The sequence below is a fragment of the Lepidochelys olivacea genome (assembly GCF_965140295.1).
Source record: "Lepidochelys olivacea isolate rLepOli2 genome assembly, chromosome: 2".
NCBI lineage: Eukaryota > Metazoa > Chordata > Testudines > Cheloniidae > Lepidochelys > Lepidochelys olivacea.
In genome coordinates, this window is record NC_140412.1 from 258796607 (window position 1) to 259059674 (window position 263068).

The 263068-nt window shown below is 45.2% G+C and overlaps 4 protein-coding genes across 6 annotated transcripts; 3 read left to right on the forward strand and 1 right to left on the reverse strand.

The window, feature by feature from the left end:
* Positions 1–902: 902 nt before the first annotated feature.
* LOC311517250 (mitogen-activated protein kinase kinase kinase 3-like) lies at positions 903–122933 on the forward strand. 3 transcript variants are annotated; one of them, XM_084621955.1, is made up of 17 exons: positions 903–1159; positions 27781–27860; positions 54400–54509; positions 77314–77357; positions 78627–78726; positions 85107–85220; positions 87153–87264; positions 96918–97051; positions 99811–99884; positions 103923–103990; positions 106422–106514; positions 107699–107893; positions 108615–108763; positions 109571–109702; positions 112639–112768; positions 113644–113821; positions 116903–122933. In XM_084621955.1, the coding sequence occupies exons 2-17, from the start codon at positions 27857–27859 to the stop codon at positions 117129–117131; spliced, it is 1866 nt and encodes a 621-aa protein (XP_084478081.1). In that variant the 5' UTR covers positions 903–1159; positions 27781–27856; the 3' UTR covers positions 117132–122933. The 3 variants fall into 3 exon arrangements, with proteins under 3 accessions (XP_084478081.1, XP_084478082.1, XP_084478083.1); XM_084621956.1 differs by having other exon boundaries at positions 77317–77357; XM_084621957.1 differs by lacking the exons at positions 77314–77357; positions 78627–78726.
* A 7158-nt stretch (positions 122934–130091) lies between these two features.
* ACAA1 (acetyl-CoA acyltransferase 1) lies at positions 130092–171162 on the forward strand. The gene is made up of 12 exons (XM_084620178.1): positions 130092–130329; positions 146543–146636; positions 146987–147044; positions 151730–151809; positions 152197–152239; positions 155001–155099; positions 155776–155856; positions 159054–159244; positions 159402–159581; positions 160477–160532; positions 168622–168767; positions 169539–171162. Exons 1-12 carry the CDS (start codon positions 130147–130149, stop codon positions 169612–169614), a joined length of 1287 nt encoding a protein of 428 aa, XP_084476304.1. The 5' UTR covers positions 130092–130146; the 3' UTR covers positions 169615–171162.
* On the forward strand, positions 135109–137499 carry LOC311515660 (uncharacterized protein; the record flags this gene model as incomplete). The annotated part of the gene is made up of 2 exons (XM_084618891.1): positions 135109–136390; positions 136979–137499. Exons 1-2 carry the CDS (start codon positions 135829–135831, stop codon positions 137497–137499), a joined length of 1083 nt encoding a protein of 360 aa, XP_084475017.1. The 5' UTR covers positions 135109–135828.
* Positions 171163–172542: 1380 nt separating the features above from the next.
* Positions 172543–226047, reverse strand: DLEC1 (DLEC1 cilia and flagella associated protein). The gene is made up of 38 exons (XM_084620177.1): positions 225784–226047; positions 223094–223234; positions 219815–219971; positions 219098–219208; positions 215639–215835; positions 215139–215359; positions 214798–214879; positions 214332–214419; positions 213283–213456; positions 212354–212490; positions 211882–211974; positions 209721–209811; positions 205831–205993; positions 203527–203719; positions 202121–202179; positions 200664–200835; positions 200118–200211; positions 199740–199870; positions 195354–195512; positions 193406–193545; positions 193014–193167; positions 189062–189172; positions 187812–187942; positions 186907–187095; positions 186296–186363; positions 183470–183621; positions 182480–182595; positions 181634–181704; positions 181126–181343; positions 179691–179843; positions 179412–179534; positions 178593–178687; positions 178405–178489; positions 177602–177796; positions 176489–176650; positions 174941–175094; positions 174252–174372; positions 172543–172795 (listed from the first exon to the last, which is right to left on the reverse strand). The coding sequence occupies exons 1-38, from the start codon at positions 225856–225858 to the stop codon at positions 172672–172674; spliced, it is 5100 nt and encodes a 1699-aa protein (XP_084476303.1). The 5' UTR covers positions 225859–226047; the 3' UTR covers positions 172543–172671.
* Between the last annotated feature and the right edge of the window lie 37021 nt (positions 226048–263068).

Genomic DNA, 263068 nt, shown 5'->3' on the forward strand with positions numbered 1-263068 from the left:
ATTTACAGGTTGAGAAAAGAGTGTCTGTACATCTGGTGCTTAGATTATCCACAAATACAAAGTTTGTTTTTAAAGTTATAAGATACCAATAGTGCATAATCAGCAGTAACCCAAATTTAGGTGAGTAAATTTAAGAATACTGTTTAGATATTAGCATCCAAGTAGTCAGGTACGTCGCTCATGAAACGGTATAAAGAGAGTTGGTTGTGGAAAGCACATATATCAATGAGTGGAGGGTGGGTAAATGAGTATATAATAAATAATCTCAGTAATAATATAATAAATATAAATAATATAATAAATAATCTCAGTAATTGAGAATGAGGGTGGGTTGTCCATTTGGAAACATTCTGCACTGCATTGTAAGCCCAGGGATGCAGGGTTAGAGACGCCCTGTTTCCAAGCCTGTGTTGAGCAACCAGGTTGCATTGCAAACCCCGGTTCACAATTGCTGGAGCCGGGCCTCCTAGCCGTGCTAACGTGTCCATCCTGCAGGGCCCAGACCTTCTGACTCAGGCCAGTGGCTGGAGCTGAATCCACACTGGTCTGGACCAGGGCCACAGGGCGACTTGGGCTCTGACCCCCAGCAGGCTCCTAGGACCCGGGTCCTGAGCGCTTGCTGACCCGAGTGGGCCTGATTTGTGTGCGGAGGGGGCTTGGGTTCAAACCTAAGCTCGGGTCAGGCTTGGCCTGCAGCGTGGCCACCCCAGGGCCCACAGGGCGGCGCTCGGCTGCCGCGGCCCCCGCCCCCTGACTGCAAGGGGGGGCAGCCCTCAGGCGGGACCGAACTCCCGGAGGCGGAGCCCGCCGGGCTCCCCGCCTCCGCCCCATTGGCCAGGGCCGCCCGGCGTCACCGCTTCCGGCCCCGCCCCCGCGGGCAGCTGTGCCACACCTGGCTGCAAAGTTTCCTCGCCCGCCGCGACTCGTCCCGTCCCGTGCGTGCGAGCGGAGCCCGCGGGCGCGACTCCTCCTGCGGCGGCCTCCGCCCCTTGCCCCCGGGGATTACAGCAGGAGCGGCCCCGGGGCCGTCTGTGGCGTGGGCGCTGGCCCGGGGGAGGCATGGTCTGATCCGGAGCCCGGGCGCCGCTTTGGGTCCGTTGCAGCCGCAGCAGGCGGTGCCCGCGATGGCGCGCCAGGTGTGAGGGAGGCGCGAGAAGAGGTATGGCCCCCTCCCCGCCCCCCCCAGGTCCTTGCATGGGTCCGCTCCTGTGTCTCTTTCTCCCCCCCGCCCCCCTACATTCCGCCCCAGCCATGGGTTTTCCGTTCATGTGTCATTATTCAAAGTTGTGGTGTTATTCCCCCCCCCTCCCCACGCACGCACCTAAACACACACCTACGCACACTTGGATTGCCGGCCTGCGGCGTGGCTGTGTCCCCTGGGAGGGAACTGGCTGCACGAATAATGAAAAGCAGCGGCTGCTGGAAGGCCTGGGGCGCATTCGGGAGCACTCGGGGCGCTTGTTCGGTCCCGAGCCGCGGTGACCCTGACGATGAGAAGTGCATCTCCGCGTGTTCTGCGGGGCAGGGCTGTTAAACTTCTGGAGCTCTGCGGAGCCTTTCAGGTGGGCGCCTCTGATGGAGGCAGGGCGCAGTTCTCCATCCACCGAAGTTTCCCACCCCTCCTTTCTTCCAAGAGCGGCATAGGGTTTGGTGATGAGATGTTGCTTTAATTTTTCCAGTCTTGCTAGTGAGATCACTGTATATTTTCCCCTATAAGTAACTTAATTTTTTTTTTAATCTGTTCGATCTATCTGAAAAGTTGTGTGGAATCTGCAAAGCGCTGCTAAGACTGTCAGAGGTCTGGGGGGAGTGGAGAAAGGCACAGAAATGCCCATGTAAAATTGCGTTCTCTTTCTGTATACAAGCCTGGCTGGTCTGATCTCTTTGTTGCAGGGACCCTATCTTTGTTTTGTGTTTTGTACAGCGCCTAGCACTATGGGATCCTGATCCATAACTGATCTTTCCCTGTTTGGAGATGTCGAAAATAGGATTCTAGGTCACCACAGAACTGTATCATGTTCGTGGGGGTGGAGGGGCAGAAGGAGAGGCCCCGAGATAGAACAGCTGCTTCTGCTGGGCTGAGAGTATAGTTGGATAGGTTAACAATATTGCTAGGTGATCTGATGAAGTGAGCTGTAGCTCACGAAAGCTTATGCTCTAATAAATTGGTTAGTCTCTAAGGTGCCACAAGTACACCTTTTCTTGATCCATAACTGGGGCTTCTAGGCTCTACTGAAATAGGAATAATAATTCATGAGCCATAGGCCAAATTAATCTATTTTAGGCAACAACAGGATTGTTAGAGGAATGTATGCAATCATTGGGCCAAATGCAACCCCAGTGTAACTCTATTACCCTTTGCAGTCATTTGGTCCCTGATGATTTATCATAATAAGTGTACAAGTCCCTTTGTAAAGCATGCGAGCAGGCAGGGCTCCCTGCTCCAAACACCTGTTAATGTAAAGGTCTGATTCCTCAAGTCCAATGTGTGTGTGTAAAGTCCATTGACATCAGAGAGCATTCCCCATGCAGAGGGCTTGCAGAGTCTGACAAGTTCAGTGCAGCTACAGTTCAGCCACAGAAGAAGCTCTGAGGTATAGTCAATGAGAGGGGTCAGTGGAGGAGGATTTGCGGCAGGCGTGGGTTTGAAGGAGGGATTTGTAGGAAGACAGGCTATTTGGCACAAGGGAAACTGTTCCAAGTGTGGGGGTGTGGCTTGAGCGAAAGTCATTGCAAGCGAGTAGAGCTGGGAAATATGACATGGGTTTCCCTCTCCACCCAGTTATATTTGAGCAGATTACAGCACAGAATCACTGTAGAATCATGAGTTGTGCCATGTTACAACATACAGGTTGATGTTGCAGGAGAGTTTATTTTGCTAGCACCAAACTTGAGACAGACTGGGCTGGACTGAGAGACGATGTGTGAGGGGCTAGAAGTTCATGCCAATACGTAGGTGTGAGTCTGAGGAAATATAAATTGGTGTATTATGTAAATAGAATAAGGTGTATATCTCACCAGCTAGATAAACCTCTGAATTTGTCCCACCTTCACTGAGTTTTCTGATGAGGTCCTCTTCCTCCTTATGTTTTAAAAGGGATCATTATCTGGTGTTATTTTGCACATAGACCTGACCCTAGTTCATTGCAAGTCAGAGATTGCCTGCAGGAGGAGTTTTGCCTGAGTAAGGACAGAAAGCCAAATGCTCCCTTCCCCTTTTGCAAGTGCAGAGCAGAGGATGTGGCTGAGGATTGCGGAGCTGTGCAGTCCTAGAAGGAAGCAGGGTCCTGGAAGTATTGTAGAGGAACAAGACTTGGCCTCCGGCAGAGTTCCTAGGGTCTGTGAAGATTTTGGGTGATCCAAGGTTTTTTTCCTGGGTTAACCCACCTGCCTGGTCCATGGAGGACAAGGAGTAGCATCCTGGCTGAATGGGTGGTAACTTGCTGAGTTTCCAGTCCCCTATACACAGCTTGCCACAGCTCTAGGCGGGAGCTTAGTTTAGGCAAAGAGAAGCGTAGAACTGATGCCTAAGAGTTTCTGCATTCTCAAGTTCTGCAGGAGTTGAACTCCTCTGCAGCTTTGCAGATGCTTAGCTGTATTCATAAGGAATTTAGGGCTGAGGCGCTGTGTTATCCAGACCCCTGGATTTTATACTGGTTTCAGGTCTGCCCTGAGCCATTTGCAGAACTGGAGTTCATCTGTACAGTACTGCACAGTCTATTGCATTTACAGAGGCTTGATCACTTCTGAAAGAACCTCTGTTGGTGCTAGAATGCATGGTTGGGTTGGCCAGTCTGTTAGGTTGTGGATTTAAAGGCTCTTTTATATGTTTCATCTCTAAAATGGTTTCAGTGCCTTTAGGTTTTTCCATGCGACTTAGTTTCCCATTCGAAACCCACAGCCACACTGTGTAAACATCCTAATAGGAGGGCTTGGGTTTTTTCTTTCCCTTTAAGGCAGTGAGAGGAGGTGCATCCTCCCATACAGACACAGCCTGGAACCTGGACTCGGGGGACTGCCAGCCGGGCAAGTGGGTCTACTTTGCTAGTAGCCAGTAGATTAGGGTAAAGCCTAAGGAATGTGCTGCCTCCTCTATCCCGTCCAAAGTGCTCATGTTGTCTGCTGCTGACGGGCATTATTGTGTTGTTTGACAGGCTTGAAATAAGTCCTGAATCTGCACTCAAAGCTTGCCCCCCACCCCAAGGCAATGAGGTATGAAGGGTTATTCTACCTATCTGGGCCTCCCCAGGACTCTGCGTGCTGACTCTGGGGACACAGAGAAGAGACAGACTCACCCCTCCTTCCTACTCCTGTGCGGGTTAGCAGGACGCAGGGACCAGGCAGGAAGGGGTTAAGGGCTTTGAGTTCCAGTTGACTTGCCCCTCCACCCACGACACACCCTAGGTTCTTAACTCTTTACTGACCAGTGCTTGAAACCTGCTGCAAACCCCAGAAGGGGTGGGGTTTTAAAGCCACTCTTCTCCAGTGACTTCAGCAGCCTCTTGCCACCTCTGGGTGGGGGGGTTTCAAAGTGGGACCAGGATTTGGGTGTAATGTTGTCAAGCCTCGGTGTGAGTATACTCGGTCCAAGTATCTCAGTGTCTTTTTTCCCCCCACCTACCTCCCAGATACCTATTAAATTACAAACTTAGAACAAAAAAAAATGTACAGAATGTCTGCTGTGTACCACACAGATGGAAAAATCATTTATGTAAGGATGAAGAGTGGAAAATATGGAATTCAGCTTGGATACTTTTTATTTCTCTCTGAGACCTCAAACGCTATTCAGGCTTCCCAGAAAACTATACATGACCTACTTATCCTGAGTCTAGCGGTGTATGGATTTACTGTGAACCTCTGCTTTTTTTTTGTTTAAAGCAACACAAGATGAAATGACTAATCCTGCTGTCTTTGTGAATCCCTTAAGGAAAGCATCAAAGGAATAATATGGCTTGCAGCTGTAAGGCCTGAGTTACACGTTGTGGCCGAGCAGTTAGTTGGCTACAGGACTTCACACCTGCTGCTCAGCAGTGCTTGCCAGCCAAGCTTGTGTTTCTTTTGTTGCAATCATCTGTATTGAACAAGTGTCGGTTTTCAGAGCTCTCCACATGGCTTAAGTGCTGCCATAAAAAATAAGATGGCGGAAAGCTCTGTGTTCCTGCCGCCCACCCCCACACGACTTGACAGATATTTGAGCCTGCACCTAGTATTACATACTGTAAAGAGATCGGGATGGTGAGCCAATGGGATTGTCAGACTGGCTGACCTTTACTAAGGGGCTGTATAAGGAGTGGGAGTGGGGACGCCTGGATTCTCGTCTTGAGTGTGCCATTTAGTGACAGCTCTTCTGTGGCTTAGTTTCCCTCTCTTTAAAATGGTAATGGTGATACTTAGCACAGGGTGCTGCGAGGCTCAGCTAGAGAAAGTTGCAAAACGCTCTGAGATCCTTGGATGAAAGTCCCCATAGGAGTGCAAAATATTCTCTGTCCTGTAGAGTAAAATCTCTTCTATTTGTGGTCTGAGACAGTGCCCATGAGTGTGGAATCAGTGTGGCTTCTAGTGATGCCTAAAGCATTCTGACTGACTAAGTTGTATATAGAAAAGGAGTACTTGTGGCACCTTAGAGACTAACCAATTTATTAGAGCATAAGCTTTCGTGAGCTACAGCTCACTTCATCAGATGCATATCGTGGAAACTGCAGCAGACTTTGCTGCAGTTTCCACGATATGCATCTGATGAAGTGAGCTGTAGCTCACGAAAGCTTATGCTCTAATAAATTGGTTAGTCTCTAAGGTGCCACAAGTACTCCTTTTCTTTTTGCGAATACAGACTAACACGGCTGTTACTCTGAAATTTGTAAGTTGTATATGTGGTTCAGTCTCCATTCCTTTCCCTAGAAGGGAAAAGAAGATTCCTCTTCTGTTTGGGAGGGCAGTTGTCTGTGTTTGTTTGGGTGGTTTTTTTTTAATCTCTGCCTGCTCCTGTGGCTCTCTTAGAGTCTAACATTGCGATTGGACAACAGTGTGATGTTAATAATGCTCAACCACCAAATCACTGTGACCCCACTCTGACCTTTAGTAGTAATACAAGGACTTTAACTGGTTAAGACCTTTTAAATCGGTACCCAGGGCTGCTTCTGTTGGAGTCGGTGACAAAGTGCTGATTGCAGAAGTGCAGTCACCCTAGAGACTGGAGGGGCAGGGAGGCTGGCAGGAGTGCAAATGCTTGAACTTTGTAAGAACAATACGAGACATCAGTTGGATAGTGAGCAGTTGGTGGGGGACGTATGCTCCCCACTCCCCATTAGCTGCATCTATGGCTCACTGATTTCAGTGGGAGTAGGATTGGACCCTAGGAATGCAGCATGCAAATTGTCACATTTTATTATAAGGTTGGCCGAGCTGTGCCTGATGTCGCTCAGTGAGTTCCTTTCCTGGGGGAATACAGACAATCCTCATTGATACACACGGCTTGTTACTCGCAGGGCCAGCTGGGTGAACAGCTCCTTGTGCAAGGAGTCCCACTGAAGTCAACGGCAGTACTGGTGTGAGGAATTGCCCTGCTGTTGAGGGAAGGGCTTCACCATCTGGCCTTAAAACTTCCCACTGGCTCATCTTCCCCAGCAGCCGCGGTGGCAGGATCACAGATGCAGACAAGATGCTGGTGGCGGCTGGCATTTTAAGCACCATCTCACCTCGACCTGCTCTAAAAATGCTGGACGACGTGGTGTCGGGAGCCCGGTGTACAGTAGCACTACTGCTGTGGTACCACTAAAACAGAGACTGCAGCAGTAGGAAAACTTGGGGCAAAAAACAGTCTGACCTCCTTGTCCAGTTCTTACTCAGCAAATCGCCCTGGAGCAGTCCGGACGGAGCAAGGATTCCACACTGGGGCTGTCGTAGTTAGAATGAGGAGAAGTTTGTCAGTTGAATTTAAGCCCTCCCATTCTACATGCTGTGGACTGGGGAGATAGAGGTAGCCCAAGGAGGAGAAGCAGTGGCAGTGAGGAAGGAGGGTGGAGCTGAGCTGGGAGTTTGGCTCAGTGCCCCACGCAGCTGCCCAGGCTAGGTTCAACTGGTAGCGTGTGCAGAGGGTAGTGAAGAAGGACCTGATTCTGGAAAGGGTGGGGCCACATATGGTATTAAGCAGGCATGACACCCAGTAATAAGTGTATGCAGGATCAGGCCCTACGAAGGGATGGACAAATCTGCCCAGCCCCGGGAGGGGATTGGAGGCCAAATGATTCTGTCCAGGGACAGGCAGCCTGGAGTGTTTTATAGCCATTGGGGCATGGAAGTTGCACCTTTAAAATAAGGAAAGAGGGGAGGTGTCCATGGACTAGGCAATGTAGCTAGTAGTGTGAGATTTTCTAGTTGTTAGGAAAGGGGCATCTTATGATCCTGGACCTACCTGCTCTGGGAAAGGGGTCAGTGCTTTGACAAGTCCTCTTACAAACCTCACAGAACCCAGCACTGATGAAATGTGCTAGCCTGACGGTGGCAGAGAGGGAAGCCTCTGGAGTATCCAGAGACCAATAGGTCTAGGATGGGTAGCAGCTGTGCAAGCTTTCCCCACGGTGACCCTTACCCCTGCCCTGGAGGGACTGTTGTGTGAAGGTGAGTTGAGGTGCCACATCCCAGCCTTTGTACTTGGACCCTTGCTAGCACTCTTAGCTACTAGTTAGTCCCAGTTGGGGTAGGTCTGTTGGGGCCACTTGTTCACTGGGAGATTTGTTGAGACCTACCAGACTCATCATAGTACATGTAAGCTACTGAATAGTGAGTTGTTTTGATATTGCTGTGTGTGTTGGTTACACAGTGCAAGAGTAGTGCATGGCACTTGGCACACCATGGGTCAGCTACTCAGATGGTGTAAATCATTATAGCTCCTTTGATTTACACCACGACTTACACTGAGGATCTGAATCCAGACAGATTCCCTGCCCTAAGCAGCTTACAATGGAAGTTAGGACTAGAACAACCATGGGAGATGATAATGCAGAGATGTGACTGTCCTGGCTTTCAGAGGTGCTACCTCTCCTCTTACCCCCCACTTGGTCTCTGAGTACACTACAGGGGGCTAGTTTTTGATCTGTTAAAGTCCAATGAATTGAGGCCTGGTTACCTCCAAGATCATCTCTTGTGATCAGCAGAGGTGCTTGAGCTAACAGCCTTCTTTAAAAGAGAAAAGGTTGCTTGCTAGAAGAGAGTTCTTGATTCTGGAACTTGCCCTGATAACCTTTAGGGCATGCTACAAAGTCTTATTTTTCACCACTGCCCCCCGCACAGCCTCTCTGCAGGGGATGAGCTGGATGATACAGGTTGGCCAAATTGGAGATAGTGCCAATAAGCCTCCAAATCTGGGAACGTGCCACTCTGAGTGGTTTTTGCGGGCTGCTTAGATTGAACACAAACCATAGATGAGACACAGAGTCCTTAGGGAAAGGCCCATTGAATAAATCAATGCACAGATAGATAGTTGCCATTGTGCATGACCCAGATTCTGTCTTTGCATTTGCATGGTTCCCATGGACTTGCTGAATGTGCCCAGCCCTTTCTGTTTTATATTGTACGGGTTCCTATACCATGCTCATCAGTGTATATCTGAGTGCCTTCCAGCCGTGTAATGAGCCACGTGAGTAACATCTGTCCCGTGTTTGGTCTCTCCCCTACTGCCCAGGGGGAGAAGTACGTGCAGAGGTGTGTCTTGTTTTTCAGTTTTTAAATCTGTTTGCCAGGACGGAATGGAGTCTCCTAGCCAACCAGAGATGGTAGGGAGCGTTGCCTACACTTTTGTGGGAGCCCACGCCCCAACACACATGCCTCCAAAGGCAGCGTCTGTGGCAAATTTCCAGAGAGCTCAGCAGTGGGGACTGGCAGAAGCCCGCCCTTCTAAGCTGTGTCACTGAACATCCCCTCAACTTCCCCTCCCCTCTTTGGCCAGATTCAGGTGTGTCGTTGGTAGGCTATGAAGGAGTCCTCTTCTGCAGCCCCTCTCATTCAGAGATGGGAAGAGGGAAGACTTCATGCAAAGACGGACTGACCCCTGAGGGGCACAGGCAAAACGTCTGCGTATCTCTGCTGTTTATCTCTAGTTTGAGTCTGGGAAGCATCAGTAGATGGAATCTAGTTCTTTCTAAGCCCACGGTGTGGGAAGCTTATGGCCATTTGCCGCAACATTGCGGGGCTTGACAAATTTATGAGATCTTTGCTAGTCAGAAGAATAAATCTGCTAGCCAGGGACTGATTAAACAATAGTGTGTGAGTCGGGGGGCCACCGGTGAGGTTCATAGGTCGTGCCCTGTTGAGAGGCCCGTTTCACCAACAGCATCTGATGGGAAGGTGCTGAGATTCCTACAAGGCTGATGCCTCTGGTCTCTGCTTTTGAATCAGGTTCAGGCTAGCAGGAGTCTGGTAACGTGGAGCCATACTCCGGCTTGTGGAATAGGATATGGTATTGTCTCTTTCCTTCTCCTCCTCCCCATCCTTAGCCTCCCCTCTGTTGCTACTCTGCCTCTCCCCCTCGGCTGCTACGGAAGGTGATGTTTGGGTCTGGACTGGGTATGGACTTGGGTTTTGTGCTCAGCTTTGAGGGTAAATCGAGGCTAACGTTCAGGTCTGGCTATCCGGGTGAGGCTTGAACCAGCACCAGGAAATGACACTGCTCCCTGTTTAGGATCTATCCTGGAGCCAGAACTGATGGGGCAGGAATGGATCTGGGATGCTAGGGTATTTGGGCCAAAATTCTGTTTTTGTTTCTAAACAGATGGTCCAATTTGCTTTTTTAAAAATAAAATGTAGAGAATCCGTGTGTGTGTGTGTGTGTGTGTGTGTGTGTGAGAAAAGTCAGTTGCTTACCTGGCATTACCAAAGCAAGGAGATGTTGCTTCCCCTGACTCATGAAATGCACTTTGGCTCTTCTAAGAATGGGTGAGCTCATTATTTTGGCTTGGACTTGGCATCTGGTTTCCTTGGCAATCTTGGTGGGCGGGGAGAGGGGAGACTTCTAGGGAGGATGGGGCTGCAGGAATGGATTTCCAAAGTTGTTTCTTTGCATGAGTGTTGTGAAATCTTGGACTTGGCTAGGGTAAAACACAGAAGGTTTTGTGCATCACTAACTTTATGGAAAGGCTTGTAGATTTCAGATCTCTAGATTTCTTAGGGTTTGTCTACATTTAAAATACTACAACAGCACCCCTGTAGTGTTTCAGTGTAGACACTACCTATGCCGATGAGGAGAGAGTCTCTCTTGTTGACATAGGTAATCCACCTCCCCGCGAGGTGGTAGTTAAGTTGAGAGAAGAACTCTTCCATTGACCTTGTGCTGCCTACACAGAGAGTTAGGTGAAAAATCCACACCCCAAAGAGATATAGCTCTACCAATGTAAATTCCTAGTGTAGACCAGTGTGTCTTATTTATTGACGCTGTGTCTTACTCGGCAGGGGGCTAATACTAGATAACATGATGGAACTGGATCCCGTATGTTCCAAACAGTTGTTGTGATTTAGGCAATTAATTGAAGAAAGGTAGAGAAGCAATTTCTATTTCTTTATTTAGAAAATCTACCAATCGCAGATCATGCGGAAACAGCAAATAAAATCCCAGCAGTATGGATTCAAATAAAATGTTTGCTGAAATATGAGATGGCTGGTTTTAGCAGATTGTAAGAAGAAGCTGTATCAACACACAGTATGGGAGACTAGCAAAAGGATTTAGTTTATTTTCTGCAGTGTTGGGTTAGTACATTGCTCAGTTCCTTCTCTGTGAGTATATAAGGCCTGATTTTCTTTAGTGTAAATCAAAAGTGACACCACTGCAGTCAGGCAAGTTAAACTGGAGTAAGACTAGCATGAGAGGAGAATCAAGGCTATAATATTTGCATGATATTCTGGACTGTGAAGAGTCCCAAAATTCTTTATGAACCTTACAAACCGGATTCTCTTCAGCAGCCAGCGGACTGCAGCTACCTCTGGAGTGGAAGATCAGCTGGTTAACAGAGCCTAGCAACACATCTTAGGGCTGGAAGTGAGGCTAAAATAGGGAAAGAAGAAGTTAAAAATTACTTAGACAAGTTAGAGGTCTTTGTCATCAGGGCCTGATGAAATACATCCTACTCGAGGAACTGATTGAGGAGGTATCTGAGCCATTAGTGATCCTCTTTGAAAAGTTGTGGAAGATGGGAGAGATTCCAGAGGACTGGAAAAGGGCAAATGTAGTGCCCAGCTATAAAAAGGGAAATAAGGACAACCCAGGGAATTACAGACCAGTCATCTTAACTTTCTTAATCTGGAAAGATAATGGAGCGAATAATTAAGCAATCTATTTGTAAACATCTAGAAAATAAGTCAGCATGGATTTCTCAAGAACAAATCATGTCAAACCAACCTAGTAGCTTTCTTTGACAGGTAACAAGCCTTATGGGTTGGGGAGGGGGGAGGAGGAGGAAGTGGCAGATGTGGTACATCTTGACTTTAATAAGTCTTCTGATACTGTCTCGCATGACCTTCTCATAAACAAACTAGGGAAATGCAACCTAGATGGAGCTACTATAAGGTGCATGCATAGGTGGTTGGAAAACTGTTCCCAGAGGGTAGTTATCCGTGGTTCACAGTCAAGCTGGAAGGGCATATTGAGCAGGGTCCTGCAGAGATCAGTTCCGGGTCCGGTTCTGTTCAATATCTTCATCAATGATTTAGATAATGGCATAGAGAGTAAGCTGATAAAATTTGCGGATGATACCAAGCCGGGAGGGGTTGCAAATGCTTTGGAAGATAGGATTAAAGCTCAAAATGATCTGGACAAACTGGAGAAGTGGTCTGAAGAAAACAAGATGAAATTCAATAAGGACAAATGCAAAGTACTCCGCTTAGGAAGGAACAATCAGTTAAGACAAAATGGGAAATGGCTGTCTAGGAAGGAGTGCTGTAGAAGGGGATGGGGGGGGGGGGGCATAGTGAATCGCAAACTAAATATGAGTCAAGTGTAAAACCATTGTTTTAAAAAAAAAAAAAAAAAAAGCAAACCTAATTCTTGGATGTATTAGCAGGAGTGTTGTATGCATAGGCGCCAACTCCTGAGCACCCACGGGGAAAAAAATGGTGTGTGCTAAGCACCCACCAGCAGCCCCCCTATCAGTGCCTCCTACCCGCTGGTGGCCCCACCGATCAGCGTCTTCACCCTCTCTCCCAGCGCCTCTCCTGGCTGCAGATCAGCTGAGCCACAGTGTGCAGTAGGTGCTGGGGGAGGGGAGAGGATGAGAAGAGGCTGGGCAGAGTGGGGATGGGAAGAGGTGGGGTGGGAGCTTGGAGGAAGGGGTGGGAGCAGGGCAGGGCCTGAGGTGGAGCCAGAGGGGGAGCACTCCCTGGCACATTAGAAAGTCGGCACCTATGGTTGTAAGCAAGACACGAGAAATAATTCTTCCACTCTGCTCTGTGCTGATTAGGTCTCAGCTGGAGTATTGTGTCCAGTTCTGGGCGCCACATTTCAGGAAAGATGTGGACAAATTGGAGAAAGTCCAGAGAAGAGCAACAAAAATGATTGAAGGTCTAGAAAACATGATTGAAAAAATTGTTTGTTTAGTTTGGAAAAGAGAAGACTGAGCAGGGACATATCAGTTTTCAAGTACATAAAAGGTTGTTATGAGGAGGGAGAGAAATTATTCTCCTTAACCTCAGAGGATAGGGTAAGAAGCAATGGGCTTAACTTGCAGCAAGGGTGGTTTAGGTTGGACATTAGGAAAAACTTCCTGTCAGGGTGGTTAAGCACTGGAATAAATTGCCTAGGGAGGTTGTGGAATCTCCATCACTGGAGATTTTTAAGAGCAGTTTAGATAAATGCCTGTCCGGGATGTTCAAGGCTAGGTAATATTTAGTCGTGCCGGGGAGCGGACTAGATGACCTCTCAAGGTCCCTTCCAGTCCTATGATTATGAAGATGTCTTCCCAGGGGCAATTCTAGGTAGATAGAGTGCAACTGGGATATATCCAGACCATTGGGTTTAGCGCTCCTGTCTCTTGCTGGAGATTGAAAAATGGTGGCAGCATTTAAACCATGCTTGAGGTAGGGCTTGTAAAGATCCATGTATGTTAGTGTTTGATGCCAGGTAGTGTTGCTAATCAGCATTGATGGAAATCTTCTTCTGTGCATGTATTCTGCTAGCCCTTTGTCTGTGGCTAAACATCCCAGGTATGACTGGTAGAAACATGCCCAATGTGTTGGTGAAACTCTGGCTCTCTACTGAGTACAGGAGATCCTTTGTGGAACAGCAGAAACACAGCAAGGTAACTGGCCAACCAGCAGGCAAGGAGTTAACAGTGAACAATGTTACTGAACAGGTTTATATTTACTTCCTTGTGATCCTAAAGATGAGAGAATTTCAAAATCTGACTGCATTTGCCATCAAAGAATGAGGCTTCCTTTTCATGCTTAAGTGAATATCATGCAAGACAGGAACAGCTGACTTGTTATCTCAGCCTGGGCAGTGAGTGGAAAGCAAAATTTTTGTGCCTTAAAAACTGGCACGGCCAGATTCTCAGCTGGTATAAATTGGTGTAGCTCATTGAAGAGACTGGTACTATATTCACTTACATCAACTGGATCTGGGTCTGAAGATGTTGCCTTAAAATACACTGCTCAAGAAGAACACTTAAGAACATAAAGCTATCTTTTTAAATCCCCCAAATTGCTTTTTAAGCTGAGGTTTTTCATGGCTGCCCCCAAATATATAGTTTTTGAAAAATATGAGGATCTCGGTGATTTACAAATCTTGTTGAATTAAGCCTCGCAATAACCTAGTGAAGGAAAGAAGTAAAATCTTGTTTGGCAGCTGCTGTTCATTTGTATTGTGGTAGCACCTACCAGCCACCGCCACGAGCAAGGCCTCATTGTGCTCGGTGCAGCACAAACCCAGTACAGAAAGAGGGTCCCTGCCCCAAGGAATTTACAATCCAAGCTGTTCCTGTGTTCTTCCAATCCTGGGAATATTTTCACCAGTTAAAAGCATTTTAAGTGCTTTATTTGTGCTCGGAGCACCCAAGCTGGCTGGCTTCTTGAAAGCTGTGGAGTCCGGTGTCACATACACTGGTGTAAATATAGAGTAACCCCAATGAAGTCAGAGTTACAAGCGCATGATGCGTTGCAGCCCTCTTGTATCACCTATGTGACTAACCCTGTTGGGCTAGACCCTGAGCTGTGGCCGAGGAGAAGGAGGTGGATAGGGTTGCAAAAGTGGTTTCGAGCCACCTGTGTGCTCCCCCAATCCAATGTAGCACAGCCCCGGGGCCCAGATCCCTTCTATTCTGTTCTGGCACTTACTAGGTTATGAAGAGCATATATCTGAGTGCTTCATGCCAGCAGCCTCTGGCCCCAGTGGACCATCCTGGCAGCCCGAGATCACTAAGACGCAGGGATATCCAAGCCACACTCCCTTACCCTCCCTGCAGTCAGCATGGCCAGGGCATCAGTGTAAAAGTTACTGTGCCAGCTCTCTGCCACCCAAAATTCTGATCTAGAGCCCTGAAGCGGAACCCGGAACCTGTGAGTTCCACAGGACCCACTGCCATAATAGCAGGAGCAGGTAACATGTACTTTGCAGGCAGGAATAGATGGGGGGAAAAAACCCAGACTGCAGTAATTTGTGGAAAACACTAAATCTCTCGTCAGTTTGTCCTAAATAGAATTTCAGCAATGGAAAGCAAGTCCCCGTCCCTCCCACTTTTTTTTTATAAAGGTTTTAATACTTGAGTGAGGATAGAAAGAGATTTGATGTCTTATTAACAGGCATTCAAGTATTTTTCAAGCAAGATTTGTTTTATTGGTAAAAATTCTGTGGGTTTTTTAAAAATAATATAAATATATATATGCCAATGGTGGGTGGGTGTGTTTTCTTTTTATAGTAGCATAGGGGAATCTGTGTCTCTTGCGGGATCTAAGGCTTTTGCGGGTGGGAGCGAGATAAAAATGCAAGAAATAATGTGGGAGTGGGATTAAAAAAAAAAAATAGTCAAGCGCAGAGCTCTCGTCTAACCCTGAGATGGCCAGGTAAGCCAGTGCTTTGCACTGGTAGCGCAGTACAGGGCTGTTCTAATCCAGCCCATTGGGTTTCATTCAATTTCACCTCCATTGAAATCAATGTGCCTGATTTCTCCACTGCCCAGAATCTTGCATAGTTATTTACACCTGGACAAAGTAGGTGCAGACCACTTACCTAATCAGAAGGGTAATGTTTTTACACCCACTGTACCTAGATATAAATGACCTACTCAAAGGGCAGGGGAAATGGAGGATCAAGGCTGTAGAATTTCAGAACAGCCAGGAAGTAAATACAACCTCCCATGCTAATGACACTCACAGGTTTGAGGCAAAGTTCTCCTTTTTTAGAGCCTTAAACCTACTGGGAAGTACATAATAATTAAAACAGAAAATCCCAACTCCTGCAAACCTTACTCAGATGAGTAGTTTTTACAAGGGTGGCTAGTTGTATGACCGAAGTTTAAAGGATCAGGGCCTACCTTGAGATTTTTAAGCATAAAAAAATACACAAAGCAATGGCCAGTCCCATTCTAGGTGCTCATTGTACTGAATTGAACAGGCTGGGTGTCGGTGTGCCATTACTGGACCGATTCAGAAATATTCAACTGTGTGCTGCAGGTGATCTGTGGCTAGCAACTAAAGCAGATTCTTAAGGGATTAAGTCCTATGCTTTTTGCTGCTGCTCTTTTGCTGCTGCTGTGAAGTTGTGAGTGGCCGTGGCCTGCAGCATAGTTACAATAGTGAAGACCACCGATATTTTGTCATATAAATGGATTAAACTGAATATGTCTCATACAGGCTGAGAAGTACACATAGGGTCTCCTGCTTGCAAATCGGAGAGGACCATATCTCTCACTAACTCCAGTTCTGCTCAGCAATCCTACTCCTGTTTCCAGCAATGTCTCTCCCTAGTGTACCGTCCCCGATCCTGTATTCCTTACACGCTCAGAACTCCCACCGACTTCAGCGGGAATGAAGTTTGTGCACACTTTAGCATGTGGCTTCTTGAACATTCTAGGAATAAACTAATTTTGATGAAGTAGGTGGCTTTAAAAAATAGAAAGCCTTTCAATAGTGAAGGGTCAGCTAAAGCTAACTAGCCATGTGCCTGGCTGGCCCAGATTCCATTTGGTGTGATCTATGATGATGGTATATGAAGGCTCTCGAAGGACACGGTGGAAAGGTGCTAGTGGAAAAGCTGTTGCTATGACAAATGGCTCAGTGCTGGAATTCGAACTGTCAACTTTGAAACTATCAACACTACCTCATTTATTCCCTTGCTTAGAATGCTGAACGGCCGTAGGGCCTCTTGTTTTAATTTTTCCTCCTTACTGACGTGACCAAAAAAAAAATTGTAATTCCACAGTCTGAGCTGGCTCCAGCGAGGTGCCAAAAACCCTCACTTCCCACTGATGTCAGTGGTGGTGGAGTGTAGGACTGAACCATGCAGGACTGAACTCACTAGCATTTGTACAGAAGGGGGCTGATACAGGAAAGAACTTGGGCATATGCCTAACTCCCACAATAGGATTTATGTGCATGCCTAAACTTAAGCACTTGCTTATGAGCATTCTTGCATCAGGATTTTCCATTGGGTTTTTGCAGTAGTGTAGCTCAATTGGCTTCATTGGAGACCCACCTAGTTTACACCCGTGTAAATGAGATTAAATTTGAGTTTAAAAGCCTTGCCTGCAATATAGATAGTAATCAGTGGCATAAACAAGCGATAGTTTTATACTGATTGTTCAACCACTAACCGTGTGTGCCCTCACGGGTGATGCTCAACCAACTGAAGGGCCCATTTTGCATTGCATGGACTTCGACGCACAGTTTAATCTTGTCTGTCTGTTATATAACTACTTGGAACCTGGAAAATAATCCTTAGAACTGTACTTGTCAAAGCACAGTACAAAGAGTAACTGACCAATTCTCACCTCTCTCTAAGTGGCCTAGTTTTTCAGAGGTGCTAAGTACCTGCTGCTCCCATTGACTTCACTGATAGGACTTATGGGTGCTATTCAGAGCCTCTGAAAATCAAGGACTCTCTCCATCTATTACATTGGGCTTTGGATCAAGCTTTTACTGAGGTATTTGAACATGTCTAACACTAGGCAGCCTGACAACATGTAGCCTTAGTATCTCTTAAGAGTAGAATGATGGCACTTCTAGGGCATTTTTAAACACAAAACTCCATGTCTTTTGTCCTGGGAAAAGGTCTATAAAGGGTTTATGATGGGGTTCCCTTCCTCCCTGCCCACCCAATTTCTGAGCTCAGTTCAGCTATGTTGGCATTCGCGTCCTAGAGAAGCATTCAACATGTAGCCAGCACATTGCACGGCTTCCTGTGTTTGTATGGGCAGCCTGCCAGAAAGCAAGGGCACTCTCTCCTGGCGCTGTCACTGGCGTTGCAGAAGAAAATGGAAACCTTGGTGAAATTCATCCTTTGGGTTAGTGAGACACTTTCCGGAGTATCTTGATTATTTAAGACCCTTTGTTTGCTGCCAGAGCTTTAAATCGAGCCCAGGAAGGAAACCCTCGGAGTGCAGTTTCCCCACCATATACCCTTGGGGTCTCAGTGCAAGACGTCAGTCCCCGGAAGGGAGCAGAAGTGATCTCCTTGGGTCCTTTTTGTCTGCTGAAGGAAACGGCCCTCCTTCCTCCCCGAATCACATGGTCTCCAAGTACTTAGCCAACAAATAGGGAGAGGGAGCATTCTGAGTGGTTAAAGTACAGGACTGGGAGTCAGGTGATCGCTAGAGGACGGTTGAATTTGTAGTTAAGGCCCTGGTTTGGGACATCTAGGTGTGGGACATACTACAGTCACAGGAGCCATGTAGCTGAGTACCTCCCACCCTTTTTAATATATTGATCCTCACCCTTGTCAGGCAGGGCGGTGCTGTTATCACCATTATATGGAAGGGGACCCAAGGCCCAGATTGGTTAAGTGACTTGCCTAGATCACACAGGAAGTCTGTAGCAGAACAGGGAGTTGAACCTAAGTCTTCTGAGTCTGCTAACCACAGGACCATCCTTTCTTTCCAGGAGATCTAGGTTCTGTTCCTCACCTCTAGTGCAGTGTCCTCGAGCAAACCGTTTTTAATCTATCTTGTTCTTAAATTGCCTGGCCGTAGCATGGAGAGAATAATACTCCTTCCATCACAGGGCTTTTGTGAGAATAAATTCATTGAGGCTGATGTGGTGCTTAGGTACTACCTCAGTAGATCTGGTACCCCAGAGAAATGTGGTCAGTAGATGAGGCCCTAGACTGGGGCTCAGATGCTATGGATTCACTGTCTGACTTCGGGCAAGTCCCTTCAGTGTCCCCCATCACTAAAGTGGGGATAACAATCCTTACGCCCTTTTATCAGAACACACATATCTGGATGAAATGTGCTATGTATTATCTGCATTCTGTTCCTGGCATTGCCATGGATTGTCTAGATGGCCTTGTGCGAGTCACAGGCCGTCGCTTTTAAAAGCAGCTCCTGATTTTGGGTGCCTGGTATTTTGACCAGAGGAGCCTCAAGCAGAGCATGTGAAAAATTCCAACGCCCACAACTCTTGCTGAGGTTAGTGTGGGAGTTGTGGTGCTGAGAGCCTCTGACAAGCAGTCCCTAGGGGTTCTCCAATTGGGTACTCAAAAATGGAGGCATCCCAAAATGCCTACTCACTTCTCGGCCTCTCTCTGCTTGTTTACCCATCTGTAAAATGGAGAGCACATTCCCCATAGGCATGTTGGGAGGCTTCTTTCATTCATATTTGTAAAGCAAAGCATCTTGGGATGGATGGCAATGGACAGTGTGACGATTGCTAGACTAGGTTACCTGCCCTCCCTAGAGTTTCAAAACATCTCATTAGGTAAAGCTATCCTGGAGCACTGATAGTTCCAAATAGCGTCTGCAGTGGTTGGGTGCTTGGTATAGCCACTTCTGTGACATGTGTTGCCTCCTTAGCCTGTAACCTTCCATTCTGACGGACCATTGAGGTATGTGCGGTACTGGGTCAAAGTGTGTTCTTTTCTTTTCGTAACTTGTAGACCATGCTGAGTTAACGTACTGTATGTGTCTACTGGGTCGTGCTCGCGTGTCCCACGGTTCCACCCAGGCTTGGTGTTTAATCATATATGGCATATTCTTGTTATGTTTCTTCATATGCCAAAAGCAAACTGATACTTTGAGACTGAAGGGTCAAGAGGACCTATTTTAGGTCAAGAGGAGAACAAAAATTAGTCTTGATGAAAGAGCAGAATCTGTGTGTCTTCTATAGTAATCTGTGATGGGATGAGCATGCAGCCTAGCTGTCCATCTCAGCAGACAGCAGAATACTCCGTAGCATTGCCAGGTGTCCGGTTTAACATCTGGTCAAAAAGGGACCCTGGTAGCTCTGGTCAGCACCGTTGACTGGGCTGTTAAAAGTCTGGTTGGTGAGGGGCCGGCAGGCTCCCTACTGGGCTCCCTTGGGCTCACCGGAAACGGCAACATGTCCCTAGGCACAGGGGCCGCCACGTAGGCTCTGTGCGCTGCCTCCTCCCCAAGCTCCGGCTCCGCAGCTCCCCTTGGCTGGGAACCGCAGCCCGAGGGACATGTTGCCACTTCCGAGGAGCTGCCCGAGGTTAGCGCTGCCAGGTGCCTGCATCCCGAACCTCCTCCCATGCCCCAGCTTGGAATCCCCTCCCACGTGGACCCCTTGGCCCCAGCCTGGAGCCCCCTTCTGGACTGCATCGCCCCCCCCCTCCCCCAGCCCAGAGCCCATACCCCCTCCCATGAGTGAGCGAGTGAGGGTGGAGGAGAGCGAGTGCCAGAGGGAGGGGGGATGGAATGAGCAGGGGGTGGGGCCTTGGGGAAGGGGTGGGGCAAGAGCGTTCGGTCTTGTGCAGTTAGAAAGTTAGCAATCCTAATACTTAGAGATTTAAAGATGCAGCATGCAAGAGCAGAGTCCTACGAGCAAAATACACCACATTTTTGCCATCGGCATTTAACAAATGATTTTTCTCTCATTTACTTTCATGTAAATCTGGCTTAACTCCGCTACAGTTGATATTGCAAACATGAGAAGAATCGCTCCTGTTCTTTGGTAATTAACTGTTGATCAGCATGTGTGCCATGAAGTGTTTTTCCTTGTTTTGCAAGAAAGAATTAAAAACAAAACAACAAAAACCCCATCTGACTCATGCCAGTGTCTTTTTCAAGTGTGCTGAGCAAGATGCAGCCGCCAACAGTCTGACCTGTCTGACCTTTCCAGTCAATTGGAAAGGAACATGGTGATCAACCCAATCTGAACAGACTAGAGAATTGAAACTGTAGCTCACTAAAACGGATGCTGTTGTAAGATACAAAATGGGATGCCACCAAGAGGGACTATTGATTTAGGGGGAGGAGGGTGTTAATGAAGGATGACTGTGTTAAAAAAGGAAGATGGCTGGCGTGAGAAATCGTTTGCAGTATTTGAGCTTTTCCTCCAAGTCCTGTCAGCAAGATATTGAAGAAGGGAAGAGAAAGTGGGTCAGTTAACAAACGCACTGATCTTGTGAGATAACATCAGATACTGAAAGTTGTTTGCTAACTGAGAGCAACTACCGCTGAGGCCATGTTCTTTCTTTCAATTGCTAAGAGCCTATTGTCTTAAATGAGGATTGTTTCAGAGTAGCAGCCTGTTAGTCTGTATTCGCAAAAAGGAAAGGAGGACTTGTGGTGCCTTAGAGACTGACAAATTTATTTGAGCATAAGCTTTCCTGAGCTATTGTGACTGCCAGCTCTCCACCCCCAGCCTCACACGTTCTTGTCAACTGCTGGAAATAGCCCACCTTGATTATCACTACAAAAGGTTTTTTTTTCCTCTCCTGATGGTAATAGCTCACCTTACCTGATCACTCTCGTTACAGTCTGTATGGTAACACCCATTGTTTCATGTTCTGTGTGTATATAAAATCTCCCCACTGTATTTTCCACTGAATGCATCCGATGAAGTGAGCTGTAGCTCACGAAAGCTTATGCTCAAATAAATTGGTTAGTCTCTAAGGTGCCACAAGTACTCTTTTTTTTTTTTTTTTAGGTTTCAGGGAGTCACCATCACCCCTCTTTTCCTTATGGCTAGATGGGGCGGGGTGGGGCGGGGCAGGTCTTGAACTTTTTAGACGATGAGTCTCAAAACCCTTCTGTTGTAACATAAGGTCGCTGTATGGAAATGGCTGAGACCCACTGACCTAAGTTATAAGCTCTTCAGGGCAGAGATAGTGTTTGTAGAGCATCTAGTACAATGGAGCCCTGATCCGCGAATGTGGGATTGCTAGGAGCGATTGAAGAAATAATAAGACCCTTCTGGAATTTCAGCAAGTGCAAACTGCAGCTGTCCACATTCATAGTAGAGACCATTGCCGCACAGCCACGTTACACCCATGTACTGGGTATTCATCGAGCTACTGAGCCTGATCCCATTCAGATCGATGGGAGTCTTTCCACTGATTTCAGCGGGTACTAAATGAGGCTCATAAAGCCCCATATTGCTTGGATCGTAGCGTTCTTAGAGACCAGGCTGAGATGGTCAAAACTGGGTAGGGGATATGGATGCCTACTTCCCATTAATTTCATTGGGAGTTGGGCATCAAAATCCCTTTGATAAGCTCAGCTCACAGGCCTGATTCTGCATTCTGTTACATCAGTTTGGTGCTGTTTTGGAGGCAATGGAATTACATCAGCATAGAATTGGTGCCCTAAAGTAGAGATGCAGGCTCTAACTCTCTCTCTGGGACCATTTCTGGCCCCCATGAGAAGTGAAAGTTGGGAGGTGCTCTCACTGAAATGTCATTGTCAGTGTCTGATCAAAAAAGACTTTTGGAAGGATACAAAAAGCTTTGTGGGGACACTTTTTTGTATCTTGAACAAATTTAATTCAGAATGGGAATTTTAGTGTGTGGGTTGCTGTATGTATTTTTTTTTAAGTGCCCATCTCCCCTTTTCCTGTGGAGAACAAGAGTTAGAGGGGGGGGGGAATTCCTGAAAGACACCTGCCCCTCCCTCCAAAATAAAATTTCAAATTGAAATGAATAAACCTTTTTTGATTTAAAAAAAAAAAAACCCTAAAAAGTGTTTTTGGTTTTGTTTGTTTTTATGGGGAGAGGGAGATGACCATTTTATTTATTATTTTTTTTGCAGACTATCTTTTTTTTTTTTTTTTTTTTTCAGTGAGCCTTAGTTGGGAGTGCCTCCATTCCAGTCAGTGGGGATATTCTCAATTTCCCCTGATGTAGCTCACATCTGCACTGTACCCCTTCTGTGACATCTACACAAATATTCATCTGAGGGCACAATCTGGCCCTATGTGAAAGCGAAAAAAAAACAACAACAAAGCAGCATTCTTCATCGGCATTAGGCTTTCTTCCTGAGAAGTTCTCTTTCTGAGCCAATTACAAATCTTCCAGATCCTCAGCTGGTGTAAATGGATTGAACTCGATTGATGTCAAAGGAGCTGTGCCAGGTTACACCTGCTGAGGATCTGGTTCATGTGTACGTAGTCGCTTTAGCATTTAAAGTGTGCGTAACTGAGCTGCTTCTTAGAAGCAGCCTTTTTATGAGTCCCACTTAAGTGTATAATTAGCGTTTGTAAATTAGTTCAGTTTGGTTGGCCATTCAGGGTAACCATTTCCGTGTAACAAATGAAAGAACTCTGAGAACTAAATTGTACATTATGAAAGGTATAATGCAAGCGAAAAGCCCAGCATGTGTCAGACCTGTGGCCTGAAACATCACTTGCCTTAGTTTATTTGTTCCTTTTTGTTTTTCATCAGCCTTGACCTGAGAGGTCCTTGGAATTTTTCATTCCTGTTGAATCTAGAGACCGGGTCTGCCTTTTGTTATCTATGGCTCTGATTTCCAGAAATTACTGATCTCTGTGGAACCACAAGAGCTGTCTCATACACCAATGTGAGTTAGTTATTACTCTTAAGTTACTAAAGTTATTATTACTAACCATTCAACCAAAGTTAATGGAGTTACACTAGCGTAAGAGGAAATTCAGGCTGAACATAATTTATTGGAACAGTTTCTACTACTTCTCTTATAAATATGCACGCAGAGGGGGGAAGTTCAATGGTTTGGAAAAGGCCATGACTTGACAGTGATATAATGTCCTTTGTCTACTGTTGCCTGTTAAAGCTCTCACTTTATGCCCACAGTGTGAAGTAGTCAGCAGGGTGGTTTATGTACTGGGTTTCTCTATCTGAGTCACTGAAGCCATAGCTTTGATTTCTGGTAGAGTTGCGTCATTCTCTGGAGGAGGTAGATGGAGTCCCATGCAGTTGCAATGTGTGTGTCATTTGAAACATGTCATTTTAAAAACAAAGCATCAGTCCATCTGAAGTAGCACATTTGAAATTTTTGTCATGTGTACTTCCAGGTAGCTAAGAGCTTGAATGGTTAAATACAAGCAAGCAGGCTGCCCTGGTGCAAGCAGGCTGCTAAGGGTATGTCTACACTACGAAATTAGGTTGATTTTATAGAAGTCGTTGTTTTAGAAATCTGTTTTATATATTCGGGTGTGTGTGTCCCCACAGAAAATGCTCTAAGCGCATTAAGTGCGTTAACTTGGCGGAGTGCTTCCACAGTACCGAGGCAAGCGTCGACTTCCAGAGTGTTGCACTGTGGGTAGCTATCCCACAGTTCCCGCAGTCTCCGGAAGTGAGATTCAAAAGTTCGCAGTTCTTTTCCTGTCTACCTGGCCAGTGAATCTGAGTTGAGAGCGCTGTCCAGAGCGATCACAATGGAGCACTCTGGGATAGCTCCCGGAGGCCAATACCGTCGAATTGTGTCCACAGCACCCCAAATTCGACCTGGCAAGGCCGATTTAAGCGCTAATCCACTTGTCAGGGGTGGAGTGAGGAAATCAATTTTAAGAGCCCTTTAAGTCGAAAAAAAGGGCTTCATCATGTGGACGGGTGCACATCATGTGGACGGGTGCAGGTTTACATCGATTTAACGCTGCTAAATTCGACCTAAAGTCCTAGTGTAGACCAGGGCTAAGCTATACACATGCAACCTGATCTGTGAGCCCAACTGAAATGCTTTATCTTGTAACCCTGTGTCATGCAAATAATTCTTTCTTGTGTGAGTAATCCCACAGAGGTCAGTGGGTTTGCTCATATGAGTCAGGCTTGCAAGACTGGGCTCAGTTTGCATGCAGACGTTCAGTGCTGAAGAAAACATAGACCTACAACCCCCAAAAGCCCATAACTCCATGCTCAAAAATACAGGTGCATCATTTTGGGCTCACCCATCTGGAAGCAGCTTTGGAAAACATGAGCAGCATGTTCCATGAGAGAACGAATTTGCACCAGTGAGCTTTGCCAAAATGTACTCCCTTCCCTGAGTGTAGCACAACCTGCTGTGCGCCAGGCTGCTGCCCTCCACCCCAGAGGTGGCTGCATTTCCATGAGGCTGTGTGCACTGTAGTTTGTAGAACAAAACTAGATTGTTATAGGTATTAGGCTGGAAAGAAGATATACATTATTAACAGGGAGGGTAATTAACCACTAGAACAATTTACAAGGGTTGTGGTGGATTCACAATCCCAGGCAATTTTAAAATTAAGATTGGATGCTTTTCTAAAAGATCTGCTCTAGGAAACTTTCAGGGAAGTTCTCTGGCCTGTGTTACACAGGAGGTCAGATTAGATGAGCGCACTGGTCCCTTTGGGCCTTGGAGTTGTGAAACCTGCAGAATTGTTATACTTTTCATTGTTTGACTTTCTCTCAAGCCACTCCTGCAGGTTGTATAAATATACGTTCATGTTGTTGGATGTTAAAGTTAGCACCATTTCTCCATTCATCGCTGCTGTTTTGAACACTGCCCCAGCCCTGGCCCCCAAAGCTTATGAAAATAACATTTACAATAATATTTTTAACAGTTCCGTAGTATACAAAACTCCAGCATCCTGGCAGGCTGCCCGGAAACTTTTGGAAAGTTAATGTTGTTGACTCTTTAAAAGGAGAGATGATTTTTCCGCTTGACTCCTTTTGCTTGTTAAGCTCTCCAGGCCCAACGTGTTGCTCCCTGCTGCTTGAAAAACAAGGAAAGTCCAAATTTTAGCAAAGTTAGTTAGGGTGGTTTTCTAACTTGGCCACATTTCGGGGGGGACCAGTGATTTGTATGTGGATTAATTACACCGTTTCAGCGTATATATGGGCTAAGTTCAACATGGAAAAAGAGGGTGAAGCTCCTCTTGGAGATCTGTGGCCGGCATGCAGTGGTGCAGTAAATAATTATTTGTATTGCAAGTAGTGCCTAGAATCTCCAACTGAGTTTGAGGCCTTGGTGTACTTGGTGCATGCCCACCCCGGAAGAAGAGATGGTCCCAGCCCTGAAGAGCTGATGATCTAAATAAACGAGACAAAGGGTGAGTGGGAAAGTGTTGCTAAGAGAGAGATGCAAGTGACACACTATTGCAACACGCACTAGTTTGATGTTCACTCGGGGCCTGATCCTGCACTTTCTCCTATTGGCCTCCGTGGAAATTGGTGGTGCTTGTCCCCTTGCAGGAAACATCCAGCCCCTTGTGAAGTCAAGCCCTGGGTGTGCAAAATGGTCACGATTCTGATGTCCGCTACAGTGCAAATCCAGAGTTGTTGCATCTAAGCCAGGGCTCACCATTGTGAAGTTACTTCTGGTTCACACTGAGCTGAATCAGACCCTCACATATTGCACCAGGGGCTGAAGGATGGTGGTTTACGACCACAGTGTTGCTGAAAAGCTGACCCTTCCCTGAGCTGAAGGAGGGAAGAGTTCACGCTGCTGTTGCTTTTACTGCTTGGCAGGAGGCTTTTCTCCAAGGCTGGGTTATAGGCCAGTAGTTTGTGAAGTGTGCTGCAAGAGATTTACAGTGCAGGCAGCATTCACTGGTCGTCGGAACGGTGCAGTGGGAGTCAGGAGACCTGGGGTCTATTCCAAATGCTAGCTGACTTTGTAAAAAAAAAAAACAAGGAGTACTTGTGGCACCTCAGAGACTAAAATTTGTTTGGGCATAAGCTTTCATGGGCTAAAACCCACTTCATCGGATGCATGCAGTGGAAAATACAGTAGGAAGATATATACACGGAGAACATGAAAAAAAGGCTGTTGCCATACCAACTGGAACGAACACCTTCTTGTCAACTGTTTGAAATGGGCCATCCTGATTATCACTACAAAAGTTTTGTTTTGCTCCTGCTGATAATAGCCCACCTTAATTAATTGGTCTCGTTACAGTTGATATGGCAACACCCATTTTTTCATGTTCTCTGTGTATATATATCTTCCTACTGTATTTTCCATTGCATGCGTCCGATGAAGTGGGTTTTAGCCCACAAAAGCTTATGCCCAAATCAACGTTAGTCTCTAAGATGCCACAAGTACGCCTCGTTTGTTTGTTTTGTGCTGTTACAGACTAATACGGCTACCCCTCTGAAAGCTGACATTGTGTAACCTACCAGCACTTGAAAGCTCTAAGGAGGGACTCTGGTGAGAGGTCTGGGGAAATACATTGGAATAGGAGAGATGTGTAAAAGGCCACTGTAAAATAGTAATATTGTGCTAAAAGACAGGGATTGGGTGCTCCTCAACTGGGACAGCTAGAATGTATTGCTGGGAATCTGGCCAAAAAAAAAACAGAATTTGCAATCCAATTCTAAGGGCATCCATTTTCATAGTTAAAAAAATGTTAAAGTAGAAAACATGAAACCCATATATGTTTGCATTGCTATTTACTCCATTGCACATGGATGCTGGCTTGTTATTGTAGGGTTGCTTGTGAAAACTAAACTGTGGGAGCTTGATGGTTTGTATTCGAGGAAAGACTATATAAAACATACATGTAATTTCTCAAAGGGAAAGGTCACAGGATCACATTTTCAGGCATACATCTGAATGAGTTACTTGCATGCGCAGGTGTTGTACAAATTGCGTATTTGCATGGGCAGATGTCCAGTTGTGTGTCTAGCTGACCATTCAGACAGATGACAATGCTTTACATGCAATTGTGGTACTTGTGTGCACAAACTAGGCACACAACTTCATTTCTGAAAGTGTGACATGGAATTTGAAAACAGAAGCAAAAAGGAAGTACCCGTACATACTTGATCATAAGCCGGTTTGTTTGTAAGCCGAACCCCCCCAAGGTGGATAAGTGTAAATGGTAAAAACTGTATGACCCTTTCATAAGCAGACCCTATATTTCAGGGATTGGCCAACTTTGGCTCTCACCCCGTCAGGGTAAGCCGCTGGCGGATCAGGACATTTTGTTTACCTGGAGCATTCGCAGGCATGGAGCCCCTCAGCTCCCAGTGGCTGCGATTTGCCATTCCCGGCCAATGGGAGCTGTGGGAAGTGGCTCACAGGGATGTTGTGAGCTACATTCAGTATGGTGAGGTGCTCTTATGCTACAGTGAGTACAATAGATAGGTAGTCTGCACTCGGTGGAAGAGGGTTGCTTTGAGGCCTGTGGGTGAGAAGTATGTTACAAAGTGGGTAGGTGGTATGTCCATTTTACAGGTGAGGAAATGGAGACACAAGGTGAGTAGCTAAAGTTTGTGTACAAAGTTGAGACTATACCTCTGGGGAGGGCAGAGGAGTCTAGACTGCTTGTCCGATTGCTATCAAAATAAATTGCCTGCATAAACAGGGCAAAAATGGAAACCTGTTTGATAAAGAGCAATCAGATCAAATAATCTGCACCGATAGCTGTGTTGGAGTTCACCTGTAAATTCTGTTTGTATTATTGTTGCAGGGTGGACACTTGTGAGTGGAGGACGAGGTGTGAGTGTCCATGACTGCTGGAGTGGAGGCCTGATGTAAATGCAAACATGGGTAAGGAGTGCATCCCACTGGAGCAATTGAGCCTCTCTCTAATAGGTTATTGTGTCTTGTACCTGACAAAACAGCCCACAGCAGGAAAATCTGCAGAAATAGCTTTGCTCAACATTAAATTTGTTTGTTCTCTTGCCTTCCAGTCAAGAAAAGAGTCCCAAGTGAAACACCACTTTTGGTGTCTTTGTGGTATCGTGGACAAGTCACTTCAGCTTTCTGTGCCACAGTTTATAATGCAAGCTCTTGGGGCAGGGAACTTTCTTGCTGTATACCTGTATGACACCTAGCACAATGGAGTCCTGATGTCAGATGGGGCCTCTCAGCCCTATTGTAGTACTAAAAAAAAAAAAAGAAAAAAACATGAATTGGCTAGTGAATATGTGCCTCACTGCCCTCTACTGGATGGAATCTGCTCAGTTGTGTGCCCTAAGCCCTATATTGCTAATGGCGATCTGCCTTTGCTCAGATAGTAGGAGTCTATAATTTTGGAGGCGGAGGATGATTCCAGTTTTATATATGTTGTAGCCATGAAGTTCCAAGTGGCCTGGACTTGTGGCACAGTGAAATTCAAGGCAGCCAGGATTTTGTTACTCTGATACATTGCGTACTGACCACGTGCTTGGTGCTGTATGGATGACATTTTAAAAATGCTTAAGGGAGTTGGGCACCTGGTTCCCACTCACTTTCGGGGGCATTAATCTAACTCCCTTAGTCTCCTTGGAAATCTCTACCGTCCATTTAGAGAAAAATCACAGCATCTCCACTGAGGAGCTTGCAATCTAAAATCATTGCAGGGAACTGAGACAGAGCTAGAACACTCAATATTCTTGTGGCACCAATGTGTGTATCTGTCTGTCTGGGCAGTCAACCACTCAACGGCTTCCCAAATCAAAACAGTTCAATGCAGATCAAGCACCTAAACCAGGTTCTGTCTTCTGCGAGTCACATTTTTCTAATTGACCTTTGGCTGTCCTTAATATTTCCCGAGTGGACTGGTTCTGAGTCATATGCTCCCATCATGTGACCTCTGGAATCATTCCCTTCACCTAGGGAGGTGGGTTATACTTGGCTCAGGTGAGGCTGAGCTCCACCTCCTAAAGGGCTAGCTCACCCAATGACAAAATGATCTAACTAATGTGGGGGAGTAGAGGTCCTAGGAGGTTATGACTGGCCTTTCATTTGTAAATCTTCACTGTCTATCTAATCCAGCCCAGGACAGAATTGGGAGTGATAGAAAATCATCAGGGCTGGTTGAAATTTGAAAAATATTTCATTTGTCTCCTTTCTCTCTTCCCACCGCCTCCTTCATGTGGGGTGGGGGGAGAAAGCAAAAAATTCAAACAAAAATGAAAATGTTCATTCTTTGCTATATTTAAAAAAAAAAAAAGTAGACAAAAAATGTTGACCGACTGTAGTTCTTACTTTCTGATATTTTTTATGCAGTGAGTTAGCGCCTTCAATCCAAGTCTTAATTGGCCAGCTATTTGACTGCTTCCCCTTTTACTGGAATTTTGGGGCGGGAAAGGTGTGGGCTAACCCTGGGATTAGATCCCTCTTCAGTGTGCGAATGTGGCTGGGTTACATTTCACAGTGCCCTTCAGCACTCCGCTGGGTGTTCTGTGCCTATGACTGCTTTGATCTCTCTGCCTGGGTCTGTGCACAACTCTCACGCGTCTGAACTTTATTGTAACATAGGTGCACACAAAGGCAGCTAGAACTGCCAGGCTGCAGTGGACAAGAACACAATGTGAGCATAACTCTGGTCTAAGTGGCCCAGTTATTTGGGCTAGATGGGTACAGGATGTACAGTATATATTACTGCCTCGCTGAGATGCTACTTTCACTGCCCCATTTACTTCCCTCTGAGAGTCGCTAGACTAAAGGAGCTTACGTGAGGATGCACTGAAACTGCAGAGAGGTGAAGGGAAGATTCGTGTTTAATCTACAATGGTGGGTTTGGTTTTTTGGTGGGGGGGTTGTTTTTTTTTTTTTCTCAAGTCTTTTTGGTCTACAGCAGGTGGGGTTTTAATGAATAACTGTAAAAAACACTGCTTATTACCCAGGGTATGAGCATTGTGATCAGACCCCAGTGGTGCTGTTTAACACAGCCACATCTCCAAAATCGTGACTTGGATTTGTTCTCAATTTAAAAGAAACAACCACCCCAGATCCCTTACAAGGACAAATGAGGTATTCACAATGTGATCAGTAACTCAGATTTCACCATAACCCCATTTTCCTTGGGGAGGTGCTTCAAAGAAGCAGCATGGCCCTGTAAATAGAGCAGAGGGCGCGAAGTCGGAAGATCTGGTTTCTCTTTTGGCTTTGCCATGTTTGTATTGTGTGACCTTGGGTATGTTACTTAATGTTTGTGCCCCATTTAGCGCCATGCTAACGATATTTGTGAAGAATGGATAGTTGCATAGATGGCAGAATAAAAATATGATGTATCATTAGTTATTAACCTTTCAGCGGCATTTCAAAGACAATGTGGCCTAGCAGTTAAAGCAGGACTCGGGGGACTGGCACTGGAAATGCACTTGTTCAACTCAGGCCAGAAATGTTTATTTCCAGTTCTTACTCTGGACAGGTCACTCAGGTCCTGATTCGTCATTGCCCTATGACCCCTCCGCACCAGGTAGCGTAACCCACAGACTTTTACTGCAGCATTTTATTTTGTTTGTTTTTATTTTCAAAGCCAAAGAGCTGGAGAGAAGCAGTGGGAAGGGCACATGAACATAAAAACTGCGTCAGATGGGTCAGACCATAGGTCCATGTAGCCCAGTATCCTGTCTTCCAACAGTGGCAAATGCCAGGTGCTTCAGAGGGAATGAATAGAACAGGTGATCATCAAGTGATCCATCCCCTGTCACCCATCCCAGCTTCTGGTAAACAGAGTGCCAGCAGTCTGGTTCCACTTTGGTTTAGGTGGCGCCCGTCCTTCTTGAATAGGCTCCCCCTTTCCCAAAAGTTTCCCCAGTTCCTAATAAATCTAAACTCCTCCTCCCTACACCATTGTCTCATCCACACAATGAGACCCTGCAATTCTGCCTGTCTAACTGGCCCTGTGCGTGGAACCGGAAGCATTTCAGAGAATGCTACCATGGAGGTCCTGGACTTCAATCTCTTACCTGGCAGCCTAAATTGGCCTCCAGGACCTCTCTCCTATCCTTCCCTATGTCACTGGTACTTACATGTACCACGACCACCAGCTCCTCCCCAGCCCTACGCATATGTCTATCTAGATGTCTTGAGATCTGCAACCTTCACACTAGGCAGGCAAGTCACCATGTGGTTCTCCTGGTCATCTCCTACCCAGCTATCTGGGGTTTCTAATGATCAAATCCTCCATAACTATTACCTGTCTCTTCCTAATACCTGGAGTTCCCTCCCCCGGAGAGGCATCCTCAGTGCCAGAGGATACCATGACACTATCTGGAAGGAGGGTCCCAACTATGGGATCGTTTCCCTCTGCTCCAGTTGGATGCTCTTCTTCCCTGAGACTTTCATCCTCCTCAACAGCACAGCGGCTGTCAGACGGGGAATGGGAACTTTCTACTTTGTCCTGGAAAGTCTCATCTATGTACCTCTGTCTCCTGTAATTCCTCCAGTTCAGCCAGTCTGGTCTCCAAAGCCCGTACAAGGTCTTGGAGAGCCAGGTAATTTATACATACTGCATTGAGTGCAATAAACTGGATAACCCCCACTCTGTTGCTGGACTTCTGCCTGCATTCTCTTATTACTCCTGCAGCTTGTTCCTTTGTTGATGTTTTGTTTTTATCAGGGGGTGTTTTTTGTCTTAAGTTTAAGGAATGTTAAGTGTATCTAGCCCCCCTCACAAAACTCCTCTGTTAGCTGCTCCTGTTCGCTAGCTCTTCTGGTCACTTAGGAGCTGGCTTTTTAAAGCCCTGGTCTTCCTGAGTAGCCCTGCCCCCCTGGTTAAGGATTGATGGGTGCTAAAGGGCTTAGGGATCAAAGCCTCCTTAAGAAGCTCTCAGCCTTGCCTAGCAGGCCGCTAGGCTCAGCACATGGTTCCCCAAACAGACAGACCACATGGTATATTTCAGTCAAGCAGCAGGCATACCAGGAACACACAAAGTAATTACACAAAGTAAAACTATTTCCCCTTGTTTTTCCCCTCCTACTGTTCTTGTAAAGTGCTGGAAATGGCCCACCTTGATTATCCCTACAAAAGGTCCCCCCCCCGCCCCCTCCCTCCTGCTGGTAATAGTTCACCTTTCCTGATCACTCTTGTTACAGTCTGTATGGTAACACCCATTGTTTCATGTTCTCTGTGTATATAAAATCTCCCCACTGTATTTTCCACTGTATGCATCCAATGAAGTGAGCTGTAGCTCACGAAAACTTATGCTCTAATAAATTTGTTAGTCTCTAAGGTGCCACAAGTACTCCTTTTCTTTTCACAAACACATACATGCTTACAGACAACAAATTTACCCCAAGGATCACGTAATCGCTCCTCCTTCACCTGGAGAACTCCCTCTCTAAACTCCCCACATTAGCTGCTCCTGTTCGCTTGCTCCATGGATTTTTGACAGCTCTGTGTCACTGCACATGTGCAGGACAGGGTAACCGAGTTAAATGGTCCCAGTGACATCACAAGGAGTGGGAGTGATAGTTACTGGACATGCTTCATAGCTGTTTCTGAAGTGGTGAGGATGGGTTTCTGTGGAGGATAAGCACTATAGCAGGTTCCACACATTCACCACCTCACAGCTGAGCAGTCTGAGAGGGGGAGGCTACAGATATAGGTGTTCAGCAGGGCTGGTCTTAGGGGTGGGCCATTCTGGTGACCACCCAGGCTGCTGTGGTCAGTGGGGGGAGGGTTAAGCAGCGCAGAGCTGGCGGGGTAACGCTGCAAACTTGTAGAGGCAACACGGGTGGGGTGCCCAGATTTCTTCCTGGTTCCTTCCAACAGAGGCAGGGCAAGAGGGGCGACACACAGCGTTCTTCCGCACCCCCGTAAGGGGTTGTGAGGTGGGGGGAAGCAAGGAGTCTCACAAAGTGCTTCATGCATCCAGGTCACTGTCCCCACCTGAGCTGTGCTGTGAGGCGAACCTCCGGAGCTGCTGCTCTCCTGCCTTTCCCTTACACGGCCCAGGTGGGGGAGCCATCCTCGTCCTCTAGGGGGGCACGGAGGAGCTGTGTGCGAGGAGGGGAATGAGCAGCAGTACCAGCTGCTCCATGCATCCTGGTCAGTTTCCGCAGGTGGGTGCAGAAGGGGGTACAGGGGTTAGGGGTGAAGCAAGTAAGGGTGGCATGGTATATGGTGTATTGCCACCCTTACTTCTCTGGTGCTGCTGGTGGCAGAGCTGCCTTCAGAGCTAGGAGTCCAGCCAGCAGCTGTCACTCTTCTGCTGCCCAGCCAGTGCTTAATTTGTGGGGGGGCTTGCTGGGGCTGAACCCTGGCAACTCTTTCAATACAAATTAAGCACTGCGGGGGTGGGGGGGGGACAGCCTGTGGGGGTCAGGAGCAATGGGGGGGAGTACCGTACCTATAAGGGCCAGGGGCACCAAAATAGAAGTTTGTCCAGGGTGCCATTTTCCCTCAGCATAAAACCAAAAGGTGTCTGCTGCAAGGGCTGCGTCTCCATACCTTTTCCGACTTGTCTACCGGCAGCCGTTTCCTAATGCCCACTGGAATCCACGGAGAGAGTTGGCTGTTGGCTCAGGGCCTGTAACTGCTGCTGGTCAGGAGATCAGACTGTGGAGATTCTGAGGTGTTTGCAGGGTACTGAAGGGCTGCCATTCTCCTTGGTTTCAGGAGAATGGAGGACACACACACCCCTTTTTGAAGGCATGTGGTAGGACTGAGACCTCATCTGTGTGAGAAGATCAGAGAGGAGTGGGTCTGTTCGTGCATCCTAAAGTATAGAAGTGTGTGTTCTCTGTTGGAACCTTGCACTGAAGTGCACGTAATAGCATCAAATGGGGAAGTCCATAGAAAGAACACCAACCAACTTACTGCTTCATAGCTTTTGGTTAACAGTTATTCATAAGTTTCCAAATACACACAAACCCCACTGTAAATAGTATGTAGGTACTTAATTTTGTTTACTAAGAAACTGTATCTCTTTGAAGCTGACTGGGAACTGTCCACCCCCTCCAGTCAGGGTTTTGCATATCATAGCTCAGAGGTTGAACTCTGTGTAGGTCTGCCTTCCTGAAAAGGCCGAACTCTGGCCTTGTGCTTCAGCAGAGAGATGAGCTGAGGCGCAGAAAAAGGGAGCGGAACAGTTATTAATCATATTACCCAAATAGCCCCTTGCCACTTACAGGAAGGTGGCACAGAATGGGTGTGGTCAGGTAGAAGTCTCTCCCTCTGCTACTGCTAGGGGATGTCCTTGGTACAGGAGAGACCCTCTGAGTTGACTCTGTCAGCTCCATGCCAGTTTTGGGTGCAGGGGGTTTTCCATGGTGGGCTGGCAGATGGTGAGTAGGTAGGGGTGGGACTGAGAGCAGCAGCTGGTTGATTTCGTCCCCTTACAAAGCTCTTTAGGGTCTGTTGAAGCAGGATGGAATCTGAGGGTTGAATCCTGTGGCAATGAATAAAGCAGGCACAAAATACCTGCCCTTGTCCCTGTATCAGAGCCCACAGCAGTGCAGGCATGAATCTATCCCTTCATTTTTCTGAGCTTCATTTTCTCCATTTTTAAAATCAAGGCCATACCTGTTTTTTGAAAAGGGCTTATTGATCCTCCTGTGGCTGGAGCTGTAAAAGTGCAGGGGGGTTGTGGTATTGTTCCACATGTCCCGTAAGTTTTCTTGCCCTGTTTGCAAATTACAATATTTATTTGTGTTTAGACAAGCACTTCCCCCCCCCCTCCCAGATCCTGCACTCCTGAGTCATCCCCCATGTCTCGTTCACGCCAGACTCCCCTGACTTCAACTAGGAGTCCGGGGTACCCAAGCAATGCAAGATCAGCCCAATAATGCTGTATCTGGGACATCACAGCCATTGCCCTGGCAACAGACTATGAACTCACAGACCCAGGACTGTGGCTTCGCTGTAGCATTGAGCATTAGGGGAAGGAGGTCTGTGAGGGAGAAAGAACCCTTTATGAGAGCACAGAAACCTTCAATGGTATCAGAGAGAGGCAGGAAAATAACCAGCCAGCTATATTTCTATGTAAACATTTTATTCTTTCAGGTTTACTCCAGTGTCACATTCTTTCCTTAAGCGCCTGATCCTACCTTCATCCCCCACTCAGAGCTCCCACAGAAGCCTGAAGGGTCTAACTTGAACCTACAAAAGATAAAGACTATTGCAAACTTGTCCATTAGGCCCTGATCCAGCAGGTTACTTGAGTAAGGGTGTAAATCCTATAGGGTCCCTTAACTTTTATAGAGTAGTCCTTAGCTTTTATAGAGTAGTCCTGAGTGCCATTTGAAGTCTTTTCCTGTGTTTCTAGCAGGGCTGTTGATTAATCACAGTTGACTGATGCAGTTAACTCAAAAAAAAAAAATCACGATTAATTGCAGTTTTAATCGCTCTGTTAAACAATAGAATCCCAGTAGAAATTTATTAAATATTTTTCTTTTTCTACCTTTTCAAATATAATTGACTTCAATTACAACACAGAATACCAAGTGTATAGTGCTCAAGTTATATTATTTTTGATTACAAATCATAGAATCATAGAATATCAGGGTTGGAAGGGACCCCTGAAGGTCATCTAGTCCAACCCCCTGCTCGAAGCAGGACCAATTCCCAGTTAAATCATCCCAGCCAGGGCTTTGTCAAGCCTGACCTTAAAAACCTCTAAGGAAGGAGATTCTACCACCTCCCTAGGTAACGCATTCCAGTGTTTCACCACCCTCTTAGTGAAAAAGTTTTTCCTAATATCCAATCTAAACCTCCCCCACTGCAACTTGAGACCATTACTCCTCGTTCTGTCATCTGCTACCATTGAGAACAGTCTAGAGCCATCCTCTTTGGAACCCCCTTTCAGGTAGTTGAAAGCAGCTATCAAATCCCCCCTCATTCTTCTCTTCTGCAGGCTAAACAATCCCAGCTCCCTCAGCCTCTCCTCATAACTCATGTGTTCCAGTCCCCTAATCATTTTTGTTGCCCTTCGCTGGACTCTCTCCAATTTATCCACATCCTTCTTGAAGTGTGGGGCCCAAAACTGGACACAGTACTCCAGATGAGGCCTCACCAATGTCGAATAGAGGGGAACGATCACGTCCCTCGATCTGCTCGCTATGCCCCTACTTATACATCCCAAAATGCCATTGGCCTTCTTGGCAACAAGGGCACACTGCTGACTCATATCCAGCTTCTCGTCCACTGTCACCCCTAGGTCCTTTTCTGCAGAACTGCTGCCTAGCCATTCGGTCCCTAGTCTGTAGCTGTGCATTGGGTTCTTCCGTCCTAAGTGCAGGACCCTGCACTTATCCTTATTGAACCTCATCAGATTCCTTTTGGCCCAATCTTCCAATTGGTCTAGGTCCTTCTGTATCCTATCCCTCCCCTCCAGCGTATCTACCACTCCTCCCAGTTTAGTATCATCCGCAAATTTGCTGAGAGTGCAATCCACACCATCCTCCAGATCATTTATGAAGATATTGAATAAAACCGACCCCAGGACCGACCCTTGGGGCACTCCACTTGATACCGGCTGCCAACTAGACATGGAGCCATTGATCACTATGAAGTAGCATTTTTCAATTCACCTCATACAAGTACTGAAGTGCGATTTCTTTATTGTGAAAGTGAAATTTACAAATGTAGATTTTTTTTGTTATATAACTGCACTCGAATACAAAACAGTGTAAAACTTTAGAGCCTACAAGTCCACTCAGTCCTATTTCCTGTTCAGCCAACCACTAAGACAAACAAGTTTGTTTCCATTTACGGGAGATCATGCTGCCTGCTTCTTATTTACAATATCACCTGAAAGTGAGAACAAGCATTCGCATGGCACTTTGTGTCCAGCATTGCAAGGTATTTTCATGCCAGATATGCTAAACATTCATATGCCCCTTCATGCTTCGGCCACCATTCCCGAGCACATGCTTCCCTGCTGATGATGCTCGTTTAAAAAAAAAGTGTTAATTAAATTTGTGACTGAACTCCTTGGGGGAGAATTGTATGCCTCTTCTCTATTTTATCCGCATTCTGCCATATATTTTATGTTATAGCAGCCACAGATGATGACCCCAGCACATGTTGTTCATTTTGAGAACATTTTGCTGCAGATTTGACAAAACACAAAGAAGGTACCAATGTGAGATTTCTAAGGAGAGATACATCACTCGACCCAAGGTTTAAGAATCTGAAGTGCCTTCCAAAATCTAAGAGGGACGAGGTGTGGAGCATGCTTTCTGAAGTCTTTAAAGAGCAACACTCCGATGCAGAAACTACAGAACCTGAACCACCCAAAAAGAAAATCAGCCTTCTCTTGGTGGCATCTGACTTGGTTGATGAAAATGAACATGAGTGGGTCCACACTGTTTTGAATAGTTATCGAGCAGAACCCCTTATCAGCATGGAACCATGTCCTCTGAAATGGTGGTTGAAGCATAAAGGGACATATGACTCTTTAGCGCATCTGGCATGTAAATATTTTGTGACACCGGCTACGACAGTGCCATGAGAACGCCTGTTCTCACTTTCAGGTGACATTGTAAACAAGAAGCAGGCAGCATTATCTCCTGAAAATGTAAACAAACTTGTTTGTCTGAGCGATTGGCTGAACAAGAAGTAGAACTGAGTGGACTTGTAGGCTCTAAAGTTTTACCTTTTTAATGCAGGTTTCTTTGTACATAATTCTACATTTGAAAGTTTAACTTTAGAATCATAGAATATCAGAGTTGGAAGGGACCTCAGGAGATCATCCACCGAGCTATCCCTCCCACTTTCATGATAGAGATTGCACTACAGTACTTGTAATGGGAGAAGCGAAAAATACTATTTATTTGTTTACAATGCAAATATTTGTAATAAAAAATAAATATAAAGTAAGCACTGTACGTTTTGTATTCTGTGTTGTAATTGAAATTGATATATTTGAAAATGTAGAAAACATCCACGATATTTAAATAAATCGTATTCTGTTATTGTTTAACAGTGTGATTAATCACAATTAATTTTTTTACTTGCTTGACAGCCCTAGTTTCTAGATATGCCTCCAATCCTCATGGTCTGGTCCTCTCTGTATGCTAGCTTTGTGTACCTCCACGTGGGCAGGCATTCACTCTGTGTTGTTAATGTTTAACTGAGTTGGAGAGATGAACGCTGGGTTATCTGTCATTTCAGTTCCTTGAAACTTTCGCTCTGTGCAGAGGGATTCCAAATAGGGTTGCCCTGCGGTATAACTACTGCTTTTTCATATAGAGATTTGGTAATCTGATTGTCTCTAGGTCATTTTACAGATTTTTGAGGTGGGGGTGGGTGTACTGAAGTAGTGAATAGGTATTTTTATTTAGAGAAATGAAGCTCTCTCTTTATCTGTACATTTCAAAGTGCTTTACAAAGGAAGTCAAGTATCACTAATCCCCATTTTACAGATGGGGAAACTGAGGCACAGGTTGGTGATGTGACTTGCCCAAGGTCACCCAGCAGGCCAGTGGCAGAGCTGAGAATAGAACCTGATCTCTTGAGTCCCCGTCTAGGGCCCCTAGGCCATCCCCCATAATTAATAGTTACTAATTAATACTACTATTAATAAACTAGAGAACAATAACTGAAGTAGCATCCATGTAAGTTAGAGCGAATGACCTTCTAATGGGACTAGTACCTCAGCAGCTGAAGGCAGAATTGAGCCTTATGTATGTAATTGTTGTTTTGAAATATTCAACAGTAAATTGAGCAGAAAGAGGCATCTTTAGCGAGTAGACGTAGCTGTGCAATGATATGCTGCAATGTGTGGATTATTTCACAACCCTGTATTGAATCAGATAGCGTAATGAATGTGACCTAATAATATACATAGCAAAGTTGTTGCCAGCTAAGCCCCTGGTGCTGGAGGATTTAGACTTGACGAGTGGAGCTACAATCATCTAAACCTGCAGTAACAAGGTGCTGAATGGGTCCTTTGGGCCACAGTGGATTATTACAGTTTTTACTTCCTGTACCTGGGTCCAAGTTTATGTGCCCTGGTGTTCACCTCCTGGTTTGTTTGCGCAGAAGTGTCTGCTACATTTGTATTGATGTTGTCTCCCTGCTGAGATCAGTACAGTAGAGATTTTATTATTTTTCCCCCTGAATGTTTTCAAATCAAGTGTCTGTATTTATGAGCATGATTTTGTGCCCACAGTAAATTGCTCCCGCAGATTTGTGCCACCTATTGTATTCCTGGCTCTTTCCTGGCAATTCAGTGATGGGGGGAGGGTAGGGGGTTTAATTTATGGGAGGCAAAACTGCACCTTCGAAAATGGGGGCATCTCCAGCTCCAACAGTGCCAATGGGAGGGATGAATATCTAATCCTACAACCTTAGAAAAAGGATCTTTTACTGTCTAGAAGGAGGCACCTTTGTTCTTTTTACCCTGCTCTATGTTTGCTGTGTAAGGGTTTTCTTAATGTGAGGGTCAGGAAAGAGAAATGGGGGGGGGGGTTGTGACTAGTTTTGTAAGCTGTACGGTGCCGTCAGTGGGTGTGCAAGGAAGAGTCGGGCTTCTGTGTTCAGGAAATGCGTCCTTTAAGGACAAAGGGCCAAGTTTTATGCTGCGCCTCTCGGGAGGCAGAGCACAAAAGGCTCAACCCAGAAAAGGTGGGGAGCCAATTTTATTTATTATTTTATTTTGTTTTCCCTGTAGTGGAAAAATGGTATGTGCAGTTGGTTGCTTGTCAGATTGGTGTTCCTAAAATTGGGGCTCTACCATATTAAGATCCTCATCAAGCAAATGCTTAAGTGTTTGCATAACTTTATGCACTAATTCCCTTGAAGTCAATGACACTATTCATGGGCATAAGTGTTTGGATTGTTGCCTTGCTCTTCCACACAGTTAGGTGATCGGAATATCTTATGTGCTACACTACCGTTATTTACTTAAGATAAAAATCCACTTTAAGTGGAAAGAAGCTTTCTGACTGAAGAAACGACTTTTAACCTTCAACACCTCCCTGGAGATGGGGCCTTAAATGTTCTCCGGATTGGTCATATTCCTGGGTTATAGTGAATATGCAGTCAAGAGCCTGTAGTACCTTAGAAAGAGAAGGAGGACTAGTGGCATCTTAGAGACTAACCAGTTTATTTGAGCGTGAGCTTTCGTGAGCTACAGCTCACTTCATCGGCTGCATTCAGTGGAAAATACAGTGAGGAGATTTATACACACACAGAACATGAAACAATGGGTGTTATCATACACACTGTAAGGAGAGTGGTCACTTAAGATGAGCGATTACCAGCAGGAGAGCGGTGGGGGGGGAGAAAACCTTTTGTGGTGATAATCAAGGTGGGCCATTTCCAGCAGTTAAGAGGAACATCCGAGGAGCGGTGAGGCGGGGGGGGAAATAAACATGGGGAAAATATTCTTGAATAGAGACTGGGAGTGGATGTGTCATTACACAAGGTAAAACTAAGTTAATTGTATCCAGTTTGCAAATTAATTCCAATTCAGCAATCTTTCGTTGGAGTCTGTTTTTGAAATCTTTTTGTGGAAGAATTGTCACTTTTAGGTCTCTAATCGAGTGACCAGGGAGATTGAAGTGTTCTCCAACTGGTTTATGAATGTTATAATTCTTGACATCTGATTTGTGCCCATTTACTCTTTTACGTAGAGACTGTCCAGTTTGACCAATGTACATGGCAGAGGGACATTGCTGGCACATGATGGCATATATCACATTGGTAGATATGCAGGTGAATGAGCCTCTGATAGTGTGGCTGATGTGATTAGGCCCTATGATGGTGTCCCCTGAATAGATACGTGGACACAGTTGGCAACGGGCTTTGTTGCAAGTATAGGTTCCTGGATTAGTGGTTCTGTTGTGTGGTGTGTGGTTGCTGGTGAGTATTTGCTTCAGGTTGGGGGGCTGTCTGTAGGCAAGGACTGGCCTGTCTCCCAAGATCTGTGAGAGTGGTGGGTCGTCCTTCAGGATAGGTTGTAGATCCTTGATGATGCGTTGGAGAGGTTTTAGTTGGGGGCTGAAGGTGATGGCTAGTGGCGTTCTGTTATTATCTTTGTTGGGCCTGTCCTGTAGCAGGTGACTTCTGGGTCCTCTTCTGGCTCTGTCAATCTGTTTCTTCACTTCAGCAGGTGGGTATTGTAGTTGTAAGAATGCTTGATAGAGATCTTGTAGGTGTTTGTTTCTGTCTGAGGGGTTGGAGCAAATGCAGTTGTATCGCAGAGCTTGGCTATAGATGATGGATCGTGTGGTGTGGTCAGGGTGAAAGCTGGAGGCACGTAGGTAGGAATAGCAGTCAATAGGTTTCTGGTGTAGGGTGGTGTTTATGTCACCATCGCTTATTAGCACCATAGTGTCCAGGAAGTGGATCTCTTGTGTAGACTGGTCCAGGCTACATTTGGGGGCCATTTGGGTCAAAAATTGGGGATTGGTCCTGCTTTGAGCAGGGGGTTGGACTAGATGACCTTCTGAGGTCCCTTCCAACCCTGATATTCTAGGATTCTAGGCTGAGGTTGATGTTGGCATGGAAATTGTTGAAATCATGGTGGAATTCCTCAAGGGCTTCTTTTCCATGGGTCCAGATGTTGGTTAGTCTCTAAGGTGCCACTAGTACTCCTTTTCTTTTTGCGAATACAGACTAACACGGCTGCTACTCTGAAACCTGTAGTACCTTAGTTTTTTCCTGTACAGCAATTCCCGAGTTGCTTAGACCATCAATGAACAAATTTTCAAAGAGGCTTCAGAAACCCTGTATCACAATAGGGTCTCTCATTACCTGATCGCATACCGGTGGTCCTTGTGACATTCCGAGCTACATTCTTCCCACAGTTACATCATTGTAACCTCATTGACCCCTCTTATGGGGTTGAATGAAGGTGAATGACAGCAGAATGTGGCTCGTGAGTCATAAGCAATGACACTAAAGAAGTGTGCTTTGATGGTAACCAGTTTCAGCACAGTATGCAGCAGTCTGCATGACTGGGTTTTTTAAGCTGAAATGTAATACTGCTCCTCCAGTGTGACTGGGTAAATGAGATTAATTGTGCACTGCTGGCTTACATTTAGATGGAAGGTTCTCTATTTATCGAATACTAGATGGACATTTATAACATTCTCTATTGCTGCAGACAAGAGAACTTGCTGCTAGAAAGAATAGGAGGAAGGCCGGAGAATTGCACCAACACCAGGAAGAGGCAGGTCTACTCCCTACTAAGAAGAATGGACAGGCCTGTCACCAGAGCTGATCCAGAGAACAGAAGGATGTGCTCTTTGCTGGGAGTTAAGATCTGGGATGTGGACCCGAGGCTGAAGAGGATTCTAGTGGGAGTGGGAAACAATCTACCGATTGTTCTTCACGTAGGAACAAATGATGCTGTCAGATTGTTGCTGGAATGCATCAAGGGAGACTATGCTAGACTGGGAAAGATGCTTAAAGAAATGGAGGCTCAGGTGATCTTCAGGGGAATTTTACTTGTCCCTAGAGGAGGAGAGCGAAGGCGAGACGAGATTATAATGATCAACAGATGGCTCAGGCAGTGGTGCTATGGGAGGGCTTTGGGATGTTTAACCATGGGAAGGCATTCACAGACAGAAGACTGTTCTCATGGGATGGACTCCAGTTTGGGATGGAGGTTGGCACAGCTGATTAAAAGAGTTCTAAACTAGGAATTTGGGGGAGACCTTTCGGAGATGCTCATGTAATCTCCATGCCTGATTCTAATATGGAGTGGGAGGAAAATCAAGTAAGGGAGGATACAGCAGTGGAGAAAGGAACAACAGAGGGTAGGAGAATGAACTTCAAGAGGAAATTCCCAATACCAATGATGCTAATAGTCAGGTAGGCAACACTGGCAATTGAATGACTGTGCCTATTGGGCGAGGAATCTGTGTGAAGCCAAGCAGAAGCAGCAAAGATGTCTGTACACCAATGCAACAGCCTGGGTAACAAAATGGAGGAAGTAGAACTACTGGTGCAGGAAGTGAAACCAGACATTATAGGGGTAACAGAAACATGGTGGAGTCCTGACTGGAGTATGGGTATTGAAGGGTATAACCTGTGCTGTTCAGGAAGGATGGAAGTAAATGTGATAGAATAGCATTGTATATTGATGAGAGAGACTGCAAAGAAATCAGAAGTGATGGAGTGGATAAAATGGAATCTGTTCGGGTCAAAATCACTTTGGGGAAGAAAGCTAACAGAGGCTCTACTGGGATAGTGCTTGGAGTGTGCTACAGACCCTGAGGGTCCAATCTGGATATGGATAGAGACCTGCTATTGGAGTTCCTCAGGGATTGATCTTGGGACCAATTTTATTTAACATTTTCATTAATGACGTTGGCACAAAAAGTGGGAGTGTGCTAATAATATTTGCAGATGACACAAAGTTGGGAGTTGTCAGTATGGAAGAGAATCAGAATGTCATACAATAAGATCTGGACAATCTTGAAAACTGGAGTAATAGAAATGGAGTGAAATTTAATAGTGCAAAGTGAAAGGTCATGCACTTAGGGACTGACTAACAAGAATGTTTGCTATAAGATGGGGAAGTATTAGTTGGAAGTGACCGTGGAGGAGAAAGACCTGGGGTCTGGTTGATCACATTATGACTATGAGCCGCCAAAGTGATGTCTGAAAAAGGCTAATGTAATCCTAGTATGCATCAGGTGAGGTATTTCCAGCAGAGAGAGGGAAATATTAGTACCTCTACACAAGGCACTGGTGAGACCTCATCTGGAATACTGTGTGCAATTCTGGTGTTTCATGTTTTAGAAAGATTAATTCAAACTGGAACAGGTGTAGAGAAGGGATGCTTGGATGATCTGAGGACTGGAGAACCTACCTTACAAGAGGAGACTTAAGGAACTTAGCTGGTTTAGCTTAACCAAACAAGGGCTGAGGGGAGACATGGCTGCGCTCTCCTATTTATCCCTCTGTTATATTTAGAGAGAGGGAGAGGAGTTATTTAAGTCAAGCGCCTAGGTTGACACAAGATCAAATGACCATCAACAAGTTTAGGCTTGAAATTAACCATTGTAACCATGAGATGAGTGACATTCTGGAACAGCCTTCCAAGAGGAGCAGTGGGGGCAAAACACCTAGGTGGCTTCAAGACTGAGCTTGTTAAATTTATGGAGGGGATGGTATGATGAGGTTGCCTACGATGGCATTTGGCCCAGCAGCGACTGCTAGTAGCAAGTATCCCCAACAGCCAGTGATGGGACACTAGATGGGGAGGGATACTACAGAGAATTCTTTCCCAGGTGTCTGGCTGGTGGGTCTTGCCAACATGCTCAGAGTCTTACTGATCACCATATTTGGGGTCGAGAAGGAATTTCCCCCAGGTTAGATTGGCAGAGACCCTGGAGGGGTTTTGCCTTCCTTTGCAGCATGAGGCCTAGCTCACTTGCAGGTTTAAACTAGTGTAAATGGTGGATTCTCTATAACCTGAGTTCTTTAAATCATGATTTGAGGACTTCAGTAGTTCAGCCAGAGGTTAGGAGTCTATTACAGGAGTGCGTGGGAGAGGTTCTATGGCCTGTGATGTACAGGAGGTCCGACTAGATGGTCACAGTGATCCCTTTAGACATTAAAGTCTGTGAGGTACCATTAACACTTATATAGTGCTTGATATTTTTCAGAGGGGACAGATCCCAGAGGAATGCTTGTATAGCCTACTGCTGAGTGTGTATTGCAGGACCCCCAATCCCCATGCCTGATCCACAACAGATAGGAGTCTGTCACAGCCCTAGCTGGAAAGTCTGGGCTCTTTGGCTCGAGCTGCAGCAGTTTCCAGCTCTGATAATCTCCAGTTCATCCCCCCCTCCACCCCCCCAGTGTGTTGGCCAAGATAGCAGCCATTGTATTTGTTACCCGTGCACTCCCCTCTGCTGTCTACTCTTAGCCTTACTAGGGATTTTGCTGATATAAAAAGTCGCACCCCTAAGTGACATTGCTATACTGGCAAAGGTTTCTAGTATAGACCTGGTCTATGTCTCGGTTCCCCATCTGTAAAACGGGGATAATTCATTTCTCCCACCCTTTGTCTGTTTAGATGGTAGGCCCTTGAGGGTAGGGAGCATCTTTCTCACCATGTGTTCGTGTAATGCTGAGGACAGTGGGTCCCTGACCCCAGCTGGGACTTCTAGGCGGAACCATCAGGCAAATGATAAATAGTGAACGAGCTGCAAAATGAATTGAACCCCTTGATCAGAAATACCACATCTTACAAAGTAGGTCTGTCAAGGTTCCTTCCCCACTCTGAACTCTAGGGTACAGATGTGGGGACCTGCATGAAAACCCCCCAAGCTTACTTTTACCAGCTTAGGTTAAAACTTCCCCAAGGTACAAACTATTTTACCCTTTGCCCTTGGACTTCCACTACCAAACATTTATCTGGGTTTATTGGGAAAACGTTGTTTGGAAACGTCTTCCCCCCCAAAATCCTCCCAACCCTTGCACCCCACTTCCTGGGGAAGGTTTGGTAAAAATCCTCACCAATTTGCATAGGTGACCACAGACCCAAACCCTTGGATCTTAGAACAATGAAAAAAGTATTCAGTTCTTGAAAAGAAACATTTTAATAGAAGATACAGTAAAAAGAATCACCTCTGTAAAATCAGGATGTTAAATACCTTACAGGGTAATTAGATTCAAAACATAGAGAATCCCTCTAGGCAAAACCTTAAGGATACAAAAAGGACACAGACAGGAATATTCATTCTATTCAGCACAACTTAATTTCTCAGCCATTTAAAGAAATCATAATCTAATGCATATCTAGCTAGATTACTTACTAAGTTATAAGACTCCATTCCTGTTCTGTCCCTGGCAAAAGTATCTCACAGACAGACACAGACCCTTTGTTTTTCTCCCTCCTCCCAGCTTTTGAAAGTATCTTGTCTCCTCATTGGTCATTTTGGTTAGGTGCCAGTGAGGTTATCCTAGCTTCTTAACCCTTTACAAGTGAAAGGATTTTTCCTCTGGCCAGGAGGGATTTTAAAAGTGTTTACCCTTCCCTTTATATTTATGACAAGGTCTGACAGGAGCAAGGAGGGAAAGATGAAGGCTGAATTCACTCTAGGAGCAGAGCTAAGGTCGTTCGGGTCTTGTAGCTGTCCATCGGCCTGTTTCCATATATTTGGATTTCTTTTACCTATAACCTTAACTACTCAGCCTGGGTTTCAAATGGCAGGTTTTGATAACTGAAGTGTGTTTGGTCAGGTTTCTTTTCTGTTTTTAATACTCCTCTGTTACTGATCTGCACCATCAGCCTACATGTAACTCTCTTCTTTGTCGGGGAGCGTACACAGGAGTTACGTCCCTGCCTACGTGCCCTGGGGTGGAGTGTAGCCAATGAGAGGGCGTGTGGAATTTACATGGGCTGGGCTAACAGCACTAGTCTTGCAGAAAGCACTGTGGGATATTTGATGACTGCAAATGGTCAGGAGTGTGGTTTTGCATTTTATCCATTAGAGAGCCCGTTAGCAGCATGCTGAGGTGTTGGTTGTCAGGCTGGAGGGAGGTTACTAGTGGAGTTCCTCAGGGGTTGCCATAGTTGGGGTTGAGAAAAAAATTTCCCCTAGGTTAAATTGGCAGACCCTGGGGGTTTTTTTTGCCTTCCTCTGCAGCGTGGGACACGGGTCACTGGCAGGTTTAAACTAGTGTAAATGGTGGATTCTCTGTAACTTGAAGTTTTTGAATCATGATCTGAGGATTTCAGTAACTCAGCCAAAGGTTATGGGCCTATTACAGACAGGGGTGGGTGAGGTTCTGTGGCCTGCAATGTGCAGGGGGGTCAGACTAGATGAACATGATGGTCCCTTCTAGTGTTAAAGTATGAGTCTGTGGTTCAGTAATGACTCAGCAGCTGATATTCTTCTCTTCTGCAGCACCCTGGGTTTTTCCTAGATCTTTGTCCCATCCTGTTTAGCTAGTGAGAGCTGATGAGATCATAGTCTGCATTGCATATAACTCTTCACAAGATCCTATTTTACTTTTGCTTCCTTTCTGTCCTTACTAAATGCAGCTGTTCAAGCCACATCAATGCTTGCATGTTGATGGAAGCAGATCCACGGATCTACCATTAGCTGTGCTTCGTAATGACCTATTAGTGAAGCCAACAATAACAGAACTGTCTAGACTCTAGCCCATCTGAACCCTACTAAGTTATTCCTTTGTCTTGTCTTCATTTTCTGTGTCTCTTCACAGCTGGATCATTTTGGGTGGTCTGTTGTGACCTTCAAACTCTCAATTTCTGCTGTCATTTTTCTCATGCAGAAGCTTACTTATCACATCAGGATTGAAATTTAAAATCTCCTAGTCCCTCTATCTGTTGCACTAGCTGTAGAACTAAAGTGGTATAGCAGGCCTTTGAAGTGTGAACCTGATGCAGGGAGAGAGACATCAAATTGCAGCAATGGCTTTAAATGGATTTCACTTTCTACCTGGTCCTGCAGCGTGCTGAGTATCCTAAACTCCCAGTGGTAATCAGCAGAGGCTGTGGGTGCCCAGCACCTCGCAGGATTCATTTGAGATCTTGCTGATATGGATAGGGAGGTTTGCTTTCTTTAAGAATACAAAACTGCCCCCTTACCCACCCACCCACCCACCCAACAATTCTTGTAGGAAAAAAGACAATAGATTTGGTAGAAAAAGGTATGTAGAAAGATGCCTGATAGTCAGAGATACTGTGCATCTGTAGCACATAGTGAGTCTGATGCAAAGTCCACTGAAGTTAGTGGGTGTCCTTTCCTTTTTCCTCATTGCCTTTAATAGGAGTTTGGATCAGGCCCAGTGAGTTCATTTAGTGTTGCAGGCTCTGAGCGCTTTTGAAAATCAGGCCCATTTCCTTTGAAATTATATCAGACCGTGGCAATTTCAAATGGGAAACCCCCCCCCCCGTCCCTGATGTGTTTTTAAAAGTCTCCAATGTGTGTTAGCGATTCAGTAATAAAAAGGAACAGGGCACGGGGACAGTCAACTAAATTCAGCAGAAATGCTTAAAAGGAGTTGATGATGAATGTGATATGAAAGGGGCAGGGTGGTGTGGGAAGGAGGAACTGGAGACAAAGGCAACAGATAATACAAAACAAAACATACTTAGGCACAGATCCACAAGGGTATTTAGGCTTCTGAAGTCCATTGAAATAAGTGGAAGTTAGGAGCCTAAATACCTTTTTTTTTCTTTTCCTGTGTTGTTGTTGCTGTCATAACCACCTTCTCTGGTCCCTGATCCTGTGTGAGCAGGGAAGCCTATGTTACACATGTTCTGTGGATAAGTAGTGGACTCAGCTCCTCCGGGAATTCATCCTAGTACATTTCACCAATGCTGAATTAACTGGTGCAGAGAACAAAAGGAGTGGAGGTGTAAGGGGATTTAGGGGACTGATTCCTTTCACCAGCTGTGAAGGGAAAGCCAGCTTTGAGAGCATCTGGGTACCTCCTAGTACTTCCTTTGCAGTGTGTAACTTGCAGTTGTTTTGCTCTGGATCTGTGATGGAACAGGGAGGTATGTTTGCCATGAAGTCTTTGCTGCTTGTTCGTAAGCCTGCAGCGTACGAGCAAAGAACTTGATCTTGCAAGTCCCCTGCGTGCATGGGCTTTCCGTTGCTTCCATTGGGTTTTCTGCCCATGGAGGGCTCACCAGCGTACACCCCAAAATTTTTGTTTTTAACGCAGCCAAGTAAAGAACAGCAAAGGATGACTCATCTTTAGCAGAAGACTCTTGGGAGTAGCATTTGGTTTTGATTATCCAATAGGTTCCACTCCTTGTTTGACTCTTGATCGAACTAGCTGAGCTGGCTGCTCATTTCCATGAAACAAAGTTCCCCGCCCTTCAGTCTGCTCAGAGATCCCAGGAGCTGCAATTAGGACAGGCCTGAGAGTTAGTCTGGGCAATGTCAACCCTACGCAAGAACTTTGTAAACAGGTCTGTGAAAGGACAGTTTTGCAACCGGTGATGTAAATGCTGCATCTGTGCTGGTTGCAGCTGAAATCCTGATGCTTGGAGTGTTTGCTATTAAGCTGGGTGATCGAGAGTCGACGTCTATCTATGTTTTAACCTCTGAAGCTACTCTTGATGCTGAGAAATGCACAGGCTTTTCGAGGAAGTAATTTACGTCTATTTTCATCTGCAGAGTTTAGAAAGGGGTTCCTGAAATGCAAATGTTTCAGGTTTGAGTGGAGGAAGAGGGCTTTTCACACTCATAACAAAAAGAAAGTCATCTTTATAGGGCTTCGCTGGCTCATCTTGTAGCAATAGTGAGATTTGTATCATGCTTTTGTATCGTGCTTAATGCAGCTGCTAATACTTTGCAATTGTTTATGGCTTTTCATTTAAGAATCTCAAAGTGCTTTCCAAGATGGGTATTATTTACCTCTTCAATAGATGGAGACATCAAGTTATAGAGAGTTTAAGGCCTAAATGTTTCAAGTGTCTACTAATTTTGGTGTCTCCTTTTCCAGGAGCCCAACTTGAGACCACTAGGCCCGGACTTGTTAGATTGCTTAACGCCTGCTTTGCATGTTGATGTCAGTCAGAACTTCGGGGGGCCGGGCACTTCTGAAAATCAGCTGATTCAAGTTGGACACCCAAAACTATCAGAGGCTTTTAGCATAAGTGACTTGACCAACATCACAAAGCAAGGCATTGGCAGAGTCAGCAGCAGAACCAGGATCTCCTGATTCCTGCTCTAACCACTGGACAATGCTGCTGGAGGAACGTTCCATTTGAGGAATGCTCTGTTGCTGTGAGCCATGTGGGGCTCGGTCTGGTAGACTAATGATTAGCTCTCTGTGTGGTTGTGCTGTAGAGTCTAGGGCTGCTGGAACTTCTGCTGTCCCTTTTCTGGGGTTGCAGAAAGATACGGTTCCATGCAGAGCCTGTCAGGAGATGGGGAGACTTGTGCAGAATTGCCTCTGGAGCTGTGTAGGGCTGGACTGTGAAACAGTAGGCAGTCACCACTCACCCCTGTGGTCACGGTGGGTCAGGACAGCGCAGTGACACTTCAAGCAGGAACAGCAGCAGAAGTGACCTGCCCTCGTGCTGCTCTGGATTTTTTTTAGGTTTAATGTAAAAGGAAGTATTTGGAGTATGTGACCATATTGCTGCTCATTTTGGGAGCGGGGTCTGATCCAAGTGTAATCAAACCACTGACGTGATCCAATCTGGCTTGCAAATCAGCCATCAGTTTAGTGGAAAGGCAGCATAGTGAAGCCATTTTTTATGTATTAATGGGAGGGGGCTCAAGATATGAGTTATCCATGACTCCATTACCCCGAGCAAAATCGCGACATGTGCCAAGGAAACCCTCACTTCCCCCAAGCTTTGCTGTTGTCACTAGGATTTTAGCCAATAAAGTGGAGAACTTCAGGGATTTCATCTCTCCTCTTCATTATGGGTAGCCGTCTTCCTTCTATGACCTCATCTCATCTTTCGTGCACCACAACTGTATCATCCTAAATGTCGTGTTGATGGCTCTAATTGGCTTGGTATTGTCCATTACCCTCCAGCCAGCAGAGTTCTGTTTTGTTGTTAGTTTGTTTAACTTGTGTCTGGATTTGCTGGCATTCCAAATTAAATTCCATGGCTTGTGTCCAGAAACCTATTTGGGGTCAGGGGAAACCAGTGCAAGTGTCCAGGTTGCCAGTGAACGCTACAGATGTTCAGTTGTTTCTCAGCCTCTTTGCATTTTGCATGGTTGGTCAGCTCCAGCTTCCTTCCAGTTAGTTGCCTTGCAAGCTTTTTTTGGTTTACCGTCCCTGAAGACCACTGGGGTCAGTGCTTACAGTGTGCACGGAGGGAGGGGGTTTCAAATTTAAAATTAGAACTCGAGGCAGGTAGTTGAGGGGTGCACTTTCAGCACTGCCTTACCAATGATGCTGACCCAGATTATACTATAACCCCTCATTTTTTTTTCAAACCACTTTAATGGTGGATTCTCTGTAACTTGAAGTCTTTAAACCATGATTTGAGGACTTCAGTAACTCTGCCAGAGGTTAGGGGTCTGTTACAGGAGTGGGTGAGAGAGGTACTGTAGCCGGCACTGTGCAGGAGGTCAGACTAGATGATCAGGATGGTCCTTTTTGACCTTAAAGTCTGAGAGTCTAAACCCTGACTGGGATTGTGGTAACTACTCATTTGGGAACAAAACTGAAGCCCTGATCCTGATCAGGCTAATGGGGGCTGCGGGAAGCGGCGGTCAACACATCCCTCAGCCCACGCCGCCATTGGCCTGGGACGGCAAACCGCGGCCAGTGGGAGCTGCTATCGGCCGAATCTGCAGACTCTGCAGGTAAACAAACCGTCCCGGCCCATCAGTGGATTTCCCTGATGGGCCGCGTGCCAAAGGTTGCCGATCCCTGTCCTAGGCTAACACCTTAAGCACTGGACTGGCCTTTCTCTGATTGGTTTTACACTGGTGTTATTCCATGAACTTCATTGGAGTTCTGGGTTTACCCTGGTGTAACTGAAAACAGAAACTAGCCTTTTGTGTAGTGCATTAATTCCAGGCTTACTCTGATTTAGGAAACTGCAATTGGTTTGCGGTGGGAGAGGGAAGAAAATAATCACTCTTGGCAGAAAAACAACCACAAAGTCTCTCTCAATTCCCTGCTAGTTCCATTTGTGCACAGTCACATACAGAAAGTGGTCTGCCCAAGGAGTAAAGGGTTAGATAAATTGCTGCTGTGGTTATAGACGGAGAGGTGGATCCACGCAGGTGCCTGCACCCAGGTTTTTCTAAAGACTTGGTGCCTTTTGGGTGGCGAATTTTCAGATTTTAATTAGTGCTAAATATGGCCCTCATCCTCAGCACTTAAGCAGGTGTGGGTCCTATGGGGGCAGATCCTCAGCTGCTGTAAAATTATTGTCGTTCCATTGAAGTCAAAGGTAGCGTTAAGCACGTGCTTAAATGCTTTGCTGGATTGGCCCCTGAGTGTCTGGAGTAGGCACTTCCTTCTTAGAGGAACTACACCAGCCTGATCCAAAACCCATTGAGTTCGATGAGAGTCTTTCAGATGATTGTGGCCCAGACTCCTTGCAGACTGTTGAAGTGTACTCGCTCTGAGTAAACCCCACAGTCGATGGTGCACTTGGTCTGCTCCTCATCAGCTCACCACACTACTTCGCTCTTCACCTCTGTGTTGCAAGAAGCATTCTAGATTTTTGTTCCAAAATCCACTTGTTCCTCACAGGAGGAAGAGCAATAAGGAAATGGCTTGCACGTGGGAGCAGCACAGCGTTGCTTTTTGACTTGCTGGCTGCTGTATGAGTCATTTCAGAACTTCTTAAATGTTAGGCTGTTCCTGTTTGTTGGTGTATTTTGCGCTGTGGCAAGCTTCCCTAAAACAGCCTTGCCAACGTGCGTCAATCCTGATCTGCAGCAACGTCTTACAGGCCTCTTCGGAGCAGACGCGGTTGATAGTGCTGACACTTGCATGGTTCTGTGATATGAACAAATGTCCTTTGGAGCTTAGGAAGAGACAGGTCTTCTCTTGGAACTGCAGATGCATTTACAGCGCTGTCTCCACTGGTGGAAGGTTCGTAGTGCATTTTGTGTTCTCCTAGGGTAACTCGCTGGGGAGGGTGTATTACATGGTTCAACTCTGTGCTCCATTCACAGAGAATATGTGTCCGTTACAGCCCTCAGCTAGAGAGCCGTGGCTCTTTAGTTCGTGTTTCTAGGTCTGGAGGACTCTGGTTCAGTCCCTGATGTGTCAGCCAAGAGGGCAGCCACCATCACACTAGCAAAAATTGGACTCCACCATTCCACATTTAAGCCCTGTTTGTCTGTGGTGGTGGTTGTTATTATTGCCCACAGTGCACATTAGCAGGTTTGTAGTAGGGCTGGTTGAAATATGTTGAATGAAACTTCTTGTTTTTGTTGGGGGAAAAGGTGATTTTTTGTTTGCTTGTTTTTAAGAAATCGGAGGGTTTTTGTGAAAAATACCTGGTATTTTTTTTTCAAAATTTTCTGTTTATTTTTTTAATGAATCTGGAAAACTAGTCATCCTTTTTTGTTGTAAAAAATAAAAATCATGAAAAGTCCTTTTCATTCTAAAGGTTTAGAAAAGAACAATTTTTCAGTGACTTGAAATTTTATTTTGAAAATTTCAGTTTTCACTCGTGCCCCCCCCCCAGTAATTTCTCCAACCACCCCACTTCCCTTTTTCAATGGCAACACAGAAGAAGGGTGTGTAGGGGGTTAAAAATGAATTTTTAATATAATCTGAATAGGTATTTCTTTTCTAAACCTACAGAATGAAAATCATGGAATTTTTCCTTCCCATTTTTGACTGCTCTGTTGAGGAGGCATGGCCGCCGCAGAGGTTAGGACATACTGCATGTTTAGAAGAATCCCTCCAGACCCTTCCTGTTGCAGGATTGCTCATCATAAAATCCAGCCCCACACAGTGTTCGGGAGAGGAGCCGGTGCTGGTTTTGAGCTTAGTCCCCAAATCCCACTGGATTCAATGAAAAGATTCCCAGGGTCTTAGTAGTGTTTGGACCAGCAACTACATGATTTCACGCTGTTTTCTGTGTGCCCATTTCTTGCCTCTTTCTTCTCAGCACTGCAGATAATGTCTCAGTATTTTCTCATAGCGTTAGGGTGCTGCGTGCTGGACCTTTCACACCTTCACAGTTGAGTGGGTTTCTTAGTACGATTTCTTTCTTGCTTGCAGTGTTTGACTCTTGTTGGGGGAGTTTGGAGGTTTGTTGGAGGCACTTGCTTATTCTAAAGAGCTTTCCAAGAACCTACCTTCATCCAGTCTCTCTGGTTTTAATAGCTGGAATTTTGCCAGTGGAGGAACCTGTGGCCGGATTCGGGGGATATGATAATAGGTTTAAGCACTTAAAAAAGGATAAGGGTGGTTTCAGACTAAACAGGGCTTGGAGCCACCAAAATCCCCTCCCCTCCATCTGCCCCAGACAAGCCGTTTATTTCCCCCGTCCTCAGTGGATTCCGTGGACTTTCGCTTCCAGGCTACCTGGATAGAACTCTGGTTGCCCAGTGACTCTAGCTCCCCTCCAGCCACCAGTCGTGGACCCTAAAGAATCCTGCCTTAAAACATCTCTGAAAAGAAATTAGGACACATGCATGTGTGTGTGATGGGGAGTAAGAGTCTGGTCCAAACCACTGATGCCGACAGAGACTCCCACTGAACTCAGTGAGCTTTGGATCAGGCTCGAAAGGCTAATATTTTGAGGCAGTTTGCCCTCTGCACAGAGTTAAGTGGGAACACCCTATGAAAAACAGGGAGAAGGGAATCCTCCTCCATGCTGGGGAGCTAAGGGGAGAAGCCTGTGCTGTACAATACTCAGCTTGAAAAAGAGCATCAGTGCTGTGAATGCTTTGCATTTCTATCCTCCGCTCCACCGTGTACACAACGGTGCTTCAGGGTAGAAGTTCCTCCTCATGCTACACTCATCCTCTTCTTTTGCAGATGAAGAGGAAGCGCTTAACTCTATTATGAAGGATCTGGCCGCATTGGGCAAATGCGGGGGACTGCTGGACAGCAACAGGAACAAAACCAGCATTCACTCCAACAAACAGGTGAGCTACCTCCGGAATCCCATCTGCATGGCTGGCTCAGTCAGAGTTCTGGAGTTCCACATAGAAATCTGGGCCTTGCTTCAGTCACTGCATGGAGAAATGTGATATTCATTCAGGTGCCATAGGAAGGCATAGCTCTCTATGGACAGTTAAAGAGAAAACAGGCTCCCTGCTTCAGAATTTGTGCCGTCTAATGCAATAACTGGCAACTCCCACCAGAACAGGAAGGTAAGAGCTGTGGGCCTGATTCTCAGAGGTGCTGAGTACCTGCACATACAGTTAATGGTAGTAGTGGGTGCTCAGCACCTCTGAAAATCAAATCACTTTACCTAGGTGCCAACAATCAACGAATGCATTAGATGTTAAACCAGTGATCTAAGTACCTGGTACATCATAAAACTGTGTGCTGTTTAAAACAATAACTCTTCACTGAGAAGTTGAGCGCAGCTGAATTCAGTCTGCAGCTCTTAGGTGATAGGATACTCTGTCTTGTTAAAATTGGGCAGGGTTATTGCAATTCTGTTTCAAAAAGAAGGTAAATATGAGGCCTAATTCTAAAGCTCCCGTGGACTTTCAGGGCAGGCATATATTGATTAATTTTACTTATTAATAATATTTGTATTACTGTAGAGCTTAGGAGCCCAAGTCATGGACCAGGACCCTATTGTGCTAGGCACTGTACAAATAAAGAGCCAAGAGATGGTCCCTGCCCCACAAGATTCTCTTATTTGTGATATGAGAGTGTGGAGTGAGCCAGTGCTATACAGACACATGGTAGGAGTCATTGCCTGCCCCAAGGAGCTCTCAGAGTAAACAGGCAGGACCGACTAAGAGTAGGAGAAAGGAATGTTAGCCCCATTTTACAGAAGTGGAAACTAAGGCACAGAGATTAAGTAATCTTTTTCTCCCAAGGTCTCGCTCACATACTGTGGCATAGCTAGAAATTGGGCCTAGATCACATGCGTCCTAGCCAAACGCATTAACCACAAGACCAATCTTCCATCCCTTTGTTAATATTGTGTTGAATAAAACGGTTGCTTACCAGGTTACGATGCTGTAATTCTGAAAAGATGAACCAGTCAAGTAAGTTGAGTTTAGGATATCAGCTAGCTGTGCCATGTGTCATAGACATGTTCTACCTCAGATATTTTTTTAAGGGCTGAAATAAAAGCACGGGAGTGACAGATATTCAGCACCCTTTTAGAAGAAAAGGCCATTTTTATATGGGTGCTTGAAGATGGATGTAGGTATCTAAGTTTAGGCTCCTAATTCTAAGGTCGATCTAATGCTATTTGTTCTGTATGCAGAATATACAGCAGAGATTTCTCAAACTGCAGTATGGACAAGAGAGGAAATTTTTTTGCACTCAATTTATACAATTGTCAAAAGAAATGGACAGCCATGGAAGAAATACTTCAGAAAATCCACACGGTTGTCCATTTCTTCTAGTGCTGTGACCAGGCAGTAGGTTGGCATGTAATTAATTTCATGCTGATTGAGTGGCGATCAAGTAAGGAGAGAAAAAATCATCATTTACAATTTTCATGCGTGTTTTCATGACGTTGGTACCTATACAAATGTTTGTGAATTCATTAGAGAAAAATCCTTTCCAGTAGTCCCTCTAGAGTTTGAAACAGACATACACATGTGCATCTGCGTATATCTATAAAGTGCAGCCTGGGTGTAACAGCTGTCCAAGTGAATCACTGAAGTTGTTCAGCTTGTATTGAAGAGTCCAAGATGTTTACAAAAGTGACCGGGAAACTCAGAGTTGGGTCCCTACAGCTGCAATAGAATCAAATGATCCAGCACAGGTCAGGATGGCTTGGAGTTGAACATTTTACGCACGATGATGGGTGGAGAGCATAGCAAACCATGCTGGGACGTGAGCCTAGATTCAGAGGATTTTTCTTAAGTAACGTATTTCTTCTACAAAGGCAGAAAATTCTCAGCTGTCTTTGAGGCTGTGGACATACACAGTGTATACAAGTGTATAGTAAAAAGAAAAGGAGTACTTGTGGCACCTTAGAGACTAACCAATTTATTTGAGCATGAGCTTTCGTGAGCTACAGCTCACTTCATCAGATGCATACCGTGGAAACTGCAGCAGACATTATATACACACAGAGATCATGAAACAATACCTCCTCCCACCCCACTGTCCTGCTGGTAATAGCTTATCTAAAGTGATCATCAAGTTGGGCCATTTCCAGCACAAATCCAGGTTTTCTCACCCTCCACCCCACCACACACAAACTCACTCTCCTGCTGGTAATAGCCCATCCAAAGTGACAACTCTCTTCACAATGTGCATGATAATCAAGGTGGGCCATTTCCTGCACAAATCCAGGTTCTCTCATCCCCCTCCAAAAACCACACACACAAACTCACTCTCCTGCTGGTAATAGCTCATCCAAAGTGACCACTCTCCCTACAGTGTGCATGATAATCAAGGTGGGCCATGTCCAGCACAAATCCAGGCTCTCTCACCCCCCCCCCTTTTTTTTTTCCTCCCGGGGACACACACACACACACACACAAACTCACTCTCCTGCTGGCAGTAGCTCATCCAAACTGACCACTCTCCAAGTTTAAATCCAAGTTTAACCAGAACGTCTGAGGGTGGGGGGGTAGGAAAAAACAAGGGGAAATAGGTTACCTTGCATAATGACTTCACAGACAAGAAGGTCGCTATCTTAAAACAAAAAAACTTCAAATCCAGACTCCAGCGAGAAACTGCTGAATTGGAATTCATTTGCAAATTGGATACTATTAATTTAGGCTTAAATAGAGACTGGGAGTGGCTAAGTCATTATGCAAGGTAGCCTATTTCCCCTTGTTTTTTCCTACCCCCCACCCCCAAGACGTTCTGGTTAAACTTGGATTTAAACTTGGAGAGTGGTCAGTTTGGATGAGCTGTTGCCAGCAGGAGAGTGAGTTTGTGTGTGTATGGGGATGGGGGGGTGAGAAAACCTGGATTTGTGCTGGAAATGGCCCAACTTGATGATCACTTTAGATAAGCTATTACCAGCAGGACAGTGGGGGGGAGGAGGTATTGTTCCATGATCTCTGTGTGTATATAATGTCTGCTGCAGTTTCCACAGTATGCATCCGATGAAGTGAACTATAGCTCACGAAAGCTCATGCTCAAATAAATTGGTTAGTCTCTAAGGTGCCACAAATACTCCTTTTCTTTTTGCGAATACAAACTAACATGGCTGTTACTCTGAAAAGTGTATAGTAGTATTCGCCCAGTTGAAAGCAAGGAGAATACCAGTAGTCGGTGGGTGAATACTGAAAAACAGAAGTTATACAACAGAGCGAGAATCTTTCACGTGTGCTTGTATATATGCACACACACACCCTACCTTAATTTATAACGCAGTCTGCTTATATCAGGTGTGGGCAAAATTTTTGGCCCAAGGGCCACATCTGGGTATGGAAATTGTATGGTGGGCCATGAATGCTCATGAAATTGGGAGTTGGGGTGCGGGAGGGATTAGGGCTCTGGGGCTGGGCCAGAAATTAGGAGTTCAGGGTGTGGGAAGGGGCAGGAGGGTTGGGGTGCGTGGGGGGGGGTGAGGACTCTGGGATGGGGCTGAGGATGAGGGTTTGGGGTTGCAGGAGGGTGCTCTGGATTGGGACCAAGGGGCTCAGAGGGCAGGAGGGGGATCAGGGCTAGGGCAGGGGGTTGGGGCAAAGGAGGGGGTCAGGGGCGCAGACTCCAGGCAGCGCTTACCTCAAGCATCTCCCGGAAGCAGCGGCATGTCTCATCTCCGGCTCCTACGCATAGGAGCAGCCAGGGGGCTCTGCACGCTGCCCCGTCTACAGGCACCAGCCCTGCAGTTCCTATTGACTGCAGTTTCTAGCTAATGGGAGCTGAGTGGGTGGTGCTTGGGGCAGGGGCAGCTTGCTGAGCCCCCTGGCTGCCCCTATGCCTAGGAGCCAGAGTGGGACATGCCGCTGCTTCCAGGAGCCACGTGGAGCTGGGCAAACCCCAGCCCCCGCTCTCCAGCGGGAGCTTGAGGGCTAGATTAAAACATCCAAAGGGCCAGATGTTGCCCCCGGGCCGTAGTTTGCCCACCCCTGGTTTATACTGTATCATTCTCTGATATCTGCCCTCTTTCCTGAAACCTTATTATGGCAGGATCCGTGTTTTCTTTCTTTGAGTATTGCACTAATTCTTGGAAAAGCTTCCTGGAATCATTTGGACCAGCCCACCAATTGTGTCCCATGTGATTTTTAGCTGTCATGATGACAAACCAGAGACATGTGCTAAGTGGTATGGCCACTTAGAACCTTGTGCTTCTGAGTGGTCAGATGGTCAGCACTCCCTTCTCTTCACACTCCTCTGGCTGAGAACTTCACACCAACTGAGCCCAGCCCCACAAGATGAAGGGCATTGGAGCCCTGAATTATTGCTTCAGTTACTGGACTAGTTGGAACACGTCAGGTTTCTGTACCGGCAAAACTTAGTTTGTGAAGCACAGAATGGCAAGCCATGTGGATAAATTCTGATGGGCAGGGGGCAAAAATTTGAAAACAAACATTTTGGCCGAAAACCAAAATATTTCGATTTGGGTGTGCTGCTGCAGGGCCTTATGGGCATTGTAGTTCTGGTGCCTCAGGTCTCTGTTTTCCTCTATGAGCGAGGCTTACTGGCCAGATTTCAGAGTGGCAGCCGTGTCAGTCTGTATTCGCAAAAAGAAAAGGAGGACTTGTGGCACCTTAGAGACTAACCAATTTATTTGAGCATAAGCTTTCGTGAGCTACAGCTCACTTCATCGGATGCATACTGTGGAAAGTGTAGAAGATCTTTTTATATACACACAAAGCATGAAAAAATACCTCCTCCCACCCCACTCTCCTGCTGGTAATAGCTTATCTAAAGTGATCACTCTCCTTACAATGTGTATGATAATCAAGGTGGGCCATTTCCAGCACAAATCCAGGGTTTAACAAGAACGTCTGGGGGTGGAGGGTAGGAAAAAACAAAGGGAAATAGGTTACCTTGCATAATGACTTAGCCACTCCCAGTCTCTATTCAAGCCTAAATTAATTGTATCCAATTTGCAAATGAATTCCAATTCAACAGTTTCTCTCTGGAGTCTGGATTTGAAGTTTTTTTGTTGTAATATAGCAACTTTCATGTCTGTAATCGCGTGACCAGAGAGATTGAAATGTTCTCCGACTGGTTTATGAATGTTATAATTCTTGACATCTGATTTGTGTCCATTTATTTTATGTAGAGACTGTCCAGTTTGACCAATGTACATGGTAGAGGGGCATTGCTGGCACATGATGGCATATATCACATTGGTGGATGTGCAGGTGAACGAGCCTCTGATAGTGTGGCTGATGTTATTAGGCCCTGTGATGGTGTCCCCTGAATAGATATGTGGGCACAGTTGGCAACGGGCTTTGTTGCAAGGATAAGTTCCTGGGTTAGTGGTTCTGTTGTGTGGTGTGTGGTTGCTGGTGAGTATTTGCTTCAGGATGGGGGGCTGTCTGTAGGCAAGGACTGGCCTGTCTCCCAAGATTTGTGAGAGTTGGGTCATCCTTCAGGATAGGTTGTAGATCCTTAATAATGCGTTGGAGGGGTTTTAGTTGGGGGCTGAAGGTGACGGCTAGTGGCGTTCTGTTATTATCTTTGTTAGGCCTGTCCTGTAGTAGGTGACTTCTGGGAACTCTTCTGGCTCTATCAATCTGTTTCTTCACTTCCGCAGGTGGGTATTGTAGTTGTAAGAATGCTTGACAGAGATCTTGTAGGTGTTTGTCTCTGTCTGAGGGGTTGGAGCAAATGCTGTTGTATCGCAGAGCTTGGCTATAGATGATGGATCGTGTGGTGTGGTCAGGGTGAAAGCTGGAGGCATGTAGGTAGGAATAGCGGTCAGTAGGTTTCCAGTATAGGGTGTTGTTTATGTGACCGTCATTTATTAGCACTGTAGTGTCCAGGAAGTGGATCTCTTGTGTGGACTGGACCAGGCTGAGGTTGACGGTGGGATGGAAATTGTTGAAATCATGGTGGAATTCCTCAAGGGCTTCTTTTCCATGGGTCCAGATGATAAGGATGTCATCAATATAGCGCAAGTAGAGTAGGGGCGTTAGGGGACGAGAGCTGAGGAAGCGTTGTTCTAAGTCAGCCATAAAAATGTTGGCATACTGTGGGGCCATGCGGGTACCCATAGCAGTGCCGCTGATCTGAAGGTATACATTGTCCCCAAATGCCATCATGTGCCAGCAATGCCCCTCTGCCATGTACATTAGTCAAACTGGACAGTCTCTACGTAAAAGAATAAATGGACACAAATCAGATGTCAAGAATTATAACATTCATAAACCAGTTGGAGAACACTTCAATCTCTCTGGTCACGCGATTACAGACATGAAAGTTGCTATATTACAACAAAAAAACTTCAAATCCAGACTCCAGAGAGAAACTGTTGAATTGGAATTCATTTGCAAATTGGATACAATTAACTTAGGCTTGAATAGAGACTGGGAGTGGCTAAATCATTATGCAAGGTAACCTATTTCCCCTTGTTTTTTCCTACCCCTCCACCCCCAGACGTTCTTGTTAAACCCTGGATTTGTGCTGGAAATGGCCCACCTTGATTATCATGCATATTGTAAGGAGAGGTTTCAGAGTAGCAGCCGTGTTAGTCTGTATTCGCAAAAAGAAAAGGAGGACTTGTGGCACCTTAGAGACTAACCAATTTATTAGAGCATAAGCTTTCGTGAGCTACAGCTCACGAAAGCTTATACTCTAATAAATTGGTTAGTCTCTAAGGTGCCACAAGTACTCCTTTTCTTATTGTAAGGAGAGTGATCACTTTAGATAAGCTATTACCAGCAGGAGAGTGGGGTGGGAGGAGGTATTTTTTCATGCTTTGTGTGTATATATAAAGTCTGCTGCAGTTTCCACGGCATGCATCCGATGAAGTGAGCTGTAGCTCACGAAAGCTTATGCTCAAATAAATTGGTTAGTCTCTAAGGTGCCACAAGTACTCCTTTTCTTTTTACTGGCCAGACTACATCTCCCATAATGCACTGGCTTCTCTCACCAAAAGGGAGACTGTGGTGCATCGTGAGAAACAGTCCACGGTCGTCATCTAGCAAGGGAACCTGACCTAGAGCGGAGAATGGGGACATCCGGCAACTGAACTGCACAAGGCGCTCTATAGCAGCACATCCAGATATAAATGTTTCCATTTCGAGTGTGTTTGTTGTTTTTTAAGTCAGATTTTCCATGGAAAGTAAACATTTTTTAACTAATTTTATTTAGTCAGCAACACATTGTTCCATTTAAAACCAACAGTTTGAGTGAAAAACTTTCACCTTTTTCTGTGTCTTTCGCAAGGCAGGAGTGCTTTGTTTGTGGAAGAAACATGACAGGAAAGGATGCTATAACGTTTGTACACCCCTCCCCCCACACACACCCATTCCACAGGGCTCTCTTGACACCTTTCATCCCAGTTCCTCTGACATTAGCTAAACTCATTCCATAGCTGACATTAGCTTAATTCCAGAACCTGCCTGATATAATGACTATTAAGATTGTGCAAAAATGGAAAGTCATGTGTGCCAGTAAGTGCATGTGCATTTTCATGTGCGCAACACAAAATTTCATCTTTAAAATACTCAGATTTTTGTTCCAGAGCCTTTCACAGGGAGAAATTTTCTGGAGACCAAATGTTCATAGATTGCTGGTTTTCCCATCAAACCACGTGAAATGTGCTGGCTTTTTTACATGTTTCTATGTGAATATGTATCTTGGTGCAGCACTAAATTTTGAATTTCAAATGCTGTGCTGATGGGATGATAAGCTATAAATAGCTCTTATCCTTTCCAGCTATAGAGCTCATTATCCCTATTTTTCAGATGAGGAAACTGAGGCATGTGAATGGGAAGTGGCTTGCCCAAGGTCATCCACAAGCAGCAGAGCTGGGAATTGAACCCAGGTCTCTTGAGACCTAATTCAGTGCTTTTATCCACTAGGTTGCACTACCGCATTGGTTTATAGGAGAAGTAAGGTAAAGACATTTTGAGAGAAGAAGAAACATAAGGAGGCAAGGGATAGGGAACATAAAATTAAAAAAGATATTTTGGAAAGGATACAGACCAGGGGTGGGCAAACTTTTTGGGCCGAGGGCCACATCTGGGTGGGGAATTTGTATGCAGGGCCAGGGCAGAGGGTTCGGGTGTAGGAGGGAGTGCGGTGTAGGGCGGGTGTGGTGTGCAGGAATGGGCTCAGGGCAAGGGATTGGGGCAGAGGAAGGCTGCGGGTTGAATGAGGGGGCTCAGGGAAGGGGGTTGGGGGTGCAGGAGGGGTGTGGGGTGCAGCAGGGGGCTCAGGGCAGGGAGTTGGGGTGCAGCAGGGGGTTGGAGGATGTGGGGTGGGGCAAGGGACTGGGGGTGTATGGGGATGTGGGGTGCAGCAGGGGGTTGGGGTGCAGGAGGGGTGTGGGGTGCAGGCAGGGAGTTGGGGCGCAGGATGCAGGAGGGGTTCGGGCTCCGACCCGGCGCCACTTACCTAAAGCGGCTCCGGGGTGGCAGAGGCATGCACCAGGGCCAGGGCAGGCTGCCTGCCCTGGGCCCATGCCGCGCTGCTCCGGGAAGTGGCCGGAACCACATCCCTGCGCAGCCCCTGGGGGTGGGCAGGCACAGGGCTCCACGCGCTGCTCTTGCCACACCTCCAGGTGCCTCCCCTGAAGCTCCCATGTGGGGCGGTGCCTGGAGGCAAGGGCAATCAATGCACGGAGCCCTCTGCCCCCCACACCGGGGCCCCAGGGACGTGGTGCTGGCCTCTTCTGAGAGCGGCGCGAGGCCTGCGGCACCACGGAGGGTAATCCCGTGGGTCAGATCTAAAGCCCTGATGGGCTGGATCTGGCCCGCGGGCCGTAGTTTGCACACCCCTGATACAGACCTTTCTTGCTTCTGGGTTTAACCCCCAACCTCTAACAAATTGGGGATTTAGAAGAAACTTTCCCTGGGGACAGGTTTCCCTTTTAACTACTGCTAAATGGTTTCATCCTCTGAAGCAGCTAATATTGGCTACTGCCAGGCGTGATGCTGGACCACTGGTCTGATCCAGTCTGGTGACTCCTGTGTTCGTGTAACATAGGGAAGGAGAGTGAGAGAAGGAAAAGAGGAAAGAGTAATAGAAAATAATGTGGAGAAAGATGCACGGTGATCTGTTATAGGGGAAAAAAATGGGGTAAAGCCAGAAGGGGAAGGAAGGTTAAAACAAAGCAAGGGGGAGAGAGAATGAGTTTTATATGATTTTAAAAAGCGATTATTTGTGGATTGCCATTGTTATAATTCAGTACAACAGATGATACACACTTATAATAACAATAACCTCTGCAGTAGAACCTCAGAGTTACAAACTGAGCAGTAACCCCATACCCTATTTGGAACCGGAAGTACAGAGTCAGGCAGTAGCAGAGCTCTCCCCCCCTCAAAAAAAGCAAATACAGTACAGTACTGTGTTAAACTTAAACTACTGAAAAAATAAAGGGAAAGTGATTTAATACAGCTTTGAAACTAAATGCTAGTGTTCAGCTGCAAACTTTTGAAAGAACAACCATAATGTTTTGTTCAGAGTTACGAACAACCTCCATTCCCTAGGTGTTCGTAACTCTGAGGTTCTACTGTACTTCTTACATAGTGCTTTTCAACAATAGATCTCAAAGCATGTTACAAAGGAGGTTGGTCTGTTATCCCTATTTTACAGATGGGGAAAGTGAGGCACGTGACAATGAAGTGACTTGCCCAAGTTCACCTCAGAATCCAGTGGCAAAGGTGGGAATAGAACCCAGGCCTCCTTGGTCCCAGTCTGGTGCTCTAGTCACTAGCTGTCACTGGCCCATACACGTCAGATTGTGCCTTCCTTTAAACTGCAAAGCTTTGGGAGAGGTATGGATACATGACAGTCTTGCACCCTGACCTAGTGGGTGTAGTCTATGGGGTTGGAGGTGTTGGGAACAATTTTCCAAGCCCAGATCTTAGTGCTTTGTGCTGCATAATTCTAAAATACCAGGATAGTACAGAGAGGCTAACCCACTATCTGCCTTTCTCCAAGCAGGACACTTCCAGTAGACATCGTCTTACCATGGGCTTCTGAGCTAACCACACATTGTGCCTTCCCATGTGGAGGGAAAGGGATGAGATGAACAGGGAGAGATGAAAAAAACTAAATTGTTGAAGAGCCTGGCAACTAGACATGCTGGGGATCCATGCAGATAATTTCTAATGCCAAGGATTAGTCATGTCCTATTGTGGTTTAGGGACATGGTCCAGATGTCTGGATTATAACATTTTGTTGCTAAAAACAGGGGTAAGGGTAGAACAAATCCAAGCAAAGTGTAAGTGAATGAAGTAGTTGAGGAGCCCCCTTGTCTGTGTTGGAAGACCGAGGTCAGTTTGTTTGGGGTTAGAGGTTTAGAAGTGAACCCATCACGTCTCGGATTTACAAAGTGTAACTAGAACTGTATCAGTCGAATGCAGCAGTGCCCAGTGAATTCCTGAACTAGTGAATGGAAAGAGAGGAGAACAATATGCCCTGCTCCCTATCCTATAGTACATGAAGGAGCCACCCACCAACTAATAGGGAAACTACCACAAGGGAAAAGGCACAGAAATCAGACTGGAACTTTGGGCAGAGCAATAACAGAGCTTTTACAGAGAGTTTTTCGTCTGGACATTTCAAGTGCTTTCCAAACATGGGTCAGTGTCATTATCACCATTTGATAGAATGGGAAACTGAGGCAGAGTAACCTGTCCTAGGTCCCACAGCAGGGCAGTGGCACAGCTGGGAATAGAATGCTGGTCTCCCAGGCCAGCACAACAGTGTACAGTAAGGGGAAGAGAATTCCAGAGTTCTGGGGCTTTAACGGTGATGGTCCTGCCTCTTGTCTGTCTGAAATTTTAACACCAAAGAGTCAGCAGTACCATACCCATTAATCTTGTTTGCCACAATGGGGTGTGAAGCAAGAGGCACTCCCTACTGTGGCCTAAATTATTGAAGGTTTTAGGCCAAGATTGTCAAAAGACTCATGATTTTGGGTGCCCAACTTCTGATGCCTTTAAAGGGTCCAGATGTTCAGATGCTGGGACTCTCTGTAAAATGCAATCCAGATCACTGGTCACTTTTATGAATAGTGGCTTTAAAAAATAGCAGTACATATAGGATCAGACGAAACACCCTACTTCCGAACAATGCCAAACTTTGTGGTGGTGGTGGTGGTGGCTGGCTTGAAATCTGAACCGAAGGGTGGTTCAGAATTTTGCACATGGCACTGTTAGAACGGGTTGGTCCAACACCTTTGAATATGCCTAAATTTGTGGGGGAGGGAGCAATTGGAAAATTTGCAAAATGGGGAGCCCCTGTTGGCTGAACCAAACCCTCACTTCTGAACGTTCTTAAACTTCAGGGTGTTTGAAACTCAACCCAGATCTACCTTAAGTCCATTTAAAGCTTATTACTGTAGTATCTGAGCACCTCACAATCTTTAATGGGTTTATCCCCCAATATCCTGGGAGACAGGGAAGTGCTATTATTCCTATTTTACAGATGGAGAATTGAATTACAGACAGGGTAATGATGAGATTCACTTAGGCACCTTACTCCCATTGAAATCAAGGGGACTTAGGTGCCTAAATACCTTTGTGAATCTCACCCTCAGTGATTTGCCGCAGGTCTCATCGGAAGTCCAGTGCTAGAGCGTGGAACTGAATCTAGGTCTGACTCCTGGGCCAGTACACTAACACTGGACCATTCTTCCTTCGAGCTTTGATCTTGGACCCATCTCTGACTTAGAGTAAGACTAAATCGTGCTCACTGCGCTATTTGCTTCATGCTTCTTAGTACAGTTATCTGTATTTCTGTACCTGTCCATAGTAAACTGCACTCAGCTGCTGTAGAGGAACGCATTAGTCTATGGTCTAATGCAACGACCAGACCTTTCCACTCTTCATTAGACATTGCACCTCCCAGCTTCCGCTCCACTTTGGACATGCGCCCCAGCCCGATTTGTCTCCCAGCTCTGAGTGAGACCTCTCTAAATGGGAGCTGAGAGTGCTCAGTGTAGCCCGCCAGGATCTGCATGATCTATTCTTTCTAAGCTGTTTCCATTTCAGGCTTAACTGCGTGGTGTGGTGAGAATATGTGTTTTTATTACGAAAGCAGTCTGCTCTTTAGGGAACTCTGCATAAGATCATGATTCACCTCCTTTGGAAGCACTTTTTCCATTTCCCAACATTTCTTCTAATCTAAAACAGTGAGCGTGGCTGCTTTTCCCAATTTCACAGTGAAAAGCAGGGGGAAAGGGAAGCAAAGCAGAGTTTGGCTAACCTCACAGGGTGTGTGTGTGTTCTTTAGCTGGACAAGTTCTAGTTAGAAGCAGTTAGAAGCAGTTGATCCATTTACCCCTCACTGGTCCGAAGGAGCTGGAGTGGAGGAGACTTCACAGTCCTTGCTGATCATTTCCTTTCCGACCTGCTATGGGCTGCGGCTAGATTTGCTTTGGTTTCAGAGTAGCAGCCATGTTAGTCTGTATTCGCAAAAAGAAAAGGAGTACTTGTGGCACCTTAGAGACTAACCAATTTATTTGAGCATAAACTTTCGTGAGCTACAGCTCACTTCCTCGGATGCATTTGCTTCAACAGGAGGTTTCAGCCCTCTCTTTAATTAGCATTTTTAAGGAAGAGGCCAACAAAAAAATGAAAAGTTGGTGACGTGCTTGTGGTTGCCACGGTGGCTTGATTTTATTTTTCCTTTTAAGGCATTCCGAAGGTAGCAATTGAAATATCAGAAGGCATTTGTTATCTAGGCTCTGGGGAAACACCAATAGCAATCCCTGGGAGGAGAGGGGTCAGAAATTAAGAGAATTTGGTGGTATTTCCTGTCACTTTTATTTACATGTTTATTATTATTGTTAATAATAATAATTATTGTATATTAAAATAGAGCCTAGAGGCTCCATCCAAGTTCAGGGCCCCATTCTGTTAGGTGCTGTACAAACACTTAGAGCTTGTCTGTACCAGGGTAAAAGGTGTCTTTTAAAACTCTAATGTAGACGTGGCAGATTAGATTTTATGTCTAAGGTGACCAGTGACACACCAGATGAAGGAGGGTTGAGTGACTAGGGTGCTTAGGACATGGGACACCTAGTTTCCAGTCTTTGCTCTGCCACAGATTTTCCTGTGTGACTTCAGGCAACTTATGCCTACACTGCCATCAGGGATGTGATTGCAGCTCCCATTGACATACCTGAGCTGGCTTTGATCTAGCTAACATGGGTGCCAGTAGTTGTAACAGCAGCAGCAAAGGCTAGTCTCATGAATACAGCCCTGTCCGGTCTCATGAATACCGCCCTGCCCAGGACTCTTAAACAGCTGCCACAGCTATGCTGTTTGTTACCTGAGCTAGCTTTGATCTAGTTACACACCCCCTGACTGCAGCATGGACTTGACCAATGTCTCTTTGTGCCTCAGTCCTCTGTCTGTAAAATGGGGATAATAGCACTGCCCTACCTCACAGACTAAGTACACTGTGAAGTGCTCAGACGCTGCAATATAAATACTTTATATAGATGGGGCTATAGGAATATAACTGGAGCTGTACTTTTTTTTATACCTATTTATAATATTGATCATTATTATAAACAGCTAAAGTAAGTGTTAGCTGTCCTCTCTACCTTCACTGACTGACTGAATTCTTAGGTGCCAGAAGCCAGATCTTGAGGAAGGGGGAAAGCCTTGTGATGCAGAGGACAGCTTGTCACTTACCGGATTAGCGGGGTGAACTGGTGTTGTCAGTTGCTTTTGTGTGTGTATGTGTCCTTTCCGTGTGCTTTCCCAGCTCTGTGCAAATAGCTGGTTCCGCAGACCTTGATAGTACTACCCAGTGTGGTTAAGTGCTGGAGGCTGGAATGTCATTGTCTCCATAGCGCTGTTTAGGCCGCTCGGTGCTTTTGTTCTTGGAACTTCCCTGGTATTAGTAGATAATGCAGAAGACCTCAGTGTTACTCATAGAGAAAGACGACAGGTACGGCTCAGTGACACAGTCATCTGGCCAGGCTTATTGCCACCTAGACATAGTCGCTCCCTGGCTCCGTAGTTACAGGTACACTGGCACGAGTTTCTAGTAGCAAGGAATGGCTCAGTTGGCAGCAGGACTTTCTGCCATCTCTTAGGCCATGCAGAGAATTAAGGTAAAGAAGACTGACATTTATAGGCTAAGAAAAACAGCTAAAATACCCAACCAATACACCGCCTTATGATGTATTTTGTGACTTCTGTTCATTACTTCCCCGTGTTCCTAATATCTTGGACAAAACATCCCGATTCATTATGTTGTCAAGCCATCTTATCTTGTACTCGAATGGGATGTAGCTGTACTTGCTGGAATATATTTACATAAATATCTAGTGCCTAGCACACTAGCAACAACTTTGCCAAGATCATGTACAGGACAGTGAACTTGTAAGCATTTGCTTTAATACCTGGCGTGACTGGTTCACAGCCTCTGGTTCAGGCCTTGGATCTTACACCAAATACAGAGAGCTTGGTGTATGTGTGTGGTGGGGGTGTCTGAAAACGTTTGTGCTACAGGAATACATGGGACATATGAGAATGATTTTAATCTTAGCCCTGTAAAGATCAACTGCCTGCTACAGCGATAGGCAGCTTAGAGTGTGAGAGAAAAGATAGGACTGTGGACTGGGAGTCAAAAGACCTGCATTCTGTGCCACTGACCTGCTGTATGACCTAAGGCCAGTCATTTTGTCATCTGTGTCTCAATTTCCCGATCTTTAAAATTGAGATAATAATACTTAATAGTATTAATAACCAGAGTATTTTTGTAAATGATTGAGCGGTATTTTGGTCAAAATCAATTTTTTGATTGAAAAAAAAATCAGAAATTTTGTCCTGCTCTAATTCCTGCCCACGTTGTAAAGTGATTTGAACTCTATGGGTGAAGCACTCAAGAGCTAAATAATATTAGTTAGCATGTCCCAGCATGGCCACCTCGTGTTTCACTAAATGTATCACTTGCTTTTCTGCCACCTCTCTACCTTTTCTCCTGCACTGCCCAATACCTCCCATTGAAAGGAAGAAAGTAAATTAAGATGGAATACCTGGCACATGTGTAGCCCAATTCATCAGGAAATCTCAAAGTGCTTTCCAAAGGAGGCTGTCGTTACCCTCTCTGGGCCTCAGTTGTAAAAGGGGGTTAAGTGGCCAGGATTATGTAGCATCCCATGGCACAGGTGCTTGCTGTTGTGTAGCTTCATAAGAGAGTGGTAGGCTTCTTGCATGGCCCCTCAGCTACATGCAAGAGTCTCTTATGATCTGCCCCTTAATATTTGCAGAGTGCTTTGAGATCCTTGTATGAATGGTGCTGTAATTGCTCATGTCTTGGTCTTGTGGTTGGGGCCCTGAACTAGGATTTGTGAGATTTGGGTTCAGTGCTTGGCTGTGCCACAGCCTTCTCTGTGATGTTGGGTAAATCACCCAGGATCAGATTTCCAAGTTTGCAACTTGGGCTTGATTTTCAGAGGTGCTCAGCACCCAGCATTGTCTTGGGGAATCTGTGCCCAAATTTTCAAGAGCTGATCATGCAGTATGCTGAGCAGTTGTGAAAATCTGGCCGTTAGTCTCTTTGTACCTCCACTTCTACCTGCACAATGAGGATGATAATAATAGCACTTCCTTTGTCCCTTTTGTCTAATTAGACTAAAAGCTCTTTAAGGCAGGGACTGTCTTTTGCTGTGTGTCGATACAGCACCTCACTTGGGGCTTTGATCTTCATTGGGACCTCTAAGCAGTACCAAAATTCGAAAGGTTAATAATAATAATAATGTACTGACAAAGTAGAAAGCATTGTGAATTAAATATTATTAGCTACAGATTTAATAACTTTATGTAAAGTGAGGGAAGGATTCAAAACAAGAATGTAACCACCTGATTAGCTTCCAGTTTGTTTTCTCCCTCCCAAATAAGGGTTTTAAAACCCCTATTTTATGTTTTAGTGTTTTTTTTATATATATATTTACATTCAAAGTGTTTTTCTCCAATGTACCCTGCTTGTTTATGTTTCTCTCCTCACAAGTGGAGCGCAATTATGTGGGGCAGCTGGTGTATTTTTGTTGGCCGCTGTCTGCGGAAGATCTGCCTTGTTGTTGTTAATGTAGAAGAAAAGGATGCAGCAGGGTTCTTTTTTTTCTTTTCCCCCTCTGGAGTTTTTACAAGTGTGTTTGACATTTTCCAGCAACGAGCTGTTTTTAACTTATTTGTCTGAGAAACTGTTTTGCTCAGCATAAATCTGCAATGCGTTTAAGCTTGTATTTGCTAAGATGGGGCAAACGTTGCATGTGGGCTTTCCATGGTACGCCCGCATCTTGAAGGCTGCGTACAGATGTGGTCTCCTCATCTCAAAAAAGATATACTGGCATTAGAAAAGGTTCAGAAAAGGGCAACTAAAATGATTAGGAGTTTGGAACGGGTCACAATATGAGGAGAGATTAAAGAGGCTAGGACTTTTCAGCTTGGAACAGAGACTAAGGGGGGGATATGATCGAGGTATATATAATCATGAGTGGTGTGGAGAAGGTGAATAAGGAAAAGTTATTTACTTGTTCCCATAATATAAGAACTAGGGGCCAGCAAATGAAATTAATGGGTAGCAGGTTTCAAACAAATAAAAGGAAGTTCGTCTTCACTCAGCGCACAGTCAAGCTGTGGAACTCCTTGCCTGAAGAGGTTGTGAAGGCTAGGACTATAACGGGGTGTAAAAGAGAACTGGATAAGTTCATGGAGGTTGAGTCCATTAATGGCTATTAGCCAGGATGGGTGAGGAATGGTGTCCCTAGGCTCTGTTTGTCAGAGAGTGGAGATGGATGGCAGGCAGTGGCGTATTAACACCTAGGCCGACAAAACTGCAGGGGCGGCGAATTTATAATAGCAGCCAGAGGCTGCTTCCCCCGGTGCCAGTTTGCGTACTCTGCCCTTTCCCTGCCCCCTCTCTGCCTCTATTGGTCCCCTTCCCCAAATCCCTGGCCCCGCCTCCTCTCCTGTGCACCCCGCGTTCCTCCCCCCCTTCCCCCTCCTTCGTGAAGCTGTTTCACCCACAAGCACTGGCAGGGAGCGGGGAGAAGCAGGACCTGGCAGCACGCTCAGGGGAGGAGGCGGAGCGGAGGTGAGCTGGGGTGGGCTAGGGCAGGGAGCTGCTGTGAGGGTGGGGCGCGGCAATTATTTCAGGGCCTAGGGCGGCAAAATCATTAATCCGCCACTGATGGCAGGAGAGAGATCACTAGATCATTACCTGTTAGGTTCACTCCCTCTGGAGCACCTGGCATCGGCCACTGTCAGTAGACAGGATACTGGGCTGGATGGACCTTTGGTCTGACCCAGTATGGCCATTCTTATGTTCACTCACAGCGTAATGATCAGGAGCTGTTCACAGTGCATAGCAACATAGGTAAGGAAATAAACCAAACTGGACTCAGTACTATTTTGGAACTGAGCTTGTAACATCCACCCAACTTTCGCTGATGGTGTTAGCTTTTATTAATTACGGTATAACCTACAGAATCCAATCAAAACCGCAATCCCATTGCACTGGGCACTGTACATACACATACAGAAGTGACCTTGGCTTCCACCTAGAGGGCCCAGCTGAGATCAAGGACCCGTTAGACTAGGAGTCAGAGACAGTCCCCACCCTAAAACAGCTCACAAACAAGGCATACAAAGGGTGGAGGAAAGGGAGTATTCGCCTCACTCCACAGCTGGGGAAGCAAGGCAAACTGTCCTAACCATGTAGTTCTTGAAAGTGGGTCTGCAGATTTCCTAGTCAACAGTTGCTGCCCTGCTCCTACCCTGTGGCCCATTACTAGCCAACTGAGTAGGAGAAACCATGAAACCTGAAGTTACATCAAGCCATGCTTCCCTGGCCCTGGTGGGAGGAGCATGTGAACTCGAATTGGTCGAGGCTTCCTACTGAAACCTAAAGAGGGGCACAGGAAGTTGTCTGCACATATGGGCTCTACCTGGCTGCTATGTTGGGCCCTGCCTTCTTGCTTGGCTCCTGCACTATGCCTACACTGGCAATTAAACGACAAAACTTTTGTCTTTCAGAGGTGTTTAAACCTGCCCCTGAAAGACAAAAATTTTGCTGAGACAAGTGCCAGTGTGAACAGCATGTTGTCAGCAGGAGCACTTTCCTGCAGACAAAGCTAACCCTGCTCATTGGGGTGGAAGTTTTTTGTTGGCAGGAGAGCCAACAAACAGCGGCTGCGTTGCACGACTTTTAGCGGCATGGCTGTAGTGACACACTAAAAGTTGTGTAGTATAGACCAAGCCCTGGATGCTGCTTTCATGACCTGTTCCTGATCCTTGCCTATGGTCTCTGAATCTGGTTCCAACCCTTGACACGACTCTCTGACTTCAGCTCTAACCCCAACCCTCGACCTGACTCTCTGTCTCCAGCTCTGACCCTTGGCCCGACTTCCAACTCCGACTCCTGCTCTAATCACCAGACCCAGTCACCTCCGTCTCGGCCCCAGCACACAGAGAGAGTAAGTGACTTGGCCAAGGCTGCACAGGGAGTCTATTGCAGAGCAGGCAACTCACCCTGGCCATAGCCCCATCACTTTTTACCAGCCATAAGGCCGAGCGACAGGAGGGAAGGGGCGGGGAGGAGCAAGCAGGGGTGGGGCTCAGCGGAAAAAGGGGCATGATGGTAGGAGTTTAGGGGGAAGGGGCAGTGCAAGGAGGTGGGGCCACGGTTTGGGTGCTGGTGGCCCCCGCACTTTTAGGGACCTTCCACTGCCCCAAATCTCCGCAGTTTTGGTACAGAGCGCGAAGCATACTGTCATCCTGCTCCCCTCCCCCTCTCTCACCCTGTTGCACTTGAACCACTTGGGTTCAAAGGGGGAACCAATTAACGAGGGGAGTTTTAGTCCTATCCTCCCCTCCCCCTATACACACTAAACTAGTTATTTTCTTTCCATTAGCAACAAACGTATTCCCCCACCTCCCTTCCAGCACAGGCTGTGAGTGGGCGGAGCACTGATGAAGAATCAGTCGCATACTCCCTGCATCTGAAAAGGATAACTCCTGAATGGGTGGGTGACAACACTTCCTGAGCGTGTTTCTTATCTCTAACCCTGCATTTCCAGAGCATGAAGGCACAGTTTCCATACTCTCACCCTTCAGAAGGAAGGCAGGGCTAAAATGGCTGTGTCTTGGATGGGGGACCAGGAGCTAGCTACTCATTAGGATAATTTTTAAAAGGCCAGATCCTGAGAGGTTCTGAGTAATGCAACACACACTGAAGTCCAGGGATATTGCAGAGCTGAGGATTGGCCCCTAAAAGCCATGCCTGAAGAGCGAACATACAGCATAGGGAGAGGTGAGCCAGTTTAGAATAATAAAGACCACCAGCCACCAATTTTTGGTGCTTCAGGAAAAGAGGGTATTTTTCTAGTTTTGAACCTTAAGTGCTAAAATATCCCAAGAAGGCCTCTTCTCCTAGTAAGTGCACTGGCTCCAGCCAGCACTGGAAGGAAAAGCATCAGAAATGCATGAGGAAGTGTGTTCCCACAAGAATTCCAGGTCTGTGCTATTCAGGTGCTTACATCAGAGTGCAGCCCGTTTGGAAAGCTTTGGATCAGCATCCACATTAGAGACAGGTCTAAGTGGTGAAGTATTGAACCGGATTTCAAACATCCCAAAATTCAGAGGGAGGAAGGGAGACTGTTTCGGGTCCAAGGGTTCTGGTTCAGAACCTTTCTAGAGGTAGCAGCCAGCTGCAAAATATGGATATGGATCTGGGCTTGGATTATGCAGTCCTCTGCTGCTTGGGGGGCATTTGGCCGAGGAGAAATGGGGTGGGTCAGGGCCATTCCCAGTCAAAACTTTTGGATGCTCATTTGACGTGAACCCAAATCGCTGAGTCACTTCTCACAGACACCAGGATTCACTCCCTCAAAATCAGTGGATATTTACACTGTATAAATGAGAGGCAAATCAGGGCCAGAAATTTTTGAGATTCACCTCACTGGTGAAGCAGGAAACGCAGGAAGAACATAAGAACGGCCATACTGGGTCAGACCAAAGGTCCATCCAGCCCAGTATCCTGTCTACTAGCAGTAACCAATGCCAGGTGCCCCAGAGGGAGTGAACCTAACAGGTAATGATCAAGTGATCTCTCTCCTGCCATCCATCTCCACCCTCTGACAGACAGACAGCCTAGGGACACCATTCCTTACCCATCCTGGCTAATAGCCATTAATGGACTCAACCTCCATGAACTTATCGAGTTCTCTTTTAAATCCTATTATAGTCCTAGCCTTCACAACTTCCTCAGGCAAGGAGTTCCACAGGTTGACTGTGTGCTGAGTGAAGAAGAACTTCCTTTTATTTGTTTTAAACCTGCTACCCATTAATTTCATTTGCTGGCCCCTAGTTCTTATATTATGGGAACAAGTAAATATCTTTTCCTTATTCACTTTCTCCACACCACTCATGATTTTATATACCTCTATCATATCCCTCCCTTAGTCTCCTCTGTTCCAAGCTGAAAAGTCCTAGCCTCTTTAATCTCTCCTCATATTGTGACCCGTTCCAAACCCCTAATCATTTTAGTTGCCCTTTTCTGAACCTTTTCTAATGCCAGTATATCTTTTCTGAGATGAGGGGACCACGTCTGTATGCAGTATTCAAGTTGTGGGCATACCATGGATTTATATAAGGGCAATAAGATATTCTCCATCTTATTCTCTATCCCTTTTTTAATGATTCCTGACATCCCATTTGCTTTTTTGATTGTCGCTGCACACTGCGTGGACGTCTTCAGAGAACTATCCACAATGACTCCAACATCTTTCTCCTGATTAGTTGTAGCTAAATTAGCCCCCATCATATTTGTATTTATAGTGGGGGTTATTTTTTTCCAATGTGCATTACTTTACATTTACCCACATTAAATTTCATTTGCCATTTTGTTGCCCAATCTCTTAGTTTTGTAAGATCTTTTTGAAGTTCTCCGCAGTCTTCTTTGGTCTTAACTATCTTGAGCACTTTAGTATCATCTGCAAACTTTGCCACCTTGCTGTTTACCCTTTTCTCCAGATCATTTATGAATAGGTTGAATAGGATTAGTCCTAGGTCTGACCCTTTGGGAACACCAGTAGTTAGCCCTCTCCGTTTATTCCTACCCTTTGTTCCCTGTCTTTTAACCAGTTCTCAGTCCATGAAAGGATCTTCCCTCTTACCCCATGATAACTTAATTTACGTAAGAACCTTTGCTGAGGGACCTTGTCAAAGGCTTTCTGGAAATCTAAGTATATTATGTCCACTGGTTCCCCCTTGTCCACATGTTTGTTGACTCCCTCAAAGAACTGTAACAGATTAGTAAGACATGACCTCCCTTTACAGAAACCACGTCGACTTTTGCCCAACAATTCATATTCTTCTATGTGTCTGACAATTTTATTCTTTAGTATTGTTTCAACTAATTTCCCCGGTACTGATGTTAGACTTACCGGTCTGTAATTGCCAGGATCACCTCTAGAGCCTTTCTTAAATATTGGCATTACATTAGCTATCTTCCAGTCACTGGGTACAATAGCTGATTTAAAGGACAGGTTACAAACCATAGTTAATAGTTCCGCAATTTCACATTTGAGTGCTTTCAGAACTTTTGGGTGAATGCCATCTGGTCCCGGTGACTTGTTACTGTTAAGTTTCCCAATTAATTCCAAAACCTCCTCACTTCAATCTCAATTCCTCAGATTTGTCACCTACAAAAGATGGCTCAGGTTTGGGAATCTCCCTAACACCCTCAGCTGTGAAGACTGAAGCAGAGAATTCATTTAGTTTCTCTGTGATGACTTAATCGTCTTTAAGTGCTCCTTTTGTATCTCGATCATCCAGGGGCCCCACTGGTTGTTGTAGCAGGCTTAAAAAACATTTTGTTATTAGCTTTTGAGTTTTTGGCTAGTTGTTCTTCAAACTCCTTTTTGGCTTCTCTTATTGCATTTTTACATTTAATTTGGCAGTGTTCATGCTCCTTTCTGTTTACCTCACTAGGATTTGACTTCTACTTTTTAAAAGATGCCTTTTTATCTCTCACTGCTTCTTTTACATGGTGGTTAAGCCACGGTGGCTCTTCTTTAGTTCTTTTACTGTGTTTTTTAATTTGGGATATACATTTAAGCTGAGCCTCTATTATGGTGTATTTGAAAAGAGTCCATGCAGCTTGCAGGGCTTTATTTCAGTTGATGAAGGGCTCTGAGAACTTCTGCTGAGAGAGACACTATGCGTAAAACTTTCCAAAGCACTTGAATGACTTAGGAGCTGAAGTCCCATTTACTTTCAATCAGACTTAAGTCATTTTTGAAAATGAGATTTCGTTGCCAAAGTCATTTAAGTGCTTTTGCAAGTTTCACCCTGCATAAATGTAACTTGTTGTTAAACTATGTTTATCAATGATGTAGCTTTAGAGGGTGAGTAGTTAACAGTTAGTGGAGGTGCCATTTATTTATGCAGAAGTTTATTTTTATCACAATATGGACCAAGTACAGTTTTCAAGTAGGTGAGCACAGAGCTCCCATTGATACACTTGGCTTCTATTGAGTTTACAATCAGAAGGCAATGTGGCCCTAAATGGACCTGATCTGAAGACCACTGAAGTTAGTGGGAGCCTTTCCAATGACTGCAGTGGGATTTGGATCAGATCCATTTCAATTAGACTCTCAGGATCTTGGGAGCTAACTGATTTTCTCTCTTTCAGCAGCGGAATGCCAGGATCAAGTTTGAATATGATGGAGAGAAAAGGTGCGTTCCTGACCCGTTCCTGCATTTCCCTTGGCGCAGGGGGGAAAGGGCCCTTGCTTTCCCTCACCTGCAAATGTAACTCCCATTGTAAGCAATGAGAGCTTGGCATGGGAGAGGCCTGTGAATTCAGCCATAAGTATTTCCTGGGACTAGTGCACAGGCAAATTGGTTCTAACTGTGATTCATTAAATGCCACTCACCAGTAGCTCTATTCTCAAACCGGTGAACTTAGCTGGACTTCAGGCCTCCCACATGAGTTTGTTCTTTGATTAGTAGCCTGTGACATTTATTTGAGATAACCAGGTTCTGGGCATGGGTCCCATAATAACAGAGCTGTGATTTGAAGGCAGCCTGCCCTCCCTGCTTGACATTGATGTGGAAGGCTCTCAGCTTGTTGGAGGGTCCAGTGACCGTGGCAGAGCAGGACACTTCGGAGAGTCAGGATCTCTCAGGCTGAGATGCATGATAACTAGTGCACTATGAGTAGGGCTCTGTGTCTGTCACGGAGGTCGTGGAAGTCACAGATTCCATGACTTTCTGCAACTTCAGTGACTTCTGCAGTGGCCAGTGTGGCTGACCCCAGGGCCGCCCAAGCAGATAACCCCGGGGACAGCCACACCAGCCACCGCTCGGGCAGTGTGGCTGGCTCTGGGGACTGCCCGAGCAGCAGTCCCTGTGGCAGCCAGAGCAGCTGCTGCTCCAGTGGTCCCCAGCAATGGCCCCCTGGGGCGACCCCCACAACAGCATTCCCCCCCCCACAGGTACCCCCTCAGCAGCACGCCCTCTGCCCCCAGATTTAGTCAGGGGTGTTCAAAGAAACACCACTAGAACACAAAGAAAACTGGACAATGCCCCGTGGGTGGCACCTTTGCTAAATCTAGGTGATGTGCTGCTGGGCTAGATCCTGCCGGTTTTAGCACCCGTACACCATGGAGAGGGCAGAGGGTCTAGGCTGCTGCTGGAAGCCTCCGAAGGATCTTGGTGGGGTCAGCCAGAATTCTTTCTGGGCAGCACAGACAGCTTGCACCACATTAGCAAAGAGCAGGGTCTGTGCTCCCCAGCCACCTGTAGCTGTTCTGTGGGAGGGAAGGGAAGCTACTTGTGGGTTCACTGCCATGAACTACTCCATGCTTATTGATCACTGTTATTTATTAACATGGCACTTATGGCATAAGAATACAGGTCCTTGCTCCAAAACGTTGGCCAATACCATGGCACCCATATACCCACATGACACCTGTGCTGTTCATTTTCTGTATGTACGTACAGGATTCTCCAGTTTCCAAGACCAGTCAAATTCAAAGAAGTGCTACAGAAAGTCATGGATGCTTTTGGACAGATGATGGATTTGCACTATGCAAACAATGAGGTACTAAGCTGTTTGTGTTTACAGCCTGGCAGTGTCCCAGTTTCAGACTTAAACAGTGGTTTATTCCTAATCCTCTAATTTGGGGACAGAACATATGGATGGGGAAGAGGACAATCCTTCCTGATGTTTTCTGTCCTACTTAGCGTGCAATAGGTCTTTGTTACGACCCTGACTGAACTGTGTCTAGACACCGAAACAGGGAGCAGTTGCTAACTTGGCTCTCTCAGAGCGACTTTAGTACAGGTATGGGATGGTGGGTGAAGCCCCAGAACAAACGGTCCACCCCCTCAGATGCGGGAGGGTCCACAAAACCCAGAACTTGACTGACTGACAGCTTTGGAGAATTAAGCCCTCTGCTTATCTACAGGACGGGTACAGCACAATTGGCAGCAGTACAGCCTTCTCTGCCAACGCGCTTGGTCCGATAGGGGCAGCTGTAGGAGTGGTTGGTTCACTGAATCCCAGGGGCCACTGCTGCGGCTGCCAACAAACATTATTTGTATGTAACGTATTAACCAAGGCTGCCAGTTCATACCCGCTTTTTTCGAGGCTGCAATGTGGGGTTCTCACTAGGAACTGGGCTGAAGCCACTATACTAGTTTCATATGCTCCGCTGAAGGGGGCCTCAGATGGGATTGATGTGAGGTCATTGCTGATCTGGGCTGACTTGAACCCACGCCCTGACAGCTAAAGTGTTAGGGAAGCTTGTACTTTCACCCCTTGTGCTGCCCTCGTTCAGTGGCTAAGTGTACCCTAATGCCCTCCAGTGCCAGCACGGAATTCATTTTAATGTAGCATCCCAGTTCCAAGCCATGTTAGCTTAGCATTCGAACTGAACGCTCCCCCCGTATGTTTCTGTGGCAGACGCAGTGGCCCCATGCAAGCTTCAGCACGCTCATCCTCAGCCATCAGTGTGTGGAGTCATGGATTTCTAAGGACTGAAGGAACGGACCCTGTGCTTAATTTGTTACTAAAGCGATGCCGGGGCTCAAACAATTTTTTTTTTTTTTACTTTCATAACTGATGCGGCAAGCCCCAGAGGTGCCAGGGCTACGAACCGCCAAGCCTAGAGGTGCAGGGGCTCAGCCTTTGAAAGCATTGGCACAAATTAAGCCTTGCGTGTACCAGGATGAGGCTCTGTGTTTGTCACTGAGGTCGCGGACGTCACAGATTAGGTGACTTTCCATGACCGCCGTGACTTTGGCGGCGGCCAATGTGGCTGACCCCAGGGCTGCCCAAGCGGCTGGCTCCGGGTCCAGCTGCTCAGATGGCCCTGGGGACAGCCACACCGGCCACTTCTGGAGTGGCCCCGCAGCTGGAGCAGGCCCAGAGCCAGTTGCACTGGCCGCTGCTCAGGTGGTCCCAGGCAGCTGGCCCCGGGGACCATCCGAGAAGTGACCTGTGCAGCTGGCTCTGGGGACTGCCTGAGCAGCGGTCCTGGGGGCGGTCGGAGCTACTGGACCAAGCCCACTCCCCAGCAGCGGCCCTCAGGGTGCCCCCAGTAGTGTTTCTCTCCCCACAAGATTTAGGAATGGGTATTTTTAGTAGAAGTCACGGACAGGTCACAGGGTGTGATTTTTTTTGTTTATTGCACGTGACCTGTCCATGACTTCTACTAAAAATACCTGTGACTAAATCATAGGCTTAACCATGGTCATCTTGTCATCTACAATCCTGCGAACCAGGGCATTATTTACATACCACTGCATACCGTGATTTGTGGGGTCCTACCAAGAGCTCAGAAGGGGCAGGCTATGAGTTGTCTTCCTATCTGGTCCCTCTGTTGAAGGCAGAATCAGACCGTGGGGTTGATCATACAGCCTCAGACACTGGTGGTTTGTGCTTATGGCAAAGTCTGCCCTGCTTCTATAGTGGAGCTGGTCAGAGTTTTTGTTCAAAACTTAATTTTGATGAAAAATTGCCTTTTAGTTAATAAAAAATCTGTGGGAAATGACCAATTTCAATGAAAGTTTTCAGGATTCTGTTGGAAAAACTTTCGCCGTTTCCAGTTTTTTGACAAAACCCCAAAAACTTGTGAAGAAAAAGTTGACCTAAAAGCTTTTTGTTTTCATGGAAACTTTCTGCAAGACTATCAAAAACAACCAGCTCTACTAGACAGTCTGGTTCATATCCCATTGGCTTGAAATGGAAAGCAAAAGAAACCCACGGCCTGCTTGCTCATGTATAAAACAATCATTAGGGGCCTTAATTAAAGTACAAATGAAAAACACATTTCCTCCTTTTTTTTGCAGAGTGGGGTTGGACCAACAAATAGAAACCCCCCATCATTTAGAGCCATGTCTTTGAAGGGATTTCTGCCAGGATTCCATTTGCATAGGCACAGTTTTACATACATAAATGACTTGCATATGTGTTTTCTGTGGTCAGATAACAGAACAGACTTGTGCAGAACCCATTTGAACTTGCCATGCCACTTGGGTTTTGCAAGTGCAAATCCTGCAAGCGATGCTGCTGCTATTGCTCATCATAAATGTCTAACACTACGGCAGAATTGGCCCTCTAGGCTGTAGCTTTGACTGTAGCCAGAAATGTTACACATTTTCTAATCTTGGGTATTCTCTGATAGTCCCTGCTGGAAAAACCCTGCATGGAATTCTCTGGGAGTGAGTCACTTCATTCCAGGTTTCTTTCCAGTGAAAGATTCTTCCAACAAGAACAAATCGAAGTTTATGTAATATACTGTACCCTCTGCTAGGGAATGCCTGCCTGTGCATTTGCAGAGCACCTAGCACGATCCTGAGTAGGCCACAGGGTGCTGCTGTTTTAGAACCAATAAATAATTATAAGCATAAGAATGGGCTTAAATTTTTTTTCTTTCCGTAAATAGTCTCTGTGTCTGAGAATCTGCACCTATTGATATACAGGGCATTAGGCATCCGAGAACATTATCATGGAAATAGTACAAACCAATGAAACAGAACTTACAGAAAGGCAACTTGCGTGTCCATGGCATACTGTATTTGGGCTAATAGTTTATTCTGGACCAAATTCTGTTCTCGATTACACCAGTGTAAATCTAGAGTAACTCCGCTCCATTGAGAGCAGCCTTTGGCCTTTTCTTCATACGCAGACAGAACCTTGCCTTTATTATATGTTGTTAGTATTTAATGTTTGTATTGTGGTAGCATCTAAAGGCCAAAAACAGGTTGGCCTTTTATGGTGCTAAGCACTGTACAAACACATAGTAAATGACAAGACATAATAGACACATGAGACAAGCAGGCTGCTTTGGAGATATGTATCCCTTTGAAAGGCCTGTGGACACAGGAACAATGAAATCAATTGAATTGCGCTGGGAGTGCTGCAGATGCATCAGAGGGGTTGGCCCAATGCATGCAGAGTGGTGTGGGGATCTAACGTCATGTCGGGGCTGATCCCAATGTAGTGCTACGGGGTGTTGTGTTACTAGAAATGCCATCGGTCAGATGAGATGCAGAAGCCACATCTGTGGCCATTGACTGGCACTTTTTGCCAGGGTAGGGACGTTATCCTGGTTGAACTCTGACATGGATGAGACCATTCTGTCTGAATTCCTCCTGTGGTTTCAGCTGGATGCAGTAGTCTGTCCTCATCTGAGCTGTGACATATCTGAGCATTGTTAAACAGCTGCTTCAGTCCTCACTGGAGGTGGCCGCATTTCACCTGGGTTCTGTTCCTGGCTCTGCCACTGTCCTGTTGTGTGACCTTGGGCAAATTGCTTCACCTCGCTGTGCCACTGTTTCCACTTTGATCCCCTTTTGTATGTCTCCTCAATTTAAATCGGGGCAAGGACTGTCTGTCCCCATGTGTGTGCACTGCACTTTGCACAACAGGGTCCCACGGTTCTACTGTAGTATAAATAATACGTGAATAGTCTCACCCTTTTTCATTTATTTTTTTAGATCTGTGTAAGCTGCAGTGGATTGGCCAGTAGCTCCCACAGTAGAAAATGAGGCATGCCATCCACAAGTGTAGAAGGGAGGACTTGCAAGCTCGCAAACGTCACTCAGCGACGTTTCCCTCTCTTTCCTACCTGTCATCGTAATTACTCAGTTTATAGATAGAAGAAGCAAAGCTGTCGCTCAGTTGTGGAGTGTGCAACCTGCCAATTAGTGCCTAGGCTGTGTGCGTGTGTGTGTGTGGCTATATTTAGTGTCTAGTAGAACCCTGTTCCCAGAATCTATGTATACAGCAGCCTGGATGCCAGATGGAGCAAAATCCACTTGCCAGACGTGGGTGATCGGTAAAGCCAAACTAAATACTGCATTCCCTCTGTTCCAGAGGAGGGCAATTTCAGCTTGATGCTTTTGGCGTCCCCAGGCTGGTCTGTGAATGGATTAATGATGTGGTAGTGGAAGGAGACACGGTGACCTACAGAACATTTTGTTCAAAGCAGCGGCCGAGGGAATGCAGTTTGGAAAATATGTGAGGAGCTGGGTGAAGCGGGGGTTGTGGAATTACCCAATGGTTTCAGGGCCAAATTCCGCTTCTGGAGGAAACCAGGGGGAGTGTAAGGACGGAAGGTTGCCCTGTGCATTTTGCAATGAGGTAGCCTCAAGTGTCATAAAGCAGAAGTTAAACGTGAGGCAGATTCTGCTCCTAGCTACACAGCTGCACTGAAGTCCGCAAACCTGCATGCACCCACAACTGAGAGCAGGATTTGGCTTTATTATAATCAGTGTTTTGGGATTACAAGAGACTATAGATATCTTTTCCACTGGACACACATGCAGAATTCCCATTGACTTCAGTGAGGTTAAGCAATGTATTGGATCGATCTAGCCATCCCAGCTAGAATCTGTAAGGAATGATGGTCCAGGGGTTAGGTCACAAGCCTGGAATGTGGAAGATCTGGGCTCGGTTCCTTGCTCTAAAGTCTATCACAAACTTCCTGTGTGACCTTGGGCAAGTCATTTAGGCCTAGATTTTGAATGGGAATTAGATGCCTAAATACCTCTAAAAATCTGGCTCTTAGCGTCTCTCTGATTCACGTCCCCATCTGTACTATGGTAACGAGGGCCATATAAGTACCTAAGATAGATAATTACATAGCAAAGCTGTGGTTCTTGGCCTCTTGCTGCAACTCTAGCAGTTTCTCATACTGAGATCTTAGCTGTATTGGCCAGTGCCTACAGCTTCCCATTCCCCAGTGTGTGCCCTAGCACCTTTATCTCGGACTGCACACACTCAGGCACACAATCCGTAATGTATTTACCTGTGGGCCAGACCCCAAGGCAACAGGACATAAGGCTGGGGGAAGCAGATGTTTAGCTTTGGTCCAGGGTAACAGAAAGGGGCACTAACCAGGCACCTTTGAAATGCAGCTACTTTAGGGGTTGGAGTGTAGCAGCTGACCTGCACAGCATGACACGCCACATAGCAATGTGAGAGAGCAGAAATATTGGTTAAAGACACCAGGGTAAAATCAGGCTCCTACCAAAAAAAAACCAAATGAACATGGGACTTTTACCTGTGTCACACAGACAGGGCTTTGTCTTTCCCACAGCAAACTCAGTGGGTTTGCTTCAGCTGAAAGGCTAAATGGAGCCCACTGGGAGTTGAACCCGTGGCTCTGGTGGGGAGAGGTATTTTAGTAATTCAAATGTAGAAGCTAGGCCTTGTCTACACGTGGGATTTGCCCTGATCCCATTTGTGCCCAGCTGCAAGGCTAGCTGCACCAGTGCAAACTCTTAGTGTGCACAGGCTAGGATGATATAAACTCAGTTTGTATCTGTGCAGTTTATACCTGCTTGAGACCAGAGTAAACTGTGTTGATGCAAATCGCAGCTTATATTGGCTGTGCCTGTATACATGTGGGGTTTGTACTGATGCAGCTACTTTGGCATCACTGATGAAAAATTGCCCAGTGTAGATAAGGCCTTAGGTCACTAAGACTGAGCAGCATCCACCCATAGCTTTGTCCCCATGAGCAGCCCAAGCTCTGTAGCTGGTTAGCATATGCACAGTTGACTTGAAGATGAGTATCAGAAGCATGTGGGGGTCCAATGACTCATAGAGAAGGAGAGTTAGGAAGATCACCCCCAACAGCCAGGGGTCTCTGTAATGCTAGCAGTTTGGAGCCACTGATGACTGGTAAGCTTTTTTCTTAGCTCTCTGGTCTTCTCACTGGCTGGATCATTGATGCCGCTTTCAGGCGTTCTTTGTGGGCATTGTTGTAATTTTATCCTGTTCCTCCATGGATGATATCTTGGAAGAAGAGGTTAAAGCCCCTGAATGCTCAGGGGTGCTTGAGTTTTGTTTTCCGTCCATACTCTCCATTCCCTCCCAAGCCTTCTGTGAGCGGTGTGAAGTTTCTGCTTTCTTTGTTTACCCACTTTGTGACTCTGCCGTGCTGTGGGTGTTTGTTCAATCCCTTCCAGCTCCTGATCCCACTGAAATCCCAGGAAGACTTGGACCGAGCGGTGGAGCACTTGGACCTTAGCCCTTCTCTGAAGAGCCTGAGGGTGTTTGTGAAGGCTCCAAGGAAAGCAAATGTGAGCCCTTTAGCTTTGTTCTTTTGTCTGCAGAGTGAGTCGCGCTGTTATTGTATAGGGGGGAATGGAAAGGAGAAACGCTGTCCTAGGGGTGTCTGCTCGTAGCTGTCTGAGTTGGCACTAGACCATCTTCCGCTTGTACACCTCTGCTCTGAAATCCGCCCTGTTGGCAGCTCGGTGTAAATGCTGTTGCTGGCACAGCTGTTGAATTTAATTTAGTGCTTTCTGCGAGGCAGGATTGGCCACTATGGCAATAGGTGCCTTATAGATTCCTGAGAGAGATGGCAAGTGTATATCCTGTGAGAGGACATCCACACCGTGCATCTTCCAGGGGACTCCTGTGTGGCCCAGAGGGATGTGTTTGTGGCAGGCCATTTATCCTGCGAGCGGACCCTGGGATAGCAGTGTCGCTCTATGGTCATACAGGGCCAGATTGTCATGGCCGTTGCATGGGTTTTCAGAGAGAGCAAAATAAATTCTCTCCCAACCTTACGTACCCTGCACATCAGCCAGGGAAATTGCAGCCTCTGCACTTGGGACAGAAATGGGACTGTTCCCTCTGTGTGATCCAGGATGGCACCCCGAAGGCAGGGTGAGGAGCAGGTGCTCCATCCTACTGGATACTGCCGACTGCACAGTCCCCCTGCACACCAGGCTGCTCAGGTGTGCACCAGCCCTCCCTGGGGCAGGGTGGCTCTATACTTCTCCCTACACTGAACCTACGCACTCTGGGTGTACTTCCGAGGAGAACGGTCTGGCTCTCTAGGTGTGTGCAGGTGCATCCTGCCAAAGCATGTGCTGTGCTGCCCTAAGCATGTTCTCTGTGCATTATGTCCAGGGGCAGCTATGCAGTCATAGGACACGCTGCATTTCATAAAGGGCCTGATCCTGTGGCAGGTGCTGATTGCTCTCAGCTCCCATTGACTTGGAGGGCACCTGAGTGCTCTGTAGCTTTTGCAAGTACTCAAACCTTGCTGGATAGAAACCATAAAAAGGGAATTCAGCGGAGATTTGAACTGGGTCTGTGAAGTCCTAAGCTAAGCACCCTAGCCATTGGACCTTCCTTCCTCATATCATTCCTGGGCACCTCCTGCTGGCCAGCCCAGAGACGCGCATGACTGCAGGAGCATTGCAGCTTCAGAAGTCGCTGCTGCTAGGCCAGGGCAGCTGAGTCAGAGAGGGAGACAGGTGCACTCCAATGTGGAACAGAGTTGGCCAATGGCTTGTACTCCAGCACCTTCTGGGAGTACTGAGAAGAAAACATAATATATAATTGTACATACTCGGATCTAACTGCATGTCAGGGCCATGGATTTCTGGAGCAGTCTACGTATTTTACCAAAAAGCCTCACCAGCACGGTGGTGTTAAAGCACCATATTGCCCAGATGTGGCAGTTACCACCTTACTCACTGGGTATACTGTTCCCCTTTCCATTACCCCTTTGTCTGTCTGTCAGTTTTCCTTTCACGGCCCAGTCCTGCAACTGGATCGAGATGGATGGGCCCTTACACTGCACAGAGTTTCATTAAAATCCATGGTGTTTGCAGGGGTCTGGATCTGACTGAAGGATTGGGGCCTGAGACAAGGGCGCTTGGAGCCTTCCCAAAAGTGGGGAGGTCGGGAGTCCCTTCTCCCCAAAGCCCCTCCTCTTCCCCTGGAGGCCTCACCCCGGCCAAGCCAGAGCAGGGCTGGGGAGCCCCACACACACACTGCCTGAGGTGAGGGTGGGCCGAAAGCAGCCCCCTGCCTATGTCCCTGCCCCCAGAGTCTTGTGTCGTCCCCCCCGAGGGCAGGTGGAGAGTGACCCCCCCCCCGGCCATCATTTGGTAACGAGAAAACATAATGATAGTCACCAAATGCCATTTTCATGGGAATGTCTGGAAAGGTACAAACCCCTGCCCTAGAGTGTAACAGCTTCCTTTGCTTCGCAGTTCCTCCAGCCCAACAACAGTAAGCAGCATGAGATGAGAATATCCAAGTCCATGGGTGACATCATGGGGTCCCTGTATAAAGACGCTGAGAGGACGCGGAAGTATTCAACAGGTGAGTGAAATGTGATGCGCTCAGGTTCACTGCACACCAGTGCTGGTTCTTTGCAGGCTGGCCATACCCGACCCCATCCCTGTGGTTCATTCTTGTCTCCTGACACCTTTACATCTGGCCAGCGCACTGAAGGCTCAGTGTGGCTAGTGTCTGGGTCTTGGCCCAGAGGAAAGGTTGTTCCCGCTGAGCTCACATGCTCGTTGCTGGCTTGCCTGGATCCAAGAGAAGCGCTGTCAGTTATCTTCCTTAAGAGCCAGGGTTAAGTGCAGAGGTTCCTGGTCTCAGACTTGAAGGGAAAACGTGTCTAGTTGTAGAGGATTCAAATGAATTCAGTGCTGCTGAGTTTGGTCAAGGCTTGGGACAGTGCAGAACCCGAGGAAGCCAGATCCTCTCAAACCTTTGCATAAATTGTTCTCTCCCATTTTCTTTACTTTTGCCTTCTGCTCCACTCTCTTCTGTCAGCAAGAAGGAAATAACATGGCTGAGTGAACTGGGATTCGGCAGCTCCTGTGTTCTAATCCCAGCTCTGCCCCGGGAGGAAACCAATAATTCTTTTCTCACATCTTCTGGCTTCAGTGCAGTCGCTCTAGATTTTCACCAGTGTGAGAGGAGAATCTGTGTCCTTTTGTTACTCTGGATGTGCCTCTGAACCTCTCTTGTTCCACGTGGTAAAAGAGGATTCCTGGTACGGTACTTACCCCCATGGAGTGTTGTGAGAATGAATGTGTGTGAAGTGCTACTCAAATGAAACAGAACATCCTTTACACTCCAAAGTGCTAGTCTTCAGCCAGTGCTGAGGTCCTACTCCCTCTGAACACTAGGCCCTGATGCTTCTGGCCCTCAGTCCACATGTGCAGTGCCTACTGGGCCTAGTTTCTGTTCCTGGCTCTGCCACAGACTTGTGTAGCCTTGGGCAAGTCTCTTCATCTCTTTCTACCTTGGTTTCTGTCTGTGAAATGACTCCTCTTTTTAAGTACTTTGAGATCGTTGGTGAAAAGTGGCATTGTTAGACTCCTCTTGATGGTTAATAAGAAAATGTATGGAAAATCTGGTAGGATTTAATAGAGGATGGTATACTTTGTATAGATCTATTAAACCACCACAGAGAATTTTATACCAGGAATATAATTCTCTATTACATTCTATAGGCTGTCTTAAAATTCTGTGCAGAGAAGAGCATTCTCCACTACATTCTATGGGTTACTTTATAATATAATTTCTAGAGAGCCATATTGGTTTCATCCAAATGATTATTTAATATGTATAGAAGTAGTGCCAGAATCCCAGTCTGGATCAGGGCCCCACTGTGCTAGGACCCCACCCCCCTGCTCCAGAGAACTTGCAATATTATGAGCTAAAGGATTTTACCATTGCAACAAAGGGATTTCTTTTCCTGTGGATTTACCATTTCTCACTCACGTGGTATGTGCTGTCAGACAATATAGGCTGCAGCTTGTTGAAATATTGCACAGTGATTTATTTGAGCTGTTCTCCTATATTGGGTCAAATTCCACCCCGGGACAGCCATGCACAATGCCTGTGGAAGTCAAGGGAGCCGTGTGTGCATATACAAGATCTGTATTTGGCTGTGTTATGTTTATTTGCCAAGGTTCTTTTAGCTCACGCTGCTCTTGAGTGTTTGCCCAAAGCTTGGCAGAGTCTCTGGATGAATCTGAATGAAACACATGTGTTAATACATGTTATTGCACAAAGCCTCAGTAGGAACTTTTTGTACTTAAACAGAATAACATCTCTGCTTCTTTTCTTGGGGCATGTTAAACTGTTAACACATGCCCATAAACTCCAGTGATGGCATTGGGATTCAATGTGTGCGTGCAGATGGCAGAATTGATCCCAGATGTAGCTGCACTAATGGGAGGATTCTAGTTATGTGGGGTACTCACTCAGATTTGAGGCCATACCACCTTGAGCTTTTATTATTATTATTTGTATTGCACTAGCATCTACAGGCCATAACCAAGATGGGGTTCCACTGTGCATACATATAATAAGAGACCACACCAGTCTTTGCCCTGAAAAGCTTAATCTAAATAGACAAGACAGGCAAAGGTCTGCAGGAATAAAGGCACGGAGAGAGTCCGTGTATAGCCTATAGCAGCGGTTCTCAACCCAGCTGACTGCCCAGTGCCACAGGGTCCAAGCTGCCTGGCTGGGTAGGGGGTAGCACGGCGGGGTTGGGGACACTGGCTGGCCCCACTTGGCGGGCTCTGGGGCTGCCAGCCCCGCAAAGGGTCTGGCGGGCTCTGGGGCTGCTGATCTGGCCGGCCCCACAGAGAGTCCGGGGTTGGTGTTGGGGCTGCTAGCTGGCCCTGGGGTCGGGGTCCAGGCTGCTGCCCCAGCCCTGTGTTGGGGCTGCTGCCTGGCCCCGCACAACAGGGCCCAGGGTCCCTGCCACCAGGCTCCCCCGCCCAAGGCTCCACTCCTGCCCCCACTTTGTAGAGGGGTCTCTGGGTGGGAGGCGCTGGGCATAGGGCATGTGGGGGGTGTCTGAGGGCAGCGTGCTGTGGTTCTCAATCTATGGCCCAGGTAACACGTTGTAGGCTGCATATGCGACCCACAATGATAAATTGGTCAAGAACCACTGGCTTATAGTCTGTTGCAGAACCGGCATTGGAACCCAGTTCCTCTGAGAACCAGGCCTCTGCTTTACCAGAAGGTCATCCTAACTCTGTTTGAAACTTTCAGTTTCTGGGTCAATACAGGTGTAAAGGGACCTCTTGCTGCAGCACCTGGGTCTTCCCTGGAGGTGTTAGCAATATAGCAATACAGCAGGTTGCTCTTTTCCTTCTGAGTCAGTATGCGCCAATGGGGGTAGGAGTCCCTGAGCGGATGGAGGGGCTGTTTTTTCCGATGAGGTGTAACCCTGGCATTCTGATCATCCCGGGTCATTAACAACTCCATGGTATTTTCCATGAGTAGGAATATTACTGAGCCTGGTGCCCTGGCCAAATCCCAGCTTAGATAATTGGCATTTCACTTGGCTACGTTGTCCTTCACTTCCAGCTGCAAAACGTTGCCTTGTGTTTGCTTCAGCGTTGACTGAAGTGAGTGAGGTTAAGGGGAAATCTCACCTCAGCCTTAATTGCGGAGCTGCAAGTTGCAGAGCCAGGTATATTTTCAAGGGAGGTTCTGTTCTGCAAAGCAACTCTGTGAAAATGGCAACTTAGGGGCGGGGGGTGTTCTGAATGATTCTGTCTCCAAAAATTGCTCAATGTACTGGTTTTGCGGGGGGGGGAGATGGGAAGGTGTTTTCTGTCCGCTTTGCAGAGTCAGCCTGACCTCTGTGAGTCAAGTCTGAGCATATCCCTCTTTGCAGGTCATTGTCAGTGACAAAGGAGCCAGAGGTCCAGTCCTGGCCTGGCTTCCATCTGTGCAACCCCACGGCTGTTAACAGGGAGATGTGGTTGATTGGAGCTTAGTAAACGATTCTGTTGATACACAAGCGCCCTCTCCTATCGCTGTGCTGGCTCTGCTATATTAACGGGAGTAAGCAGAAGGGAGTCTGAATCCACCCAGAGGGAGCAGATCTGCTGAGGAAAAGGGACTAGTTCCTCCACAGCTGGACAGAAAATACTCTCTTGCTCCTGAAAATTTCAGTGAAAACAGATTTTGTTGTTTTCATTGCAATTTTCTGTGGAAAACTTTGACCTGACCCCCCCACCCCCCGAAATAGCAAATGTTAAAAATGGACCACCTCTGAGGAGAGCAGATGCCTTTTGGAAAAACCATTGTCCAAAATCCAATTGTTTGTCCTAAAAAAAAAAAAAAAAAAAGGTGAACGGAAAAGTTTCCAACCAGTTCTGATTTTTCACATAGTCCTTTTCCAGAGATAAAGAGCATTTTTAAGCCACAGATACCTTAGAGGAGCTGCAGAGCTTCACCACGCCAGCAGCAGGCATTCTACATGCCAAAAGCTGACCCAGGCAGGCTGCCTCCTGAGGTGCTGGAAGGACGGCCCAGCACAGTTCTTTCCAGGTGCAGCTTGAACTCTCCATGCTGTCCGCCTTGGATTGTCAGGCTGCCTGACTTTCTTGCAGATGGTAGGGGCCTGGCCATCTCCCAGCCCCCCTTTGGAGTATGTAACATCCCAGCCAGCATGCCAATCATCTTACGATCCAGAAAGCAGACTGCAGGTTCCATGCAGGTGTCGGACAGCTACTATCTTTGCTGACGCACTGGGGATTTCAGAGCTGGAAGCGTAAGGCTCTGTAGCTTGAACTGAAGAGCCAAGACACTCTAGTTGGGGCTGCGACAGACTCAGTCCTCTGTGGATTGGCACTGAGAGGGATACGTCGGGCATGCTACATGATCCATCTAGCCCAGTATCCTGTCTTCTGACAGTGGCCAATGCCAGGTACTTCAGAGGGAACGAACGGAACAGGTAATCATCAAGTGATCCATTCCCCGTTGCCCATTCCCAGCTTCTGGCAAACAAATGCTAGGGAAACCATCCCTGTCCATCCTGGCTAATAGCCATTGATGGGCCTGTTCTCCATGAACTTACCTAGTTATTTTTTGAACCCTGTTAGTGTCTTGGCCTTCACCACATCCTCTGGCAGAGAGTTCCACGGGTTGACTGTGCATTGTATGAAGAAATACTGCCTTATGTTTGTTTTAAATCTGCTGCCTGTTAATTTTATTTGATGATCCCCTTATTCCTGGGTTACGAGAAGGGGTAAATAACACTTCCTTATTTACTTTGTCCACACCAGTCATGATTTCATAGACCTCTATCGTATCCCCCCTCAGTTGTCTCTTTTCCAAGCTGAAAAGTCCAGTCTTATTAATTTCAGCATATCCTCATTCTCCTTAAACCCTGGACTCCTTTGCTGCTGCATCCCAAGCCCCTGAGTCACAGCCAGGACTCTAATGAACATCAGATCTTTGCATAACGTCCCTTGTTTTGCGGTGACATCGGGCCAGGGCTGGGCCCTCAGCTTCTGGAGCTTGCAGCTGTGAGCGTAGGCAGCGCTTGATGACCCCTTCGCAATCACGACCCATGTTTTTATAAACGAATAGGAACACACTTTTCTGGATCTCTGCTTAGCCAGGGGAGGGTGCGTTGTCAGATAAGCAGTTGGTAAAGATTTGGGACCTGCTTAAGCAGAGGGAGAATTAAACCAGAGAACATTTAGGCAGAGGGGAGCCAAGCCTGGCACTGGGGGATCTAGCTGTACGTGCAACACCACAAACTTTCTGCACATGCTGTATGAAAACTTCTTAAAAAAAAAAAATGAATGGAAAGGAACATGGAAGATCCCTGCAAATGCCAGGAGTGGCTGTCAGAATCTCCCTGCTGGCTTGGCTGGCCCTGCTCAGGACACGATGTACTCTAGCCCCGAGGTAATGGTCTTGTGTTGTGTTGTGTGTAAAACAGAGGGAGATCCTAGCTCACTCTCCTCTCTGCTTAGCTCAACTGAGCTGAATATTCAGGGCCAAATCCTCAGCGGGTGCAACTTGACGGTTGACTTGAGTGGTGCTGCACTGATTTACACCCACTGAGGATCGGGCCCCAGGAGTTCAGCTTTCGTTATCAGCTAATGTTTCTGAGAGCCGGCTCCTTCCCGCTGTATCTGAGCGGGGCAGAGACGGAATTAGTGCTTCAAGTTCAAGAGGTAGAGGAAAAGCCTGGTAGGGTGGTTTCTAATCTCTGTCCCTGGCACTGCTGTGTTTCTTCAGCACCCGAAATCCAGTGCAAAGAGTATTGGTACTGCACCCTCCACCTTGCCCTTTACAGGTGTATGGTTTATTGAGCAACCTGTACAGGTGGACAGGGCCAGCCCGAGGCCAGAGTTATCTATCCATCTATCTGCCCCTCCCTCTCGGTCTCTCTGGATGAAGGTTAGGTTACCTAATCTGGCTCAGACGCCTGTCGCTGTACTATCTGAATCCTATAAAGACATTTAGGCAACATCATTTCTGTTGTTAGTGGATCACAACCCAGCTGCCTCCATTTCCATCCTCGTCCCATGCTGAATGAAGTGCGGTGATGCTGAGCGGCACTCTAGCTTCGTTAACGGGGGAAGTGCTGGGGGGCTGCACTGTGCTCTGAAGGTGGCTGGATCAGGCTCCACCTGATCCTTGGGAGTAGTGAGTTTGACACTGCAGGACCCTCCCTCTGCCCAGAATGTCCTACTCCCAAGCCTTGATCCACTTCTCCAATTCAGCCAAAGAAGGAGGTGTAGGGACACCAGAGCAAGGGCTGCCTTGGAATACATACCACCACTGTAGGTGTCAGACTATGAGCCGTTCCTGTCAGCTCCTCTGAACTTTATCCACTGGGCCAGTCTTGCCATAAAGGGTCCCTAGCCCAATCGGTACCAAGCTCCTCTTCACTGAGAGGCCCTTCCTTCCGAATTACTGCCTATCCTGGAAGAGAGTGTCAGGATTCTTATCCCCCTTGAATCTGATGGCAGAAGGCATAACCCTGGACGGTCAAACAAAGCTGACCTATGTCAATAGGAGTGTAGCAGGTTTCACTCAGAGGCCAGCATGCCTATTGGGCAGGCCATGGCTTGACAGTCCTTCCACCCTGTAGTGAGTTGCACTCAGGTCTGCAGGCTGTGGCTTGTCAATTTCCCAGTGCTCAGGAGTTCTCCCAGACAGATGTAGGGAGAGTGAGAAGTAGGGGAACCCAGGCCACCTCCCCACCAGGGCCAATGGGGGAGAGACCTGGAATGTCTTGATCACCTCTTCCTGGTGCACCTGACCAGCCTCTCTGAGGTGCTCTCTCTTGCTTTCTCAGCAGTCTCAGCCTGCTTTCCTCAAGCCAGGAGTCCCCAATCAGTCCCAGCAGCTCAGTCAGTTAACTGAGCGTTCATGAGCCCTCCAGAGGGAGGGATAGCATAGTGGTTTGAGCATTGACCTGCTAAAAACCCACGGTTGTGAGTTCAATCCTTGAGGGGGCCATTTAGGGATGTGTGGCAAAAATTGGGGATTGGTCCTGCTTTGAGGAGGGGGTTGGACTAGATGATCTCCTGAGGTCCCTTCCAGCCCTGATATTTTATGATTCTCTTAGTGTCCAGTTATTCTCCCTCAGTGGGGAGGGGAAAGGGTCCTGCCTGGTTGAGTTTTATCCCCCAGTCCAGACCCTCTCTTGTGGATCGCTTTGTCCCCAGAAGATGCAAACTGCATACCTCCTGTTAGCCCGCTTCTCCTTCACTTTCCCTCCCTGCTTGACTGGAGTCCCCTTCTGTGCAGATCCTCTACTTGGAGCATAATCTGCTGCTTCCGAGGGGCGGGGCCCTTTTGGCCCGGCACTGCTCGATCACTCCCTTAGTCTCCGTGTGGGGTCTGTAAACGCCATCGCAAGGAATAGTTATACAGACTAGAGCCATGATCCTACAAAGACTTGTATGCAATCATGCAAAGACTTTATACTTGCAAGCAGTCCTGTTTAGCTCAATGGGGGCTACTCCTATGTTTAAAGTTAAACTCAGGGTATGTAAATCTTTGCAGGATCAGGTCCTTAGACTCTTTTTGAAAGAACCATGTAGGAGAGAGAGAGATGGTAGCAACAGCACAAAGCCCTATCTCGCAATAGGCGTAATAAAAGAAATTCCCAACATAATTGAGACACAACAATCACTGTGTGTGAAATCTATACACTTTTCAGGGCAGGGACTGCCTTTATTTCTCTGTTTGCTACAGCAGTGCTAAACAAATAATTGACTAATACTGTGAACCTGGTTTATTCAAGGAAACTGAGATCTTAAATGGTTACATTCTTGTTTTTAAAGAGAAAAAAGACTGCGTTGTACTTCCCATTTGGTTTTGTTATTAGGGCTGGTTTGAAGCCAGTTCAATAGGAGATCTGTAATAATTGGAGGTGTTTTTCTCTCCTGGGTCTTGGCATTAGTTCTTTCTTGGTTGGTTTGGGGTTTTTTCCACTGTGTACTTCTCCTGTAGGAAATCTGTGAGGGGAAAAGAAGGGGTGAAAAAGAAATGTCTCAAAACCATATGACTCTTTTTCAAATCCTAGTAAGGGATCTGGACTGGCTCCCCAAGCCCCCACCCTCTCCGGTGCTGCTTTTACTATGGAACAAATGTATCCCAGATGTAAATGCAATGAACCTGATCTGGTGATCTCTAGCACTTCAGGGGAGTGACTCCTGATTTACATCCGTTTAAAACAAAGGAGGAGGACATCCAAAGACTGAGAGTTCCTGAAGTCAGTGGGGTTACAGCAGAGATGAAGGTGGCCCATTATGAAACACCAGTGGATTATTACAGATTTTATATGAAATCTGCTTCGAATTAGCCCTGATAACAAAGACCAGTGCAGTTTTGGGATGCATTGGCATCACATCTGGGGACAGGGATGGGATAGATCCTCCTCTGATGCATTACGCTTGGAATATTCATTCAGCCCTGGGCGTCTCGTTACCAGAAAGATATTGATGGTCTGGAGGGAGTTCTGTGGAATGCGACGAAGATAGGAAAGGAGCTGGAAGGAGTGAGGACAGATTTAAAGAGCTACATCTGTGCAGCTTGGCCAAGTGATGGCTAAGCCAGGGTACATAAGAATAGTCTGCAGATATTGGAATGATGTGAGCGAGCACTAAGCTGTGGAGGGACTGCTTACCATGACTCAGGAAACAATGAGACAAAATGGAAAACTGACAGCGAGATCTGTGAAGCTTTGGAGTTTGTCTCCCAGGGGGAAAGGGAAAAGGTCCATCACCTGGGACATTTAAAATTAGATTGGCCCAAACACTGCAGCCCTGATCCTGCAATGAGATGCATGCAGGTGGATTCTGTGCTAGTGAGGAGCCCCACTGGTTTCAGTGTGGGACCATGTGGCTGCAGAGATTTGAGAGTGCAGAGTCAATCATGGTATTGGGATCTAATAAGTAGACAGAAGGGGGAAGCCCTGCATCAAGTAGGAGATGGACTAGGTACCTATTCATAGAGCCACAGATCCATAGCCAGAAGGGGCCACTCTGATCATCTATCTGGGTCTTTTCCATCTCAAAGTTCTTTTGGTTCTAGGATCTCTGAGCTCAGGGAAACATCAGGAGGGAGAGGTCAGCAGGAGAGGGGCTGGGTATTTTTTTAGCTGTTTTTTAACGTACATCTCATTGGTGAATTGGGCTGTCCAGTGTTGCACAGCAAACACATACAAAGCAGAGAGTGGGTCGATTTTTCCAAGAGCATCAGACTTTTCCTATTGTAGAAGATCTGGGCCTTAGCCACCATAACTCAATCCAGGGATGAACTGCCCCAAAGTTCAGGGGACCTCTGTGGGTCAGAGGTTTGGGTTTGTGCTCATCTCTGGGTATTACAGCCAAGCTTTAGAAAACTATTCCTTTAGTATTATGTTAGTAGTATTGTTTGTACTGCATGTGAGGGTGCCAGCAAGGGAATGGGGCCCCATACCAGTAGGCATTGTTCAACCCCACACAGCTAAAAAGACAGTGCCCGCTCAGAAAGCCTTTGACCCCATGATCTGAATGGCAGCATGGATTCTCCCGGCCCTGCCTCCCTTCCTCCCCAGAGATCAGTCAACTCTGGAGTCCTGGCTCAGGCTTGGTCTAGCAAAAAGCACCCATGCTATGGAACAGCCTCCTTTCCGGGGACAGGCAGTGGTGGTTCCTTCTCTTCTTTACAAGCGATTCTGTCTGTGTTTGTAGGTTCGCTGCACACGGGCCGGAGTTCTCCACCCCCGGGGAGTGTTCCTGAAGAACAGCAGCAGATTGCTCGGCAGGGCTCCTACACCAGTATTAACAGTGAAGGGGAGTTCATCCCTGAGACTATGGACCAGAATGTAAGTGGAGCTGAGTATCGCCAGCATTAGGCAAATCAGATCGTTACAACCCCCAGGGCAAGCTCCATTACTCCAGAGCTGGAGCAGTGGAGAGTTACTAGGTGTTGACCTGTGACCCAGGACCTGATCCAGTAGGGGCAAGCAGAGTTTATATTTTATGTGCAAGGTTGCTTTTAGTGATGTAAGACGCTGAAACGCAAGTCAGAGGACATTTCAACTTGGCAACAGGCTGAGGTCTAAGCAAGGCCTAGTAGAAAGTTTAGCTTAGGACAACTGCTTGACCTGAGGTTATAAGATTTTTTGCAATACGTAGCATGTGATAAGCAAGTACCTCACAGAAGCTTATAGGCCACTGGGGGCATATGTAACCATGGAGAAACCACACTTACATATCCAAACCATTAGGAAATATATGGTGCAAATAGCTTTTGCTAGCAATCAGAACCTTAATTATGGGCCCCCAGAATGACACACATGGGCCAGGGGCTGAGACAATGTGAGAGCATCCCAGTCCGTTCCCTGTGATTGCAGAGCGGGTAGAAGTGCTGAGCTGTCCTCCCTGCTTCCCACATCCGGGTTAGCTCCAGCTATGGTTCCTGGCCCCACTATTTTCAACTGTAGTGAAACTGGAGGGGAAAGCAACTTATGCCCCACTCCTTCCCTCTCCATTTGCTCTACCCCAATCCTGCAAGTTTCCCCATGCAGATGGATCCTGGGGCCCAAGTGAAGTCAATGGGACGGTCTGTGGGTGCTCGCATGGAGCACCTCACAGGGTCAGGGCCTTAGAGCCCTGCAAACTGAAAACGCAGCCCTGGTGAGCACTGGACACGTGGGAGGGATGCGGTGCTGCCCTTTCTTATCACGCGTTCTGGACAACGTTCACAATGTCAAGAAGGGGATAAAAGCCTTAAAAAATAGGCTGCTCTTACTCTGCCACCAAAGAGGATGTAGGGGAAGAAGTGTGTCTGCTGCGTTATCGTGGCCCTTGCTAGCAACACAGACGGGAAGGCTGGGCCAGGGTTTCCATGACAAAGTTATGTTTTCAGAGGTTTGTTATATGGCCATTAATAAACTGAACACTCCCTCTGGAGGAGCCTTGGCAGCAGCTGAGCGCAGATGTCTTGTGCACCTAGCAGCCAAATGCTGGGCTTGGACTATTTGTAAATGGTTTCTGAGCTGCATTCATTAGGGTTAGATAAAGCGAAGGGAGGCGCTAGATCCTCAGCACATGCAAGTCGGCATGTGGCCATTGACTTTAATTTATGCCTGATTTATGCCAGCTGAGGATCTGGCCCCATGCTTTCACTGCTTAGCTGAGGACTTCTAGGTTCTAGTCTTGGCTCTCACTAGCAGTGTACAGTGGACTGGCCACTGCCCCTCTCCCACCTCCCTGACCCCCAAGAGGTGGCTGCACTCTAGTGACTTGGCTACCTGTAGCTGTTCCCCCCAGGGCCAGCCCAGGAGACATGGGGGTTGTAACTCCGGGGGAAGCTGGCCTACTAGTGGTGGGAGTTTGGGGATCCAGGGAATGACAGACCGCACACTCAGCTGCTGCTGGGGTCTTTCCCGTTGCTCTCCACTGACCTTCTGTGGCCATCACGTGGGGTGGCAACTATGGGCCCCAAGGGATGGAGATCTCCTCGTTGGCTGGATTGCTGCAATGCATCAGTCTTTGGGGTAGAAGTGTGAAGAGGGAGAAGTTACGGTTTCCACTGGGACTCTCCTACCCAAACAAATGAGTGTTGCTATGGCAGCCAGTTAAATAGCTGTAACCATAGAAACATCACAGAGACAGAGAAGCACACTCTAGTACCCTGAGCATAGCACAGGGAGTGAGGATCTCCTTGGCTTCTAATCCCGGCTCCAAGCCTGCTATACTCCATGGCTCTGGCCAAGTTCCTCCTCGGAAAGCTGGGCTTAGCACCGACCCCACAGGGGTGCTGTGGGGTGTCAGTTAATTGTTAGTTGTGAAGTGTCTTGTAGATGAAAAGGGCTAAGTGGGATTGTTGTTATAACACCGTTGGGTGGCATGGGGAAAACGCCATGGTAGTGGAAGTGTGGGTAGCCTTGTGGTTCCCTATGCCACCTAGGAGAACAACTCTGTTGTTTCAGAGTAACAGCTGTGTTAGTCTGTATTCGCAAAAAGAAAAAACTCTGTTAACAATCAGATATAATTAACACAGTCTAGTAAAATGTGTCATCCAGGAGCCCACACAATTACAGCATTTATTGACTTGCTGAGCTGGGGAGAGCAGAGTAAATTCCTTGATCTAACCTCCTTGTTAGCCCTTTACCAACAGAGGTGAAGAGCGGGCTTGTGGTTAAAGGTAGCGACCAGGCAGTCAGGAGGCCAGAGTTCTATTCCTGGGTGTGCCCCAGGTTAACAGGTGGCCTTGGGCAAGTCTCGTATGCCCTGGCTTTCAAAAGCACTGAAAATGTGGAGCTGACTCTGTGCACATTCAGAACTCAGGACATTAGCCTCCGTGCCTCGATTTCCCTATAGGTAAATAATAATTGAGAAGAAAAAGAGTCCATCCCTACTGTGTCAGAGGATATAAAGAATTTGTTTGCAAAATGCTTTGAGATCCCCTATTGAACGGGGTAACAGATGTACAGGGCCTGACCCTCCACTGCTGGAAGTCACTGATTTACACCTGCTGAGGATCTGGAGGATTGTCGAAGCCAGACTATTAGGATTTTCCGATTCAGGGTTTACAGCACGTTGTGTCAATGTTTTCCCTTTTCCTTGCTGTCCAAAGATGCTTGAACCTTTCATCAGCCCTGATGAGTCACTCTCTGGGAGCTGCCAGTCCCTGGACAGATCTATAGACAGGTAAGTCAGATACATCACCGTGGGCTTGCCTGCATAAATAAAACCACCACCCCTTCCTATGCAAGTGTCTGAAGGAGGGAAAGGAACTGTTTAAGATGTCCTGCGGGGGTTATGACTAGGAGGAATGGGCCGCACCTAAGCAAAGTGAAATTTAGACTGAATACCAAGAAATAAATCTTAACAGGAGAGAGCCGTTAGCCTGCGGAATAGTCTACCTCTGGAAGTTATGGAAGCACCATGCATTGAGTCATGTAATACTGGACTGGGCAAAGGATGGATGGGAACAGTCCTGCACTAGCAAGGGATTAGATAACCTATCTGACCTTTTCCCTGTCCAGTTTCTCTGATTCTTGGAGGATCTTTTTCCCCTTTCATCCCTCTGGATTTCTATATCACTGGATCGATAATGCCTTAGCTGCTCCCTATTTCCGCTCTACCCATAGTGTATGTTCTCAATTGAGCCTGGTAAATTGAGCAGACAGACATCCACACCTCCACAGGTGCTAAGGATACCAGAGGAAAAACAACTAAGCTCCTCTGCAAGAAGCAACTAAGACACATTGTGCTAAGTGACTACAGGTCAATCTTTAGTGCTGCCAGTTAAATCCAGACCTGCCAGTGCATTTGTGACAGCAAACTTTCCCCAGTGCAGGTTAGTGTCTCAGATACAATGTCTTTTTCTTTTGGGAAGCCATTTATTTTCCTTATCACTGATTTTCTTTCTTCCCCCATTGCTGTTTTGACTATATTATACTAGCATCGCATTAGAGCAGGTTCGATTTGTATAGATCCGATCCTTACGTGCACTCCAACTTTGCACATTTCATCTCTCTCAGTCCAACACTCCATTGCCTTTTTGTGCCTTGTAATAATTTCCACTCACACAATCACTCTTCATCAAATGTACATGAAACGTGGGCTCCCTTCCTCCCAGCCCATCCGCTCCTCCTTGATTTTGCAGTGAAGTCTAAATAGCGTTCACCTGGAATAACAGCACAGTGAACACAGCCCAGTTGCTCCTCCGAACCCTTAGAGTGACCTAGGGCCTGATCCAAAGTCCAGTGGAGACTCCCATCAACTTCAGTGGGCTTTGGGTCAGGCCATACTCAGTTAAACTCCACACCACCCTTACTCAGTTCACTGAGTCTAAGGGCGTCTGAGCTGGTGCAGCTTGCATGGTGCAGGGACAGAAGGGAGCAGCACTTCAAGGAATGCAGCTAACAGGAGGGTGTAGGAAGGTGTCTGTTAAAGCAGATCATCTGGCTCCTTTATACTCGCATATTGGCAAGCTGGTGCAAATAAGACGTAAGGTGCTTGGCTCCTTTAGGATCTCCTTTAATTTGGCCCAGGGACTTCTGTGAGGAACGGCTGCAGAACTGGACCCTTCACTAGGTGCTGCAGATGTTATTTCCAATTGTCTGGTATTGGCCGAGAGGACAGCCTGCACGTGTGGGCAAAAAGAGTAGAAAATTGAAACGTGGGGGCTCTTTCTGTGGGTTACCCAATTCTGTGCCAGCATGTTCTGTACATTAACACCTGACCAGCTCCAGCTGTGCCGGCCCACCTGTCTTTGAGTTAGGAGAGAGCAAAGGCCGGTGTAAAGACTCTTCTCCAAACAGCCGAACCTGTCCTTGTTAGAGCCCCATAACTCAAAGCCATCTTGTCTCAGTTCCTTCCAGGTAACTTCACCTCAGAGGGATTTTTTCTGAGGACCTTATGAGGCTGTCCAAAATAAGGTTTAGAATGAAAACTCAGTCTGAACTCAGCAGTCACCACTGATCAAAGTCCCAATACGCTGTCATTCTGCATCGCCTTTTTTACATCAACTGTACCTCAAACTGCTTCATGGAGCTGTAATCTGTTCCCCCCCGCTAGCCATATCAGCTGCTCCGTTATCTCGCCTGGGATCAATATCCGGCTGAGAGAGTAAACATTTTTACAGTTATAGAGCAAATACTTTAAAGGAGGGTAATGTGCATAATGCAAATCAACACTACACAACATTGTGAGTAAAAATTAGAATGATATAAAATTAACATGTCACATGTTAAATGGATTCAGAAGTGTCTAAAGAATCGTCATCAAGTGAGTCTGTTTCCAGTGGGCTCCTGCAGGGATTTGTTCTGGGCCATAAGCTACTTAACATTTTTATCAATTATCTGGAAGGAAACATAAAACCATCACTGATAAAGTTTGCAGATGACACACAAATTGGGGGAGCGCTAAATAATGACGAGCACAGGTCACTGACTCCGAGTGAGCTAGATCACTTGGTGCAAGCAAACAATGTACATTTTAATATGGCTAAGTGTATACATCTGGGAACAAAGAATGCAAGCCATACTTACAGGATGGGGGACTCTATCCTGGGAAGCAGTGACTCTGAAAAAGATTTGGGGGTTGTGGTGTGTAATCTGCTGAACATGAGCTCCCAATGTGGTGCTGTGGCCAAAAGAGTGGAATGAGATCCTACAGCACATAAGCACACGAACCTCAAGTAGGAGCAGAAAGGTTATTTTACCTCTCTTTTGGGCACTGGTGTGACTGCTGCTAGAATATTGTGTTCAGTTCTGGTGCCCATAAGTCAAGAAGGATGTTGGTAAATTGGAGAGGGTTCCGAGAAGAGGCATGAGAATGATTAAAGGATTAGAAAACCTGCCTTAGACATGGTAGACTCAAGGAGCTCAATATATTGAGCTCCTTAACAAAGACAAGGTTAGGGGCTGACTTCATCACCCTCTAGAAGTACCTACCTGGGGAACAAATGTTTAATAATGGGCTCGTCAGTCTAGCAGAGAATGGTCTAACACAATCCAATGGCTGGAAGTTGGAGCTAGACAAAGTCAGACTAGAAATAAGGTGTACATTTTTAACAGTGAGAGTAATTAAGCATTGGAACAATTTACCAATGCCCATGGTGGATCCAGCATCATTGACCATTTTAAAATCAAGATTGGATGTTTTTCTGAAAGATCTTCTCTGGGAATTATTGTGGGGAAGTTCTGCAGCCTGTGTTACACAGGAGGTCAGACTAGATGAGCACAACTTCAGTTCTGGCTTTGGAATCTGAGACAATGTTTGTTTTTATTCCGGAGGTGGTAAGGCAGGCTAACCGATGTGGGGAAGAGAGGAAAGCTTATCATGGGCTGTTATGAAAATTGCCATTTTTCTCCATAGCAAAAACGTTGTTAATACCTAGTATTATGTAGTGCTTTTCATCATTAGATCTCAAAGTGCTTTATGAAGCAGGTCTCTATCATTATCCCCATTTTACAAATGGGGAAATTGAGGCAGAGAGAGGGGATGCGACTCGGCCAAGGCCAATGGCAGAGCCAGGACTAGAACCCAGGAAGCCTGAATCCCTGTCCAGTGATCTGTTCTCTGGGCTTAGCTTAAAGGCCTGATTCTGTAACATACTGAGCTCCCTCCACTCTCCAGTAGACTCAGTGGAGTTGTCGGTGCTCAGCACCTCATGGGATTCTCCATAATGCAGGGAGCAAGTAGCTTATTCCCAGCTTTACAGCAAAAGGGAGCCCCTACAGGTTCATATGTACAAAGTGTGGCTGATGGGGGTGTCAGTGTGTGATTCCATGCCAATCAAGTGATGTTAAAAGACCAGGAAAGTTGCAAAGTTGAGCACTCACTTGTCAAGAAATGAGGACTTCAGTTCTGCTCCCTCGTGCATATACGTCACTGTGGTACAGTCTATAATTACAGGATCCTGTGCTTGTCTTTCCACAGGGTCCCTGCCTCATTCAGTGCACAGAGAGTTCTCCAGCAAAGCACATGCTTAACTTTAAGCACATGAGTGTTCCCGCTGAGTGCCCCTGGTTAAAGTTAAGCACCTGCTTAAGTATTATGCTGGATCTGGGCCTGAATGAAAGAAGCTTGCATAGTAAATTTGTCTGGAGTTCAGTGCATTCTGCCTCGTTCTGTGTAAAAGTAGAATGTAATATTATCGATGTATAATGAATGCAGACGCGATTCTGGTCACTGGATCTGTTTGAAACAATAAGGTGTTTCTGTCTCTTCCCACAGCCCGCCCTTTACCCAAACCCCTGTTCCCAGAAGGAAGAGCCAACCCAAAGACAGTCTTGATTGCCTGGGTAAGGATACTTGGGGTTTAGTGTCAAAGTAACAGCACAGCCATGCAGCAGTAATGTGGGCTTTCAAAATAGTGCTGTGTGAATCAGACATAATAACAGAATGCTACTGGGTTAAATCATTCAAAACAAACAAACCAGCTTCACTGCTTGTGTTATAAGTAGCCACTGCAATTCTTAAACCTAGAAAGAAAAGGAGTACTTGTGGCACCTTAGAGACTAACCAATTTATCTGAGCATAAGCTTTTGTGAGCTACAGCTCACTTCATTGGATGCATACTGTGGAAAATACAGAAGAAGAATTCTTAAACCTAGAGACATTTTAAAATCTCAGGTCCCAGTGCTGCAAACAGATACTGCCAAGCTTAATGATCACTGTAACCCTTTTGAAGTGAACAGGACAAATGAGGATCCAAAATGCTATGGGGCCTGATTCCACTCCTCTTTGGCTGATTCTGAAATCAGTTTCCTCCTTCTCCCACCCCCAGTCTAAATCAGGAGTAACTCCACTGAAGTTAATGGAGATACACCAATGTAAGCTGATCTGAGATCAGAATCAGGCCCTTTGCCTAGTAGTAAGCGCTTGCAGGATTGGGCCCTCCTGCTTATTCTGTTTACTTCTTGCCTTTCTCTCATTTGGGAAGAAGAAAATAAGCTACTCAGTTTCACCTTTGTTTATAGTCAGATTCTACTCAGTCTCACTTCCAGATTCTTGTGTCCTGTGTTGCTATTGGATTGCAAAATACTGCAAAGGGGAAAAAATTCTCAATTTGCATTAATAAGAAATACAATCAATACCATTGGAAACGCCATTACGGAAAGTGTATTGGTAACTTGCAAGGATCTTAGCTTAATGCTCAGCTGAGCATAAATGTCCAACTGGTTAAGTCATGGAAACTTCATAGTATTGTGATGGCTTTTGCCACTAAAAGAGGGACACATGGCTGTCTGCCGATAGCTGATAACACACTTTTGGCTTGTGGCAGCACTTAGAGATCGAAACCACAGAACTTGAGCTTTAAGTCAATACTTGCAGTGAAGTTTTAATAAGTCCCCGGTGACGGTGAATTCATTTCACTTGAAAACACGACTCCGCATCGCTGCTCACGGATGGCTTGTCGTTAACCTCGTGACCTGGCCTTGTTGCTTTTCTTGCTGCCCAAGCCATTGTGTGCTCTGCCCAAGCACTAGAGTAATGCTAAAATCATGCTGAAGTCAGGCGGATGCCAGGAACAGCCTCCAAGGAGCAGCTCCTGGCTTGGGGCTAAGACAAACAATCCTTCAGAATAAGCTGTTTAGTCAGGATTTGATCAGGGAAAAACAGGAGGTGAAAGATGTGGGGGAGGGAATTGAAGATATTTTAATCTAATGTTGTTCTGTGCTACCAGTGATGGCATCCTGTATGTCTCATTATAAATGTTTCTATCCCTGTCCATCCATCCATCCCTTTCTCTCTCATGTAATCTCATTTTAACTCAAATTTTAGCTCTTTTACCCAATGTAATCTCTTGTATCTAACCTAATTTTCTCTCTCTAGTGTTGTTCTGATTATATAAAACCTCATGCTCCAGGAATTAAACTAATCAAACATTTGTGGCTCAGCATGACCCCTTAATGAGGGGCAGATTATTTTACATCTGCCTGCTCTGGGGTTCTTGCACTTTCCTCTGAAGCATCTGGCACTGGCCACTGTCAGTGATGGGATACTGGACTAGATACACCTTGGGTCTGATCCAGTATGGAAGTTCATTAGTTTCCTAACAGAGAGATTTATAACCCTGAATAGAACCAGGCATAGTTCCGTGTAAATTCCCTAACTAATGAGGTGGAGAAACTAGCTGTGGTGTGGGTTAGGACCATGGCAAAGGGGTTAGGAAAGACTGGGAAAATGTGTGGGGTCGAGCAGAGAGAAAAGGGAATGGAGGCAACCAGAAACAATGGGAGGAGGAGGAAAGTAGAGAGATGAAAAGAGAAAACAAGAGAGAGAGATGTAAGAAAATGTACCCCATTGCAGAACAATGGCTCTTCTCAGTCACGTACAAGAAGTTATGGCTCCAAGAAAGCCAGGTCTAGCTTAGAAAGAGGCAGGAGCAATTGTGATGGGGCCAAACCATCTGAAGAAATAAATATGAACTGGGTTGCTGAGCCTTTCTTTAAATATTGTGGCCCATAGCCTGCTCCTATTGAAGTCCCTGGCAAAGCTTGCGTTGGCTTCTTGGGGCCAAGATCAGTCCCCTTTGACCCCAGCCTTCTATCCGCGATGGGCAGATTTCAGAAATGAGCCATAGAGAATGTTCCATCTTGGGAATGAACAATCTTCTGCCTGGTCTCTCCATTGCATTTCATGTAAAGAACAGAACTTCCAACAAGAAATGCTCCAGGAGTTCCTCACGGAGCTGATCTAACCGAGACTTTTCTCATTCTCTCCTGTCAGATTTCGATATTCCGTTTTGTGAGCGATTCGGGAAAGGTGGAACCTTCCCCAGGCAATATCACCTTTCCCAGAGCCGCAAGGACTATAGTGACGGTGAGACAATGACCAGTGCATGCAGGCTTGGGGGAAAGGCTCGCTGATGGCCTAAGCCAAGGAATAGGGCATTGGCCCGGACAGGAGCAACTTGACTTCAGTTCTTGGCTCTGCCGCAGACTTCCTGTGTAACCGTGGGCAAGTCATTTGAACTGCTCTGGGCCCATGTGGGAACTGCTGGCACACATTGTAAGTTCCCTAGTGCGTGTTAATGTAGTTACTCTTTGAAATGGGACTGTTAACACAAACTAGGGAACTTTTAGTGCACACCAGTAGGGTCCACATGGGCCAATTAGTGCGCAACACGCTACTGTGCGCTAGAATTTGCACCCTTCTGGCGTGGACTAAAGCACTGCGCAGACACCCCCTAACTCCCGTTCTCTCAGATGACCCTTTCCATGGGCGCTGACTTACACTCTACCTGGGGGGGTGCTCGACGCCCCCACTCCACCCGTGCCCCCAAACCCCTGCCCCGCCTCTTCCTCACCTCTTTCCACCCCCTCCCCGCTCCTCCCTCTCCCTCCTGGAGCCGACCTGCATGCTGTGAAACAGCTGTTCGCGGAGTGGGGGGAGTGATCAGCAGGAGGAGGTGCTGGAGGGGAGGAAGGAGGAAGCCTTGGCTGCTGGTGGGTGCTACGCACGCGCTAATTTTTCTCCGTGGGTGCTCCAGCTCTGCCTCAAAGAACTTTGAGTGAATACTGGGAATTAGACTCCAAGTTGCACTGTGATTTCTTTTTTTTTAATTTTTTTTTTTTTTTTGTAAATATGTATAGCTGGTGGAAACTAGTGTGTGGCCACTCTTACTTTGATTTAAACCTGGCTTTTGTTGATTTACTTTAAATTGATTCCTTGACGAGTTAACCTAAGGTTTTAATCAACTTAAAAATGCCTTCGCAGGGTTTTGCATCAGTTTAACCAAGGGCTTGTCTACACTGTGGTGCAGTATGGACTAAGGGGGTATGAATTGCAGAGTGCACCGGACACTTAGGCTCTCACTGCCCTGTGTGAACACTACAGCAGCGTCTCAATGGGACAGTTAGAGCACAATGCTTTGGTGCGCTCTGCAATTTACACCTCCATAGCAAAGCAATTGAAACAGGTTCACTTTGAATTCAGACAGGGTCTGAGTGTATGACAAGACGTTGCATGTCCTTGTCAGTAATTCTCCTGCTTTCCTCACAAAGGCCGAAGGACTTTCCCAAGGAGTTACGCCCCTCAGGAGAATCGGTTTCAGCTCGTCCCTTCCAGCAGGACAAAGAGCTTCAATGGGGACAGCAAGCTCCTCACCTTACAGTACGAGGAACACAGGACCAAATGGTGGATTGACTGTGACAAGGGACTGCAGGTTTTCAGCACGTCCCCCAGCAAGTCCAGGAACTGTGAGTGAATTTCAACAGGTTGCTGTTTAGAATCTCAGGCTGTGATCTTGTCTTCTAAGTATGGTCAGGCGGCGCTGGTGTAGGTGAAGTGTCCAAGGAGAACTCAGGGGCTGGGGTGGTTAAGCAGATGGCACTTCCCTCTCAGTCCTGAGTCAGTACTGAACCAGTGCCGCAGCATGGTGTTCCGAGGCGCTGTGCTCCCGGGATACGGCTCGAAGAGAAAGCCCCGACGTCTCATGGTCATTGAAGATCTCCTGGCACTTTCCATAAAGATAGGGGTGTTCTGGGCAAATTCAATCCTGGGCAATTACATTCCACCTGCAGCTACAGTGGGATAAACGATTCTCCACTTTCTGCTCTGAACTGCCGAATAGCAGTGCGGTGTCCTGTTAACCAGTGTTCGTGTTCCACTCCAGCAGTGGCTGCACGTCAGTGAGGGGCGCAGACGGGACTCCCACCATTACACAGCAAAGCATTCTCAGCCCTTGCAGGAGAGAAGGCGCTGTATCAATGTATATCCTTGGGCCTGATCCCGCTCTCACTTACACTGGTGTAAATCAGGGGTAAGCCAGTGGGGTGAATGGGATGGGAATCAGGCTCTAAGCGTTGCTCTTTGTGGTAGGTGCCCCCACCCATTGCATAGCAGATTAGATCTGCATTGCAAAGGGTCTGGTGAAGCATATGCTGTGTCTTGACTGTGCCATCCATGTCCTTCCTGCAGCCCTGCAGGCGCCAGTGAACTGGAGGTTGGGGAAGCTCCTTGGCAGAGGGGCCTTCGGAGAGGTTTATCTCTGCTATGATGCAGACACTGGCAGGGAGCTGTCGGTGAAGCAGGTGCCCTTTGACCCAGACAGTCAAGAGACAAGCAAGGTGAGTGTGAGGGCTGGACTGAGCCTTCCTGAAGAGCTTATGGAGTTGTTCGAACAGCGGGTCACAATTGGGGGCGAGGGAGTCGCCACCAGGTGGTCTTTTGGTGCCGGGGGTTCGGGGACACAATTATCCTGCCCTTCCCATATTGCTGAGTGGGATGGAGGTCCTGAGATGGGGTCTACTGGCATCTGTTGTCACCCATGTCACCACTAGGTGATGGATGAATGCCGTGCGTACTTCCTGTATGTGCTGTGCTGGCCATCCTGGCTCAGAGCTGTTCATAACTTGCCACAGAGCCATGGGCAGCTGCCATGGCCTAAGCCATCCAGTGACCACTCTTCCTCCACTCCAGGACCTGCATGATGCTAGCCCAGCCTACGTTGCCAGTCTCCTTTCTGCTCTTCTGTGATGCCAGCCCCAGGGCTCCATTCACCACCCTCCACTCCCATCTCTGGATAGTCCATTTGCCCAGCCTCTGCTTTTCCCTCATGCCCACCCCTCCTGAAAGCTTGGTGCTGCCCATATGAAACAAGGGAATAAGTACATCTCTGCCTGCCTGCATCTCTCTCTAACAATCCCAAGCAGAGTCCCTGCTCTGCCTTTCCCAGTGCATCCTGTCTGTCTTTTAGGCTGTAACCTCCTTGGGAGAGCAGCCATCTTTCTTCTTGGGTCTTGTACAGTGCTAGGGATATAGTCAGTGCTTCAGAAATCCTCTAGGAGAGGAAGCTTGAATGTGGCTGTATTTCTGTGGCGATAAGACGTTTGTAGGTCTTTCTTTTCATCGTGTAACGTTCTGTATCGTCGCAGGAGGTAAATGCCTTAGAATGTGAGATCCAGCTGTTGAAGACCCTCCGCCATGACAGGATAGTCCAGTATTACGGTTGCTTGCGGGACCCAGAGGAGAGGAAGTTGTCTATCTTTGTGGAATACATGCCAGGGGTAAGTGTGACTGCAGCCAACCCATGTGGTTATTTATAGAGATGGACCTGAACCAGAGAGCTGAATCCAAACACCTCCCAGCTCGGATGAAGTTTGGATCTGAAAGTCAAATTTCGCAACTTGGCCCTTGTCTAAAATGGGCCAAATCAAAATCCTGATTCCAAACGCCCCTGAAATTTGGGGCAGTCAGATCCTGATTTGAACATTGCAGAAGGGCCCTATCTGTGTGACACAGCCTGGAATGTGAACACTGCCGAATTTGGGATTGGATCCAGATCTGGATCCAATCTCTGCGGCTTGGGCCCATCCCTTGTTATTTATTACAAAGCACTCTGGGAAAGGTTAATTGTAGTACGATCTGCACACAGCTATCATGGGTTATTTATTTATTCTGATACGTGCACTTTGAAAACACAACATTGCTAATTATCTGGTCCTTGGAGACCAAGTCATCTCGTGGTGATGCTGTTTTATCATGTCAGGACGTCACCAGGTCACGACTCTGTTTGTGCAGAGTGAAATATTTCCAGGGGCCATATAAAATCAAGATGTTTTGATGTTCTGCTAAGTGGCGCAGGGGATGTAACTTATATCTTTTCTTACTACTTTAGCACGTAAGTTAAACCAGCGTAAAGTCCCTGGAGTAGAGCTTCACCTAATGTAAACAGAGCAGTGCTGATTTACACTGGGTGAGGATCTGGCTCCCTCAGCCCCACCTACCCATGTGGTACTTACACCTTCTTACACATCATCTCTGGATTTGTCCTCTAGGCTGTGAGGGAGCAAACCTGTGTTTATTCATAGATCTTTAAGGCCGGAAGGGACCATTCGATTATATAGTCACAAATAGCTTTGGTATTTGGCAAACATGGTAGAAAATGCCCCATCAGAACGACATGAATGACCATTTGAACTCGCCCCCTAGCACAATCCCCTCTTTCTAACCACAGCCCCGTGAGCCCATTTTGTTTCTGGAGGCTATCTTTCTGATCCCCGACATAAACCCCCATGCACGGGACCAAAAGGAAAAGCCCAGTGCAGTGTAATCAGTCCCCTCGCTGTTTGTTCTACAACACGTTCATGTCTGTTGCTTGCCAGGAAGCCAGCATTTGTGCCGGGGTTGTTTCCTGTTCCTGGATCGGAATGTTTGTTTTCCTTCCGATAAACTAGCGCTCTGGCCAATTAAAGATTGACTTTCACTTTACGGCAACAGCTTATTTCACAACATCAGTCCAGGGCTCTGCTTTTTCTGTACTGTTGGTGGAAGAGGACCAACTCCCAAGCTGTACAGAGCAGCAGTTCTGAAGTGCTACATCTGGCTGAGATTCTGATTTAATGCAGCTGGCTAGGCAAGAGCTGTGTGGGGTCTGCGTGGGGCCTTCTGCACCATGCCTGGCTCTAGTAGGCATCGACAGCCTGTCCGTTTGTAATTCACCCATTTAAACAATTGTTGGAGTGTCTTCCGCATACACACAACCCGCATCCTCCTTTAAATTATCTGAGGGTGAAAGGGGCTGGTCTATTTGATTCTAGTACAAGATGAGATCCTTAAAAGGGCCCTGCCTCAGTGCAACCTTCATGTCCAGTGCCCACCCCACCGACTGAGATCCACAGAAGGTCGAAAAGTGGAGGGCTCAAATGCCTAAGCAAAGATTTTCCATCAGAGGACATTTACAGAACCCCAGATGATATCCAGCTGTAGGGGGGAGGGCCCCTGATAGGTTCCTCCCACTGGAAGGCCATTGACCACTCCCTTTAAAGTGGGAAGGAGCAAAATAGGAACCCAGGGCTAAGCAAGAGCTCAGGCTGCAGGGTGGTGAGGTCAGGGACAATAAGAATGTCAGTGAGAGACTCTGAGCGAGAACCCAGACAACCGCTGCTGCTCCCTGGTGGGTAAAAGGTGCCAGACTGACAGCTCTGGAGACTGTTTATCCATAAAACAGGGGCCAGGACAAGCTTCCCTCAGACAGGATGGAATCCTTCCCCAGCATTTGGAGTCCTGTAGCTGGGTAGCTCCTTCAGTGTAAATCTTCTCTGTGGAACAACCACTCTCGCTGGCTTGCCTGGAGATTGAGCCAGGGAGCTGTAGACCTAAAAGCCTGAGCACCTGTTGCTTGAGCTAAAGAATCCATTTCATTACCTTCAGCAGTAAAAACTCATGCTTTGAGATCCAACCTTCCTAGGATCAATCCTGGCAGCGGATCCAACCGGGGATGTTGTCACATCTGGTTGCCCATATAGGCCTGTGGATATCGGTAGCTCCAGCTGAGCTTCCCCAGCCTGGGGACATGTGATGCTAAGAGAAGGTGTCTCTTTGTCCTGCTTCAGTGTCTAGGCAATGTGTAGAAGTCTCTGAGTCCGCTCCAAACTAATGGATGTGTTCCTTTCGCTCAAGCAGTGGAGAGGATCATGGTTATACAGACAAATTTCCCATAAACACACTGACCAATGACATGATCCAGCCACTAGAGGGGGATAGAGAACTGTGCTGAGATAGCAAGGGTTATGTGTACAGTACTGACCCTTTCTCATCTGTCCCGTGGGGATATTGTAGTCCAGGCGTGATCCTTGCTCCGTTATGTTTATCAGTGTCTCTGATTTCGTATATTCCTTTTTTATAGCTCAATGTTAGATTCAGTAAAGCTTTTATAAACCAGCAAATAAACCAGAAAACCTTGAAATGTGTTAACTATTTACGCTAAACGATCTGTTCCACCTTGTTTTTAGCTGACATTCTGAGTACATTTCCTAGACCTGAAGAAGAGCGGTGTGTAGCTCAAAAGTGTGTCTCTCGGACCAACTTCTGTTGGTGAAATACAAGATATTACCTCAACCAGCTTGTCTCTCAGAAAATGGTCACAGAAATATAAAAGCCTACGTGACACAATACGCATCATTCACTCCTTTGGTTTGTGTATGTGTTTTGTTTCCAATAGGGTTCCATAAAGGACCAATTAAAAGCATATGGTGCGCTGACCGAGAACGTCACCCGGAAGTACACCAGGCAGATTCTGCAGGGAGTCTTCTACTTACACAGCAACATGATTGTTCACCGGGATATTAAAGGTAAAGTGGATTGCACTGCGAGATCACCACCTTGCTCTCATCTAGTAGCATCGTAAGTAGGATTCTGTGCCTTATGGTCAGAGCACAGCTCTAGAGGCTAAGACATGTGGTTTCTAGCCCTGGCTCTGCCTAAGACCTGCTGTGTGGTTTTGAACAAGTTCCTTAGGTCAGAATTTTCAAAAGTGACCTCTGACTTGGGAGGGGTGTGTATGCCCCAAATATTGAGTGTCCAGTTGGAAATACTCATTTTGAGAGCCCCCATTGGCTCCTGTTTCAATTGTATGAGCTCAGCACCAGGCCTGAGGTAATGGACATTCAAGTTGAGTTGCCATAAATCAGAAAAAAGAAAAGGAGTACTTGTGGCACCTTCGAGACGAACAAATTTATTAGAGCATAAGCTTTCGTGAGCTACAGCACGCTTCATCGGATGCAGCTTATGCTCTAATAAATTTGTTCGTCTCGAAGGTGCCACAAGTACTCCTTTTCTTTTTACAGATACAGACTAACAGGGCTGCTACTCTGAAACCTGTCATAAATCAGAAGCCACTTTTGGAAGATATTGGCCGTACCTTTTCTGTGACTTAGCTTAACTTCCTGTTAATTATTTACTATCTCCCAGGGGTGCTGTGGAGTTTACTAATGTCTGTAAAGTGCTTTGAGTGGGATTTTCAGGGAACTAAGAGAGAGGCCTCTTTGCAAATTCCAGTAAAAAAAAAAAAAGGGGGGGGGGGTCCCTAGCACAGTGCCTTCATGTAGCTAAATGTCATCTTTTCCAACTCTGAAAATGCTGGCCAGTTGCCTGAGCCTTCCCATGCTGGAGCTGCTTTGACCCAGGTTGCAATTCTATCTCTTGGGTTTTTGTGCTTGACCCTTAGGTGCCAACATTTTGCGAGATTCTGTTGGGAATGTGAAACTAGGCGATTTTGGAGCCAGCAAACGCATCCAGACCATCTGCATGTCTGGAACTGGAATTAAATCTGTCACCGGAACACCGTACTGGATGAGCCCAGAGGTGATCAGTGGAGAAGGCTATGGAAGGAAAGCTGATGTGTGGTAAGAAACAAAGTAATCCCAGGGCAGAATTTCCACCGCAGTGGGTCAGCACTGCAATTTTCTAATGTCGCCTGTATCTGTTCATCCCTTCGAGAATTACAGTGGTTGATTTTCCAAAGCCAACCAGTATGACTAGCATTTGCAAGACACTATGGGTTAGTGGCTGGAATAGTGTGCTTATAGTTAGAACTGACTACCAAGATTTTCAGTAGCGATTAGTGATTTTTTTTTTTTTTTTAGATGCTTAACTTGAGACCCCTTAAAAAGGGTCTGATTTCCAGAGGGTGGGTGCTGACCACCTACTGAAATTCAGGCTCCTTTTAGGTGTTTCAGACTGAACACCCAAAAATGGAAGCACCCCAAATCCCTACTCACTTTTGGAAATTTCCAACCTGGATGCTGATTTTGGGTGCCCCAATTGTTTTGGATGTCCAGCTGGAGATTCCTTGAACCTGCCTTGAAGTAACAGAGCCACCCTCCCTTCCCTGGGAACTGCAGGAGCTCTGAAAAACTGGCTGTCAAGGTTTGCAGGTGGGATCTCAAAACTGGAGGCATCCAATATTGCTGGCGACTCTTGACATTTTGGATACTTGAGCTTTGCAGGATTGGGCCCTGAGTCTGAACAGCTGGAATAACAGTAATCATCCTAATGAACTACAGAAATACTGTATGCACAGCACATATTCCCTTGACTCTTCCAACAACCAGGCTCAGTGGAAACCAGCCATTGTAACTGCTTTGCACTGGGAAGCCTGGGGAGAATGCCTGAGAAGTTGTTGGCAGACAGCCTTACTGCCACCTGTTGATAGGTGGGAAGTGCAGCTACGTTTTATTCATTGTGATTACAAGCCAAGGTTGCCAAGCTGGTGTAAATGAGGCCTGAGGAAATGCCGCGCTGCTAGGATTCCACCCCAAGGGCTGGGCAGCCGTCCTGCTTTTTTCTGCCTCTGCCCTTTTTTATTATTCAGGCTGCTTTTTCTGGACTCCTCCTTCCCAGATGCAAATGAGAGATGAAGCGAGACAGGGAGCAAAGCCTTGTTTGGCTGCAGATGTCTTTGGTAGTAAACATAATGTGCAAGGTAGATAGGCGGTTGCCAATGAATATGGGTACAAAATGTCCCCGAGCTGGCCTCCCTCTTTGGGGATGTTTACACTGCAATTAAAAACCTGCAGCTGGCCTGTGCCAATGGGCTTGGGTTAAGGGGCTGTTCAATTGCAGTGTAAATGTCCAGGCTCGGGTTGCAGCCTGAGCTCTGCTACAGTGCAGGGTCCTAGAGCTCAGGCTGTGAGGTGGGAGGGTCCCAGAGCTTGGGCTGCAGCCTGAGCCCAAACATGTACACCGCAAATGAACAGCCCCTTAGCCCGAGCCCTATGAGCCCAAGTCAGCTGGCACAGTCCAGCCGTCAGTGTCTAATTGCAGTGTAGACGTACCCTTTAAGGCCTGTATACTTCGCTTTGTTAAGGGGGGAAATTCACCCCTTTGAAGAGGACCAGCACAAATCTGTGAATCAGTTAAGCAAGGCCCTGGGGAACTCCATGGCAAGTGGGACCTTAATTCTGCAGCAAGGCCCCTGGAAGAAAGGATGGCCCAATGGTTAGGGTTCTAACCTGGGATTGGAGATGGCTGGGTTCAAGTCAGACTCTTTGACCTTGGGCAAGACCCGTAACGCCTGATTTTCAAAGGTATTTAGGTATCTAAAGCTGCAGGTAGGTGCTTAGCATGGCTTTCAAAGGTGCCTTACTCATTTTACCCATTTAGACGCTTTTGAAAATCCCACTAGGCACGTCTCTGCACGTCCAGACATTAATAAAATCTGACTCTTAGTCTGTCTGGCTCTGACTTTGAAAGGTATTCAGGCATTGCTCCCTCTGTGTTGACTTTCAGTGAGGCTCAGGCTCCTAAGTCATTTTTGAAAATGGGACTTAGGCTCTGTCTACACTAGGGAGTTTACAGCAGCACAACTGTACCAATGCAGCTGCGCTACTGTAAGATCGCTCGTGTAGCCACTCTGTGCCAACAGAAGAGAGCTCTCCTGTCGGCATAATAAAACCGCCTCCATGAGCGGCCGTAGTTATGTCGGTGGGAGAAGCTCTCCCACCGACATAGCGCTGTGCACACCGGCGCTTCTGTCAGTGCGACTTATGTCGCTCAGAGGGGTGTTTTTTCACACTCCTGTGCGACTTAAGTTATATTGGCAAAAGTGGTATTGTAGAGATGGCCTTAGCCATCTAAGTCATTTAGGCCTTGCAGTGCTGAGCAGAGCAACACTGCTGGACCTCAGTGCGCCAGCTGTAAAATGGGTATAATAGCACTGCCTTACCTCATGTGGGAGATGAGGATAAATGCATTAAAGATCATGATGTACTCCGATAATGGGGACCATATAGAGATGCTGCAGCATTCTGGTGGGAAGCCTGCATCTGTTTTAAAAGTGGAGGGTTGACTGAATTTACTGTGAGGTTGTATAATGCAATCACTACAATTGCTCTGGTTTTATTTTTTACGGTTAAATTGAATTTATTTTGTTTTGTCCCAGTTCTAGATTTCAGTGTACCACAGATTGGAGTTAACAATCCGTTAAAGTGCCTGAAACAAGTCACACCTTTCAGATCTGTTGTTTGTCTCTCTGCAATACAAGCAGACGTCACTGGGTCTCTTAACCTTGACAACATGCTTCGCATCTATCTGCACAACAGGGCTAGAAACATGGTTTCAAAATGAGAGCTGAAAGTGTGGAGCAAATTCTGCAGCAAGGGGCAAATCCTACAGCAGAATCTGCTGAATCGCAGAATATACACTGGGCCCTGTTCTTACGTCCCTCTTGAACTTAGGCCTTCACTGGGACTTAAGTACCTGCACGTGTGCTGGCCCTCTGCAATTTCTACGAATTTCACGTAAATAGAGGACTTCCATTTCCAAAGTGATATGTCTGTGGTATCTTTATAGCCCTAAATTTAGGGAATTTCACATCTAGGGGATAGTTTTGGGTGAAAGGTTTAGGGGCAGGGAGTGAGCCAGGACAATGGCTGGATGAAAGTCTTGCTCTTTCCTTTTTTCTAATCCTCTGTTCTCCATTGCAGGAGCGTGGGCTGCACCGTGGTGGAGATGTTAACAGAAAAGCCACCCTGGGCGGAATTTGAAGCCATGGCGGCCATTTTCAAAATTGCCACCCAGCCGACCAAGCCCCAGCTCCCAGACGGCGTCTCGGACTCCTGTCGCAACTTCCTCAAGCAGATCTTTGTGGAGGAGAAGCGGAGGCCCACAGCAGAGGACCTGCTGAGACATCCATTCATGAACTGCAGCCTCTAGTCCCTTGCGGCGGGTTAGGGGAAATGCAGGTGGAAAATAAAAGGATATGGGGGGGCGGGGTGTTTAAAAAACAGACCCACAGAGCTTTGCACTCTGAAATGCAGACCTCAGTCTGGGTTGGGATCCTTCACTCCTCATTGTTAGCTAGGGGGCCAGTGTGGGCTTTCCTTTCTAAGCTGCACTTATGACCATCTGACTGTGGAGATAGGTGGCTGTCACCACGCTTGGGGCTGGAGGGAGTTCGAAATTGGGGGTCACCCTTGGAACACATCGGCATCGATGATCGTGGCAAACTCACCCACCCTGTTATTGATTGGATGCCTGGTAGTGGAAGAGCTTGGGGTAGTAACTCACTTGCCTCAGAGGAATGATGTGAGCGAACTCTGGCGCCCGCTGCTGGCCCTGAAAGCAGCACTGTCAACATCCCACAAGGAAGCCGTCTCCTCAGCACAAGAGAAAGATGCTGTGTAGCCGTGGAAGCCATTTACAGCTTGACAGACACCAAGAGGGATTCAGGCGTGAAGCAAAGGGAAACAAACCCAGGACCAAAGAACAATCGGCATAGGTGTCTCGTTCATGTCAAAGGGGGAAAGCAATCCTGTTGTGGGGGTGGAGATGGGAGGCAAAGTCCATAGCAACATCTCCAGCTCTTCAGAGGGGTGGATTGTTTTGTGCCTTAGATGGTTACAGTCAAGGAGTGAAAGCCTGATTCAGCACAAGGTATCCAGTCAAGGACGTGACTACAATGCAGCCATGCTGGGTTGGCGTTCTTGTACCTGTAAAATAGTGTAAGTGCAAGGCATTCTTCTTCTCTGGATACAGTAAGGTCCCTGCAGAGCATCAAGGGTAGAAAAGCCATGCGTGAGGTGGAATTCACCCCAGCGCACAAGACTAGCACGAGGGCTGTGCACCTCTCAAGGCCTCAAAAGGGGTCATTGTGGGACTTCATTGATACAGAGACTCTGTGCAGGTGCTGTATGCAGGGGCGAAGTTCATCCTGAGCTCGTCCAGGGCTAGACTACAGACCGATATTATTATAACTACGTCGCACAGGGGTGTGAGAAATCCATACCCCTGAGAGATGTAGTTATACTGACCTAACCCCCTCATGTGGACGGTGGTAGGTCTAGGGGAGAGCTTCTCCCACCAGCATAGCCATGAGGTGGATTAACTACGCCAACGGGACAAGCTCTCCTGTCGGCACAGTAGCATCTGCACTAAAGTGCTGCAGGGGTGCAGCTGCTTTGGGTTTTATAGAAATGTAATGGGGATCCGTACAAAGGACTCTGAATGCTCCTAGAGCCCGATTCTTACCAGGAACAAAGTCCAGAGAAGTCAATGAAGTTACACCAGAGTGACACCGGTGGGAGTGCAGAATCCTGCCCATAGAATTGAACAGAGAATATCAGGGGGGAGGAATAGCTTAGTGGTTTGAGCATTGGCCTGCTAAACCGAGGGTTGTGAGTTTAATCCTTGAGGGGGCCATTTGGGATCTGGGGCAAAAATTGAGGCTTGCTCCTGCTTTGAGCAGGGGTTGGACTAGATGACCTCCTGAGGTCCCTTCCAACCCTGATATTCTATGATTCTGGAGGCTTCTGCAGGAGGAATTTAGGCCCTGATTCTGCACCACAGAAATCAGGGAGAGTTGTGCTGTTTACTTTAATGGGCATGGGATCAAGCCCATAGTTCTCTGTTAAATTCTGTCAGATGGCTCAAAAAACCTTTTTTATTATTATTATTATTATTTATTTATTTGTATTCCCATAGACCTCAGGAGCTCCACTCATGAGTCAGGGTCCCGTTGTGCTAGGTGTTTTTATCACTCTGTTATAGTCAGTAGGACTTTCCATGAAGAAAGAGTTCTAAGGGTTATTAGGAAAATGTAAAAATGTTTTAAATTATTTTGAATCTGACAACTTCCCCATTCACTGGCCTGATTTTAAAAACAAACTGTCCTCAATCACTTTTTTAATTAATTAAGAACAAAATCTGACTCCCAGCCAATCCATCTGGATTTGATTCTCAGTCTCTGAGGGCCAGTGGGGTAATGTTGACCGTAGGCGCTGAACAATGAGCAACATGAGGCCGTGCATGGGTAGGGCTGAAATGTGACCTACTTTTCAAGATCTGTTGGCAAGGTTCATGGAACTCCTTCTAGAGGCTGTTTCTAAACAAATTCCTCCATGTTCCAAGTCCATTCCAGGGCCCAGTGCTTTGACTGGTACTTTGCAGCCTGCCCTAAGTGGCAGCACATGGCTGAGTTGCTCCGGAAGCAGTCACAAGTTGGTCCCACCTTAAGGTGACCGTATTTCTCAAAGGGAAAATGGGACATTGCATGGGGCTAGACCCGAGACCTCCCCCCCGACCCCTCCCCAAGTGAGGCTAGGGCTGGCGTTGGTGCTCACCCAAGCCCTGCCTCCCCCCCCAGCTGATCAAGTTGACGAGCAAATGGGACAAATGCCCCTTTTTGTCAAAAAAAAAAAAAAAAAAAAAAAAAGGCAGGATGGCTGGGACAGGGCTTAAACAGGGGTCTGTCCCGGCCAAAACAGGACATATGGTCACCCTATCCCTCTTTGGCCCATAAGGGAAGTGAGCCGTGCCAGCCCTTTTCCTGGCACAGTTGCCTTCCCCCTCCACGTTGGCTCAGTAGTGTTTCAGGGAGTGGAGTCAAGTCTCTGCCCACCTGTGTGGGAGGGGGAGGAGCAGCCCCTCAGCAGCTCCTCTGCAGGGATGTAAGGAGGCATCTGGCACACACATATTTACCTGCATGGGTGCATGGATCAGCTCGCCTGAGCCCTATGAGAACAAACCTGGGCGTACATCCAAGAAGGGGATGACAGACCCCTCGTTCCACTGCAGGCTGCTGAGAGGCTTATTATAAATAGTGAGGGGGAAGGGAGAGCTTTTGAAACATTAAGAAGAACTACCCTGACAGTAGCCAAATTGTGCAGGTTCGCCCTGCTTCTGCTGAGATAGATCCCTAGGCTTGGAGGGCAGTTTTCTCTCCCGCTCTCCTTAAATGATTTTGCATGGTGCCACTGTGATGCCATAGGGAAACCTGGTCTTGCCTCTTTGTTTGATTTTTGCAGTCACGAGGCTGTGTCATCCTGGGGCTGGCAGGGTTTCAGGTGCAGGAATGCCAGTGGGCTCGATCCTACAGGCCTTGTGCAAACAGAAACTGCCAGTAACTTCCCTAGGAGCGATGTATGCAAGGGCCTGATCCTGGATCTCTTATGCAGTGCTGCCCTTAGGTTTAGTTCTGCAAGTGGAGAAGCTATCTAACTCTAAATGCAGCTATGTCATGTAAGGCAACAGCCCCAAGGGGCGAACTCCGCCCCCTGGACTGAGGGAGAGCCCAGAAGCGTTCTCACCACCTCACTCCATGAAGGGTTTATGTGGTGCGTGGCCCTGCACAGGAGTGAATTTCACCAGAGTGCCCTTCCTGAAGCATGCACAGCCCTGGTCATTGGGACCTTCCTCTACCTTCCCTTCCGAGGGTGTGGGTGAAATCACTCCTCAGGTGCCTTTGCCTGCAGTGTTTTGCTGTATAAAATAGAATGAGGGAAAGAATGTAATACGATTCCATGAATATTTTTTTTACCTGTAGGGTATTGGAAAGTACATTCATCTAATGTATAGTAGAAGCACTTTGCTTACATCAAATCTTGCTGCTGCTTTTTTTTGTAATATTATCAATCCTGTATCCTGTAGATGTAATTTTTTCCCTTATTTAGGGAAGAGGCTCAAGTGTGATATTGTGTATCATCAGACTTCATATTGTAGCCTATAAATCTCTGTATAATTCCTTCACACCAGGCCAAATATCATTAGCCAGCAAATTGTACATAAGAGAACAGAGTTTGGGATCTAGAAAGCTGACTCCTGGAGGGTAAGATTGAGGCCCTAATTGGAACCAGAGGCCTTGTATGATTCAGCCTGCAGGGACAGCTATATTTTTTTTATTCTTGAAAAAAATAACTTTATGAGAGACTGTTTAAGCCAATGATTACTGGCTTTTGCTAGAAATAATGTATTTGTTAAGGTCTGAGACTTGAAATGTATATGCATCATTCTGTCCAGTGCTTGGCCGTTCCTGCAGTATGGTGTGTCCTACCTTGCCCTATATGTACTAGTCCAGTTAGGGTTATTGGATGGGCAGGTCATGATCAAACCAGAGCTGGGAGACTAGGCTTTACTGGAAAGCATCATGCAGGGTGGAGTTTGGGAACAGGGGATTGTACTGTCCATACAAGGACCAGAACTGAGACACTGTAACTACACCTGTGTTTAAATGCGTTGGGAGCAAATCCTGTTCTCCATTATGCTGCTGTGAATCCAGTCAGATGCTTTGTAACTGAGAACTGCATGTGGTCCATTTACTCTAGCCTCTTTGTTCCATATCTGCCTGCTCCAGTGGATGTATTTTCCAAACCAGCCCCTCTTCAAGGGCTACAAACTGATTTTAGAAACAGCCCTGAGCAAAGGCTGGTCCCTAAACTGCATGCCCCCAGCAGTAGCTCCAGGAGGCAAGGTGACTCAGAGACATGATGCTGAGTCACAGTTCCTCCCCTGCTTGCTCCCAGTTGGCAGTGATTTCTGTGGGCCACACCTACAATAAAGGACTGCACACAACCCTCTACCCATGCTGGTGTGGCTTCTCTAGCCAGAGTAAGGGAAGAAGGGGAGGCAAGACTCAGCCCTTTCCCTGCCCACCTGCTCCAGGAAGGGAGAAAGCAGGTGAATCAGGCCCCTCAATCTTACTGCTGGCAACTCCGATGAAACAGCGATGTTTTATTCACTGGAAACGACACAGCGTGGGTTTTTATAATCCCAGTCAATGCAACAGCGTTCTTCTTCCTTATGCAGTGGGCTAGGCCCTGATTCTGTAAATATAATGACCCCTCCACATGGGCCATCGTTCACTGGTAAATGCGTGAGTTGCTGCTGCCTGAGTTGAAGTACTAACTCTATTAGCAGTCAGCTGTAGTAGACGTTCATCTTCTTTTGTGCACCAGCTGCTAGGGCAGTGGTTCTCAAACTTTTGTACTGGTGACCCCTTTCACATAGCAAGCCTCTGAGTGCGACCCCCTCTAATAAATTAAAAACACTTCTATATATATTTAACACCATTATAAATGCAGGAGGCAAAGCGGGGTTTGGGGTGGAGGCTGACAGCTTGTGACCACCCCCATGTAATAACCTCGCAACCCCCAAGGGGTCCCAACCCCCCAGTATGAGAACCCCTGCACTAGAGGGAGACAAAGACCCACACTCTCCAAGTGTGGGGTACTCACTCCTGCTACACAGTTCCCAAATCAGCAAAACAGAAACTAATCATGTGCTTTATGTTAAGTACATGCTTACATGCTTTGTTGAATTGGCTCCATGAGTAACTTTACACATGTAAGTAATCCTATTAAATAAGACCACTCGTGCCTAAAGTTACTCACATATTTAAGTGTTTGCAGGATTGGGGCCAGTGTTAGAAAGCAAATGCTTCAGGAGGCCAAGTGGTGTAATGAAACACATTTGCAACTTCCTGCCTTTTCACTAGTCTGATCAAAGCTGCTATCACTGGTATAGCACTCTTGGCCGGAAACATCGATACTCACTATAGTATCAGTGCATCAAGTGTCTTAAAATCATTTCTACTTCGGAAGAATTAGCCCATATGAAACAGAAGATAATACTGCAGGTTTGGAAAGCAGGACACCTTATCGAATGTACTTTGTAAAATGCTGTAAATGCTTTTTCCCCCCACGCATGAAATTAAATATTTTTTAACTTTGTGGTATTGTGAAACCAATTTTCCTGTTTTCTTGGTTGGGGGGGGTGGGAATAAGAGAAGTATGTTCATTATGAGGTGAAATGTTTCATCTTAAAGTGCAGCATTATAGTATGCACGCACGCACACACACACACGTGCGCTATTAATAGAGATGCATGCTCTGTCATATATAGTATTTTATCTATTCTGTTCCAGCCACTTTGTGCTACTCAGAAATCTGGCCCTAACTGGTTGGATGAGAATTGCCCTAGTGCAGAGGAGCTTAACTGCTAGAAACCAGTGTAACCAGGTCCTACGGCAATTGACACCCTTCCCTCCCATACGCGCGTACACAAACACCGAGGTTGGCCTAGGGATGGTGTCAGGAGCAAGACACAGCACACTTGCGCTCAGCCAATGCTCAACAAGTATACAGAGCTGTAGCGAGCCAGCGTAAGTTAAAGCAGCCCCTAGCTGACTGACCCGTCTCTCCATTTCGTGTGGAGATTCCTGCTCAGGAGACAATCTGAGGCTGAGTCCTCAACTGAATGGAAGGGCAGACTCTCAAGAGTGGCTGTGGCCCCAATCCTGAACCTGGATTATGTAGGCAAGTAACACACTCATGTGAGTGGCCACGTTGACTTCAATTGGACTGCTCACGTCAGTCTTTTAGGACTGAGGCCTAAATCACCCTTAGGTTGCTGCAGCCTTCAGAGTATAAGGGAAATGCTACCACAGCTAACAGAGATTATATTTCAGATGGGAGTGGGGGAGGGGGAAACTGTGTTTGGGGTTTTTTGACCAGAAAACGTTCAGTTCTGTTTCCAATGCCATGCGTGCAGTTAACTGGCCATTATGGTGTCTGTTTGCAAGCACAAATCTTTTGTGCCAGGAAGCATAAAGCAACCCAACCACTAATAGAATCATGATTATTCTGAAACTTGAAAAATACTCATATGATCGGGGAATGCAAGTGCATAAGATGAGTATTTATAAGGGGGCTCTCCCTGACATCCAGTTTGCTCTCACTGCTAGTGACTGAGCTCTAACATTCCCCTGCACAACTCTCCATTCCTTTTCTAGGTGGCATGAAAGATGCGTTCAAACTGGGCTTCAGAAGCAGCAGGCTTGTGGTGATAGTTTTTGCTACCTGAGTTCGCTCCTTGGCACTAAGAAGGTGAGCAGAGCCATGCCTTCTGTGTCTAACTCTAATCTATTGCCCACAGCCCCAACCATGTGGCAGCTGCTATGGGAGAGCTGCTAGCAGCCCAGAGCACAGTTGAGTTGATTATACAGCCAGCTCCATGTGTAAAATGCTTTTGTTCTTCAGCATGGAGTTGCCTTGTGACTGTTACTGGACTGGAAGATGGTGTGATGTGTTGTTTGACTGCTAGTCCCTATTGTTGTTCACAGTGGCATGCACATGTGCCCAAGACTGGAACCTCTTCAATAGCCATGAGTGCTCATATGAACAGTCTAGTTGAAGTCAACACCTGCATCCTCCATCTCCTCATGCTCTGAACCAAGGGCATAAGCTGTGGTGCACACCAACTGCCTGGCCTGTTCCTTTCTACCGCTCATGGTCTGGGACAGAACCCTTCAGTGTACGTAGCCTCTCTACCATTCTGCTCAGACTTCAGTTCTGAATAATTTGTAATAGTTTTATCTTAGTTTGAGAATTGGGGGTCATTCCCCCACATTGCTCCTGAACTGTTTGGGGGCACCTCCCCAGATTCCAGTCTTCCCAAGATTCCAGGTTTCACTGGTCCTGAACACCTGCCATGTTCTGGATGCTCTGACATTATCAGGGAGCTATTCACCGGTTCCTGTTTCAGTCCTGCTGCCACAAGACAGACTGTACCCTCAGACAACTCCTGTGCCTTGGACAAACAGGAGGTGGCACTGATGGTTTCCCTGTTGTTCCAGACATGAAACATCAGCCAGTACAGGGCTTCCAGATCCTCCTGGAGGCCTCTATGTCCCCGTGAACTGTGCTATTGGGGGATCAATTATACACACACACAGCCCAGGGCCTGTGTCTGTACCCTTATGATCTCACCCACTGCCCATACTGAGACTCCTGAGAGTCATATTTTTGGGCCCCAGACTAGAAGGACTTTGGGCACTGTTTTCAGCAGAGATAATCTTCTAGACAGGAATCTCAGTTGTCCCCCATGCCACCACCCCAGGCGTACTTTATTGAGCAGGAACAACTGGTCTCACCAGATCATAGAATATCAGGGTTGGAAGGAGTTCGCCAATAAACTACACAGGAATGTAGGACCTTAGACCTGGACAAAGGGAAATGGGTTGCCAGATCGTCCGTTCAGGCATCACTTGATGCAGCAGGTTTCCAGTCCCGTGGTGACCTCGGTACTTATGAGTGGGGCCTCTTGGTTGCAGTCATCAAGATTTCCCAAGGAGGTCCAGGCAACAGCAGAAATCTCCCCTTCAAGGATAATGTAGCCCAGAGTAATGGGTCTGGGGAAAAGGGGAGCCAAGCTTGTTGCCGGACTGATAACAGATGGGGAAGACAGCAGTGGGCTCACCTCGCCAATAGAAGGGGGCAGAGGAGTGTTGAGCCTTGTGAGTGGGCAAACCGTGTGGGATGGACAGTTGACTAAGCCAATCGGAGGCAAGATGAGAAGAGGCTAACCCTGCCTGAGGAAGTGCAGGCGATCCCCTGACTATCTTCCCCCATCGGAGGGAGTGCAAGCAATCCTCGTAGACTCATAGACTCTGAGGCCAGAAGGGACCATCATGATCATCTAGTCTGATCTCCTGCACACTGCAGGCCACAGCTCCTCGCCCACTCACTCCTGTAATAGACCCCTAGCCTCTGGCTGAGTTACTGAAGTCCTCAAATCATGATTTAAAGACTTCAGATTACAGAGAATCCACCATTTACACTAGCTAAAACCTGCAAGTAAGCCTGGCCCCATGCTGCAGAAGAAGGCAGGAAGACCCCAGTGTCTCTGCCAATCTGACCTGGGGAAAAATTGCTTCCTGATCCCACATATGGCCACCAGTTGGACCAGGAGCATGTCAGCAAGACCCAAGAGCCGGACACCTACAAAAAAAATCCTGTGTAGTAACTCAGAGCCTTCCCCATCTAGTGTCCCATCACCGGCCGTTAGGGATATTTGCTACTAGCAGTCTCTGATCAGCTACATGCCATTGTAGCCAGTTTCATCATACCATCCCCTTCATAAATTTATCGAGCTCAGTCTTGAAGCCAATTAGGTTTTTTGCTCCTACTTCTCCCCTTGGAAGGCTGTTCCAGAATTTCACTGTAACAATGATTGCCCAGGTTGTAATCTGGGCTGCTGAACAGCTGTGTCCCCTCATACTCCAGTCTGCAATGCCTTTTATCAGGGGTGCCATTTCAGATTTTGGTAGGGTGGGGTTATTTTAGCTGTGATTCCAGGGGTTACTTAGGTACCTGAAAACTCTAGTTTTTCTGGCCAATAACTTAAAGCAATTAGCTGACAGGACAGAAGCCCTATATCTAATTCTTATATACAAGAAATTTAAATAAATATTAGACCGTCTCAGCTCTAATGCTAACACGCTCTGACATCTTGTGGCAAGTCACTCAAGGAATACTGGTTAGGTTTAAAATGTTAATTTATATTCTTACGTTGTTACTAACTCTGCGGAGAGAGAGAGAGACCCTGTTAGGACACTTGGGTTCTATCTCCGCTCTGGAAGGGGAGGGGAGGGGAGTCTAGTGGGTTACAGTGGGGGAAGAAGATACATCTGGATTTTATATATAAGAACATCAGAATGGCCATACGGGGTAAGACCAATGGTCCATCTAGCCCAGTATCCTGTCTTCCAACAGTGGCCAGTACCAAGTGCTCCAGAGGGAATGAACAGAATAGGCAATCAAGTGATGCGTCCCCTATTGCCCACTCCCAGCTTCTGGCAAACAGAGATTAGGGACACGCAGAACATAGTGTTGCATCCCTGCCCATCCTGGCTAATAGCCATCGATGGACCTATCCTCCATGAACTTATCTAGCTCTTTTTTTAACCTTGTTATAGTTTTGGCCTTCACAACATCCCCTGGCAAAGAGTACCACAGGTTGACTGTGAAAAAATACTTTCTTTTGTTTGTTTTAAATCTGCTGCCTATTAATTTAATTGCGTGACCCCTAGTTTTTGTGTTATGTGAAGGAGTAACTAACATTTCCTTATTCAATTTTTCCTGCCATTCATGATTTTATAGACCACTATCATATCCCTCCTTAGTCATCTCTTTTCCAAGATGAAAAGTCAGTCTTTTTAATCTCTCCTCATACAGAAGCTGTTCCATACCCTTAATCATTTTTGTTGCCCTTCTCTGTACCGTTTCCAAATCCAGTATATCTTTTTTGAGATCAATATGTGGGCATACCATGGATTTATATAGAGGCAGTATGATATTTTCTGTCTTATTATCCATCCCTTTCCTAATGATTCCCAACATTCTATTATCTTTTTTGACTGATGCTGCCCATTGAGTGGATGTTTTCAGAGGACTATCCACAGAGACTCCACGATCGCTTTTGTGAGTGGTAACAGCTAATTTAGACCCCATCATTTGAGAGAGAGAGAGAGAGAGTTAGGATTATGTTTATTATCCCTTTCTTAATGATTCCCAATACTCTGTTAGCTTTTTTGATTGTCACTGCACATTGAGAAGCTGTTTTCAGAGAACTATCCATAATAACTCCAAGATCTCTTTTGTGACGGTTAACAACTAATTTAGACCCCATCATTTTGTATGTATAGTTGGGATTATATTTTGCCATGTCCATTACGTTGCATTTATCAACATTTTCATCAGCCATTTTGTTGTCCAGTCAACCAGTTTTGTGAGATCCCGTTGTAACTCTTTGCAGTCAGGTTTGGACTTACCTGTCTTATATCATCTGCAATTTTGCCACCCCACCATTTACTCCTTTTTCCAGATCATTTATGAATAAACTGAACAGCACTTGTCCCAGTACAGACCCCTGGGAGACACCACTATTTACCTCTCTCCATTCTGAAAACTGACCATTTAGTCCTACCCTTTGTTTCCTATCTTTTAACTAGAGTGCCTGGCAGTGCTTTCAGTATCATCTAATGACCCTTAATTTAATTTAATGACAAGCCTTTTGTTATCTTAATCACCTTGCCTCAGTTTATAAACAAACTCCTTGCCCTCAGGGCGGAAGCTTGGAGCAGCACAGAATTCATAGGTTTCAGAGTAACAGCCGTGTTAGTCTGTATTCGCAAAAAGAAAAGGAGTACTTGTGGCACCTTAGATACTAACCAATTTATTTGAGCATGAGCTTTCGTGAGCTACAGCTCACTTCATCGGATGCATACTGTGGAAACTGCAGAAGACATTATATACACAGAGGTGAGAAAACCTGGATTTGTGCTGGAAATGGCCCAACTTGATTATCACTTTAGATAAGCTATTACCAGCTGCAGAGTGGGGTGGGAGGAGGTATTGTTTCATGGTCTCTGTGTATATGTCTTCTGCAGTTTCTACAGTATGCATCTGATGAAGTGAGCTGTAGCTCACGAAAGCTTATGCTCAAATAAATTGGTTAGTCTCTAAGGTGCCACAAGTACTCCTTTTCTTTTTACAGAATTCATAACATATCATACTCAAGCTGTGTTGGAGTTAAGAGCTCCATCTGGGGCTAGGGCATGAGCTGTAAGCAGACCTCGGGTACAAAATTGGGGGGAGGGAGAAGTCCCCTGTTCCCCCTAAATGGCACCCCTGCCTTTTACACTGCTTTGCTATGAGAGCAACCACTCCTGGTCCTGCTCACATACTGGGCGACACCAGCAACTTTCCAGTCTCAAAAAGAAAAGGAGTACTTGTGGCACCTTAGAGACTAACCAATTTATTTGAGCATGAGCTTTCGTGAGCACGAAAGCTCATGCTCAAATAAATTGGTTAGTCTCTAAGGTGCCACAAGTACTCCTTTTCTTTTTGCGAATACAGACTAACATGGCTGTTACTCTGAAACCTGTTTCCAGTCTCAGGCATTCTCCCAGAAATGTGCCCCTTGTACTGAACAGTGCCTTCAGTCAAGGAATATCACAACTGAACCATCAGAGAATAACAGAGAAAATAATAATAAATAGTATTAATAAGAATAATAATACCTTCTTAGTGGGCACCACCGATGGGGCAGTAGCAATAATGGTTCATTTGTGACATTGCTTGGCTGGAGGCACCGTTCAATTCTTCTCCAGCAAAAAGGTCCAAGATCCTTATTACTATTCTTTGTGATCCAACAGAGTGTTTCCCTGAGATGCAGGTTGAGATTTCTTCTGAGCAACAGTGTTACAAGGAAATATCTAGGGAGGAGTGTGGACATATATACAATCCGGTTATTTTCTCAGTTTGTGAAAAATCCTTATAGGATTTAATAGAAAATGAAAATATTTATATTTTTATAACTATCATATAGACTTTAAATAAGAATTGAGCCCCCCCCCCGACACTATTATAGGATGTTCGTTCAAACAAAACAAACTCACTCAAAAAAACCACAACCAAACTAAACTAAAAAGTGTAGAGGCAGGCTCTTATTCTCTGTTAGAGTCATTTCTACAGAACCCTTTCAAATTTCCATAGGGCTCTACTTGTCTCATCCCTGTTAAATTCTATCAGACATTTCCATAACGGGACAATAGATGCTTTTCCTTGACAGCCTGCTCTAGCAAACCTGGGCGCTGTGACATTCGTGTGGAAGGATGGGTTTGACAGTAGTGGGGTTGTGTCTGACTCTAGGTCAAGCTGGGAGGAAGAAGGAATAGGCCCAAAATTGACCTAGGAGGGGACCCTATCTAAGTGGGCTTAGGTTATGCCTCCACACTAGGCAGTAGCTACACTGTCTCATGCACAAGGCCGGCAGGACAGTGTCAGCAGTAGGTCAGGGTCCATTGCGAGGGTAACTGAACCGGTTGGACACAGCACTCAACTGGGAGGATGGAAGACTACAGGCCCCAGCAGGCAAAGCGCCAAAAGTCTGTCCACTCGCGGTGGCGCGTTGCATCCTGGGGCCTGTAGTCTCCCAGGAGCCCAGCCCTTCAAAGTAGGGAATTGTCACCGGGAGCCATGTTATGCAAATCAGGGGGCGGCCCCTCACTCGCTCGCCCTTGGCCCCGCCCGCAGGGCCGGGGCGGGGCGGGCCGGCTCTGTCCCAGAGTCCCGCGCGGCTGCAGGCTCCGGGAGGCCGCCGGCCGGGGCGCGCGATGCAGCGGGTGACGGTGGTGCTGGGGCACCTGGCGGCTAGGCCTGCCGGGGGGCCGGCGCTGCGGGCGGCTCAGTGCGGGGGGGTAGCGACGGCGCCCGGCCACGACGGGGAGCAGGACGACGTGGTGGTGGTGCACGGGCGGCGGACCCCCATCGCCAAAGCCAAGCGGGGCGGCTTCAAGGTAACCCCGGTTGGGGGAATCCCAAGGGGGCCCCGGGGGTGCGGGCTGGGGGGCCAGCCCCTAGAGCCGCAGTGGTTGGCTGGGGCGGGGGAGCCCTGAGGGGAGGAGGGGTTTTGGGGTAGGGGGCTGGGGGGGGAGCCCTGAGGGGTTTTGGGGGGAGGCCTGAGGGGGTGGAATTTGGGATTGGGGGGTTGGGAAATTCAGGGGAGTAGGGGTTGGGGCCGGAGCCCCCACGGTAAAGGGTTTTCCCTCTCTGCTCTTACCATGTGTGCCCTCATCTCCCCTGCTTTAAAGGGGGCTCTGCACTTCTTTCTCTGCACCTCTGTGTCCCCTTCCCCTGTGTTCTCGGGCTCTCCCCTCTCTGCACCAGGGTGGCTAGATGAGGGCAAATCCCCAGTGTAGACCTGCTGCACGGGTATTAGAAGCGTGCAAGTGACTTTATTGGTGCGAGTCGCTTTCTGCACTAGTGCAGTGTCTGAGGGCACAGACGCTGCTGCTGCAGTGCAGCTGCGCCACTGAAGCGTGCCTGGTGAAGACACTCTATGCCGACGGGAGAGCTCTCCTGTCAGCATAATAAAACATCCTCTGCAAATGGCAGAAGCTATGTCAGCGGGAGAATGGGCAGTGGTAAGAGCCACCCAGGGAGCCCAGGCTGCTTTGGGGAACCCTGGACCCTCCACCTGCCCTGGGCAGGGGCTAGGGTGCCTGAGAGCGGCCCCCAGACCATGTCCCCGCCTCCAAGGGCACACCGCTGCCCATGGGCCCTGGTGACAAGCTGCACCTGCTGCCAACTGTGCTTTGTGCCTGTCAAAGTCAGATTCAGGACTCGCATAATTTGTCAGACCACTCTGTTTATTGGCAAAGCACTTTGCCAATGCACCCAGATATGTGAGCCCCTCTCTGAGGCTCAAGCTAACTTATTTATACAGATAAGCCAAAGCCAATTTAACATAAGAGATAAAAGGAAGCAGAAACTGACAAATATACATACATATCTTATTTGCATACTAATGTTTACCAATCTTCTAGCTCAGTAGGAGCTCTAAGTTAATTAGTTTGAGGACCCATTGTCTCACACTCCTTAATGTTTCTCTTCCTGACAACTATATTTCAACAAACCCTTCAAGTAGCATTTCTTTAATGAATTATAATTTCAATATAATTCATTCTACTTTCACATGCCGAAGGCAGCCATTACGTGCAGCAGTGCGCCTCCTGTTGCCTCTGGCCTTCCCAAATTGCAAGCCTCGGACAACGCCCCCCCTCCATTTCCCAAACTATGCCCATGCCACTGCTGCTCCATGCCTGCCTGAGGCTACTATGCTGATGTTAAAAAATGGGCGGGCATGACCCTCCACCTTTTGAAAGCGTTGGGGCCCTGGCTTCCCTGGTTCTGGGCTTGCAGGATGTGGGGGGCCCAAATGTTCTTTTTGCCCAGGCCCCCAATAAATCTTAATTCACCTCTGATTCATAACTCTGAGAGACACAAGTTATGCCAACATAAACTGTAGTGTAGACATAGTCTAAGGCATGGAACCAGTGGATCTAAACTGATAAATCCCCAATGTGTTGTGCGCAAACTTCTGCCCTGAAGCCCCGGCCTGGCTATCCCTGTCTGCAGGAGGTCTCTTGCCTACTGTAGATTTGTGACCTGAAAAGCTGCTCTGTTTCCTCTTAAACAGTGTATGGAAAGAAGATTGATGTAGTCATTAAATAAAACTAGTTGGCTAGGTTGCAAAGGCCTTGCACTCAACTTGCAGCTGTTTGCCTGAATAATGTGAAGAAGAGCTCTGTGTAAGCTGGGAAGCTTGTCTTTCTCACCAACAGACATTGGTGTAATAAAAGACATTGTCTCATCCACCTTGTCTCTCTAACATCCTAGGACTGACACAGCTACAACAACACTGCTTACATTAGTAATGTGATAACATTTGAACACTGCATCTGATCAATTCCAAAATTTTAGAGAATATTCTGGGCATCAGTGGTCAAAACCCTACTGATTTTGAGGAAAACTGGGGAACTGAAAAGGGGGGAAATTGAAGACACACGAAGCCTCTGCCTGCTCTTTTGCAGAGGGTCTCAAGACTGTGTTATCTATAGATAGGGCTTCTTATTTTAAGCTTTAACTGATAAACACCCTGTAGTGAGGCGGAATAGCCTCCCTCCAGACTTGAGAGCGAAGGACCACTACGCTCCCCCTGGTGGGCAAAGCCGAATCTGCCCCGCCACTCTTCCTGGAAGTACCAGAGCGGGACAGGAAGTATAAAGGGAGGACTCTGCATCTCAGTTGAGCAGAAGCCAAGGAAGGAGATGGATGCCTCCACTCTGCTGTGGCACCCTGGAACGGAACATGCACTCTGCAGCACCTGCCCTCAGAGAAGACTGACCCTGAAGAGGAGTTGCCGGGACTGCTGTCCACTGCGTACCCAGAGGAGCCCGAGGACCTGTGGACTACAGAGGTACCAAACTCTGGGGAGATAGGAAGTAGCCCAGGGATAGCCGACTACTGTCTGGCTATGTTGCTGGCTGACTCAATGTGTTGCTGCTGGATCCCCGCTGACCCAGTGGCGGACCACTCCGCCATTGTTAGGGCCCTGGGCTGGAACGCCATGGAGTCAGGCGGGCCCGCATTCCCCTGCCACCCTAACCTTGGGCCAGGAGGCCTATGTAAGTCTACTGTCTGCCAAGCTAGGATTGTAAGCTTGGCTGGCTCTCCCCCCAATGGAAGCCCCTAGACTGTTGGGACGCTCACCCCTGCCAGAGCCTGGACTGTGGGCTAGTCTACACTGGCAACATTAAAGTGCTGCTGCAGCAGTGCTTTAACGTAGCTTGTGTAGTCGTGGCAAAGCACTGGGAGAGAGCTCTCCCGGTGTTCTAAAAAAACCACCTCCACAAGGGGCGTAGCTCCCAGCACTGGCAGCATGGCTCCCAGTGCTGGTGCACTGTCTATACCGGCACTTTACAGCACAGAAACTTGCTGCACTCAGGGAATGAAATGAGCGCTTATCCAATAAACACTGGAAAAACAACAGAAATGGCTACTTGTTTCTAAGGGCTTGTCTATGTGGAGCAGTAATGTGCACTATGGGACGGGGGCGGTGATTTCTAAAGCTCGCTAATATGTTGCAAATGAATTAATCCTTGTAGACCCTCTTGGTGGGCACTAAAGGTTCCCTAGTGCACTTTAATGTACTACTGTTTGAAACGGTACCATATTAAAGCACCCCAGGGAACATTACAAAGACTAGTCATTACAGTATATGCTATTGTAAAGGTACATACAAAAAGCCCTGAAAACCCCTGCGTTTTGGACATTTACATAAAACACAAATGCTGCTCTCCCCTCCTACCCTCTGACAAATATAATTTATAAACCCTCAAAACCAGAAGTCCTATCTATAGAGTAAATAACTGGTTGATCGCACCCATTATGCCTTTTAGCCTAACAGTTACCCTATCTCATTTCTGTTCATCTTCCCAAAGGAGTTTAATAGATTGACATTCAGAATGTCAGTCTCCTAGACAAATAATAATGTGGGTTGGGGGGAAAGGAATGATGGTACATGTATTGCTCCTGGTATGGGGGAGTAGGATGGGGGGACTGTGATATGTAGGAAGGGGGACCCACAGAACCTCTGGCAGGGGGGAAGGTGGAAATGGGGGGGGGGACATACACCCAATGGCATAGGAGGAATGGGGAGGTGTATACACAGTGGCATGGGGAGAAGGGGAGGCCCTGGTATAGGAGGAATGGGGGCACACAGAATCTCTGGCAGGAGAGAGAATGGGTGGAGTTGGGAGTTCCTGAAAGAGAGAGGGATGGAAGAGTGGCACACAGGGAACTTGGGGGAAGGGGAGGGGTGCAAGAAGCCCCAGGTGTGGTGCAAGTAAGGCTATGAAGTGTGAGACCTCATAGCTAAATGAGGATTTTAACTGTATGTTGCGATTTGGAAATTGAGAGGAATTGAAGCAGTAGACAGAGGTTAATAGGAATTAATCTCTATACTGAACTGGATATTAAATAAAAAGAATTATAATGGAATGGCAGCTTCGTTATAAAAGACTACTATTGTAAGCATTCTAAAATATACATGGTGACTCAGATTGTCTTGAAATTTGCTGTGCCTCGCAATTTGGGGATAGGTTAGAGGTCCAAAATTGGGTCATATGAGCTAGATATTCCCAAGATAAAGCCCCTTAATTCATGAGTTTACAAAATCGTTTAGTTCTTATCATGTTTTTGTGCACATCCAAGGCTCAGACTAAGGTTCTGAGCCTCTCCAAACTGATATTGTTCTGGATTAATCTCAGATAGTGCATGGCATGTTTTTTCACACCCCTGACAGACAAAAATTTTACCGACAAAAGTGCTTTTGTAGACAAAGCCTCAGTTTGTGGAACTCCAGCTCAGCTTGAACCAAACTGATGCTTCAAAGGAACTGAAGCGTATGTGTGCAAAGATAGAGCTCCTGTTGCAAGCTGGCAGGTTTGCTGGCAGCCAGTTGTCACAGTAATTGAGTTGCTCAACATGAACATGCTGTTGCCGTTGGCACTGCCACTGAGCTACACCTATGTATTGAGTTGGAGCGCTATTCTTGGCCTCTTTCAGAGAATGTGTCGTGTGCATGTTCCTGGCTCTGCCTGCATTCTGCAGGAGCTACTTTTGGAAGCTTTATCCTGAGACCAAAATTTCTGGTTTAACAGTGATATTAAGTGTTCTAAAATCCACGTACAGATTCTGATTTTCAAGGAAATTAATGCTAATTAGAGGGAAGATGGAAGACTCTAGTAAGCAGTTAGGGTAATGTAATCCTGCCTCATTCTCCTCAACCTTATCTATCCACACTGAGGATGCCCCAACATGCTATAATACACATACTAGTGCAGTGGATTAGGAAGTACTGAATTGGGTGTGATGGGTTGGACCCCCGCCCATCCGGGATGCCACATGATGTACTGGAGTTTCTCTGAGCCCTCCTGCTCCACCAGCCTGGATTCCCTCTCCCTGTTTTGCTTAATTAGGCTCTCTGGCCTCTTGCAGCGCACACACACACAGGTAGAACCACACCCATCTGCAGACACAGACTGAAGTCAGCTCTGTGTGAGTGGACTTATCCAGCATTCATGTGCACACCCCTCAGCCCTGGTCTACACTAGGACGTTAGGTCGAATTTAGCAGCGTTAAATCGATGTAAACCTGCACCCGTCCACACAATGAAGTCCTTTATTTCTACTTAAAGGGCTCTTAAAATCGATTTCCTTACTCCACCCCTGACAAGTGGATTAGCGCTTAAATAGACGTTGCCGGGTCGAATTCGGGGTACTGTGGACACAATTCGATGGTATTGGCCTCCGGGAGCTATCCCAGAGTGCTCCATTCTGACCGCTCTGGACAGCACTCTCAACTCAGATGCACTGGCCAGGTAGACAGGAAAAGAACCGCGAACTTTTGAATCTCATTTCCTGTTTGGCCAGCGTGGCAAGCTGCAGGTGACCATGCAGAGCTCATCAGCACAGGTGACCATGATGGAGTCCCAGAATCGCAAAAGAGCTCCAGCATGGACCGAACGGGAGGTACGGGATCTGATCGCTGTTTGGGGAGAGGAATCCGTGCTATCAGAACTCTGTTCCAGTTTTCGAAATGCCAAAACCTTTGTGAAAATCTCCCAGGGCATGAAGGACAGAGGCCATAACAGGGACCCGAAGCAGTGCCGCGTGAAACTGAAGGAGCTGAGGCAAGCCTACCAGAAAACCAGAGAGGCGAACAGCCGTTCTGGGTCAGAGCCCCAAACATGTCGCTTCTATGATGAGCTGCATGCCATTTTAGGGGGTTCAGCCACAACTACCCCAGCCGTGTTGTTTGACTCCTTCAATGGAGATGGAGGCAATACGGAAGCAGGTTTTGGGGACGAAGAAGATGATAGCTCACAGCAAGCAAGCGGAGAAACCGGTTTTCCCGACAGCCAGGAACTGTTTCTCACCCTAGACCTGGAGCCAGTACCCCCCGAACCCACCCAAGGCTGCCTCCTGGACCCAGCAGGCGGAGAAGGGACCTCTGGTGAGTGTACCTTTTAAAATACTATACATGGTTTAAAAGCAAGCATGTGAAAGGATTACTTTGCCCTGGCATTTGCGGTTCTCCTAGATGTAGTCCTAAAGCCTTTGCAAAAGGTTTCTGGGGAGGGCAGCCTTATTGCGTCCTTCATGGTAGGACACTTTACCACTCCAGGCCAGTAACACGTACTCGGGAATCATTGTAGAACAAAGCATTGCAGTGTATGTTTGCTGGCATTCAAACAACATCCGTTCTTTATCTCTCTGTGTTATCCTCAGGAGAGTGAGATATAATTCATGGTCACCTGGTTGAAATAGAGTGCTTTTCTTCAGGGGACACTCAGAGGTGCCCATTCCTGCTGGGCTGTTTGCCTGTGGCTAAACAGAAATGTTCCCCGCTGTTAGCCACAGGGAGGGGGGAAGGTTGAGGGGGTAGTCACGCGGTGGGAGGAGGCAAAATGCGACCTTGTAATGAAAGCACATGTGCTATGTATGTAATGTTAAAGGCAAGGTTTACCCTGAAAGAGTGTAGCCACTGTTTTATAAAATGTGTCTTTTTAAATACCACTGTCCCTTTTTTTTTCTCCACCAGCTGCATGTGTTTCAATGATCACAGGATCTTCTCCTTCCCAGAGGCTAGTGAAGCTTAGAAAGAAAAAAAAACGCACTCGCGATGAAATGTTCTCCGAGCTCATGCTGTCCTCCCACACTGACAGAGCACAGACGAATGCGTGGAGGCAAATAATGTCAGAGTGCAGGAAAGCACAAAATGACCGGGAGGAGAGGTGGCGGGCTGAAGAGAGTAAGTGGCGGGCTGAAGACAGGGCTGAAGCTCAAATGTGGCGGCAGCGTGATGAGAGGAGGCAGAATTCAATGCTGAGGCTGCTGCAGGACCAAATCAGTATGCTCCAGTGTATGGTTGAGCTGCAGCAAAGGCAGCTGGAGCACAGACTGCCACTGCTGCCCCTCTGTAACCAACCGCCCTCCTCCCCAAGTTCCATAGCCTCCACACCCAGACGCCCAAGAACGCGATGGGGGGGCCTCCGGCCAACCAGCCACTCCACTACAGAGGATTGCCCAAAAAAAAGAAGGCTGTCATTCAATAAATTTTAAAGTTGTAAACTTTTAAAGTGCTGTGTGGCATTTTCCTTCCCTCCTCCACCACCCCTCCTGGGCTACCTTGGTAGTCATCCCCCTATTTGTGTGATGAATGAATAAAGAATGCATGAATGTGAAGCAACAATGACTTTATTGCCTCTGCAAGCGGTGATTGAAGGGAGGAGGGGCGGGTGGTTAGCTTACAGGGAAGTAGAGTGAACCAAGGGGCGGGGGGTTTCATCAAGGAGAAACAAACAGAACTTTCACACCGTAGCCTGGCCAGTCATGAAACTGGTTTTCAAAGCTTCTCTGATGCGTACCGCGCCCTCCTGTGCTCTTCTAACCGCCCTGGTGTCTGGCTGCGCGTAACCAGCAGCCAGGCAATTTGCCTCAACCTCCCACCCCGCCATAAACGTCTCCCCCTTACTCTCACAGATATTGTGGAGCACACAGCAAGCAGTAATAACAGTGGGAATATTGGTTTCGCTGAGGTCTAAGCGAGTCAGTAAACTGCGCCAGCGCGCCTTTAAACGTCCAAATGCACATTCTACCACCATTCTGCACTTGCTCAGCCTGTAGTTGAACAGCTCCTGCCTACTGTCCAGGCTGCCTGTGTACGGCTTCATGAGCCATGGCATTAAGGGGTAGGCTGGGTCCCCAAGGATACATATAGGCATTTCAACATCCCCAACAGTTATTTTCTGGTCTGGGAATAAAGTCCCTTCCTGCAGCTTTTGAAACAGACCAGAGTTCCTGAAGATGCGAGCATCATGCACCTTTCCCGGCCATCCCACGTTGATGTTGGTGAAACGTCCCTTGTGATCCACCAGAGCTTGCAGCACTATTGAAAAGTACCCCTTGCGGTTTATGTACTCGGCGGCTTGGTGCTCCGGTGCCAAGATAGGGATATGGGTTCCGTCTATAGCCCCACCACAGTTAGGGAATCCCATTGCAGCAAAGCCATCCACTATGACCTGCACATTTCCCAGGGTCACTACCCTTGATATCAGCAGATCTTTGATTGCGTGGGCTACTTGCATCACAGCAGCCTCCACAGTAGATTTGCCCACTCCAAATTGATTCCCAACTGACCGGTAGCTGTCTGGCGTTGCAAGCTTCCACAGGGCTATCGCCACTCGCTTCTCAACTGTGAGGGCTGCTCTCATCTTGGTATTCATGCGCCTCAGGGCAGGGGAAAGCAAGTCACAAAGTTCCATGGAAGTGCCCTTACGCATGCGAAAGTTTCGCAGCCACTGGGAATCGTCCCAGACCTGCAACACTATGCGGTCCCACCAGTCTGTGCTTGTTTCCCGAGCCCAGAATCGGCGTTCCACAGCATGAACCTGCCCCATTAGCACCATGATGCATGCATTGGGCAGGGCCCATGCTTTCAGAGAAATCTGTGTCCATGTCCTGATCACTCACGTGACCGCGCTGACGTCGCCTCCTCGCCCGGTATCGCTTTGCCAGGTTCTGGTGCTGCATATACTGCTGTATAATGCGTGTGGTGTTTAATGGGCTCCTAATTGCCAAAGTGAGCTGAGCGGCCTCCATGCTTGCCTTGGTATGGCGTCCGCACAGAAAAAAGGCGCGGAACGATTGTCTGCCGTTGCTCTGACAGAGGGAGGGGCGACTGATGACACGGCTTACAGGGTTGGCTTCAGGGAGCTAAAATCAACAAAGTGGGTGTCTTTACATCAAGGAGTATTTCAGGCAGGATTTCACGGAGGGTTCCAATAAGAAATGGTGCACCTAAGTTATCGTTCTTATTGGAACAAGGAGGTTAGCCTGGCCTCTGATTGATACATGGCTAGATTTACCTCGCTGCACCTTCTCTGTGAGTGACTGCAGTGTGACCTAGAGGAATGAGTCCCCTAGACAGGGGAGGAGGCAAATGAGTACAAAACAAATCTGGTCTATTTCTTGTTTTGACCCACTCCATCTATCTTTTACATCTTTGGCTGGCAGCAGACGGTGCAGAAGGACTGCATGCCATCCACATCTCATGGCTGCTCGGCAGAAGATGGTACAGTACGACTGCTAGCCATCCTCATCTCTTGCCTGCCTGGCAGAAGATGGTACAGTACGACTACTAGCAATCCTCATCTCTTGCCTGCCTGGCAAAAGATGGTACAGTACAACTGCTAGCAGTCCGTATCGCCTGCCCGCTCACCATAAGACGGTTCAATAGGACTGACTGCAGGACTAAAGAGAATGACCTGGTCAAGTCACTCCAAATTTAGTCCCTGCGCCCATGTCTGCCCAGGCGCTCCCAGCCGACGTGGCCAGGAGCACCTCGGACACGACGAGGACGACTACCAATCGTATTGCACTGTCTGCTGCCAGAAGGCAATGGGTTGCTGCTACTGTGCAGCAAAGCCGTACCGCGTCTGCCAGCACCCAGGAGACATAGGGTGACGGTTACCTGAGCGGGCTCCATGCTTGCCGTGGTATGGCGTCTGCACAGGTAACTCAGGAAAAAAGGTGCGAAATGATTGTCTGCCCTTGCTTTCACGGAGGGAGGGAGGGAACGGGGGCCTGACGATACGTACCCAGAACCACCCGCGACAATGTTTTAGCCCCATCAGGCATTGGAATCTCAACCCAGAATTCCAATGGGCAGCGGAGACTGCGGGAACTGTGGGATAGCTACCCACAGTGCAACGCTCCGGAAGTCGACTCTAGCCTCGGTACTGTGGAAGCGCTCCGCCGAGTTAATGCACTTAGAGCAGTTAATGCACTTAGAGCATTTTCTGTGGGGACACGCACACTCGAATATATAAAACCGATTTCTAAAAAACCGACTTCTATAAATTCGACCTTATTCCGTAGTGTAGACATACCCTCAGTGTGAAGAGAGATATGCACATCTTCTTGCCCCTTCAGTTAGAAAGTTTACAAACTGGGTTTAATAATAAACAAAACAAATTTATTAACTATAAAAGGCAGATTTTAAGTAGTTAAAGGAATAGCAAAAAGAACAAAGCAGGTCTACTAAGCAAATAAAACAAAACACGCAAACGAAGCTTGATTCACTAAAGAAATTAGCTACAAATAGTAATTTCTCACCATAAATATTGTCACAGGCAGATTACAGAGAGTTTTGAAAGTCGGCAATAATTCCAAAAGTTCCATCACCAGCATCCAGCAAGAAGTCCACAGCCTGGATTCAAAGTCACACAGGTTCTGGGATGGGTTCTCATGGCGGACACGCCTTCGTCCTCTGTTGTTCACTACTGAATCCATAGGATTGTCTCAAACTCCCCTATTTATAACCATTCATACCCAGCTCTGACTGGCTTAGTCATGTATGCCACCAGACTGCAGGCAGTCCCTGTGACAACAAAACCCCTGTGCACTGTTACTAACATGTACAGAACTCAGTACTGAAATGATGGGTACTTGATCCCTCAAAGTACATCTGCACTTCTTATATCAACTCTTCCAGTCTGCTCCAACTGATCCCTCTACAATTCAGTACAGCTACACTAAACACAGCTGGAGTGCATGCAAATAAATACTACAAGAATACAAGACACACAATGGCACATTTTCTTAGTTGTCCTGTACATCTACATATTATGGCACTACCCTTACTGAACCATTCCCAGTGGCTATTACCAGCTTAATGGGATAGGTCAAGATTGCATTGTGGGGTGGCGTTTTTCTTAACTCTACATTTCCTGGTTGTCAGACTTTTGAGTGTAGTTGAATTCGAGGTTCTGGAAGGGCACAAGGCACCACCAGGCAGGGCTGAATTACCCAACAGGCAGACTAAACATGTGCTTAGGGCACCAGCAGAGTAGGGGGCACCAAAACAATGAGTGTTTTTTTTTTAAGTTTGATATTTGATATTTCAAAAAAAGCATCGAAGTAGACATCATGGGGAAAAATCAGAACTTTGTTAGACTTTCTTACATGCCACTACACACTCTTCTCCCATTTTTCTGTTCTCTTTTTATTACTTATCCCCACCTACCATGTGCTGCGCACTCTCTCAATCTTGTTGGCCGCAGTGCTGTTGGTTGTTGTCCGGTGGCAGTACGTTTTTTCTCAACAGTCCAGTTACTTTATACATTTTTCTCTGCCCCAACACTCCAGTGGGCAGTTCTTAAACCATATTTGGGCAATGATTGTGTGTTGAAATCTCTTTCTAATACTCGCTGGGAGGCACATGCAGTGGCAACAAGTACAATTCTGGAGTCCTACTCAAAGATTGTGGATGCATTAGAAAGTATAGCTGAAGACCAATCACAAAAGGGAGAAATTATACGAGAGGCAGAAAACATTGCAAGCAAGATGCAAGAACTAGAGTTTGTATTCATGTTGACCATGTGGAATGAAATTTTACAACACTTTTACCACACAAATCAAGCTCTCCAAGAAAGAGAATTGGATTTGAAAACGTGTGCAGACCTCTGTCAGTCATTAGCAAACCACTTACACACTTTGAGGAATGACTTCGAAAGATTTGAAGACATATCAAAAGATCTCTTGCCTGGTACTACCTACAAAGAAGCCCAGTCCCGCAAGCGAATCGGGGAAAAAACAAGCAAATGATAGCTGTGCAACAGAAACAGCATTGAATCTTAGAGACAAATTTCACGTATCTACCTACTACACTATAATTGATACACTTGAAGCTCATATGAAGAGGAGAGGTGAAGTGTACAAAGAAGTATCAAGTAGATTTTCTTTTCTAAACAGTATGGACTTATCTGACCAACAATATTCGCAAGTTTTCCAAAAGCTAGTTGACTCATACCCTGTTGGCTTGAACATGAATCTCTGTGGAGAATTGCGGCAGTTCCACTGTGATATGCGCGCAAAGTTTAATGAAACAGGAAAAATGAAATTCAGTCACATTGATCTTCATGACACAATACTGAAAGACGGAATACAGTGTGTATTTCCAAATGCAGAGATTGCACTACGTATTTGTCTAACATTGATGATTACTAACTGCTCTGCAGAACGCTCTTTCTCAGCTGAAAAGAATAAAAAACTCTCAGAACAACAATGTGTCAGCACAGACTTGATTCACTTTCTCTATTGTGTATTGAAGCAGACATGTTTTCGTCGAGTCAGCTTCAATGAACTTATCCAGAATTTTGCAATCAGAAAATCTAGAAAGAAGCTATTTTAATTTCAGCATACATGTAAATTTTGTGTCATTTCGAAAAATAAAATTTTATTTTACGGTATGGTATTGTTTTTATTTTGAATTACATATGGGGGGCACCATAATCTTTTCAGTGCTTAGGGCCTCTAAAGGTCTTAATCCAGCCCTGCCACCAGGCAACCTTATTTCTGCATTAGTGAAGCTTTTGGACTAAGGTTTAAACAACAAAGGCTCTTTCTGGGTCGATTTAGTATAGCATCAATCCTGTGAAGCACCAAGCTCCTTCAACTCAAGTATATCAGCTTGTGGGATCTGGCCATATATCTTCCCAGTGACCTCTTTCTTTTGCCAAAGTAAACCCAGGAACCACAGAATCTAGTTTGAAATGCTGGGCTGTTGTGCACTGTTATGGCTAACAAACTGGAGCTGCTTTTGAATTGGAAAGATTTACAACAGCACTATTTCTTGTACTTACCAAAGCAGAATGGAAGGCAGTGTGTTGTCACAGGGCTTGAAAAATCCACAATGTAACATGGACAATATACAAATGTTGCTCTAAATTGCAGAACATGTGGTTAGTTACTGGTATATTGGCTGGTAGGATTAGTAGATCTGCAAATTTTTCAAGCCCTGTATTAACATAAATCAGTTGGCCATTAAAATAGTATGGGGGCAAGTCAGTGGGAGGGCATTGTTTCTAATTTCCCCTTAAAGCAACATTCACTCTCTTAAATGCTCTTCATAGCATGTTTTATTGGACTGAGTTCTGTTGGTGAGAGATCCAAGCTTACACAGAGTTCTTCAGGAATCAGGTCTGGGAAAGGTACTCGGAATGTCACAGATGAATACAAGGTGGAAGAGATTGTTTAGCATAAGTAAAAAGAAAAGGAGTACTTGTGGCACCTTAGAGACTAACCAATTTATTAGAGCATAAGCTTTCGTGAGCTACAGCTCACTTCATCAGATGCATATCGTGGAAACTGCAGCAGACTTTATATATACACAGAGAATATGAACCAATACCTCCTCCCACCCCACTGTCCTGCTGGTAATAGCTTATCTAAAGTGATCATCAGGTGGGCCATTTCCAGCACAAATCCAGGTTTTCTCACCCTCCACCCCCCCACACAAATTCACTCTCCTGCTGGTGATAGCCCATCCAAAGTGACAACTCTTTACACAATGTGCATGACAATCAAGTTGGGCTATTTCCTGCACAAATCCAGGTTTTCTCACATCCCCCCCACCCCCATACACACACAAACTCACTCTCCTGCTGGTAATAGCTCATCCAAACTGACCACTCTTCAAGTTTAAATCCAAGTTAAACCAGAACATCTGGGGGGGTGGGGGGTAGGAAAAAACAAGAGGAAACAGGCTACCTTGCATAATGACTTAGCCACTCCAAGTCTCTAGTTAAGCCTAAATTAATAGTATCCAATTTGCAAATGAATTCCAATTCAGCAGTTTCTCGCTGGAGTCTGGATTTGAAGTTTTTTTGTTTTAAGATAGCGACCTTCATGTCTGTGATTGCGTGACCAGAGAGATTGAAGTGTTCTCCGACTGGTTTATGAATGTTATAATTCTTGACATCTGATTTGTGTCCATTTATTCTTTTACGTAGAGACTGTCCAGTTTGACCAATGTACATGGCAGAGGGGCATTGCTGGCACATGATGGCATATATCACATTGGTGGATGTGCAGGTGAACGAGCCTCTGATAGTGTGGCTGATGTTATTAGGCCCTGTGATGGTGTCCCCTGAATAGATATGTGGGCACAATTGGCAACGGGCTTTGTTGCAAGGATAAGTTCCTGGGTTAGTGGTTCTGTTGTGTGGTATGTGGTTGTTGGTGAGTATTTGCTTCAGGTTGCGGGGCTGTCTGTAGGCAAGGACTGGCCTGTCTCCCAAGATTTGTGAGAGTGTTGGGTCATCCTTCAGGATAGGTTGTAGATCCTTAATAATGCGTTGGAGGGGTTTTAGTTGGGGGCTGAAGGTGACGGCTAGTGGCGTTCTGTTATTTTCTTTGTTAGGCCTGTCCTGTAGTAGGTAACTTGTGGGAACTCTTCTGGCTCTATCAATCTGTTTCTTTACTTCTGCAGGTGGGTATTGTAGTTGTAAGAAAGCTTGACAGAGATCTTGTAGGTGTTTGTCTCTGTCTGAGGGGTTGGAGCAAATGTGGTTGTATCGCAGAGCTTGGCTGTAGACGATGGATCGTGTGGTGTGGTCAGGGTGAAAGCTGGAGGCATGCAGGTAGGAATAGCGGTCAGTAGGTTTCCGGTATAGGGTGGTGTTTATGCGGTTCATATTCTCTGTGTATATATAAAGTCTGCTGCAGTTTCCACGATATGCATCTGATGAAGTGAGCTGTAGCTCACGAAAGCTTATGCTCTAATAAATTGGTTAGTCTCTAAGGTGCCACAAGTCCTCCTTTTCTTTTTGCGAATACAGACTAACACGGCTGTTACTCTGAAACCTGTCTTTAGCATAAGTAGTTAACATGTATTTCAAGGGACCATTCAAGGTGAAGTGGCCTGTTAACAGCCCTCTAGTCATAGGGAGGAAAGAAATGGGTGTCGGGGGGCGGGGGAGACGATGACGACACAAAGGCAGCTGGGCGGGGTTGTTAGTGAGTTATAGATTGGATTTATGGCTTATTACCACAATGTCTATATTCAGTCCATGGTTTTTAGTGTCTAGCAAAGTTACTAATTTAAGCTCGCAGGCTGTCTTTTGAAAGTGTTGTGCAGATTTCCTTTGAGGATGAGAACTGAAAGGTCAGATATAGAGTGATTGCTTTGTGAAAAGTGTTCAGCCACAGGGGATGTGGTGTTTTTCTCTTTTATCATTTTCCTGTGAGTTCATCTGAGAGCATAGTGATTGTCTGGTTTTACCCACATAGTTGTTGTTGGGGCTTTTATTGCATGGGATGAGATACACAACATGTGATAGGCATGTGTATGACCCATAGATCTTGAAAGGTGTTTTGTGGGGGGTGTTGATCATTGTAGTAGTGGAGATATGTCTGCAGGTTTTGCATCTGTTGTTCTGGAAGGATCTGGTGCCACTTTGAGTTGGTGTATCCCTAGTCCCTGGAGAGCTTGCTTCTGATGATGAGCTTTGGAGAGGTTTGGTGGGTTGTTTGAAGGCCAGAAGATGGGGTTTAGGAAAGATTTCTTGGAAGATGGAGTCGCCATTGAGTACGGGTTGTAGTTGCTTGATGATGCCCTCTATGGATTCCAGTGTGGGGTGGTAGGTGAAAATTAGGGGTGTGTAGTTGGAGAGGGTTTTAATTCTGTACTGAACAGGTTCTCTGTGGATATTTGGGTGCCCTTTCCATGATGCTTCTACTTCTCTGGTAATGTCCTTTTTTGTTGAAGGTGGTTTTGAGTGTGTTACGGTGTATATCACAGACTTTCTCCTCAGAACATATTTTGTGGTATCTGAGTGCCTGGCTGTAGATAACAGATTTCCTGGTGTGTTTGGAGCGGTTACTGGATTTATTAAGTTAGGTGTAAAAAGAAAAGGAGTACTTGTGGCACCTTAGAGACTAACCAGTTTATTTGAGCATGAGCTTTCGTGAGCAACCGCTCACTTCATCGGATGCGATCATCGATGGCTTTTTTGTATATAGTTGTCTGTCAGGTTCCAGTGCTGAAGCTGATTGTGGTGTTCAGGAAGTTGATGCTAGTCTGGGAATGTTCCGGAGAGAGTTTAATGGATGGGTGATGGCTGCTGAAGTACATGCCTCAATACAGAAATAACCTACACTTTGGCTGCACACCTCTTTGCTTGAAAGTTTCTCTTTCTCTCACTAACAGAAGTTCATCCAATAAAAGATATTACCTCACTCACCATGCCTCCCTAATATCCTGGGACCCACACAGCTACAACAACACTGCATACTTCACAGGATGTGCCGTTTTTCCTTTCAGGATACTACTCCTGATGAGCTGCTATCTGCTGTTATGACAGCTGTCCTTACAGATGTCAGTCTGAGTCCTGAGAAAGTGGGAGATATCTGTGTTGGTAAGTGAGCCCTCTTCATTCTGAACTTAAACTTCCAGTCTTGGGCCTCTCTCTGAAAACAAGAGTGCCCTTTGTGGCCAATGGATGCCATCTAGGCAGAGCTCTGAAATCAGCAGGGTGTTAACACTACACTAGAATAGTATTAGCTTAATCTCCAGTGTGTCCTCTGCCGGGGGGCTGTTTCCTCTTCTGTCAGGGGTATGGGCTCTGATTTAAGAGTTCTTCTAAAACGCTGACTGTCGTGATCTTAATATTAAGATCTTAATACGCTCAAGCGTCTACAGAGTGTTAAATAGCCAGGGTAAAGAAAATGCAGCTAATCAATTGGAATTACATGTCTTTGCATGCAGGGAATGTGCTGCAACCTGGAGCTGGGGCTTTCACTGCAAGAATTTCCCAATTTCTAAGGTAAATTTTCTTTCTCCTTGAGTGAGACTCCTTTCATTGTGTTCTCTGGCACTGAGTTCTCCTGGGTACTGAGAGAAAAGTGGAGATGTGACTCTTGAACTCTTCCAAAGCCAATGTCCCCTAATCTTTAAACTAGAAGTTAAACCTTGACTCACAGTTCAAAGTCCCTGCTTATTTTATATTGTCTCACACATTTCAGACTGGGAGGAGCAAGCTCTATTGCATAATATATTGTTAGCTTTTAATATATTCTCTTACATGTAGTTACCAATTTCTAGCAAAACTAGCAAAAATGAGGTAGAAAAATAATTTTGGAAGTCAGGAAGGAAATTGGTAATGGTATGAACAGCTTTTCACCCGTAGAGGTAAAGTCAGGTTGGGTTGGTAGTAACTAAGTCACTACTGCACAAATGATTAGTGGCTCTTGTGAAATGATTTGTTGGCTCTTCCCAATACCTCGTGAATCATTGTCTCAGTTTCTTGCACCAGCACAACTGGCAATGATAACAGAGAGGTTAAGGACTGAATTCTCTTCTCACTGTTAGTTGGGTTCACTGGATGCCAGGGCTGTGACATGGGTGCTGTGTGACTAAACGCTTTCTCCAGGGACTTACTGTACCTGCTGCTGTTTGTACCACAATACAGATCACTGAGTAGTCTAAAGGTCTTTTCTACACTACACAGTCAGGTTTCGTCGACAAAACAGCGGAGGTGTACACGCTGCAGTGTGCCTTCCACCGATTTAACTCTCCTGCTACACCAACATAATTAAACCATCTCAATGAGTGGCATAGAGCTTTCGGTGACCAAGTGAGAGCGACACACTGTAAGTGTAGACACTGATCTCCAGGAGGTATCCCACAATGCCCATCGTGACCACTCTGGTCAGTAATTTGAACTCCACTGCCGTGCAGCCAGTAACACAGGCATGCGCCCCTCCCCCTTTAAAGCCCCAGGAATTTTTGAAATTCTACTTTCTGTTTGCTTGATGTGGACATTTCACATAACATATTTCCAGCTGGCCATGCTGACTTTTCACAGCAAACACGCTCCAATCTGGAGTACACTGGAGTTGTTGGGTCTATGAGGAGAGGAGGCTGTGCAGTCGCAGCTCCGATGCAGCCGTAGGAACGTTGACATCTACGAGCAGATTGCTCATGGCATGGAGGAGAAGGGGTACGAAGGGGACATGCAGCAGTGCCATGCTAAGATCAAGGAGCTGAGGCAGGCATACCAGAAGGCAAGGGAGGCCATCGGTTGCTTTGGTGTGGCACCAAAAGCATGCCACTTCTACAAGGAGCTGCACGCCATCCTCGGCAGTGACCTTACCTCCCCCACCCAGAGCCTGTGGATGCTTCAGGGGGACTGGAGGCAGCAGCCAGCGGAGTCCACCCCGAGGGTGAAGTGGTGGACGAGGAGGTAGAGTTGGAGGAGGATGTGGGACAGGCAACAGGGGCATCCGGTGGTGTGGCAAGCCAGGACCTCTTTTTGACTCTGGAGCGGTCTAGCCAGTCCCAGTGCTTTGGCCTCCCTGAAGCAGAAGGGGGAGCACTGGTAAGTACTTGTTTTGATACTACACGGTTACATGAGGTAGAGATGTCCTTAATTTTGTTATACGCTGCACGTGGGAGAAGGGATAGAAACTAACAACACTAGCTACCGTTTTCATCTGCTTCTCATTCCCCTATGCAGCTGTACAATGTGGGCCCTGCAAAAAAAAGTTTAATGCACACCGGGATCACCTGGGAATCCTCCATAGAGATCTCTAGGAAACTTTCCTGAAGTTACTGTGCAATCCTCTGCCAAATGTTCCTTGGCAGAGCTGTTTTGTTTCTTCCCTCCATTGTAGGAAACTTTGCCATGACAGTCAGCAATTACTTCTGCAGGAACCAAAGCAGCACACTGGCAAGTAGCATGCGGACTCAGTCTGAAGTCACACACGTGCAGGAGATGCACCCTTGCATCCTCGATTACCCTCAGTAGTGAGATATCCACTTCAATCACCCACATCTGTGGAAAACGGTGCCAGTATTCAGAATAGTGTCCTAGTGTTTCTAGGCACTTGTACTGATCCTCTTCTGAAACCACCCAGACCCTTTGTATCATCCTGCACTCCCTAGGCCAAACTCATCATATTTAGTGTTCTGGCCATGCTGTGTGCTTGCCAAGGGAAAGTGAGAAAGACATGTATGTAACTTTTATGATTCAAGATTGCGAGTGCACACACAATACTGACTCTGTGTATTGTTTCTTTTGTTTCTGCAGAGGTGCCCTTTAGGACCAGCTCCTACACACCAGTGTAGCGCCTCCATCAAACAAGCAGGCAAATGAGGAGTAAGGAGGACATGTTTCGAGAAGTGGTGCAATTGTCAGATCATACAGATAGCGAACACAGACCGTAGAGAGAGACAATAAATGAGAAACTAGAAATGGATACCCAGGAGAGGAGACAGGGGCAGGAGCGGATAATAGAGAGTCAAAGGAGCAGACGGTAAAGCTCACAGAGAAGCAAACAGATGCTCAGGTCCCTGATTGTGCTGCAGTTGAAACATATTCATGCTAGAGTTCCCTGGCAGCCCATACAGAACTGCGTTCCATGCCCTCCAAAAAGTCTCTTCCCCCCTCCCCCGCATTCCTCTCATGGCCCTGGCACTCACCCCCTAGGGACATGTTCCATAATGACAGCTGGACTTACACACAGCTGTGGAATCTCATTTCAGAGAGTGCTGCTCAGTGTCATGTTTCCTGTAAGAAATGTAAATCTGTGTATTGCTGTCTTGTAAAACTGAGTTTTTATTAAACAGTGGTTCTTTATTTGTGTCCTACACGCAGTGGTTGCAGCAGAAATTCATACCCAGTGGCAACTGGCACATTTGCAGACTACAGTTGACATTCAGGTAGCAATCATTACAAGGGTCGTTCAAGGTGGCAAGTAAACAATGACTGGCTGAATGCTTTACAGAAAGATACATTACTGGAGCTCTCTATCAAAATGCAGCTTCAAAGCCTCCCTGATTTGAATAGCCTCCCTGTTGAGTCCCTCTAATAGCCATGGTGTCTGGCTGCTCAAAATGAACTGCCAGGTGATCCACCTCAATGCTCCACTTGTGGGGAAACTTTCTCCTTTGGCTTCACAAATATTATGCGAAGCAGAGCAGGCTGCTATGACCATGAGAATATTTTCCTCATTGAGGTCTAAATAGCCAAAAGGACAGTGCTGCGACCCTTTCATCTGCCAAACACACATTCTGCCATCATTCTGCACCTGCTGAGCCTGTTGTTGAAGCAAACCTTGCTGCTGGGAAGATTTCCAGTGTAAGGCTTCATGAGCCACGGGAGTCAGGGATAGGCTCGGTCTCCCAGGATCACAATGGGCATTTAAACATCCTCTATTGGAATCTTCTGGTCTGGAAAGAAAGTCCCTGCATGCAGCTTTCTGTATAGACCAGTGTTCCTGAAGATGTGTGCGTCATGCACCTTCCCTGACCACCCTACATTGATGTCAGTGAAATGCCCATGGTGATCCACAAGCGCCTGGAATACCATAGAGAAGTAGCCCTTTCTGTTGATGTACTCCCTCACAAGATGGTCTGGGGCCAAAATTGGGATATGCATGCCATCTATTGCCCCACCTCAGCCATCCACCATTTCCTGCACGTTGCCCAGAGTTACAGTCCTTTATAGCAGAAGGTGATTAATGGTCCTGCATACTTGTATCACTGCAACCCCCACAGTGGACTTCCTAACCCCAAACTGATTCACGACTGACAGGTAGCAATCTGGAATTGCCAGCTTCCACACAATGATTGCCACATGCTTTTCCAGCTTGAGGGCAACTCTCATTTTAGTGTCTGTGCACCACAGGGCAGGGGCAAGCTCTGTACACAGTTCAAGGAAGGTGGCTTTGCACAGCCACTGCTTGCCATCCCATACTTGCATCACAATCCAGTCCCACCAGTGGGTGCTTGTTTCCTGAGCCCAGTACCAATGGTTCACTGTATACAGCTGCTCCGTGAATGCCAATATCAATCTTGAATTGCTTCTTTCCGTGGTACATAGCAGGGCAGGTACCACGAATTCCTGTTCAGATTTGCAGCTCATGAAATACTGCAGGATCAGTTGCGTTGTGTTCGTAACACTCATCACAAGACTGGAGAGCAGTGCAGGATCCATGCTTTCAGGCAGAGATGGCAGGTGCAAAATTTACAGGGGCATTTGAAAAACAGTGCAATACATATTTGGAGTCCCATGGGATGATGGGATTTAGAAAACTGCATCATGGGGCTGTGAGCCCACCCCATGATGCACTACAATCCATTCCCAGAAATCCAAACGGCAGAAGGTGGCGATTTGCACAGTAGGATAGTTACCCACAATGCACTGCTCTCCCTGTCATGCTACTGCACCAACTGCGAACAGGCTTCGCCAAAAGAAGGAGCGTTTTGTGAACATGCACAAGTGATGTAATTACAGTGGTTTATGATCGTTGATGTAATTTAAGTCGACTTAACTCTGTAGTGTAGACATGGCCTTAGAGGAGTCTGACAACAGGTATGTCTGTTATTGTGTTAGAATTGACTGAGTTAAAGATAATTTAAGAGATTAGTTTCCTCTTTAAATTTGTTGTTGTTTTGGTATGTGGTGTCTTTCACTCTGTGCCTTTTCTGTTGTGTCTTCTGTTCTAGTGGCATTCCAGAGACTGTACCCATATCATGTGTTAACAGACAATGTTCCTCTGGGTTGCAAGCTGTGATCAATATAGCTGGTAAGCATGTAATGAGCCTTATGGGCAGTCAGAGAATCAGAATTTTCCTTTATTGATGGTGATTTAGACTGCTGGAGCCAGACTCTGAAATAATGATTTGATCCCTAATTCTCTCTCCCCTATGAATTTCTTATACTTTTGTGTGACTGAATATAGCCTTTACGTCTGAAAGAAACTTTCTGTGAAGATCCCATAATTCTACTCTGTAGAAATGGTAGCTAAAGGAACTCAATATACTCCTAACAGTCCTCTCTGAAAATTATCACTGTCCTTGAAAGAGTGGGCTACCTTATTCCAGGAAAATATGATCCTCTGAGTAACAAGATGCTGAACAAATATTTACTGCTAAGTGGTGGTAAAAATGTTTACACAGTACTTTTGTTGCAGGTGGCATCAGAAATGGGTCTTATGACATTGGTTTGGCCTGTGGGTAAGAAAATTTCTATATACACATTTACTCCTGTAGACTTCTAGATAGTACTTTGCCTTCTATAACATCTCTCATATGAGAATCTCAAAGTGCTCTCCAAACAAACTTCAGAACTCCCTTGAGGTAGGCATTATCCCTGTATTACAGATGGGTGAACAGAGTCTCTGAGATTAAGGTCTGGACTTTTTAAAAGTGACTAGTGATTTTTGGGTGCCTCATAGGAGACGTTTTAAAGTGGCCTGACTCTTTCAGAAAGTTTGAGAACCCACACCCTGAAAACCAGGCTCTTTTAAGGTGTGTCAAGCAGGGCACTCAGTGTACCTAGTTTCTCTTGGAAAATGTAGGCCACAGTTACTTGTCCACAGGGTCACAACAAGGCAGTGAGTAATCTGAGAATGGAACCCAAGAACAGAGTGCTAGTTAGTCATCCATCCCTTATAAGCCTTTTTTTAAAGAATTGGTTTGTTAGGCCCCTCTGATGCCCTGCCATCATGTGCACTTTTTGTGTGTGGAGATCTAAGGACCTGAAAAAATGCCATCTGTGATTGGCTTTTTATAAGCCTCTGGTCAGTTTGTGTTGATCTCAGATCCCAGTTGTCTCATATTTGGAAATGAACATCTCATCTGTTCTAGTCACTGATGTTCCAGAGCAGTGTAACAGATATTTCTTTGTGCACTGTTATAAATGCAGTTGAATTAATACATGGTGCTTCTCTTAGTGCTGGTGACTTTACTGGAACAGTGAGTGGGATGAAATGTACTAATGCTGTACAGGGTAATGAAATCATGAGCTGGGATGTAACACACTTCAGAAGAATCTGAAATATACAGAAGCAAAATCTTTTAGATTAAAGTGGTGAGTGTGTGTTTACCTCTGAAGTTTCCAATCTGGCTTGGGTTACTAACTTAAATCAGTAAGGAGATCAATTTGTAACCTTCAGTGACAATCTGTTACCCTAATCATTGCTCTTATAATTCAGCATCATTGAAAATCTCATCTTATGAGAAGATTTATAAGAGTTAGGGTATGTCTGCAGAGTAGCTGGGTGGCGTAATTCTCCAGTCACATAGACATACATGTACTAGCTTTGCTCGAGCTAGTGCGCTAAAAATAGCTCTGTGGCAATGGCAACTCGGGCTAGCTGCCCAACAAATACAGTCCCACTGGAGCCCCTAGGTATGACTCCCTAGGTATAGCCTAAGCTCCTGCCTGTGCTGCCATGACCACACCGCTAGTTTTTAGGCACTAATTTGAGCCAGACTAGGGTGTGGATGTCTACTCGAGCTGGGAATTGCACCCCTTGACTGCTGTGTAGCTGTACCCTCAGACAAGAGAACTAGTCACTACCCTTCTTAGGACTGCTGTGAAGTAACTAGCATAGCAAGGTAACAAGTCTGTCTCATGGCTGGATGCATAGCAATTGGCATGTATCTGGAACAGCCTTGTGCTGGCCGAACACTTGGTACTCTGTTATCATTCAAATTCACTTCTGTTAACATGCTTGTTCCAGGAAGTCTTTCAACAGTAACCCACTGAGTTGATGCAATTTAAAGGCCCTGGATGGCTCATGGCACTGGATCCAGTCCTTTCACCTCCTGATCCACAAGTTGTTGGGCTCAGTGCAGGCAGGAGTCGCTGAGTGAAATTCTACGGCCTGTGTTATGTGGGAGGTCAGGCTGGATGATCACAATGGTCCCTTCACATCTTGTGTTTAGTAACTTTATGGATATTAATGAACAAATGTTAAACAAAACAGCTTTTATGTGCTGATCCCTTTACGAAACCAGACGCTACCTGTGGCAGTATTCCCCCTCCCACTTGTCTCCCTTTACCTTAATCATGCTCAATTGTTGTCGTTCACTCTAATTTAGGGCCTGAGTTTTGCCACCTTACTCTGAGTAGTTTCAGTGGAGTCAATTTAAGTAAAGAATAAGATACTACTTAGAGTAAAGGTGCAGGATTAGACCTCTAAATTGTAGGCTCCTTGGGGTGGGGGCTTGTTTTCCTGCTTGCCTGATGGTGGTATGTAAATAATATGGCTGGAAAACAGATACACAGATGGCATAGAATATAAAAACAAACCCTTATCCCGTCTTAGGACTCATGGCTTGATTTAACTTTACATTAACTTATTAGTGTAATAAATGGCTTCATAATCATGGAATTGATATTTTCATTTCTTAATCTGTTAACTCACTTGTAGGACAAAGGCTGCAGCTCTTTGTTGGATAGTAATCCTTTCTTGTTTATCTTCTGCAATTCAAGACAAATGACACCACTTCCATGAAGTCTCTCTGTAGTGGTTTCCTTATCACTTGCCCTGTTAGGATCCTAGCCAGCTTTTTTTAAGATGCAACTCTTGTATTTTTATTGCTTTTGTTTATATTTTACCCGTGGAAACTCCTGCCCAGAAACCTTTGCTTTCCCCATATGTTTACTGCAGAGAAGGGCTCCAAGAACGACCAGTAAACTCTCCTTCCCATGCTGTGAAAACACTAGAAATGAACTGACACTGTGATATTCTTCCCTAGAAAAATAACAGGCACCTTAATCTGTAGGGAGGTGGTTTTATTGCTTTACATTTATGTTGCAGATTGAAACCAGAGTGAGGCACAGGTTAGGTGCCGGTTGCTTCTGCAGTATGATGTACAAGGTTTTTATTAGGATTCTGAGCTTTTGACTGTGCAAATGGTACTAAATTTGCATGAATTCTTCTAAGGCAAACAATGGTAGTAAATTCTAACTTTTCTTCCTGTCCAGAGTGGAAACAATGTCCCTCAGAAATGTAGACACCCCTGGTGATGTTAGCTCACGTATGATGGACAATAGTAAAGCCAGAGATTGCCTTATTCCTATGGGGTAAGTATTATTTTCCTTCCTAGAACTTAGTGATTTTCTTGACTGTGTATCTCATAAGACAATGTTTTGTTGTATTTTAAAATGCACCAAACTTATTGTCTCAAACTCACTCTCTTTAATGGTTGACCTTTAGATTCGCTACTGAAGTCTGTGTACTTCAGCGTTTCCTGTGGTTATGGTAGAAGATTAATTGTATAAGGACTGGTAGTAGTCCAGACCTTTTGAAATCAGTCGTCGTTGTCTTACAATAAAGATCAATGGCTTAATTAGCAGGAGTAGGAGAACATTTTGAGGGGCTCAGAACTGCAAATTCTACCTTTTTAATGTTTCTAGAAATTTTGCTGCATTTCACAAACGCTGAAGTTTCTATTGCTTTCCATTGTGGAGATGTAGCCAGAATCACATTAGAGGCTACCTCTGCACTCCCCTTCCCCCAAGGGCTGCGTGTGGGGCCTCTGCATCTGTCCCAGCCCCTCTTCATTTGGAAAGCAAGTGAGCGGATTTGAAACGTGACATAATTCTGTCATGTGGTACTGCAGAACACTAAGCCCACGGAGGGATCAGTCAACTTGAGAGTAGAGCTTGCACTCTTCCCTCTCTGCTTGTCTTTGATGGCAAATGGAATTTTAATAAAATTCTGTCTCGGTAGATTAATACCAGTGGTATTTTTTCCCAGAATGACCTCAGAAAATGTGGCAGAAAGGTTCGGCATTTCCCGAAAGAAGCAAGATGACTTTGCCATGGCTTCTCAGCAAAAGTAAATACATGGGTTTTATTTGTGTGCCAAGGAAATAAAAGATAATCTAAAATGCTTGATTTCTATAGAGAAAACTTTCCTATTTCCCGTTAACGGTTTTTGTTTTATCCTGTGGTAAAGGCTTAAAATGTAACATTTCAAATAACAGCAATGTAGTGAAGTGTAAATAGGCGACTGCCAAGAGAATGAGGATCCTGGAGGTGGAGGTGGGGGTAGCTGTGACTCCTGAACTGTAATGGGAGTCACATGACTAAACCCCCTTCTTCTTAGCATATACACAACATGCCTGAGTTGACACGTGACCAGGATTCATCACCAAATTTGGTCTGCTGGTTGGATCATTAGCTTCCCTGGCTCAGGCCAGGTACTGACAGGGAGTGCAACGTGAATGCTGATCCAAGCCCCCCACTAAGCCCACTGTGTACATATCGCTAGAAAACTTAGTCAAGAGTGTTTAAAGTATCTGTAGTTGAGCTCAGGCTTTCTATATTTCCCACCACTCAAATGGGTCACAGCTTTCATGGTTTCTCTGAAACCCAAAATACAGTTGAATGCGCTTTAGCTAGATAGCTTGAGATCCCCTTGGACTGAAGTCTAATGCTGTGGTAGGAGGAGGCTTTTCTGGAAGGAAAAGTGTGGGTGCAGACACAAAATATGTCACTTCTAGAGAAGTCCTAAACTTGTGAGTGTAGCTGGCGGTCATTGCCGTGGATGTTTTGCTTCATATGAGCCCAGTACAAACTCTAGTAATCTATCCTTTCCTTAGATTAAATTATTGCAAAACTAAATTGATTGATTTCCTGGTGACAATAGAACTGTTCTGATAGATAATCTGTTGCTGACTATGGATTATCTGCAACAATTGGTACCAAGGAGTTAAACTAAATTACAGTAACAGTCTAATCCAGTGGTTTTCAAACTTTTTTTCTGGGGACCCATTTGAAAAATATTGTTGATGCCCGTGACCCAACGGAACTGGGGATGAGGGGCTCAGGGCTGGGGCAGAGGGTTGGGGTACGAGGCTAAGGGCTGCGGGGTGGGGCCAGAAATGAGGGGTTCAGGAAGTGGGAGGGGGCTCTGGGATGGGGTAGGGGGTTGCGGTGTTGGAGGGGGTCAGGGCTCTGGGCCAGGGATGAGGGGTTGGGGTGGAGGGGCTCCGGGTTTGGGGGGGGGTTCAGGGCTGGGGCAGGGGGTTGGGGTGCAGGAGGGGTGCAGGCTCTTGGGTGGGGCCAGGGATAAGGGGTTTGGGGTGGAAGAAGGGGTTCCAGGTTTGAGGGGGGCTCAGGGCTGGGGGAGGGGATTGGGGCGTGGGGTTGGGGCAGGGACTTACCTCCTGCGGCTCCCAGTAAGCTGCTCAGCCAGGGTGCAGAGGCTGGCTTCCCGCCTGTCCTGACACAGCAGACCACGTTGCACCCTGGAAGCAGGTTTGGCTCCTAGGCAGAGGCGCGTAAGCAGCTCCAAGTGGCTCTTGCCCACTGGCACCACGCCCTGGGAACTGGCCAATGGGAGTGCGGAGCCGGTGCTTGGGGCGGGGGCAGCACGCAGAACCCTGTGGTCCACCTGCCTAGAAGCAGGACCTGCTGCTGGCTGCTTCCAGGGTGGAAGTGCAGTGTGGGAACAGGTAGGCACGGAAACAGGTAGGCACTAGCCTGCCTTAGATGGTCAGCACCGCTGACGGGAGTTTTATGTCCTGGTTGGCAGTGCTGACCAGAGCCGCTAGGGTCCCTGGGTGCTGAGCAAGGCGACCCAGTGGCTTATGTGGCCCAAACTTTGAAAAACACAGATCTAATCAAGTGTTGCCTGGTCCAGCTATTTATGTAATACAGGAAGCCACTGCACAAGCTAGTTAACCTTTAGATTTTGGCCCTGCTCCTAGAAAACTTGGTGTGGTAACTTTTCTTATTGATATTGGACCAGTAACGTAAAAAGGTATGTGTACACACTCATCGCTGTGAGCAGGAGAAGTGGGTGCTGCTCTGTCCTTGGTCTTGGAGTATCTGCGACTGTATTGGCTCATCCTACAGCATTTCACTCTTATCTTTCACTTTCCTGAACCATTACATTTGTTTAAGCATCAATTCACTTTTTGAATGAAAGCATGAAGTGGTGGGGTTGTATTTGAGCAACTCTTAACAGTCACCTATTCAGTAGATGGCACTCTTCTCCGACCCATAGGAATAGGAGCATGTGCTGTTGGAGGTGCCATTTCTCAAATCAGATGTCCAGTAGGGGTCCTTAACACCCTTGTTGGTGTAAAAGAGCCCTTCTTACTTTCTGAAACAGAGTATTGCATCGTAGTGTCAAAATCAGATTCCAGTTTGGTTAATTGCATTCAGCCCCTCCTAAACAGGACCAGTAATTTTAGTTCAATACGGTATTTTTATTTTCTGTCCCAGACTTAATATTTCTCTGTGCTGAAATAGCTGCCACACTCCACTCCGCCTGCATTTTGGTGCTAGGTGAAGTGATTCTGGTGTATGTAGTTTGATAAATTATGTCACGTGCTCTGGAATCCTTCTGGGATGAAATTAGATATTTAAATGTTAGTGCATTATGCCAATAGATTTCAACACCCCAGCATAAAGTTCAACTTCTCTTTATTGGAAGGCAGACGAGTGGGAGAAACTTGATGCATTCTGTGGTAACTAGCAGGAAAACGTAACTGTCATCATGCTGCTTAGCTTGCTCAGCCTGTACTTAAACTCTTAAAGAATGAAAGAGTCCAACCGTATGTTTTGTTTTGACATTTTTGAAATATTTTGATTTTAGATTTGAAGTGACCTTTTGGTTCAGAATTTCCTTTAATTTTATTTAAATAATTAAAAGTAAGCATGTGTGTGTGTGTGTTTGAATTGCCAGATAATCAAAAAAATCCATTATTCACCCAGCTCTAGTGATAGCAGGGGTAGAACCTGGCTCTTCCTGCTTCAGAAACATGGCCTCCTACCACTTATGCTAAAGGAGAATTTTCATTATGTTAGCAGTATAGGGCCCATTGCACACAGTTGTACAGTTCTATTTCTATTTGTTAAAGAACAACACTACACATACTCGACTATTTTTAAGCAATGAATGATGCATCTGTAAACCAATCCCTTCATAATTTATGTTGTCATTAATTAGCTCTGGTGATTTTAGAAGCATTTGGTACAGTCCTACTCCAGATTTTTAACCATTCATGCATTCTATACTAATAGAGCTGCGAGAGCTCAGCAGATGGGATTGTTTAAAAATGAAATCATTCCAGTGAGGACCACTGTTAAGGATGACCAGGGCAATCAGAAAACTATCACTGTACTCCAAGATGAAGGGATCAGACCTAGTACAACTCTGGAAGGCTTGGCAAAACTGAAGCCTGCCTTCAAGGAAAATGGCTCCACTACAGCTGGTAAGCACTCTCAGTAGATGAATAGTTATTTGTGAATCCGTGTTCTGTTGGCATGTACTATTAGCCATTTTGTTATCCTCCCAGTCCCAGCTGCATTACTGGTAACTAAACATGCCCCAGGCAAAGGTGATATTGTCTGTGAAATCTCTCTCGACAGGGAACTCCAGTCAGGTCAGCGATGGAGCTGCTGCAGTTCTACTGGCAAAACGCTCTAAAGCAACGCAGTTGGGGCTTCCAGTCCTAGGGGTGTTAAAATCTTATGCTGTGGTTGGAGTCCCACCCGATGTCATGGGCATAGGGCCAGCCTTTGCCATTCCAGTAGCTTTGGAGAAGGCTGGTAAGGTATCATGTTTTTTGTTCTGTTATACTGTGACAAGAAAAATGGGGTCCTGGCCCATGAGTAGGGGTCCTAAGTGCTGCAGTATTATAAATTATAATGTGATCTCGATCACTTCAGCTCATGGAGTTATTTAGCAGCAGTGGGAATACTGATTCATTAAATTTATAATCTTAGAAGAAATTCTGCCTAGGATTATTGTAAGATTCTATTCACATGCATTACAAAATATAAATAATAATTTCATTTGTATGTGCTCAGAAACTTGCCTTGAAACCTTTTACAGTTCCAGCAAAGCATTAATAAGTGTAGTACATGATTTGTTCTCTGATGTTGTGCTTCTCTCATCTTAATATGGGTGAGACACTCCAGTCTGAAATCACATGCCTGTAAATTAAGCTCATTATTAATGAATACTCTTCTAGGAGAGGCCAGTTCAGAATGACAACTACTTATATTCTGTAAATAAGCATAGTATTTTACATGTTTTATCCATGGAATTTGAGCTGTTTCTGTAATTCCTTTCATACTCCAGGAGTCTCACAGAATGAGTTTGGCAATGGGTTAGGTAAATTTAACAGCAGTTCTTTTGTTCTCACATCCTCTCTGAAAATATCCTAAGATCTTTAACCTCTACAAGGGTTGGGTGGAAGGGAATTTTGTTTATATCTTATCCAAAAGTCTAGTAGTGATACTTAAATCATTATACATAATTTTAAGTTTTATGACCTTTGATATCCAACTATGCTGCCATTACCCATATATGCCCTCATTCCTGTGAGGGGGAAGTGGAAATGTTTCATTGAAAGCCTTCTATTTAGGAATATTTTCTTTCAGACACTATTTTTCAGTTATTAAATCTTCTTTTAACTTCTGGTCTCTCTCTAACACACAGGTTTGACTGTGAATGATATTGATATATATGAAATTAATGAAGCCTTTGCTAGTCAGGTGAGACTGCCCATCTTGTTTAATTTTGGATTTCTACGTTGCCTGGTGACTGAGCAGAATTACATAGTGGTTACAACTATAAATGTAACGGATCTAGTAAGAGGGGTGTTTAATAAAAACCCAGATGGAATCTTCACTATAGTGTCTTCTGCTCTAGAAACCAAACTCAGGTGTGTTTAAAATCTCCCTAATTGTATCTTATGGCTTATTTTATAAAGGTGAATTTATAAATGTATCAGTCTAGCTCAGTTTCCCATGTGTCTTCGGTACACAATGTAGTTCCATTGTCTTTCATAGAGATGCATGTAGATGCTGAAGACAGACCTACGAATATCTTCACTCTCAGTATGCAAGACACATCATGTAGGCTCAGTTACTAACACAAATTTATTTTAAATACTTATTTGGAGTGGTAAATCTGAATGCCATGCTTTTCCTTAAATTATATATCTTGAGCTAAATTCATCCGTGATGTAAATCCACTGAAGACAACAGACTTACACTGGGAATGCACGTAGCCAGTTGGGTTCAGTATTCCATTGAATGTACAGACCTGAGTTTACTTATAAGCTTTGCAACTGTATACAAATGCAAGGTGCCTAATACTAAGATGGGTGAACTTGAGTGTCTGCTATTAAATGAGGATATTGATATAACAGGCATCACAGAAAGCCTCCAGCTTTCACCCTGACCACACCACACGATCCATCGTCTACAGCCAAGCTCTGCGATACAACTGCATTTGCTCCAACCCCTCAGACAGAGACAGACACCTACAAGATCTCTATCAAGTATTCTTACAACTACAATACCCACCTGCGGAAGTGAAGAAACAGATTGACAGAGCCAGAAGAGTTCCCAGAAGTCACCTACTACAGGACAGGCCTAACAAAGAAAATAACAGAACGCCACTAGCCGTCACCTTCAGCCCCCAACTAAAACCCCTCCAACGCATTATTAAGGATCTACAACCTATCCTGAAGGATGACCCAACACTCTCACAAATCTTGGGAGACAGGCCAGTCCTTGCCTGCAGACAGCCCCGCAACCTGAAGCAAATACTCACCAACAACCACATACCACACAACAGAACCACTAACCCAGGAACCCTTGCAACAAAGCCCGTTGCCAACTGTGCCCACATATCTATTCAGGGGACACCATCACAGGGCCTAATAACATCAGCCACACTATCAGAGGCTCGTTCACCTGCACATCCACCAATGTGTTATATGCCATCATGTGCCAGCAATGCCCCTCTGCCATGTACATTGGTCAAACTGGACAGTCTCTACGTAAAAGAGTAAATGGGCACAAATCAGATGTCAAGAATTATAACATTCATAAACCAGTCGGAGAACACTTCAATCTCTCTGATCACGCGATTACAGACATGAAAGTCGCTATTTTACAACAAAAAAACTTCAAATCCAGACTCCAGCGAGAAACTGCTGAATTGGAATTCATTTGCAAATTGGATACAATTAACTTAGGCTACCTTGCATAATGACTAAGCCACTCCCAGTCTCTATTCAAGCCTATTTCCCCTTGTTTTTTCCTACCACCCTCCTCCCCCCCCCAGACGTTCTTGTTAAACCCTGGATTTGTGCTGGAAATGGCCCACCTTGATTATCATACACAATATAAGGAGAGTGGTCACTTTGGATAAGCTATTACCAGTAGGAGAGTGAGTTTGTGTGTGTGTGGGGGGGGGGGTGAGAAAACCTGGATTTGTGCTGGAAATGGCCCAACTTGATTATCATACACATTGTAAAGAGAGTGATCACTTTAGATAAGCTATTACCAGCAGGAGAGTGGGGTGGGAGGAGGTATTTTTTCATGCTTTGTGTGTATATAATAAGATCTTCTAAACTTTCCACAGTATGCATCCGATGAAGTGAGCTGTAGCTCACGAAAGCTTATGCTCAAATAAATTGGTTAGTCTCTCAGGTGCCACAAGTACTCCTTTTCTTTTTGGTGGAATGATGATAATCATTGGGACATGGTAAAGTCAGGGTATAAAATAAATAGCAATCACAGTATAGGTCGTACTGGTGGGGGAATGGCACTATATGTGAAAGAAAACATAGTCCAATAGCGTAAAAATCTTAAATGAATCAAACAGTACCATAAAAACTCTATGGGTAGAAATTCCACGCTTGAATAATAAGTGTATAGCAGTAGGAATATATTACCAACCTGACTGGCATGATGATGATGATTGTGAAGAGCTCAGGGAGATTAGAGAGGCTTGAAAAACAGAAAACCTAATAATAATGGGGGATTTCAACTATCCTCATATTGACTAGGCATATGTCACCGCAGAATGGGTTTCAGAGATAAAATTTCTAGATACCATTAATGGATGCTTCTTGGAGCTAGTCCTGGAATGCCCAATGGGAGAGGCCATTCTTGATTTAGTCCTAAGTGCCGTACAGGATCTGGTCCAAGAAGTGAATATAGCTGAATTGCTAGGTAAAAGCAACCATAATGTAATTACATTTAACATCCTTGTAGGGTGGAAAATACCCCAAAAACCAAACCATCGTAACATTTAGCTTCAGAAAGAGGAACTATGCAAAAATGAGGAGGCTAGTTAAATGGAAATTAAAAGGAACAGTCACAAGAGTGAAATGCCTGCAAGCTGCATGGAAACTTTTTAAAAACACCAGAGAAGAGGCTCAAACTACATATAAACCACAACTAAAAGTTAATAGTAACAGGTCAAAAAATGCCACCATGGATAAACAGCGGAGTTAGAGAGGCAGTTAGAGACAAAAAGACATCTTTTAAAAATTGGAAGACAAATTCTACTGAGCATAAACTCTGGCAAGTCAAGTGTAAAAGTATAATGAGGCAGGCCAAAAAAGGATTTGAAGAGCAACTAGCAAAAGACACAAAAACTAACAGCAAATTTGTTTTAAGTACATCAGAAGCAGGAAGCCTGTGACAAAATCAGTAGCAACTAGCAAAAGACACAAAAACTAACAGCAAATTTGTTTTAAGTACATCAGAAGCAGGAAGCCTGTGACAAAATCAGTGGGGCCACTGTCTGATTGAGGTGCCAGTGGAGCATCAAGGTAGACAAGGCCGTTGCAGAGGATGTGCTGGAGATTCCCACACCTGAGCCATTCTTTTTAGGTAATAAATCTGAGGAACTGTCCCAGATTAAGTTGTCAGGATAGGTGGTTTTGGAGCAAATTGATAAATTAAACAATCATAAATCACCAGAACCAAGTGGTATGCACCAAAGAGTTCTGAAGGAACTTAAATATGAAACTGCAGAACTACTAACTGTGCTATGTAATCTGTCATTTAAATCAGCCTCTGTATCAGATGATTGCAGAATAGCTAATGTAACACTGATTTTTTTAAAAAAGAAAAGGAGTACTTGTGGCACCTTAGAGACTAACCAATTTATTTGAGCATAAGCTTTCGTGAGCTACAGCTCACTTCATCAGATGCATATCGTGGAAACTGCAGCAGACTATATATATACACAGAGAATATGAACCAATACCTCCTCCCACCCCACTGTCCTGCTGGTAATAGCTTATCTAAAGTGATCATCAGGTGGGCCATTTCCAGCACAAATCCAGGTTTTCTCACCCTCCACCCCCCCACACAAATTCACTCTCCTGCTGGTGATAGCCCATCCAAAGTGACAACTCTTTACACAATGTGCATGACAATCAAGTTGGGCTATTTCCTGCACAAATCCAGGTTTTCTCACATCCCCCCCACCCCCATACACACACAAACTCACTCTCCTGCTGGTAATAGCTCATCCAAACTGACCACTCTTCAAGTTTAAATCCAAGTTAAACCAGAACATCTGGGGGGGGGGGGGTAGGAAAAAACAAGAGGAAACAGGCTACCTTGCATAATGACTTAGCCACTCCAAGTCTCTAGTTAAGCCTAAATTAATAGTATCCAATTTGCAAATGAATTCCAATTCAGCAGTTTCTCGCTGGAGTCTGGATTTGAAGTTTTTTTGTTTTAAGATAGCGACCTTCATGTCTGTGATTGCGTGACCAGAGAGATTGAAGTGTTCTCCGACTGGTTTATGAATGTTATAATTCTTGACATCTGATTTGTGTCCATTTATTCTTTTACGTAGAGACTGTCCAGTTTGACCAATGTACATGGCAGAGGGGCATTGCTGGCACATGATGGCATATATCACATTGGTGGATGTGCAGGTGAACGAGCCTCTGATAGTGTGGCTGATGTTATTAGGCCCTGTGATGGTGTCCCCTGAATAGATATGTGGGCACAGTTGGCAACGGGCTTTGTTGCAAGGGTAGGTTCCTGGGTTAGTGGTTCTGTTGTGTGGTATGTGGTTGTTGGTGAGTATTTGCTTCAGGTTGCGGGGCTGTCTGTAGGCAAGGACTGGCCTGTCTCCCAAGATTTGTGAGAGTGTTGGGTCATCCTTTAGGATAGGTTGTAGATCCTTAATAATGCGTTGGAGGGGTTTTAGTTGGGGGCTGAAGGTGACGGCTAGTGGCGTTCTGTTATTTTCTTTGTTAGGCCTGTCCTGTAGTAGGTAACTTGTGGGAACTCTTCTGGCTCTATCAATCTGTTTCTTTACTTCTGCAGGTGGGTATTGTAGTTGTAAGAAAGCTTGACAGAGATCTTGTAGGTTTTTGTCTCTGTCTGAGGGGTTGGACCAAATGCGGTTGTATCGCAGAGCTTGGCTGTAGACGATGGATCGTGTGGTGTGGTCAGGGTGAAAGCTGGAGGCATGCAGGTAGGAATAGCGGTCAGTAGGTTTCCGGTATAGGGTGGTGTTTATGTGACCATTGTTTATTAGCACTGTAGTGTCCAGGAAGTGGATCTCTTGTGTGGACTGGACCAGGCTGAGGTTGGTGGTGGGATGGAAATTGTTGAAATCATGGTGGAATTCCTCAAGGGCTTCTTTTCCATGGGTCCAGATGATGAAGATGTCATCAATATAGCGCAAGTAGAGTAGGGGCTTTAGGGGACGAGAGCTGAGGAAGCGTTGTTCTAAATCAGCCATAAAAATGTTGGCATACTGTGGGGCTATGCGGGTACCCATAGCAGTGCCGCTGATCTGAAGGTATACATTGTCCCCAAATGTGAAGTAGTTATGGGTAAGGACAAAGTCACAAAGTTCAGCCACCAGGTTAGCCATGACATTATCGGGGATAGTGTTCTTGACGGCTTGTAGTCCATCTTTGTGTGGAATGTTGGTGTAGAGGGATCCTACATCCATAGTGGCCAGGATGGTGTTATCAGGAAGATCACCGATGGATTGAAGTTTCCTCAGGAAGTCAGTGGTGTCTCGAAGGTAGCTGGGAGTGCTGGTAGCATAGGGCCTGAGGAGGGAGTCTACATAGCCAGACAATCCTGCTGTCAGGGTGCCAATGCCTGAGATGATGGGGCGCCCAGGATTTCCAGGTTTATGGATCTTGGGTAGTAGATAGAATATCCCAGGTCGGGGTTCCAGGAGTGTGTCTGTGCGGATTTGATCTTGTGCTTTTTCAGGAAGTTTCTTGAGCAAATGCTGTAGTTGCTTTTGGTAACTCTCAGTGGGATCAGAGGGTAATGGCTTGTAGAAACTCGTGTTGGAGAGCTGCCGAGCAGCCTCTTGTTCATATTCTGACCTATTCATGATGACAACAGCACCTCCTTTGTCAGCCTTTTTGATTATGATGTCAGAGTTGTTTCTGAGGCTGTGGATGGCATTGCGTTCCGCATGGCTGAGGTTATGGGGCAAGTGATGCTTCTTTTCCACAATTTCAGCCCGTGCACGTCGGCGGAAGCACTCTATGTAGAAGTCCAGTCTGCTGTTTCGACCTTCAGGAGGAGTCCACCTAGAATCCCTCTTTCTGATGTGTTGGTAGGGAGACCTCTGTGGATTAGTATGCTGTTCAGAGGTATTTTGGAAATATTCCTTGAGTCGGAGACGTTGAAAATAGGATTCTAGGTCACCACAGAATTGTATCATGTTCGTGGGGGTGGAGGGGCAGAAGGAGAGGCCCCGAGATAGAACAGCTGCTTCTGCTGGGCTGAGAGTATAGTTGGATAAGTTAACAATATTGCTAGGTGGGTTGAGGGAACCATTGCTGTGGCCCCTTGTAGCATGTAGTAGTTTAGAAAGTTTAGTGTCCTTTTTCTTTTGTAGAGAAGCAAAGTGTGCGTTGTAAATGGCTTGTCTAGTTTTAGTAAAATCCAGCCACGAGGAAGCTTGTGTGGAAGGTTGGTTTTTTATGAGAGTATCCAGTTCTGAGAGCTCATTCTTAACCTTTCCCTGTTTGCTGTAGAGGATGTTGATCAGGTGGTTCCGCAGTTTCTTTGAGAGCGTGTGGCACAAGCTGTCAGCATAGTCTGTGTGGTATGTAGATTGTAATGGATTTTTTACCTTCAGTCCTTTTGGTACGATGTCCATCTGTTTGCATTTGGAAAGGAAGATGATGTCTGTCTGTCTATCTGTACAAGTTTTTTCATGCAGTTTTTTCATGATTTTTTTAAAAGCCTTGAGAGGTGATCCTGGCAATTACAGGCCAGTAAGCCTAATTTCAATACCAGGCAAATTGGTTGACACTGTAGTAAAGGACAGAATTATTAGACATACAGATAAAACACAATTTGTTGGGGAATCCCTGGCTTTTGTAAAGGGAAATCATGCTTCCTAATCTATTAGAATTCTTTGAGGAGGTCAACAAATGTGAACAAGGATAATCCAATGGATATAGTGTACTTGGACTTTCAGAAAGTCTTTGACCAGATCCCTCACGAAAGGTTCTTTAGCAAAGTATAGGCAGTCATGGGATAAGAGAGAAGGTCCTCTCATGGATCAGTAACTGGTTAAAAGATAAGAAACAAAGGGTAGGAATAAATGGTCAGTTTTCAGAATGAAGAGGGGTAAATAGCAGTGTCCCCCTGGGATCTGTACTAGGACCAGTGCTGTTCACCATATTTATAAATTATCTGGAAAAAGGGGTAAGCAGTGAGGAGCTAAAATTTGGAGATGATATAAAATTACTCAAGATAGTGAAGTCTAAATCTGACTGCAAAGAGTTACAAAGGGATCTAACCAAACTGGGTGACTGGGCAACAAAATGGCAGATGAAATTCAGTGTTGATAAATGTAAAGTAATGCACATTGGAAAACATAATCCCAACTATATAAACAAAATGATGGTGTCTAAATTAGCTGTTACCACTCAAGAAAGGGATCTTGGAGTAATCATGGATAGTTCTCTGAAAACATCCACTCAATGTGGATGTCAAAGAAGCTAGCAGAATGTTAGGAACTATTAGGAAAGGGATAGATAAAAAGACACACAAAATCATAATGCTACTACATAAATCCATGGTATGCCCAATCCTTGAATACTACGTGCAGTCCTGGGGGCCCCATCTCAAAAAAGATATATTAGAATCGGAAAAAGTACAGAGAAGGACAGCAGAAATGTCTTGGGGAATGGAACAGCTTCCGTATGAGGAGAGATTAAGAAGACTGGGACTGCTCTGTTTAGAAAAGAGACGACTAGCGGGAGATATGATAGAGGTCTATAAAATCATTAATGGTGTGGAGCAAGTGAATAAAGAAATGTTATTTACCCCTTCACATAACACAAGAGCCGGGGGACCTGATGAAATAAATAGGCAGCTGGTTTAAAGCAAAAGGCAGTAATTCTTCACACAAGGCACAGTCAACCTGTGGAATTCGTTACCAGGGAATGTTGGGAATGTTAAAAGTGTAACTAGGTTCAAGAAAGAATTAGGTTCAAGGAGGATAGGTCAATCAATGGCTATTAGCCAAGATGGTCAGTGATGCAATCCCATGCCCTGGATGTCCGTAAACCTCTGACTGCCAGAAGCTGGGACTGGAGAACAGTGTGGATCATTTGATAGATTGCCCTGTTCTGCTCATTCCCTCTGAAGCATCTGGCATTGGACACTGTCAGAAGACAGGATACTGGGCTATATGGACCATTGGTCTGCCCCAGTCTGGCCATTCTTGTGGCAATCCAGGCTGTTCCCCAGTATAGGATACATGCTGAGAACTGACACATAACGTGATTAATTTCACAAGGACATTCTTGATATGTCTTTCTAGGTTGTGTATTGTGTTGAGAAACTGGGGATCCCAAAGGAGAAGGTCAACCCCCTTGGAGGAGCTATAGCATTGGGTCACCCACTAGGCTGTACTGGGGCTCGTCAAGTTGTCACTTTGCTCAATGAACTGAAGCGAAGGGGAAAACGGTGAGCATTTAAAATAATGTGGTAAATGGTGGTTTCTGTAAAGTATCTACAAGGTAATGGTCAAAGCTTGTGATGTCCCTTCCTTAAAATGGAGCGTTCATGTTTCTGCCATAGCCTAGAGGACAGTAGGAGATGGCAGGATATTATCGCTAAACAAATTGAGTAAGAGCGACTCAGGTATCTTCAGAGTAGAGAAACTTAGTTTAGAGTTTCCTGGTGGATTTACACACAGCGTATTTCCCCACAAATTCTGATGAACAGCATGAGAGTTTCATTGTACACCTGGAGTAGATCATAGGTGAGCTTTCTGAAGAGTAGTAGAGGGAGGCAGTGTGGTGGTTTTCTTGTGGCAGTATTCTGAACTGATCCCATCCCTTCGTCTCAGAGGGTGAGTTTCTTCTTCAACACGACCTCAATCAAAGCAGAGTCCTAAAGCTCACCCCCTCTATAACCCACGTCCCCAGTTAATTTATCTTCTTTGATCGCTGAGGGGCACAGTTCTTACAGTGTGCCACTCCTGGGAGAGTGGATATATCTGTGATGCCATGGGGCATAGAAGAGTTGGCTGAAAGGAAACTTGTATAAGGAATCTCTCTTTCCCACTTTAGGGAAATAGGCACCAGAGACTGTTCCTGAATTAGAATCTTTTTGTATCTAAGCCAACCTTTAGGTTTGTGGGCAGTATAAGTTAACTTTATTCACTGATTTTTTTCAGGCAATCTAGAACCAGGGTTGTTGTTTCTAACCACACACTAACTTGTTTTGTTCCAGAGCGTATGGTGTGGTATCCATGTGCATTGGAACTGGTATGGGAGCTGCAGCAGTATTTGAATACCCAGGGAAGTGAATTCCATTGTACAAGAGAAGCACCGCATCTGACTCTTCATTTTCCAATGATGATGAATAATTTGCACTGTAAAAATGCAAGTGGGTTCAGGAATTTGTTTAATGGAACTTAAAGGGTATAAATGTCTGTGCACTGTATACTGAAATACTTTGGGGTGGGAGGAAATGAGCTTGGTGGCTGCCTCAAAGCTAAGGTATGCAAATGCCAGGGGACATAGATGAGCTCAGTTCAGTCAGTTTTGATCTTAAAAATAGAGGCCTCAATTCACATGCATATTAGTAATCCCACTGGAGTCAATGGTACTCATAGGTAAAATTACTCGTGTGGAACCAGGGGATCAGGGCTGTAATTCAGAAAGATGAAGTTCATGTGGATCTTGTTTTTTTTAATGACAGATGTTAAGGTACAGTTGCATAGGCAACTGAATGTTGATGCACATGGAGCAATTTTTCCAACACACGACATATGTAGATTTTTTACTACCTAACGATAACGTTTTTAAGGGATCATCCTAGGATGATTGATTAAATCAGCAGCAACAATGAAAATGTTTTTTTAAAGTGGTTAAGCCCTGGTATTTCACCAACAGCCTGAGTGATTACATTCAGGTTATAACGATCCTTTATGGCTCATCTAATTTGTCCACTTGCCCAGTATGTGTGGTGGTTTTGTTTTTTTTTTATTAAAAAACTCCCATGTTTTTCTGTTAAACAAATTTGGGCAGAGTAGATGGAATTGTATGCAAGTTTGTCCATTCACGAATAAGATTTCTCTTGTAAATGAGAGGAGTGAAATAAAAGACAGAGAAGGGCTGAGCAGGCTATGCAAACTAGTAATTGTAAAATAAAAGCTGACCATTCCATCCTTAACTTTATAGCGTTTTTACTTAATGTTAGCTTGTTTTGTGACTTCTAAAAAAATCAGCCTTTTTTCTGAATTAACATTTAATAAAAGCTTATTTTGTATCTCACTACCCTAATATAGGACTGATTTTGCCCCCCCCCCCTTTTTTTTTCTGTTAACTCTACATGAATATCAGTAGCATTCTCCCTGAGTCAGTATGGTTTTATTACCAGTGCAAAGACATACTTTTTGTATTGTACAACCATTTCGCTTCTTCAGTAGCAAGCTAATGTACTTTGGTCACATTAGGCGTAGAGTTGGAGATAACCTTGAGACAGTTATTATGGAAGGAATGGTGGAGGGTTATCGTAGTAGGGATGACCAGAGAGGAAATGGATGGTGTGGGGCAGATCACCGGAAGGTTAGCTGCTAGAAGTTAGTGATAGATTGTGAAGGCTTCCAAAATTTCTGCTGTGATGTCACTGGTATTCAGACATGAATAAATGGATTTAGTTACTACCTTCAAAAGACCATTTAAACTCCTAATGCTAACTATTTTAAAAGGAAATGTACTTATTGTCATCTGACAAGCTGAAAAGTTGTGTCCTGTTTCTTTGTTATGCACTTAACATAATTGGGTACTTGAATGTAATTGCTATGTTCTAAAAATCGGGATCAGTAATTAAAGGCCACAGTTAAAGATGGGCTGATTTTTTATATTCTTTCCCTATGAATGGGGAAAAAACCCACTAAACTAGTCACACTTATTCAAATGGTATGTGAGCAGCATGCTAGAGTTCCAAGGCAGAAGTCTGAGGTAGGGCTGCAAAGTGAGATGCTGAAATCAGAGGGACAGGGAGGCCTCCAGTTCCTATCTCTGGAAAAATTAGACTGTTTTGATTTAGATGAGTTACTACAGAGAGAATTCTTTCCCAGGTGTCTGGCTGGTGGTCTTGCTGACATACTCATAGTTCAACTGATCACCATGTTTTGGGTCAGGAAGGAATTTTCTTCCAGGTCAGATTGGCAGAGACCCTGGGGCGTGGGTGAAGGGGGTTGCCTTCTTCTGCAGCATAGGGAAGGGGCCACTTTCTGGTTTACACTAGAGTAAATGGTGGCTTCTCCATAACTTGAAGTCTTTCACTCATTAGTAGAGGACTTCAGTAGCTCAGCCAGGGGTTATGGGTCTATTACAGTAGGGTGTGGGTGAGGTTCTGTGACCTGTGATATGCAGGAGGTCAGCCTAGATGATCGCAATCAGCCCTTCTGGCCTTAAAGTCTGTGAGTCTATGAGATGCCTCACTTTGCATGCCCACATTTGAAAATTCTGGCCCAGGCTTTTATGGATACATGGGATTGACTGGTTGAACAAATCTGTCTGACACTTGCTAAAACTACTTCCGTTTCTGCTCTTTGCTAGCAAAGATTCCTCACACACTGTCTGCAAAATACTTCTGTTGCAGGATGAGGGTGGGAAACTGTTATGCTCTCAGAAATGGGAACATCAGAGTGACTTTCAGTTTTGTTGGTATTACTGTAAACAGGAAAGTGTGAGTAGGTGGGAACCAAGGGAGCGCAAGAACATGAAGTGGGGTGGAATCCCCCTTCTATAGTTGCAGGGGTAGGGGACCATGACCAACTCCCAGACACTTACTACTTAAAAAATACCAACCTAAATGTTTAAAGGTGCCTAAGGGATATAGATACCCAGCTCCCATTGACTTTTATATTCCAAGGCACTGAAAGAAACTGAGGCAGTCAGAATGATGGTCTTGTTCGCTATTTCTAAGTCTCTAGTTTGCACCTAACTATTATTATGTGGAATTAATGGCTGACTTACTTTTAAACCAAGGAGCAAACTAAACTGTTACAGGAGCCTCCTTCTACAAAGCAGGGCAATTTTAAAAGAACTGTGAAACAGATACCTTGGAAGTATCAATGGGCATATGCCAATAAAAGGTAACTATAAAACTCAACACATACTAAACACCTGTTGAATGGGATTTGTCCAGTAGACAGTTATCCTAGTTCAGTAAAATTCTTTGTTATACACTACTTGGAATTTATTTTAAAACTACAATTTTTATTTAAATCTTAAATACATGAAAATATGGGCAATGTAGTTTAAATAGTGGCATTCAGTATACATATGTAACTTCTAGTGACTTCAATAGCCAAGAATGTGATCTTGACACCTAATCTATACCATCTCTCTTATATTAAGCGGAGATCTTCATATTTCTCATCATAAGATCCTCTGCCTCTGATCTGTAGTTTGCAGGGCTTTTCTCCCAGCATTCCAGAAACAGTCACTGTAGTTTCATATTGCACATTACTCCTAAAATACAAAGGGAGAAGACATTCAGTTAGTTTGCCATTCTACTACGTGCAAGAATACAGCACAGTTCTATAAGGGGGCTGGGAGGGGGAGAATGCTGCTGTTCTCTGACATTTGTTGTGCTGGCCATCTATCTGATACTGCAGAAGTTAACTTTGCTTTCCTTATGGGTGAGTTTTGACTACTGTAGCCTGGCCCAGTTTCATGTACCATCACATCACATGTAGTAACTGGGTACCAGTATGCTTTTTAACAGTGTCTTACCTAATGGTATATATGATGTTGAATGTGTTAATGTGGTGTTTGGAAGGAAAGCTTCAATGTTCTTTTTGTTGTGTAGTTGTATTTTTATAAATATCTAAATGACAGGTATTATTGTGATGGCAGGGAATGACGCTGAGCTTTCTCCAGGGGACAGCTATTGTCCTATGGAAAAGGCAGGTTAGATGAGAAAATTTTCCCATTGGTTCTAATAGGGCAGGAGGCAGTCAACTGAATGTTAGCTTTAGGCAAACATTTACAGTAAGTGTAGTTTTGGTTAACTTGTGACGTGTGAATTCTAGATCTAGAGCAGGAGTCGCCAACCTTCAGCAAGTGGCCCGTCAGGGTAGTCCACTAGTGGGCCACGAGACATTTTGTTTACGTTGGCAGTCCGCAGGCATGGCCCCTTGCAGCTCCCCATGGCCGCAATTCGCCATTCCTGGCTAGCTCAGCGTGTAGAGACAGTGTGGTAAGCTTCTTAGTGTGACTTCACAGAATACTATGTGGAACAGCAAGGGTTCAACTTTCCTGAGCACTTGTTGGGCACCATGGGCAGGATATGAGCCCTATGATAAGGAATTTAAAATCTAAGGAGACAACCAGAGGGCTCGGACATTGGCCATGCACAGCAGTTTGTAGTACCAGCACAGAAACAGTAGCTGTAAGAGCTTCATCTCAGCGGGGTGCCTCTGAACTCTAATGATAAACTCTTGGTAATATTTCCAAAACGTCATTGCCTAAGGTTTGCATGAAAAAGCGTGTACCTTGATTTGGGCATTTACTGTACCCTGACTCTTGTGTGCATGCTGTGGAAATGTATGGGCAAATGGGAATTAAGATGTCTAAATCCCCTTTGTCCGGGTACATGCAGGAACTGCGCAGTACAGCCATGTTAAAATGCATTCCCATGTGTAAATGGGCCTCTATTAACTGAATATGTCTCAATAATTCAGCTACATAATGGCTGATAATTTTAGCAGAAGCATTTGTTCTTGGATTATGAGGGAAGCAAAACCACTTTTATTCTCTCCTCATAGACAACACTGTAGCCCAGAGAACTGGGCAGCTGTTTGGTGGAGGCACACACTGGGGTAACAGTTAATTTCTGTTTTAACTACTCCTTACACCATAGCAGTCTGCAAGGCTGTTCTTAGTCAACTCCAAAGACAGCAAAACTTCTGTTCTCTTACTCTACCTTGCGGTAAAACTGATCTTTAAAGCTGCTTTGGTGGGTAAGCTGCCTTCAGGTGCCTCAAGAATTCCGTGAGTGGGGCAGATGGAAAATACTGCCATGCTCTTATGCTCTTCCTGTTGGTCTGCAGCAAAGTATGAAAATATCAATTGACATGATATAAGAGCCTTGTGTATAACACAGTATTCATGTAAGTAAACAAAACATCTCCTGACTTGCCAATGAAAAAGTGTCTGGTATTGTCACATTTGACTTGTCTACATTTTCATTTGCAGGGAAAGCTGGGGTAGTGGGAGTTGTAAATGGCAAAATAAAATGGTCTAGTCCTGCTCCCACTGAAATAAACGGGCATTTTACATGAACCTCATTAGAAGCAAGCTCAGGCTGAAGTCAATGGGAGTTCCTGGTGCTCACTTCCTCTTAGGATCAGGCCTTAAAGTTAGAAAAGAGAGATCAATAAATATGGTGGGTCTGATTCTATTCTCTGGTGTACATCTGAAGTAATTACTGAAGTCAGTGAAGAAACATTGGAGTAAAAATAGTGAGATCAGAACCTGACCTGCTTCTTACTGAATGGTTGTCATCATGTCGTATGTATTGACTAGATGTGCGTGCTCATCTTACTAAAACAGAACACAAAGTGTTAGCCTAGCCTCTTATAACAAAGGGAATCTATTGCACAGGCTTAATACCCAGTAAAGCAGTCCAGTAACTTCTGCATCTGCTCCTGTTTAACAGGAAGACATCTTCTGTCCTAGTTTGGTCTACAAAGCAGGTCTCAAAATCAACTGTCTCACAAGAGAGCTCCAATAGTGGGACAGTAAGGTATGCAGTCACTGGCACGAGCTGGAAGAATACAAGAGAGGAAGGGAGTTAAAAAAACAACAATCCATAACTTTGTCCAAAAAGTAACAAGCACTGAAGTCTTTAAACCACGATTTGAGGACTTCAGTAGCTCAGACATAAGTTAGGGGTTTCTTACAGGAGTGGGTGGGTGAGATTCTGTGGCCTGCGTTGTGCCAGAGATGATCATAATGGTCCCTTCTGACCTTAAAATCTATGATTCTGTGATTATTTAGGGCAAGCCCACACTTAAAACACTGCATTGGCACAGCTGTGCTACTGTAGCGCTTTAATGAAGATGCTTTAAGCTGCCAGGAGAGAGCTCGTCTGTCAGCAGAGTTAATCCACCTCCTGAGAGATGGTAGCTATGTCGGTGGCAGAAGCTCTTCTGCTGACATAACGCTGTATACAAGGGGGATTAGGTTGCTATAACTACGTTGCTCTGTGATGTGGATTTTTCACACCCCTGAATGACGTAATTATACCAGTATAGGTCTAGTGTAGACCAGACCTTAGTTTCTCAGATGTTGGCTTAGGCAAGAGAAGAGAGATTACACTCTATAGTTCAGACTTTGTTTAAGCCTGTGGCCTATTACGACAGTTAAGGGTGCTGTGTTGCTTTTTCAGGGAGGTTTTCAGAACAGCAACGTTATATGTCCTCAGCAAGGTAATGTTCATTGTACATTCTGATGTATGAAGACACAGACATTCTAGTTTCTCTTCCTTCTTTAGAGCTGTATCTGGCACATAGTTGCAAATTGTTTTTTTACACAGGCTGTCTACAGTTATTATTATGTTGTCCATATCTTAGATACCACAGTGAGCAAAACTTTAGAAATACCTTGAATGAAAAAATTCTGCCCAGCACTGAAACTGCTGATTTTATAGCCTTCAGTCTGGAAGAGGTCAGTTTCAAACTGTGGGGGCTGTGATCATATCCCATCCCATCCCATCAGCTAAGCAGCCACAAGAGACCTCCAAGGAATATTGCTGCAGGAGGTGATGCTGGTAACTCAGTCCCTAGCACTCTCGCTGAGTCAGTACTGAGCAAATGCCTCAGCATGGTGTCAAGGGGCAAAGTCTCATGGGAGGGTGCTGTCTTTTGGCTGAAATCTAGGCCTTCCTGTTGTACAATCAAAGAACCTATGGGACTTTGAATTAGGCCGCCACACTGAGATTAACCGTCTGTTATCCTGAGAGTCCCCTGCAGTTTCAGTTGAAAGCTATTACTTTTGTACAGTGCTGCTGTTCATTATTGGTTAGTTGGCATACTTTACCCTAGAAGCAGCTGCATTTCAGTGGTGGGTAAGTTATGAAAAATAACTGATCATTCTGTATTAAAGGTCCATCATGAACATAAGTTTTTAGAGTTACTTTTGTTCTTCAGTGCTTGTTACCTGGGTCGTTCTGTTACTGTATTCAATAACCAGATTTTGACTGAATTCCACTTTCCTGTCTCCATTCTCAAACTGGAGCACTTTGATTCCCGAGAGCAGCTGGTCAGCTGGCAGATTCTGATATGTGAGTAACTCCAGAGTTGTGTGAAATGACACTTTCACCTGGGGGGAAATTCAGATGAAAATGTGTGAAGTAACTGTAGGAAATCCACAGCTCTGCCCCAGAGTGCACATTTCCATCATAACCCAAAAGAATCATGCCAGTGCCCAAAATCCCATGGGATCCTGTACAACAAAGCAAAGGTTTAAAAAAAATCTTGACATTTTTTTCAAAATCCAGAACTATTTCCTAAAGGCGAGTGCAGTGAAACAGAGGGCGAAAGGTTAACTGTAATGCTTTAAAATATGAGGAGAAAAACCCACAAGTTGAAGATTGTGAATTCTCCAGATTCTCCTCTCCCTAATTGTACTTTTATAGAAGTAATTCTATTGCCTTCCGTGGAGTTGTTAGTTTTGCTGTCAGAATCAAGCCCCGTGTGCCCATGTTGAAGTGTAGTTATTTCATTCTTTGCTGAGTGACTATTCCCTGACACCAACAGATACACCTAAAATGAAACAGGATTCTTCTGCCTTCCCCTGTCATCTAACATAGGAGTTAGCAGATGGGAAGCTCAGGCCTTGAAAGGAAGAGTGGAAAGCCAAATATTTTCTTTTACATTGTAAATACATCTATCATTATGATATTCTGATACTGATTTAGTGCTTTCTGCAAAGTGACTTCAATGGGACATTGCCAGTAAGAAAAGCATAACAAGCACCATTGTACAATTGTGTTTTTCCTTCCTCCCCAAAGCTTTGCAGTTCACCTAGGCCATGTTTGTATACTAATTACTAAGGGCTTGTCTACATGGAGGATTAATCTGCACTAGAGAGGTGTAAATTCTAGTGGGTACCAGAGTGGACACCAGTCCCTGCTGAAATAGTACTGCATGCCAGCAGGGTCCATGTGGGCCAGTTAGTGTGCAATAGAATTGACACCCCTTTAGTGCAGACTAATGCACTGGGTTGACAAGCCTTAAACTGTCCTGGCCCGAGCGGCTTTTTTGAACCTACCAGCACATTTTGCTGTGGATGAAGTAGAAGTTGCTTCCCTTGCTCCTCCCTGTCGCTGTGGGATGTTTTCAGGCTCCTGTTGGGGTCGATACTGGACACAGCGAAGGGCACAGATAGAAGGATCCTGAAGTGCAGGGGAGCCTCTGTGGAATTGGTGAGTTTCAGGTTGTGAGTAAGGACTGACTCTGTCAAAACCTGAAGGAGAATGTATTTATTAAACTACTTTCAATCTGAATTCCCTCCAGAGGCTTGAAGGCTATCTAGTCTCTCAAGCCATTCCATAGCATCTGAGATTTGGAGGATCCTTCCCCAAACCACTTTCTTTTTTCTCGGTGTGGGTGCTTCAGAATCTCTTGATTAAAATGTAAAATAAAGATATAATAAAAGATTTAAAAACAAAATTTGATAGAACTTTGTGAATCACCAAAATTCACAGACATGCTGGGAGCTAAATCACCTTCATTCTGCTCCAGAATCTTTTAAAATCTGAAAATGAATAATTGTTTTGATACTTAAAAGATCACTACGGTAAATTAACCTAACACAGAATAGCCGTCTTCCTGAAATAACATCTCCCTTCTTGACTTACAGGTAATTATACTCTAGTCTCCTCTGGCCTAGTTTGTAGTCTACCAAAAAAAATAAAGGTATTGCGTTGTGGGTAAACAATTTAACACTGCATCACCAGGACGTGATCAGTAAAAACATTATTTTACAGCAATGTGAGTGTTGCCATGAATGATCTTAACAGCTGAGCAGTATATTTAAATACACCTTAATACAGTAATATGTTAGATACTCACTCCAGAAAGGGGTTGATTTGGTATGAGATCACTTGCCATGGAATGAAACACCATTCCTCCATCATGATCCATTTCTATAGTTAACCTGAACGTAAGGAATCACAGGCTGTTAGAACCCTTTCCTTAGTCTCTGATTTCATTTGGTTGTTTACTGTAAGTTTATGACCTGTCGGAGCTGTTGTACTCACAAAGCAGGCTTTACAGAAGCTTGCAAGTCCATTCGGAACGGTGCAACTCCATAGCCATATGAACGAGTCACCTTGCCAGGTATCCCTTGTGCAAGCTGATAAGAAAAGGAAGAATACATGAGGATCAAACTAATGTGTCAAAGCTGAAGCACTAACTTCAATCTGAGAGGGTGTTTCTCAAAGCTGTCAGCCATAGATGAACTCTGGCAGTGTTTGGCCTATTCTTTGTAGTAAATTATGCTACCTCTATAAAAATTCTGTGAATAGCAGAATCTGAGCTATATTTGCATTTTGAATGCAAACAAAAATTCTTAATAAATTAGGTGAAAGCCTCTCATTAATATGGGGGCAACTCATATGTTCTAAAATTTTATAAAATTTCTTTACTAAATATTTTATTATAGTTAATAACACTTTGTGCTTCACAGCTGAGGATCTCAAAGTTCTTTACAAACATTATTTAAGCTTTGCAGCAGCCTGTAACTTGTACTCCAACTTCACCAGGGAAGAGTCTGATAGAAGATAGGTGACTTGTCCAAATTCACACAGTGAATGAGAGGGAGAGCTGGGAATAGCACTCAGGAGTCTAAGTCCTAATTCCCTGTTCCCTTATTAAAAACGGTTTTAGTATAAATTAGCTGTGTGTGCAGTTATTAGCTAATCAGTAGCAGAAATCACCATTCACCACCTGCTCCCCATGTTGTAAGGAATAAATAATAAAATAGCTTCTGTGTTACTGATCAGCATTCAGCGCAGAAAGAAGCAAACAGAAGTGACAATACCACTTAGCTAAATACTTAGCTGTGCTAGTACATTTACCTTGCTGTCTAGACTCATGAAACCCAATGCAAACCCCTCACATTCCGTTTTGTTAATGAGCTTTGGTAACGTGAGTGGAGTGAAGGAAATATGGATGGAGGCACTGCCACCTGCAGGAACAACCTGGAATCAAAATATTATACAGACATTTAGCTAAAGCAAATGAGCAGTTTTGCATTATGGAGGCACCTTAACAGATCTACATCTAAGGTTGCATTGAGCTTTGCAGTTAAAGCATACATAAAAATCATACAAGGACACATAAGAGCCACAGCTTACGATTTGTGTAGGAGTTATACAGTAGGGATAGTCGGAAGGAAACCCTTCATGAGCTTGTACAAGGACAGAGATTATTTTCTTTTGATTATTTACTGGTCTCCAGACTTCAGAATCACTCCTTCCTTTCTCTTCCTTGTTGTCTACATCTGACTCCTACAGGTATGAAAGGGTAAGGAATGTTACATATTCAGCACAGGACTATGGGAAGGCAGAACCATCATTCTCAAAACAAAAGGAGAGAGCAAAAATAGCTAATATCATTTTGTCTCACTTTCCAGCATAAACCCTGGTTTCTCCCATTAAACACTGTGACTCGGGGTAACTCCTGCGGACGCTGGATGCCCTGACCTCCCACTGAAATCAATGGAAGGTCAGGTACCCCAATGCTGTTCAGATGACAGCAAGACTGAGCCTTAGGAGTGTCTTGCTCATCATGCAAAGCAGCATTCCAGCCCATGGCTTCCTAGATTAATGTTTTCAAAACAAAAAATAGTGTTGGTTTAATACCGATACATAGATTCTAAGAACAGAAATTACCATTATGATCATCTAGTCTGACCTCCTGTATAACACAGGCCAGAGAACTTCTCCAAAATAATTCCTAGGGTAGATCACTTAGAAAAACATCCCATCCTGATTGATTTTAAAATGGTCAGTGATGCAGGATCCACCATGACCCTTGATAAATTGTTAACAATTTTTAATTACTCTTACCATTAAAAATTTATTAATTTCCAGTCTGATTTTGTCTAGCTTCATCTTCCAGCCATTGGATCATGTTATATCTTTCTCTGCTAGACTGAAGTGCCACTTATTTAATATTTGCTCCCCATGTAGGTACTTATAGTCTAATCAAGTCACCCCTTAACCTCTTTTAAAAAAATGACACATTAGCTCCCTTCCAATCTTCTGGAACTTCCCCTGTGGCCTCCACAACATCCTCTGGCAAGGAGTTCCACAGGTTGACTGTGCCTTGTGTGAAGAAATACTTCCTTTTGTTTGTTTTAAACCTGCTGCCTACTAATTTCATTTGGTGACCCCCTAGTTCTTCTGTTACGAGAAGGAGTAAATAACACTTCCATATTTACTTTCTATACACCTGTCATGATTTTATAGACCTCTATTATATCCCCCTTAATCATCTCTTTTCCAAGCTGAAAAGTTCCAGTCTTATTCATCTCTCCTCATATGGAAGCTGTTATATACTTCTAACCATTGTTGTTGCCCTTTTCTGCACCTTTCAAATTGCAGTGTATCTTTTGAAATGGGGCAGCCACATCTGCCCGCAGCATTCAAAATATGGATGTAGCATGGATTTATACAGAGGCAGTATGATATTTTCTGTCTTATCATCCAGCCCTTTCCTAATGATTCCCAGCATTCTGTTCGCTTTTCTGATAATGGGGTTTAGAAAACCAGGCTGCCATGACCTTACATCATCTGTCACGAAGGAGGCTGGAGAAATGGTGTCTGGGCTGCTTGGAATTTTATCCCAGTTTAACACAATTTCAGTCTCTGAGGCGCTCGCAGTTGACTCAATCTCATTCTCCTCTACGTTCTTCATAGGAAAGTGAGGGCCATAAAACAGCAAGAGGTCCACCAGCTTCTCATGATCTTTTTCTTGATTGTAAGTTTTCCAGTCCATGCGAATGTCTGAATGAAAAAGGAAAGAACTATTAATCTTAGTCAGGCCAACAATAACATAGCTGTTTTGGCCCTTGAGAAAAAGTGGACTAGTTTGACAATGGCACACGGACGCCAAGCACACTTAAGTGGAAGTTTTTTACTCTCAGGACCAGTCAGGGATTCCTCAAAGATCAGAAGAGCGTAAATGTGACTTAAACCCATCTTTGCCTGTCACTGGTCTTGCACTAGACACAGTCTAGCCAGGTCCAAGGATCCCAGCCTAGCTCGTATATCTTAGAATATGAAACCAGCCTTACCACAGGGAGTGGGGTTGTTGAGTCTGATGCAGCGGGTGACAGTATCCCCACCAGAGACATGAGCACCAAACCTGGAAAGGAGGAATAAGTTAATATTACAATGTGCAATTGTTAAGTCAACTCCTAAGAATTTTTCTTTTAAATGAGTCATTAACAAAGTGGAAACAGATCAGCTTAAAGAGTTACTGTTGGCAGTTTGTTGTATTGGAAACCAGATAATCTACAGTCAATCTAGGAAACAAAGTTATTTTGTACATTCAGATTACATTCCATTATCCATTCCCTCCATATTCTGATGACATAGTTGTCTCAAACTCGTGTGTGTGAGCAAATGTGCTTATGAAAGATGGTGGATAAAGAAGTCAATAGAAGCGTTGGAGTGGCAGAGGCTACCTCCTCAGTGACAGGAGTAGCAGGACTTTTTCCACCATTGGTACTGGCATGCCAGTGATCTCTGTCCATGCTGGCCCTGAATCAATTGAGCCTGGAATGACTGAAATTCAATCAGTATTAAACCCCGAGAAAACAGTCTGGAAGAATGGTTGGTAGCATGGTTGATGAAGGATTTAGGAGATGTTGTATATGGAAACAGGGCATTTTACAGTCATGCTAGGAAACACAAACAAAGCGGTATGCTAAACTTATCTACATCAGATAAGGCCTTAGTGTAATGTTTGACTGTCTAAACAAAATAAAGCACACACTGTATTTTGACAAATATACCATTGAACATTGTCTGCCTTCTTACTGAACAACAGCAAATGACCAAAAATGAATACTGTAGGCATAGTCTAATGGCATTTGAAACGTCTGACGTCCTTACAAACAGCATTTGGGGGGCTATACCTGATTATTGGTATCTTTGTTTGGTGTTCAGTCTGGGGTCCTGTCATCTGCAAGAAGATTGGGCAACCTTTCACAGTCATTTGCATAGGAATTAATGTAGGCCGTAAGTCTCCCACCTAAGAAAAAACAATGCATCTTGGCAATTAGAATTAAATGCTACCTTAGAACGTGGGTTACTAAATTATATCGTAGCCTTTGAGCCAAATGGATTTTCAGTTTTTTTTAACTCTCTCTTTTAAAGGACATTAGTGAAGCAAGAGATCTAATGAGGACTCTTGTCACCAGAAAAGTCCTGTACCTAATCTATTGGTCATTCTGCTTAATGCCTTTCTAAGGCTATGGCTACACTACGAGGCTTTTAGCAACACGGTTTTGCCGCTACAGCCGTGCCGCTAAAAGGCACGCCATGTAGCTGCTGTTTGTCAGCAAGAGAGAGCTCTCCTGCTGACAAAAAACTTCCAGCCCCCACGAGATGCAGTGGCTTTGTCGGCAGAAGAGCGCTCCCTGGTGACAAAGTGCTGTTCACAACAGTGCTTTTTGTCGGTAAAACATTCGGGGGGTGTGTGTGTGGTTTTTTAACACCCCGGAATGACAAAAGTTTTGCCGACAAAGTGCCAGTGTAGACAAAGCCTAAGAGCCCTTCCACCAGGCACAACAGCACAACATATTGGGTTGGTGGAGCCGAGTAGCGACTGTTACAACTGGATTTTGTAGATGGAACAAAACTATGTTGTGGAACTCTGTTACAGCCTTCTGAAAAAAAAGGCCTTCGACATGTGGCCAAAACCAGATCCATACATTTTAACAGGAGAGGACAATTGTCAACTAAACCTTGTCAGAAGAAACAGTCTAGAAAAAAGCTACTCTGAATCTTTATTGAAATCCTGACAAGCAGAAGAATGTGTTTTAGCAAAGAGGAATTTGGGGAAAGACAATTGGCCCCAAACTGACCATGCAGATTTGGTTATCAGAAGAAAAAGCCTCACCTACCCTACAGATGAGATCATCATGGTACTCTCCCCACATGTTGTTATAAGCTGTTATTTCTATAATTAGCTGCTGGAAGGCTTTCAGAGTTCCTGTGGAAGGTTGGGCATGGAAAGCCACTCCTCTCCCATGAGACAGTAATGCCAGCATAAATGCTGAAAGAATAGAAGAGCATTTGATAAGATTTCTAGGAAATGGAATAAGGTTTGTTTTTCAAACAAAATACATGTTCAGATCATCAGCTGGTATTAATCAGGGTAGTTCCACTGGCTTCAGTGAAGCTATGCCTATTTACAAAGTTGAGAATTCAGCCTCTAGAATAAGTTTCCCAAACTTTTCCTATTGTATACCCCCTTCCAGAGCTGCCAGCAGTCCACATACCCCCTTCCAGATCTACCAGCTGCCCATGTACCCCTACCCTTCTTATCACTGATACTTTGTGTGTTCTTCTTAACACTATTTGTCTTTAGCCATCTGTCTGTATTTCACTGTTATATACGGATATAGGTATAGTGCAATGTATACAACCGAAAAAAACCCTAAGTTCTGAGCTCAGATAGACTAGACTGGACAGTTGCTGGGCAACTGAACCTGCGCTGTACAGTGATTGGAGGTGAGGGCTCTGTACGTCAGCATCTCTGTGTATTTGTGTTCTCACTGGTACATCTTGAAGTAAATTAACTACCGTACTTTATATAACAAATTCCCACAGAATTTTAAAGCTTCGTCTGAGTAGCCTATTATGAAAATGCAATAAATAAAATAATAAATAAAATCCACCATTACACAATTTCTCCTGCATACCCCCCAGTGGTGTCTCACATACCCCAGGGGTACATGTACCACAGTTTGGGAACCACTGCTCTAGAATCAAATCATTTTCACTCCAGCTTCCTATTCAGTGGTTCTCAATCTGTTTTTATATTACGGATCACTTGTTAAGACAAAGATTCTTCCAAGGACAACCTCCCCTGCCAGCCTCCTAGTTCTGCACTTTTCTGTCACAAATGTAATGCTTGATTACATGAAAAAGCAATATTGGTAAGATGAAAGTAAATTGACTCCAATGGGATTGGAGTGACTGATGGGTTAACTTCGTGATCTATGCTATTTATTTATTTCTAGATGTCTGCTAGCCCTCTAGTTGTGGTAGCGTCTGGAAATCTAAACATCTAACAAACACCTGACTAAGATATTTAGCAAGCACTCCAGATGTAGATAAGGACTTGTTTGTTTACTTGATCAAAAAAATGTCCCAGAAACCCCAAGATGGTCCTGACTGGATAATACGTGGCAGGAGGCATCACTTCTTGAAAACAGAGATGCTCTGCTATTGACATAGATGCAGCTCCATGGACCACGTGGAAGTGCATCACAGGATACAACGTGAGAACTAATGTTAGGCATTTACTTCTGGGGAAATTCTGCGCCAAAAAATTAAAAATTATGCAAAATTCTGCATATTTTATTTGTCAAAATAAAACAATATAATCACACCAGTTTCCATTATTTTTGGTACTTTATTTCAAAATTCCTGTCAGTCAGTCAGTATGTCTGTAACAATACAGACAATGAAAAAGATTCAGGAAATGTTTTTTGACAAATAGATTCCTTACTAGGCATATAAATACAGAACTCTGAGTAATTAATTTAAACGACAATACAGACCCTATTTCCCACACCCCTCAGAAGCAGGGCAAAGGCTTGGGGGAGTCAGAGGTACCAGAGGAGCTGAGGAAAAAAGGATCCTGGGAGTGTACCTGGAGGGTTGTTGGTGGGAGAAATATGAAACAGGGTTTTTTGGGGGAGGAAGGGCAGGATTGTTAGGCAGTTGGGGCCTCTCCCCCAGACAGACCCTGGCTGACTCCTAGCCTCTCCCATTCAGTCAGGCACATCTATCCCTGTCCCCACGTGGTCCTGCGCCTGTCTGTCCTGCCCCACTAGCCCTGAGTCTGTGATGCCCCCACCAGCCCCGTGTGCCCCTCGCTGCCTGTCCACCCATATCCCCTGTCTTCTGTCTTGGCCCCACAGGCAGGGCGCTGCAAGGAACACAGTGTTTTCTCTTCCCTATAGCAGCAGGGGAGGGCCCCAGAGTGTCTGCTCTATTCTAGAGCCACAGCGGACCCTGGTGGGCAAAAGGTGTAACTGCAGCAACTTTCCGGCAGAAGTTATTCTCTGTGGCACATGAATTATGCGCATGCGCACTGGTACAGAATTCCCCTGGGAGTAGACCTTCTATTGCATCTTTTAAATTACGTTTTATTTGCTATTGGCTAGATTCTGATATCACTACTCACTCATAGCACCTTACTTTATAAGTAGTCTCAATGGCTACTTGTGAAGTAAGGTGCTCCTCTAGATGAATAAGGGTATCAGCGTCTGATTCTTTGTACTGGTATAATACCTTGCACAACGGAGCTGTGAACCTTCCTGATTAGGACCTCTGGGAGCTACTGCAATATAAATAATAAACAACAAAGGATCAAATCCTGTCTGGTCAGTCCATCCAACCCTACTAAAATCAATGAGGCTGCAGGGGATGGAAATCAGCTTGGAATTTGGCCTAATTTTTTTAAATTTTAGAGCTTGTAAAAAGGACCAGATTGACTGCCCTGGGGCCTGGACTCCTCTATCTACAGACTAGACACTGAATGCTGTGGGCAAGCCCCACAACGTCCACCAGTATGTTTCAGTCCTGTCCTGGAGGCCCAAACTCTAATATAAAGGGATTTCCATTTCCATTCAGCCCTCTTTCCATAAATGCTGTTGCTGAGTGTGCCAATTGTGAGGAGATATCTTTCTGGCCAATAAAAATAGCTTCTCTCATACCTGATTGTGCTCTCTTGGCTCCATGTCTTCTGGTATGTGCTGTTCTTTTCACCAGGCTGGCTGTGGAGCTTGTAAAAGGAAAAGACTCAATGATAAGTCTGTGAGCCGCACAAGTCTTTGCTAACTTTACAAGCTAGTTCAACCAAACTCCTAGATTGTGGGTAACTATTGCTCAAAGACAGACCTCCTAGAATCACCTGATAAATGAATTTTTAAAATAGCTTCTTTATATGTGAAGCCATTTAAATGCCAAGACACAAGTTCAGGATTCCGTAAGCCAGATCCTCAGCTGGTGTAAATCAGCATAGCTCCACTAATGTCAATAGTGCAATGCTATTTACACCAAATGAGAATCCTGCCCTTTGTGTTTCCTGCAAAAGTTCATGGCCTGCAACCATAGTACCTCAGCCAGAGGATTCATCATTTCTCATAAGCAAAGCAAAGACAACTCAAGAAACACCCAGTATTGCACGAAGTGGCATGGCAATAGGGGATTGTCCCCTCACACCAGTATACCTCCATTTCAATTAAATTATTCCAAATTTACACAGCAACATGAAAGGAAAATCAGGCCGAGAATCTGATTCATTAGCAAAAAAGGCACAACTTACAGACTGTTTCCTTGTTCCTCTGTGGTAACTGGACAGCTACTGAAATATTCAGCTTCTAGTGTGAATGGAGCATCGATTCCAGTATGATTGGTAAGTATTAGTTGGCGTGTTACTATGCTCTTCAATGCAACTTCAGATCCAAAGTCCAACAGAAGATCTTGAGGACTTCGTAACATTTGCTTCTCATCACTAAAGATAAAAGTGACGTCAGATATTAAAGCTAGCACTCCTCTTTCTTCATAGCATAGAAACAGTTTAGGCAGAGTTGAGATTTCCAACATAAGGCAATTTTGATGTCCCTTGTTAAAATGACCAGCTAGCCTAAGATTTATACCACCAGCATTTGCCAGTATTGGTTTCCCTCAATTATATTCCTGTAGGAATTTATTTCAGGTGTAGTGATTATGCTGATCTGCCAAATTAAAACTATTTCTGGCTCACCTGAAAAAAAGAAACAGCAAGGACTTAAAGTACATCCTGAAACAGAGTAGTCATGTTAGGTATCACAAGGATACAATTAAAAATACCAGGCAGACGTAGGCTTTGAAATTATCAAGGACAGTTGCATTTGTTACATACCGGATTTGGCAATGTGGCAGGAAAACTTCGAAACAGCCCAGGATATTTGATCTTAAATTGTATGGTATAGAACTCAATACTTTAATATCCATATCTGAGAGTTAAATTTACATATTTTAAACATTGCAGACAGTTACTTTGGCTTGTAAAGGTATGATGGGCACAGGATCCCCATCCCTTGGCTGGCAGCGAGAGGGCTAATTCTTTCACTCCAAGCAGAGAAAGCAAAGATATTCAATCAGAATATAGATGGACTATTACAGTGTATTAGATGTTAAAAACCAACAAACAAGTCTGGGTGATTATTTTATAACACCTTCATTTACCTGGTAACTTTACTGTCACAAGGTATCAAGTATGTGACATGCAGTCCCTTTACTTGGCCAGAAATGCCCATAAAAAGAGGTTCAATCATATCTTCTATGCTACAGCAGAGGGTAAGGTCATTCAGCTCATCCTAACAGGAGAAAGTCACATCTTCTTTGTAAATGGAGTCAAACATACAGACGAAAGATGTCATCATCAAAAATGTATTAGTAAAACAGGTAAAAATCTTACTGGATTAAAAAAACCAACAGAATTGCAGGGGAAGACTGAGAAGTTTTACAGGTTGCTTGTCATGGATTTCCTACCAAAACACTGCATCAGATTTGTTTGGTAGTAGATACCAAATTAAAAATTTGCTGATGTTACTGTATGTTTTGCATCAACATCAAATACTGTAAACCTAAAAATGCACCATTACTGATTTTTGCCACATTTTCTGGTAGAAGCCTGTCTTTTCAGTGCAGGACTGCTTGTGGAAATGGAGCTCATTGTCTGGACACATTAATTCTGACCTCCCTCCTTTAAGTTTTTCCAGGTAAGGAAGAGTTAGGATATGTCTACACTACAGATGCTACAGTGGCATAGTTATGGCGCTGCAGCTGCACAGCTGTAGCACCGTAGTGTAGACACTTGCTACAGTGATGGAAGGGGTTTTCCCATTTCTCTCAAGAGGATGAGAGGTGGTAGGCAGGTCGACAGAAGAATTTTTCTGTCAACCTAATGGTGTCTATAGCAGGGTTTAGGGTGACAATTATGTCTCTCGGAGGGGTGAATTTTTCACACCCCTGAGAAATGAGCTAGATTGACCTAAGTTTTAGGTGTAGCCAAGCCTTAGAATGAGAGAGAAAAATGGTGAGAATTAATGTAAGGAAGATGTTTTCAGGACCATAAAGTAAAATTTAATCAATTTAATATGTATTAAGAATAAAGGTCAAAAATAGTTTTGTATATTACAAAAGCAGCATTAATCATTAAGTGTAAACAAAAGAGCATAGTAGAAAAAAAAATAAAACAAAGCAGCAAGCAAGCCGACTACAAAGTCAATTTAAGGTGCCTATAGTTTAAATCATATTATCTTCTGTCTTCAATCATGTTAGTCTATAAAGCATATCTGAAAGGCAGTTTGAGACAGATTTTATGCACAATTGCATTGTACTGTCCTTGCAAATACTGTTTTTGCCACATAGTCCTGAAATAAGAATCCCAGTGTTCTCTGTGCTATTAAAATTAGACCAGTTTTTAAACTTACCATAATATTAGCTGTTAGCTCTATACACAATTCTTTTTCTTCATGTGGGCCCAAAGTGCCACTTCTTGGGGAGACACTGGCAGAGCAGAAAGCTGACTGACTTCCGATAAGCTATCAAGTAGGATAAACACTTGAACATTCAGTTAACTGTGATGAAATCTACACCATTAAAAATTAATCTCCAAATTGGAAATGATTATCAGGATGAAGCAACACAGAGAATCTATATGTTTCAGGAAAATGATAGATCTGATATGTAGAGTCTGGACACGCTTTAATTCCACTACGTTAAGTTACTTAGATGCTTTTGTCCATTACTTTTTTTTTTTAATAGTAATTAGGGCTGTCAATTAATCACAGTTAATTCATGCAATTAACTCAATTTTTTTATCACAATTAATCGCACTTTTAAACAATAGAATACCAATTGAAATGTATTAAATATTTTTGGATATATTTCTACATTTTCAAATATATTAATTTAAATTACAACACAGAATACAAAGTGTACAGTGCTAACCTTATATTATTGTTTTTATTACAAATATTTGCACTGTAAAAATGATAAACAAAGAAATTGTATTTTTCAATTCACCTCACACATGTACTGAAGTGCAATCTCTTTATCGTGAAAGTGCAACTTACAAATAAAGGTTTTTTTTGTTACATAACTGCACTCAAACAACAAAACAATGTAAAGCTGTAGAGCCTACAAGTCCACTCAGTTCTACTTCTTGTTCAGCCAATCGCTAAGACAAACAAGTTTGTTTACATTTACGGGACATAATGTTTCCTGCTTATTTACAATGTCACCTTAAAAAGAGAACAGGCGTTTGCATGGCACTTTTGTAGCCGGCATTGCAAGGTATTTACGTGCCAGATGTGCTAAACATTCGTATGCCCCTTCATTCTTTGGTCACCATTCCAGAGGGCATGCTTCCATGCTGATGACTTTCGTTAAAAAAAAAAAATGCAAATTTGTGACTGAACTCCTTGGGGGAGAACTGTATGTCTCCTGCTCTGTTTTACCCACATTCTACCATATATTTCATGTTATAGCAATCTTGGATGATGACCCAGCACATGTTGTTCATTTTAAGAACACTTTCACTTCAGGTTTGACAAAATGCAAAGAAGGTTCCAATGTGAGATTTCTAAAGATAGCTACAGCACTCAACCCAAGGTTTAAGAATCTGAAGAGGGACGAGGTGTGGAGCATGCTTTCAGAAGTCTTAAAAGAGCAACACTCCGATGCGGAATCTACAGAACTGAACCACCAAAAAAGAAAATCAACCTTCTGCTGGTGGCATCTGACTGAGATGGTGAAAATGAATATGCGTCAGTCCGCATTGCTTTGGATTATTATCGAGCAGAACCCGTCATTGGCATGGACGCATGTCCTCTGGAAGGATAGTTGAAGCATGAAAGGACATTTTTAACGCATCTGGCATGTGAATATCTTGCAACGCTGGCTACAAACAGTGCCACACAAACACCTGTTGTCATTTTCAGGTGACACGTAAACAAGAAGTGGGCAGCATTATCTCCTGCACATGTAAACAAACCTGTTTGTTTGAGCGACTGGCTGAACAAGTAAGACTGAGTGGACTTGTAGGCTCTAACGTTTTACATTGTTTTATTTTTGAGTGCAGTTATTTTTTTTTACATAATTCTACATTTGTAAGTTCAGCTTTCATGATAAAGAGATTGCACTACATTATTTGTATTAGGTGAATTGAAAAATACTATTTCTTTTGTTTTTTTACTGTGCAAATATTTGTATATTTATAATAATAATGTAATATTATAATATATATAACAAAAATAATAATATAAAGTGAGCACTGTACACTTTGTATTCTGTGTGGTAATTGAAATCAATATATTTGAAAATATAGAAAACATCCAAAATATTTAAATGAATGCTCTTCTATTATTCTCGAACAATGCAATTAATCGTGATTAATTTTTGTAATCACTTGACAGCCCTAATAGTAATTATTATTATATGTACACTTTTCCCACACAAATCTGCCTCCAAAGCCCAAATGTGGTATAAAAGTCCAGAATGAGGGATTTCTCAGTTACCTCATAATATAATCACAGAATCATAAATTAATTCCAATAAATCAATGGAATTCCTGACACAGCACAATACGTTGTGTAACACGCAGGCTAAGTGTGTCCTGTCGCTTCTCTAGTGGCCAGTCAACATAGAGAATAAGATAGATCTACTGCTCCCAGTTAACAGAGTTACTCCTTTAGCTGAAGGGGAAAGGATTGTGCCTTAGTCCAGGGGTTCTCAACCCTTTTCCTGCTGAGGCCCCCCTCAACATGCTATAAAAACTCCAGGGCAAAGCGGGGGGTGGGAAGGGGACCCTTGGGCATAGGCATAGTTTGACTTCTATTTTGGGAGGTGAGGGCTGGTGGGGCTCGGGCCAGCTCCGCACAGGGGAGTCCAGGGAGGGAGCACCACCTCCACCCCCTGACTCACCTCAGCAGGCCACCTAGCCTGTCTGGGTTGTGGAGGACCGCAACCAAAAAATATAACTCAAAGGGGGGACTCAGCTCAAAAAGTTTGAAAACCACTCAGGGTGCAGGCAGGGGGGCACCTACGGGCTGTGTGCAGTGAGGGCTGTGGTTCAGGGTGCAGGGAGGGCATAGCTAGGGGCTGTGTGTGGGCAGGGAAGTAGCTCAGGGTGCAGGCAAGGGATAGCCCCGTGCCGCTCCTGGCTGGGGAAGGGGGATGCTGGCTTCAGCCCCGCACCGCTCCCAGCTTCAGCCCCACGTGCGGCTAGGGGCACCGGGTTTCAGCTGCGGGACCGTGCGGCCCCCCTGAAAGGGCTCACAGACTGCCAGGGGGCCACAGACCCCTGGTTGAGTACCGCTGCTTTAGAGCAAGTGTTCCCAGATTTAATTCCTGCTGATGACCCAATCAAGGGGTGACTACACATAGGACACATCGCAGAAGTTATCTTATTATTATTTTTTATTATTTGTATTGTGATAGCAACTACAGAGCTCAGCCCCTATCTTGTGTCATAGAATCACAGAATTCAGAGTTGGAAGAGACCTCAGGAGATCATCTAGTCCAACCCCTTGCTCAAAGCAGGACCAATCCCCAACTAAATCATCCCAGCCAGGGCTTTGTCAAGCCTGACCTTGAAAACCTCTAAGGAAGGAGATTCAACCATCTCCCTAGGTAACCCATTCCAGTGCTTCACCACCCTCCGAGTGAAAAAGTTTTTCCTAACATCCAACCTAAACCTCCCCCGCTGCAACTTGAGAGCATTACTCCTTGTTCTGTCATCTGGTACCACTGAGAACAGCCTAGATTCATCCTCTTTGGAACCCCCCCTTCAGGGAGTTGAAAGCAGCTATCAAATTCCACCTCATTCTTCTCTTCTGCAGACTAAACAATCCCAGTTTCCTCAGCCTTGCCTCATAAGTCATGTGCTCCAGCCCCTAATTATTTTTGTTGCCCTCCACTGGACTCTTTCCAATTTTTCCACATCCTTCTTGTAGTGTGGGGCCCAAAACTGGACACAGTACTCCAGATGAGGCCTCACCAATGTCGAATAGAGGGGAATAATCACTTCCCTCGATCTGCTGGCAATGCCCCTACTTATACAGCTCAAAATGCTGTTAGCCTTCTTGGCAATAAGGGCACACTGTCGACTCATATCCAGCTTCTCATCCACTGTAACCCCTAGGTCCTTTTCTGCAGAACTGCTGCCTAGTCATTTGGTCCCTAGTCTGTAGCAGTACATGGGATTCTTCTGTCCTAATTGCAGGACTCTGCACTTGTCCTTGTTGAACCTCATCAGATTTCTTTTGGCCCAATCCTCTATTTTGTCTAGGTCCCTCTGTATCCTATCCCTACCTCCCAGCGTATCTACCACTCCTCCCAGTTTAGTGTCACTACTAACTGTCACAGTAGAAAGTCACTTACCTCTTCCCAAAAGTATTTTGCTGGCAGCAGTGTCTGGTTAAAGAGTTTGACAGTAGCTTGTGCTGGAACTCCAATATAAATTTCACTGAACACCAAGTGACTAGACATCAGACATGCTTGGGGGGTCTGAACTTCAACAAAAACAGGAAGATGACTGGAAATAGACCCAGAAATGGCCCAGTTTTACTGTTGCGTAGTTAGTGAATTTACACAGACATTCTGGGAAGCATGAGGGTAGTGTTAATTTAGCAATATGTGTAATTGAGCAGCTTATTGATATATTATACTATTCTGAGTGCTGCAGGTGTGGGTCATTGTCCGTGGTGTTTCAGGAGACAAAAATATCAAAACTAAAATATGGCTTAAAGGAAAACTTCCATTTTTTTCCTCACCTTCCTTCTCCATTTTCGACATCTAGCTCTAATACTGTCTGGAGACGTTGACATAGCAAGGACCTGAACAGAACTGACACGCTGCATTTGCCCAAAGGAGGTATTTCTCCATCAGATGGCTGAATCGTGAATGGGGATGCCTAGGTGATAGAGAAACAAATGTGAATGTCACTCAAAACCTTGCTAGGCAATGTAAAATGCTGAACCCAAGTTCTCAGTTTGGTAAGCGCTTTGCATACCATGCAGCTAAAGACCCAAACTGAAGAACTCAGGATATCGATCAGGAGACTGAGAATACAGCACATGACATTGTGGATCTTCCACTGTTTAAGGTAAGAAGTAACTTTTAATTAACTAGATAGGGTCCCTCATTTAGTTCTGCTAGCCTGACCCATTCTGTCCAAGAAAGCTGTGCTTACAAAATGTCTTTAGACCAAATTTTGGCCAACAATCATGTCCAACTTTTACTGACTACAGTAGGAATTACATGAACAACTTGAAGGGCAGAATTTTGCCTTCTTTGTTTTAGAGATATGGACCTACAATGATTCTTTATATAAAAATAAAAAGCATCTATCCCAGATTCTAGGTGTCCTAGACATTTATTTTAAAACACAAAGCATGACAAATCCAGCCACAAACGCAACCATATGCTAGCAATAATCAGATATCCGATACAGCTCCCTATGCTCCTCAGAGTCAACCCTCTGCCACCAGCCTCCCTACCCGCAAAATCCTGGATTTGTAGCATGCTCTGAAGGTCAACATATTCTGGCTATCACAGACCAAAGTGGGGAGTGTGTTCCAAAACAAACAGGCCCTCCTGGGAAACACCCTGCCAGCAGCCCCTTCTCTTTTAAACAAGAAACCTCCATCTTGCTTCCGCTGACCTTAACTGCAACTGTATAATATGAAGAGAGACATGATCTTTCAAAGTAAGTAAGTTTCAGGCCTTTATATGTCAAAGACAATCTTCATCATCATCTTAATCCAGAAACTCATGGGCAGCCAACTCAGATTACAAAGGACCAATGTAATGTACTTGCTTAACAAATTTCCAGCATCAGGCTCCAAAGAGATTTAATATGTACCCCAGGCAGAGTATGACAGTGGCATGAATCACTATGTCCAGATCTTTCCCTTGAAAGAACATGGGACCAAATCTGGTTTTCAGTGAGGGTGGCAGAGATACACCTTCCTGTTCATAATAGTTCTCTGTTCATAACAGCTACGAATGTACCAAGATGGACAGTGCCAAAATATTCTGGGGAGCGGGACAGATAAATCTGGCACTGGGGACAGGTACACAAGAACATTAGTGTGACCACCATTTTAAACCATGTCTAAGCCAGTTCTTGGCCAACAGATACTATCTAAGAGAAGAAAGATTTCCTCGACAAACAATGGGGTCAAGAATGTGGATGGAATATATTTGATACGTAACATTCTAGGTGATCGTAAACAATGCTTTTGGTATTTTGTTGGGTATGAAGTTTTATAGTTGTTTTTGTGACAAATTTGCACTTTTTCAAATGTATTGTTTAATAACCATAAGGCCCAATCCTTCAAGGTGCTGATATCCTTCCAGGAGGCTCCTATTAACAGCAGTGGGAGTTGAGGTCATTCACTGCCCCTGAGGATATGCTCAGCATATCACAGAATTAGGCCAGCAGGGAATTTGTCCTAGGCACATTATAAATAGAAACAAAGAAAAATAGCTAAACATTATTGCACTTAATAAAACTTGTGCTGTACTTTCTTGATGTGCAAAAATCAGTTTGTTCATCATCATAAGAAAACTGAAAATTACTTTTCTGATTTGGGGAATGAAATTTAGTGCCCTGGGAGCTGAGACACAAATGATAAAGAAGATAGTGTAGCTGGTTCTGGGCAGAGTCTTACAGAACTATATTACCAGTCTTATAAAGAACCTCTTGGAACGACTTACATCTTCGTTCCTTTCAGCTAAGCAAGCTTGACTTTCTTGCATTCTCCACCATGCTGGCAATTGACTTAGGTTTTGAATCTCAAAGGTACTTAACACATTTTCTCCCAATTTAATCAAACCTAAATGGAGTGATGGAACATCAATAGAGAGAGCTGGACCCTAGGACACCAAGAAATATACATTAAAATGGATATCAATATCGAAATTGCCTGATTAAAAAGCATACATTAGCTAAGATTTGTGTTTATATTAACTTATAACAGAAAGCAAAGGTTCAGTTTCTAATACAGAAGAGATCATAAAATCATCAATATCCTTCTTCTGATTAATACATCGCACTACACTTAGATTTCATTTGTGGCCCGGGAGTCCCTCAATGCTAACAGGCAGAGGGCACCCCATACCATAACTCACCTCTGGCCTGATACAAACACATTCCCCCAAAACACTGTTGGCATAATCTGTATCTAAAAGGTGTCATGTAAGATATGCAAACCAATAACATGCTGGTCATTAATATTATGGATGATGAATGTACGGGTGGTGTATAAAGAAATATAAATGTGTGCTGGAAATACGTTCTTAAAAGGTGTTTTGGAAACAGTCTGTCCTAGACAGGCCTAGACCCTAAGCCCAGCCTGTCCTAGACAGACCTGTCCTGGCCTGTTTTCCTGTGTCTCCAGTGTACACTGAGCCAGGTAATACCTCAGAAGACAATGAAGATTACATCTACATATACATCCACATAAAAAAGCCATCAAGCTAAATGCATGGGGTGGGGGAGAAGACAACTTAATGATTATGATGCAGCCTTCCTGGCTCTTGAAAGGGTGACAGTCGACCTTGGTAAATATAAGCAGAAAGAGAGTGACAGTTTGGCATCCATCACCTGGCAGATAAAGGGGAAGCAGCACCTTCTGAGTTCCTGAAGAGTGGATCCTCTTGGCCTGCACACCAAGAGTAGCTGGAAATGACTTTTGGTGAGAAACCTGCTTCAACAAAATTGTAACTTGCTGAAGTTAAGTTTTAGTCACTAGAAAGTGTGTTTTGTTTTATTTGTAATCATATCCGTGTCTTCTATTCTTACTTATTATCATTTAAATACGTTCCTTTTAATAGACAATCCATCTCAGTGCTGTGTATTAAACAGAAGGGTAAAGTCCTCAGCTAAACTAACAGCTCTTTGCTCTTTGGAGGCAGCAAGCTTAACAACCTCTGTCAGTATCCAGTGAAAGGTATTGGATACTGCAGGTCCAGGTCAGATGGTTTTGGGGGAAACTCGGGACTGGAAGAGCTGTTGGTGTTATCCTGCAAGGAGTAACCAGGCTGAGGTCATTGTGCAGTGAGCATGCTTCTGGTGTCAGGGCTCTCAGCCAAAACTGCACAGTACAGAAGCACTTAGGGTTACAGGACAGGTGGTGACAGAATCGTTACTATCTGGGTGACATTCATGCCAGTACTTTTATGTGAATTTAGTATTCCTGCAAAGGCTTCTGATAACCCTAAAGACTGAAATCCTCTTTTCGGGCCTGATCCAAAGCCCACTAAAGTCAATGGGAGTCTTTCCATTTACTTCAGTGGGTTTTAGATTAGGCCCTTTCTGCAAAGAACATATACAGCACAGGGAGCAGCAGAGGAAGCCTGCCCATACTGCCTCACCTGTATCTTCCCTGTGCTGTGGGCCAGACTTCTCGAAGGCCCAGGCTACCTGTCTGTAGCAGCAATTTGCAGCCACACAATTTGGACCTGCAAAAATGAACTGCGGGTACAAACTGCACCCACAACTCAAATGTGCCCTACCTACCCAATTGTGGGCACAAACTAGATTACTCCGATTTCTCTTCATCATTTATTTGAGGGGTACAAACTGTATGCACAAAAAGGAGGCAGGCCCTTTAAAAACTTTAGCCCCTTGAAAATCTAGCCTTGTACTTCAACCCGAGGATTATCTCAGAGCACTGCCTATACCCTAGAAAAATTACTAATTAATTATAAGAGTGTCAGCCCTGGGTCCTGTCTCTGTTCCCTCAGAACAAGGTTGAAGAGAGTTTGGCTGCCTGCGTAGACAGTGCCATATACATTTGGCTTACACTCAACTTGATGGCATTTATCTGTTTCTGTGTATGAAACACAATAACACCTAATTAATTTCAAAATGTCCAAAAATGTTTTAGGCAGCAATGGGCAGAAACCTATTGACTCTGGTGAAAATTGGAAGAGGGAAAAGGGGGACACATGAAGCCCCTGGCATCTGGTTAGCGGAACAGCAGCTTTAGCCACCTCTGTAATTGTCTCAGAGAAAAATGGAAGAACTGGTTGATGGCAACCATTAACACCTTCCAGCATAAAAATACCCCCCATTTCAGTTCTGCTTATTGTCCCAATACAGTGTAAAATGCTGAATGACTTATCTTCCAGACAGAAAGAAAAGAAATACGATGGGAGGGAATGGGGGGGCATACACACAGCCCCTAGCATGGGTCGGGGAGAAGAATGCAGGGATCTTGGCATGGGGGGAAGGATACAGAGGTACTGGCATGAGAAGACAGGGGTAGGTACACAAATACACAGTGTGACACTGCACCCCATAATCTTCACAGTGATATTATTATGATATGATTATGGCATAATTATGATGCATTTTATGCAAGATGGGTTATGTGAGATGTCATTGGAAAGGTTATGATTTGCTGTACATGATTATCCTATTTGTATGCATGTATCATTTTTGAATACATTGGAAGGGCCAATTCAGAGCAATGGGCCATCAGGAAAAAACAAGAGGCCTTAGGAGAAGCTTATCCCCCACCTGGTAAACCTTCCTGTCAACGCTCCAAATAGGCTGTGAACGATGGCTGCTATGACTCTACAAGGACATGTGATGAGACCACGTCTCTAGACTCCATCTTGGGATGTCAGTATTTTTCCACAGACCAGTCTGGAAACCAAGCTTTGGGAACAAAGGATTCCCACCATATGCAAAAGTTATACAAGGCAGGTAGTGACATCATCTGGTGTTCTTCGCTCCCCACACAAGAAAACTCCTGAAAAGACCTGAGGAATAAAGACTGAACTGGGAGAAGTGCTGGACCCAGACTAAAGGGATTTTTAGCCTGTGAATGAAACACCTGGGGATTCCAAGCTGTAAAGCAAGTGCAGCTTGCCCCTTAAGAAACTACAGCCTGCTTGTATCATCTCTTAGGGTGAGAATCTGCTATTCATATCTAATCCATTTAGTATATTACGTTTAGTTTGCGGTTTTGTTTATTTGCTAGGTAATCTGATTTGATCTATTTGCTATCACTTAAAATCTATCTTTTGTAGTTAATAAACTTCTTTTTGCTTTATCTAAACGAGTGAGTTGGAGTGAAGTGTGTGGGAATCATAACTCAGGGGCTGTTGCGTAACAAAAACTGTTGCATATTCCTCTCCCCATTGAGGGAGGGGGGTGAATTTTATGAGCTTACGCTGTACAGTTCCCTGTGCAATGCAAGACAGTATAATTTTGGGTTTACACTTCAGAGGAGGTGCATGCCTGAGTAGCTGAGAGTAGCCTTCCCATGCAGGGGCTGGTCAGAGAGCCTGCTTGTAACTGCAGCTGGGTGTGTCCCTACCTGTTTGTATGCTGGTGAAAGTGCACGCTGGAGTGCTTTGTAGCTTGTCACAGCAGTACAGTGTGAGAGGGAGTCCAAGCTGGTGGGTCAGGGGGCTCAGTGGTACCCCAGTTCCAGGTGGAGAGCCCAGGAAGAACCCGTCACACATAGATCCTATGGCATGGGCAACCCTGGTATGGAAGGCATAACACGGAGCACAAGAGCTCCTGACATCACAAGGGGAGAATGGGGGACAGTGGTATAGGGGGAGGGAGGAATGGAGGACACACATCCCCTGGAATGTGGCAGAGGGGGCAATGAAGGGGCATACAGAGCCTCTGTAATTGGGAGGGAGAATGGGAGACGCTGGAATGGAGGGAATGGGATAGGGTGCAAACAGAACCCCTGGCATGGGGTAGGTGGAAGTGGGTTACAAGGAGTCCCTGAAATAGAGGAGGAAGTTAGGGTAGCATAAAGGGACCTTGTGGTGGGGAATGGAAGAATGCAAGGAGCCCCAATGTGTGCCATGAGCTCAGCCTATAGAAGCAACGAATTGTGCAGCCCTCTAGTTTATGTACACCTATTACAACAAGAGTTCTAACTAGTGATGAAATAAGGGATTTCTTCTAGGTATTGGACTGAGACCACCAACTCATTTCACATAGGCCACTCACCAACCATTAGATAGTACCAAACGTCAGACACCCAAAAGGTGAAAGGTTATATTTATACATATATCATTATCAGCTCTCTCAGCCAGCCCATCCTCCTGAAATGTTGTATGTATTGTCACCTTAAAAGCAGCCTCCACATGCAGCACAACTGGCTCCACAGAGTGCTCGATTTTACAATGCAGGTTATGGCTGGCATATCCAGGTTTGCTTCCAGTAAAATTCAATTCAAATTCACAGAATTCATTGGCTTCTAGAAAAGAAAAATTCAGTTTCTTCAAAATCATCATCTTTCCCCTCCTCCCCACTTTACACGGCTAAATCCCCAAAGCCTTTGAACGTCAATGGGAAGACTCCCATTGACTTCCATCTGCTTTGGATCAGGCCCTAATTTCACAAACGTGTTGACAACATCACACTCTACCATTTCTTTCTTAATGTAACACTCAACAATTTAAATATTTCTACTAATAATTATTTACAAAGCACAGAAACTTTACCTAACACTCCAGTATAAGGTTCAACTTCAACTATATCATGTGCACTGATTTTTCCCCATGTATATTTGATGGATGATTTGCTGTTATTCCACATCTAAAACAATTGAAAAATTAATGAGCTAAATAATGCACTTTATGCTTTCACGGGAGTCTGCAAAATGCCAATATGTTGTCAATAGTGCTGCCTTAGAAACAAGGTATTTCAGTGTTTGCACTGTTTCAATTTTATCTTCAACAGTGAACTCATGTCAAAACCATTCTACTATAAACATGCTAAGATCAGTTTTAGGATGTGACAGGTCTATCTAGTTATTTGCATGGCCTGTATCACCATAGTACTTGAACCCCTTCCCTGAAATGAATCAAGAACAAACAAAAAACATAAAACCCAAGAGTTTAAAGCAACATTGACGGTTAAAGTTAAATCCAGAAAAATGTGGCTAACCAAAGCTACTGTTAGAATACAGCAATATAAGCACTCCCATTACGCCCATGAAGCCTAGTTACATGCACTGAACAACAACATAAAGGTAGAAGCAAACAAACCTTAAATATTTTTTTTACATTTACGCCAATAAAGTTTTCTCCAGGGATGATAATGATATAGGGTTCCAAAAGGAGTTGAAATGGTTCCGTTGAACCTTTAACTTCTATTTCCAGTGCAATCACATCATCTGTTTTGGATTCTGAATTTCCAAGCATCACCTGCTTTTCTGAGCTGTGTGAGGAAATCATTAGAATTACTGAGCAGATTTTGCATTTATATATGATCTGATCTAGTGTGATATAGGGGGTTTGATTTGCCTTTAACTTACACTGAAGTGAATCAGCTGTAACTTTACTGAAGCCATGAAATAAAACTGGAATGACAGGAGAATCAGACCCAGGGTATCTAGTGGTTAGAATAGGACACTGGGAGTCAAGACTCCAGTGACCTATTGCCTGGTCTGCTACCATATTGCCTTTTGATAATGGGAAAATGCTTAGATTCAAATTTTTAAATTGTGTGTCTCCATATTGGGGTGTTTTAGACACCTAAGATCAGGTTCCCCACTCAGTTATATCCAGAATAAATCTGTTGGCTTCTGAATATACACCAGTGTAATTAAAAGCAGAATTTGACCTCTAGGATGTGACCTTCAGAAGTATTGAGCACTCTTAGCTCCCAGTGACTTCAGCTGAAGTTGAAGGTGCTCACCACCTCTGAACATCAGGTGTCTAAAACTGGACACTTAAAAATCAAAGCTCCTAAAATTACAGGCCACTTGTGGAATTGTGGGCCTGTAATGTGCCTCAGCTAAAAATCATGATAACAACATTACTTTCCTTATGGAGATGTTGTGAGAATTAATATTCGTAAAGCACTTTGAGCTCCACAGATGAAAAGCGCAGTACAAATACAGAGGGTTACTGATGGGTGAGAGCAGCGTGCACTACAGTTAAACTTTACTACTGCCAATTCCCATAACAGGTCTCTTTTGCAACTGCTCATAACCTTCTCAAGCAAACTGAGTCTGAAAGGAAGTTTTCCATGACAGGCCTCAACCCTGGCAATAAATATTTTTTGGCTGATCTTTTTTTGAATGATACAAATGTGGAAAATATAATCGTCCTTCCTTCTACATGAAACGAGTTTAGTCATCCCAGTTCAATTTCTACTGAGCAGGTATCCATATCACAAAGACCACTATGACAACTGGTAATAATTGGCAAACTTGTTGGTAGTCTCAGCAGAAAGGCCACGGAATTAATGGGCATGGAGACTGAATTACCTCTTGCCCACATAGGTGGTCCCTCTGGGAAGTACTAAAGCATGTGGGAAAGCTTGCAATGATGCTGTCTGCTATCTATTCTGTGGATAAATTATGTAGCGTTGTCGATCCAGGACCATTCACAAGCATTACAATCACTAGAGAAATAAACCACCACCAATAAACTTAATGCTAATAATTTAATTACACTATTATGTGTCTGTTGCATGTCACTACTGCTTCTCAGCTTACCTAGGTGGCTCTGGGATGTCCCTCAGTACAATTTGAATCACACTGTGATAATCTTTCAGCTATATGAAAGAGGACATAATTTAAATCATTTATGCTGAGGTATCCATCTCCCCCCCCCCCCCCGCAATCAAGAACATTTAAAATGGGGAAAAGTGGATGCAAAATAATCTATAATTAAAAGTTAAAGGACTACAACTATATTGCATGGTTACAAGAAAAATACTCGTTACAGTAGAACCTCAGAATTAGGAACAGCTTGGGAATGGAGGCTGTTCGTAATTCTGAAATGTTCATAACTCTGAACAAAGCGTTATGGTTGTTCTTTCAAAAGTGTATAACTGAACATTGACTTAATATAGCTTTGAAACTTTACTATGCAGAAGAAAAATGCTGCTTTTAACCATCTTAAATGAAACAAGCACAGAAACAGTTTCCTTACCTTGTCAAATCTTTTTTTTAAACTTTCCCTTTATTTTTTTAGTAGTGTATATTTAATACAGTACTGTACTGTATTTACTTTTTTTTTTTTAGGTTTCTGCTGCTGCCTGATTGCATACGTCCAGTTCCAAATGAGGTGTGTGTGGTTGACCAGTCAGTTTGTAACTTTGGTGTTCGTAACTCTGAGGTTCTACTGTAATTCAGACTTTTTCCTTTAATTTGCCCTAGTATATTACATACTGTAGACAAATATCTGCGAGATTTCCCTAAATCAAGAATAAAATTACTTTAATGCCTTAACAGCTGAAGTATTTGTCTATCCATCCCACTAATATAAAAATTCAGAGGTCATCAAACTCCAAACTGTGCTTGAAAAAGAGGCACTGTTGTACCTGTTGGCAGTACTAAATTTAAAGATGGCTCTTCTTTTATGCTAATAGTGTGAAGGAATGACATACAGTCGGACCTTAATACTGTAATGTGTTACAAAGAGCTCACTTATTTATAAATACCAGTAATCTGAATAATGCAATATGTGTCATTTTATGTTTTCACTAATGAAACATTTATTAATTCAGTTTTCTATTAACCTGTATTAAGATCTTTCTTAAACCACTCCTGTTTTGGCAGTTATGTGACCCTAATCACCCTCAACTCTGTAATCTGTTTGGATCAAGTCTTTTTAAATACACTAACCCAATTCTGCTCTGATGCCACTGTAAATCTCAAGCATCTCAGATGAAGTTAATGGAGCTGAATCAGTATAAAACTGAGATCAGAATCAGGCTCGATATTTTGCAACCAAAACATATTTTCCTTTAATAACGCTGTAGATTTTTAATACTATGTATCCCAGCATCACAACAGTTGATTAAACTTAATTCAAAAATCTCTACAGCAAGGTTTTTATGACTTGCATAAAAATACACAGCTGGAATTTATAGGAAATAAGAAATCTTGACCCGTACCTCCTGCGGAGCATAAGTGAGAATAAACTCGTGATCAGTGTGGGGCTGCAGAATTCCCAGGTTAGGATTTATAGAGAAAGCTGACTCTACATCTAGGTGGTACTTGACCTTTGCAAGGTCCCCAGTTTCTTCAGGCATTAATGGTTGCAGATTAGGCTTCATTATCTGCCAGTAGAAAGGAAGTTCCACATGACTGGAAATAGATTAATAAACAGAAAAAGACTATAATACCAAATATTTAGATAGATTTTTTTCTGTAAGATCATAGTATAAAATTGTACCACAGTCCACAATATCCTTTTCCTTAAAGATCATAAGAAAATCTTTACTAGTCACAAAACTGATAGAGTTGTGTAGGAAGATTGTTACAGTATAAAAATACAAGGAAGCTGCGATAAACTATATAACTATTGAAAAGCTATTAGCACAAGATGTGGACAAACTGGAGAGAGACCAGAGGAGAGCAAAAAAAATCGTAAAAGGTTTAGAAAACTTGACCTATGAGGAAACGTTAAAAAACTGGCCATGTTGAGTCCTGAGAAAAGAAAACTGAGAAGGGACCTGATAACAGTCTTCAGATATGTTAAGGGCTGTTATAAAGAGGACTGTGATCAATAGTTCTCCATGTCCATTGAAGGTACGACAAGAAGTAATGAGCTTAATCTGCTGCAAGGGAGATTTAGGTTAGATATTAGGAAAAACTTTTAAACTATAAGAATAATTAAGAGCTAGAATAGGTTAGTAAAGGAGGTTGTGGAATCTCCATCATTGGAGGCTTTTAAGAACAGGTTAGACAAACACCTACCGGGGTGGTCTGAATATACTTAATCCTGCCTCAGCACAGGAGGATGGATTAAATGACATTTTAAGATCCTTTCCACCCCTACATTTCTATGATTCTAGCCTTCTTAACCTATAATGTAGTGCAGCATTTAGGTAACAGAAGTAGCCTTTGCTGACATCAAACTTTTCCCTTTCTGGAATTTCATCCAAAGCCCACTGAAATCAATGGAAACACTCCCATTGACTTCAGTGGGTTTGGACTGTACTGCTAGCTATTATGTAGGTAGGTTTCTATATTTAATTGTAAAATGAGGTCAGGCTTAGACTCTTGACATGTAAGTAAATGATTATGCATTGTTAGCCAGTCATGCCACTTAACTAGAAAACAGTCAATAAGAATGCTTGCTTAATTGAGTTGCTTCATGGGGAATTTTGTGTAATTTAATAGGCTTTAAAATCCACTTCACTGTGACATCTAAAACCTCACACTACACAATAGGTATGGCAGGAAGCTGATATTCTAATTTCTGTGTGCAAATGAGGTGAAACTAAAAGAACAAGTGCAATTTTTATACTGCCTGGTATGACAGAAACTATAAAACTATTCTTGATAGTCACCTGTTTACTACTGCATTGTATGCAAGTTTGTTTCACAAAGTACAGGTTTGTTTCATACAAATGCTTTACAATAAAAGTGTAGTGACCATGCCAGTGCAATTAAAATGTACAGAAAATGTGATGCTGGATCCTCAACAGGCGGGAATCACAATAGCAATGGAGCTCCGCCAATTTACCCTAGTTGAGAATCTGACCCGTCGTTTATAAATCCAAACACAATTCTCTGTCACTTTTCATTTTGCTGTATACAGTTTCCATGTCAGGTTCTGCACTCCAGTGAAGTCAATACAGTCAGTAAGGATTTATATTAATGTAATCAAGGTAAGTATCTGGCCCATTGATGCTTTGGTTATCTGCAAACCTCTAACTTCAGTTATCAGAGATATTGAACTTATTGTTAATTATATTGTTAATTATTATTAGTGTTACAGCAAAGCCCAGTGGTCTCAATCAGGATCAGGGTACCATTGTACTAGGCACAATATAAATGCACTTTAAGATGTGGTCCTTATCCCAAAGAGAGTTTATAATTTAATCTATTAGATTTAGGTGTTCCCACTAAGGGCATTTTGTCCCCAACTCCCCCATTTACAAATCTTCTGGGGCTGGAGGGATACAGTATAAAGAGCTGAAAATGTATCAAAATATGGCAGCAGATCAGCCATTCAGTCAGGAGTGTGATCTGTGGCTGCCTTTAGCACTCTGATATATGTATATTGTGCCCATGGCTGCTATTGCAAACAAGAATAACATTTATCCATATTGCTGATTAATTGCATGAATATTTCCCCAACCCAGGGGATTCTTGCTGTCCCAGTCTAACAGAAGAGTGTAGCACATATTAGGTCATAAAACAACACTCTACAGTCCTAACGTGCTATTATATTACTAGCAGCTACGTACGTAGAGTTTCTTATAAGGAGTTTCTTCTCTGTTGTTGCATGTGGATTTTGAGGGTCAAAACGTATGAGGTGCTGTGCTGCTATGTCTGTAGGCTCACCAGGGGCTGGGTGGCTTTCTCCACCAGTGACAGATAAAAGCTCTAAAGCTATCAGCTGTCCACTTCCTGCAAGAAAATAAATATGAATCGCTGTTTACCATATGGCAGTTAAGTTTATTCACACTGCTTGCTTATTCATGACCATACCTATAGCAATGGACACTACTGATAAATCTGGGTTTTCCTCAGCCTTCTGCGCTCCAACGTGCTAAGACTACAGTACCTTCATGATATCATTTCACTGCCAATCTACACCAATATATACAGATAGTTTCCTTATGTATTTAACACATTTTGGGGTTGCAAGGCCAGCTCATCAGCTAGTATAAACAGATATGATTTGATGTAAACTGGCATAGTTCCACTGAAGTCAATTGAGCTATGAGAATTCAATTGAGAATCTGACCCCCAATCTTTATCACAGAAAATAACCAATTAAAAAAAAGAGTTGTATATTAACAACTACAGCAAACAGTAAAAACCTTTGCACTGCTGCAAATTTTTCAATAAAATTATTAGGAAGCCTGGAAATTATATATAATTTCTTAAGTATTTACAAGTCCTTGGTAAGAAAACCATTTAGGTTAAAAATCAAAAGGTTAAATTAGCAAACATAACACAATTGCCTACATAGCTTAAGACTGGGTATGCCACAACACGTTTCAAACCCAAATGCATGTCTTTCCCACAAAAACTGGAATTTTACAATTTGTCACCGTATATTCTTGATATCATAAATATCAAATCTTGAGTCAATGCAAAATGGTATAAGGCCAATGAAATGAATCACACATTATTTTAAGTTTTCTCCCTTGCTAATTCCCCTCATTGGCCACCTAATTCATACTGAGAAAGTAGGGCAATCAGCTAGTTATCTTGGATGCCTGTAAAACAAACACCAGAAGCTTTGGAAACAAGCAGGAAGAATTGGAAGTCCTTGCACAGTCAAGGAACTATGATGTGATTGGAATAACAGAGACTTGATGGGGTAAATCACATGACTGGAGCACTATCATGGATGGGTATAAACTATTCAGGAAGGACAGGAAGAGGAGAAAGGGTGGAGAAGTTGCACTCTATGTAAGAGAGCAGTATGATTGCTCAGAGCTCCAGTATGAAACTGGAGAAAAGCCTGTTGAGAGTCTTTGGATTAAGTTTCGAGGTGAGAGCAACAAGGATGATGTCATGGTGGGTATCTACTACAGACCACCAGACCAGGAGGATGAGGTAGGCAAGGCTTTCTTCGGACAACTAACAGAAGTTTCCAGATCACAGGCCCTGGTTGTCATGGGGGACTTATAATCACCCTGACATCTGCTGGGAGAGCAATACAGCAGTGCACAGAAAATCCAGGAAGTTTTGGGAGAGTGTTGGGGACAACTTCCTGGTGCAACTACTGGAGACCCTGAACTTCAGAAAAGCAGACTTTGACTCCCTCAGGGAACTGATGGGCAGGATCCCTGGGAGGCTAATATGAGGAGGAAAGGAAGCCAGGAGAGCAGGCTATATTTTAAAGAAGCCTTATTGAGGACACAGGAACAAACCATCCTGAGGTGCAGAAAAAATAGCAAATATGGCAGGCGACCAGCTTGGCTTAACAGAGAAATCTTTGGTGAGCTTAAACATAAAAAGGACACTTACAAGAAGTGGAAACCTAGACAGATGACTAGGGAGGAGTATACAAATATTGCTCAAGCATGCAGGGGCGTAATCAGAAAGGCCAAAGCACAATTCGAGTTGCAGCTAGCAAGGGATGTGAAGGGTAACAAGAAGGGTTTCTACAGGTATGTTAGTAACAAGAAGTTGGTCAAGGAAAGTGTGGGACCCTTACTGAATGGGGGAGGCAACCTAGTGACAGATGATGTGGGAAAAGCTGAAGTACTCAATGCTTTTTTTTGCCTCAGTCTTCACAGACAAGGTCAGCTCCCAGACTGCTGCACTGGGCTGCACAGTATGGCGAGGAGGTGAGCAGCCCTCAGTGGTGAAAGAACAGGTTAAGGACTATATAGAAAAGCTGGACATGCACAAGTCCATGGGGCCAGATGCAACGCATCCGAGGGTGCCGAGGGAGCTGGCTGATGTGATTGCAGAGCCATTGGCCATTATTTCTAAAACTCGTGGGAATCATGAGAGGTCCCGGACGATTGGAAAAAAGCAAATATATTGCCCATCTTTGAAAAAGGAGAATCCGGGGAACTATAGACTGGTCAGCCTCACCTCAGTTCCCAGAAAAAATCATGGAGCAAGTCCTCAAGGAATCCATTTTGAAGCACTTGGAGGAGAGGAAGATGATCAGAAACAGTCAACATGGATTCACCAAGGGCAAGTCATGCCTGACCAACCTGATTGCCTTCTATGATGAGATAACTGGCTCTGTGGATATGGGGAAAGCGGTGGATGTGGTATACCTTGACTTTAGCAAAGCTTTTGATACGGTCTCCCACAGTATTCTTGCCAGCAAGTTAAAAAAGTATGGATTGGATGAATGGACTATAAGGTGGATAGAAAGCTGGCTAGATCGTTGGGCTCAATGGGTAGTGATCAACGGCTCGATGTCTAGTTGGCAGCCAGTATCAAGGGAAGTGCCCCAGGGGGTGGTCCTTTTCAACATCTTCATTAATGATCTAGATGATGGGATGGATTGCACCCTCAGAAAGTTTGCAGATGACACTAAGCTGGGGGGAGAGGTAGATATGCTGGAGGGTAGGGATAGGGTCCAGAGTGACCTAGACAAATTGGAGGATTGGGCCAAAAGAAATCTGATGAGGTTCAACAAGGACAAGTGCAGAGTCCTGCACTTAGGACGAAAGAATCCCATGCACTGCTACAGACTGGGGACCGACTGGCTAAGCGGCAGTTCTGCAGAAAAGGATCTGGGGATTACAGTGGATGAGAAGCTGGATATGAGACAGTAGTGTGCTCTCGTTGCCAAGAAGGCTAACAGCATATTGGGATGCATTAGTACGAGCATTGCCAGCAGATCGAGGGAAGTGATTATTCCCCTCTATTCGGCACTGGTAAAGCCACATCTGGAGTATTGCGTCCAGTTTTGGGCCCCCCACTACAGAAATGATGTGGACAAATTGGAGCGAGTGTAGCGTAGGGCATCTAAAATGATTAGGGGGCTGGGGCACATGACTTACGAGGAGAGGCTGAGGGAACTGGGCTTATTTAGTCTGCAGAAGAGAAGACTGAGGGGGGATTTGGTAGCAGCCTTCAACTACCTGAAGGGGGGGTGCCAAAGAGGATGGAGCTCGGCTGTTCTCAGTGGTGGCAGATGACAGAACAAGAAGCAATGGTCTCAAGTTACAGTGGGGGAGGTCTAGTTGGACATTAGGAAACACTATTTCAATAGGAGGGTGGTGAAGCACTGGAAAGGGTTACCTAGGGAGGTGGCGGAATCTCCATCCTTAAAGGTTTTTAAGGCCCGACTTGACAAAGCCCTGGCTGGGATGATTTAGTTGGGGTTGGTCCTGCTTTGAGCAGGGGGTTAGACTAGATGACCTCCTGAGGTCTCTTCCAACCCTAATCTTCTATGATTCATTATAGGACTTTCTCACATAGTTTAAAGGCCAGCGTCATGCATCAAGTTAAGAGGTATGTTTCTAGTGCAGTTGGGATTCCAAATGTTTCATTTAGTAGAATAATGTAACAATAATAACATACATTGAACATTGACGTTAACATCTTCAAAATGCTTTGCAAACACTGATTAATCCATTGATTTAAAAATGTTTAAAACACCTTGTACTTTCCGCTTTATACAATATCTCAAAACACATTAGAAACAAACCTGTAACTGTGATGTCATTGATCTGGCAATTATCACAAACAATAGTGAATGTCTGCTTCAGGTTTTCAGGAGACGAGGGGGAAAACAGTATCTAAAAGAGACGATTGCGCACAGTGAAATAGCAGTGCCCATAATTAATTTCATACAATTCTTAGACTTCTATACAGAGATGTTCATTACAAAAAAACTCTAGCGATCAATTAATCAATTATAAAACCTTATATATGTCATAAAAAGTCTTTAATGTTCAGAGTCTGCTCTCAGTTACTTTGAGGTAAATCAAGAGTAGGCCTTCTGAATTCACTGGTGTTCCACCAATGTAACTGAGGGCAGAATCAAGTCTTAAATATGGGATAAATATACTGCAAAAGAGTGTGGATAGCATGTAGAGATCATTATCAACGTTATTCATCCATCCCTATGCATCCTTCAACCAATCAGCACTCTGCAGAAGATCTCTGTGTAATCTGGATCTGAGAAAATGGGAAAGGACAGCAAAGAAAGCAGTACAGATCAGCAAGATCTATACATTAATTGGAGTGTCCCTCTTCAAAAAGAGCACAACTGGCATCCAAAATGGAGCATAAGCATCTGCAGGCATGCAACAAAGGAATTTATGCAGGCATGCAACAAAGGAATTTATGCTCCAAAAGGAAAGAGGAGGAGAGATTGCCCTTCCTTCCCAAGGAAATCTGTGAAGGAAAGTGCTTTCTTGGATTTGACTCTCTCCATTACAGTAAGGGATGTACTCCTGTGATCTCAAACTGTTGTTGTCTCTGGCTTCACACAGGATCCCTTGATTAGGGTCAGACTGGGCTTGTCCCCTGGATATGTGAGCAGAGCTGGAAGGGCACAGGAGCCTTCTCCCCTTACAAGCACCTATAATTGCAGTCTCTATGCTCTCAAATGCTACTCACTAGCACCTCCTGGAGTACAAGCCTCCCCAAAGGCATAGAAAGGTGATAGGGCCATGGCACCACTCCCCTCACCACTGTCCACATACGTGAAAGAAAGGAGTGTACACTACAGCCTCCTAATGGGTGGCTTAGTGAGTGCATTCTTCCTATGCATGGGAGACCTCCAAGAGGCATGTATGTACATGTATATGTACAGGTGATATACAAAAAATTATAAATATGGGCTGGAAATACGTTCTTAAAATGTGTTTGGCAAGTAAGGCTTAAATCATCCTGCCCTAGACAAAGGAATATGGTTGCACCTGCTTGAATGTGTCTCCAACGTAAACTGAGCAAAGAGAAAGCCTACAGAAGTATATTTACATAAAAGATAAACAAAGCCATCAAATTAACGAGTGGGGGCGATAACCATTTAACTATCATGATGGTGGTGGAGACTATAAAAATTAATGTGGCGTCAACTCCATGGTGGATGCAGGAGGGCTTCTTGACTTTGAAAACAAAGATAAACTTTGAGGATATAGGCAGAGAGAAAAAGCCAATTTCTCACACTTCACCTGAGGAGACAAAGAAATCAAGAGCTTGAGCTCTGTTGGATCCTGGCTAAAGACTGGCCAGCCATGCTGAAAGACCAGCTGTGGTGAGAAATCTACTTTGAACAGAAGACTCTAGTTTGTTGAGTTAGGTTTTAGTCTTAGAAGCGTATTTTTACTTTTGTTTATTTGTAACTATTTCTATCTCAATTCCTTACTTGGTATCACTTAAATATCTGTTCTTCGTTAATATATAATCTTCTTTTATTACACAAACATCAAAGTGCAGTGTTTCAAACTGAAGAGTAAAATCCTCAGCCAAACTTACAGGCTGGAAGTGCGTACTGCCTCTTTAAAGGAGCAGCAACTTGATAAGATTTTGTTAGTGCTACAGTGAGAGGGGCTGCACACTGCAGAGGAGATGGTTTTAGGTAGACTTGGGACTGGAAGGGCTCTTGGTGTCACCCTGGAAGGAGTAACCAGGCTGCTGGAAGCCAGGGGGAGGCCACTGTGCTGTAAGCAGGCTGCTGGTGTCAGGACTCTGAGCCAAAGCTGCACGGCACAGAAGCAGCCAAGGCTATAGGGCAGGCAGTGACACAACCCCTTACTGGTCTGGGTGAACCCCCCAAGCATCACACTTCGGGACTTTAAAATGGCCTATATTGCTCATATATTTGGTAAAGTACAAAATATTAAACACTAATTACTGACCTCTAATAACATAGCTTGATCTGGACCTAGCTCAAAAACAGCAGGTCGGATCCCAAACGGACCTTGCTCCACAAAACCAATAGTTGCAACAGCCTTGAAGTGAAAAAAGAACAAACAAAATAAATTGATCATGTTGGGTTTTTGTAGCCAGCTATTTAGAGTAGGTGACATCCTGTGACAATTAAAGTTTTTTCTTTCCATATAATTCTTCTTCTTCTTCAATAAATCTCAAAGGTATATACCATTGCTTAATTGACAGAAAATCCTCATGGTTTTCTGGGTTACCTGGGGGGAGCAGAGGGCAGGAAGGGTGCTGTTGTCACAATCAAGTGGCAGATACAAGGGGCCTTTTTTGAAGTTTACAGAGGAGCATGTATGACTTCAGGCCAGCCCTGCTGATTGTCATGGCCCACAAAGTCTTTATACTTTGAGATACCTAAACTGTGTCCAATGGTTCCTCCCAATCACTTACCCTGAAATTAGGAGGTGGCCATACTTTCTTTGGCATAATACAGAACTTTCCATTACTGGACCCTTCATTTCTGCACACAAATTCTGTCATTTTTACTCCCCCCACAAGGCAGGAACCACAATTGATGATGCGAGGCACTGCAACAAACAATACAACAAGGAAAATACGCATGTAGTGAAAGCTAACTGCAGGAAAAATAGTTATTTAATCAATTACTCTTTAAACATGGACTCATTGAATATGAATTATTAAGACTCTAAAGATGCTAAACACTTTAAATGGTTACTTTAAAGGTGCAGCAGTTTGAGCTGTAACTTGCTATAACTCTCCCATATTAAATGATGCTTCCAGCTCCAAGTACTCAAGGATTGTGTCAAACTTTGATAACAATAAAGAAGATTTTGTAAAAGAGCTTTGTGCTGGGGGAAAGCAAATTACTGATGGCTAACAAAAACAGCACATCTTCAGCTCGTATAAATAGGCATAACTCCATTGAGCTATGCAGATTTATGCCAGTTGAGATTGTGATTTGAGATATTACAGGCTGGGCTAGATATTTTCAGAGGAGAGTTTTGCAGTAAACAGCACCCTAGATATTTAATGTTTAACAATTGAGGAAGTGATGGACATAGCAAATATATAGAATCTGAATTTCAAAAGTGGCTTCAGATTTTTGGGCCTCTGGCTCTGCACCCTGAAAATAACTGTTGGCACAATTTGGCAGATACAAATAATTAAGGGAGTATTTTACAGCATTTAAATGCCTATTAATCAGATTATGCATGTAAATCAGACAGTTAGACACGTAAGTGGTATGAAATGCACCTGCAACATTATTCTACAATCCTCCATAAAGTTGGAGACAGTCAAGGCCCTTTAAAAATCAGAGACCTAAAGCTTAACAGAAACTATTGAGTGCTTGCACCTACATGTTAATACAGGAGGTGGTCTCCTAGCTTCTATAGGGATTATGAGAGAGTATGGTGCTTGCGTCTCCACTAGAATATAATCTTCATAATTAGCTAAATATTCAGGAATAAACTGAATTGTGTACTGGCAAGTCATCCCAGGAGCGACAAGTCCACCCTCTCCTGGAAATTTTCCTAGGAAAGAAAATGCAGGTGATTTAAAATTTCAAATACAAAAGTTGTTCTATGCTTTCATGACCATATTCTGCCCTTTGAAAGCTGCTCTTAGTGAACTCTTAATATGTGCTATCTTAGATAATTTGCCATAAATGGTGTGACCATAAGAGAGCCTGACCCTGCAGTCCTTATATATCCATGGCTCCCTCTGAAGTCAATGGGCAGTAAGGGACTCTTTACACTGATTTCAATGGGCATTGAATCAGGACCTAGATGAGTTTTTGCAGTCTCAGGGCAGGGATCAATGCTACTACGGCAGGGATCAATGCTCTGAGATCGATCCACTGGCGGTTGATCTAGCGGGTCTAGCAAAGACCCGCCAAATCAACTGCAGATCGCTCTCCAGTCAATCCCTGTATTCTACCCCCAACAAAAAGAGTAAGGTAAGTCAATGGGAGATTTTTTCCTGTCGACCACCCGCGACGTAGACCACGCGGTAACTCGATCTAAGGAACGTCGACTCCAGCTACGTTGTTCACGTAGCTGGAGTTGCGTAGTGTAGATCGATTTACCACAGTAGTGTAGACATAGCCTACGTCTAGATGTGTTATGCATACCATTTCTTTTGTTTCAGTCTGATCTCCCTACATTTCATTTTTAATTAGACCACTAGAGTCTCAGACTTCTGTCTGGGAGTTTCATGTAGACTGTCCTAGACAGGTAAGACAACCTCTAACTTCTAAGAAGTGATATGAGACTCTATGGGATTAAGGATCTGCCCACCTGGATTGCATTGTAGATGGGACGCACACAAAAATCAATGTATTATATTCAAGTAGACAAATTAGTTCTTGTACAATTTTGCATCTTCAGAGCTAGTAATAGCAACTTACCCAGCCCAATGGCAAAGGCTGAAGTAGATGGAGGAATGACTCTTACATGGCGACACACTGAAGTCAGGTTCTGCAGCTCTATAGTCATCTTTGTTTAAAAAAGAATAGAATACCAAATAACACTTATGCACTGTTCATTTTCATAATACTCTGCATACAGCAGTGAATTACTTCTCACAACACGCCTAGGAGGTAGGTATTTTGTAAATGGGAAAACTGAACATTTCTGTCAGCATCTGAAGTAAAGGACATGTCACACAAAAGCAACCTGAGGTTGAAAAGGACACACTTAGTACTCCTTGCGGGAAGTTCTGCTGATGATTGAAAGAGAGAGGAAAATGAGGCTCAGGAGAGTTTAGTTAGCTATGTGGAAGTCTGCATGGGGTGGGGGAACTATGAAAGTCATGGAGAGACATCAAGTTTCTCAGAGGTAGAATAAATTCTTTGTAGATGAAAAAGCTGTTACCTCATAAACCTGACCAACTTCATACTCAGAAAACAAAACAGCGGGCGGGGTAGCTAGAAATACAGGAACAGACTGAGGATCACTGAAATAAAATAATGGGAGAAACTTTGAGAAATATTCAGTGAGCTCTTACACTGTCAGTTATTTATCTATGCCTTAAGAATGTCCTGATTGCATCCATAAGCATGAATAACAAAAATTATAAAAACCTTGCAAGATATTATTTCTGAATGATTATAATTAAGATACACAGGAGAAAATACTGTTTTGGCTAAACTGGTATAAAACCAGAATAACTCCAAAGCAAAACTCTCTGCAGGATCAAGAGTCAAGGTACGTACCTTTTATCAAATGTCACTTTTCTTCCTGTTATCATTCGATCTACCTTCTTCTGAGGAAAAATAAGAGATTTTCCTCCATTAAGAGTATTTGGTGGGAAAAAGCGGGGATTCTTCAGGCAATTATGTCGGTTCTCAAGTCTGGCAAGGTAAATGCGGTCTTGTTCTCTATCCGCTTTGTACATATCATCTTTCCAGACTGATTTGTGAGAGGAGCTAGATTTCTTTGAAACAAACAGAGAGTGTGATGCAAAATTCAGTGTCAAATACAGCAGCTTTGGGGGGGGGGGGTTATATAAAATACCTATTCCTGATTACTTAGGCTTTATGTAACAGTAAAGAATTTCACCCTCAGCAAACTACTGTATTTTTCTCTTCTCCAACATGGAAAGCAACAACTTACACTAAAATAGCAATGTGCTAGGACTTGCCTCTTTCTACAGGGATAGCAATAAGTCCTAAACTGTTTGACGGGCTAAAAAGAGTGCATCTCTGAAATATACCTTACTTGATGGTTTCTTAGTCTGATGTCTAGGCTCAGGAGTTGAAGACAGCGTTAAGGTGGATAAAGATACATCTGGCAGACTATCTAATGTTTTCCTCAAGTGTGGGATTTCTGTATGTTTCTGATCCCGTGGACTTTTAGAAATGAGTTGTTTAAAACTAAGCGTCTCCTTGATATAGTCAGGCTCTTTTTTTCCTGCAGTTCAAAGAAAAGTATTGACATTTTCTGAGCAATAGGGAGAAAAGTATTCATTTTAGAAACTTATTGTAAGCAGAGAAACATTAATAGGGCTGTAAATTAATTGCCGTTAACTCATGCAATTAACTCGAAAAAATTAATTGCGATTAATCTCAGTTTTAATCAAACTGTTAAACGATAGACTACCTATTGAAATGTATTAAATATTTTGGTGTTTTTCTAGATTTTCATATACATTGTATTCTGTGTTGTAATTGAAATCAAAGTGTATATTATTTTTACTACAAATATTTTCACTGTAAAAATGATAAACAAAAGAAATAGTATTTTTCAATTCACCTCATACAAGTACTGTAGTGCAATCTCGTTATCGTGAAAGTGCAATTTACAAATGTAGATTTTTTTGTTACATAACTGCACTCAAGAATAAAACAATGTAAAACTTTAGAGCCCGCAAGTCCACTCAGTCCTACTTCTTGTTCAGCCAATTGCTAAGACAAACAAGTTTGTTTACATTTACAGGAGATAATGCTGTCCTCTTCTTATTTACAATGTCACCTGAAAGTGAGAACAGGCATTTGCATGGCACTTTTGTAGCTGGCATTGCAAGGTATTTACGTACCAGATATGCTAAACATTCGTATGCCTCTTCATGCTTCAGCCACCATTCCAGAGCACATGCTTCCATGCTGATGACACTTGTTAAAAAAATAACGTGTTAATTAAATTTGTGACTGAACTTTTTTGGGGAGAATTGTATGTCCCCTGGTCTGTGTTTTACCTGCATTCTGCCACATATTTCATGGTATAGTCGTCTCGGATGATGACCCAGCACATGTTATTTGTTTTAAGAACACTTTCACCGCAGATTTGACAAAACGCAAAGAAGGAACCAATGTGAGATTTCTAAAGATAGCCACAGCACTTGAACCAAGGTTTAAGAATCTGAAGTGCTTTCCAAAATCTGAGTGGGACGAGGTGTGGAGCATACTTTCAGAAGTCTTAAAAGAGCAACACTCCAATGCGGAAATTACAGAACCCGAACGACTAAAAAAGAAAATCAACCTTCTGCTGGTGGCATCTGACATAGATAATGAAAATGAGCATGCGTGGGTCAATACTGCTTTGGATTGTTATGCAGCAGAACCCATCATAAGCATGGATGCATGTCCCCTGGAATGGTGGTTGAAGCATGAAGGGACATGAATCTTCAGTGCATTTGGCACGTAAATATCTTGCGACGCCAGCTACAACAGTGCGACAAGAACACCTGTTCTCACTTTCAGGTGACATTGTAATCAAGAAGCGGGCAGCATTATATCTCCTGCAAATGTAAACAAATTTGATTGGCTGAACAAGAAGTAGGACTGAGTGGACTTGCAGGCTCTAAAATTTTACATTGTTTTATTTTTGAATGCAGGTTTTTTTGTACATAATTCTACATTTGTAAATTCAACTTTCATGATAAAGAGATTGCACTACAGTACTTGTATTAGGTGAACTGAATACTACGATTTCTTTTTTTTTATAATTCAAATACTTGTAATCAAAAATAAATATAAAGTGAGCACTGTACACTTTGTATTCTGTGTTGTAATTGAAATCAATATATTTGAAAATGTAGAAAACATCCAAAAATATTTAAATAAATGGTATTCAATTATTGTTTAACAGTGCGATTAATTGCACTATTAATCACGATTAATTTTTTTAATTGCTTGAGAGCCCTAATTATTAATAATACAAGATTGGTCTTGGAGTTAGCAAAACAACTAAATATTTAAGTGCTCTAGTGTTTCCGCCATATTTACAGTTTATTTTGTTACAAGTAGGTTAATCTGTTTCAATCACAAATCATACTGATAACATTTAGGACAAACTTACAATGATCAAAATACAATAATAATAAAATAATAAATAAATAAATAAATAAATAAATAAAGATATTACCTCACCTACCTTGTCTCTCTAATACCCTGGGACCAACACAGTTACAACAACACTGCATTCAACTTCTTTAACACCCTTTATTTGAGGATCTTAATATGATCTAAAAACAGTTAATTAAGCCTTATAACTCCTCTCTGAGGTAGATAAGTTACTATCTCCACTTTACAAATGGATAAACAGAGTTGATAAAAAATGGAATTCTCACACTGAAGAAATTCCAAGATTTGAAATTTCATATCATCCTTAATTTGGACAAAAAGTAGAAACCACAGATTTTTTTGCAAAATGAAATGTTCTGAAATATTTCATTTTGACCGTATTGAAATGTTTTGTTTATATATGTGTGTGTGTGAAAATGATAAAATCAAAGTGGAACATTTCACCTTATTGAAAAAAAGTTTTGATAAAGTAAAAATGAAATATTTTGACATTATCAAAAACGTTTTGATACTTTCCCATAAAAATTTCAGACAAAATTAGTATGTTCTCATAACACATTTCAATTTAATCAAATCAGCATTTTAGATGGAAAAACATTCTGTTAGAAAATTTTTGATCAGCTCTAAAACAAAGGCACAGAGATTAATCAGAACAAATTTTTAAAATAAAAACTGCTTTCATTTAAATAATTTAATTATTTGTCTGCTCTGTTTATCACATAAATACTGCTGCATTTGCTAATGCAGAAGAATCACAGGGTGAAACTGACCACCACAGATTCGCTGTCTAAAGTGAGTGAGCTGAAAAAAATAAACAAACAGCATTGGTAATGAAAAGTAAATTTGATATTTAAAACAAATTGCAGTTTTAGTAATTTATTAGTTACACAGAAAGGAGAATTTTTGTAATATATTACAAATGTAATATCTTTACTGTGTCCTTTAAGCTAATTCTTAGTACTTTAAATGTTAGGGCTTGTCTATATAAACACTTAGTTCACAACAAGCTGGTTGCAAATCTACCTCACACTAGCCTGCAGCACACAACATCTCTGTGTGGAGCCGGTTGCCATAGACTAAACAGTTTATCGTCCTCCTTAATCTATTCCCATTTCAAAGCAGGGTACATTAAAGTGCACTAGAGAACTGTTAGTGCTCAGCAACATGGTCTACATGGACACCTAGTGCACAACAGGCTACAGCACAGTCAATTTACACCCCAGCTTGCCACGAACTAAGTGTTCATATGGTAAAGCCCTTCGTGATTCTGCTCATTAGGCAGAAGTACAGAGCATTATGCGCAGGCTATCCATGTCTAATTCTTCAGAGCATTATCAGAAATCCGTATTAGTCTCTACTTTAAAAGTTACCTTTAGGTGCTTTGGTAATGGGTATTCTATCAGTGATGTAATCTTCAGGGCAGATTAAATTATGTTTTTTGAGAAGGTCATTATCCACACACCATCGAAAGGAGGACTTCACTACAATATTAAAAAAAAACAAAAACAAATAAAAGATTGGTGTTTTAAGATACACTAACAATGGTCAGTCCACATTTCTGTTGTTTCTCCTTCACATCACTACAATGAAGTATTTTGGAGAGAAATATGGTCTGTAAACTGAGCACAGAACTTGACTCAAACAACTCCAGAATTCTAAATTCAGTTCTGATTCATGGCTCTGGGGCCTTGGACCAATCACTTAATCTCTGTGTCAGTTTCCCTGCCTGTAATAACACTTATCAACAGGGCAATTGTGAAGACATTTGTATTAATGATTTTTGTACAGCTGTTTATATATGCTTGCAACAAAGTTAAGGTATAGAACCATTAATGGCAGGTTTCAGGCATTGAAAATGACCTGTCCAATTAGTTTCTTATTATGTAAGATTAATTTTTTTCTTTTTGATTCTCTCCTTACAGTTTCTCAGACCTCTCTTTTAGTATAAGTGGTATTAAACCCTGGCATTATGATCAAAAGTTCACTGAAGTCAATGGGAGTCTTTCCATTGACTTAAATAAGCATTGAATTTGGCTCCAGATCCCATAAATGTGTACTGGGATAGGTAACATTCCCAGAAACCTCACCTGGTGGCAATCCAATGTTGTGGAAGTCCTCCCCAACATCTACCTTCAACATGTTCAGAGCCCTTTCTTCTGCTGCTGTTGCTCGAGCTCTTGCCTGAATGATGTGCTTTTCTACTATGTCAACTTCTGTCAGTCGATGGTTATATTCAGTATGAATCTGGCAAGTAGATTGGTGAATGTAAATAAATAAATATATTTTTAGCTATCACAAATTATTACTAATTTCAGTACATGTAATAGAAAAATAAATATTTTCTGTTTCTTTCTGAAGTCTTGCTAGAATGTTTTTGCTTTACAAGAATAAACTCTCAGAATAGATTGCATTATTTTCTAACATTTAACTTGTGGTGGGGCTTGAAACATTTACCAGATGCCTACCAGTCAGATCACTAAACTTTATAACCAGAGGCAGATATGACGAAAGGGGCCCCTTTACCAATGAATTCCAGGGGCAATACCCTACTGAGAAGCCTGACCTTCAACCTCTGCTACTGGAAAGAGGGAAGGTGCTATGCTTGGACCCTGCTTGTGTTCCAGATACTATATCAGGTATATGATTCAATTTAAAGTGTTCTCTCTCCCCTAGTTACTAGAAAGTTTTTTAATTCACTGATTCAGAGCAGGGATTTGAACCAAGTCTCCCACATCCCAGGTGAGTGTCCTAAATAGTAGGCTATTGACTATTCTTCTCTCTCTGTCCTTCTTCCCTGATCCCCCAATTCCATCTTGGATCTGAGAAAATTTCAGTTTCAACAAAATAGCATTCATCATCAATTTTTTCCTACTGGTTTTGAATATCAGCCGTGAAAATGACCAAAGTCTTGTTGATTTCATTCCACAGCTGCTCCAACAAGAGAGGTTTTAAGATTACCTGTCTACAGACTCAGAAAGACTGCACATCTGTTCAGATTTAGGACTAAAAACAACTTTTAAAAACCCTTCAAAACCTGAAAGCTTAAAATCTGCAGTTAAAAGTGAATTGATAGCTCAGTTTCACCCACCTCTAACTTGTAAGTTTTCTGTTCTCCAATAGCAAGCTGGAAAGTGGATTTTGTAAAGCTCTGATTTGCACTGACTATACAGCACATATTGTACCCATTCCTCAGATGGATAGAGCACCACCCACTTTAAAAGAAAATCTAAATAACTTTCTGATAACATGGTTTATCTTAATGCTAACTACCGCATATACTCGATCATAAGCCGGTTCGTTTATAAGCAGACACCTCCTCCCCAAGAGGGATAAGTAAAAATGGTAAAAACTGTATGACCCTTTCATAAGCCGACCCTATATTTCAGGGGCTGGCAAACTTTGGCTCCCGGCCCATCAGGGTAAGCCGCTGGAGGGTCAGGATGTTTTGTTTACCTGGAGCGTCTGCAGGCATGGAGCCCCTCAGCTCCCAGTGGCCATGGTTTGCCATTCCCAGCCAATGGGAGCTACGGGAAGTGGCGCCACTTCCCGCAGTTCCCATTGGCTGGGAACGGCAAACCGCAGCCACAGGGAACTGAGGGGCTCCGTGCCTGCAGACGCTCCAGGTAAACAAAACAACAATGTATTAGATATTCAATTCAATGATTTCATAGAGTTTTAAATCATCAAATTTTGGTGTAGACCCGTTTATAAGCCGACCCCTACTCTTTGATGTGTCACTTTTTTACCAAAAATATTCGGCTTCTGAACGAGTATATATGGTACTTCTTTTGGGAAGCATCTTACTTTAAATGACAAGATGTCAATGTTTGAGGAGAGATCATTCAAACACACTACTCAGATATTGTCAAGAAAAAGCAGACTCCATTCACTGGTACCTTCTTAAGAAACTCAATTCAGGAGAAAAATATAGAATCTGAAATTCATGCTTGTCTGTCTTGCAGTCTGTGCATAGGTGATGCGTTGTGGGGTATGCAGGGTCAGGTGCCACACCAGATTTCTGCATGGGCTGCCAGCATGGGGAAGGAGAGAGGCTCTATCCTTCTCCCACTGCCCCTGTCCCCTGGCATGCTCGGCCTCTGACTGTGGCTGCCGGGCCTGGGCAGGAAGCAGAAGGGGCAGAACCAGCCACTTCTTATGCTAGCCGTTCAGGGTCACTGCTCTGTGCGGCATAGTGGCTGCCTGAGAGAGCCTGGTTGGGAAGGTGGCAGGCCGCCCCCCAGCTAGGCCCAGCTGCTAGGGACAGGGGCCAAGTGAGCCAGAATCCCCTCTCCCCCCAGGCACATTTCCGGCTCACTCATCCCCTATCCCCAGCAGTCGGGCCCAGGTGCCACCATCTCCCCAGCCAGGATCTCTCGGGCAGTTGCTGCGCTGCACAGAGTCAGCAACCCTCAGTAGCCAGCTTCAGCTGCGTGAGAAATGGCTCCGTCCTGCTCCCCGCCTGGGGCCGGCTCCCAGGGAGAGCAGCCGAACATGCTGGGGAGGGGGGAAGGCACAGCGGGGGAAGGACAGAGTCCCCCCCTGCAGATAATGTTGGTGTGGCGGGGAGAGTGCAGAGGTCCCAGGCTGGGCACAGGGCTTGGGGCACCAAGCAGGGGAGACACATGGTGCGGTCATGTCTCTTTCCCTTTAGATTTGTGCCCCCCCAATATGGGGAGGCACAAGTCATCTATGAGTCTGTGAACAGTACGAAGAGATAGATGGTGCCTACAAAATTAACATCTGTTGCCAAAATTAGAATATCTGTTCATTTTAACAGTGATCTCGTCTCCTATTCTCGCTCAGCACCTACTGAAGCAATAGGATTACAAAAAATACTTTGCACTTCTATAGCTTTTTTCATCATTTTTGTCTCAAAAGTGCTTTGCAAACATTAATGAATTATGTATCACAACCCACCAGTGAGGTAGGAAATGGTTATATAAGGATCACTTCACTCCATTCAGCAGCTCCTTAAGAGCATACAACAACACTACACAACAATTTATTGAAGGATAGTAAGAAGACTATCACATCCACTTGAAACTGCAGGGAGAATGTAGGGTAAAAGCAGATAGTGCTTTAGGAACTTTAAAGAGAATTGTTTTTTACTTCACATCTGAAAAAACTCCCAGAACAACAGTTAGGAGCATCAGGTGGCATTTGAGATGAGAGGCTCCACAAGCAAAATTGGTCTTAAGAAGGGTATTTGCCACTAGCATTCAAACTGCTCGTGAAAATCTCGTTGCGATACTAGGAAACCATTGTGAAAAAAAATCCTGGGAGGTCTGAATTAACATTGACAAACATTTTGCTAAATCTCAGAACAGCTCTGAAAATTGCCTCTGTTTTTTGTTTATTTGCTTTACCTTTTGCAGCTCCTCCACAAACTTCTCATGATAGAGATTGTCTCCTCCACGGGACTTGATCAGATTTGTTCCAGTGTCCATCCCTATAACATCTGCAGTATAAGTGCTCTTAAAGACGCTAGTCAACAAATGAGAAATGTCCTGAAGGGGAAAAATTTAGGGTGAGAAATTGTTAATCTTTAGAAACAGAGACAGGATTGAGGGTGAGGGGCATGAATATTAAACCATACATGCAACAGTGATTAAATCAGTTTGCAGAGTAACAGCCGTGTTAGTCTGTATTCGCAAAAAGAAAAGGAGTACTTGTGGCACCCTAGAGACTAACCAATTTTTTTGAGCATAAGCTTTCGTGAGCTACAGCTCACTTCATCGGATGCATACTGTGGAAAGTTTAGCAGATGTTATTATATACACACAAAGCATGAAAAAATACCTCCTCCCACCCCACTCTCCTGCTGGTAATAGCTTATCTAAAGTGATCACTCTCCTTACAATGTGGATGATAATCAAGATGGGCCATTGCCTTGATTATCATCAGGAGAGTGAGTTTGTGTGTGGGGGGGGGGGGTGAGAAAACCTGGATTTGTGTTGGAAATGGCCCACCTTGATTATCATACACATTGTAAGGAGAGTGATCACTTTAGATAAGCTATTACCAGCAGGAGAGTGGGGTGGGAGGAGGTATTTTTTCATGCTTTGTGTGTATATAATAAGATCTGCTAAACTTTCCACAGTATGCATCCGATGAAATGAGCTGTAGCTCACGAAAGCTTATGCTCAAATAAATTGGTTAGTCTCTAGGGTGCCACAAGTACTCCTTTTCTTTTTGTAAATCAGTTTGGTTCCACAGCAGTAGCTTCAGATTACCAGTGCTTTGGTAAGAAAGGGGACTATGTACATAATGTTCTGGATATAGAAGCTCTGTGTATCTATTTGCTTTATAGAAATCTGGGTTATATAAAGATATAGGCTGCAAAAGCAAATTCCATTCAGATCCTCCAGAGAATGGCTGGGTGGGTGGCTAGGTGTGGACTTTCTAGGGCTGGAAGGCTCTGTCTGTAAAGGACTATCTGCAGGGGGAATTGGGGTCTGCCAGAGAGGGGACTTAGGAGATAGAGGAAATGTCAGATGGTGGTGGAAAGGGGGTCCTGTCTGCAGTGGATACTATAGGGGCACAGAAGGGGGGTTCACAGGAAGGTCCAAGAGAGGCGTGTCTGAGAGGGAGTGTGTGTACAGGGGTGTCTTTCTGGATAGGCTGGTGGGTGTCTCTCCAAGTGGGGCAAAGAGGCTCCCTGCTGGAGCTCTGAATGGGTTGGGGTATCCAGGCACAGTGAATGGGCTGCTGGGGTGTGTGTGTCTCTCTCTCTTTGTGATTCATAGATCCCTAGCCCAGAAGGGACCATTGTGATCATCTGGTTTGACTTCCTGTATATCACAGGCCACAGAAATCGCCCCCGCCCCTGCCAAATCCCAAGAGCAGATATTTTAGAAAAACATTCCATCTTGGTTTTATAATGGTCAGTGATGAAGACCCCACCATGACCCTTGGTAAATTGTTTCAATGTTTTATTACCCTGTTAAAAATCTACACCATGTTTCTAGTCTGAATTTGCCTAGCTTCAACTTCCAGCCATTGGATCATGGGTGGAGGGGTGTCTCTGAGGGTGGAGGTGGCATCAGGGTGTGGTTGCGGGAGGTATCTCTGTGGAGGGGGTCTCCAGCGGGGCAGGGAGGGTGTCTCTAAGGCAGAGGGGCGTCTGGGAAGTGTTGGTCTGGAGGGGGGAAGGCCCGGGGGGGGGGGGGAGTATTGGAGGGTGAGAGAGGGAGGTTTGTGTGTGTGGAGGGCCCCGCAGGGGCAGGGGAATCAGTTTTTGAGGGCAGGGGAAGGACTGGGCAGGAGCATTGGTCTTTGAGTGCAGGGTAGGGGGTTGATCTCTGAAGGCAGGGGAGGACTTTGGGGGGGGGGGGGGAAGAGGAGGTTCTGAGGAGGGAGGGCCCTACGGGGCGGGGGGGGGGTCGGTCTCTGAGGGGGGAGGGCCCAGCTGGCCTGGTGGGGTCGGTCTTGGAGGGGCCTGCTGCGGGGGGGTTGGTCTCGGAGGGAGAAGGGTCCTGGGGGGTTGGTCTCAAAGAGGGGAGGGTCTGTCTCGGGGCAGGGGGGAGGTCCTGCTGGCCTGGGGGTCTGTCTAGGAGGGGAGGGGGTTGGTCTCAGAGGGGGGAGGACCCTGCTGGTGGGTCAGTCTCAGCGGGGGGGCCCTGCTGGCCTGGGGGGGTCGGTCTTGGAGGGGGGGGTCAGTCCCGGGGGGGCCCTGCTGGCCTGGGGGGGGTTGGTCTCGGGGGGGGAGGCACCCTGCGGGGGTCAGTCTCGGGGGGGGGGCCCTGCTGGCCTAGGGAGTCGGTCTTGGGGGGGTCCTACTGGCCTGGGGGGTCGGTCTCGGGGGGGGCACCCTGCTGGCCTGGGGGGGCCTTGCTGGCCTGCGGGGGTCGGTCTCGGGGCGGGGGCCCTGCTGGCCTGGGGGGGGTCGGTCTCGGAGGGGGGCTCAGTCTCGGGGGGGGGCCGGTCTCTGAGGGGGGCTCAGTCTCGGGGGGGCTCCTGCTGGCCTGGGAGGGGTCGGTCTCGGGGGGGGGGGCCCTGCTGGCCTGGGGCGGAGGTCGGTCTCGGAGGCGGGGAAGGGCCATGCCGGGGCCGTTACCTGAGTCCGCTCGGAGGCGGGTCTGTGTCTGTCCATGGAGGGCTCAGGGCTGCTGGGGGCCCCGCCCGCCGCCATCCCCCACGCGGGGCCCGGAGGCCAGGGCAGCCCCGGCCCCGCCGCTCGCACCGGGCGGGCTCGGCCGGAGCCTGTCGCTAGGGGAGCGGCCGGCTCAGTTTACCAGCGCCCTGCCCTAGCGACGGCGCCTCCTCCCAGCCAGCAGCGGGTTCCTCCCGCGCCGGGGCCGCCATCGCGCCCCTTCCTTGGGGAGACCGCCCCGGGGGCCGCAGGGAGCGCAGAGCTGGGGCTGGGCGGGTAGCAGTGTTTGTAGCCCCCGCGCCCCGTCCCCTTTGTGGAGGTGCGCTGTGGTCGTCGCTTAGCGGTAGTCACCCTCTCCCTCCTCTCTGTGACATCGCCCCTGTCCCCTCGCAGGCTGCCCCACAGCCTGAGATCTAGCCCTGGGCTTATGACCCCGGATTTCGCTGCCCACCAGGCCACACTTCCAGCTCTGGGGGCGCCTGGTAGCCTTTGATTTTCCTGTCTCAGTTCACTCTAGGTCAGTGGGTCCCAAACTTTAACAGCCTGTGAACCCCTTTCCCGAAAACGTCAAGTCCGGCGAACCCAAAGCTCCTAAAAAATGAATGTTTCCGGGGATTTTCTCCTTTACCTGAGTATAAATTATAAAAGCGGTGATCTTGGAAATATACAATTTGTTTTTATGACATGCTTATTACACACGATTTATTATTAATTATTATTTATCATTACAGTAGTTTTATTACATTATGAAAACGGCAACACTCTTCCAAGATCTCACTTTGGTATCTTGTATCACTTTGAATAAGCCTGTAATAAGACAAGGCTCCTATGCTTCATCAAGGAATATCCCATGTGAAACAGCATGAAGGTATTTAAAAAGCCAACGCAAACAGTTTCTCCTCCACAAGCATTCAGGTCTTGAGCAGTCCAGGTAAACGACACATTAAAACAAAGCTTCAACCTGTTCTTCATAATCATTTTAAAAACAATACTAGCTGCCTATTTAATTTTAAAAACAGCAAAAAATATCCACCTCCCTTTCCACTTCTTATAAGGAGTCTTGAAGTTTAAATCTCCTCAGTGTGATAGATATGCTTGCTTTGATCTGCTTCGCTCTTGGAAGTCCAGGGGCTCCAGGCTGCTGGCCCCATGCTGCCTGGGGTCTCTAAGGACAGCTCTGTCCGCCATTAGGGAATTTTTCCCTGAGAACCCCCTGTAACATTTCGTGAACCCCAGTTTGGGAACCACTGCTCTAATGCATCACAGCTGGGCTAATATCCCATTTCAACCCCCTCTCCCCTCTTTTCCCCCTCAATAATGGAGAAACTATGAGGCTTCCTGACACCATCCCACTATGTAATTATTATTAATAATAAAAGTAATTGGAACTGGTCAACAATGCAGCAAAACAATTCTGAAAAAATGTGAAATTTCAAAGAAGTTTTTTTTTCTTTTGCAGGGCTTAACAGGGATCCTTTTGTCATTTTTTGCAATATTTTTATCAAAGTAGTTATGTAAATTAATAAGCACTTTGATTAAATGATTTAAAATGGCAAAAAATAAAAAAAATGGAGAAGGTTGATAGTTTTGCAAAAAAAAAAGGGGGGGGGGTTTCAACAAAAAAAAACATTTCATTCAGAACATTTCAGCCAGCTCTAATATTGGTTTATTAACCTGCTCCTACTAAAGTCATTGGGAAAGCCCCTACTGAGTTGAATGGGAGCAGGGCATTTGGAGCACTGCCCTGAAGAATTTACATGGTCATTATGAATAGCGTAATCCTGATAATAATGAGAACCTCAGTGCTCAACACCTCTTAGAATTAGGCCTAAAACAAACATAAAACCAGACAAGGTAGGAACCTCAGATCTGACTTGGAGGGAACACATCTAGGGATAATTAAATAATACAGTTGACTTGATCACTCACTTCTTGCCCTTTCTGTTGAGACGACCAGCAAGTGCTAGTAGCAATAGTAGATTTTGTAGTAATGGACTGAAATCATCATCTCCTGACATATAAGCAGTCAAAAAGCCATACACTGTTCCCTCTAAGCTGTGTGCGTGTGCACGCACACGCAGATCCTAAACCCCGCGCACACGGTGAAACACCGTGTGCACAAAACTTTGCACAGAAGCACAAAATTTTGCCCAGAAGAAATTTTTTGCACACATGGCCTGTCAAAAATTAGAGGGAACATTGGATGGGAATGACTTTTACTCACTACCATTATAGGTGGAATATAAACTGGTTCCCTAGAAGTGAAAGGCTTCTTAATTCAGTCCTCCCTTTTTTCTGTTCCTATCTAATTGTATAAGCTCGGAACATGTTTATAGTGGTTGTACTGGCAGTCTTATTTTGGTGGTAAAATATGACAGTGCTGTTTGCCATAACTACATTCCCAGTATTTTTTATTTTGCCACCCCCCCACACTTTTTTCTGCTTCTGACTTAGACTGAGAGAGCTGCACTGTAATTCATATCACTTTTCTACAACCACCAAGGTAGTTAACCAGCATGAAGGCCTCTTCAGATATGGCTTGGGGCAGAAAAATACATGATGGTGTCAAATACTGGCTAAGGTGCATGCATGCTTCTGCCCCTTGGTGAGTGCTGTAGCTCACGAAAGCTTGTGCTCAAATAAATTTGTTAGTGTCTAAGGTGCCACAAGTACTCCTTTTCTTTTTGCAGATACAGAGTAGCACGGGTGCTACTCTGAAACCTTAATTTGCAGAAAATAGCCCACCTACAGAAGCTACTCCTAGCTAGTGGGCATTCGTTCATTCAGGGTGAGCAAAAAAGTCCTGGGTTCTTTTCTCTCTACTCTTGTGCAATGTTGGGTGACCAGATAGCAAGTGTGAAAAATTGGGACGGGGGTGGGAGGTAATTGGCACCTATATAAGAAAAAGCTGCAAATATCAGAATTGTCTCCATAAAATTGGGACATCTGGTCACCCTAGCGCAATGTAGCTAACAATAGTTGTGTTTATATGTATGCAGTGCATGGATTAATTACAATAGGATAAATGGAACAATCCTTCCTACATCAGGCCATTAAACTCTGCATTTCCCTTGTATAATATGTTATCAAATGAGATTCTTAGAAATCTAGAGATCACATAGTTTACTAGGAAATGAAAATGCCATAGTTTCTTATCGCGTGCAGGGGAAGTTCAGGGTTTCTAAAATATCCTGCTTAGGAGACTAAGGCCAATCAGAGAAATTGCTGTCATCTGGCACCAGTTTCAGTTTTCATCTAGTATTGCCAGGTGCAAATGTTTTCCCATAAAAAAGGATTATGACTATTCTTTCTGATGGCACCCTGTGAATTTACATATGTTCTTGCCTTTAAAACTGGCCCTGCGTGTCAGCATGCAGATGTGTCAGTCCTTCAAGATTCCAAGTTTTTTAGTCATCTGTTGTTACAGTTGACTATAACATCTATGGACTTACCTGGAAAGTCAATAAAATCCAATATTCTTTTAGCAGTTCTTTCCGGTGGACCAAAATAAGCTCAGATAGAGTAGTGGCAATCGGAAAGATGTTTTTGTTTAAAATAATGTGTGATTCAACACTGAAAAGTGTCTATCAAAATAGCTTTGTGGGGTTTCATATTTCTTGTCTCACAATTACTTATAAATCAGGTCTGTTCAGTTTTTATAGGTAAAAATGTTTTTTTCTAACTTCTGCCTTGAAAACTCACCCTGGAATCTGAAAGTCAAGGTGGAGTCTTTCCGTTCACTAATCAAATAAGGAACCTGCAGTCAGAATTTAAGGGCTGATTCAAAGCTGACTGAAGTAAGTTGAAAGTCTCCCACTGACTTCAGAGATTTTAGATTAGGCCTACTTTCCACCCCCCCATTATTAACATATGTAAACTGAATATATATATATAGTTTCAAATGAGCCAGATGTTTCTCATTAACATGAATCTAATAAATTCACATTCCCACACAAGTACAGTATTACAAATCTTATTAATAACACACATACCTCACCTTCTAATTCTACCTTATTTAGCTATCAAAGAAACAAGAGGGTTCTCAGAGCTCTAGCTTATGACAACACAAATACCAGTTTAGAAAGCACTGTCTAAAGTACACATTGTCCAGATATAAATAGTTACTCTTACTTCCAATGTATGAGATCTTCCAGAAACGTTTCCCTTCTTCTGGCATTTTTCCTCTGTATATTATGTAAGTCATAACCAGCTGCTATCTATTGTCCTTCATATATGAGTCATTTGCCCTGTTTCTCTTCTGGTTATTCCACCTTTAAAAGACCCATTTCTGTCTGATCACCCTTATATCATTGTCTGTATATTTATTTTGTTCAAACTCCAGAAATGGTAACCACACATTATAAAATGTGCTTGATCCTAATAGAAGATGATCATTTTTTTTCTTTTGCAATAATTTCCCATGTCTTATTTCTCCATGCCATATAGATCATTGTTGCAACCACTGTTATATATTTGCAACAAATCTTGTACAAAGGTTATCAAGTGAGGTGTCTATGAAAAAGTTATGATTTGCTGCTTATGATTATGCTATCTGTATGCATGGATAATTTTTGTATTTGAAGTTATGAATATTGGCTCTATACCTGGATTTCAAATATTTGCTCCTAAAGTAACACCCAGGAAGTAGTTAGCCAGTACATCTTGGAGGAACTATTCAAATTGAGTGGTCCATCAAAAGAACAATGGACCATAGGAGACACCTATTTACACTTAATGGAATTTCCTGCAATGACTAGGTGAAATGCGTGGACATGTGACTTGCCCATGTGACTCCAAACTCCATCTTGTTGCTGTAATCTTGTTGCTGTAAGAACAATGGGTTTCCCTCCACATGGCAGAGGATATAAAAGGACCTGGAAACCCCTCCATTTTGCCTCTATTTTGCTCCAGCTCAAACCTCTGGACTATGAACTTATATTAATGGGAGCATTCTAACCAATGGACTGAGGACCTTCCAATGATTTCGAAACAGCCAGAGACTTGACTTAAGCCAGCAGTTTACTCCATCACTGCTACAAGCCTGAACCAAGAACTTTGCAATTACTGTATGTATTTGATTCCTTAAACCAATTTTAACTCTCACCTTTCTTTCTTTCTTTCTTTCTTTCTTTCTTTCTTTCTTTCTTTCTTTCTTTCTTTCTTTCTTTCTTTCTTTCTTTCTTTCTTTCTTTCTACAAATATCCTTTTAGATACTAAAGGATTGGCATCAGCATGATTTTTGGGTAAGAACTGGGTTATATATTGACCTGGGTGTGTGGCTAGTCCTTTGGGATCAGAAGAACCTATTATTTGATGAGAGAGGGCCGGCTCCAGGCACCAACGAAGGAAGCAGATGCCTGGGGCTGCCAATAGAAAGTGGCGGCACTCCGTCCATTATTGGGGCGGCACGTCCGGGTCTTCGGCAGCAATTCGGCGGCAGGTCCTTCATTCCCTCCCTCCCTCTTCAGCGGCAGCTCAATTGGGTTTTGTTTTTTTTTTCTTCGCCACCCCTTCCCCATCATGGGAATGCCTTTGGGTTGAGGGGGAGGTTCGGGGAGAAGAGAGCTCTTCCTTCCTCTTCTGATTGGTTGCACAGCTCCAAGAGGCATGGCAGTAGGGAAGGCAGCCAATGAGAAGGGGTTCCCCCAGGCAGGACTCATATTCGCTACAGGGCTGGAGCTTCTCACATCTGTGACACTCTCCAGGGGTACCCAGGGTTGTGAGATGTCTGCCCACTACCTGCCCTTACTGTAAAGCAATCTGATGTAGGCTTGCTATGGGTCAGCTCCCAGAAATGAACAGCCTCTGGTAACACAAGCACTGCCTTCCAGGCCTCCGCAGGCCTCGCTTGCTCGGTGCAGGCTAGGAGCAGGCACACACTAATCCCTGAGTCCTCTGAGTATTCTCTGTAGCATCCAGCCCCTTTTTTCACTGAACTCTCACAGAATGACCAGGCCTGCTGTTCCCAAAGGAGCAGTACACACCAGCTTGTAAGATTCAACTCAAGATCACCACTTAGCTTAACACCACAGCACTGAGATCTATTTATAGCTAAAAGCAAAATAAATGTTTATTATCAAAGAAGAGAGATTCCAGTGATAGCGAGTAAGACTATTGGAAACAAACAGTTACGTATAAAAAGAATTCATAACACACTTTCGAGAGACTAAACTCAATGTACAGGTTACCCTCCTATCTAAAGAAGCTTATCTCACCCAAAGTTCTCCAGAATTTTCAACCAAGCCTGGTTGAGACCCCTTTTTCATGAAGCAAACTCGCTGTCCTTTTACTTGGTCAGTGAAGAGTGAGCTGGTGTCTTCTTTTCCCTCCAAATATAGTGGAGCAAACCTTTGATCTGCACCCGCCAGACAGGGTTCTTTCCCTCGCCCCCTGTTTTTGTCTTCGTATTAGTTTCCTTCTTTGAAGTTCTCCCAATCCTTCATTTGCATTCATTTCAGACTGGTGATAAGGGACCCCCTATGAACAAGACAGTACTCAATTTGCATATAAATATGAATAGATAGACAAACATCTCTTGTCTGACAGAAATCCTGTTTTTCACCTTTGCTGGTGACCAGTCCCTAGACACACTTTAAGAACCTATTTTCAGTGTATATACATAACTCCTCAGATAGTATCTTTACGTACATTTCACAATGATATTGATGACTCATGTGACACCGGCTTTTATTTCAGACTTCACAAGATGTTCTTTGGTGAGCTGGAATGCACATACCAGACTCAGGAGATTCTTGTAACCCCTGTGCACCTCCTCTGTGCCCCATGCCAGATTGGCACTAAGAGGTTCTTGGGTAACAGCATCATTGCCAGTCTGGGCTCCTGCCTCAGCTGAAATCCTATCATAATTGTCTATGGGGATTCACAAACCGATACAATTACTAGTCTCTACTACACTGAGCTTCTTAAATTAGACTAAAGGGAGAGAGAGAGAGAGTAAGAGCAAAGGATGCGAGAGCAAAAGGTGCTGTGATGGGCATAGGCAGAGGTAACACGTAACTGTGGCTAGTGGCGGGGGGGCGGGGGGAGCGCATGACCCCCAGAACCTTTCAAGATTTCTTGGGACACCTCTGGCACAGATGTCCAGTTGTGAGGAGGCACCAGTCCCACTGGTAGTGGCACTCTCAGTGTGTCCATGCAACAAGGGGATGGAGGAAGCAGTAGGCCAGCTGGCTGCTGGCTGAGCTCCTTCTCTGCCACATGGGTTGCTTCGCCTTCTCTGCTGCTGGAGTCCTATGTGTTGCCTCTGCCTCCATCCCCCAACTCAGTGGACGGTCTGCAAAGCAAGCAGCAGCGCTGGGACAGCACAAGCAGGGAAGGAGAAGCAGCCCAATGTGGCGGAAAGGAGCTCAGTTAGCAGCCAGCCACTCTTGCCAGGGGAAGCGCTGCCTCCTCGCTGCTGGGTGTCCCTGCCAGAGGTATCCTAAAAAATCTTGGGGGGCATGTGACCCTGCATGCTCCCACCCACGCGCTGCCTCTGTGCACAGGTGCAAGAACCATCTTTAGCCCCTCCTGCTTAGCTTCCTGCTACAGATTTAAAGAGAGTAAACATATCATTACACCAGGAATATATACTAGGGCTGTCAAGCGATTAAAAAAATTAATCGCACTGTTAAACAATAATTGAATACTATTTATTTAAATATTTTTGGATGTTTTCTACATTTTCAAATATATTGATTTCAATTACAACACAGAATACAAAGTGTACAGTGCTCACTTTTTATTTATTTTTGATTACAAGTATTTGCGCTGTAAAAACCCAAAGAAATAGTATTTTTCAATTCACCTAATACAAGAACTATAGTGCAGTCTCAAACAACATGTGCTGGGTCATCATCTGAGACTGCTATAACATGAAATATATGGCAGAATGCAGGTAAAAAAGAGCAGGGGACATAAAATTCTCCCCCAAGGAGTTCAGTCCCAAATTAATTAACACATTATTTTTTTAACGAGCATTATCAGCATGGAAGCATGTCCTCTGGAATGGTGGCCGAAGCATGAAGGGGCATACGAATGTTTAGCACATCTGGCATGTAAATCCCATGCAATGCCGGCTACAAAAGTGCCATGCAAATGCCTGTTCTCACTTTCTAGTGACATTGTAAATAAGAAGTGGGCAGCATTATCTCCTGTAAATGGAAACAAACTTGTTTGTCTTAGCGATTTGCTGAACAAGAAGTAGGACTGAGTGGACTTGTAGGCTCTGAAGTTTTACATTGTTTTGTTTTTGACTGCAGTTATGTAGCAAAAAAAATCTGCATTTCTAAATTGCACTTTTACGACAAAGAGATTGCACTACAGTACTTGTATGAGGTGAATTGAAAAATACTAGTTCTTTTGTCTATCATTTTTACAGTGAAAATATTTGTAGTAAAAATAATATACACTTTGATTTCAATTACAACACAGAATACAATGTATATGAAAATCTAGAAAAACACCCAAAATATTTAATACATTTCAATTGGTAGTCTATTGTTTAACAGTTTGATTAAAACTGAGATTAATCGCAATTAATTTTTTCGAGTTAATTGCATGAGTTAACGGCAATTAATTGACAGCCCTATTAATGTTTCTCTGTTTACAGTAAGTTTCTAAAATGAATACTTTTCTCCCTATTGCTCAGAAAATGTCAATACTTTTCTTTGAACTGCAGGAAAAAAAGTGTGAGTTAACTGTGATTAATTGACAGCCCTAATATGTAGTATATCTTAATGAGGGCTGACAGCAAATTTAAACATCCTTGTGCCAGTCTGAAGCTATATGATGAATCTCTACCACTACAGTCAGACTAGATTAGTAGATTCCAAGGCCAAAAGGGATCATCTAGTCTGACCTGTATGACACAGGCCATAGAACTTCCCCAAAGTAATTCCTAGTGCATATGTTTTAGGAAAACATCCAATCTTGAAGTAAATATTGTCAGTGATGGAGAATCCACCACAACCCTTGGTAAGTTGTTCCAATTTTTAATTGCCCTTAGTGTTAAAAATGTATGCCTTATTTCTAATCTGAATTTGTCTAGCTTCAACTTCAACTGGATCATGTTATACTTTTCTCTGCTAGACTGAACAGCCCTGTAATGGGGCCGTTGCCCAACTTTGGCAGACAAAGGATTGATAGCAGTCCTTGAAGCATCTGCGCAGAACCCAGCCAATCAGAGAACGTCAGAAAGGCAGCCAATCAGGGCCAGGCTGGGCCCTATATAAAGGCTGCAAAGCAGAAGCGACAGGGTCTCTCCCTGACCAGCAAGGGAGGAGGCCTGGCTTCTAGAGGATAGCACCTTATATAGAGCAGCGCTGGGCAGGCTCAGGGGAGCAGAGGGAAAGCTCCAGGCTGAGGCCCCTGAAAGAAAGGGCTGAGAAGGTGCAAGGGCCAAAGGGGAAGTGGCCCAGGGAGCACAAGCAGTAGAGGAGAGACAAGGAGGGCAGGACATGGCTGATGCCAGAAGGTCCCTGGACCGGGACCCAGAGTAGTAGGTGGGCCTGGGTCTCTCCCTCCCCCTTACACTGCACCTGGCCGTGGAGGAGCATGGCCCGACACAGACTGTGGCTTGCCCTTGAGGCAAGGGGTTAGACTTTGGTGCTGCAGCTGACTATGAGGGCAGGTGCAGACTGAGGACTATGGATTCCCCCGGAAGGGGAGAAAACTGAGTGGGGTACAGCCGGAGGGCTGTGTCCAGAAGAGGATGCCACAAACCAGGGAGCAATGCAGGTCCCAGACAGCAGAGCAGACAATGGGTGAGATATCACCTGCAGATGGTGCTCCACAGCTGGACAGAGCTAATTCCCAGAGCTACCAGCAGCAGGTGCTGCAGTTGTGAGTCTGTAACCCATCACAAGCCCCTTATTAAATATTTGTTTCTCATGTAGGTATTTATAGATGGTCATCAAGACACCTCTTACCCTTCTCTGTTTTAAACTGAATAGATTGAGTTCCTTGAGTCTAATCTGTTTATCATTCTCGTGGCTCTTCTTTGTACCCTTTCCAATTTATCAACGTCCTTCTTGAACTGTGGGCACCAGAACTGGACACAGGATTCCAGCAGCGGTTGCAGCAGTGCCAAATACAGAAGTAAAATAACCTCTTTACTTCTACTCAAGATTCCCCTGTTTATGCATCCGAGGACTGCATTAGCCATTGTGGCCAGTGTCACATTGGGAGCTCATGTTCAGTTTATTATCCACCACAACCTCAATCTCTTTCAGAGTCACTGCTTCCTAGGATAGAGTTCCCCCATCAGGTAAGTATGGCCTACATTCTTTATTCCTAGATGTATACATTTACTTTTAGCCATATTAAAACACACATTGTTTCCTTGTGCCCACTTGCCAAGTGATCCAGGTCACTCTGCATCAGTGACCTGTCCTCTTTATTATTTACCACTTCCCCCAATTTTGAGTCATTTACAAACTTTATCACTGGTGGTTTTGTTTTCTTCCAGGTCACAGATAAAAAAGGTTAAATAGCATTGGGCCAAGAACTGATCCCTGTGGACCCCACTAGAAACATACCCATTTGATGTTGATTTCCCACTTACAATTATATTTTGAGACCTATCAGTTAGCCAGTTTAAGCATTTAATATGTGCCATATTCTAGTTTTGTAATTAAAATGTCCTGTGTCGCCCAGTCAAATGCCTTACAGAATTTTAAGTATAATACATCCCCACTATTACCGTTATCAGCCAAACTTGTAATCTCATAAAAAGAAAATCAAGTTCATTTGAGAGGATCTCAGTTTTCCATAAACCTGTACTGATTGGCATTAATTATATTACCCTCTTTTAATTCTTTATTAATTTAGTCCCGTATCAGCTATTCCATTATCTTGCCTGGGATTGATGTCAGACTGACAGGCCTATAATTACCCAGTTCATCTCATTTACTGTTTTTAAATATTTGCACAATATTTTTTTCCAGTCTTCTGGAACCTCCCTGGTGTTTCAAGGCTTATTGAAAATCAACATTAATGATCCAGAGAGATCCTTAGCCAGCTCTTTTAAAAATCTTGGATGCAAGTTATCAGGACCTGCTGGTTTAAAAATGTCTAATTGTAGTAGCTAATGTTTAACATCCTCCTGAGATACTAGTGGAATGGCAAGTGTTACCATATGATATGACTATATCATCAATTTTCTCCAAATATAGAACAGAAATATTTATTTAACACTTTGCCTTTTTTGCATTATTATTGATAATCTAGTAATGGATCAGTACTATTGTTAAGATTCTTTTTGCCCTTAACACTGCTGGCCATAGATTTCCCCTTGTGTCTCTTTGCTTCTCTTATGAATTTTTTACAGTTCCTAGCTTCTGATTTATATTTATTACTATCTACATCCACTTTCCTCCATTTGTTTGTTTATTTACTTATTTATTGCTGATTTCACTTTCCTTCTAAACCAGGTCAGTTATTTAACCAGTATGGCCTTCTTCCTTGATTGTGGGACTGTGCCTTTTGGGGCATATAGTAAGGTGTTCAACAAATTCCTAATTTTCATTCACATCTTTCTGATTAAATTCTTTCTCCCCGTTGATTTGGCTCATCATTGTTTTCAGCTTTGTGAAATTGATCCTTGTAAAGCATCAAGTATATAAATCACTGGTCTGGACTTTATTCTCTTTGCACTTGTATCTAATTTTTAGTTCTGTGATCAGTTGCTCTTTATCTGCCAAGATGAGGTCTAATATAGAATTCTCCCTTCTTAGATGCAACACTTTTTGAGTTAGGAAATTGTCATCTATGATATTTAGAAATTCCAAGATGGTTTAGTACTGGCAGAATGAAACCTCCAGCATATGTTACTCAAATTGAATTCCCTCATGATCATGCAGCTTTTTCCCCTACACATAATAGATAGGTGCGTAAGGAGTGTGATTTGGTGGTCTGTAGCAGATACCAGCGAGTATACCATCTTATGCTTTATCTGTTAGGACATTCATCCACAAGCACTTCAAGAACGTAAGAACGGCCATACTGGGTCAGACCAAAGGTCCATCCAGCCCTGTTGCGGTCCAAATACAAGACAGCACAAAGCTTTAAGCAAGCAAGCAGGCTGGTCTGCCAACAGGCTGGTCCTGTCAGCTTTCCACCCTCTCCTTTTTTCTTTCTCTCCCCCCGCGCATTACATTCTCCAACAGATAAAAGGAATACACTGGCTTTGTTTAACATTCTTATTTACCAATTTCTATCTACCGCATTCCTTGCTCTCGGGCCTTGAGCCCAGTCCTGGGAGGCTTCCCACGGTTCATGTCATCTGGGCGAGATTCCAAGGTTCATGCCCTTGAGAGGAGCCGTGTGTGCACTGCTCCTACACAACACTCCGGGTGTGCCCCGAATGTTGCCAAGTGCATGAACCTTGTCTGAATGCTACATCCCCTCCTTTTTTGTTTATTTGTGTTCGGCCATCTCATGGTAGCCATCAATTTGCTTTTGCAAGCCAATTAACTCCCGGACAAACAAGGTCATAACTCGTGGAGCCTGCCAGGGTGGGTCTCGACAAAGCCTTAACAAAAAGGAAATACATTGCACAAAGCAACAGCAAAAAATAAGCCCAAGAAGGTAAAGTGTAATTGGCCGGGCCCCAGTTAGCCATGCTAGAGTACTGGGAAGAGAGGTTCGCATAAGCAGCAAGCATCATCTCATTCCCTATTTCCTCAGGGTGACAACATACTGGAATAAGGCACGTACCTAACAATTCTTCAGCTACTACAAAATCAGATAAACAAAAGTGGGTAACATTTACTATTAAAGCCAATCTTTCCCATAGGTTATATGTCATTCGGGCCTGTAACGGAGGAGTTGCTCCCGAGTAAACCCCTACAGGGAATAGCAGGCACATAAGGCACACTATCAATACAGAATTAGTAGTAATTTGGGCGAGAATGGCCACAAACAGAGTCTCAGGAGTCTCTGACTGTTGGTTTGCTGCCAGTCTTCGTTGAGCCGCGGTGACCAATGCTTTCACTGCTCCCCATGTCACGGGCTGGCTTGGGACGCTACGTCTCCTCCGTCTCCGTCCCGCCATTGTCGACCCGGGAGGCACCGTGTTCTCCTCCAAGGTCAGCTGAAACTCCGGTATGGGGTTCGACAGCCCCTGGTGCCACGCCATGCTGTTTCAGTGTCGGTCACACACACCGGGCCGGAACCCACAACGGTCCTGCAGGGAGAGACACAGCAGCATATCCCCGACCCCAAGTGATTAAAGGTACTGGGCCCAACCATTGCTGATCAGGCAGCTGACGGTAATAGACACGCGGTCTTTCCAGTACCTCGGACTTATGAAAATGCCAATCCGCGGGGGTCTGCTGATCTGTATTCAGTGTTAAATTATTTAAAGTAAACAAAAGGACATGCAATTGTTGCTGAATGTCTCCTAAGGTTCGGAGACGCAGCTCCCCTTGTTTTAATTGTTTGTCAAGCAAGGTTTTTAGCGTGCGATTTGCACGTTCAACAATAGCTTGGCCTGTGGAATTATAAGGGATCCCGTGTTTGAGACGGACGTCCCATTGAGCACAAAAGGTAGAGAGGGCTGTGAAGCAATAGGCTGGGGCATTATCTGTTTTTATCTGGCTCGCGCGACCCATAACAACAAAACAGGCTAGCAAATGGTGAATAACTTTGGGAGTGGCTTCCCCACGCTGTGGGGTCGCCCAGAGGAATCCCGAATAGGTATCAATGGAAACATGTAAAAACGAATAGGGGCAGAATTGTGGCACGTGAGTGACATCCATTTGCCACAGCCGATTCGCTGCGGTACCTCTGGGGTTAACGGCATAAGAAAAGGTAGGGGCAGCAGCGGCACAGTGGGGGCAGGAACGAACAATAGAACGTGCATGATCAGCAGGAATGTGAAATTGTCGGGCCAAAACGGAGGCAGACTGATGAAAAAAGGAGTGGCTTTCGATGGGGTCAGAAAAAAGGGAATTTACCTAACCACGTAATGCGTGATCGGCGCGCGCATTGCCCTCAGTGAGTATCCCAGGCAGAGGGGTATGACTGCGAATATGAGCAACAAAATAAGGGAAATTACGAGTGGTGATGAGATACTGTAAGGACAAAAACAGGCGGAGGAGGTCCGCATCAATCTGAGGGGTAATGAGGGCAAGGGGCAAGCGATCGATTACCTGATTAACATAATGGGTGTCCACAATTAAATTAAAGGGACAATCAGCAAAAAGTTGAAAGGCCAAAATAACAGCAGCCAGTTCTGAGCGCTGCGCGGAACGCTGAGGCAGCGTAAAACAAGAATGCCAACAAGGGGGGTCACCTAATTGATAGGTGACAACACCGCGATGTGGAGAGCCATCAGTAAAAAGAGTGATAGCTGAAACAATAGGTCGAGAGCGGCTAAGACGATGTACGATTAGTGGCACCTTTTGTGTAATCACCAAACGAGGATCTTTCGGGGGATTATAAGAGAGCTCTCCCACATAATCACAAAGAGCAACCTGCCAGGCCAAGGAGGTGTGGTACAAGGAATCAAATTCACTACGTGACAAGGGGAACACAATGGCAACTAAATCAGTGCCCGTGAGTTGCACTGCACGGTGGCGGGCTTTACGAACAAGGTCGGACAGGGCGTCTAAATAAGGATAAATGTTCCGAGGAGGAGTGGAAGACAAATATATCCACTCTATAATAGAGACGGCTGTGTCTGTACGAGGTACAAACAGAGCCGCAGTAGGCGTATGAGGGGTGGCAAGGAGAACTAACCACAGGGGACGAACCTCAGTGAGTCTATCCACAAACTGCTGACTCAACACTGCATTGATCTGTCGAATGCAGGCAATGTGCTCCTCAGTGATGGCAATAACTGCGCCCGGTGCCTGAGCTCCACGTAGGAGCTCGATCAACGGCCGCAGCATCGATGTGGGGAGATGGAAGTAGGGTCGAATCCAATTTAAATGACCCAAAATTTGTTGTAATTTAACGAGGGTTAGGGGTTGGGGTAGGACCACTTCCGGGCGAACAGGGGCAGCATAGGTTTGTAAAACCTTATGCCCAAGATATTGGTAGGGATAAGAGCGTTGAATTTTTTCTGGTGCCACTAACAGGCCATTTTGGCCAAGAATCTGAGACAAATATTCAAGCTGTTGTGCCGTAACCTGGGGACCGCTAAGCAAAATATCATCCATATAATGGTAGACCTTTAGTGTGGGGTATCGGGCACGAAAAGGGGCGAGGGCCCGATCCACAAAAAATTGACACAAGGTTGGACTATTTTGCATTCCCTGGGGCAAGACCTTCCACTGATACCTTTGAGAGGGTCGCTGATTATTATATCTGGCACTGTAAACGCGAATTTTTCGCGATCTTGTGGGCAAAGGGGGATGGTGAAGAAACAATCTTTTAAATCTAACACACAAAGCTGATCGGTTTGAGGAATTAAATTCGGGTTTGGCAACCCAAACTGCAAGGGGCCCATGGGTTGGATGCGTTTATTTATTTCCCTTAAATCGTGTAACAGCCTCCATGCACCAGATTTTTTCTTAATAACGAACACTGGGGTGTTCCAAGGACTAGTGGAGCTCTCCAAGCGCTGTGCATGCAAATATTGTTGCACAAGCAAATGAAGCGCTTTCAGTTTTTCTGGGGGAGGGGCCCACTGGTCAATCCATACGGGCTCTAACGATTGCCATACCAATGTGGAGGGCAAGGTGGGTGGGGGAGGGTTTTGGGCCATTATATATTAATATCGAGGGTGGTGTCCAGCTTTACAAGTAAGTCACGGCCCCAAATATTGAGGTGGACAGGGAGCACAAAAGGGCGGATCGTAGCAAGGACACGGCCTCCTGGTTTAGAGACCGTGACCCAAGACAAACTTTGGCACCCGGGTTTGCTATCCCCGATTCCCCACAACTCTTTAGAAGGAACTGTTGGCCATCTGACCGGCCAGTCCTGATCACAAATCACCGTAACGTCAGCTCCAGAGTCCACCAGCCCTATAAAAGGAACATTATTTAAGAGAAGTGTTAACTGAGGTTTCGAGGGGTGGAGCGACATTGTTAGAGCAACAAGTGGAGAGGACGTGTTGTGAGACGGCAACTGAGACAGCGTCGATCCAAAGCCGTTCCCGCCCCGGGCTCAATCCTCTGTGGCTGGCACCTGATAGGGGACTAAAATCAATTGTGCAATTGACCGTCCACGCGGGAGCGACTGTGGAAGATGGGTCCACACCTGAACCTTAATAACGCCGGTGTAATCGGCATCAATGACCCCTGGGATGACAAAAAAACCCTGTTTCCCAGCGTGTGAGCAAGGGGGAACCAGACCCACAAATCCGGCAGGGAGAAGTCCCATCACCTGTGTAGGTATGGCGCAAACCTCCCCCGGCAACCGAAAATCAGTGTCCTCCTGCATAATCAAATCAAGCCCTGCACTTCTGGCAGTCGACGCCCTCATGGAGTCTATGGATTTTAAGGCAGAGGAACAGTTGTCTGAGTGGGAAACACCCCCGTTTGGCCCTGGGTTCGGGGGGGACCCGTCGTGCGGTTTCCCGACCAGCTACGACACTGATTAGCCCAGTGATAGCCCTTCCGACACTTGGGGCACTTCTTTGAGGGGCGGGCAGGCGCCGTCGATGAGCGGCACTCCTGCTGAAAGTGACCCTCCTTACCACAGCGGTAACAACGCTTTCCCTCCTTCCCGCTTTTCCGCAGGGCGGCGGCCAGAACCCCAGCTTTATGTGCTTGTGTGCCGATGTTTTGGCACGCCCGCAGCATGTCCGACAGCTCTAGAACGCCAGCGGCTTGTGCCGCCTGGAGAGCACGGCGGCAATCCTCGTTCACATTTTCAACCGCCATTTTTAACAGGATCTCCTGAGCTGCTGCAGGGTTATCCACCTGTCGGAGGATAGCCTCCTGCAATCTGTTGGTAAAATCCATAAAGGACTCTGATGCACCCTGACGGATACTGGCAAAGCTTTTGGTAGGCTTGCCTGAATCCGGGACCTTCCGGAAAGCATGCTGGGCGCAGGCAGAAATAATGGGGAAGACAGCCTGAGGGAGTTGAGATTGCATCTGAATGGTAGCAAACTGGCCCTCCCCTGCCAAGTGCTCATAAATGACACCTTGCTCTCTATATACCTGGGCTTGGCGTTCCGCCATCTGCCGATACTCACTAAGCCAAATAACATACTGACTGGGCGTCAGCATCATGCGCAACAGCGCCTTCCAGTCTTCCGGGACCAGGGTGTACCCAGTACCTAGCCCTTCAATGAGACCACGCACATACGTGCTAGTGAGGCCGAACTCGCGAATCGCTTTCTTTACGTCTCTGATCACCGAGTAAGGCAAACTGACCCAGTTTGCAAGCTGGTTGCCCTGGCCATCATCCTGCCAGGTCGCCGGGCAAACTGAGACCAGATCAGCTAATTCCTCTGTTGTAAGATCTGGGCGAGTCCTCGCTGCGTAAACCATTTGTTGCACCAGCGAAAGCCCCTGAGCAGACGCGGACGACCCCCCGGGGGGCCTCAGAGCATGGGGCCCCACGGGGGGATGGTGACCACTCACCGGCTCCAAAGGAGGCGGCAGTAATTGAGGCACTGGGGGCGAAGCAGGGGGAGGGATGGCTGCAGGAGTGGACGGGGGTGGCGAGATCAGCAGCCCCTCTATTGGCGCGGAAGAGGGTCTTTCCGAGGCGAGACCCTGTGTTGCATTGCCAGGAGGGGGGATGGCTGCAGGAGCGGACGGGAGTGGCAAGATCACCAGCCTCTCTATTGGCACGAGGGAGGACCTGTCCGAGGCGACACGCTGTATTGCGTCGCGGCAGAGGTGCCAGGCATGTAAAGCCTGCACGGGTGCCCGAGGCTCTTTGTGCAATGTCTGGCCCAACTGCTCCCAGTCCGCTAGCTTAAGGGTTCCGGCTTCAGGGTACCACGGGCATTGGGCACTCACTTCCTGTAGCAGGAGAGTGAGTTCTCAAGTGGGGCAGTCATGCTGAGCCTTACGCAGCAAATACTGTAGCTCATTGCGGTGTTGCATTTGCAAAGCAGAGAGGGAGCTTCCCATACTTACCACAATGAAAAATACTCACCGGGATCCGCGAAGCGGATGAGTGACGTGTCTGAAACCCTTGCCGGGCGAGGTGAGTGCTGAGGGCCCCACGTTTGGGCGCCAGTTGTTGCGGTCCAAATACAAGACAGCACAAAGCTTTAAGCAAGCAAGCAGGCTGGTCTGCCAACGGGCTGGTCCTGTCAGCTTTCCACCCTCTCCTTTATTCTTTCTCTCCCCCCGCGCATTACATTCTCCAACAGATAAAAGGATACACTGGCTTTGTTTAACATTCTTATTTACCAATTTCTATCTACCGCATTCCTTGCTCTCGGGCCTTGAGCCCAGTCCTGGGAGGCTTCCCACGGTTCATGTCATCTGGGCGAGATTCCAAGGTTCATGCCCTTGTGAGGAGCCGTGTGTGCACTGCTCCTACACAACACTCCGGGTGTGCCCTGAATGTTGCCAAGTGCATGAACCTTGTCTGAATGCTACACAGTCCAGTATCCTATACTCTGACAGTGGCCAATGGCAGGTGCCCCACAGGGAATGAACAGACAAGTTATCATAAAGTGATCCATGCCCTGTCAACCAGTCCCAGCTTCTGGCAAACAGAGGCTAGGGACACCATCCCTGCCCATCCTGGCTAAAAGCCATTGATGGACCTACCTTCCATAAATCTATCTAGCTCCCTTTTGAACCCTGTTATAGTATTGGCCTTCACAACACTCTCTGGCAGAGAGTTCCAGAGGTTGACTGTGCATTGCGAGAAAAAAAAAATTCTTATTTGTTTTAAACCTGCTACCTACCAATTTCATTTGGTGCCCCTTGTTCTTGTATTATGAGAAGGAGTAAATAACCCTTCCTTATTTACTTTCTCTATACCACTCGTGATTTTATAGACCTCTATCATATCCCCCCCTTAGTCGCCTCTTTACCAAGCTGAAAACTCCAAGTCTTATTAATCTCTCCTCATACGGAAGCTGTTCTATACCCCTAATCATTTTTGTTGCCCTTTACTGAACCTTTTCCAATTCCAGTATATCTTTTTTGAGATGAGGCGACCACATCTGCACGCAGTATTCAAGGTGTGGGCATACCATGGATTGATATAGAGGCAATATGATATTTTCTGTCTTCTTATCTATCCCTTTCTTGATTATTCCCAACATTCTGTTCGCTTTTTTGACTGCCGCTGCACATTGAGTGGATGATTTCAGAGAACTATCCACAAAGACTCCAAGATCTCTTTCTTGAGTGGTAACAACTAATTTAGACCCCATCATTTTTTGCGTTTAGTTGGGATTATGTTTTCTAATGTGTGTTACTTTGTATTTATCAACATAGAATTTCATCTGCCATTTTGTTGCCCAGTCACCCAGTTTTGTGAGATCCTTCTGTAGCTCTTCGCTGTCTGCCTGTGACTTAAGTATCTTGAGTAGTTTTGTATCATCTGCAAATTTTACAACCTACTGTTTACCCCTTTTTCCAGATCGTTTTTTGAATATGTTAAATAGGACTGGGCCCAGTACAGATCCGTGAGGGACACCACTATTTACCTCTCTCCATTCTGAAAACTGACCATTTATTCCTACCCTTTGTTTCCTATGTTTTAACCAGTTACCAATCCACGAGAGAACCTTCCCTCTTATCCCATGGCTACTTAAGAGCTTTGCTTAAGAGCCTTTGGTGAGGGACCTTGTCAAAGGCTTTCTGAAAATCTAAATACACTCTATCCACTGGATCTCCTTTGTCCGCATGCTTGTTGACCCCCTCAAGGAATTCTAGTAGATTGGTGAGGCATGATTTCCCTTTAAAAAAACCATGTTGACTATTTCCCAACAAATTATGTTCATATATGTGTCTGACAATTTTACAATAGTTTCAACCAATTTACCCAGTACTGAAGTGAGGCTTACTGGCCTGTAGTTGCCATGGTCACCTCTGGAGCCCTTTTTAAAAATTGGCATCACATTAGCTATCCTCCAGTCATTTGGTATAGAAGCTGATTTAAATGGTAGGTTACAGATGACAGTTAGTAGTCCTGCAATTTCACGTTTGAGTTCCTTCAGAACTCTTGGGTGAATACCATCAGGTCCTGGAAACTTATTACTATTTAGTTTATCAATTTATTCCAAAACCTCCTCTAATGACACCTCAATTTGGAACAGTTCCTCAGATCTGTCACCCAAAAAGAATGGCTTTTCTTCCAAGATTATTTTCTTCCAAGATATCAGTGACTTGGAAACATGAAATGCCATATTTGATATAAAATGCCACTCTCTTCCCTTTTGTCCACTCAATCCTTCCTAAATAGGTTATAACCATTGATTTTAACATATCAATCATGGGAATTATCCCACCAGGTTTCAGTAATCCCAACTAAATCAATGCTCATAAATGAGTAATTCCAAGTCCTTTTGTTTGTTACTCAGGCTCCTGGCATTGGTATACAGATAATTAAAGAATTTCTTCTTTTCACGTCCTTTGGGTCCTTGATTTAGTTTTGTTCTTAACATCTCAATTTTGTGCTGTGTAGAACAGATGTACTGTACAGACCAAGTACAGAAAAGTTTGAGGAATTGTCCAAAGTCTCAAAAAAATTAATGGCACAGCCAGAAATACAATGCAGGAATCATAGAATATTAGGGTTGGAAGAGACCTCAGGAGGTTTTCTAGTTCAATCCCCTGCTCAAAGCAGGACCAACTGCCAATAAATCATCTCAGCCAGGGCTTTGTCAAGACGGGCCTTAAAAACATCTAAGGATGGAGATTCCACCACCGCCCTAGGTAACCCATTCCAGTGCTTCACCACCCTCCTAGTGAAATAATTTCCTAATATCCATCCTAGACCTCCCCCAATGCAATCTGAGACCTTTGCTGCTGCTTCTGTCATCTGCCACCACTGAGAACAGCCTAGCTCCATCTTCTTTGGAACACCCCTTCAGGCAGTTGAAGGCTGCTATCAAATCCCCCCTCACTCTTCTCTTCTGCAGACTAAGTAACCCCAGTTCCCTCAGCCTCTCCTTGTAAGTCATGTGCCCGAGCCCCCTAATAATTTTTGTTGCCCTCCACTGGACTCTCTCCAAATTGTCCACATCCCTTCTGTAGTGGGGGGAGCAAAACTGGACACAATACTCCAGGTGTGGCCTCACCAGTGCCAAATATCGAGGGAAGTGATTATTCTCCTCTCTACTGGCAATGCTCCTACTAAGACACTCCAATATGCTGTTGGCCTTCTTGGCAACAGGGGCACACTGCTGACTCATATCCAGCTTCTCGTTCACTGTAATCCCCAAGTCCTTTTCTGCAGAACTGCTGCTTAGCTAGTCAGTCCCCATCTGTAGCGGTGCATGGGATTCTTCCTTCCTAAGTGCAGGACTCTGCACTTGTCCTTGTTGAACTTCATCAGATTTCTTTTGGACCTATCCTCCAATTTGTCTAGATTGCTCTGGACCCTATTCCTACCCTCCAGTGTATCTACCTCTCCCCTCAGCTTAGTGTCACCTGCGAACTTGCTGAGGGTGCAATTAATCCCATCATCTAGATCATTAACAAAGATGTTGAACAAAACCGGCCCCAGGACCCACCCCGGGGCACACCGTTTGATACCAGCTGCCAACTAGACATTGAGCTGTTGATCACTACCCGTTGAGCCCAACGATCTAGCCAGCTTTCTATCCACCTTATAATCCATTCATCCAATCCATACTTTTTTAACTTGCTGGCAAGAATACTGTGGGAGACTGTATCAAAACCTTTGCTAAAGTCAAGATATATCACATCCACCACTTTCCCCATATCCACAGTGCCAGTTATCTCATCATAGTCTACCTCATCCTTCTGATCCAGTGGTCTATAGCACACACCCACCACAACATCAATTCTGACTCCCTCTTCTAACCAATAGACCACTCACTTAGCTGGCATTGTAGTTGCTTTATGTTAATAGCAGCCTCATGGTTTCTTGTTTCAATCTCTGAGTATTGTTTCCGTAGACACAATTTCCCCCAAGTTGCTTATATCCACTTCCCCTCCATTAACATCTGTGGGAAGTGTACATGTGTATCTGAGGGCTCTTATTACTTGAGAATCCTGCAAACAGGAGAGAGAAGGAAATGAATCATTTCAACAATAAGCTTTGACTGTATTGAGGCTGCAGATCTCATGCGGATGTGCCAAAAGATACAAACTCCTTATAAAACTAATGAAACTACTTCCTCAATGGGCAACCTTCAGGTTTCTTTCTACATTCTTTAACCATCATAGTAAGTTTCACTTCCACAAATCCATAGAAGCAACAGCATAGTTTGCTCTACTTGATCTTGCCATGATTACAGAAAATATAAGAGCATAATTATGGATGTTGCTTGTGCCTCCATTGTTAAGTTCCATTTTCCTCTTAAAGCAAGGATTCATCATCTTTGTTGTGTATGAAAAATACAGTATATGCTCCCCAAATTTACCGCACTTACTCTTTGAGTCTAGAACAGTGTCGCCGAGGCAGCGGTGTGCCAATGCACTTGGTTATGCCAGCACTGAATTTGGCTCTATACCTGCAATACCAGTTTTCTACTCCTATTGTCAGAATTTGCTCTCCATTACAGAGACATAAATGTGGAATAACGGTGCTGGAGTCAATGGATTAACTTCAGATTTATGGCTGTATTGAGCACTGGAAGCTCCCATTGACTTGCAAGCCTGCTTCTTTCTTAGGACCCAGTACTGTAACTGACTCCAGATAGGCAGAGCCCTGTGCTCTGACAGAGGTGCCATTGATGTCAGCTAGGCTTCATCTATGTGAACAGGTCCGACAGAGTAGATCCAGTGGCAGGATTTGTCCTTAGATTCTAAGGTCTTATAGGCAGCGAATGCATCTTATTTATTCTCTGATGTGCTATGTCCCTTTAAGGAGATATAATCATAATATGCAAAATAAGGCCAAATGTAAGGGGACTGTTGCCCCCTTACTAACATTCAGTGGGGGTGTTTTAGTTGCTAGCTCCCAGTACTAAAAGGGGAAGGGTCTATGGGAAATCAGGACCCTGAGACTTATAGTCCCCAGGAACAATGGGGAGAGGCCAATGCTCCAGGTCAGCCTGAATGACAGGGCGGGCAGGCTAATCAGGGAGTCAGGAGGCCAGGGAGGTCCCGTCCTCCGTGTGAGCTGGAATTGCCTGGGTCAGACAGAGTGGGGCCGAGCTAAGGAGAAAGCCGGTGCCTGAGCTGAGCTGGGGAGCAGAGCTGGCCCAGATCCAGAGGGACCAGAAAAGCAGCCCAGAGAGAGCAGACCCTGTCCTGGGAGCAGAGCTGCAGCCCCAAAGCCAGAGGCACAGCCCAGAGAGAGCAGACTTGCCCTGGGAGCAGAGCTGCAGCAACCAGAGCCAGAGGGGCCAGAAAATCAGCCCACGAAGCAGGTCAGTGCTGGGAGCAGAGCCACAGAAGCAGCCTGCAGAGCAGACCTGTCCTGGGAGCAGAGCTGCAGCAACCAGAGCGGCCAAAGAAGCAGCCCAGGGAGCTGGAGGCAGAGCAGCAGCAGCCGTGCAGAGACAAGAGAGGTGCAGCTGGGGCTGGAGCAGACCGAAGCTGGGTGTGGTGAGCAGCTGGGGAGAGCGAGGGGGACCCTGGGAAGCGGGCCCAGCACAGGGAGACACCTCAGCCAAGAGGCTCTGCAGGCCAGGCTTGGATCGTAGCCCCGACAGGGCTGGGGCGACACTGGGTAGAAGGGTCCTAACACTTAGAGCCTGAGAGCGTGTGGCCACCACCAGAGCAAGTGTCCAACCCACAGCATCCCTGCAGCACAGCCAGGGCCTGAGCAGGGGGCCTGGGACTTACCAGGAACAGACTGTGAACTGCCCTGACATTCCAGAGACACTGTTTGTGATGTTCCCTGCCACAGAGCGGGTTGATGTGTTTCCTTTAACCTTTCCCATTTTTCCTTATTCTTTTTAAAATTAATTGTTCATTAAATAACTTGTATTTGCTTTAACTTGTATGTAATGGTCAGTGAGTCAGAGAAGTGCCTAGTGCAGAGAGAGTACCCCGGAGTGGGGACACCCTAGCCCCTATCCTAGGTGACCACAGCAGGGTTGGGGGTCGAGCCCCCCCGGAATCCTGGGCCCAGCCTTGTTGGGGTTACGAGGACTCTGCCAGACAGGAGAGGGGAAGGGGAGTCCTCAAGGGCAGGGAGGCCACTGGGTAAAGGAAGGTTTCAGAGTAGCAGCCGTGTTAGTCTGTATTTGCAAAAAGAAAAGGAGTACTTGTGGCACCTTAGAGACTAAGCCATTTATTTGAGCATAAGCTTTCGTGAGCTACAGCTCACTTCATCGGATGCATAAAATGGAAAATACAGTGAGGAGATTTATATACACACAGACCATGAAAAAATGGGTGTTTATCATACACATTGTAAGGAGAGTGATCACTTAAGATGAGCTATTATCAGCAGGAGAGTGCGGTGGGGGGAGAGAAAACCTTTTGAAGTGATAATCAAGGTGGGCCATTTCCAGTCCATTTCCAGGAGTTAACAAGAACGTCTGAGGAATAGTGGGGGGAAGGGAGGGGGAAGGAATAGACAAGGGGAAATAGTTTTACTTTGTATAATGACTCAACCACTCCCAATCTCTATTCAACCCTAAGTTAATTATATCCAATTTGCAAATTAATTCCAATTCAGCAGTCTCTCGTTGGAGTCTGTTTTCAAAGTTTTTTTTGTTGAAGAATAGTCACTTTTAGATCAGAAATTGAGTGACCAGAGAGATTGAAGTGTTCTCCGACTGGTTTATGAATGTTATAATTCTTGACATCTGATTTGTGTCCATTTATTCTTTTACATAGAGACTGTCCAGTTTGACCAATGTACAGGGCAGAGGGGCATTGCTGGCACATGATGGCATATATCACATTGGTGGATGTGCAGGTGAAACTTTGAAAACAGACTCCAACGAGAGACTGCTGAATTGGAATTAATTTGCAAATTGGATACAATTAACTTAGGGTTGAATAGAGATTGGGAGTGGTTGAGTCATTATACAAAGTAAAACTATTTCCCCTTGTTTATTCCTCTCCCCCACCCCCAACTATTCCTCAGATGTTCTTGTTAACTCCTGGAAATGGCCCACCTTGATTATCACTTCAAAAGGTTTTCTCTCCCCCCACCCCACTCTCCTGCTGGTAATAGCTCATCTTAAGTGATCACTCTCCTTACAATGTGTATGATAAACACCCATTTTTTCATGGTCTGTGTGTATATAAATCTCCTCACTGTATTTTCCACTTTATGCATCCGATGAAGTGAGCTGTAGCTCACGAAAGCTTATGCTCAAATAAATGGCTTAGTCTCTAAGGTGCCACAAGTACTCCTTTTCTTTTTGGGTAAAGGAAGTGGGAGCGAGGACTCAGACCCTTTCTCTAGCCCACTTCATCGGGGTAATGCAGAAGCCAGGAAAGTTCCCCACAATAGCGGGACTATTTCCCCGCTTACACAAGGTTTTCATATTTGTGTGCCTGAAGTTAGGTTTCTAAATCTACATTCAGATACCTAAATAAGTGGCCTCAGCAGCTCCTAAAATGAGAAACGCTATTGACATGTGAAAGTTTTGCGATTTTTTTATCATATTATTTATATTACCATAGCTCCTAGAGAGCCCACCTGAGATGGGGCCGCTATTGTGCGAGGACCACACATACATAATAAATGACAGTCCCTGCCCTAAAGAACTTAAAATCAAAGTAGACACAGAGTGGGAGGAAAAGATTCCACATACCAGCAGGAATGGTTGGCAAACAAAGGTCCATGTTCTGCATAAGAAGTGACCTTGGCCTTGATATAACCCTTTCTTTTACTTTGGCTTCAGTATCATTTCCTCTGCCATTCATATGAAAAATGGCACAGGCTAAACCTGGGAATCAAACCACTGAATATGGGCTACGTTCCTTGCATCCTTGCTGTAGCATAAACCCTGAGCCCTTCATGCAGATGTAAGGAGACTGTTGGCCCCTTACTGAACCGTAGTGAGGTATTTTTGGTTGGCTAGCTCCTAGTACCAAAAGAAACGGGAAGGTGCAATGAGAAATTGGGACTCTGAGACTGAGAGTCCTCTGGGGCATTGGGGAGAGGCCCACGCTTCAGGTCACCCTGATTGGCCTGCCTCCCCTGTCAATGAGGGAGTCAGGATGCCAGGGGGTCCTGGCTGTCCTCCATGTGAGCTGGAGCTGCCTGGGCCAGAGTGAGACTGAGCTAAGGAGAGAGCAGGAGCCTGGGCTGAGCTGGAGAGCAGAGCAGAACTGTACCAGCCAGAGGGGCCCAAGAAGCAGCCCAGGGAGCAGATCCATGCTGGGAGCAGAGCTGCAGCAACCAGAGCCAGAGGGGCAGTCCAGGGAGCTGTGCTGGAGGCAGAGCAGCAGCAGCCCTGAGGCAGAGTGGGGCTGGAGCAGTCTGGAGCTAGGTGTGGTGAGCAGCTGGGGAGAGCGAGGGGCACTCTGGGCGCAGGGTGGCCAGGTGCCTGGTTTTCGACTGAAAAGTCCGGTCAAAAAGAGGACTCAACAGTGTCTGGTCAGATCTACTGACCGGACACCCAATGTCCAGTTGCTGCAGGTGGGAGAGGCAGAGAGGTGCTGGGTCATCACCCATGCCAGCCCCTACTGAGTTGGGGCTGCCTCCTGCCTGGGCTGGGCGGCTGCAGCTCCCAGCCCTGGCTCTGCAGGCGTGTCCCTCCTAACACAGGTGGTGGGGGTGGGAGGGGAAAAGCAGCAAGCAACAAAAAAAAGGAATGGATGGGGGCGGGGCCTTGGGCAGGAAGAGGCAGGGCAGGAGGGGTTCTGGCACTCTTGGTGGAGTGGCTGGTGTTTAAATATTACCAAGTTGGCAAGCCTACCTGGGCAGAGGGCTCAGCGCAGGGAGACGCCATCAGCCAAGAGGTCTTGCAGGCCAGACTTGGAGGGGGATCATAACCCCGATCGGAGGGCAGACACTGGGAAGAAGAGTCCTGCCATTTAGAGCCTGAGGGTGTGTGGCCACCACCAGAACAAGTGTCCGACCCATGCAGCATCCCTGCAGTACAGCCAGGACCTGGGAGGAAGGCCTGGCACATGCGAGGACTAGACCGTGAGCTTCCCTTATATTCCAGAGACAGCAGTTTGTGATGTCCCTGTGCCCACAGTGTGGGGTTACGTGTTTTCCGTTAACCTTTTCCATTTTTTCCTTATTTTTTTTTAATTGGTTGCTGTTTAATAAATTGTATTTGCTTGAACTATATGCAATGATCAGTGGGTCAGGGAAGAGTCCAGTGCTGAGAGAGTACCCCAGAGTGGGGACTCCCTGGCCTAAGTGACCATGACAAGATTGGGGGTTGTCGAGCACCTCTGCAATCCTGGGCCCAGCTCTGCCACATAGGAGAGTGGAAGGGGAGTCCTTGAGGTCAGGCAGACCTCAGGGTAAAAGGAGTGGGAGAGAGGACTCAGATCCTTTCCCTGGCCAATTTCACCCGGGTAGTTCATAAGCCAGGAAAGTTCTGCACAATAGCGGGACCATTCCCCCACTTACACAGAGAAAAGAAAGCTTCACCACAAACTTTGGAAGAGGTAACAGAGAACTTTTTCTTTGGTGAGGGTGTGTGGGCAACAATGAGGGGCGGGCAGAGACAGCCAGGAGGCACCTTCTCCTTAGGAAATACCTGGTAATCCTGAAATGTCACATTCCTTTGAGGTGATAAAGAACTTCTTCCTGTAAGTGTCATTCAACAAACACATTCCTCAGGCCTTCATTAGAAGATCAGCACATCCATCTCTGCTTAATTTGAGTTTCATTGTAGTTGAGTTTGCCTCTAAGTAAAAGCACAACAACCCTTCTTCCCTTTAAATTCCATAAGCATCTGGCTTCCCATGGATGGATTGTCCCTGATTTAACCTGTGTTTACATGGAATGTGCCAGGGGGGGTGGGGTTAGCTGTCCTTTACCCTACCCATTTCCTATTCTGTTGAGGAATTTATCATTACAGTGAGTATGGAAAGCTAGGTGGGTGGTGGGGGCACTTTACACAGATCTCCACAGAGGTTACTCTGGTCTCCTTTCCACCCCACATGTCAGGCTAATCAAGGTTTAGAACTTTACCCTTAGTAAAATTTGTAGCACTGTCCTCAGAGTCTTTGGGTTTGCAGTAGAATTTGCTTGGGCAGCCAACTGTAAACCTACACTATATGTTAACCAGGCACTGCAAATACCCTGATCTTCCCTCCTAATCACATTGGGGAAAAGAGTCAATTTCTACACTGGTAACTGGGAAGTTAAGGTTCAAACTGGATGTTTTTAAACCTCTGTTTTTGCAAATTCCTTTCTGAGCATCTTAAATTGGCAGATGAAATTGAGCAAGAAAAGCAGTCTATTAGAGCTCACAGTAAGCTCTTTGGCTGATTACACAATGGCTGAGATAAATCTGAGCTCCATTCATGCTCTGAAATAGCAATGCTTAAACACAATAAGTCAGATTCTGATCTGAGTTACACTGGTTAAAATCTGGAATAACTCCACTGATTTCTGTGGAGTGACTCTGGATTGACACTATTGTAAATGAGATCAGAATCTGGCCCACTCACTATGGTGTATGAGCTATGTCATCAAAAGGAGATGGTGTCTTTCTGTTTCCTATGTATTGCACCTTCCAATGTACAGAATTCCCTGCTGCCATTTTGTGCTTCGCTCCAGATGGAGATTATTATTGAGCGAGTCACTATTTTCTCTTTTTGTCTCTGTCTTGGAATCTTTAGCCCTAACTCTGCGCTGTGGATGAACTGAGCCACGGAATATATGGGGACAAGAATAGCTGTGTGCCACCTTTATGCCTCCTTGATTCTGGAGACAGCTGGGGGAATGGGGCTGTCCCCAGCAAAAGCCAGAAGCTCTGGATGTAGACATAGCCTGTTTGTGAGAATCAAGGAGAGCACTGTGCTTGAAGACCAGTGTGTGTTACGGCATTTATTATGAATGTTGAAGACCAATGCCCCTCTCCACCTCCAGAAATGTTCCCTGGGGAGCACAGCCCCTTAGCACTCAGCATCGAGTGAATACATTCCAGGGTTTGTGCAGGAACTGTTTTTGTACAGGATTCAGAACCAGGTCCGGGTGATAGAGCTGAGATTTTAAGGACATGAACATCTGAAAAATCAAGGCGATGGTTTCCACAGAAGCTGTAAGCCCTGCCCAATCGGACAGTGGGCCAGATTTTGGCTGGCGGCTGGTGACCCTGGTGACCCAGTGCCCAATGTGGGGCTGAGGAGTGCAGGCCTTGCTCTTCCCTTAGCAACTTTGTGGCTCCTACCTATGTGAAAGGGATGGGAAGAGGTGGTGTGAAGGTGGAGCCATGACCACTTCCCCTGTCTCATCTTTGGTCAGCAGAGCTAGCCAGGCAGAGAGAGGAAAGTATGTGGCACCATTTCTAAAGTTGGTGAAGCTATCATGCTGGTGTGTGTTGTCTGGGCACGCTGGCTGTATACGCCTTAGTACACAGTGTGTGTTCAGCGTGTCAATGAGATCTGTTAGACCATGGGGTAGTCTCTCAAGAGTGGGAATGGAAGGTCTATTGCCTGAGTCATTTAAAACCGGATTGGAATACTGGAAGGAACTATCCTGCCCTGGCAGAGGATGGATACGCAGCCTATTACTATGCGTCTTCTGTAACTGGGATGGGTTCTATTAATGCTCACTTTAATATAAGGCAAAGAAGGGTAGAAGGGTAATGCCGTATATGGACATTATTTACGAGGGGAGGATTGCATAATTCATGATGAATGACTGAGTGAAACCTGTCATTGTATGATGATCCCTAAGAAAAGCAGTGATGTACTTAATCCATCTCTCCTCCTCTTGTTGTGTGTTTCACTGCCCAATTTATTTAGCAGAGAGCTGGAAAACACAATAGTGATGTGATGCACAGAGAACAAGCATAAATGTGTGATGACTAGGGCCCTACCAAATTCACGGTCCATTTTGATCAATTTCACGGTCATAGGATTTTTAAAATGGTAAATTTCAGGATTTCTGCTATTTAATTTTAGCTGAAATGTCGCAGCGCTGTTATGGTAGGGGTCCTCACCCAAAAAGGAGTTATGGAGGGGGTCCCAAGGTTATTGTAGATGGGGCATTGCAGTATTGCTACTCTTCCTTCTGTGCTGCTGCTGGCAGCGGCGCTGCCTTCAGAGCTGGGCAGCTGGAGAGCGGCGGCTGCGGGCTGGGAACCCAGCCCTGAAGGCAGCGCGGCTGGCAGCAGCAGCTCAGAAGTAAGGATGGCATGGTATGGTATTGCCACCCTACTTCTGTTCTGGTGCCTGCAGTGATGGGCCCTCAGTTAGCAGCCACCACTCTCCGGCCACCCAGCTCTAAAGGCAGGAGTGCAGAAGTAAAGGGTGGTGTGGTCTGGTGCTGCTACCTTTACTTCTGTGCTGCTGCTGGCAGGGCGCTGCCTTCTGAGCTGGGCGCCTGGCCAACAGCTGCCACTCTCCAGCCACCCAGCTCTGCAGGCAGCGCAGAAGTCAGGGTGGCAATACCACAACCCCCCTAAAATAACATTGCGACCTCCATGCACCTCCCTTTTAGGTCAGGACCCCCAATTTGAGAAACGCTGGTCTCCCCTGTGAAATCTGTATCGTATAAGGAAAAACACACACAAGACCAGATTTCATGGTCCGTGACGTTTTTCATGGCTGTGAATTTGGTAGGGCCCTAGTGATGACCAGAAGATATGGAGAGTGTAAATGATTGGTTCCTGGTCCATCAATGTAGTATTTTGAGTCCTGATCCGGCAGCCCTTATCCTTGTGCGTAAAGATTGCAGAATCTTGTATTAGATAGAGAATGAAGAATCACATAAGAACTGCCTGCAAAGAGCTTTCCTCTCTTTGATTTAGGTGCCATTACTCAGTTGCTGTTGTCATTTTTATTGTTACTATATTTCTTTCTTCTTCCTCCTCTCCAGCCCAGCCCTTCTTATTGACAAAGGGTGGGAGGGAAGGGATGGATCTTACATGAAGCTCTGGAGATGGGTCAATGTGAGACAGGTATGTTGCAGGGTTCAATCACCGACTCCAGAGCTGGCAGAGTAGGAAGTGCCGTGAAGGCAGAGCACACAGCCTTGAGTGGGGGGATGGGGATGCAGTTTGATTAGCACTGCTGGAGAATTCCATACCTTCCTCTTTGGCCAGGAAAAATGATTCTGGGACTAAATACCATGGCAACAAAGGGCGGGAAGGAAGGTCACTTCACAGCCATAGAATGCCAGCTCACTGGGATTTATTAAATAGAGTGCCCTAAAATGCACATAAAACACTGTGGTGAGAGGCGTAGCTGCACTCAGCCTTAAGGCCGTCACCCACCATGAGGTATCGGGTGCATGTGGAATGTGCACAGGACACCGGAGCGAACAAATGTAGCTCCCCAAAGTGAATTATTGAAGTATTTGTGGAATTCTGGATTTTCATCTTATTGACAGATCTGGTGCCTAGAACGGCTTCATCTGCCATTCCATAGTGGTGTCAGGAACAATCCACTCTGTGTAAACTGCAGCACTCAGCAGCCATTCAGATCTGCTACTTAAACCCTGATACCCTCTCTGGCACCTGCTCTGCCATCATAGCTTGTGTTAGAAAATACGAGGTGCAGGGCAGGACTGCTGTTTACTTTCAATAATATTAGTAACTGAAAACAACATGATGCAAGTTGCAAGTCTGGTGCCACTGTAAGCAGTGTCAGGATGAGCTCCGCCCTGACATCTGGTGGTGAGGTGTGGCAAGTTGTAGAAAAGAACTTCAGGGGCTGATCTCATTTGCATAGGCACACCCACCCCGCCTAGAATGAGGCCATAGCTGCCCAAATGGTCACTTTGGCTGCTGTGGGATCCCCAGTGTCTCTGTTATTGGGGCAGGAAGAATAAATTGTTATTACCCTGATTATGGGAACTGTGCTTGGAACTGTACTTGGCCTTTTGTTATGATGGAGGGACTCACCATCAACTAAGTAGCACTCGCTAGGCAAGGGTCATGGGTTCCAAAACTGTGTGAATTGAGAGAGGCTGGGGACAAGTATTAATACTTGGTGGCATGGGCCCTTGGTGAGGGCCTTACATGCTAATTGCACTTCCTCCTCTCTCCACTGTGGAATATCAGAGCTAATTTTGATTTCATTAGAAGTCTAGTTACAGGCTGCCGAGCTCACTTTGGGCTAATAGTGCACTGAGGCTCCCCTACTATAAGCTGAATTCACCAAAGAGGTGAACTGACTAGGAGCTGAAATCACTGAGTGTTGTGTTAAGTAGTGGGGGAGCCTGAAGATATATTGTGGAGCAGTTCATAGGACGGTGGAAGCTGCTGGTGGGACATGGAGCAGTTTGTGGACTGGCTGGTGGGGCAGTTTGTGGGACGGCGGGAGCTGCTTGTGGGCCACAGAGTGGAGCTGAGTGAAGCAGTTCATGGGGGCGGCTGGCGGAGCGGAGCCCTATGGAGCTGTGGGGTGGTCAGCTTCAGATCATTTAAGGTGCCTCTTACCCCCGCCCCCATCTCCACCCAGGTTGGGAGCTAAAAGCTCTGCAGATAAACTTTCGAACTCTGGGGCTGCCCTGACCAGGGACAGAGACTTTTGGGTCATTGGACTTTTGGGACTTTGGGTGATTTGGGGTTGCTAGACTCAAGAACCAAAGGGAAAGGGCATGCCCCAATTAGCTTGGGGTGGGTTTTTTTTTTGCTCATGGGTTGTGTTATGAATCCTGTTGGTGGTGTTTCCCCAACATAATGCCACATTGTTTCTCTCTGTTATTAAAAGGCTTTTTGCTACACTCAGACTCTGTGCTTGCGAGAGGGGAAGTATTGCCTCTTGGAGGCGCCCAGCAGGGGTGGTATATATTTGTCCCAGGACACTGGGTGGGGGCTCGAGCCGGTTTGCATTGTGTTATTGGAATGGATCCCCTAGATATTGAACCCGGCCCTTGTTGCTGCCAACTCTGACGGGCAGAAGGGTTACACCACAAAGCTGGCTGAGCAAGGCAGAGCAGGGCAGGGCAGGGCTGGGCTGGGCCTATGTTGGTAGAGAGGCCCAATTATGTCAACTTTTCATTTTTGCCTGGTTGCAGTAGGAAGGAGACCTCCATGCCCAGAGGATTCTTCTCATATCCTCCCTCTCCCTCCACTATGGCATAGTGCCCCACCTTTTGGCCGGAGGAAAATCCCTCCTAAGTCCACATAGCAACCCTCCAGTTAGCCCAAGAGAGATCACTAGACCAGGGGTCTCAACCTCTTTCTTTCTGAGCCCCCCACAACATGCTATTAAAACTCCACCTGTGCCACAACAACTGGTTTTCTGCATATAAAAGCCAGAGCTGGCATTAAGGGGTCACAAGCAGGGCAATTGTCTGGGGCCCCATGCCACAGGGGCCCCCGTGAAGCTAAGTTTGGCTTTAGCCTTGGGTGGCAGGGCTCAGGGCCCTGGACTTCAGCCCCATGTGGTGAGGCTTCGGCTTGCTGCCCTGGGCCCCAGCAAGTCTAACATTGGCCCTGCTTGGCGGCCCCCCTGAAACCTGCCCATGGCCCCCCAGGAGGCCCCAGACTCCTGGTTGAGAACCACTGCACTAGAGAGCAATGCCAGGTGCTTTCTCAGTGCTCCTCCCCAGTTCCCTGTAAGTCGGACCAGAGCAATCCTGCATGGGTGGGAGATGGACCCGATGACCAACCTAGCGTGTCTTTTCCATTTCTATCTTCTATGATTCTATGAAGATGGAAGCTTCCTAGAAAGCAATGATGTGTGGTGATGTGGAGTTTGCATGGTGGAACTGAAACAAAGGTCACACATATATACACTTCTGAGACTGCCAGCATGTAACTCAGTGCTGATTGTGGTGGTGACGTTTTGTGATCTAGACATTTGAGACCCAACTCTCCAGAGGTGTAGTGACTACCCATAACTCCAGCGGAAGACACGGGGAGGAGGAGGCGCTCAGCCGCTCTGAAAATCAGGTCCGTGTTGCTCCTCAGGAAAAGGACTGAAACTACAAGTTCATTTCAATGAAACAAGCCATTGAGTGGCTGTCTGGTGGGAATGAATGACTTTTGGTTGCTACTAACTTGTTCTGTATTTGAGGAGTCTATCCAGGGGTAAAATAATCTTCATCCAATTACCACCCCTGTGATCCATTCATTCTTCTTGAAGATGGACATGCCTGATCTCTCAGATGATGACCCATCTCCACAACTAGTGCTGCCTTCTGGCTCATTCAAGAAAGTACACTGGTGCTGGTTTCTGTGAATGTTACCAATGGCATTTGCTCTGTTAATGGATGAAGCTTAGTCTTTACCTATCTACCTTGCTAGGTATTTATGTGAGTCACAGCATAGGAGCTGGGTATTTGAGCACCTAGTATCTTTAGAGAGTGGAAAGGTTAGCACAGGAGCCAACTTTAACTGCATTCAGAATGGGGCTAGAAGTTTGAAGATGAAGCACAGCACTCAGCACCCAGTGGGAAACATTGCTCAGCCTCTGTTAACTGTGAATTGAAATGAATTGTGAAAAACAAACACATTCTCTTGGAGCTTTCTGGTGACGGCTGTCATTGCGCTAATGTGTCGGTGACATTAAATTGGCTCCCATCCTGTTCTAATACAGGTTCAGCCAGATGAAGAACGGTGTTCTCAATGTTTCATTGTGTTCTTAAATTCGCCCCTCTTCACCAGCCAAAGCCCAAATGTGGGACACAATGTGTGACAAAAACCCAAAATGAGGGTGTCACAGACTTCATTCATGGAGGAATCTTAAATTGCTGTGGGATTCCTCCCTTTAGTGTAAATGATTCCTTCCATCTCCTCAGTTTCCTAATTCTTTATTTCTGGCATAAATTATTTTCAACAAACAAAGGAGGGGAACCCCATACGTGCATGGAATGTAAGTAATGGTGGGACTAAAAGGAGAGCTCTCTCTTGAAATGAGGGCCAGCTGAGAGGTACGCAGCATCCCATATGCTTGCAATCAGCTGTAAGGCTCAATTATGTAAGTTTATTGTCCCAGCTTCTGAAGTTTGGATACCATAGGCCTATCCTCTAGATATACAGGTACAACTCCCATTGATTTCCTTTATCTGAGGTCAGAACTTGGGTCCTAAGTGGGTTATTTTCTTGTTGGTCTATTTTGCCCTGAGTTTGCATGTATAACTCCTGCTAACATCACAATGTTATGTTTGTGTTCACCAAGGAGACAAAGCACACCCATAAGGCTGTGAGTTAGTGAATTGGCTGATTCATGCACACAGTTTAATCTTCTCCTTTCTGTTTCTGGTACCACTGGTTCCTGAAGCCTTTCAAAGTGCCGGGCATCCTCCATTCATCTCAAGGGATGAGAGCACAGAAACTCAAACAGTTTCATTCATGTACATGAATTCTCCTGAGCTTGAGAGGGCCAGGAGCATGTGGGCTGGATCTGAGGGAGCCCTACCCCAAACATAATAATTCTCTGCACTGCTGTGGTGCGACTATTTCTGGAATACTGTTTTGGGTTCTGGGCACTACTTTACCAGAGATATAGTGGTAACTGGAGAGAAACAGAGAAGAACAAAATGATGACAACATTTAAGTTTCGTGTGACCACTCTGAAATAACTCTGCCCCTCTTCACTTATCCCCTCTTGTCAAGATTAGGGTTACCAGACAGCAACTGTGAAAAAACGGGACAGGAGGTGAGGGGGTAATAGGTGCCTATATAAGAAAAAGTGCCAAAAAATGGGACTGTCCCTTTAAAAATGGGACATCTGGTCATCCTAGTCAAGATCGTGTTGCCCCCATCACTTCAGCTCCACTAATGTTCCCAAGCTTCTTTGCCCATTTGCCAGTTTCTTGTACAATCACCTCTATGCTTTCTTCCACAGGGCCCACTAATATGTGAGGAGGGATAGCTCAGTGGTTTGAGCATTGGCCTGCTAAACCCAGGGTTGCAAGTTCAATCCTTGAGGTGACCATTTAGGGATCTGGGGCAAAAATTGGGGAGTGGTCCTGCTTTGTGCAGGGGGTTGGACTAGATGACCTCCTGAGGTCCAAACCAACCCTGATATTCTATGTGTGATAGAACTTCCCTGAGCACATCTGTAAAGCCCCTACCCTGTCTATGTCAAGACCTATGTCCGCTACCTTCCCTATGATGAAACTAGTTGACTTGTATATAAATTGCCTGTTCCCTTCCCCAGCCAATGTCTCCATGTTTGTCGTGAAACAGTGAGGTCCTCAGACCAGAGACAGTCCTCCTTGAGTATTTGGAAAGTGTCTGGCAAATGGTGGGCGTATAGATGTTAATAAATAATAATAATAGTAACAACAGCAAGGGGGACTGGTTTGTAGAAAGGCAGTGAAAGAGCGGTCTACAGCTTGGTTAAGATTTTAGATTGTAATAGGGTGACCAAATAGCAAGTGTGAAAAATCAGGACAGAGGGTGGGGCGGGGTAATAGGAGTCTATATAAGAAAAAGCCCCAAATATCGGGACTGTCCCTATAAAATCGGGACATCTGGTCACCCTCGATTGTAAATTCTTTGCGGCAGGACTTTCTTTGTGTTCTGTGTCTGTGTAGTACCTAGCACAATGGGCTGGGTGCGACTGCAGGACAAAGACAAATAATAACGATTCAAAGAGCTGGTTGAAAATGTTTCATCGAAAAGGTTTTTTGTTTTTTTTTTTTACAAAAAATGACTTTTTGACCAAAATGAAAAATTTCAATTTGCTTAAAATTTTTTATCTTCTTGACCAAAAAAAAAAGAAAAAAAAGTAAACAGAAAGGAGAATACTGTACTCATTTTGTTTTGAAAACTTTTTCTTTTTGTGTTTTATTTTTTGGCTGGGCTTTGCCACTTTTTTACTTTGATCCTCTTTCCCAGTAGACAATAGCAAAACTGGGAGTTGAAGGGACTAGGTGAGCTAATATCACTTGTTTTCAACATCTGTGCCCCAGATCTTCAGCTGCGGCAAACTGGCAAAGTTCCACTGATGGCTATAAATCTATGCCGATTTATACCAGCTGAGTCTCTTGCACTGTATCTCTTCTAGTTTTGTATCCAAATGCCCCTGATTTAAAAACAATTAGTTTTTTGGGGGAGGTTTTTTCCCCAAACTGGAGCACTCTACTCCCACCATGCAAGCAGTCAGCAGTGCCTTTCTGTTGTAGACCAAAATGTAACTCAAGAACAGGGAAAGGCGTCTGTAGAAAATCAATTTAACAG

Excerpts from the sequence above, each read along its gene's own strand:
- LOC311517250 (XM_084621955.1), top strand. Across the intron at positions 87,265-96,917 it reads GACGCGGAAGTATTCAACAG|GTTCGCTGCACACGGGCCGG; the intron begins GTGAGTGAAATG and ends CTGTGTTTGTAG. Across the intron at positions 103,991-106,421 it reads AGACAGTCTTGATTGCCTGG|ATTTCGATATTCCGTTTTGT; the intron begins GTAAGGATACTT and ends CTCTCCTGTCAG.
- ACAA1 (XM_084620178.1), top strand. The coding sequence starts at position 130,147 with ATGCAGCGGGTGACGGTGGTGCTGGGGCACCTGGCGGCTAGGCCTGCC. Across the intron at positions 146,637-146,986 it reads AGTGGGAGATATCTGTGTTG|GGAATGTGCTGCAACCTGGA; the intron begins GTAAGTGAGCCC and ends CTTTGCATGCAG. Across the intron at positions 152,240-155,000 it reads GACATTGGTTTGGCCTGTGG|AGTGGAAACAATGTCCCTCA; the intron begins GTAAGAAAATTT and ends CTTCCTGTCCAG.
- DLEC1 (XM_084620177.1), bottom strand. The coding sequence starts at position 225,858 with ATGGCGGCGGGCGGGGCCCCCAGCAGCCCTGAGCCCTCCATGGACAGA. Across the intron at positions 212,491-213,282 it reads ACCACCTCCTGTATTAACAT|TGCCTCGCATCATCAATTGT; the intron begins GTAGGTGCAAGC and ends TGTTTGTTGCAG. Across the intron at positions 176,651-177,601 it reads ATCCACAGCAAAATGTGCTG|GTGAAAGTGTCATTTCACAC; the intron begins GTAGGTTCAAAA and ends ATTTCCCCCCAG.